This window comes from Rattus rattus, chromosome 11 (assembly GCF_011064425.1).
Source record: "Rattus rattus isolate New Zealand chromosome 11, Rrattus_CSIRO_v1, whole genome shotgun sequence".
Taxonomy (NCBI): domain Eukaryota; kingdom Metazoa; phylum Chordata; class Mammalia; order Rodentia; family Muridae; genus Rattus; species Rattus rattus.
In genome coordinates, this window is record NC_046164.1 from 89,418,903 (window position 1) to 89,707,260 (window position 288,358).

General features: G+C 42.4%; 3 protein-coding genes and 1 non-coding gene across 5 annotated transcripts; 1 reads left to right on the forward strand and 3 right to left on the reverse strand.

Moving 5' to 3' along the window:
• The first annotated feature begins 9,780 nt into the window (after positions 1–9,780).
• On the forward strand, positions 9,781–85,304 carry Vps54 (VPS54 subunit of GARP complex). Its single transcript, XM_032916499.1, has 22 exons — positions 9,781–9,872; positions 32,182–32,337; positions 33,399–33,640; positions 37,686–37,764; positions 40,070–40,104; positions 43,287–43,418; positions 45,922–46,307; positions 56,791–56,917; positions 57,799–57,906; positions 60,555–60,610; positions 62,997–63,093; positions 64,234–64,574; positions 70,008–70,137; positions 70,768–70,949; positions 71,402–71,514; positions 72,971–73,034; positions 75,081–75,186; positions 75,989–76,076; positions 76,567–76,769; positions 79,602–79,709; positions 81,473–81,567; positions 84,520–85,304. The coding sequence occupies exons 2-22, from the start codon at positions 32,202–32,204 to the stop codon at positions 84,623–84,625; spliced, it is 2,934 nt and encodes a 977-aa protein (XP_032772390.1). The 5' UTR covers positions 9,781–9,872; positions 32,182–32,201; the 3' UTR covers positions 84,626–85,304.
• On the reverse strand, positions 19,611–19,743 carry LOC116912992. Its single transcript, XR_004389555.1, has one exon. It is a non-coding gene; the product is annotated as a small nucleolar RNA SNORA17 (small nucleolar RNA).
• A 1,047-nt stretch (positions 85,305–86,351) lies between the features above and the next one.
• On the reverse strand, positions 86,352–130,089 carry Ugp2 (UDP-glucose pyrophosphorylase 2). Of its 2 annotated transcripts, none has more exons than XM_032916501.1 (10): positions 129,891–130,089; positions 114,149–114,276; positions 113,266–113,373; positions 99,665–99,850; positions 98,452–98,585; positions 96,140–96,437; positions 95,058–95,255; positions 93,454–93,696; positions 87,972–88,076; positions 86,352–86,799 (listed from the first exon to the last, which is right to left on the reverse strand). In XM_032916501.1, the coding sequence occupies exons 2-10, from the start codon at positions 114,260–114,262 to the stop codon at positions 86,692–86,694; spliced, it is 1,494 nt and encodes a 497-aa protein (XP_032772392.1). In that variant the 5' UTR covers positions 114,263–114,276; positions 129,891–130,089; the 3' UTR covers positions 86,352–86,691. The 2 variants fall into 2 exon arrangements, with proteins under 2 accessions (XP_032772392.1, XP_032772391.1); XM_032916500.1 differs by lacking the exon at positions 129,891–130,089 and adding an exon at positions 129,063–129,408.
• Positions 130,090–244,511: 114,422 nt separating this feature from the next.
• Positions 244,512–260,219, reverse strand: Mdh1 (malate dehydrogenase 1). The gene is made up of 9 exons (XM_032915983.1): positions 260,100–260,219; positions 254,773–254,871; positions 254,008–254,104; positions 252,285–252,460; positions 250,905–251,027; positions 247,748–247,924; positions 247,223–247,336; positions 246,495–246,584; positions 244,512–245,773 (listed from the first exon to the last, which is right to left on the reverse strand). The coding sequence occupies exons 1-9, from the start codon at positions 260,100–260,102 to the stop codon at positions 245,648–245,650; spliced, it is 1,005 nt and encodes a 334-aa protein (XP_032771874.1). The 5' UTR covers positions 260,103–260,219; the 3' UTR covers positions 244,512–245,647.
• Between the last annotated feature and the right edge of the window lie 28,139 nt (positions 260,220–288,358).

Below are 288,358 nucleotides of genomic sequence, written 5' to 3' on the forward strand. Positions count from 1 at the left end.
CATCCAGCAGGGCTTAGACAGTGGTAGCTTCTGTGAGTTGGAAGTGCTTGACATCACAGGGAGACTACATTCTCACTTCCTTCATGGTAGCTACAATGTTATAATATTTGTCTATAGTTTGTTTATCCAGTTGTCTCAATGCAACATTGTAGCATCAGCAGGCACTAGAGGGTCTTTGTCTATGGAGACTTATTCGAGTAAAGGTGTGGTTCTAAATCTAAGGTCAGAGTTTTGAAACTAAGACTATAGTGAGAATTCTGGAATCCTCTTGTTTCTTTAAAAACAACAACAGCAGCAGCAGCAACAACAACACAGAAATACAAGAATATGCTTTTGTTTTATTCCCAGGTGTAGGATACAGGGCTGCTTCAGACTGCAGCAGCTGACTATGATTTGCCTCTAGCAGGGGTGCAGTTTTGTCAGCTGCAGATAGTTTCTGCAATTGTGTGTGATATTTGGAATTCTGGAAACTTTTCAGAGGGTAGATAAATGCTAGGGCCCAGAGAGGCAGTGATGGTGGTTGGTTCAAGGGGTTTGGTTGTGGTCTCTTAGTGTCATGCTCGAAAAAGAAACAAGAAAAAAGAAATTAGAATAGAGGAAACTGCCCCCTCTCTCTCCTTTATCCTTCCTCCTCTACTATCTACTGAAAGGGAGTGAAACCAGAGGGATAAAAGATGGAAAAAAGGGGGTTGGGGATTTGGCTCAGTGGTAGAGCGCTTGCCTAGGAAGTGCAAGGTCCTGGGTTCAATCCCCAGCCCCGAAAAAAAAAGAAAAGAAAAAAAAAAAGATGGAAAAAAGAAGAACCCACAAAGTAGCAAAGCGACCAGTTACAAGCGATGCCTCAATGTGGGGCTCAGAAGAGAAGGACAAAAGTGGGAAATTTGATTTTAAATGACATAGAGAAAATGGCAGGGAATGAAGGCATGGGTATATATTTTTCAAGACTTCAGCAAAAAATTTCGGAGGGTAGATAAGTGCTACCACTGGGAATGTCTCCCACTTTGCTCCCAGAGGGGATTTTTCATGTTCTTCTTTTTCATATATTCGGTTTCAAAAATGGTCTGAAGAACCGCTGAGCAGTTGGAAAAATTACAGGTGGAAATGGAGGGGCCTGAAAGGCAAAAACTGGCTGAAATGGGAAAACAAAAGGCATCACATCTCACGTTTCTGAAAGGAGGGTAGAGTTGTCTGTGCAACTGGAGAGCTGCAGGTGGAGGTGGAAGCTCTTGAGAAGCCAGGAGCACCAGAAAAGTGAGCAAAAATGCTCGGTCCTAATTACTGAGAGAAAAAGAGCAAGAGTTTTACACAGGAGGAAAGAGGGGGAAACAGTGCTGGAGGGTGGTCAGGTCAGAGAAAAGCTGGAAAACAAAAACAACAAAAACCAGGAGGAAAATTTGACGAAACAGCCCATTTCAAGAGAAACGTTTAATCTTGAACTGACCACACTGCCAGTGTATGTGTGGGGGTTGGGGGGGTGGGGGGTTGGGGGGGCTGGGGGATGGGGTGGGGAGCGCTGGTGGCAGGTTTACAGGACCACCGTCAGCTTTCCCAGTAGTGATACAGCATATGCCTGCTAATGGTGCAGAACAAGGTTCTGACAAGATAGCATGGTATCCTATAGAAATGATAGATCTAAGGCATTTTAAAGAGGTCTTGATTTCATATCCAATGCACTTGCCTTATAGGAAACAAGTTCTGAATAACTAGTCTACTCAAATAGAATCATGTCTGACCCTTCTGGGCTCCCTCAGTGTTTGCCCCCTGCTGAGCCTTGCTGACACATGTGGAAACTTTTGTTTTTAAGAAAAGAACATCTTGGCCTTGGCTGTTTGGCCGATGGGCAGTATCACCATTGAGTCAGTTCCTGTTTTTATCCTGAGAACATAAACTTGTTTTTCCACTGTGCTTCTGGGGTTTTCGCACCCAGTGGACTTGGTGTATATATTCTGTGAACCTCAGGAAAGCTTTGGCATTCTTGTAGCATGAATGACCCGAGTCTGTGTCTTCTGTTAAATCCCCCAGGCCTATGTCCATTCCCCAAGACTGGAAGGGATTGGCAGCAGCTGTACTGGAGGACAGTCTGCAGCTGCAATGGTTAACATGGTGGAGGAAGAAACTTTGAAAATTGGATGGCAAAATAGATTGAGGGAATGGATATAGTCGAAGATGAGATGCTGGGTGAAGGGCGGTACTCTGATGTCCAAGAACAGATTCAATTTGATGCCCGTACTCTAGAACAATGTCACTTAGTGGCTTTAAGAGCTTGGGACAAAGTTGAGGAGCCCAGGAAAATGTCCACCTCGGTTACAAAGATTATACAAGGCTCTGCTGACTTTTTACAAAGATTAGTCTCAGCTGTGGACAAAGCCATCTCAGACACTGATCGAAGACAGGTGTTGATAGAGACCTTGGTATTTGAAAATACAATGCCAAATGTGAAAAAGTTATTAAGCCATGAAAGGCTGGAGCAGCACCTATGGACGAGTGGATAAGGGCTAGAACCGATATTGGCTCTAACCTGTACCATGCTATATAATAGGTCACGCTGTACAGCTAGAGGTCTTCGATATCAAAATGCCCAGTGCTTCAATCATGGGAAATGTGGTCATTTGCAAAGAGACCATGACCAAGCTGCTGAAGTCTCAGACCTCAAAATGGCTGGTGCTTTAATTGTGTGAAATTTGATCATTTGGAACAAAATTGTGACTAAGGCATCTATCTCTAAGGGTGATGCTTTTTCTAAACATAAACCAGGAAGCAGGCTTCCAGGGGTGTGCAGGTGATATGGTAAGGGTTGCTATTGGAGCAATGAGGGTAAGTCCAAAAGAGAGTCAAGGTAATCTCTTAGCATTTAGAAACTTTTGTGCTGGCTTAGAGCCCCACAACAAAACTTATGAGCCATTTGAATTAAGTCAGCCTATATACTATAAGGGTGTGTTGATATCATAGTGGAAGCCAGTGAAAGTTTTGTGTTGGGGATGATGCAGATTTGTTTCTATATCCACAGGAGATGAAAAGCTGTAGATAAGATACCTTTAAACTGTTAAAGATTAGAACTGAAGAGTCGAGGTCTACTGAAAACATTGGCCACAACCTGAAAAGCACTTATGTCATTGAAAATATCTGTAAATAATTTCCCGTTACACAAAGAAAGCATAACTAATGACTTAAAACAGAAGGGGAGAAAGGTAGTGAATTCTGAACTGTTGGTTTCTTTAAAAAATTGCGGAAATATTATAAAAATGTGGTTTTTTAAAAATGTTTTAATCCCATACGTGGGGACATGGGGCTACTTTGGATTGTCCACAGCAGCTAAGTATGATTTATTTACCTTGTGCTCTAGGAGAGGTGTTGTTTTACCAGCTGCGATTGTGTGACCTGTGGTATTCTGGGAACTTTTCAGAGGGTACTTTGGGTTCTGTTGTGAAGTCCTCTTAGTGTTATGATTCTTGGAAATGCTTGTCTATTTTGCTTATAAGTATTTCTGTACTGCCTGATTTTATTTTATTTTTTTTAAACATAATGAGTCGTGTGAGAATTTGTATTCCTTTTGCTGGGTGAGCACCTTCTGAGAGATGGTTGGGTTCAACCCCATACCTATGTACTGTGTAAGACAGCTCTTATGAGAATCTTTTGAAAGGTCAACTCTGGCCTCTGCTGGTCATAGAACCCAGGTCCTCTGGAGTATCAGCAAGTGTTCATAGCCATTGAGCCATCTCTCCAGCTGGTCTAACAGAAGTTTATTCTACTTTATTTTACTTATGTATTATTTGTTCTTTTTCAAGACATTGTCTCACTTTGTAGCTCTGCCCATCTTGGAACTCACGCTGTAGACCATTCTGGCCTCAACCTCACATATGTCCACCTGCCTCTGCCTCCTGAGTGCTGGGATTAAAATTGTGCTCCACCACACCCAGCTGTAACAGAAGTTGTAAATGAGAAAATGTTTTCCTAATAAATATGTTATCTTTGTAGACATACGTTATTATTCATTGAACTCTTACTTTGCACCAGGCATTGTTCCAGGCAAAGTGATAGGCTGGACAAACAAAACTCCTTCCTGGAACATATGTTGATGTGGGAACAGACAGATAATAACACCTTTAAATGAGAATATATGGGGTTGGGGATTTAGCTCAGTGGTAGAGCACTTGCCTAGTAAGCGCAAGGCCCTGGGTTCGGTTCTCGGCTCCAGAAAAAAAGAAAAGAAAAAAAAAAAAAGAAAAAAAAATGAGAATATATGATGCTGATGACTGGCATTTTTTACCTTACTTTTTATTATTAATTCATTTATTTGTGTGTACGTGTGTGTATGAATGTGGGAACACAACTTGTGGGGCCAAGGGATTGAACTCCAGTGGTCAGCCTTGATTGCAGGGGTCTTAACCTGCTGGCTTGGCCATCTCACATGACCACCATATTATTTTCAGTGCAGGGATCAACACAGACTCTTACTCACCTGAGGTAAACATTCTGTGACACTTAACTTTTTTTTTTTTTTTTAAAAAAAAAGGTCTCTGGCTTTATCAATCAGGGCAGTTGTATAGATCAGGCTGGCCTGAAACTTGCCCTGTAGCCCAGGTTAGCCTCAAACGTCACAATACTCCTACCTCAACTTGCTGAGTACTAAGATTCCAGATGTGTGCCATCACACCCAGCTTTACCTTTTTCTACCTCCAGAACATCCTTTTTTAAACTTACCTTTTAACTTTAGCTTATAATGAACCCCAGGGCTTCATTATGGTAGTTTTCATACATACGTGTCACCCTACCTGTTCCCATTTGTTCTCCCACTGCCTTCCCTCATGCCCACTGATCCCCTCGTCGGTTCCCCACCACACCACACCCCAATAGTTCTCTTTCTACTTTCATACACATATATTCTATTACTCCCCTTTTCCCATTGAGATTTCTCCCTCTTTTCTCTCATGATCACCAACACACACACACACACACACACACACACCACATTCACGCTCATGAATATATAATTTTTGTGCATATATAACTTTAAATTTAGGTTTCACATATGAGAGAAAACACATAGTATTTGTTTCTGAGTGTAGCTTACTTTGCTAAACATGATGAATTTCCTGGAACTGTCATATCACTTTTCTTTATGGCTAAGTTTCCATTCTATGTATCTACCACGTTTCCTTTAGCTATTCATTTGCTGATGATCTTCTAGACCTGTTCCATTTCTATTGTGTTCTATTGTGAGTAGTTCAGTGTGGATGTACAAATATCTCCGTGTTATGTTAAGAGTCTTCTCGGTAAATACTAGGAGTTGTATATCTGATGCCCATTCTTGTCTTTAATGATTTGTTTTTGAGACAGGGTCTCCCTGTGAAGCTCAAGCTAGTCTTGAACTCTCAGAGATTTTCCTGTCTTAAGCTCCCAGTGCTGGTATTACAGGACAGATTCACTGTGTATATGAATGTATGGATACCTGAGGAGCTCAGAAGAGAGTATCCGAGTCCCTGATTTGGGATTTTCGGGCAATTTGAGCCATTCCATCTGGGTACTAGGAATTGAACTCCCTTCCTTTGCAATAGTCGCAAACACTGTTTGTCATTTCTTTAGCCTCCTTGCCATTTATTTATTTATTTATTTATTTATTTATTTATTTATTTATCTATTTATTGTTTGAAGTAGAAACTTAAGGGTTCTCTGGAAAGCCAGTTGTGTTGAAAGGTGTTCTGCGAGGGCAAACACATAAAGAAGTGTTTTCCTGAAGTAGACACAGGTGAGAGACTAAGGCAGGCTTGTGAAGGAACGTTTAGCTGAAGCAGACACAGGAGAAAGGATGTTCTGTTAAAGCAAGCACATGAAAGGGCATGTGATGAAGGACTCTTTGCCAACAACGTGCATGTATTGGTCCACCTTACACTGTGTAGTTGAGGTGCATTTGTTGGAACTCTACAGAGAGAAGCGCACCAAAACACTTCTGGTGGTGTGCTGCAGTTTCTTGCCCCTTCCTCAAACTTGGGCTGACTGGCACGTGCTGAGGTAAGACTTGAGGAGGACACAGGACACATGACGTGTGGAGAGTATAAATAGGACTCTATGGACGGTGACAGGACTGAGCTATGCTTGCTTAGAGAGCTTGCTGTGCAAAGCTTGTTGGTCTCAGGTCTGGCTGATCTTCACTGTCCTGAGAGAGGCACAGCTGAGAACTTCTACCAGCATCCCTCCTGCTGAGTGGTGCCAAGGCTGAGGCCTGGCTGTCTCTGCTAGGTGGTGCCACTGCCACTGTTTCCTATTTGCTATCCCAACTCTACTGAATTGGACTGCTGGTGTATTGTGAAGTGTTTGCAAGTGGATCAAGCTGCCGCTGCATGCTGACCTGTGAACTGAACTGCAGATTTCCAGACAACACAGACAGGAGCTGCTCCAAAGAACCTTTCTAAACACGTCCACTCCCCCTCCCCCCCTCCCCCACACACCATACTTCCTTTTTCACTACCTGTGGTGCATAGTGGGCTACAAGGGAGCACTTAAGAAATTAAAATATTAAAGTTGCAATTATTTATTTATTTAAAGATGTCTGTATTTGGGAGCAGGGTCCCACGCCTTTTGTCTCAGCACTTGGGAGGCAGAGGCAAGAGGTATCTGTGAGTTCCAGACCAGTCTGGTCTACACAGCCAGTTCTAGACCAGCCAGGAGTTGATACCTTGTCACAAACAAGATTTCTGTTACTTTTAGTCCTCAACAACCATAACAAAAAATGCCAAGTAGACTTTTAGCAATATTGTAGCTAAGCAGGGCGACATTTTCTACCAGCTTTTCTGTGGCCTTGATATTGGAAAATGAGCCACGATAGTGTTTTTACACAGGCTTGTAGTTCGGCATTTCTTTTTTAATGCTAGAATGATTCAAATGACAGCAATGGAACCTAGCATTTAACTCACTATTGAACTTTCCTCTTAACAAAATTACTTGCCCAATAATGTTTTTGTTTTGAAAAGCCGATCATCAATATTTGCTTTTCTGTGTAGATTTCAGCTTATGAATCGTTCTGTGACAAAGTAAAAAGTAAACCTTTTATTGGGTCTGGAAAAGAACCAATCACTAACTTAAGGCTAGTTTTCTTCTTAAGGCTAGCTATCAACAGCAGGGGGCAAACCGGTTTGTCCTGTTCTACTGTTCAGGGAAACACCCAAGGCACTTGTACTCATCCATCAATCCAAGTGCAAACTAGAACAATTTTAAATTTTGTTTTTGAAAAGGGTGTGTTTAAATCACTCTAACATATCTATTACTTCAAGTAATGTTTTAATGTTGAGAATATTTAAAAATCTACTTTTTAAAGAACATTTGAAAATATACACTGTGCAACAAACCACGAAATTTTATTCATTTAAACTTAAAGATGGTTCATTTGACCACCTTCTTGTTTAGATTTCTTCACCCCCAGACCCTGGTAATGTATTATCTCCAGATTGTCTCAGAGCAGCCGGCTCCCGAATAATGGCATGGAGATTTATTATTTGTTACAGCTTAGGCCGTACATGGCTGGCTGGCTACTTCCTAGCTAGCATCTCTAACTTAAATTAACCCTAGTATTCTAGTCCGAGTTTGCCAAGTGACCCATTACCTCTCATTCAGTCCTGGCATCTTCCTCCTGCTGACAAATCCTCCCTTCTCAATTGTTCCCTAGAGACCCTCTTCTTTGCCTGGAACTCCTGCCTTTCCTCTCCTGCCTCAGCTATTGGTTGTCAAGATTTTCATTAAACCAATCAGAAGGTGAAGGAGGTGGAGGTTGGCAAAATACTGAGGCATTTGAGGATCCATAAAAATAACCATACCAAAATTCAGCCAGTGTTCAACTCTGTGCCGGTACAGAAGTCACCATTCGAATAATACAAAGACAACCTTTACACTGTGCACAAGAAGAATACCTCAGTGATGTTCCGCTCCACTTCTCTTGTCAACTCCTCTGGTTTTATAAAAAAGTCAAGAATTTAAGAGGACTTTAAAGCCAGGTGGTGGTGGCACTTGGGAGGCAGAGGCAGTTGGAGCTCCAGGTTTGAGGCTAGCCTGGTCTACAGAGTAAGTTTCAGGACAGACAGGCTACACAGTCTCAACAACCCTCCCTGAAAGGATTACATTTTCTTTTTATATAATTAAAATGTTAGTTTTTTTGTTAACTTGACATAACCAAGAGTCATCTGGAAAGAAGGAAGCTTAATTGAGGGATTGCCTTCATCAGGTGGCCTGAAGGGCAAGCCTGTGGGACATTTTCTTGGTTAAGGATTGGTGTGGGAGGGCTCAGATCACTGTGGGTGGTGCAAATGGTCCTGAGCGGTATAGGCTGAGACAGCCCTGTGATATAAGCCGTTCAGTAACAATCTTCACAGGTCTGTTTCACATCTGGACTCTTTGCTCTGACTTCCCTCAGTGACATTGTGGCCTGGGAGTTGAAAGATACTGACATAAACCCCTTTCTCTCAGTTTCTTTTTCCAGCTAACTACTGAGTTACATTTTCATCAGTTTCTTTTTCCAGTTAACTACTGAGTTACATTTTCGCTTTTGCTTTGTAAAACAGACTTTTGAAATGTGTGAGATTTATTTGTAGGCAAAACATAGTTTCAAAATGGAATAAAATCCTCATAAAATTAAGAAAGATCCTCAAGAGATTGAGACTTTTTCTTTTTTCTTTTTTTCCAGACCGTGGTTGCTCTGAGTCCCAAGACTCCTGACTCAACCAAAGGTGATTGGAGACTTAAAAAATATATTGTAATCTAAGACACGCTATCTTGCAGATTGTATTTTTACTAGTAAGATTGCAATTCTCTCTGAACTCAGCCTATGGAAATGCTGTTGGGAAACACAAATAGATTTTAATAATAAACACACACACACACACCTTTAAAGGACAGGGACAACTGATTTATGCACCTGGGAAATGTGACAGGTGATTGGAAGGCCAGGGACTGGGGGACAGGGGTAGCCTCAAAAGGCCTTAAATACCTGGAGCTGACCTTTAGTCTTTGAAAGTCATTAATTTTGGAAATGGAACCATGTTTGTTTACTATAAGGGGCGGAAGCCAGTGCTTTAGTAGGTGTGGGCGGCCCGGAGTCAGTTGGTCTGGGGGGGCGGGGGTGGGGGCGAAGGGTCCGCTCCGGTCCGCTTGCCGGGAAAGGCGGAAGACAACGCTCGGCTTCTCTGGACAACCTGGGCGGGGGGAGCCGTGCGAGCTGGAGCGCAGTTCCGAGAGGACTTCTGCCTTTACGAGGGCGACAGGGGGAGGCGCGGGCCAGCCACGCGGGGTAGTCCCCGCTCGGGGGACGCCGGCTCTGCGGCGGCCGCACCAGGCCCTGTCGGAGCTGCGCGGCGACTCCCCGGTCTGGCCGCGGCCCTCCCGCCCCGGCGGAGCCGCGGTGGATTGTGGGCTGGGGGCTGCGGCGGCCTGGCGGCGGCCTGCTGCACGCTCTCCGCGGACCCAGCGGCGCCGGGCCGGTGGCGTGAGGCGGGCGGCGGCGTGGGGCTGAGGCGCCGGGGCGGTGGTCGCGGCGCGGCGGCGGCCCTGGAGGCCGGGGATGTGGGAGAGGCGGCGGCGGCAGCAGCAGCGGAGGCGGCGCTGCGGACCCGGGGAGACTGCTGCCTGACAGGACACCTGGGCGAGACGTGGGGCCCGCCGCGGCCGCTCTGCCCCGAGCGGCGCTGGGCTCGAGAGGGCGGCCCTGTGCTCCCGGGCCCGCTGGCCAGCAGGCGCGGGGCGGAGGCGGGAACCGGGCTCGGACCCGGCGCGCAGGGCGGCGGCGGCGGCGGCGGCGACGACCGCGGAGCAGCAGTCTCGGCGCGACGTGGAAGGATGGAGGCGGCGGTGCACTAGGCCTCGTCTGGGGCTGCCGCCCGGGACCGCAGGTAGGTGCCGGGCCCGCGCTTCGCGGCCACCCTCCCCCGACCCGGTGACCGGCCGGGCGGCGAGACCCCACCCCCTCCGTGTCCTCGGGACTCGGAGCTGACAGAGTTTGGGAGCCGGTGACCGCGCCGAGGCTTCCATTCTCCCCGCCGCCACCACTTCCTTCTCGGCTCTCCCAGAATCAGGGCCGGCAGCCGTGCCCCAGCCCCTGCCGGCGTCCGCAGGTGCGGCTCCAGTCCCCTCGCCCCTCTCCCCTCTCTGGAATCCCGGACCAGCTACTTCCACAGTCCTTGTAGACGCAGATCCCAAACTTTCCGGGTCTCAGCCAGGCCCGTAGCCCCTCTTGGAGCCTTCTAGAATAAAAACAACCTCCCCTGGAGAATAGTAACCCGCGGAAGAACTCGGCATTGTGCAGTTTTCTATTGTAGTATCTTTTATTTCTTTCAGTTTTGCTCACTCCTGACTGCAGCGATACAAAAAGACAGGGTTCCCTGTTCTCCGTGGGTTGTTTGGGAACTTTTGCCTGACCATTATAATTAGCCACTTGGCCTGTCCGTGTATGGCTTAGGGTGGCTTTTTTTTTTTTTTTTCCTACCTTAAAGAATTTTGGCCTATTAGAGTTGTAAAATGTTTCTTAAAATTCCTTTTTAACCAAGTTTGGTTTTTGGTCTTTATAGAGACTTCTTTTACTTTCGAAGAATTACATTGGAATACTTCTGTTCTCTAATTGATTCCATTTCTGGTTCTCAAACTCGGGCCAGACTGAAGACTTGGTCAGTGGGCAGGGGATATTAGGATAAATTATTTGTGGTCTGTGGAGAAGTAGGTGATACCTTAAGCCGCGGATTTTGATGGGCATTCAGTTTTGTAAATGGGGAGCTCTAATTGGAAAACTGTTTGACTTCCTAGCAATTAGGCTGGGACAGATGGAATGATGGGATTTGTTTGACAGTAGTACAGTGAGTTGGGTTAGTGGTTATGGGTGCCCTGCACTAATTATCGTTAGGTAAAATTGGTCACTTTGTACTTGATAGTTGTAGTTTAGGACGTTAGATGCTAACAGTTTCCTTGTGCTTTGGCTAGTTTTAAACAGTGTTCTGGCAACCTCAGAACTGTTACTGTACATACCAGTCTGTTCTCAGTGAAAGTGTAAACATTATCCGTGTTTTGTCGTTGATGCTCTCATATAATCTGTTCTCGTGGTATTGTTTCTACAGCATTTGGCTTTCTGAAATGTTTTTGATTGTTTTCAAAATTATAACTGGCAAAGTAAGTTATCTAGAGTTTACTAGGAAAAGAGGATTAAATTTGCATCTGATTTATGTTTTGGAAAAGCTAATTATATTTCTGAGTAAGAACTTTTATTACAATTAGATCTTATAGATAAACTATGAAAGGAATAATCACACTTCTTTTCCTGTCAATAACGTTGACTATTAATTTTTCTTTTTACTCTTTTTAAAACAGCTTTGTGGAGTTAACATACTGTAAAGTTCACACATTTTAACCTAATGGTATTTTGGTTTTACCTACTTGTTAAGCTTTGCTGAAGTTGAAATCCAAGGCCTTGTGAGTGTAAGTACAGTGTTGGCTGTATTTACTGTTTGAAACCCTCAGACATTAGTGTGAACACCCTCTCCTCAGCCCTACTGTCCTCCAGGCAGCACTAATCCACTTTCTATCTCAACATTTACTTAATGTGGGTCCTTCACATAGATGATGTGGAATTATAGCTTTTTGAAAAATTAAAGTCAGTTTATATAATTTTTTAAAATGAATTCGGGTCAGGGAGTAAGATCCTCATCCCCAGAATTTTAAATAATTTTAAAATTTTAATAACTTTTTGTAAATAACTGATAGACTATATGGTTGGTTGTGGAGCAAGAAGAGGAAAAAGCATGAATCACTTTGGTGACCTTAAGAGTATTTGTGAACTAAGGGTCAGTCAGTGAAAAGTTGAAGTATTCTTAATATTGGAGTATCAAATTGGAAAGGTCCTTATAGGTCATTGTTAGCATACTTCCTGCTTGCCTAAACAAAGCGGAAACCAGAGGAAGAAATCTGAAGGGTTGAAATTTGAATCTCCAGGATACTTGGCACAAGATCGATGATAGGCTTATGTAAAGTAATAAACAGTGGGTGTAGGGGTGAGCTGGATTCTGGAATTATTTAGATTCTTGTATGTATGGATTTGACCTCAGGCTATTATAACTGGGCAAGAACTGGACATTCCTCTAACATTAGGGACAAGTGCTGACTGAGCTTCTGTGCAGACAAAATACATGTTTTAAAAACGTTGAAAATGCTTGAAAGCATGACAAATATTATTTTGAAAAGTTGTTTTTAAAATCAGTTTACTTTTTTTTTTCAGTTTGGGTCAGGGAGTAAATAGCTGATCTTGGGAATAAAAAGAACATTGAAAACAACTTCTAGACTATATAAAGAAGAAAAACAGCATGAGGGGCTTGGGTGGCCTTAAGAGTTAATTTGGTGAGCTGAGGGTCAGTCAGTGAAAAGTTGGATCAGATCTTACATTGTTAACATTTTTTTTTTTTCTTTTTTTCCGGACCTGGGGACCGAACCCAGGGCCTTGCACTTGCTAGGCAAGCACTCTACCACTGAGCTAAATCCCCAACCCCAACATTTTTAAAGATCCAAATTTAAAACAATTTTGAGAATTATGATTAACAAGTATATTTGTGTTTGGAGGTTTTTTTTCTCTCAAGTTTCAGAGTTCTAACATCTAAACCGATAGCTTATCTAAGCATGACTTTGTTCTCCTCAGAACTTTGAAAGTGTGTGGAGATGGTTGTTAGAATAATGTCGGATGAAGGATGTTAATATGTGTCATATAATACACAGGATCTTTCCTCTCCCAGAAAAGAAGACTGTCCGGATCAAAGTCTCAGTAGTACTGTTTAAACTCATAATCCGTATGAGTCTGGTAAGGGCTTGATGTACTGTTATGGAGTCCCACTGAGTATTATTTGGTGGAGTGGACAATTATTTAATTCATCTAGCAATTCTCTTTATTGGGGGGAAGCAGTTGAGAGCAAAGCAAAAGGAAAGAATTTGACATAATGTAGATACTTTTTGGTTTGTTTAGTTTACAAATCTGAACAAAAATACCCTTTTAGAGGCTAGAGAGATGGCCTAGTAGTTAAGAGTCCTGGCTGCTCTTCCAGAGGATCTGAATTCAGGTCCCAATATACACAGCAGTCTGTAATTTCAGTTCCAGGGGATCTGATCGCCTCCTCTGGCCTTCTTGGACACCAGGTAAATGTGGTATATAGATTTGAATGGAGGTAAAACACTTATATACGTAAAAGAAAAAAGAAAAATACTCCCTTTCACTTAAAATGTCAGCCTTGTATTAATGTAAATTTTAATTACTATATTTTGAATTGCTGATTATTACTGCATAGGTTTTAGAAATAAACATAATACTGTTTTCTTTAGCATGAGTGATCCTATCTTCATACATCCCCTACTCCTACCTTCTCATAACTATCAAGAAAGAAGCTAAATGTTCAGGTAGTTTATATATACAAGTATGTATGTAATAAGTGTCCAGAATCTTCATATTTTGTATGCAACGCTCATTTCTACTTCTGTAGGTCTCACTTTTGACTCTAATGTTTTAAAATTAATTTTAAAATTCATTAAAATTTAAATTAATCATTTAGAGACAGGGTTTTCCTATATAGTTCTGGCTAGTCTGAAACTTACTATGTAGACCAAGCTGACTGGAATTTGCTGTGATCCTTCTTCCCAGGTACTAGAATTGTAGACCTGTGCCACTGTGTTTGGCGTTTAGGTGATGTTTTTGATAGTAAAAAGTGTAGAATCACCTTTGCTATTTACTGTCCATGTATCTTTAGAGAAATTATTAACTGTTTCTGGGCTTCACTTTTCTTATCTAGAAAATAGTGAGTGTGGTTGGTAATTACTGCATTATAAAGTTATCCAATGTAAGTGAGTTTATGGGTTGTAAGAGTCTGTGTCTGGAGAGCCAGATAGTTCACTGGGGGAGAGCATTAGCCTGAAGATGCTTTGTTGGCTTTAGCATTTCTTTGTAAGAGTTGTTTCAGAAGAACAAATTAGAAAGGGTGTGTAGGACTCATCAAAACAGTGTGGATGTAGCAAGGTAACGAATGACTGACAGCCCCTAGGGAGAAGAAAAGTACTCAGTGTCTCCCTCCCTGTCCCGCCTTCTTTCTCCCTCCCTCAAAAGAACCACAGAGTACATCAGTACCTGAGGTCCTTGCTCTGGAGACTGACTTCAGTAGCCCTGAGGTTGGCTCACTGCAAGTTCTCTGTCAGGCTTTTTTTTCTGGTCTTTTTTCTCTAATATCCCCTGTGTTGTAGTCATTGGTTTTTGTTGTTGTTGTTGTTTGTTTTGTTTTGTTATGTTTTGTTTTTTGTTTGTTTTTGTTTTTAAAGGGTAAATCTGATTATTAATTTTTCTGCTTAAATTCTAGCTTTTATAATTAAGATTGAGTTCTTATTTCTCATAAGATATATGAATTCTTTCCTGTCTTTATGGCCTTAACCTCTTCAGTTCTCCACCGTTCCCACATACGTAGTTTTCTAAGGCACGTCACGTTCTTTGTGGTACCTGGTGATTGATTCTTTTTCTTCTAGTCTTTTCATGTACTCTTTGCCTTTTCTAGAACTCTGTCACTCCATTTTCCCCATCAGTCTGACACATTCTTTTTTTTTTTAAGATTTATTTATTTATATAAGTACACTATAGCTGTCTTCAGACACACCAGAAGAGGGCATCAGATCTCATTACAGATGGTTGTGAGCCACCATGTGGTTGCTGGGATTTGAACTCAGGACCTCTGGGAGAGCTGTCAGTGCTCTTAACCCCTGAGCCATCTCTCCAGCCCAGTCTGACACATTCTTTAGTTCTTGATAAGCTGTCATTGACTTTTCTTTCTTTTTCTTTTTTTTTTTTTAACAAAAAAAGCTGTTTGTACTGTGCATGTGTCTGATGCCCTTAGAGACCAGAAGAAGGTGCTGGATGCTGGACCCTCTGGGACTAGAGTTATAGATGGTTGTGAGCTGCCAAGTGGGTGCTGAGGATTGAACCTGGGTCCTTTGGAAGAACGGCTCTTGACCACTGAGCCATCTCTGCAACCTCCTGGCATTGACTTTTTATTAAGATTTTAAACCATGGGTAACTGAAGGAACAGTAGAGGGAGCACCCCCCCCCTTTTTTTTGATAAACCTGTGTAGATATTCCCCATGTGTCACCCAGTTATAAGACTGTTCTGCAGGATCACGGTCTCTAAAATGTCAGCATTAACATGGTAGCATGATTTCACAGAGGGGGAACACTTAAGCATTCTCAGTTGTCCTCACTGTTCTCACTTAATCTGCCCCACTCTGTCACCATGAATTGAATGGTCAAAAGTAACTTAAAAAGGAGTCCTCAGGCTGGACACAGGGCTTCTACTCTCTAGTGACAATTTTGACATTTTTGTTTCTTTAAAAAAAACCACAAAAGTATCCTAAGACTCTGTTTTTGTTTTAATCCCAGGTGTGGGATGTGGGGAGCTTCAGACTGTCCGCAGCAGCTGGGTGTGACTTGCCTCATGCTCTAGCAGCAGCGTAATTTCCCAATGGCAGACAGTGTCTGCAACTGTGTGGCATTTGGAGTTCTGGGAACTTACCAGAGGCCATGTAATGCGAGGGCCCACGAGGCAGACTGGGTGGGTGGTTGCTGTTGGATGCTGTTGGTTTCAGTTTGTTAGGTGGTCATGCTTAGAGGTGAAACAAGAAGAAGAAATGAGATACCTGACAGTGGAGCTCAAACTCGCCACACGGAACTTGACACCCCTCAGCAGGAAGTAGCCTAATGTTAATGTCACCCCCTCTTCTCTCTGTCCTTCATTTTCTCTCTTGTTTATAGAGTTAGGGATAGGAAAGGGTGGAAGAAGGGGGATGGAGAAGGGCAGGAGAACAAAGAACCCACAAAGTAGCCAAAGGTCCAGCTACAACTCTCCATATTTTTAAAAAAATGTATCTAATTATACACAACTCCTGCCTTCTTGACATGGAATGTAGCTGTCTGTTCTTTTCAGGATTAACCCACTGTCTGACTATTCACCAATTCTAGTATTCTAATCTTTTGGTAAAACCAATTCTCCCAATGCCAAAAAAGTTTAAGCACCAAATTAATGTTCTGTTCATCAAACCTACCATTGGTACCTTGAGCTACCAATTCTTGATTCTTCCTCATTGCCAAACCCCCAAGGCTCACCTCTTCAGCAACCTGTCTTCTATTTCAACACTCACTTGGCTTAGGGTAAAAGGAAGGCCTGCTCACTAGGTCTAGTAGCCTATGTAACATATTCAGTCTTCATCTGACTTGACCTTATTGTCCTCAGAAGTGACTTTAGAAGATAGGAAAAGTTAGAAAAGCATTATTTGTGATTCACTAAGGTAACGATTTAAAGACAAGATCATTAATGGATAGCAAAACCATCAATTGAAAGGCTCTTAGGAACAGGGTATTTATTCTTCAAAAACTTGTATGAGAGACTTTAGGGTTTGTTTTAGTGTTTGTATGAGGACACTAAAAGTCAGTATCTATCAGTGTTCTAATTTCACTCTGATTGGCAAAAGTTTTGCTAATAATGCAATTTTATCAGCGGTCCAAAGAAGGAATAAAGTATCCAAATTTCTTTGGGTTTTTCCTGAAGTATTTATTCACTAGAGACAAGTAGGCCTGTGGATTTAATTTAATAACTACTATACTACTGCTAGGGGTCTCCTATTTCCATTTTGAATATTATTTTAATTTTAAAATTGTAAATTATAATTTTGTTCCTGAAAAGGATGCCATAAACTATTAGGTATTTTATAAGACATTTAAAATATACAAGTATGATGATCAGAGTTCAGGTCTCACTTAAATCAGTAAATTCCAGGTAGGCTAGGTAGTCTACTTGAGAAGGCACAGATGGGGTTCCCCAAAGCAAGCTAGTTGGGGGGACTTGCCACACCAGTGACCTCTGGGTTTTATAGAAAGACCTTGCCTCAATGAATACGAAGAAAGAGCTATGGATGATGATTCCTGACATCAACCTTGGACCTCCATTTTCTTACATACAAGTTTACTGTTATACATAATATGCCAACATACGTACAACATATATGAAAGTGGAAAAAGACAAATTAAATTTCTAATGTAACAATTATTTGTAATTTTAGCCAACATTATCTCTTGTGTTATCTTTTTTTTTTTTTTTTTGGAGCTGGGGACCGAACCCAGGGCCTTGCGCTTGCTAGGCAAGTGCTCTACCACTGAGCTAAATCCCCAACCCCTCCTTTTTTTCTTTTATTGAAAGTAGATTTTTTTTCCCCACACGTAATATAGCCTGAATCTGTTTGCCCTTCTCTATACTCTTCTCAGTTCCTCTCCATGTCCACAGTCTGTCTCTTTATTAGAGAGCAAGCTTCTAAGGATAATAATAAATAATAAAATAAAATAAAGTAGAATAGTAATAATAAAAACAACACATTAGAACAGAACGAAACAAACAGAAGGAAATAGCCCAAGAGAAGACACAAGTTACAGAGACCCATTCATTCTCACACTGGAAAACCTAAACCAGAAGCTGTAATGCACGCACTGAGCAAAGGCCCTGTGCATGCTGTTTCTATCTCTGGGAGTTCATGTGAGCTTTGATCATGTTGACTTAGAGGGCCTTGTTTTCTTGGGTGGGGTTGGCCAATTCATAGCCCTAGATTTGATTCTGAGAGGTATGCGAGCTTCTCAGCACACCCTGCTACCAGGGCCAGCTCTACCCTGCCTTGCAGGTAAGGTGCAAGGCCTGCTCTCCCAAGGGTTGTAGCTGGTGAGAGGGACATGGCTAGCTTTCCCACTCTTCTCCTTCTATATATGGTGAGGGACGAAGGAGGGGAGGAAGGTGTCTACCTCCTCTTCACTGCCCAGTAGACAAGAGGGAGAAGGGCTGGCTCTCCAGCCCTCACGCCCTCAGGGCCAGCTCTACTCTGCTGCTTAGGTGAGGTACAGGGCCTTTTCTCCGCAGCAGGTGAGGGGTAAGGCTAATTCTTCTGTTCTGATGACCTTGGGGCCAGCTCTCCTGCTTGCCATTGGTGACAAAGGGCGAGGGAGTGGGTTGGCTCTCTCTCCCATGCCACAGCATGGCAGACAAGTTGTGAGGCCAGTTATTCCATCTTCACACCCTTGGGCCCGGCCCACCAGCACCCTTGCCATCAGGGTCAGCTTTACTATGCTGCCCAGGTGAGGTGCAGGGCCTGCTGTCCAGAATGCTGCAGTAGGTGAGGAGAAGGGCCTGCTCTCATGATCCTGTTGGGGCCAGTTCTCACCACTGGTGATGAGGGCAAAAAGGAGTAGAGGGGGATCTCTTCCTTGCCAGTGCCACCACACAACAGCCAAGAGGCAGGGCTGGCTCTCCTACACCCTCTCCCTCAGGGTCAGATCATCTACAACTCCCACATGCAGGGCCAGCTGTACTGTGCTGCCCAGGTGCAGGGCCTGCTCTCCTGATTGTTGCAGTGGTTGAGGGCCAACTCTTCTGCCCTGGGGCTAGCTCTTGCCTTCTGTAGGTGGCAAAATGAGGCGGGATAGGGGGTGCTCTCTTTCATGCCTATGTTGCCACACGTCAGACAAGGGCAGGATCAGCTGTCCCATGCTCACGCCCTTAGGGTCCTTACCCTATGGGCTGGCTCACTGGAACCCTCACCACCAAGGTCAGCTCTTCTGTGCTTCCCAGGTGATGTGCAGGGTCCGCTCTCCCAAGTGCTGTAGCTGGCGAAGGACAGGGCCAGGTCTCCCACCTGCCGCAGGTGGTGATGGGTATGTGTGTGTGTCTCTCCCTCATTCATGCCACTGTATGGGAGATGAGTGGTAGAGCCAGTTCTCCCACTCTCACATTGTTGGGTTCTGGCTCACTTGCAAGTCCAGCAGTGTGTGGAGCTGCTCTCCTGAGTACTGTAGTTGTCTAGGAGTAAGTGCAGCTCTCTGTTCTCACGCCCCCAGGGCCAGCTCTCCCACAGTGTCCGGGTGAGGGCTGGGGCTAGTTGTACACAGCTCTGACATGAACATGTCCCTAGGTGACAGCCCAGATCAGAGATGTCCACCTGGCCTTTGATGGTAACCGACCCCTGCTGCTGCAGGGTCACAGACTCAGACATGGCCTCAGGTGGCAGCACAGGCCAGGACCCCACCATGATCCCAGGTGGCTTCACCAGCTACTCACAGCAGCTGCTCCTCACTATCTTTGAGTCTCCAGCCCCGCCTCTCTTCATTGTGCCCACATCCTTTTGTTTCTCTTTCTCTTTCATTTTTCTACCATTTGTTTCTCTTAGTGGTGCTTGGGGTCTCCGAGAGTCTGACATCATCTCAAGAGTGGTCTCAGGGGTGCTATGCCCCACTCATGCATTATGGCTCTGGGCAGGGTCATCTTGGGCATGGTCTGCCTCCTGAGGCCTTCGTAGTGCCCAGCTGGTGGTCATCTCTGGCTCGCTCCCTGACCAGGCCCCATGATGCCCAGTTGGTATGTTCCCTGCTCAGCACACCAGAGTGGCCCCATGTGGGGGTCCTCATCTCAGGCTCAGTCCTGCCTGGTTCCTTGGTCCCAGGTGGGGTTCTTCTAATCTCCAGCCTGCTCCCAGTCCTGGGAGCTGTGGGCCTGCATGGGGCCCGACTGGTGGTCCTCTCAGGCTCGCTGCTCTCAGGGACTATTAGGCTACTAGTAAGCCTGATGTTCTTAAGTTAGAACACTAGATTAGACATAGCCTTTCTCTTCCCTCTGGCACCTACTGATTCACATGGGACACAGCCACCCCACCTGCAGCACTTCTAAGGGCAGATTCAGGGCACACAAATGTTTGCTCGTCGTAGCTGTTTTTCTTATAGGAGTACAGTGATTGCCTCTTTGCTAAGAATAGTGTCAGGTCGGGTGGTGCACACCTTTTATCCCAGCACTCGGAAGGCAGAGGCAGGCGGATCTCCATCAATTTGAGGCCAGCCTGGTCTACAGAGTGAGTTCCAGGACAGCTAACACTATACAGAGAGACTCTGTCTTGAAAAAAGACAAAAAGAATACAGTACATCATATGGTGCAAATGTGTGCCACATTACTTTTAAGGAAGAGTCTAGAGAATTCTTTCATAATTAGACGTGAATTTTTCTGTCACTTAACAGAACATGCACATAACCAGGCATGTGGTCCATGCTTGTGCTCCAGGTGCTAGGGAGTCTAAAGCAGGCAGATTGTAAGTTTAGGGTAAAAGTGTTCATGGCTAACTTGGGCTACTTAGTAAGACTGTCCAGAAACACCAGCCCTTGGGAAAAAAAGACAAATAACAGTGGTGAGAGTAAATTTATTTTTCAATTGAAGGAACTATGGTATAGAAGTAGAAGCATGGAGTTTAGATCAGAAAGTCTGAATTCAAATCCCATAGTTCTAATTACTTGCCTAAATATTTTGAAACCAAGTTACTTTTGAATCTATTTCTTCTATATAATGGAAATTATAATGCATTTATGAGAATGTTTTGAAGATCAACAAAATTATCAGAATGGAGCCTATCAATTATGTTTAGTACAATGCTGATGATGGTGTAATTTTTTTTAAATGTTTTTATATTGCTTCCTTTCATGACATCCTTGCTTTATTCATTAATAATATGTATCTCGTTTTTTTTTTAATGTAAGACTTTAGAAACCCTTCGGTCCAGTTGTGGGAGTGAAGCAATCTAGTTCTTGCCCTTGTTTTGTCTGATCTCTGTCCTAACTCTCCCCGAGGTAAGAACATTTGAAACAGGAGGAGGATGTGAGGCAACGACCTCTTCTAGTCAGTTTGCTGGGTCGGTGTGCTTGGTTCTGGTTGATCTCAAGTCGGGCATAGGCCTCAGGGCCTCAGAGCCTGCTGGCTGATCTGCTTACACTCTCTCCTTCCCCCTTTCTGGTTTAGCTCTGCTTCCCTGTGCTCTCCTCATTGTTATAGGCATGCAGTGAGAAGCGTTGTTCTGTGATTTGGCCATTTTTTCTTTCCTTGGTTTTTCTTCTTGTCTTCATATCTACCCCTTACTCCAGTCTCAAGACTAGAACTAAACAAAGAAAGGGAAGTCCATGCTGTTGCAGTGTAAATAAATGTCTGGATGGGGAAGATGAGTGCAAAGCCTTCGTCATTTTAAAGCTGAGATGTTCACAGTACTTAGTAGCAGTACTGCAGCTGCCTACTGTTCCCATGCACTTATTAGTATTCATCATAGCTCAGGCTTTTAGCAGACGCTCAGCTATCCCAGTCTAAGACTAACCCAACTCATTAGCCTATGACTTGCCACTTGACCACTTCTTTACCCTCTGTTCCTGTTATGGTAGGACCACCTCTGTGTGTCTCTGGATGAATCCCTGTTTCATTTCTCCTCCCATAGACTCTTTCTCAGCCCAGAAGTTCTACTGTCCAATTCCTGCCTAGCTATTGGCTGCCAGATCTTTATTAAAGCCAATCAGCAAGCAAGGAAGGATGAATGTTTGCAAAATATGAGGCTGGTGATTGGCCATTGGAATAACAATGCCAAGATCCAGCTGCTACTTAGTTCTCTGCCTGCAAGCAGTCGACAGTTGACCACACAGACACCGGCACACAGTGTACCCCAGCATGTACCAGTTAGTGTGTCAGGAGCTTACAAAGGATACTGAAATCTTACAACATTCCTGTGTGCTGCTGCTTTTTATAAATGAGGACACAGATGTGGAGGTAAGAAAGCAGCTATGAAATATCACGCGCTAGTTAATGATCAAAGTCTAGGCTTGTATGGCCAGTTTTCCTCAGCACTGTGTTATTTCTCAGGAAAGCTAGAGAGCTGGAATCAAGTTGTAGAAAGCCAGATACTACACTGTAAACAAATATATTACGGACTTAGGTTCATATACATTCAGAAAATGTCAAGCCCTGTGTGAGCCATTGTAATGGCGCATGCGGCCTTGCCTAATCTCCACAGTATGCATTTATTTGTGAAATAAATACTGTATAGTGAACGTGAGTTTATAAATAAATACTGTATAGTGAACGTGAGTCTATAAATACTGTATAGTGAACGTGAGTCTATAAATAAATACTGTATAGCGACCGTGAGTCTATAAATAAATACTGTATAGTGAACGTGAGTTTATAAAGTGCTAGGCATAGTACAGCGCGATAAGTGAGACAGATGGACGTGTTCTCCATAGTATAGTGGGAAAGGAAGGAAGCAGGCAGAGCGTGAGTCCCCGTAATGTGAGGAAGCACTTACTGTAAACTAGCGGGTATAGTTGGGATCAGGGGAAGGAAGGACTGGGCCAACAGGTTTAGAAATGGGACGGTTGTCAGGAAAGATCTGTTATCCCAGCAGGCAGAGATAGAGTCACTGTTAACCTGTGTACATTGTGCATTGTCCCAAGAGATTTTTGCACAAGAGATATGCTAGGTGTTCTTTTTTATGACACCACAATTTTGACTTTTGAAATAGTAAATGAGGCTTTTAAATTTTTTTCTTCAGACAGGTTCTTTCTGGTAGCCCAGGCTGTTCTCAAACATCATTCCTCCCTGAGCATCCTACGTGCTGTAACTCATCTTGCTTTGAACATTGTTTCTGTATTTCCTGATCTTGTGTTTCAATTCAGCCTCTGCAGTCTGACTTTGATTCCCATTGCTGACTTGATAGTGCTTCCTACTATGACTTAGGATTTCCTAATTGACAATTCTCAAGAGTTTTTGTTCTTTTTCTCTCACTATCAGTTTATTGGTGCATTTTAGTCTGATAATTCTGCTTTTCTCCTATCTTTAAGAAAGTGAGCATGTGCTTATGTATGTGTGCACGAGAGGCCAGATGAGTTGGACTTAGAGGCAGCTAGTTGTAAGCTGTCTGACATGAGTATGTGAACTGAACTCGTGTCTGAGAGAGCAACCAGTACTCAGGACCACTGAGCCTTCCCTCTAGCCCCACCTTTTTGTCTTAGTCACTTTTCCTGGTGCTGGTGACTGAACCTAGGACCTTGCAGCTTGTGCTCTGTCACTGAGGTGCATTCTCATCCTCTCAACCTTGTAGAAAACGTTTGCCTTTAGAATGTTCAGAGTCTTTTAAAATTTTGTACTGGTTGTCTTCTCTTACCAGTTTTCTTTCAAAGTAAGAAATGTAACAACACTGGCTGGGGCCTTAACATAGATAACAGTGGGAAGCTGTCTTGTGGACAAAGCCAGACCTCTTTATTAAGCGTTGTCTAGCTCAAGAAATATTTCTATTTAATGAAAGAAAAGACGAAGAACCAGCACTCGGGAGGCATTTCCTTCTGATAGAATAAATGTATATAAGTGGTTGCATGAATCAGTAAATCATTTTATTAAACTGTATAGAATGAGTTAACTGTATAGAATTGGCTCTATTCCTAGTATGACTGCTTTGGTAACCACAATTAAAACTTCTTTAATGAGTTGTCATACTTAATTTTACCATGAAGTTTTTGTTTGTTAGAAGGAAAAAATGGTCTAAATTTGCTTATGATGCATGACTGACAGTAATATTTAGCAAAGCAGAGCTTAACAATGTGCTTTGTTTCTTCTAAGTATTTTCTTTGTGTGTGAATGTGTGTGAATGTACACATATAAAGATACATACACATGTATAATGGGTGTATATGTATGCACATATACGTGGAATCCAGAGGGAACAGCCTTGGGTGTTGTTCCTCTGGCACCATTAACCTTTTAGGATTTGAGACAGTGTCTCTCACTGGTCTGGAACTCAGTAGGCTAGGATGGCTGACTGCATAACCCAGGAATCTTCCTGTCTTTATTATGCTGTCCTGGAATCACAAGGGCATACTACTTTTTCCAGCGTTTTGAAAATGCAGGTTTTAAGGCTCAAATTCAAGTCTTCAAGTTTGCAAGGCAAGTACTTTATTGACTAGGCAATGCTCCCTGTAGTTTTATTGTTAATTGGTTAGTTAAACTATAGCTAATTTACCATTTCCTTTTAATTTAATTAAGCATTTGACTATTGGAACTTTTTTACTTAAAAAAAAAAAAAACTAGGATTATTATTATATATACAATAGTAGAGATTGAACCCAAGGCCTCTGTGTATACCAGGCAAGAAGTGTACCACTTAATCATGTCCTCATGTGCTGGCTGTTATCTGTCTACTTGACACAAGCAAGGATCATCTGGGAAGAGGAAACGTCAATTTAGAAAATACTCCTATCAGATTGGCCTGTAGGCCAGCATGTGGATCGTTTGCTTGGTTAATGATTAATGTGAGAGGGCCCAGCCCACTGTGGGCTATGCCAACCCTGGGCAGGTGATCCTGGGTTGTATAAGAAAGGGTCCTGATCAAGCCTTGCGGAACAAACCAGCATCTCTGTACCAGTTTCTTCCTCAGGTTCCCCGTGGATGGACTGTGTATGGTTCAGTGTGTGAGCTAGATAAGCCCTTTCCTCCTCAAGTTACAGTCGCCATCACAGCAGTAGAAAGCAAACCAGAACTCCCCCCACCTTCTCTTTTATTTTTGGGCAAGGTCTGGTTTTGACCTCACTTTATAACATAGGTGGGCTTGAAATCACACTGTAACAAGATGCTTGAAGTTGGAGTTCTCTTGTAGTCTGTCTAGTGTATAAACTGAGGACATCATCACCCCCAAGTTATGATTGAGGAAGAGGTTGAGAGAGGAGGAGAAAGAGACCAAGAGAGATGGGCAAGGGAAAGGGGTCAAAAGAGTGCACAGCTGAGAAATAGTAGGGTTATTAGGGGAGGAAAACCCCTGAGCTGGAGAAGTTTACGGTAGACTCAGGGTGCCAGCATGGACTCAGTGTGTAACAGGCACTTGTGATGTGCCTGATGTGTAACAGGCACTGAGGCAGCCTGGAGGCCAGCATGGGCTTTGGTGTGCTAATAGGTGCCGCAGACAGCCATTGTCCTGTGTCTGTTCTGGACCTGACACCAAGTGCTGAGATGATAGACCAATGCTGGAATTATTTTTAGTCATATTTTCAAATGTGTGTATATTTGTCTTTGGGTGTGCAATCTAGAAATGAAACTTAAAGTAACCTTTTATGGGAGAAAGGGGAGAAGACGGTATGAATATTTTAGAAGGGCACAGCACAGCTTTCCCAGAGACAAAGTATGAAGAGCATCTTAACGGACTGGTAGGCCACCTTTTCTGAAAGAGTGTATCCACAGGATCTAGGGAATAAAACATCAACAAAGGAAGGTGAGTCAGCATTAGATTGTAAGCCTCTAGAGTATCACTTAATGAAACGAGATTTGTTTGGGAAGTAATAATTTTTAAAAGTTTTTGAGTTGAAGTATAACAGGATGAAAACTTCTTAGTAGATTAATCCTAAACTCTACACTACTCTAGTAGTTTAGACTGGAAGCAGAGGGATGAGTTAGAAGTCTGTAGAATGACAGAGGACAGGCAGTTTTAGATTGTACACTAAGATATCACGTGTTGATAGGAAAAAGGAAATTAAAGTTAGTATATTTGACTCATGCTAGTATAAAGACATTTCTGATATTTTCAAATGATTTCAAAATACCACCTAATATTAAGATACTACCAGTTCATATTAATAGTTCCAAGTATGTTGCCTGTTTTTATAAAAGCATGATTTAGTCAAATATAGCCAGATAGCCCAGGAGCTATCTGTATTCCCGAATGAAAGAGACAGACAGACAGACAGACAGACAGACACACACACACACACACACACACAAACCAGTTAATTTTAATTTTAGGTAACCTATAGGGATGGAAAATAAATTAGAATAAAGTCTAATGACACATATGTATGAAAATGCCATAAGGAAGCCCATTATTTTGTATGCCAACTTAAAAAGTTAATAGTTATATAGCTGTATTTTACCTTTTCTAGTAAGATGTTTTGTGTAGAGTCAAATATTAAGCAAGAATAATAAAGTGGACCTTTTTTAAATTTATGCATAATAGGTAATCTTAAAGATAATTTAGAATTGACTATAAATATTTTTGTAATATGTCTTCTCTAGGCAGTGCCTATCACAGTGTCGAAGTAAGGACATCATTTTTGCATCCAGTCTAGGTAGTATTCATAATAAATCATAGCTGTAGGGAATGGTGGTTGAAACTAGAATTTAGGGAGTTCTATGTATGGTAAAATTTTTGTGCAGCATTGTAGTGGTGAGTTTGGACTACACTACTTTGGCTTACATGCACCTACCCAGGAGACACACACACACACACACACACACACACACACACACACACACACACACACACACACACCAGCTAATTTTAAAATGCCTTGGCTACCTCAAAAACTGGGCATTCCTAAACCTTCCACTGTTACTAATCGGAGAAGTGACCAGTGGCCACCCACCTGAATTCTAACATGGCTGGTTGGCTTTCTCTCCTATAGCTCCTACTTCCCATCCTTCTCCCAAGTCATGACGATTCTCTGTCTCCTTTTCCCATTCCTAGCCTGTACAAATCTAAAGATCCCACCCTGTGTCCCTTTGCCCAGCCATTGGCTGCTGGCATCATTATTAATCGATCAAAACTAATTGGGAACAAGGACCTTTAGCATTTGACCCAGTTAATTCAAAGCATTAGAACCAATCCCCAACCCAACATAAACTGAAAACATTTGATAGTTTTTTTTTCCGTATTTGAAGTTATACAATAATGTCATCTTGAGGTAGATTAAGTAGTGGTTACAGATTGAATAGTTGTTTTCTGCATACTTAATTTTTGTACTGAATAATATTTTACAAAAATTGTAATTTTCTTTCCTTAAACTTGTACTTTGAAAATTTAAAATCATATGGGAAAACAAAAGAATGTTCAATACTCAATGTATTTTTACCTTGTTTTTATAGTTTGTCAGATTTGTTTTGTGAGAATTCTTGCTTAATCACTTAAAAGGAAATTGCAGGTAGTAAGATATATCACTTGTAAACACTTCTTTATTCTAATGCTAAGCATAAAGGTATTCTGATATGTTCAGTACTATCCTTTTTTTGTTTGTTTATAGATATATATGAGTACACTGTCGCTGTCCTCAGACACACCAGAAGGGGGCACAGATCCCATTGCAGATGGTTGTGAGCCACCATGTGGTTGCTGGGAATTGAACTTGGGACCACTGGGCGAGCAATCAGTGCTCTTAATCACTGAGCCATCTCTCCAGCCTTAGTTTTTCAATACTATTAATACAACTAAGACAATTAATAATTTCAAAATGCCATTTTATAGCCAATGCATATTAAAAGTTCCAAGAATTTCTCAAAGTCATTTTATTAAAAAAACGGGATTCAGTCAAGTATAACTGCTTTTAGTTGTTGGCCCTTTACTAATTTAGTTCAGAATAACTTATTAAAATTATTAAGTAACCAGACCAGTTTTCTTATGCTTTTAGAGACTTCAAAGTCTGTATATTTTCTTAGCAGTGTCTCCCCCACCCTCTTGCATGTGCTATGTAGACTAGGTTGGCCTTGAACTCACAGAGATGCCTGGATTGAAGGTGTGCTCCCCAATATATTTTTTACACTTAGATAGGATGCATGATTGGTTGTGTTTTCTGTACTAAAAATGGTGAGATAGATTTTTCTGGTAACCCTGAAAAACTAGCTTTTTCCAAACTATAAAGAAGTCCAAGTGGATGAGCCTATTTGCTATAGGTTATAGCTTCCTATCTTTGTTTCTTATTGAAGACTCTTTTTTTTTTTTTTTTTTTTTTTTTTCGGATCTGGGGACCGAACCCAGGGCCTTGAGCTTGCTAGGCAAGCGCTCTACCACTGAGCTAAATCCCCAACCCCGACGACTCTTTTAAAAAGAGAATAGCTATGTTTTCTGTTTATGTGTATGGGTATTTTGCCTTTATGTATGTTTGTGTTATGTATGTACAGTACACTGGGTCTTCAGAGTCTAGGGTTACTGATGGTTGCGAACTGTCCTGTGGGTGCTGGACACTGAACCCAGGTCCTCTGGAAGTGGTGCAAGTACTTGTCACCACAGAGCCATCTGTCACCACAGAGCTGTCTGTCCATCCCCATCCCATCTGCCAGGTTTCCAATCTGTTGTTGCTTTTGTTTGTTTTTTAGTTTGTTACAGTAGGTGATTTTTGGGACCTTAAAGCAATGAACTAATACTGCTGCTTTAGTCCACTTACAGTATTGTTTCATGTATAGTTTTTCCTAATGATTTTATGATAATTAGTGCGCGTCAGTTCCATAGTACAGATATTCTGTAATTACAGTAACCACTCTGAGCACTGAAGCTGAGGTAGCATTAAGCATTACATTACATATTCTCATATGTTCAGGTGTTCTTGAGATGTGGTCTTTTTCATATATTTTATAGATGGTGCACATAACTTAAGGAATGTCATATGGTTGGTGAGAGAACATAAGCTCTGAACTCAGCAAAATGGACTTAAAACTTATGCACTCCAGCCATTTTGAGGGTGTGCCAGTAGTGTAGTCTTGTTGAATGAGTGGCATGTCTCATCTTTGATTTTGGTACAATTAAGAAAAGATTAAGAATGTTTACCTGTGGGATTTTTTTTCAAACAAGGAAGAGTAAGTTTCTTAGTAGACAAAGTATTCTGAACAACTTTTACCCCAGGTGTGGGAAATGGGGCGGCTACAGATCATCCGCAGCTGCTGCTGTGAACTGTCTCATGCTGTGGCGGGGCTGTGATTTTGCAGATGCAGATTGTTTGTACAATTGTGTGATGTTTGGAATTCTGGGGACTGTACAGGGGTGGATAAATGAGACAGGGTGGGCTGTTGGTGGTTTGTTGTCGGTCTTTTTTTTTTTTTAAAGTAGTTGTGTACAAAGAAGAAACAACAAGAAATTAGATATCCTGACAGCAAAGATCAAACTTGCTCCAAGGAACTTGAAGGCCATAATCAGTAGGAAGAAGTCTTATGATAATGTCACCCTTTTTCTGACCCCCGACTGTATTCAGAGATTACTTTCCTTTCCTCTCTATCCCCCCACCTCCCACATCTTAACTAGTGTTTTGGGGGTTGAAAGGATAGAAGAAATGGATGGAGAAGGGAGGAAGAAAGAAGAACCCACAGAGTAGCAATCAAAACAGCTACAAGTGGTGCCAAGGCAGAATTGGAAATTTGATTCCAAGTGCCTTAGAGAAAACCTTAGGGGATGAAGGGACCGATTCTTTTTATTTATTTATTTTTTTAAGATTCCAGCAGAAATGTATTTTGGATGCTACCACTGAGCTATCCCCGCTCTACTCCCAGAAGGGATTTTCTGTTGTTTTTTTTTTTTTTTTTTTTTTCATTTTTTTTTGTTTCTGTTTCAAAAAAGGTTGAGAGAATGACTGTGTACCTGGAGAAATTGTAGGTGGGAATGGAGGGACCTGAGAAACAAAACAACAACCAAAAATGGCTGAACCAGAAAACAAGAGTTCACTCTGCTCTCTTGTTTTTGAAGGGTGCAGAGTTGTCTGTGCAGCTGGAACAGTTGTGGGTGGAAGCGGAAGACTTGGGGGTGAGGAGCATTGGAAAAGGCAGAGCACTGGGACTCAGTCCTAGTGACTGAGCGAGGGATGGGCTTTCCCAAAGGAGGAAAGAGGGAAAGAGACTGTGCTGGACAAGGTGGGAGGGCAGTCTGATGAAACACTGTTTCAAGAGAAATGGTTAATCTCGAACCAACCGTGCCACCAGAGTTAGAGAAGGGATCACCCTCACGCTTTCCCAGTAGTCATACAGCAAATGCCATGAACCGTGTGAAAACATGGCATCCTATAGAAATGATAGGTCTAAGGCATTTTAAAGCGGTCCTGATTTATGGGAAACAAGTTCTGAATAACTAGTCTACTCAAATAGAACTACTCCCCAAGACTGGAAGGGATTGGCAGCAGCTGTACTGGAGGACAGTCTGCAGCTGCAATGGTTAACATGGTGGAGGAAGAAACTTTGAAAATTGGATGGCAAAATAGATCGAGGGAATGGATATAGTTGAAGATGAGATGCTGGGTGAAGGGCGGTACTCTGATGTCCAAGAACAGATTCAATTTGATGCCCGTACTCTAGAACACTTAGTGGCTTTAAGAGCTTGGGACAAAGTTGAGGAGCCCAGGAAAAAGTCCACCTCGGTAACAAAGATTATACAAGGCTCTGGGGAAGGCTTTGCTGACTTTTTACAAAGATTAGTCTCAGCTGTGGACAAAGCCACATCAGACCCTGATCGAAGACAGGTGTTGATAGAGACCTTCGTATTTGAAAATACAATGCCAAATGTGAAAAAGTTATTAAGCCATGAAAGGCTGGAGCAGTACCTGTGGACGAGTGGATAAGGGCTAGAACCGATATTGGCTCTATCCTGTACCATGCTATATAATAGGTCATGCTGTACAGCTAGAGATCTCCGATATCAAAATGCCCAGTGCTTCAATCATGGGAAATGTGGTCATTTGCAAAGAGACCATGACCAAGCTGCTAAAGGTCTGAGACCTCAAAATGGCTGGTGCTTTAATTGTGTGAAATTTGATCATTTGGAACAAAATTGTGACTAAGGCATCTATCTCTAAGGGTGATGCTTTTTCTAAATGTAAACCAGGAAACAGGCCTCCAGGGGTGTGCAGGTGATATGGTAAGGGTTGCTATTGGAGCAATGAGGGTAGGTCCAAAAGAGAGTCAAGGTAATCTCTTAGCATTTAGAAACTTTTGTGCTGGCTTAGAGCCCCACAGCAAAACTTATGAGCCATTTGAATTAAGTCAGCCTATATACTATAAGGGTGTGTTGATATCACAGTGGAAGCCAGTGAAAATTTTGTGTTGGGGATGATGCGGATTTGTTTCTATATCCATAGGAGATGAAAAGCTGTAGATATGATACCTTCAAACTGATAAAGATTAGAACTCAACAGGAGAGATTGGCCACTGACCCAAAAAGTACTTATTTAATTGAAAATGTCCTTGTTTATAGTTTCCCACTATGCGGGACATAATTAATGGCTTAAAACAGCAGGTGGGGAATGAATGACAATTTTGGAACAATTTTGGTTTTAAAAGGTTTCTCCACTGACATAATAAGCCAATTTGAGGAGAATTAAATGTATAAAAAAGCAGGTTTATTTGAGAATAGTTCCAGGGCGAGTTCATCAATCTCAGAATGACGGCAGAGAAGTCATGCCCAGGCTATGGCAGGCAAGTCTTTATGGATTGTAGGTGAAGGAAAACGATGTGTCAGCCATAAGCTTGTCACTTAGGTGGGGAATTGGGTGACTGGCGATGAGGGAGGATGTTAGTACAGCTGTCAGGAATTTGGAACTGGGCTTTTGGTAGGGACTTTCTGAGCAGGTGGGATTGCAGAGTGGAGAGAGGAGTTGAGTTTATCAGACCATGGGAGGTCCCAGAGGTCAAGGCTCCTACTGCATGGATTTCTTTTTTTTTTTTTTTTTAAAGACTTATTTATTTCATTATGTGGTTACACTGTTGCTGTCTTCAGACACCAGAAGAGGGCATCGAATCCCATTACAGATGGTTGTGAGCCACCATGTGGTTGCTGGGAATTGAACTCAGGACCTCTGGAAGAGTAGTCAGTACTCTTAACCGCTGAGCCATCTCTCCAGCCCCTGCATGGGTTTCTTAAAAAACAAAAACGAGAGAAACATTATGGGATATGTTTTTGTTTTGGCTCTAGGTGTGGGATATGGGGTTGCTTCAGATCGCCCACAGCTGACTGTGGTTTGCCTCGTGCTTTGGTGAGCTGTGATTTTTGCTGATAGTTTGTGATTGTGTTACATTTGCAGTTCTGGTGACTTTTCAAGGGTCGTCAGTCATGCTAGGGCCCTAGAGGCAGGACAGATTGTTGCTTAGTGCTTGTTTGTCACGGTTGGTGAAGTGGTCGTGTGCAAAGAAGAAACAAGAAGAAGCAATGAGACATTCTGACAGTGAAGCTCAAACTTCCCCAAGGAACTCAGTGCCTCTAATCAGCAGGAAGTAGTCTAAGGATAACGGCTCTCCCTTTCTCTACCCAACTTTATTCGGGGATCTCTTTTCCTATTTTTTTTTTTTTTTGTCTTATCTAGTTTTAGGGGGTTGAAAGGGGAGAAGAAAAAGGGTGGAAAAAGGTGGAAGAAAGGAAAACCCAGAAAGCAAAAAAAAAAAACCAAAAAAAACAAAAACTACATTACAGATTCGAACTGTATGCTTATACTTGGATGGCTTTTGAAAACGTGCTACCTGTGATGTGTATTATGTCTGGAGACAAGTTTTGTTTGTATTGTCTTAATTATTATTTGTTTTTTACTTTTAGTCGAGTGGTGATTTTATGCAATGGCTTCAAGCCACAGTTCTTCTCCAGTGCCTCAAGGAAGCAGCAGTGATGTTTTCTTTAAAAAAGAGGTAGATCCGACAAAGCACGTCCGACCTGTGCAGTCACTGCCAGACGTGTGTCCCAAGGAGCCCACAGGTAATCCATGTTTGAGGACTGTTCTGATGATTTGTGTTACTGAAAGTGTAGTCAGGCTTCATGGACTTACCTCAAAAGAGTACATTTTGCAACGTTTAGAAAAAAACCAAAAACCTCAAAACAAAATGTGTGGTCAGTTGGGAAATCAGAATATGGTTTTCACCCATTTCCGTTAAGTAAGGTAACTGGAAAAGTGTTGAGAAATGGAGGTGCATATTGGAAACTATTTAGTTAAGATGTAGTATAATCAGTTCTCACTAGTGACAGAGTCTGTATTTGCAGATGTTCTTACTCCCTAAAGCTTGTTTTAACCCCGGTATTGAATATTTGAGTACTCTGGTGGTATTTGTGGATGTGTGCAGAGCAGTGACCTAGCGCAGGTTCTCGGCCGTGCGCCCAGCCTCTCCTTTCATCTCTGGAACACAGTGCTCTCTCTGCAGCCTCTTACTGTGGCTTTGTCGTTGTTTGTGTCACGTTTGAATGACCTGTGGCTTCGTGCTCACCTAGAGTAGGGAAAGAGAAAGTTTATGCTGTGCTTTACGAGAAGTATGTAGGAAGCGTCATTGCAGCACTGTGTATCATGTGACAGCCAGGAGTCTATGTTGTAATGACTGACGATGGTAGGTAACGAGTGTCTTCACTCAGAAAAGTGGACTGACTTAGCGACCGAGGAAAGCAAGTCCCCGCAGGGAGCAGTGCTTCTCTGTTCACTGCTAGGTGTCCCAGTGATCTTACAGAGCAAACCTGCAAATCATGCGAGCATTGCACAGTGCTCTTGTCTTTGATTAACGCTGCACCAGTGTTATGTCACCTGATTGTAAGGGCATTTAAATGAGTGTCTACCATAGTACAATGGGGAAAAAGACCTGTCTTTAAAGAAAAACCTAGGTTTTTAGTTTTGGTAAAAACTAAAATTAATAAATTAAAATTGTAATATTGAACTGGGTAATTTTTTTTAATACTTGGAAAAAGTTTGGTGGCTATAGAATAGACTAAGCCTTCTTATTTTTCTAAGATCGGCATAAGCCAACTTTACAGAGTTCTCTTGTTTACTTTTGCAGGTGATTCACATAGTTTATGTGTTGCCCCATCTCTAGTTACAGATCAACATAGATGGACTGTGTATCATTCCAAAGTAAATCTCCCAGCAGCATTAAATGATCCTACGTTAGCAAAAAGAGAATCGGACTTCTTCACAAAAACTTGGGGATTGGACTTTGTGGACACTGAAGTCATACCTTCACTCTACCTCCCACAGATCAGCAAGGAGCATTTTATAGCATATCAGCAGGAGATCTCTCAGGTAACACCTAATCTTGAATTTAGTGATCATCAAGTCAAGAATAAGGAAGACTTTTTGTTTGATTCATGTAGATTTTTGAGTAAGAATCTTTGAAGTCATGGTATATTATTTTATTTTGTAGTGATTTTTTTTTTTTCAGGATTACAATTTTTTTTTTTTTTTTTCCGGAGCTGGGGACCGAACCCAGAGCCTTGCGCTTCCTAGGCAAGCGCTCTACCACTGAGCTAAATCCCCAACCCCACTGAGCTAAATCCCCAACCCCCCCTTTTTTTTTTAGTGTTAAGATTTGGTGGGACCCTACTCTACCTGCCAAGGAGAAATGGTTCTGTGAGTTAATAAAGCTCAGATGATTTGTGAGATTGAGGAAATGATTAGGTTAGGGTGAGAGGAGGAGGAGGCAAGCTCTCCTGTTAACAGCTGTGGAAACAAACGGGTGCACAGATTTATGTGGACACAGGATGCAGACAGTGAATGGATTATTAGTGAATTATCAGTAATTTGATTGTTGAGATGCACGGCCAAAGCACAGCCTGTCAGAGCCTGACAGATAGTGAGTGTGCCACTGTCCAGCAGCGCTGAGCCCCTCAGGAATGTGTGGGTGGAATCACAGGAAGAACTCTAAGGGTTCTAAAGCTACATGACCTGTGACAGCAGCTAACACGGAACACTGCTATTACCAAGACACAACGCATCTCGGGAAGGCGGGCCTTTGCAGCAGGCAAACACTTGATACTGGAAACAACCAACTTCAGAAGAGAATTGTCCGTTCTTCAAAAGTTAGAATCTCATAGAAGCAGCTGATCAGTGTGAAGGGACCAGGAGGTGAGAGAGGCAGGCGAAGCTGGAGGACACGTTTTGTGGGACAATAGTTTTTGCACGAGGCAGGCCATCTTCCCACATGGAAGTGGTGACATTGCTGCTGTAAGAACAGAAGAGGGTTCCTGAAAGAAACCTGACAGTGACCGCTTTTCTGAAGTCTAGAGCCAACACCAGTCCAGAAGCTTCCATATTTGGAAATTCCCAGTCTTGACTTCAGTACATAATTGTATATTTTTGTTGTTGTTTTTAAACACCCTGTCTACTTCTGGATCCAAATTGTGGGCTCCATAGTCTACAGTTGGATAAGTTTTATCAGTGAAATGAGCCATGACCGAGCATATTCTGCCTGAAGAATTGACTGGGTGTGTAGGAGACATTGAATAATACCTTTGTGTCATTCCTGGTGTGGAGCCTGTATCCTTGACACCTTGGGCTATATTTGTTGATTTTAGAGACTATTTTCTCGGGAATGATCTCCTAAGCTTTCTGTTTCAAGCAGTAGAACGTAGTCTGGCGTCAGTCATCCCTTCGGGTTAACGGTGTGAAGAGAGAGCTTTGGATGACTTTGACGGGCCTGTCATGCTGATTTGGAAGCCCCTGGTGACTAAGATCTCTAGGTCCATCCAGACTGGAATCTAAGCTTCGGTGAAGATCTACTTAGATAAGTAATACCAGTAACAGGAAGATACGTGGTACTTAGTATTGACCTAGAACTGTTTATAAAACATGCACAACTGAGTTCCTGAAGATGTGGAAGGAAATAAAGCAGTTGTAGACATGCTGAAGGACAGGGCCATAGAAACGGATTCCTCTCTCGCCAGCATGCCTGCTGAGACAAAAAGCTTCACGTATCCTTCCGAGCTTTAGCTCAGCGCCTCCTTGTCTGGAGATGATAACCGTGAAGTTGGTGACTTACCCTGAAATCTAAGCTTTAACTCTTGGGTCTGCTTTGCTGCGATTTGCCACAGGATTTGGTGCTAGAAAAGGGGAGTCTATACAGTGGGAGATCCTATTGCACCCCTATTGCACACACGTTTGGCTTTCTGCAGACCAAAGCCATCTTCTTGCATTGGACTTCTAGAGATTGTACGTGGCCAGAGGAGACGTGGCCTGTCTCTTAGTGCTAATCCTAGTGTTGAAGGCTTTTCTATGGGAGGCTCCAGTCATAAGAGCACTCTTGCTGCTTTGTATCCTTCTGAGGTTGGGACACCGCCAGTGTAGGCATTGGAGGGGAGGATTGTGTAAATCATCTGACAAATTTCATCAAGCGAATGTAGTTACAGGAAGGATTTGGTGGACTTCAGAGTCTACAGTTGAGCTAGGAGAGAAAGACAAATGCTAGAATAAATATACTAGAAGTTGGGGAGGTAGAAAGAGAATATCACTTTCCAGTCAGTCTCATTCGCTAATGTTTGCTTTTTTGAGACAAGGTCTTACTCTGTAGCCCTCACTGGCCTAGAACTCACTGTAGACCAGACTGACTTCAAATCCAGGAATTTGTCACTTCTGCCTACCAAGTACATTACCACAGCTGGCAGGAGAAGGAAGTGTTACAGCTATTGCTTTATGAACTTTATTTAAAATGCCAAGTAGACAAGGTTAGAGGTAGCTCAGGAAATGTAAAGTTCTAGTATAGTCCTATACCCCCTTCCCTCTAACATACATACTTAAAGAGAAAAAGAACATGTATAGTTCTGCTTAAAGCATTGAGGAGATTGTTTGCTGATAAAGTGCTCAAGAGAAAAATAATTAGAGTAGAACTTTTTCTGTGTCTCCAGTTTACTACAGCAGAGCATCTCCGTGTAAGCAGATACCTTTACTATATCCAGACAGTGCTCCATGGTTTTGCTTGTTTTTTTCTTTTTTTCCTTTTACTCTATTTTTCTTCCTCCCCCCAACTCCTCCCACCTCAAGGCAGGGTCTCACTCTGTAGCCCTGACTGGCCTTGAACTTGCTATGTATATCAGGATGGCCTTGAACTCACAGAGCAGACTTAGGTTCTTTGAGATTGAGGAGCTCAGCAACCTTCTTTAACTGTGCGTTCTGAAAGCAAGACTTGAATGCTGAGTTTGAAATGGCCTATTACTCACCTTTAGCAAGGGACTATTAGTAATATCCCAGTTGCCAGTTCAGTCTTCAAATGGCATAGTGGGAAATAAGTATCAACAAAAGCTGACTGTACGTACATGGGTCTGTCTCTGTGCACACGTGTGTGCCCTTCACTGTGTTGCCCAACTGGCCTCAACAGTTCTTCCACTTCAGCCTCCTTAGTGAAATTATAGCCTAGATATATAAGCCATTAACCAGATCAGCACATACTATGTTTTTATAATTACCACTTGTTATATATTTTAATTTACAACTTAAACATCTGATTTCATTTTGCTTGCTTACATTGTTAATTTTGTGGAGATAGGATAAATATGGCTATATTTTGACATTAATATGTATATCAGATCTGTAACAAGTATTCTCAATTATTTTTGTGTAGAATCAATAAATTGTAAGTTTGAGTAAGTACTACTGTATATCTGTTAGTGTGATAGACATCTAAATTCGCGACAGAGTGATGTTAGCTCTCGTTCATTACTGGTGGATATCACATACAGAATGGTCTAGCACCTTGGCAAACAATCTGTAAGTAACCCACAGAATGTTTCTAGGACTTTGAGCACAAGTAGCTAAGTATTTCCTTGTCTCCATGTCCCACTTTTCCATGTGTCTTTTTAAAAATTACTGCCTTTATTTATTTATTATATTATTGTGTGTATAATGTGTGTGAGCATGTACGTACTGAGGCACAGGTGTGGAGGTCAGAGGGTAACCTTCAGCTGTTGATTCTTGACACCACTGAGCTCAGGTCCTCAGGCTTGAAAGCTGAGCCTCCTCATCTCTCCTGTGTGTCCTTATCTCCTTATCTTATGTCCTATCTATGTATCTATGTATGTGTGTGTGTGTGTGTGTGTCTGTCTGTCTGTCTGTCTGTCTGAGTAAGCCCAATGCTTTATATAAGGTAGGTAAGTTTCTACCTCTCAGCTCTCTCTATCTCTCCATAGTGGTATTTGGTTCTGTTTCTATTTGTATTTAAGTTGAGAAGTTAGTGATTTTATATTTAAAGTTTCAGGAGTAATTTTGTGTATTTTAATTATGATGTGGAACATTTGGGTGCTTTGAATAACCATACTTTCACATAGCATTGACTATTATTTCATTGTGTTTTTATTAGAGAGAGAAGATTCATGAGAGATGCAAGAATATTTGTCCTCCTAAAGATACCTTTGACAGGACTCTTTTACATATTCATGGTATGAAGATATGCTATTTACATATAGATAATAAGCATAGCTTGGCTTATTAATTAACAAATTATTAACGTTGGAACTTTGTTAACTATTATATGTACATTTTTTTCTTTTTTCTTTTTTTTTTTAGTAAGTTTTTTCTGTGTTTATTTCTGGGGTACTGGGGATTGAAACCTGGGCCTTGTGTATGCTAGGCTGAATTTCTCGCTTTCATTTTTTAGTAAGAAATTTTATAATCTGAAACCATAATCTTTTCTATAAGCTTCTTAGAGAATGATCAAGACTGTGATAATAGTATAATCTTTCAGTTTGACAAGTATTTAATTTCTTGGTATTCAGTGCATTGCTTAAAAGTAAGAGAGTAAGAAACTGTTTAGTCTCTCAAGGAATTTAAATAAATAAACCAAAATCAGGCACTTTATATTAGCCACTTCATCTTTATAAGATTGCATACACCCATTTCCTCCTCAGCTTAGAAATGTCCTGGAGGGGATGGTTATGCCCTGTGTTTTAATTTAGCTAGTATGAAGCATGTACTTGGTAGGGTTATCTGTTTTCTAGGATTGAATGTGGATATGCATACGCATAAACATAAGAGCAGTGAATACAAAAACACAGAGTCAAGGGAACAAAGCACGCTCACAGAGCTGCAGGCCTCGTACCTGTGGGCTCTCCTGGGAGTAAGAAATGATGTTCAAGGAGTAGGCAGGGGTCAGGCTGTAGAAAACTGTGCATACCATGCTCAGGAATTTTACTTTGTCTAAAGACAATAGAGAACTACAAAATATTTTTAGGCAGGCGTGGTTAGATTTTTAATTGATGTCCCAACAATAGTGGAAGTGGAAAGGGATGAGAGCAGACGGCTCTGTGGCCTAGGCACAGGCCTTAACGGCCAGTCAGTCAGTCAGATGTGGGAATGGGACCGGCGGCTCAGTGGGAAGTCCGGTGTTCTGTGCTTGAGCAGCTATCTATGTGAGGAGTCCAGTTCATGGAGAGAGGGGGGACGAATTTTGGAAGAGATGGAGGCTAGTTTGGCTGGCAGTTTGTACTGAAAGACAGATCTTGTTGGCAACCTAGAGCCCAGGAAGGAGAACTTGAGGCTGAAGTGTAGGGGCGGTGGTTATCAGAGGTAATGCAGTGTGATCGGCACAGACACATGGATGAACCTAAGGGTGTCGAGTGAGAGGAAGGACTGTGGTAGAGGACGGTGAGATGATCTCACCGAGGTACCTAGGGAATGAGGCACTCTTGAAGTAGATAGAGTAGGGACATCACGAAGGAATCCATATTCGACGGAAAAGCTGTGAAAAAGTCTTAGAGAAGAGCATGATTGGTTTACGAGGTCAGAATGCTCCTTGAAGGCTGAGGAGGCTTGGGATGTGATGGACTTTAGAGTGGGCCTGTAGGACAGAATAACGGTTTCATAACCTTGATACCACATACGAAGGCTGTGCATGAGCAGAGGTGTAGACAGAGTCAGGATGAACAAGGCGTGGGTGAGGTGCTGACTGAAGAGTTCCGAGTGGAGAGGGCAGGAGAGGCGTTTGCATGAAGCCATGAGGCCCAGCACCCGCGTTTGTCTTGAGCTTCACTCCAAGGTGGCTCCCTTGCCTCCACCCATGGCTGGTCCGAGGTTTCATCTCCGTAGTTTTGTAAGTGGGGGAGAACTGAGCATATTTCCACGCAGAGATAAAAGAATTAGTTTAAGGAACGTATTTGAAGCTATGGAGAGGCAAATTAATCAGTGAGGCAGACTCCTAGAAGAGACATGAGGTGGGTCCAAGTGTGGAAGGCTGAGTGGAGAGAAGGAAGAGGGTCTCATGGGGAGGAGCTTGGCAGGATGAGACCCTTGTAGACAATGGAGGGATACAAACTAAGGTGTCAGAGGAAAATCCACACGTTATCAAAAGTCAGTCTTTGACCAGAAATCCAGAATGAAGTTTTAAATACAGTGAAAATGATATTTCTAGTTGAATGTGTGGACACACCTAGGATTATAGGTGAGAGAATTTTGAGTTTGAGGGTAGAGAGTAATAATCTAGTAGAGCATAATGAAAAGACCCTAAGAAAGACTTGGAATGGAGTCCCCTGCTGTTGCTAACTGGTGAGTTTAGTTGGAAGATGCGTCTTGTGCAGTCCGGCCTACTATAATGGAGACAGTAGGTAGAGTGAGGAACACTTGAAGGACAAAATGTCAGTACTTGACTAGTTAGCCCAGTGCAGTATGGAAGTTTTCAAAATATAGCTTATGAATATAAACTGAAAACAAATATGAAAAATTGTATTTACCTTTTACTTTTTTTCATAGATAAATCCAGGACAGATCTGGAGCAAGTACCTAAGGTAATGAGGCTTAACAATAAGAACACTTTTAATATCTAACATTTTAGTATCTAATATCTTTTAATATTTTCATTATAAGAAACTTTTAATTGACTGTTTTGACAAGTAAGACTATTTTGTCTGAGGGGCCTTAAAGTATATAAATACTTTAATTTGAAGATTTCTTCAGATAAGTCATTTCTTCAGATAAGTATTTTAAATAAAATACTTGATCACCACCACAGCATTGAAATTTGTTATGGCATTTTGACACGAAAGTTGCTTAGTTGACTCTGCTCCCTATGACCCCCATCTCCAGATACTCCTGTGTACCATGGTGCCCTTCATACCCGCTCCTCCCTCCTTCTCCTCTCCTGTTTGCTATGGCCTCTTGGCTCTCCCAGTTCCTAACACCTCTGCCCTCACTCTGCCTCCTCTCTAGTCCACAGTCTGCCCACGCTGTGCTGCTTATATGTAAGGACCTGCAAGGACCTGCATGTCAGCATTCCTGAACCTGCCCCCTTTCCTCAAAATGCTTCCAGACTCACTGCTTTCCTTATCGTTAAGACCCTCTTGTACTTAGTCCACATTTTTATTGTCCCTCTGTTGACGGACATCTCCATGGATCATATAGATAAATAGTTGTATTTTTAGGGAAACCTCAGTGCTGATGTCCTTTGTGCCTGTGGTAGGTTCTGCTTTTATCAGGTAAATAAGTTTCTCTCACGTCTTTGGCAGCATTTGTTCTCTTCTTTTAAAAAAATTCTGATGGGTAAGATGGAATTTTAAAGTAGTTTTAATTTGCTTTTCTCTGATGGCTAAGGGTGTTGAACACTTACTTCTAAAGTATGGCTGGCCAGATGTCTGTCCTTCTCTGAAACTCTGTATTCATCTAATTTTTTTGATCGGCAGTTTCGGTTTTTGGTATTTGATTTTGTTCTTCATGTATTCTAGATAGTAATCTGTCTAAAATACAGCTGGCAAAGATGTCCTCTCCTCTGTACAGGCTGTCTATTCTTTCTGCTGATAGTTTCTTTGTGTGTAGAAACTTTAAATGTTATCTAGTCTTATTTGTTAATTCTTGGGGTTATTTACAGTCCTGTTGGGGTTTTGTTCTGAAGATCCTCCTGTTGTAGCTTCTGCCCCCGCTCGTAGACTCTTTCCCCTTTAAACTTCAGCTACGCTAGCTTTTGCTGGTTCATGCTTTCTTTACACCATTTCTTCTACCTGGAAGATTTTTCTTCTCACCTTTTAAATGATAAAGTATTTAAAATCCTTTGTAGCTTTCTTCTAAAAGGCAATTTTCCATGTTTTTTCTTCATTCCAACTGAACACAATTGACTTCTTGCCAACAGGAGTCACTAGGGCAGACACGTGCTCCCTAAAGCAGTTGCTATTCTCGAAAGGTGTTATACACTGTCCCTTAATACCCACAAGAACTAGGCTTCAGGAACACCCCTCCTCCAATACCAAAATGTGCCAGTGAACGTCACACACATGTGCCTGTGTGTTTAAAGTGCACATGCCTAGATTATGTATAATGCTTAATACCATGTAATTACTATCTATATTGTTTAGGGGTAATAACAAAAAAGAACCCTGTCCATGTTTAATACAGGTACAGCTTTTTCCCCTGCATAATTTCAATTCTCAAGTGGTTAAATAAACTGATTTGGGAAAACACAGCATCGACTATTTCCTCTGTACAGATAATAAGTGTTTTTAATTAATTCTCTTAATTATAATATTACAGCATGAATTAGAAAACCTCCTCCTGTTCCGAATTAGGTTTTTCCTTGTCACATTCATACTACTTTTTGATATAGATGTAATGAATTGATAAATAAAATACAAATATTAATTTGTTAAAGTACATTTTCAGCCCTTTGTTAGATACTAGGGAAAACAATGACTAATTAGTTTGGTAACTAATAAACTGTAGAACATGGCGTCTTCAGAGAAGCATATTAAATAAGTTTTCAAGTCTGAGTATATAATTATTTGTACATGATAAATGTATCTTCAGAGGTTGAATGATTATGTCTGGATCACACTTACAGACAAATTTACTCTTTTGACTGGGTCTTGTTCTCCAGCAAGAAAGAGCATTTGGGTCAAAGGATGTATCAAAATAGTGAAGTCTGGGAATGTATGGAAGATGACTTATACTGTTACAGTGAACTGTGTAAATAGTGAGGACGTTAAGGTGTACAGAGTAAGTGGGGCCCTGCTTCCTAGAAAATGGTGAAATTTAGATATCTTGTAGATTATTTGGTCTGTTGTTCATGGGTGAGAATCCACTGAGTTTCAAATAGGGAATTAGTGGATTGGTACCTCTGACGCAGGACCAAATGTCTCTGATGTAGGAAGGGGCGTGAGCAGGTCGTCCCGTGAAGTGGGGTAAGCAAATGGGAGGAGTGAAGACCTGAGACAGCGGCACAGTTCACTGCTTAGCTGCAGGGTAGAGTCCGGGCCTCCAGCTTCAATTTTTTTATTCTGAACATTATTTCTGAAGAAATTTTTAGCAGGAGAAAGCACATATAAGTTGGGGAAACCTATATTTGACGTTTTCTAAAACCGTTAGTGGGAAATGGTGAAAGTTAGGATAAGCATGGTACCTCTTGTAGCCTGGGTGAACATGTGATTTAACTCAGTGATGCAGGTCACAGCAGTCTGCACTAGCAAAGGCAAAAACATTTCTCTGTTTTTAACTCGGCTTTTATTTATTTACTTTTGTAGATAGGAGTCCAGGCTGCCTTTATATTCATTGGTGACCCCAAACTTGTGGCAGTCCGCCCGCCTCTGCCTCTTGAGTACTGGAATTACAAGCGTGCGTGCCACTTGCAATGCGTTTGTTCTGTTCTGTTGTGTCTTAGGTTTACTTAGCCACACATGTACCTGGTACCTGTGGAGGTCAGGACATGGTGTCTGAGCTTCCATGTGGGTGCTGAACCAAACTCAGGTTCTCTGCAGGAGCAGCAGGTGCCCTAACTGCTGAGCCATCTCTCTAGCCCCATTTTTGTTTTTAATCTTTTTTGAGTATTTTAACTTGGTGAGAAATAGTTTTAGTAATTGAGGTTTTTGCCTTTGCCTTTTATATTCAAGATTCAAGTTAATTTTGTTTAATGGTCTTAAAATGTTATAGGAGCTAATGGCTATAGAGAAGATATTTAACTAATTGGGGACGTGCATTCTTTTAATAGATTTTTATGAAACCAGATTTTGCCTTGGATGATTCTTTAACTTTTAATTCAGTTTTACCATGGTCTCATTTTAATACTGCTGGTGGAAAAGGAAATCGTGATGCAGCTTCTTCCAAGTTGCTTCAAGAAAAGGTAATTTAATGTTTCACTGACTTTTTTCATACAGGAAATTATTCTGGTTAACTGGTACTATTTTTGATAGTTCAGATTTGCTTATTAGGCTTTACTTTTAAGACATTCTCTCCTTCCTCCCTTCTCTTCCTTTCCCATCCTCGTCTCCCCCTTCCTTTTTCTGTCCTCTTGTCCTGCTCCTTCCCCTTCCCTGTCCTCTGCTCCTGATGTTGGGTTTGAACCTAGAGCTTCATCCATAGTAGGCAGTACTGTACCACTGACCACACCTCCAGCCACTGCCGTCATAGGCACACTCACTCTGACTATGATTCTGAAACAGGAGGAAGGTACTGAGTGCTGCTTACCTAAAGTAGAAACTGGTGGAATTATACTTAAACCCACAGAACTTACTGTCTGTATGCATAAGGTGGGGTGGGGTGTGTGGTGGAATTGGTCCACTATGTCGCTGTGTAAGTGCAGAGGTCAGAGGACAAATCTGTGGAGTCCTTTCTTTCCTGTCATTATGTAGGCTCCACGTATTAACAGATCCTCAGGCTTAGGGCTGCAGGTTAAGGCTGCCATCTCACCAGCCCCCAGGTGATGAATTGTAGTGAGAATGAATATACTAGTTAACAAATTGTTTTGCACTTATCCCAGATATTTCAGTTATATTACCAGCTAACTCAGTAACAGTGACCTAAAAGCATAGTGAATCAACTTTCTGAAATACCATTTTCTTTCATTTTCATATTAAAGGTCATTATTTTGAAGCAAAAAAAAATGTTTTAGTTAAAATATAATATTTTGCCATGTGGTGGTGGCCCATGCCTTTAATCTCAGCACTTGGGAGCCAGAGGTAAGGCAGGTCTTGGAGTTCCAGGAAGCCTGGTTTACAGAGCTACTTAAGGACAGCCAGGGCCACACAAGGAGACACTGTCTGGAACTCCCCATCCCCCATACACAGTCCCTTCCACCCTGTATCCTGCTTTATAAAGCTTGGCCTCTGGCCTTCCACCAGCCAGCCTTTAAGTCTGCTGTGTCACTCTGTCTGAGGTGTGTACGCGTCCTGAAAGTGTTTTCTAACTTAGACCTCTAGGCACATCAAGAATCTGCTAAAGCTCAAATGACAGCCAAGTCTTGACTCTGTTCTTTCTTAGCACTTGGCTTAGAGCTCCTAAGACTGACTGACTTCAGTACACTGCACTCTACTCTGGCGACATTGGTTGGCCATTGGACCATGTAATCTTCTTACTGTTGTAGTCCCGTTGCTTTGTTACTAAGTGACTTAGTAGCTGTATTAAAGATGAGAAGAACAAGGGCGTAAGCTCAAGAAAACGGAATTATAAAATGTCTTCATTTGTAACCCATTACATGTTTTAAAAAATGAAGTATATGACTATTATTGAAAATAATACCGGGGTTGGGGATTTAGCTCAGCGGTGGCGCTTGCCTAGCAAGCACAAGGCCCTGGGTTGGGTCCCCAGCTCCGAGGGGGGAAAGAAAGAAAGTTCATTAATTCTTTAACACTATGAGATTCAGAAACACTGCCTAGTTCATAAAATCTGGAACTGACAACAGAGATGGGGAGAGCTGTAGTGACAAATGAGGCATCTTCTCAGGAAGGAAGACAGGAAGAGGAGGGACCATGGTTGAATAGACACGCGCTGGTCTCTCAGTGACAGAGGCGATAGACCAGAGTTTCAGAAAGCCTATTAAACTCACGGCAGTAAGAGTTAACCTGGGTACTGTTATAGTACACATGGGTTAATCATTTAAGGCATTTATTATTCTTAAAAGTATAAAATATTGGAATAAAAATAGTGAATGGATAAAAGAATAATTTTAAAAATATAAGCAATCTTGAAAAAAACATCAAAATGAATTGTATGTCATATGACTGATGACTGACCGAGCGCTCTGCCTACTGCCATTTTGAAACAGCAGAGTAGAACATACAGAGCAGAGCCTGACAGACCTGAGCTTACATTTCAGTTTTGGTTCTTGCCTAACCATGTGGCTTTATTCAAGCCGTTTAGTGCTTTTGTGCTTTCTCGTTTATAAAACGAGAATGCTGCTTGCATCCAAAGCTTGTTTCACCTAAACAGCATACATGTGTGAAATGGACAGTGTGCGGGAGAAAACACTCAGTGCGAAGGGTAACCGTCCACTGAGACGACGTTGATGGTGGCCAAGGTGGTACTCCTCTCTGACTGTAGGGCTCAAACTGCTCTTAGTGTCTGACACAGTCGTGTGAGTCAGTGACCTGTGGGGAGGAGGCCGCCTTGGAAGGGCAGGGAAAGGAAGGAAGAGGTAAGTGAACATGCATTCTCTGTGCTCACTTTATCTGTCTTTGAACTACACTTTTTGATTCCATTTTGTGTAACAGATTCCAAGCTTCCTTAATCCAATAATTCACACAATGGAATTTATCCTCGTAGAAACCTTTTTATCATCTTTAGAACGTACGTGGATAGTCAGGAATGATGATGTACTCAAGACAACTTGATTTTCTTCTCCCCCGAAGCTGAGCCACTATCTGGACATTGTGGAGGTCAACATCGCTCACCAGATCTCTCTGCGCTCAGAAGCATTTTTTCATGCAATGACCTCTCAACACGAGTTGCAGGACTACCTCAAGAAAACTTCCCAGGCTGTAAAGATGCTTCGAGATAAAATTGCACAGATTGATAAAGTTATGTGTGAAGGATCACTACAGATTTTAAGACTGGCACTTACCAGAAATAATTGTGTTAAAGTATACAATAAACTGAAGTTGATGGCCACTGTACACCAAACTCAGCCCACAGTGCAGGTACTGCTGTCCACTTCCGAGTTTGTCGGCGCGCTGGACTTAATAGCAACGACTCAAGAGGTTCTGCAGCAGGAGCTGCAGGGCGTTCACAGCTTCCGGTACGTCTGTTAGGGAAACCAGAAGTAATACCAGAGACATTTCAAGGGCAAATATTTATATGTAGTGTTAAAGAATAGATGTATTTGAAGTGAAATGTATATTTTTATTTTCTTAGTTATGTTATTTATATTAACAAAACAAAAATTATTACTGGAGATATTTCAATAGAGATGCTAACTTAAAATTTCTAGTAGATGGAATAAATACAAGACTAATTCCAATTTTGAAAATAGTACTTGGAAAACATTTAAATAACTGTGTCAGAATGGCAGCTCAGTTTGGAAAGGTGAATACCAGAATGCTTTGAATTAATTCAGAGTGAGTTTTACAGATCCGTGAGGTGGCTCATGGCTAAAGGTTCTCATCTCCAAGCTCTACATATGTCAGCCTGGCATTTTATAAGCACAGGCACACATATAAATAAATACACAAATCTGTTTAATACAGTTTAAATAGAAAAAATGTTAAAATTCATTTCTAATTTTCAGATTTTATCTTAAAATTCAAAGAATAGTTAGTAAGGAAAAAAAATCTGTCCTTTCTGTGTTCTTACTTTGAGAATATCTTAAAACAAAACAAAACAAAAAAAACAAGAAAAAACCAAACCACCAAGATAGAGCTGGAGAGGTACCTTGAGCTGGAGAAGTGCCTACCAAGCAAGGCTGGGGACCCAGGTCAGAGCTTCAGAACAAACCTTTTAAAAAATTGGTCACGGTAATGAAGGCAGAAACTGGAAGAGATTTGGGACTCATTGACCAGGAAGCTTAGTCCACTCAGCAAGTTCCAAACTAACAAAAGAGTATCTGAACAAACAAAGTGGATGGGGCCTGAGGAATGACAGACAGACAGACAGAGACACACAGACATACAGTCTTCTCTCTACAGGAAGCGGTGGTGGTGGCTGGAGGTGTTGGTTGTTCATGGTTGGAGAACTTGCTCAGCCTGTGAGTTTTACCTTTAATACCACTAACAAAAACAAAGCTAATCTGACCGAGAAATTACACATAAAATACCTTAAGTTTGTAGTTGTGAATATTCTATGTGAAATCGAGTTATTTGTAGACCAGTTGCATGGATCAAAATTTCATTCTATTAGGCAGGTTTTGGTGTTGTTGGAGAAGATCTTGTCTTCTGGCAAAGTCACTCAGAATTTACAACCAGGGGCTACAGTTGTTGTCTTACAGATGTGCTCTGTGGCTAAGACATGTACTGTGTTCCAGCAGAGGTAGGGTCAGAGAAGCTTATTTAATTGAATTATCAGTCCTCACTAACATTGTATACTTTCGATGTTTAGAGAACGCATGTAAACGTGAATGAAGTCACTGGTTCATTCATTCATTGAAGAAGCCTTGAGCTCCTAGGCATGTGAGGCTGACTGCAGGCATCGCGTCACCAGCACAGCACAGCAGAGACGCTCTCTAACAATTTCCACCGTGCATTTTAAACACATGGCAGTTTTGATGGCGTATGCAGTGCTGTGGATCTTAACGCTGGTCACATAATCCAGGCTTTAGTGGCTGTGGGAATACAGAGCTGTTGGAAAGCTGCTGTTCAAGCCTTACTTTAGGGCTGTACCGGCGCATACGGTTTCGAGTACATGGACCACTGCTGTTTACTGTGGGTTTCCCGACGGAGCGTCAGGTCATTAGATAATTTCTAAGTTTTCACCTCTGAATTTTTCAATCTTTTTCATTTTGAGTTTGTGTGGTATATTTTTTAATGTGTAATTGATTTTACCATTGCTTTACAAAAGTAGACTTACATGACAGAAGCTCTGTCTTTCCTTTTTTGCTTATTTCTTGGTCAAGTCATGAATTTTGATAAACATTGACACCGATACCCTGTGGCTAGCACAGAACTGAGAAATGCTTGCTTGCTGAACTCACATTCTAAACCAGGTCTAGTTTTACCCTGAAGTTCATATAGTTTTATTATATTCGATTCATACGTTTGTGTGTGAGTGATAATGCTGATAAAGACTGTGGTTATGTAGATAAGTCTAAGACTAGAGTTGAATGTTTATTTTTAATGATTTATTGTACTATAGAGTCCAAGTGTCCTGAGCTTGTACTAATTCTGAGTGAACACAACTTAATGTCAGTCAGTTTGTCTGTCTGTCTTGCTGGGGATCAAATCCATGGCCTTGTCATACTGAACAGTGATGTAGAGTAAGTGACATGATCAGTAAGTCTTGTAGCCTGTCCCCTAACACAGATGTTGCTCTTGTCTCATTTTGCTCAGACATGTGTTCAGTACAAGCTAGGCATGTAAAGGACATTCATTCTGTAAACATTTCTGCAAAACCTGCCTATCATCTGTCAGTTCTATTCTGGTTATAACTGTATAAAAGTTTGGTTTTAGAATTTGAGTTTATTTTATATTTGGGATACTCGTGTACATAACCAAGTGGGTTTCTAATACTGATTTATACTTGTAAATTTGAAACTGAGTTTTGGTCATTGAAGAATTTTACTTTGTATTTTGACAAAGACCAGCTTTGACACCAGAGGGTAAACCGAGGCAGGCAGCTGATGGGGGTCAGTTTGAGAGTGGCTGATGGAGTTGGTCTAGTGACAAGGGCTTCTGCCAATGGCAGCCTGTTCCAACCCCCATCTCACACATACAGTACATACACTTAGTTGCTGGGTGGAAGGAACAGTGTTCAACTCCCACACTTTATTCTTTTTCATCCTAACAAAAATATTTCGAACAGTATAAAATTACAATGTGATTACTTTTTAGTTTTATTCTAGTGAATGATTGTGAAATAACAATATGTTCCCCAATACCTTTATGAGAAATATACAAATATAGGTAAAGAAAACAAATTAGTCTCAAGAACCCACATACATTAGAAGCAACTTGTTACAGATTAAAAAAGCATAAGCAAGGTAGTTTTCTTAGTGTTTCTCTTACTGGCAGGTAACAATTTGCGGTTACAAAGAAAGGAGTAATTATTTTATTATTTATCTTTAAAAGTAATCTTGTAAGAATCACATACAGATTTTCATGTAAAGACTAGTCATATCTACCATAAATCCTTAATGCATATCTGCTCATCAGCAACTCTTACTAAATCATGTCAGGAAGCTGAGGGCAAACATGGGCGTAAGAAACCATCACAACCCAGCCTCAGTGAGAGCCCGTCAACCTGGGCTGCCACTGTTCTTGTCCCCTGACCATGAAGGTCCTAGCTTAACTCATAAGAGTATGCCTTTCTGAATTTGAGATTGTTCCCTGAGGTTGTCTACATCTGAGCCAGTAGTAAAAACATCTCAGCCTAGCCTCACTAACAACTTTATTTTTCCAATGCTTTCTAAGGGTGGTGGTCCTTGCTGACAATCTGCATCTCTAAGTGCTTCCCTAGGGTGGTGATGGACTCCTTAACCTGCTCCAGCAGCAGTGCCTGAAAGAGGTCAAGCATTAGTTCTGTGAATGCCAGAGGCACTGTCCAGTGCGGGGCTGGAAGCCCCCTTAATAATTCTTAGATGAAGAGGGATGTGAGGGCAGCAAGCAGAGCAGGACCCCACAACAGTGTGAAGTCCTCCCGGCTGTGCCACACCCAGGTCTACCCATGGGCTGTGGTGACCTGTGGGCCGCTGCATTCCTGAGTTCTACAGCCATTTGTCACTCCTCCTGCGTGGCCCTCGGCAGTATTTTAAATTTCTGGCAAGTCTACTTGTTAAATTTACATTCTTCATTTATATAAGCTATTTTCAGTTAATTTAATATAAGATTGTTAAATGTTTGCGTTCTTTTTTCAAAGCTTCATTAGTATTTTTAATGCTGTTTTTATTTGAAAATGCAGTTAATTATGGGTTCCTTATGTTTCCGTTTAGTCAGATGGGGAAATGTACACTTCAGGGTTATTTTTACTCTCAGAGTTGCTGATACAAATTGTATTGTTTTTAAATCTAAGAACTTTGTATTACATTTTACCTGCTTCTTACCCTCCTATGCTTTAGGTCACATTTCACTCAGGTTTTATGGGGCATGGCTTAGAAAAAGGCTCCCTTTCTTAGTAGACCAGCCAGGGACACCGCCATTGGTTTAAGTCGTTGACAGCCTGCTCTTTACAGACACTAGGGTAGGTTTTCCATTTGCCTGGAGTCTTTGTCTTACGTTTTAAGGGGATTTTTATTTCAAACTTTAATAGTTGTATTGCCAAAAGACTTGTTTTTTTATTTTAGAAAACAATTTGATTGTTGTTATTGGTGTGCCATTTTCTACATATTGTTAACATTTCTTTCTAGTGACAGAAAATAGTTTTTTTTTCTCATTTCAGCACTATTGACTTGAAAACTTTATGTATAAACTTCTGACTAGTAAACCTCAGAATATTTTATTCATATCATCTGATGACATCTTCCTGCATTTTATTGTACTTACTCACTTTGGTGTTTAAAGTCTTACTGTTAGGCTTTAGATGTCTTGGGCAGGAGGTGTATCATGCACATCTTAATACACATTTGTGAAACCTGTGGATTCCAAAAAAAACCCACACTTTTATTCTTGGTACACTCTTTTTCTGTCCTTTTAACATTTCGTAATCATTAGATAATTAATTATTAATAACTATTTGTGGTTAATACCCTCCTGTGGCTCTCAGACGACTTTGAAGAGAGGTCTGCCGCACCAATTGAAACAGTTAGGAGCGCTTCCAGGACGGAAGACTGAAGGCTCTCTGAGAAGTTCTGGTGTGGGCCAGAGTTGAGGCGCTCATTATGACCTCTACTGAGTTCTGTAAAGGTTTAGATTTTATAATTAAAGTGCTCACATTTTCTATGTGAATTTCTTTTTCTTTTTTAACAAAAATTTCAACCAAAGCGTATCCCTTTCCAGAGAAGTCTTGTGTCTCTGCTGTAAGCTGCCGAAGCTGACCCCTTTTCCGAGTCCACAATTTATCCAGGTGGAAATTTTGGCTTAAATTCAATACCTGATTCCTACAATGGTTGCTGTGTATATTTATTATTTTTTAAAATTAAAAAATTAATGATTTTACTGTTTAAAATTCTAACACTGGACAGTTAATTATAATACATTTTAAACATCACACATGAAAATTCTTAGCAATAAAAATAGTCATTGAAATAATACATATAATTTTTGCTGTATTAACTTAGGGGTGTTATTAAATTTAACAGTATTCAGTTTCTTACATAGATAAAATGTAGACGTCTCAATGTGGACCTAAGAATACATTAAATAGGGCCAGAGAGATGGCTCAGCTGTTAAAGGCTAAACAACCAAAAATATAAGAATACATTAAATATTGATAGGTTTCTGTATTTTTTTCTTTTTTATGCAAGAGCTTTAATTACTTTGAAATCCAGGGCTGTTTCTGCTTTTTTTTTATCATACACATTTGTGGAACTGAGCCCCTATTGAGTACATTGTACCAAGTGTGCTGTGTGTATGAGATGAATTTTCAGTGTTCCTCTTAGAAGCTGTGAGATCGCCTGTTACTCTGTTTCTAGGGATACTGGACGTGAGGCTTAGGCGGTCCTAAAAGTTGGTTCCACGTCATGCAGCAGTTACGAATGAGCAGAAGGGAGATTCAGCCGTCTCATTAAAGCTTAGAGCTGTGCTTATTATATTTGAGTGAACACCTTACTTGACCCCAGACAAATATGAGTAAAAACTAATTTTATAGTCATATAGATACCGAAATTGTAGGCAGTTGTGCTAGTTGTACTGAACAAGGAACTACCATAGTAATTCTTATTCAGTAAAAATTAATGAAATTAGTTATCTAGTTGTAAACCTGCCTGCCTTCCTTCCCTCCCTCTGTCCCTCCTTCCCTTCCTCCCTTCCTCCCTCCCTCCTTTCTTCCTCCCTTTATAAGTTTTCTAAGAGGTATCCAGCATCCAGAGTTAATTACAGGTTTCAGCATTTTGTGGTTTCATTGATAAGAGCTACCTTATGATTCCACTTAGGTAGTTTAGTTTATTGTTTACCTCAAAATATTGAACATGATCCTGTAGTCCTACATGATCGGCAGTCTAACTTCCAACGTTAGAGTAAGAAAACATGCACATTTTTATATTTCCAGATAAAGCCAAGAGACTTTTCCGTTTGATAAAATAAGAACTGTAGACCCTTTTAATATGTGTTTTTCCTGATACAAATAACACACAGGTCACTGTGTTGAATATCCATCTTAGTAGAAAATCCAGATTACTGTATAAATCTAGCCACATCTAATTAGAAAGCATTATAGTTTTTCCAACTCGTCGGATTTGGTGTTTCTCTCAGAAGTATCGCATGTTTTTAGTTTTATTTTGGTACTTCTTATTCACAGTTCTCTAAAGGAGCAGAACCGGTAAAACGAACACACACACGCACGCACGCACGTGCGCGCGGTCACCCACAACAGTGAGGAGGGTGTTTATTGGTGGTATCTCCAGGCTGTGGTCCAGATAGCCCAGCAATGACTGCCCTCCAGTGGAAAGGCTGAGAGTCTTGTCCAGTCCACATGTAGTCCAGTCTGGTGCTGGAGTACAGGGAATTCCTAGAGAGCGGCTGGAGGGCTGAAGCGTGGGTTCCAGTACAGGTGAAGGAGTGCCTCAGCAGCAGGGTAGATGGATGTGCCAGCTAGAGTCAGGGCAAACAGGCAAAAAAGCAAAAGCTGCTTTCTTGTGGTGTCCTTTGCGTGGGCTGTCACCAGAAGGTGTGGCTCAGACTGGGGGCGGGGCTTCCCGCCTCTAATCCAGTCAGGAAACTCGCTTGGCTTTCAGGTGATTATGGATGAAGTTGAGTTAACAACCAAGATTAGCCACCACAGTATTACCGTTTGTATTGTACCACTTTGGATTACCATATGAGATTGAGCTACATACTTGCATTTATTTTGAGACATGGTCTCAATAGGTAGCACAGGCTGGTCCTGGATCTGACAATGTAGATCAGTATGGCCTTAAATTCAAAAAACTCTATCTGCCTCTGCCTCTCCAAGTGTGCTACCATATCACGCCGTAGGCTGCACACTTTTTAAGTGAACTGCTTAGAGAAATCTTTGTGTGTTTTCAAGGATAACATATTACTTAATAGCATTAAGGTTATATTATATATAACAGATATATCTGTTCCTTTTCTGAATTTAAGAAAGTATGAAAATGAAGCTACTCAAGTTTTTTAAGATTATCTGAGGCCGAGCAGTGGAAGCAGCAGTCCTGTAATCCTGGCAGCCAGGAGGCAGAGGCAGGCAGAGCTTTTGTGATTGAGGCCAGCCTGGTCTAGAGTGAGTGCCCACAGCCAGGGCTTCACAGAGAAACCCTGTCTCCAAAACAAAACAAAAACCTAGAGACTGAGAACCCTACATTTACACTAGAAATTTTTATTATTTTAGTTAGGAAATCTTAGTAGACACATTCATATGAATGTGACCCCAGAATTTTTTGGGGGATGAGAGGGTGGGATTTATTGAAGACTGTCACACTCAGGGTTAACATATATCTGAGTATTGGCTTCTAATCTACATTAAAAGAGAATCCAAGATCTCCATTAAAAACTAGAACTAGCATATTAGTGAGCTAGCAGTATTAAATTTATATATAAATTTATATGGTGCCTTATTACTACAGTTAAAAACTTGAGAACACAGGTATACAGAAGGTTACGGGAAATGAAGACTATTTTAGGAAACACTGTGTAACCTATGAGCCATCAATAGGTGGCTTGCTTTTCCCTTTGCAACCCCCGCTGACTGCTGAATTTTTTTAAGTTGCAAATATTTTGTTTCAACCATAGTAGTAAATGTATTTTTAAAAGATGAGATTTTTTAAAAAACCTCTAATGTCACTGATATCTTCAAATAGCTAGTTGTTGATGACATAGGTTTGTCCCCAATTTTTATAGTGTTTGGTTGCAATATATAGCTGTGCAAATACCCACAGTGAGTGGCTGGTTTTCCAAGTGTCTTTTGCTGTAAAGCTTTCTTTTCATTTTCTCCTCTTCGGCGTGTTTATCGAGAACGGCATCCCCAAGTCTCTCACGCTTTCCTTCCATGTATGTTCTAGAATTGGAAGATGCCAGTTAGATTTCCTTACGGGGTGGGTGCTGACTATGGAGCAGCACCAAGTCTGAGCACACGGCCTGCTCGCATCAGGACCACTGTTGCTTACGACCTGGGCTGTTCCTGTAGAGGTGAATCCCCATTAACAGTTAGAGCTGACGCTTGGAAAACACATCTGGAATTGTGACAGCTAAGAAAGTCTGATGAAACAGTATCGCCTAAAGATACTGTTAAAACTTAAAAAGAGTTAGGTGTGTTATAAATGTGTGAACATGTGTAGACAGTGGTTTTGTTGGGGGCAGCTTGGACACTAATGCTAAGTACCAGCCTATTAATGTACTTGGTTACTTTACTAGGTTCTCTGAAGTGGAGTCTAAACTTAAAAAATTGGCATCTCAATACTAAGTAATGGATTTAGACATAAGCATTTGATGTTTTTAAGTCTTTTTTAAAAAGCCTTTTGCTCTTGTTATTTTTGTAGATATTCAGATTGTCTGATGTCTTATTGGTTTCTTGAGTCCTTGTAGTAAGAGTTGAGGAGAAAGGACTTGAACGCGTGCTTGCTCTGTGCTGTGACAGCATACTCACACATGCTTTATCCTGGACATGTGTGTGAACGGTCACTTCTTTAGGGATTCTTCCTTTTAAAAAGAAATTTAAATTTTATTATTCCTGTACGTGTGTATGCGTGCATATAACTTTTAGGAGTCACTTCCTACCTTGTGTCAAGGTCTTGTTGTTTTTATGCTACTTAGCCCAGTTCTTTTGAGACAGTTTCCTCCCTCCTATTTGTAGGAGCACTGAGGTTATAATGCACACCATTGCATCTGTGTGTCCGTCCGCGCCCCCCCCCACACACACACCCGGTTTCTCTGTGTAGACCAGGCTGTTCTGGAACTCTCTGAGAAAGGCCTGCCTCTGACTTCCAAGCCCTGGGATTAAAGGTGTGCACCACCATTCCAGGTCCACCTGGCTTTCTGATGGTCAAAGCATTGAAGATAGGCCACGTGTGTAGCAGTGCTTTTCTGCTGAGCCATCTCATCAGCCTGTTCTTTCAGTGTGAGATTGTGTTTAAAACTACTACTACTGAGTTAGATGTAATTTCTATGCTTTTGTAGTGCATAGAACTAGAGAATATTTTTACTTTATAGCTTTGCCTTATAAATTATTTTACATAATTTGAATTTATTTGTTGGTGTTAAGATTGAGCCCAGGGTCTCCTGTATACTAACTCTAGTACTGAGCTAGAGTTTTCCTTTTAGAGAAACCTGTGGGCCTGTGCGGGTTCTTCCCATTTACGCCGATGCCTGTAGCATGTTCCATGTGATGTTCTGTATAGTCAAGGCCGACCTGATCTCCTGCCTTCACCTCTCACTTGCTGGGATTACAGGCATGGGCCATGACACACGGTTTGTGTGGAGGGAACTGAATTTTAGACACATGCTGGGTAAGCCGGATCAGCTGAGCCACATTCCTGGTCTCCACACTAGAAATCACTGGTAGGAACCAGCTCTTTCCTACCACGTGGGTACCAGGATCCAATTCATGGATTTAGGCGTGGCAGCAAGATACTTTAGCCTTGAGCATCTCACTAGCCCCAAACCTATTATTTTGAACAATTAGTATATGCAAACAAAAAAGGGAAGATTATTCTACTTAAACCTCTTTTCTCTTGCCATATAAGCAGATTTTCCTTTTCCATTTTCCCATTGCATTTTGAATTTTGGAATAGTTAAGGTCAACTAGGTTATCTAGGCTTATCAGCTCATTGTTTTTATGAAGCTTATCAGACTTGTAGCAAAAATATTTTATGGCTAAAGATACTTCTAGTCATAAGCTCTAATAGTTTTTTAAAGATTTTATGTAGATTTTTATGCGCAAGCATTCTGTCTGCATGCATGTGTACTACATGTGTGCCTAGCACCTGCAGAGGCCAGAAGGATATCAGATTCTCTCAGCTAGAATGAAAGCCAGAGAGGTTTCGGGGGACTGAACACATGCCTTCTAAAGACAAGCAAATGCCTTTACGTCCTGGTAGCTGCCTCTCTGGCCTTTGATGGTGTTGAGTTTAGTGACCTGGTGGCAGATGACAATAACTGAAATTTATCATGGCAGATTGAGTTGAGTCACTCTGTCCCTATGGCCATTTAAAAGAGTAGGGCCTGCCAAGTATTAGGGAGTAGTGTTTGCTGAGTAAATGAGTGTCTGGAGAGTGGCAACAGAGAAGTTAATTGGAACAGCTGATAGTTTGTCTATAAGATGTCATAAAATTTCTCAAGTAACCAGGTTTTCTGCAGTGTTCTGAACTATTACAGATGAAGTAACATTATTACAGTGATTTTTACCTATTAAAGGTCTTCATTTTACTAAAACATATTGTTGAATAAGTATTGTCAGTTAGAAAAGTTGTCTTGAAATTGGAATAAATTTATGACAGTACATATGTGTGTTTTTCTCTCCTTTGGTAGGCATTTGGGATCACAGCTTTGTGAATTAGAAAAGCTGATTGATAAAATGATGATTGCAGAGTTTTCTACGTATTCTCATAGTGACTTAAATAGACCGCTGGAAGGGGAATGCCAAGTTTTAGAAGAGGTATGTGTTTGAACTGTGGAACCCAAGAACTGTCTTTGCTTACTTAGTATTGTTTCCTTTACAGCTTCCGTTTATAACACATTCATCAGATCATAGTGAACAAAATTACCTCAAATTGCCATGTCTTTCAGACTTTTGAAGCTCTGTGTTAGCCATGTATTTTCATAAACATCATAAAATCTTAGAATCCTATGAAGTAGAGGATGGAGTTCTGTCATAGCTTACTAAGAAATAGGAATTGAAATGAGGTCTGTAAAGGATGCAAACCGAGTTCAAAGGAGAGCCATAGGATGAGTGACTTAATTTATATCCCATGGGATGTATCTACCAGGGTTTGTCTTCTGTAAAAGTGATGGTTAGTGTAATTTGCTAATCATCCAAACTCACCAAACACCTATTGTGGACATGTTTTATTTGAATGTTTAAATAAATATACTCTATCCAGGTTTCACTCATCTGGAAATTTTGCAGTGCACATATATCATTGCTGAGAACTACCAGGAAAAATAAAAAAAGAATCCGAGGTCCCTGACTGGCGATGGCCTGGAGAGGTGTGCAGTTAGCAGTGAGCATCCCGCTCACTGCTGACCACAGGGACTCTTCATGGGGTATCAGTGTTTGAGGGTGTTCTTGACAGTGGGGATGTGGATAGAAGACCTCTTAGCATTGCTTTGTCCCTAAGTCAGTTTCATTTGGTCCATGTGGTAGAATAGGAGTTAGAAATCAGACTCCAAAGACCTAGTGGCAAGGGTCACGTCAGACTCCTGGAACCACCGCACTCTGTCTAGGCAGAAAGCTTGAGGGTCTGACAACAGTGCTGATAAATGTTTCTGCTTAAATTTCAAGTGTAAAATTATACATCTTTCTTTTTATTTTAATAGGAAAGATTAGTATCTCTAGTGTTTGGGCTTTTGAAACAAAGAAAACTTAATTTTTTAGAAATCTATGGTGAAGAAATGATTATTACGGCAAAGAACATCATTAAAGAGGTATTGTGCACTTTTATTTACTGTGTGATTGGAAGTCTGGAGTTCAGGCTTGGTGTCCTCTGGTTATGTGTGTATGCAGTCTGATAGCAACGCTTGGCTCTTCAGGTTGCTTGCAGGGATGAATAAGCGAGGCACAGCTCACCCTACCACCAGGAGCACTGCTTCCCATGGTACAGGCTCCTTACTGTCCTTACACACGCGGCTCTGGACAGAGTCCAGAACCTACACAAGCATTCTATTCACATTATTTCCAAACCTCCAGAAACATTTGTTTTATAGTTTTATAAAATTGTACCAATGTCATGATTAGACCTATTGTTTTTTTGTCAATGTGGACTATTTGATACTGTCAATAAAACTGTGACAGACCTCTGTGAATAAAGCTACTTATTTGTCATATTTAAGTTTTTTTGTTTTTTTTTTTTAAAGAGGATTGAGTAGTTGGCTCAGTCAGAGAGCCTTGTTTAATCCTTAGAACCTCTCAGAATATGTTGGACACAAGCACTTAGAATCCCATTTTGTGGAGGCAGAGAGAGGGCTGTCTGGCCAGTCAGTCCATCCTAGTAGATGAACAGCAGGTCAGTGAGTGACCTTGTCTGAAAGGAACTAGTTGGCTTTCCTGAGGACACCATCTGAGATGGCCTCTGGCCTCCATGAGTGCACACAAGCTTGCATATCCAGATGCACACATGTACACGGTAATGCACATAGAGAAACCACAAAATGATGGTGTTCTTACATTGATGCCCTAAAGCAGAATTGCTGATCAGAGAGTGAAAGTTATTTTATGTTGTTTAATACATAAAACGGAAATCAATGTCTAAAACCAGTATAAACTTATTTATACTCCCTATAGTAAGTATGTGTGTTAACTTCCTTTTCGAATTGCTTAGAAAGTTAGCAGTAACCTAGAATCTTTTAGCTCTTCCCCAGCTTTATGGCATACAGGTTAGACAGTACTCACCACTGAGCTGAACTCAACTCTGTGTGCCCTGTTTGCAGTGTTCCTTGTCTTTGTTTTGATGTTTTTTTATCTTAGGATAATTTTACAAAGCGTTTATTAGATATAATTATCATTGAATTGTACATACATTGTCCATGCTTATGTAAAATACACAGCTGTAATTGCTCTCTCTTTTACTTAAACTCCTTCAGACACTGTATTTTGAAATGTGTATAGCTATTTTGGAAAATTGTTGGTAGTATTTACTAATGTTAAATACATACACATTACAGAATTCTGTTCTTACGTGTTCACCTAACAGAAATACTGAGGTAAATCATTCAAACACAGTGCGTGTACATGACGCACCGACTACCATTAGAGAAAAAGGGACATTCTAAGTGGCATCATCTGAAAATAGAACAGAATTGCAGTATATATGTACAGTAAAATGCTAATATCTCAATGAAATCAAGTGAATTATTCATTACTGGTTACCTAAAGCTATGTAGATATAATATAAAACCAGACACAGAAGAGTACACACCGCAGGGTTTCCTCTTGCTCTAAGATTCAGACATGGGCAAAATGAAGATTCTAGACACATATTCAGAGTAGCATTTTGGGTATGGGGTGATGGCTTGGCAGGTAAGAGCACTGGCTGTGCTTGTAGGGCACCAGGGTTCATGAGCATCGTCATGGTGGCCCACACTGAGCTTACCTTCAGTCGGAGTGGTTCTAACACCTCCTGGCCTCTGCACGCACTTCATGCTTGTGTGAACAGACAAACATACAGGAAGACACTCTTACACATAAAATAAAAATAAACAAAACCTTAATAGATAGTGACTTTTGAAAGGTTTGGAACTGGACAAAGAATAGAATTCTAAGCAATTAAAATAACTGGTTCCTTAAAGGAGTTCTAGCTCAACAGACAGTGCTCTGTATGTGAACGTGCTATACGTTTCGCATATTTCGTTTGTGTTTTCTGGGACTATGCATTCATTTATTGTAGTAAGGCCCTGTTTAATCCTTAGTACCACACATATAGGAAAGGATTATTGTGGTTTCGAGTTCATTTTTTTACTAAAAATACTTACGTATACGAATGCTTTGCTTGCGTGTGTGCGTGTGCATTACTTGTACCCCTGGTACCCAAGGAGGCCAGAAGGCATTGGATCATCTGGAACTGGTTATGAGCCACCAACTGGGTGCAGGGAATCAAATCTGGGTCCTCTGGAAGACAAACCAGTGCTTTTACCCACTGAGTTAACCCTACAGCTCAGTTCTTTTGCTTTTAATTTGTATGTATGTGTATGAGCATGTTCAGGTGCATGTAGAGTGATGGCATGCATTTGTGTGCACACGTATGGAACCAGGGGACAACCTTGGTTGTCCTTCAGGAGACATCGTCTCTTACTAAACCTGGAGGTTGCCTAACAGGCCAGGCTGGCTGGTCAGTGAGCCCCAGGCTTCTGCTGATCCCCAGTTCTTCAGCCGTGGAATTACAGGGGTGTGTGCCACACGGCTTTCTAACATGGATTCTGGGAATTAGAGTTAGGTCCTTATATTTGCAGGACAAATACTTCTACTGACTAAGCTGCCCCACCCCCAACCTCAGGATGTTTTTAATGTACAGATGAAGTGTGAATTAGTTGGCATTCTTAAGACAATTAACCAAATCACCCTTTTTCTTAACTTGCAGTGTGTGATTAATAAAGTTGCACAAGTAGAAGAAATAGACACAGATGCTGTTGTGAAGTAAGTACAAACGTGTGCAGTGTTGTGTTTAGGGAAATGTGTATAGCGTTGTATTAGGGAAAAGGCCATGCACACAGATTACAATTTTTCTCTTTTCCCCACATTCTACTTTTATAAATTATAATCTTAAGGTGACTAAGTAATTGTTGGATGAGATTTGGGTCAGGGTGTAAAAATATTATACATGAGAATAAAGTACCTTTAAGAGATAAGGGAAAGGAGCGCTCAACAAAATTCAGAAGAAAGATTGTAGTGTCCTTGAATAATGGACCTTGGATAGAGGGAACGTCACCATGAGGTGACTCTTCAGGGAGAGAACTGCAGGAGTCGGTACAATGGAGCCCACCCATTATCTTCAGGAGATACTTCTAGAGCTCCTGTGAAAGCCAGTGACCACAGACAGGAGGTAACTCTGTGTGTGTGTGTGTGTGTGTGTGTGTGTCTGTGTGTCTGTGTGTGTGTGTAAATAGAGTATTTTCCTTGTGTGCCTCCTATCATTGCTACATAGTACAGGAGTTAATCTTGCTTCAGACATTTCTAACTTGCTGCGGTCTTTGGGTCATTGTTCTTACATAGATGATCTGTTAGCCAAGGCTGTTACTAAGTGACTACTGGGCAGGTAGTATATACAACATGGATACATTAGGTAAAGGGATGATTCTAATCCCACAGGGCAGGGCACAGAGCAGTTATCATACTACTCATAATGGTGGTCAATTGTTACTTTTGAAAATTTGAAATCTGGCCACCAATCTGGATCGTCATTAAAGCTCTCCAGGGCAGAACTCCAAGGTGAAGTAGATGCAATGTTACATCCTCACCATCGCCTGGTGCGTCTGTTTCAGAGTCGATTGGAGCAGCCAGTGAGCAGGAGGAAGTGCTGGGAGACACGTCAGGGAACCTTTAGAAAATTCAGGACAGCAATGCCTCTCGTTCTTGCTCTTGTGCAGGCTAGTTTATGTTAGAATTCTTTGGGAAAAAGAACTCCGGAGAGAAGATTAGTCCAGAGGATTGGCCTGCAAGCCCATCTACAGTGCACTTCCTTAATCAGGGATTGATGGAGGTCCCAGCTGCTGTGGGTGCTGCCACCCCTGAACTGCTGGTCCTTGGCTGTAAGAGAGCAGGCTGAGCAAGCCCTGGAGAGCAAGACTTCGAGCAGGGTTCGCTCCTCAGCGGTCTCTGAGTCGGGTCTCTGAGTCAGCCCCAGCTGAATTCTCTCAGCAGTGCAGAAAGAGCTGAGCGTTCCAAGCTAAGCACTTTTTCCTCTCCATGTTTGTGGTCATGGTGTTCTCTCACAGCAATAAAAACCCTAGTAAGACACTATAATGAGTTTTCTCAACTTACAAGAATGTGTTTTGTTGTTTTGTTTTTGTAATAAACTTATGGCTGTGGCAGCATTCACTGGAAATACAGAGTAATGCTATTTTCTATAAAAATCTCCTTAAGGAATTCTATTTTATATTAGCCTGTTTCATATTAGAAGTTATTAACTTAGAGTAATGTCTTAGTTAGACTTTTATTGCTGTGAACAGACACCATGACCATTGTAAGTTTTATAAATGACAACATTTAGTTGGGGCTGGCTTACAGGGTCAGAGGTTCAGTCCATTACCATCAAGGCAGGAGCATGGCAGCATCCAGGCAGGCATGGTGCAGGAGGAGCTGAGTTCTACATCTTCACTGGAAGGAAGCCAGGAACAGACTGAGCATCCTCAGACAGCTAGGAGGAGGGTCTCCAAGTCCACCCCACAGTGACACACTTCCTCCAACAAGGCCACACCTCCTAATAGTGCCACTCCCTGGGCCAAGCACATGCAAACCATCACAGCAACAAGTAATAGCACTGCCTGGTAGAATTTAAATGTCCTGTGTATTTGTTGTTAATATTTATAACTGCATACCATACATACTTTTCCTTCTTGTTGAAAATAAAAAACAAGCAAGGTGAGGAAGATGAGCTCCGTCACTACAGGTACAGCCCACAGCTGCAGTAAACAGCCGGGCCTTGAGCTGACTTGGGGCTGCCCGTAGTCCATGCCAGTAGACGGTCCTACCTCTCACAGTGGAAGTGGGGGCTGTTAAATCCGCCGAGGGAGGTGGAGTACGTCTATCATTGTGTCACAGGAGCCTCACTTTTAGCTAATGTCAGGTGTATTTCTTCAGTGGCCTCACAGTCGCAGTGTGATAAGGACTGAATGTCACCGTGCATGACTGGACTCTGCAGACACAGTGGTGTTTAGCTCAGGAAGCTATGCTTTTACTTAGGATATGCTCAGGATAAAAGGCACTTTATTTTTATAGATTATTTAGTGTCCTTTCCTCTAGCCTATAGATGTTACCATATTGTTCCAGAGACACTTATTTTTGTTTAAACATTTTTTTATAGGCTTGCAGATCAAATGAGAATGCTGAATTTTCCCCAGTGGATTGATCTGTTAAAGGATATTTTCTCTAAGTTTACAATTTTCCTACAGAGAGTTAAGGTAAGCTTACATATCAGGTGCCTGGGATATCTGAAATTCAATCAGCTTTCTAGACAGTACTCAGAACTGAAGAGTGTTTGGGTGAGGTAAGCCTTCATGTACACAGTGGTGTCTCCGTGCCTTGGTTTTTGTTGCTTGCGGTTTCCGCAGTCTGTCTTTGATGTGTGTCTGTGCTGATTGGACTCAACTCAGCTTCCAGTGCCTCAAGAGATTTGAACTTGAGGTCTGCTTCCTTAGAATCATGTCCATACCCCAAGAGAAATCAAACGTTTGAGAGAGGAAGCAATGTGTTTGAGATTAGCAACTATGACTGTCAAAATCCTTTATTTCTTAATAGTTCTTAAAGACAGTAATTTATGTAAGCTATTTTTCACTTACCTAGCTTTCAGTGTTTAAGTATTTCCTGCGTATCAAGTACCATTGTTTAAGATACGTGGTGGAGCTAACCATGTAGTAGAAAGAGACCTAGATAAATAAAAAGATAATTTTAGATGTCAATAAATGTTCTTAAAAAGCAAAACAAAACCACAACAAAGCAGCCACAGGTGGATTAGTGACATAAAAGCTGTTGTGATAGTCAGTGAAGGATGATGTCTTTGCGGAAGCCGTCATTTGTGCCAGGAGAACTCAAGGGATAAGAAGGACGGTGTGCGAAGGTCACAGGGAGGAGCCGTCTGTACGGAGGAGCAGCAGAGGTGTCTAGTGAGTGTTCAGACATCAGAAAGAGCTCCTGTCACATTCCCATGTGACAGCGTAACTCTAAGGGACATAAGCTGCTGTTGTTTTAAGCAGACGTACTTAATAGTAGGTTTCTCTGAGAGGTAGGCTGGAGTGTTTGGTAGAGCATGGTTAGAGGTTAGTGAGTATGCAGTGTTGTAGGGAGTGTCCATTGGATGTAGGTTAGCCTGTGAGCACTGGGCTCTCGGCCGTCGTGAGCTGAGCCTCCCTCTCCTGTGCAGCTGGTTTTCACAAGTCACTGCGATTTCATCAGTATGAGCCTGTTAGAAATTATAACATTTCTTGGAAGACTTTGATTCATTTTGATCATAGATGTTCAGAATTATGTCCACATAATTCTACAAATTTTAGGTTCATGATATTTAAATATGTCTAAAACATGTCCTATTTTCTTTTTTGTAGGCAACACTGAATGTCATCCACAGTGTTGTTCTCTCAGTTCTTGACAAAAACCAAAGGACTAGAGAATTGGAGGAGGTCTCACAGCAGAGGAGTGCTGGGAAGGACAACTCCTTGGACACAGAGGTGGCTTACCTGACGCACGAAGGCCTGTTCATAAGTGACGCTTTCAGTGAGGCTGAGCCAGTGTCTGCGGCGGTCGATACTACCTCTCAGAGAAACACGTCTCCACACAGCGAGCCCTGCAGCAGCGATTCGGTATCCGAACCAGAATGTACTACTGATTCCTCATCCAGCAAGGAGCAGACACCAGCGTCTGCCACTCCGGGAGGTGTAGACATCATGTGAGTATAGTGGCTTTCTGAGAATAATGGTAAGCTCTGTTGCAGTAGGGCGAGGATTCAGCTTTAGTTTTTAAAATGTAACCCTTGAGGATTTAACAAAGTAGGTATTTTTTATGAAGCATACACTTCATTTTGAAGATGTGTAGAAGGTGTGGAGGAAAGTCGTGGAGACAGTGGAGAGGGATTCCAGGACCTTAGCACTGCTGAGGAACTTGAATTATTTCCTGAGACTTCTCCCTTCAGCACTATGGGAATTGATTCAGAGGAAGCTTAGAAAACTTAAAGTGAACAGAACTTCTCCAGGAACCACATCCATTACTGCTCTGGCCGTTTGTCTTTGTTTGCTGTCTGTCCTGCTGGGCTCTTATTTCACGTTAGTACAGATGCGTTTGCCTTACGCTGTGCTTTCTCAGAGCTGTGAGTCTCCTAAGGGATTACATTGCCTTTCCAGACTTCACTTGTAAAAATTATGTTTTGGTGGTGGAGAGATGGCTCAGTGGTTAAGGGCACTGACTGCTCCTCCAGAGATCCTGAGTTCAAATCCCAGCAACCACATGGTGGCTCACAACCATCTGTAATGGGATCCAATGCCCTCTTCTGGTGTGTCTGAGGACAGCTACAGTGTATTATATATAAAAAAATAAACAAATCTTTTAAAAAATTATGTTTTAAATTATAACACATTTACAGAAAATTTGCAATAATAGTATGGACACTGTCAAGTATTCTTTATCCAAAGACCTCAGTTCTCAATAGTTTACCACATGACCCTGTCTCCCTCTCGTTCCTTCCTCCCTTTCCCCCTTTCTCTTTCTGTCTGCAATCGGACGTGATGCCCCTTTATCCCAGATACTAGAGTATGTGGTTGCTGACTCAAAACATTGTCTTATATAACCCAGTTACTGTAACAGTTAGGGCTAGGGTAGGTAGATAGATTATCATGTAACCTATAGACCACAGTCTTAAGTTCACTAGGTGTCCCTGAAATAACTGGTATAGAAAAAGACAGCAAAATCTGTAAATGCTTTCTGTCCCAAGAACCCAGTATGAACACTGTCAAGTATTCTTTATCCAAAGACCCCAGTTCTCAATAGTTTACCACATGACCCTGTCTCCCTCTCGTTCCTTCCTCCCTTTCCCTTTTTCGTTAAGACTAACGAGATTTAGATCTGTTGCTTCTACTGACATCAGCCTGAGGCAGAGCTCACAGGACTGACCTTTACTTGAGATCAGTTTATTACAGTTTTTCCTTCCTACTGAAATACCTGAGCTGCATTACTAAGTGTATGTATTTTGTCTATGTTTAGGCTAAAACTTTTATATTTACTAGTTATTATTGTACTATTAAATCTATATTAAAATTATGCATTTTGACTGGGCATGATTTTTCCTAGCATCTGGGAGGCAGCAGCAGAAGCAGGTGAATCTCTGTGAGTTCAAAGTCAGCCTGGTCTAAATAGCAAGTTCCAGGATAGCCAGAGATACAATGAGACCCTGTCTCAAAATAACAACAAATTCTGTATCTTAAAATAATTTTATTTATTTATTAAAACATTTCGGAGTTAGGAGATCTTCACTTGAAGGGATCGCTCTCCTACCACCACAGTGTGACTTTCGTTAGTGTTTGAGGTGCACTGTGCCCTAGTAGTGAGAAGGAGAGGGCAGAGGACTGGTACTCTCCTTGTTTTGTTTTGGTTCAAACTTTTTAATTTGGTATACAATACACACGTAGGACAAAAATTAAATTCTAAATGTTTAGCTCAAATAATTATTCCAAAATGAAAAACTTTGGTCAAGAAATATTGTCAAGAAATGGAGCGATATCAGCCTCTAGAAAACTTACCTCCACTGCCTGCCCTGCTCTAATCATTTCCGTGTGTGTGTGTGTGTGTGTGTGTGTGTGTGTGTGTGTGTGTGTGTGTGTGTGTGTGGTTGTTGCCAGTTGTATATAGTAGAAACACACATTTATGTTTGTCTGATTTCTTCAACAGTGTGTGTGTGATAGGTGTATGTAGTGGGACTTTATTTGTATAGAAAAGTAATATCTTATGACAACATCACAATGTAAAAATCATTCTGCTTTTGATAAGATTTGGGGCTACTCATATTTTTAGGGATTGTGACTACCCTTTGATGTTTTTTGTGCATGCTATACACAGATTTTTGCTACTGAGTTATATCCTTAGCTGTTAAACTTGTGTCGACATTTTGATGTTCATGCTACAAACAGATGTTGGAAAATAAATTTGTACATATAGACACTAGGAATGGGGATACAAACACACAGACACACACACTACACACAACATGCAACCACTGAATATAATGGGCTTACATTTTAGTGAGTACACAGCCAAAAAGCACAGCCAACACATGAGAGTGCAGGAGAATTTCTGTTGCCTATAGTCAAGAGATCAGTTTTACAACATGGCCATCTCCCAAAGGAAAAAAAGGGTGAGGATTTATTTAGAAAGCATATATATATATATATATATATATATATATATATATATATATATATATGTATATGTATATGTATATATGTATGTATATACATATATATACACATATATATGTAAATATGGGAAGATGCCTTGGGGGAGGCACATTCCTGAGCATATTTAGTTTAAAATCTACACTACTGGGCATTCTCAGTTAAGGTTATAGGTCAAGAGGAGAAGATGACAGAAGGGAAGGCCCCAGGCACACCCACTCATCCCTGTGAAAGCAGAAGGGGGAGGTTCTCTGGGTTTTTAGCCTGGTGCACAGCTGCTTACTTAGAGTCCTGTCAGGAAGAGCTCTGCCATCTCATCTTCACCCTCTCTCCTCCCTCTCACCGTTTGCTAGTCTTGTACACGTTGGCCGTTTCTGAGTGTAGGTCCTAGGTGTAGGAGTTTAGTTCTGTCCTGGAGATCAGGAGAGCCCCTTTTCATGTACTCGTTACCTCCTTTGTAGCTTCTCCTGGCAAGTGTGTGTTAGAGAGGGTCTTTGCCTAGTTCCTTCCTAGTTCCTTCCTTTCTTAATAATCCTTAAGAGTCGCTTACACATCTGCTCTCACCCACTGCAGAGTGAATTCCTACTTCTCTCTCTAGTTAAGGTCTTTCTGGTGAAGAAGGTTATTAATTTCAAATCTGTCCCTTTGACAATTAGATTGACAGTTTCTCTGTAATTTTTTTTTGTATTGTGCAAGGTTTTCTTCCTTTTTGTCGTGCTGTGTAGATAGGTAATCCTTTTCACTTAGCCCATTTAGCTAGGATGTCCTCGCCCCTACTGTTCTGTACGTGTACGGCTCTCGCCATAGACCAGGTGCTCAGGTGTGTGTGTCTGCATCTGTGGTAAGGCGCCGTGTCACTGCAGCTGGTGTGGCTCCACTCTGCAGCTTGTTCTTAGGAGCGTGGTCTAGAACTTGTACTGCATACCGTCACTTACACAGCAGAGGCAGGGTGTTCCGTAGGGTTCTGCAGCAGCTCCAGAATGAGTCTTCAGCTAGTCGGCTTCTGCCCAGCTAAAGCCATCATCACTTGGAACATTGAAGGCCGCCAGCAGCTTGCTGTGACATGTGACAGTCGTAAGCCAGCGTCACAGTTGTTGTGTTTGGTTTTGTCTTTCCTGTCCTCCCTCTACATCACTTGATATTTCGAGTCTTCTCTAGCGTCCCTTCAGTGCATGTTACCACAGGGCACTGCACATGGTCCGCCTCTGTTCAGCTTACATACAAATGCCTGAGGACTTGCAGCTCAAAGGGGAAGGGACAGGAAGTTAAAAGCTTTTAAACTCAAAGGTCTTTTCCAAAGAAAGGTTACAGCTAATTAAACAACATACTTTCAGTTAGGTCCCTGCGGTATTTGAACGCTTGTTTTTATTTACTATTTTCTGTTTATGTTTGTGAGTTAATAGCATATGGCTAAGGGTTCTAAGTCTCTCAGTGATTCCATTGTAGGCAAATGTGTCGTAAGCCCTTATTACGTAGGCCCATTTCCATGTAGATTTGAACTTCTGCGTGAGCATTTGTTGTTGGAGTTGGCATTAGTACCAGACTTACTTTATAGAAACAGTGTTTCGAGCATTGGAGAGAAACTCCGTCAGTAAAAAGGATCTTATGTTTCCCACCTGAGCACAGGTCAAGCTCTGACTGTGCTGGCCTGAAATACTGGCCGGGAGGCAGAGACGGTGGGAATTACTAGCTAGCTGTGAGGTCCTGGGTCATAAACACGGAAAATGGTCCCTGAGGAAGGAAGACAAAGGTTGCTCTCTGGCTCCATTCGTCCCTGTACATCTGTGCCCCTCCACCCCCACACAGAAATTACAGAACAGAAGAAGTTTAATGAATTCGAGACCAGTTCTAGATCTTAGTCTTTCTTAGTCTTGCAGCTGTGGGTAGATCATTTAAACTGCTGAGGGCCATAGTCCACCTGACTCAGTAGAAGTCTGTAAAGCTCTTTTGAGAATACCTTAAGACTATTAATCCTGCTGTTATATCACTAAATATGTTAGTGATATATTTTTGAAGGCTAATAAATGATAACTTTCTTCAATATTATAACCCTATAATGTAATGTAATGTAATGTAATATGCTAGCATTAGTCAGAGCCTGCTAGTAATAACTTTGAAAGTTGTCTTATTCTATTGAAAGGATTATAAATGACACAGGCACTTAACTTGGCTTATGATGATACGAAACTGAATTGTTAGCAAAGAATAAGTGGCCTGCCTTTCTTTCTTTCTCCTCCTTCCTTCCTTCCTTCCTTCCTTCCTTCCTTCCTTCCTTCCTTTGTTTATTGAGACAGGGTTTCTCTGAATAGCCCCGCCTGTCCTACTTTGTGTACTAGGCTGTCTTTGAACTCAGAGATCTGCTTCTTGAGTGCTGGGATTAAAGGCGTGTGCCACTACTGCCAGACTCAGTGGTCTTTATAATGTGCTTCTTGAATGGAAATGTTTAAAAATAGAAACATCTTCATTTCCCTTCAAAATGGAAACACAGTTATTTGCACAGCCCCTTTAAGGACTGTGCTCTCCTCTCCTTAGCTTTCCAGTGCTCAGCACTGAAGTTCAGGAAGAGCTCTGCCACTGATAAGTTATAACCACAGAAGGAAGGAAGAACCCGCTGGCTGAGAGTGCCCTCCTCTCTCACGGGTCCTCCACCACGGTCCTCTCAGTGCTTTGCACAGCTGCCTCCTGCGCCTGCGCCAGAACCACGCTCAGGTGTCTTCAGATTGCAGCCCGAGTGTGGGCTAAGTGTTAGGACTGGTACAGCCAACAAGTTATTCCGATGAAGTGTTACCTTGAGCACCATTAAAGCTTATTAAAAATGAACAGTAGCCCGGAATTTTTTCTACAAATGTGGATTCTATATCAACTTTGTCCTGTTCTTTGATATATCACATCTGGAGAACACTGTATTTCCTGATTTAATCTCATTTTATCATTTTCAGAGTCAGTGAAGACATGAGATTAACTGACTTGGAGCTTGGAAAATTAGCAAGTAACATCCAGGAATTATTGTGTAATGCTTCTGACGTATGCCACGATCGAGCTGTCAAATTTCTCATGTCAAGAGCAAAGGTATTTTATTCTCTTAAAGTCTTAAGAGATTTTTCTATTTATGCAACATGTTACTTTAGAGATCTAAGCTATCTGTAACTGTCCCTATGTTCTGTCTCAGTCTTACCACTTTAAAACTTGGAAAATAGATGGTATTACTGCTGTGGTCTTCTAAGGAGCTGCTGAGATGTCAAATAATTAGAAAATAGAAGTGGAAAATTATAAAACCATCCTTTTCAAATTATTTATTTAAAAGGCTTATTTAAAAACACCATAATAATTAATTTGAATCTGATATGCCGTTTTACATATACATACTTATACACATACAAATAAAAAGGTGTTAATAAAATTTAAGTGTAGTATTGTAAAAATGTATAGTATAACTTGAATATATTTGAATTACTGTGTTGTAAAGTGATAACCAACTTTAGAAATCTTCAGCTCTGTATGCTCCAAGTTTTGGATTCTAAAGTATTGGGAAATTTCAGCTAAAGTATAAATGTTTTTGATCATAGACATAAGTAAAAAGATAGCTAACATACGGGGATAAAGTAACACCAGCAGTCACTAAGCTGTGTCAGTGTTACAGCTCACGCGTCCTCAGTGTCCTACTAACTTTTGTCATGATGTGATATTTTTAAAACTTAGGATGGTTTTCTTGAAAAGCTGAACTCCACGGAGTTCATAGCACTGTCGAGATTAATGGAGACGTTCATCGTGGACACTGAGCAGATCTGTGGGAGAAAGAGCACCTCACTGCTTGGCGCCCTTCAGAGCCAAGCAAACAAGTTCGTGAACAGGTTTCACGAGGAGAGGCGGACCAAGCTCAGGTAGCACCGGGGCCCTTCTGTGCTCTCCCTTTCTTACACAGCGGTTGTGATGTAAGACCACAGGCACAGTTCCTCCACGTGGGGGAAGTAAGAGCACAGTCCCTGGCTTTTCAGATGGAATGAGATGTTTAACTCTGTTAAAGTCTTTATCTGTTGATCCTTTATCAGTGAGTCTCAGTCTCTCTCTCTCTCTCTCTCTCTCTCTCTCTCTCTCTCTCTCTCTCTCTCTCTCTCTCTCTCTGGATTAAATTGTTTTCTCTGCTGATTTTGGCTAGGCTAAGAGACAAAATAACCCCCTGTAAAGGCATTAGTTCTGTTTGTGGGTGGGTCCAGCTTATCGTTACATCCAGCTCTTAAGTGCTGTCACCTTGCAGGGCCTCTTCTGTTCCTTTTAAATAAGGACTGTTCTAAGATGTGTGTGTTGAAGTTCACCATTCTCTCCTTTTGAACAGCCTCCTTTTAGACAATGAGCGTTGGAAGCAGGCTGATGTTCCCGCAGAATTTCAGGATCTAGTTGATTCCATAGCAGATGGAAAGATCGCTTTACCTGATAAAAAGCCAGCAGGTATGTATGGTTCCCCCCCCCTCTCACACACATTCACACTCACACACACCCACACACTCACACACACGCACTCACACACACACGCACACCCGCCCACACGCACGCAGTCCCTCCAACTATATTGATGATGTGATGAGTCCCTGCACAGCTTATCGTCTTTCATTCTACTTCAAGCAAACAAAATAGTTTTTTGACTAAAGTTATAAATTACAAATTAACCTTGTATTTCCCCCTGGAGAGTGAGCAGTTTTGACCTCTTACGTTAGGAGTTTTCTGGACACTGCTCTGTCCCTCCGCGCCGGCCGGCCTTGCTGAAGCGCGTGAGTGTGTGCTGTCAGAGCGCGTTAGGGTTTGCCTTGCTCCCATCCACTGACTCACAGAGGCTGTCGGCACGGGGGAGCGAAGACTGGATGACATTGAGCAGTGAGCGGTTGCTTGGTGCTAGTCATTGATGTTTTAACTGGTGACAGGTGTTATGTCATGATGGTCCTCACACTAGGCTTTTAACAAATACAGACGCTAGGGCACGCACGGCACGGTGATGTCAGTAGTTGAGTTGCAGAGCAGGGATTCAGGTTCCGGCAAACTGACAGCAGGATCGTTTTCTTACCTGCTCTGCCCCGCCCCTTCTGTGCAGAATACAAAGTTAATTAAGAAAGTGCTTCCCTCCTGGCTCAAAACAAAGAGGCCTGTTTCCAAGTTGAATTGTGATTAGAATGTAACTTTCTCTGCATGAAAGAAAAGAGGAAGTAAACTCAGTACTCAGAAACTGACCCTTAGGAAAACGCAGTGACGCGCTAATTAATTTGACTGACCCAGGACAGTGATCTAATTTATCTTTCTTTTTACCTCAGTATGCTGAATTTTATTTCATGGTGGTAAGAAATATCACGTACTGAAAATTGATTTCTGAACTGAAATCTTTAAGGCCTAATGTGAATAATGAAGAGTAGCCAGGCACAATGCTAGTTCTGCGGCTAAGCTAATTCTTTTTCTCTTCTTAATTGTTTTTAAAGTGTATTTTGTTTAGTTGTGTGAGTGCTCTGTCTGCATGTACACCTCTGCCAGAAGAGGGTGTCACGTCCCTTTACACATGGTTGTGAGCCGCCATGTGGTTACTGAAAATTGAACTCAGGACCTCTGGAGGAGTAAGCAGTGTTAACTGCTGAGCCATCTCTCCAGTCCAACTAAGTCAGTTCTAACTTAGAAAATTACACGCTCATCTTCTGTGTAGCAGGCCCGGGAGATCGGTGCTTCTCATCCCTGCAGTCAGCTGCCGAGAGGCAGTAAATCTGACCGGAGCCACTGTGCTCCTTCACAGTGCCGTCTGACTCTCAAGATACAGTAGGTGGCTGTTTCACACATGCGCTAGTTCTGGGTTCTAAACAGGAACTGCCCTTTTGACTTTTTCTCTAGCGGTTTGTTTTATCTGTTCTCCGTCTTTCTCGTTTGCTAGCTGCAGAAGACAGGAAGCCGGCCGATGTTCTTGTCGTCGAGGGGCACCAGTACGCTGTCGTCGGGTGAGTAGCATGTTCTCTGTGAAGCCTATCTTCTAGCTCTCCCTTGCAGTGAGTTGCAAATTTTGGAATAACAATGTTAAAAGCTGTAAAATATTTAGGGAAATGTTATGATTTTTCTTTTAGTTTGCATTATTTTTGTAGTATGGTTTATCCGTCAGACTCCACGGGCTTCACGGGAAGGACGGCCCTGTTTTCCCGTGTAGTGGGAATAAATGAAGCAGCCTGCGGCCCAGGTAGTAACTGGGCGGTGCTGTTATTGCCACCCCAGGCTCGTGCAACGTCACGTAGTGCGTAGGACAGCACAGTAGTCTTACTTATGGACATAGAACTCAAAATGTGGAAAACATTCATATTTATAAAATTATAAATGTAATGTATCACTTAGCGTAGCTCAGCATTACCATTGCAGCATGAGGCCCTTTTCTCTTGTGTGAGTAAATACATCTCTTACTCAAGCTACCTGGGAACACACCATCGTCTGTGCTGCATTCCGATTATGAAATTTTAAGTACATGCTGTCTTTAAAGCATTGAACGAGTTAAATATTGCTTCTGCTTCTTTTCGATGTTTTTGAAGTAGCACCCTGTCATGATGGTGTAGTCCTGGACAGTTGTCTCCTTCTGGTGTGCTGGTGTGTAGAAGCCTTGAGTTCTGCAGGGGTGAGGGGGTTACTGACTTCCTGTTTTCAGTTTTCAGAAGCTAGAAGCTTCTGCCTAGTCCCTTTCAAGTTGCTGGAGCATGCATAGTTAGCAATACTCCTTTTCATTCCTTGGAATCCTTGCTTCTCTCAAGAGGGCAAAGCTGTTGAACCCCCATGATCTCACTCCTCCAGCTGAAGTGTAACTTCTGTCCTTACTGATTAGTTATTCAGCTGCATTTCGTATGCTCGATAAAAATGGCCCCCTTGGCTAGTTTCCTGGTTCCTTAAGAAGAGTGACTGTGTTGCCAAAATAGACTAAACTTCCTGGCTAAAGGGGAGTTAGTGCTTCTGAGGGAAGATTTTAAAAGATATACGCAGTGGCATCATTCGAGGCTATGCCATTCAGAGTAGACTCTGAACTAGGTATGCAGCCTGTGTGAGCTCCAAGATGAGTTTAAAAGGCCCGATGCTCCTCTTGAGTTTTAGTTTTTAATATCCTGCTGATTTTTATAAAACAGTATTTAACATGGCTTTGTCATTTCTGAACAGCTGAGTGAATCTAGATATCTTACAGTAAGTCGCTTACAGTAAGTACAGTGCAGCTGTACTTAACCTGTAATGATGTGCCTTTCTACTGCGATAGGCCCTGCTGTTAAACTCATAAGCTACCATTTTTGGAGAGTCGTTTGTGACTGCTCAGTAAACTGCTGGATGCTATGCTCTCCTAAAGCACCACAGATTCTTTTCCATCTCAGTAAGAAGATCTAGGCTAAGCCTCCATTCATTCAAGATCCATAATTGTAGACCACAGTTGACCACAGTTGAGCAACCAGGCCACTGGCTAGTCTTTCTCTTCATGGTGCCCATTTGTCTCCAAATTGGAATACTTGCTGTCTGGTAGAGACAGCTTAAACTTGCCATTCAGAGGGGATGACAAGGTTTCTCAGCAGTTAAGAGCCCTTGTTCTCTTGCAGAGAACCCAAGTTTGGTTCCCAGCCACCCATGGTGACTGGCAACTATCTAACTCCAGTTAAACTCCAGGGGATCCAAAACTGTCTTCTGGCCTCATTGGGCACTGCACACGTATCATCTCACACATACACGCACACACACGCACACATGCACACACGCACACACAAGCACACACACACACACACACGCACACACACACGATACCTATACATGCGTAATAAATATGGTATCCTATATAATAAAAATAAATAAATCTTTAAAGAGCAACAAACATGCCGCACAGAGATTCTGTAGCACAGAGTCTGAGAATCCATCACTGCCAGTCTGCTTCTGCCGACTCTGAGGTTACTCCACTGCCGAGATTGCTCTGTCTGCATAGATGTTGGAACGGATATTTGACTGGTGAGTGCCTGAGGGTTATCCTTTTCTTCTAGAACTGTCTTGCTGCTAATAAGAATCATCCTTGAATATTGCCAGTGTGTGGATAACATCCCCTCTGTCACTACTGACATGCTCACTCGTCTGACGGACTTGCTGAAGGTGCGTACAGCTTTACCCACTGTCTGAACAGCGGAGGGAAGAGTTCATCAGTGGAGTCTGTAGGACTGGTCCTACACTTGGAGGGCACTTGCCAAGTTATTTTTAGGGCAGGACTTTGTGATATTGGTCACGCGTCTGTCTACTCCACATTGAATGTGTGTGTGGGTGTGAGGTGCACGCGTGCTCCACTGTGCACATTTGTGTGCTCACCCACACAGCGCAACCCCTTAGAGCTGTGAGCAGCACTGTCTCAGGTCAGAGACAGTTGCCTTCAGATGCACACTGAGCCTCGCCGAGGGTTTGTCTGCTAACGTCATTAAAGGTCCCTTCCATAACAGCAGAGTGTAACAAAATAGATGTAATGAGGTAAACAAAACCACCACATCCAGGTTGGACAAAGCAAACCAACCAGAGGGGAAGGAGCCCAAGAGGTTACAGAGTGAGAGCCACTCATTCAGGAAGCCCGTCTCGAGGTTGCTGTTCTGCCTCCCTTCAGTTAATTAATGCTTAAGTAGATCCAATTGATTTCTACCAGAAAATTCATGATTCCGCCATTGTAGGGAATCAGTCCTCTAACCTCAGCACTTGGGAGGCTGAGCAGGAGAGCTGTCAGCCTGCGTTCCACAGTGAGCTTAGGCCAGCATGCACCACGGAGTGATTCTGTGTCAAAGAAAACGCAACCCAACCAAACATTCATATTTTGTATGAGAGGGTGAGAAGGGGAGGGGTGTCTTCGTGACTGTGAACCGGTTAACACTAATGAGCTGCTCAAAAATGTTATTTCCCTTCTTTTTTTTGTTAGTACTTCAATTCAAGAAGTTGCCAGTTAGTTCTTGGAGCTGGTGCTTTGCAAGTTGTTGGACTAAAAACAATTACTACAAAAAACTTGGGTATGAATTTTCCCATTTGATCCCTGACTAAGGTGCTAGAATGATGTCACTCTGGTGTCATGTTCTTATGCCTGACATTTGTGGGCTCAGAGAAGAGCCTATAAAGTAGCCCTTGTTCGTGTGTGTGTGTGTGTGTGTGTGTGTGTTCGTTCGTTCTAGGAGTTAATCCCTGTTCCAGGTTGTATGGAGGATGTGTCACTTTCTAATGTAGTGTGTGAAGTATTTTGGGAAAATACACATTACTTTGGGGAGTGGTTTGGGGAGACAGTTAGCTGTGTCAGTGGCCTCTGGCTGCTAACAGGCCCAGTGAGAAAACAGTGTGCTCATTACCAAATTGTTTTCTTAGGCAGAATGAAATATATTTTCTGTCATGGTTCTTTTCATGTATGAAATAAACTGGTTCTGTATATAATTAGTGCAAATGTTCTTATTAATTTGATGACATCATTCAAGTCCACTAATATCTGTGTTTCTCCGTTCATGTCTGCAGCCCTCTCTTCACGGTGTTTGCAGCTGATTGTGCACTACATTCCTGTGATCCGGGCTCACTTTGAGGCCCGGCTGCCCCCCAAGCAGTGGAGCCTGCTCAGGCATTTCGATCACATCACCAAGGATTACCATGACCATATAGATGAGATATCATCTAAGCTTGTAGCCATAATGGATAGCCTATTTGATAAGCTGTTATCAAAGGTAACAATATTTTTAAATGATAAAGCTTTGCATAAGTTTAAAGCATTTGTGACTTTCCATTTTATAGAGAATTATAGACATATAGGATGTGATAAGAGAGTGTTTACCAGATATTTACCAAATGGTCAATTTTTAAATTTTTTCCCCAGGAAAATATGATTGATTGATTGATATGATCTTTTTGTAGTCTGGTTCACAGTTACACAGCAAAGTGTTTCCCTCAGTTTAGAGAGCAACACCATAAAATGTTCACATTTTGTGTGGTTGATAGTCATTTTCTAAATGACTGGGGGATAGTGAGATAAAGACAGCAATGACAGCAGCCCTACCCAGCCTGTTTTCTGTTGGTTGCACTAACCTTTCACCCATAATGAAGAAAGAAAATTAGCTGATAAGTTTTTTTATATACTCATATTCATCACCTATAGTTAACAGATTACAATAAATTTGAAGCGGGATGGTATTTCTTCTCCAAATGCTCAGGTGTGTGTGTGCTCGTGTATACATGCATGCCTGGGGTTTGCTGGCCAGCCAGCTTAGCCATCTTGGTGACTTCCAGGCTGGTGAGAAGTACTGACGTCACTCAGGCTGTTTCTACCTCCATTCGCAGTTTTTGTTTTTAGCTTTTCATTTTCTTGCTTGAAATTTTAATTTTGAGAGTGCAGCCACAGTAATGTAATCTTGGCTGTCTTAAAGTAGTAAGGGTGCTGTTTCCTTGTATTGAGTGAGGCTGTCTCTGATGATACTGACCGCTGGACTAGTAGAATACAAACCACTGGGTAGGTGTCAGGGCTACACAGAGTGGACTGGTCTTCCGTCAGGTCCTCAGGTCGCAGAGACGGAGTAGGGGACAGGTGTCTGAGCAGCGAGGCGTTTATATGCAGAGTTCTGAGTAGGGGCTGGCTCAGGCTTGGAGCTTTTACTGCTGTGGAAGACTTAGCTGCAGAGAGGAGCTGGGAGAGCATCCTAGTTGCTGACGCACAGAACGTTGGCTTCATAGGAGAGAATAAAGCCATAGCCTGACGTGAAGACTCTCTGAGACAACACAAGAAAGAAAACACATCAGAAATCAAAAAAACCAACTCTGCCTCAGTCTCAAGTTTGCTGTAGACGAGCAGTGTTCAGTTACCCTAGATGGAGTAAAAGAAATGATCTCAAAGGGTATAGAGAGGATGTGTGTGTGTGTGCGTGCGCGTGTGTACATGCGTGTGCGAGTGTGTGACGTGCTTGTGCATGTGCACGGTTGGTGTACCTTTGGGTTTGTCGCCATGTGTTTGACTGGATTAATAAGTCCGGCTGCCAATGTTCTGGTGGTGTTAACAGTAACAAAGGGGCAGCTGCAGTTTAATAATAGTGCATGGGCCACACACACAAGGACGGGTGACATACTGCAACATTGTCTATTGCTCGAAATCAGCTTAAATCAAGTTTGTTGAGACATACTTTATATTCAATAAAATTCACCCTTTTAAAATATATAATTTGGTGATTTTAAGCTTATAAGTAAACGAAATGTCTACACTTGAGATATTAAAAAAAAATGCTGATAACCCTTTCCTTTGGGAACTTTTAGTTTAGTTTTGCTCTTCCCAGAAGACGCTTCATATGGAGTCATTGTGCTTTTGGAGTAGATGGGTAAACCTGATTCTTAGTTTGCTAATAAAAATGAGTTTCAGAAAGGGGCAGTTGTGGGGTTTATGGCGAAGAAGCCTAGCTTGCTGACAGCTGGAGAAGATGGTCAGAGGGGAAAGCCTAGGCAGGCTCAGTACTGTAGGGGTCTGCAGTGACGTGAGAGGCCACCAAGGAGCCAGGAACGGTACTGTTTGCAAGGTGGTATGTTTTTAGTGGCTTTTTCCCCAAAGAGAAAGACTGTTAGAGGAAGAGAAGGTCTGAGGTGGTAGCGAACTCAAGGGTTGTGAGTTAACACTGTGTAAAGTTCAGCTGCCTGAAGGCTGTGGTAGAAAGGGTGGAGCGGAACAGAGTGTCCCACAGGCAGTGCCGAGGAAGAGCGATACGGGATGGGTTTCCCACGTTAGGGCTGCCAAGACAGATGACTAGAAATGTGCTGACGGACAGGAGTCATCCTCTGAGCAGACACCAGCGAGGCCAGGCTCTGTGAAGGCCCCTTTCCTAGTGAGGGACGCTGGCCGGGAGTCCATGGCATCCCTTGCCTTGTAATCAGCCACCCCATGTCTACACGGCTTCCTGTGCCTGGCTGCCCTCTGCCTCTGTGTGAGAACCTTTTCTCTAACTAGGACAGTTTGAAACATCAGAACTGCAGACAGTAATGATTTTCTGTGAGGAGGCGGGGAACGTAGTCATCATATCTTGTCAGGGTTATGAAGTGGTGCAGCCACTCCTGCTCAGAGAACATGGAGTTCACATGACCCGCTGACTTGCTGGACACATGCCCAAAAGAGCAAAAGTAATATCCACGCCAGAGCCTTTACCCAGATGCTCGCCGTGTCCCAGTGCCCAGCAGCACAGCTTCCCATCCGCTCACGGCAGTGAAGGAGATGAGCACAGTTGCATGTCAGAGCAAGAGTGAGTTGGGAAAGTGTCACATGAAGCCCGCCACAGCAAGGAGTTACGATGCTGTGTATGAAATAGATAGGGGTTAAAGGAGCTTCAGTTTAAACCCACGCAGTTTAAGGTTGGAGCGGCCTATGGTTTTAGCTACTGGGCTGTTTTACTTCTCAAGGTTTGTGCGGTTGTGCAAGCCTTTGTGAAGCCCTGCGCCCTATACCAGTTAGATGTGTGGAGGCCAGGATTCCAGCCCCGGGAGCGTCCCGAAGACTAAACACAGCTGTTCTCTTCTTATCCCCTTGCCAGTATGAGGTGAAAGCTCCTGTTCCTTCCCCATGTTTCAGGAATATTTGTAAGCAAATGACAAAAATGCATGAAGCTATATTTGATCTTCTTCCCGAAGAACAGACGCAGGTGAGTGGTAACCCCGAAAGCCCCTTTCTGATTTTAACAGTTTGTATCCAGTCCAGTGTGGGAGTCTGTGCGTCAGCAAGTTTAGCTCAGCTTCTAATATGATGGCTGTAATTTTTTAGGTTGTTAATTGAGGCATGGATAAAATGTTTTAATTTCAAAATATCTTTTGTTCTGTCGGGTGAGAACTTTGATAATAATAATGATAATAATATCATTCCAAAACATAGATCTGCTAGTTACCCATTGTTAGAGATACCTACTTCTATTCACATCACTTTCCCGTTGTTTATGTGGAAATCAGAATTGACATTTATCAGTGAACTGTATAAATGTTACAAACTGAGATTGTAGTTCAGATCAGATGAGGAAGGAATTAATGAGAGGGAATAATTAGCACCTACATAAGGCAATCACAACAGTAGTTGAGTCTGAAAATCTTAGAGTAAAAAGGCTAGGGGAGGGGACATCTCTCACCTCTGATAAGGGATATGGCAGGAATAAGGATATATACACCTTCCTTCTGGGACCTCCTGTGCCACTGTGCCCTTGTTTTCTCTGCTGCAAACCTCAAAAAAAAAAAAAAAATCCTTGAACTCGGTGCTCTGACTGAAGCCCAGCTGTAATGATGCAGTTAGGACGTGAACCTCCTGTACAACAGTGGGCTTGCCTTCCATGGGGATTTTTGCTATCCAGAACTTTGTTTGTGGTTTGTGTATACATGGATGTGATATTGGAGGGGGTGGTGTTCTTGGTGACCATGTTCCTTCGTCTCCTGTTGTGTACTTTGACTGTCCATTCTGTATTAGCTGTTCCCATTCTTCATGCATTTCTAGGTTTTCCATAATCAGAAACTTTATTATAAGCACCATCTAAATTCCCGTGGGAGCAGGCCAATGGACCAGTTCCATCCAGGTCTACCTGGTGGTCTGATGAGTTTATTAGGGTCACTTACAGGAGCATAGGTGACTCAAAAGCAGCTGCCTCACTAAAAGCCCATCTCATCATCTAAGCATGGTGACAGCTCACAGAAGTTGCATTCCTGGAGCTTCCTGGGTAACCTTTGAGGCCTGCAGACAGTTCCAGAACTCTGAGCAGTTGTTACTGCCTCGGTACCTGTAGAGGGGTCTTGTGAGACTTGTAACTCTGAGCCCCCTGAGCCTGGGAGCCGGGTGAGCCTCTCTCCTCCCTCTAGGAGGGTGTTTCAGTTCTCAGGAGACGGCTACCTGCCTTCTCACCAACAGTGAGATTCCGTCATGTCTGAGAGCCACGGCAGGGCTGCCATCTGCCGAGACTGGCCAGGCGTCACACACGGCTCATGTGCCTCTGTTGTCATGTGTCAGCAACTGCTTAGACTTCCCACGCACAGGGGCACACATGGTCCCTTGGAAAGTGGACTGTGTCCAGTCATTTCCCTAGTTTAGTCACAGAGTTCTCGGTTGTTATTCAAAGGGTAAAAGTAGCCTCACGTCTATGACACCTTGTTCCTACCCCTACTCTCCACTACCGTGTCTTACACATCCCTCAGGAATGCTCTAATATTAAAAGGGAATTTTTATTTATTTATTTATTTTTTGCTGGAAGATAGACTGCTGAGCAGGGAAACGAGCTTTTGTCCAACTGTGGAGAACCATAGAGTTATTACTAACAACAACTCAGTACTGGAAAGGAGCGTTGTAAAAGTAGAATGTTTCTCTGTGCATTGGTAACGGGTACTTACAGCTTCTATTTCAGGAAAACTTAAGTGACTTACTTTTCTTTTTCAGATGTTATTTTTAAGAATTAATGCAAGTTACAAATTCCACTTGAAAAAACAGTTATCACACTTAAATGTAATAAATGATGGAGGACCTCAAAATGGGTAAGAATATTCCTAATGCTCTCACCACACACTCTGGGACTCGTTGCTTGGTTTCTTGTTACTCTTCATGGTGTTCTCTTCTGCTGGCATCATAGTTACGAGAAGAAGACCATGGTTCCTTGTGGCCATGTCTCTGTGTTAACAAGGTTTGTCAGTGCTCAGCTCCTTGAGGTCGTGTGGGTTGGAGTTTGTGTCTAGACGCCCAGCAGTGCTGCTGTGTCATGACGGAGCTCGGAGCTCTACTCCAGGGTCCCTGGACCAGAGAAATGGCCTCCTTTATAACATTAAAGTAAAGTCTGCCTCATGTGCGGGGTTCTGAAACGGTCTATTGTTGAAATAGTGTTGTATTAGAACTGTCGGAATCCATTCCCAGAGTTTGGTTAGGTTCTAGCTCTGCCTCGATAGCTTTTCTAACTTAAACAGTCCCTTCAGTATCTGTTCCTGAACTTTCTTTTGTTTCTGGGGGGGGGGGGGGGTGGGAGTGGGGTGGGGGTGGGGGTGGGGGTGGGGTAGAGGCTGTTTGGGTTTCAGTCAGGGACTGGCTCTTTCAACATATTTACCAGATAGAGCAGGCTGGCTTTGAACCCTGACTCCAAGGGCTAGGACTAAAGGTGTGTGATAAAAGATGTTTCCAAAACAAAGCAAAAAAAAAAAAACCAAAAAACCAGTTTTCATGGGGAATTGAAGGCTTCAAAGCTGGGTGTTGCTGAGAGCACTTTCCTTGCGTTTGTGGGGCCCTGGCTTCAGTCTCTCTCTAATATCGTGAAAGTGTGTGTGCTTCACAAAAGGGTAAAAAGCATCAGTCACTTGCTAAACTTCAGTATCATTTTCTTGGTGTGCCATATACTCATCTTGTTTTAAAACACAAAACAAACAAACAGCGCATCTGGCTGTTTTGCTTGAATATCTGTTTATTCACCATGCACATGCCTTTGAAGTCAGAGAGGGGAGGGAGGGAGGGAGGATTGGAGTCCCTGGAACTGGAGGCCATAGTTGTGAGCCGCTGGGTGGGTGCTAGGAACTAACCCAGGTTCTCTGCAAGAAAGAGTGCTAAAAACTGCTGAGCCATCTCTCTAGTGCCTGAAAACCACCTATGAAACATAAAACATTGGTTATAGTCTATTGTTAAGGCTAAACTAAAAGCAAGAGAAATATATCATTTCTCCTTTAGAAACCAGAGGTGCCTCACGTCTTCTTGATTCAGAGCCAAGTTCAAAGCAGTAATGAAAGGCTCAGAATACGGTCTACTTTGGAGTTCTGTAGGGATGACAAAGTTTGGCTGGCTTCCCGCTGATCCTTGTAATTGAATGCATCCATCCTAGATAGAGCAGTTGAACGCTTAGTCACACTGGGTCCTGGTTTACCTTAAAGTTAATGTAGTACTTCCAGGAGTGACTAGAAAATTGGATATTCTAAATGAAATCATGTTGCTAGCTAAATATTGTTTATGATCCAGTCTCTTGCTCTGAAGCCAGTTGGCTAGTCAGGCATTATACAGATGAAGAAATTATGACCTTTAGGTCATTTATTTTTCTTTCAAGCTTGGATTGTGAGTAGTTTAGAGACATTGCTTACTTAGCAGTTCATTTAAATCACTGCTCAAAAGTAAAGGCTGGGGTAGAGAAGATTCTTAAACATTCCTGGCCTGGGTTGGTCTGTAAGGTGTTACTCTCCTTGTTAGCCCTTGGAGGACCAGCCCGAGGGAAGGAGCTGCTATTCTCAGATAGAGTAAGGAGCCTCCCATATTCTGCCAGCATCCATTGTGTCCCGGCAGAAGGTCACAGTGCTGTGAGCGGGCCTGTGGCTGTTAATGTGTCACTGGGCTGAAACATCCTGTTTACTCACAAGACTCCCATTTTATACTGGTAAGCTACTAAGACCTTGAAAACCAGGCATAATTACATTTTATTTGCCTGTTTATAAATTACAGGATTTTTTCCCAAATGAATTACATTATCCACATCACTTATACTATAAAAAATTTTGTATAGATGTTTTGGTGTTCTTCTGGTGGAGAAATCTGTACTCTGCTGACATTAATTTAAGATTAGTTTTTGTTTTTGTTTTTTTAACAATTTCCTGTCTTCCGTGTAGATTGAGGAAATAACTCAGTGACAGAGTAGATTGTTGTCTAGTATTTTAAAGCCAAGAGTTCGTTCCCTGTCACCCACCTCCCCCGGTATATTACAGACTTTTATCCTGTGTTTAATGTTCTAACAATTTATTTTCCAAACTTTCCTGAATACTAAAATATGAATGTGAATAAAGCAGTATCAGCAAATCAGCATTTAAAGCAGAGCAAACCCAGGTTACACTTCGATTCACAGGCAGGCATTCCTGCTTACTCAGTTCAGGGTCGAAAGGAAATGTTCTTCTAGATGTAGGTGTAACTGAGAAGCTGGTACACAAGTCTTTATTAGTTCCATCATTTTGTGTGTGTGTGTGTGTGTGTGTGTGTGTGTGTGTGTGTGTGTGTGTATGTGTGTGTGTGTGTGTGTGTTTCTGTAGAGGCCACAGCCTTATGCTAAGCAAGTTCTCTACCATTAAGCTATGCTCCCAACCTTAGAGTCAAGTTTGATGCTCAGTAGTGCTTTCCTAAAGCTCCCCCATTGCAGCCACACATACATATATTAGTGAGTGACAACCAATTAAAGTCCTTTCTGTTTAATTTGCTAATTTCAGTTCAAGCTTTTTAGAAATAAAATCTGATTTTATCAGACAGAATTTATCATGAAACAGATTAATAAAAGGCTTTGGTTCCTTTTTCAAACATTATGAAATCAGCATTAAGTGGGCCTTTGATAATGGAGATTTGCTAAGGCAAGTGTCAACATTTTCATCCCTAGCAATTCTGAAATATTCTAGCAGCTAGGCTAAACAGCCGAATGTTGTTCCTTTGGTATCAGGAGATAAAATGTTATATTTAAAGATACCTTTCTCCCTACTGTTTAGGTTGGTCACAGCAGACGTAGCTTTTTACACTGGAAATCTTCAAGCCTTAAAAGGCCTTAAAGATCTGGATCTAAATATGGCCGAGATCTGGGAACAGAAGAGGTGATGACAGACTGGAGACCTGGGTCGTTCATGTGACCATGGGATGTTTCTGAAGAAAATCTGGATACCTGGTGTGCTAGGAACTGAACCTAGGACCCAAAGTGAACTAAGGCGCGGGGAAGGGAAGAGAAGATCAGTGTTGGGAACTGGATTCAGTGGGATCTACAGAGAATGCCCTTCTGTGCATCCTTCAGGAAGGAGTAGCTGATCAGGTGTCTACCACATTTTTCATTCTCTCTGGAAACAGACTCAGGTTTCTTTGGACCAAATCCAAAAGAACACATAGCTGTAAGACAGCTGCAGTTGCCTAGAATGCTCCATAAACTTTATATAAAATGCTCTGCATTTCTCCCAGTGCAATGAAATTCATATGGTGTCCCACCTTATTTAATGATGGTACAATTGAACATATTAAATCTTAGTCAACCTCTGTAGGAAGTTTTCTCTATGAAAGTAAAGCTATTTGAAAAATTATTTTTTTACAGATCTTTATAAAAAATAAACATCTTTTGATTGCTTGGATTTAGAAATTCAGTTTTTGTTTTAGTGACCAATGTCAAGTTTCAGGTTTTGTGTGTTGCATATTTAACTTTTTCACTACCACTGTTATGTCACTGGGTAAAGCCTCAAACTGCTAAATACATGGAAGACTGACTATAAAGAATAAAGAATATTTGCATTTACTTATGCAACTACTAATTTAAATACTTTCCAGAAGTGGGATACACAAAGCTAGGTTTAACAGATCTATTTATTAAAATGCCTATGAAGGGTTTGGGGTAGCATTCTGTGTTTTCTTTGCTTTTTCATTTCTAACAGAGGCAAGGATACATAGTCATATGACATGCCTACTTATCAATTATCATTTAACACTTAAAGAACATGAAATGTGGCCCTCTTGGATTCTTGCTTTGAAGTTACTTTTGATATGTATATAAACAAAGACCAGGGATAAACAGAATATTTAAAATACAGGCTGCTGTGTTGGGGCCAGAAATACAAGGTCAGTGAATAAGCTATTTGAAGACTTTTATAATGTCTACTTTCAACACCAGAATCGGCAGCACTCTACAAATGAAAGTGCCTGTGTCTCACCAAGAATCCTGCCTACCTGTCGGAGTGCCTAATCTTGTGGTGATAATGTACAATGAAATAGTCTTGTGGGTTTTTTGTTTTCTCAAGAGGATTTTTTTTTTTTTATCATTATAGAGGTATGTCATTGGTTCTTAAACTGTCAAAAATAAAGATGTGAAAAATCACCAGACTTAAAAGGCAACTTTTTTCAATGGTGCAGAATACAGTATATACTTTAAACACAGCCTTTCCAAAACAAACAGGAAGAACAGGAAATAATACTTGACTAGAAAGGCATGCATCTGCCTATCAGCAGGCCTGATTCCAAAGGCTATGATATTTCTGAGTGTAACTAAGTGTTAAGAAGGAACTTCTAGGGCACTATTCTTCCCTCCTCACACTGTTTCAGGAAGCAGATGTAAAAGAAATGCTCTGCTCGCCCTCCCCTCCCCCGGGAGACGGTTCCATCAGTACATTCAAGTCTAGTTCCTGATGGACAGCATGTGTAATAGTCTTAGAAAGAAAGGAAAAGCAAACAAAAAACTGGACTGGCTAATAATGATTAAAAACTGCAAGAACAAAACTTGCCATTTACATTGGAGCTACGAGGACTCGGGTGTTTTCTGCATTTCAGAGTAAGCACCAGACCACACAAGTGAACACATGGATCTTTTTATTTTTGAAATCAAAGGCAATTCAAAGGGACAGTCACTGAAGCTTCTGTTGAAGATCTACAGAGCTGGCCCGATTCTGAGATTAAATAATATTGCACTTTAAGAGGACCTAATTTCTAGGCTTTTCATCCAAGAAGGAAAGTATTGCTTTGTTTATGCTTTCCTTAGACTAAAAGCTCATTGCAGAAAACTACTTTAAAAATCAATAGTGCAGAGTACAACATAGTAAATAAAGTACCTGCTTGCTTTATAATCTGAGGACATTTTATTGTAAAACTCTTTAGCCCATAATTAGTAGAAAGTGTAGCTGACAGTGCTCATTTCAGTGGTCCAGGATCCGAAGGTTCCCAGATACAATCTTGTTCTCTAACACTGCTCCTGGGGGGATGTCAATTCTGTCGCCATGATTTGCAATGATGATAACTGTTCCCTAAGTGGGGAAAAAAAAAAACCAAGACTGTACTTAAAATCAAAGCTGAAACATGCAACTAGTTACCTTGAAATCAAGCTCATGTTCAAGTCCTTTTACAATGTAGTTGCTGTAAATATAAGTAAATTAAACCTGAAAGGCCAATGACCTCAAGGAAAATGTGTCACAATCCTGGTGTTTCTAGACCTGTCTCCTAAGAGGTGGAGGTAGGAAGCAGACGCAGGCTACATCAAAAATGGCCAAGGCTGCCTGGCTCATTGTGTACAGGGCTGGTTTTGTTGTGTGTCAGTGTACCTGCACATGTGTGTAGAGGCCAGAGGACAACGTCGAGTGTTCCTCACATGCCATGCACGTGTTTTCTTGAGAGGGGATCTCTCTCCCACTTTGTCGGAGCTCACTAGGGAGTGAGCAGGACAGTAGCAGGTTGGTCTACTCGATCTGCAGTCTTCTCCAGTGCAGGTGTGACACTGTATACCGCAGTACCACCATGTTTTCTTATGTAGGCACTCTGCAGGTTTATATCTCCTTGACCCCCTGCCCCTTCCCTTTTTAAAGAATAGTCACTGGCAATAATTCTCACATCTTCGTGATCAAGCAGTACACCGTGTTCTATTCATATATAATCTTGCTTTAACATCTTCATTTAAGCAAATGGACTTAATGTAAAATAAGATTTGAAATATCAATATAGCGTTTTTATAAGATTGTGTAACTAGGAAAAGGCATCTGCCCTCCACGTTTCTCAACAGGAACAGACCATTCGGTGTAAGTGAACTTGTTTTTCTACCTTCCATCATCTTTAGTAAGCTATGATCACACTGCTAGTAGGGTTCTATTCTGAAAACGGTCCCATTGTATTACCCGGGTCTCCTTTCTCACTGGAGGTGTGATTTTACACTCACAAATCCCTGTGTTGGTCAGGGTTGTGTTTTACCCAGGTTATGTATCTGGGCACAGCGGCAGTAGGAACGCTGTACAGATGGCCTGACATCTGCTCCTCAGGGAAGGTAAATTTAGGACTAGAAAGTGAAGCTTTTTTTTTTTTCCGGAGCTGGGGACTGAACTCAGGGTCTTGCGCTTCCTAGGCAAGCGCTCTACTAAATCTACTGAGCTAAATCCCCAACCCCGAAGCTTATTTTTGAAAGCCACAATGCCCATGACTTTCATCATACCTTTAATGAAACATTTTTTCCAAATGTTACATCTCCTGAAACCGTGAGGTGGTCCAGTTCCAACATATCAGGTATACTTTCAAACCTTCTTAGGTAATCTTGAACCTTCAAGTAGAAGAACAAAAAGTATTTCAGAGGGTGGGGCACAAAACCACTGGAGCCAGAGGGACATCCGCTGTCTTCACCTTTCAGATACGGACAACCACACCACACCACACCACACCACACCACACCACACCACACCACACCACACCACACAGGACTCTCCCATGTCTCCAGTTTAGCTCTGCGCTTGCATACAGGCCTCATGGTCGCTCTGCTTCTGTTCACACATTACTCAAGGCAGTCTCTACTTGCCACACTCTTTAGCCACACCTTACACACGTCCCCTATCCTGTCCTCTTGTCTTTCTCCTCTCATCTTTGCTGACCACCTCTTACAATTCTAGCCTCCCATAGCTTTAAGAATTTCTGAAATCTGTGCACCTTAACAGTATAGCTCAACTTTGCTTCCTAGCTATTTTACCCTCCTAATTTTCTTTTTTCTTTCCCAAGTCAACCATATCGTGGTGGTTTTAGTAAGAAATGTCCCCTATATACTCCAGTATTCGAATACTTCCCTGGGCTGGTGTCACTGTTAGGGAGGGGAATAGTCTGGATGGAAGAAATAGGTCACGGGTAGATCTGGAGCCTAAAGCCTTCCCTACTTCCAGTTTGCACTCTGCTTGTGAAGTGAAGATGTGAGCTCTCGGCCTCCAGCTTCTGCTGCCATGCCTTCAAGTCATGATAGAGTAAACTCATTCTTCTGTAAATTCCTTTTTTCCTAATAACTGGCTAGTGTGATAACTGCACAGTGGGGCTAGCAAACAGCTGTGGCTCTCCCAGTCAGTACCCTACTTGGAGAATAATGTAGAGCTTGCAGCGGGCACTCCTAGACCAAAGAATTATTTTCTCAACTACACAACTGGCATTACCACAAACGAGTCCCACTTGGACACTGCAAGTACTTCAACTGAAAAAGTATAGCTGATTAAAAAAGGCAAAGACCACCAGATGTCCAAACCCCAAAAACCTAGACAATATAACTTCCAGATGAGTTAGATGTAATCCCAAACATGTAATTCAAAATAGTCTGTTCATTGACACAAACAGCTGACCAAAACACGGAAGGCGGTGGATGACGGGGAAAGAATTCCACAAAGAAACACTGAGGAAAAGCCCATCTTAAATGCTGGGTAGATGTATAAACCACAGGTAAGTTTGTCAAAAAGCTCTCTGGAACATCTCGATAGACTGGTCAAGGACAGGAAAGGGACTGGATAACCCAGCACAGAAGAGATGGTCAAGTGGGACTCTAAGAAACACGAAGCACTGAAGACCAAGCCTCGAGTTCTGACCACAGGAGAAGGTCATTCTAAAAGCACAGAAGACATCTTTGGGCACACCTTTAATCCCAGCACCTGACGGGGAGAGGCAGGAACTCGTCTACAGAGCTCCAGGACTGCAAGGGTTGCAGAGTGAGATCCTGTTACAAAAACATTCTCACAAGAATCCTAACAGAAGAATTAGGAAAGAGTGAATCCTGATGCGGGAGGCATTTGGGACTCCAACAGCCAATAAATAGAAAATAACCTCCCCTTGTCATAACTAAAGTATGTTGAAAGCAAGAAAGAAACACCAACTCACATAAAAAGTAGGCCTATCAGAAATAACAGCAGATTGTTAATGAGACTTTACCCACAATGGTTTGAAAAATGCTTTCCATTTCTGAAACACAGTGATTGCCAACAAAGATACTATGACAGTAAAATTATCTGTCATAACTCTTCAGTTATGAAGACAAAACCTCCCTTGATAAAAAAATACTGAAGAAATGAATGCATGGCTACTAAAGCCAGCTCCATTGGAGATACACGCATGAATTCACCCACGGGCAGTGCACAGGAATAAAATAAAGGGGAAAAACTATAAAGCCCCTTAACAAAAATGGCAAGAATCAATATATAATTTTCGATATTAATTAGGCTTTGCAATTTTTAATTTCATAGCAAATCAGAATCTGAATTAAACACAGGCTAACTGAGTGGAAAAAGTAGGAGCTATCTATTCACTACTCCTAGAAACACACATCCAAAGAGCAGACTACACTGTAAAAACACACACCACTGGGGCTGGGGATTTAGCTCAGTGGTAGAGCGCTTACCTAGGAAGCGCAAGGCCCTGTTCGGGTCCCCAGCTCCAAAAAAAAAAAAAAAAAAAACACACCACATCACCACAAAAGACAGGCACCACTTTACAGTCAAAGGACGGAGACAGCGTTTTAAGCATATGGACCTACAAAACAAGCAAGTGTCACTGTTTTAATAGCTGACAAGACAAACTTAAAAAGTGTAGGAAAACTGGATGGGTGGAGGACATGCGCTGTGGGAACCCAAGCTCAGACAGAAATGTGTTTCCTCACGCGCCCAGCCCTGAATCTTTAGGTTTACCTATTTAACCTGGAGGATCTATGGAGCCCATGAAACCAGAAGGGCCCCCGGAGGAGAGGGCAGAGAAAAGAGGCCTTAAGGAGCAAGGAAAAAATAGAACGCACTGATACGTAAGTCGGTGAGGAATACTGGAGGTTTTTAAGGTTTAAGCAGGAATTGGGAGCAGAAAAGGGTACAGGAGAGAGGAAGGGTAGGTGGTGGAGTGAATCAACAAAACTAAGGATAAATGAAAGCACTTTATGAAACCCGTTACTCTGACCGGTTCCCTCATGTATGGTCAATGTTTCCCAGTTAATAAAGGAAAATCTCTCAATGCTCAGAGTCACTTGGCAGGCAGGGCAGTCCCACAGCTCACCCAAAGGGCGAAGGCAGTTGCTATTGCTCCTGGTTGCCCACCAGAACTGAATGGTGCGACCCCACTGCGGAGGACAACGCACTGTGGTGGTAAAACGGACAGACAGGCGGGACTGACCTGCAGACTCCCTCTCTGCTGGCAGCTTTCACAGACAAAGCCACGAGCTGCTATGTAGACCACGGGGAGGAAAAGCTCCCAATGGTCTTGCCCAGTGCCACAGTCCGTGTGCCGCAGTGCAGGCCTAAAGGAGGTGCCCACTGGTACTTCAGTGGCACCGCAGCTCTGGAGGTAACAACTGTTTTCTGATGGGAAGTGAGGCCTGTTCCACGGAAAGGAGTTCATGCCGCACACCGTAAACCTGGTCAACAGCCCATGGCCTGGGAGGCCATAGGCCCTGGGAAGGAACCTACAGCTGCTGTACGGCTAGAAGAATGTCACCACTATGCCGTCCACTATCTATGCTTACACACAGACAGTGCTGCCTCACCTTCTCAGCGGTGAGCAGTTAGCGCGGAGACACCTAACTGGTCACGTGCTAAGAACAAGAGACTGTTCTTAGAACAACCACATCAGTCCCCAGTCTCCAGGCTCCAGGAGCATCACAGAAGAATGTGTGCGAAGACCACAAGAGCTGGAGGAAGGGTTCGGTGCTGAGATGCTGTCCTCCGGCAGGGCATGACCCCGGCATTCCTAAACTCACCACAGCCGGGCACAAGCCAACACTCAACAGGTAGAAAAAGAGTGTGACAGGAAAGGTTGCTGTGTGTGGGGCTCCAGGGGGAGTTGGAAAGTGGGATGGACACAATCAAGACACAATGCATATATAAAACTGTAAAGACATTCATAACGACATCTCTCGGGGATGGACTCCCCACAGCAGCTGGCCTACTGCAGAAGATCCGGCCAGTCCCAGTTTCAGCACGGACTAAGGGGCTCTGAGAGTCGTCCTGCCACTGAGGAGCTGCTGACCGCTCCCAGCCACTGAGGGCAGGCCACTTTTGGGTATGACCATGGCCCGTGGGTAACCCCATTCATACACGGTTAGCTTTAACTGGACTTGGAGCTACAGACTTTTTTGTTTTTAAAGACTGGAGAGATGGCTCAGCAGTTAAGAGAGCAGAGCTCTTGCAGAGTTCCTGCCTCACTGCCCAGAGTTTGTCAGGCAACTCTCCACCTTCCGCAACTCCATTTCCAGAGGACATGGTGCCCTCAAGAGGAGGCACCTGCACGCATGTGGTGCACATACATTCACACAAGTCACACACATGCACACCCATAAACAAACAAATCTTTACAAAAATAAGAGATGAGGTTGGGAGGGAGATGGCTGGTGGGTAAGACTATGCATGTACAAAAAAAAAAAAAAAAACGGTTTGTATTTAAAAGCTATCTTAACTATAAAACATAAAACACTTTCTGGCCAAGTCCTTCTGTTTATGTGCACTCACATTCAAACACCTGTGAAGGAGAGAATGGTAGATGTTCCTAAACAATACATCAGGCATCCTAGAGTGCAGGTGAACAGATGTTTGCTTTAGGATGAGAAAACGAAGGAGCAGCCCTCATTTGAAGCCGGATGAGTGGTTTACACAGCATTCAGAGAAAGAGAAGAGCCCATCAAGGCTGAGAATCTTAAACTGGAGCTGGCCTTACAGGACGGGCAGGAGCCACAGACGCAGCAGGGCTTAGGGCGAGAGAGAGCAAAAGGCACCAAGTGAACACTGCAGGCGTCTTTCTTCCTGTTTTCTACTTTGCTAAGAAAACAAACCTCTACTGGCTTAGTCCCCCGCCATGGCATTCTGCCCCCTTGACTACTCTATCCCTTGTCCCTAGTGCTGAGCTGGACTCCGGGCAGACATGAAGCTGGTCTCTTCACTATTAGATCTTTTCACAGCTAGTCAAGAATTTGTTCCAGGAGTCTCCTTCAAATATTTTCCCCTGATTACACTAATTCCCATCAATATATAAATAAATTCTATTCTGAAACAGAACCCCTCAAAATTTATATCTTTTGGACATGACATAATTTCTGTGTTACTTTTTTCAGTTTCAACTCTTAAGTTCATCCCCAACTCTAGTTCTCCTAGCCCCTTAAGGCCACTCCAGTTAGATTCCCATGCATTAGTAAGTCTGTCTCCCGGGGAATTCTCATTGAGCCTACAGCAGCAGCAGCAGCGTCTGTCAGACTTCTCTTTCCTCCTTCAGGACCCACATAATCAAGTTCTCTACTCAGTTCTTCGCCTGCACTCCAGACCAAATGGCACTGCACAGCCAGGATCTGTGACACCATCCTACACACGTCCCTCCTTTGGCTCTCTGTAGCCTTTACTCCTTACATACTGTGTGTTTGATGCACTGGCTTCCTAGCTTTCCCCTCTAGAATGTTCACTTTACGAAGCTAGGGATTTCAGTTTGCTGCAGATGGGAGAAGCACCATAAATATTAAAGCAGAATTAACCTCTTCCGACTAATGAACGCAGTCTCAGAAGAGACAAGATGACAAAGTAAGCAATGTCTTCTACTCTCCAGACCAACTAACTACAGAGACCACAGTTAGCTCCTCTAACCCACACCACAGATAGAGGGATACAAAGTCAGTAGTGGCAAATAATTCTCTGAGTATATTTCCAATTACCTACCTTGGTAAAAGAACTGCCTAATTTAACCAAAGGTACCGTAGGAAATTCACGCTTTTCACTCATGGTCAAAGATCCTGCGTTAAGGCTGTAGAGGTTTGACATCACAAGTAAGAGATCTGATGTGGTTTTCACAGGCAGAAAACGACTCCTTGGAACATTAATACCCAAAGAATTCTCGAAACTTTTAATTGCCGCTCCAACTGCAGTTTCTAACTGAATAACATTCAGGCCTCCATCCAATGTCTGTAAGAAAGAAGGAAGGAAGTCTGGGAAGAATGGGAAAACAGGGTTTGGGTCTTGAGATGCAATCTCAAAACTTACTTGCCTCAAACTCACTATGCACTGAGGACAAGCTTGAACGACCGACCTCCTTACCCCCACTTCCCAACTGCTGGCATTATGGATGTGTACCCAGCAAGCACAAGCTGGCATTATGGATGTGTACCCGGCAAGCGTAGGCTGGCATTATGGATGTGCACCCAGCAAGCGCAGGCTGGCATTATGGATGTGCACCCAGCAAGCGCAGGCTGGCATTATGGATGTGCACCCCAGCAAGCGCGGGCTGGCATTATGGATGTGTACCCAGCAAGCGCGGGCTGGCATTATGGATGTGTACCTAGCAAGCACAGGCTGGCATTATGGATGTGTACCCAGCAAAGCGCGGGCTGGCATTATGGATGTGTACCTATGGCGCGGCTGGCATTATGGATGTGCACCCCAGCAAGCGCGGGCTGGCATTATGGATGGGTACCCAGGAAGCGCAGGCTGTCATTATGGATGGGTACCTAGCAAGCGCAGGCTGGCATTATGGATGTGTACCCAGCAAGCGCAGGCTGGCATTATGGATGTGTACCCAGCAAGCGCAGGCTGGCATTATGGATGTGTACCCAAGCGCAGCTGGCATTATGGATGTGTACCCAGCAAGCGCGGGCTGGCATTATGGATGTGTACCTAGCAAGCGCAGGCTGGCATTATGGATGTGTACCCAGCAAGCGCAGGCTGGCATTATGGATGTGTACCCAGCAAGCGCAGGCTGGCATTATGGATGTGTACCTAGCAAGCGCAGGCTGGCATTATGGATGTGCACCCCAGCAAGCGCAGGCTGGCATTATGGATGTGTACCTAGCAAGCGCAGGCTGGCATTATGGATGTGTACCCAGCAAGCACAGGCTGTAAGCGCCTATTAACTCAGAGCTTTGTTCTACGTGTGGTGCCAGCACTTGGGAACTGGTCTGAGAGAATCCTAAGGACTGAGATGATCAAGCACTAAGGATATTGCTTCACATATGCTGTTGTTTCTGTTTAAGTTTTCTTGAGTAGCAACATGTCTATTTTTCACTAAAGAGCCAGGGGTTGGAAAAAATGTATGCAAGATGCCTATAGATAAATGGCATTTTCATATAAAAGCAGTAACTAAACCCAAGGCGGTCCCTTTCCACTGAGGGTCAGATCAGCAGCACATCACTGAGATGAATGCAGACTGGAGAACAAGAGTCAGAACTTGGCGGGCCTGACGAGGTAAGGGGGTGACAGCCAAGCCCCAGGCGCAGGCAGGACAGGTCTGCCCACTGGACTGTGACCACTGGACTGTGACCTTCACCTACCTTTGGGTTCACAATGATTTCCATGTCAATAGCATTCTGTTCCTGCAGTCTTTTAACGGCGGCCAGGGAGATCCATAGGTTGTTTGTGTTAAATATTTTAAATTTTGACACAGACTTGAACTCATCAACGTGTGCTTTGGGCACCTGAGCAATCTCCACCAGCCTCAGTTTGCCTTCGTACTGAGTGAGTGTCCCACCCTAGAACAGCAGAAAGTCACTTTGCAATCAGCCACATGCCACACTGATTATACTTACAGTAGACTTTCATAGAAGACATCAACTGTATAATCTAATATACAAAGTGACAGACTCATGATTCAGATGGTTACTTTATCATAAACTCACAGCTCTGCCTACAATTAAAGCCCTGGGAGTATGTCTGAGTTTTCCTTCTCTTCCTAAGGTCTGCTATAAACCACGCCATCACAAACAACTTAGTCCTACCCAGATGAGGTCAGGGTGAGGGAAGGGAGACGACGAGGAGAGTGGGAAGCAGACTGAGGCCGGAAAAGTTTCTACAGCCACGAGAGCACAGCAGTGTGGGAGGAGCTAGTCTGCATCAGCTACAGAGTAAACAGTAAACTCCCATGTGCCATTTAATCAAGGCCAAATATCCCCACCAAATGTGCCAAGTTCACTCTACAGTTGCACTAAAACAACTGCATTGTTTCTGCACAACTGCCAAGGTCGTGCCTGAGGTGTCGAAGCACACACACAACACCTCACATGTTCTGCAGAGCTAGATTCCCATCAAGGGACAGCACAGTAAAGTATGTCAACCTTATGTCAACATAAGGATTCTACTGCTGTCAACGCATTTGTTGTGTTTCCACATAGTTCAGATTTGCTCCATAAAAACACAAGAAAACTGCTTCCAATTTACATTACTGACATAGATTTATACTACTATTAATTCTGAGTTTATGATACACACTGTTTTTTAAAATTAACCCACAGAATGACATCATACTCTCTTAAAATGTTAGGTAAATGATGTGTTGTTACATAAAACAGAAACTTAGAAACTAGAAAAGGGATTGTAGCTATGTAGTTTATCCCCAAACTGAATCTTCAGTATTTACCTTTACATCTGCCCGTGTTTTATTTGTGACTTCCATGACAAATTCACAGCGTTTCCCATTGGGTGGGTTCATTAGATGATTAAGAATATAAAGATCCACTGTGGCACCCAGGTTGTCTATGTTAGACACAAAAATATACTCCTTGCCTTCTTCTATGAAGGTGTCGAGCAAACCAGAGTTGTAGAAACTGGCATAGATGTCCCCATGTCCTGGAGGGTACCAAGCTTCAGTATTTTCCCCTGAATAAGATACGTCCTTTGCTATAGGAAGTAGAGATTCCTTATTAATCCTCGGGTACCTTCAAAAGCAAAACAAGAAAGCTAGTACACTGGTTCTGTACACACCCTAACCCTTCAAGTAAAGCAATACACTAAAATCAAATAAGGCTGGAGAGGTGGTCAGTGGTTAGGAGCATGTACTGTTCAGTGTCCAATACCCAGATCAAATGGTTCACAAGCTCCTGCAAACCCAGTTTCGGGGCATTTGACACTAATGTGCACATGCCTATACACAGATACACACAGATACACATAACTAAAACAAAAAGTATTTTTAAAATAGTAAATAAGACATCCCTCTATTTCAGAGATTGTTATCATTAAAAAAAAATCTGTCTTCTAGATAGTTATTCGAGAGTTTTCTATGGCCATGCAGAAGACAATACACTTTGTATTTTTAAGATTGCTTTTTATAACTCTCCAAGAAGAAGGACTCAGGAAGTCCATGTTTTTAAACTTATCTGGTGTAGGACAGTTCTCGTGCCTGAGAATCTACCTGAGGAGATTTGCCCATTCTTAGACAGATGCATTCAGGACGCTTCCCTCTACTGTGCATGCAAGGGTCTGCACATGGGCAAGAGCTGACAGACAGGAAAGGAAAGCAGGAAAGAGCACACACATGACAGACAGCCTTCTAAGGAGGCAGGCAACAAACATGATGGGGGGGGCAGACTTTAAAATTCCAACAAACTAATGATCGACTTAGATACACTATTTCCAAAGTGTTTCTGTAGGCTGCTGTCTACCCCTAAATAGAAAGCCTGCCCCAAGTCATCTGAAGTTCTTTCTATTCACTCTACCCGCCCTCCCCTCCCTGTACTGCCCCTCCCCCCATACTCCCCCCACCTCCCCGTCCTCAGAGAAGCTGTTTTTCTCTAAAACTTAATTCCCGCAGGGTGGAGTCTATATGGGGTGAACCCTCCTATAGAGGTGTTCAGTGCTGTGGTTTACAGGCGGTCATTCCCCGCAACTGGAGAGATCTTAGCATGCAAAGGCTTTATAAACTGCCCTGAAATGTTCGGGACGTAGAATAAGATTTCAAGCAGGTTCTCTGAGGAAGTAGAAATTATAGAACCAAAGTATATGGCCGTCACATATTTATTGACCTATACTTAGCTTTAAAGACATCAGTTCCTAGCTAACCCAATCACAGAAAGACATACATGGTATGCACTCACTGATAAGTGGCTATTAGCCCAAATGCTTGAATTACCCTAGTTGCCTAGAACAAATGAAACTCAAGACGGATGATCAAAATGTGAAGGCTTCACTCCTTCTTTAAAAGGGGAACAAGAATACCCTTGGCAGGGAAGAGAGAGGCAAAGATTAAAACAGAGACTGAAGGAACACCCATTCAGAGCCTGCCCCACATGTGGCCCATACATATAGAGCCACCCAATTAGACAAGATGGATGAAGGAAAGAAGTGCAGACCGACAGGAGCCGGATGTAGATCGATCCTGAGAGACACAGCCAGAATACAGCAAATACAGAGGCGAATGCCAGCAGCAAACCACTGAACTGAGAACGGGACCCCGTTGAAGGAATCAGAGAATGAACTGGAAGAGCTTGAAGGGGCTTGAGACCCCATATGTACAACAATGCCAAGCAACCAGAGCTTCCAGGGACTAAGCCACTACCTAAAGACTATACATGGACTGACCCTGGACTCTGACCTCATAGGTAGCAATGAATATCCTAGTAAGAGCACCAGTGGAAGGGGAAGCCCTGGGTCCTGCTAAGACTGAACCCCCAGTGAACTAGACTGTCGGGGGAGGGCGGCAATGGGGGAGGTGGGGGGAGGGAACACCCATAAGGAAGGGGGGGGAGGGGGATGTTTGCCCGGAAACCGGAAAGGGAATAACACTCGAAATGTACATAAGAAATACTCAAGTTAATAAAAAAAAAAAAAAAAAAAGACATCAGTTCCTGTGAGACATGCGTAACCTGTGGCTGCAGAGGCACCGTGAGGCACCCATAAAGAGAACTCCGAGGAGTCACAATCCCACCAGCTAATTATTTTTAATTTTGGTACCTGCTTTGATTGAAGGTGTAGATTTTCACACGACAATGATTGTACTTCTGGAGTATTTTTTTTGTATCCTCATCCGTGTTAAAAGAATTCATTAATACGAGCGGGACATCTGTATTATAGGTTTTGTTCAGATGCTGAAGAGGAGAATGACAGTCAGCTGACCAAGACTCACATTGTCTGACTTCAAATATATAAAACCATCTCTTTAATGGTTAGTCACAAAGTGTCTATCTGGACTTATATATACACATATACACATATATAATAAGTAAGTATGAGCTGGATGTGTAGCTAGGCGATTCAAATGTACTCGTTCAATAAACCATGACCCTGTGAATGAAAGCTATGTCTCCATTTCATGGCTAACTCAGCTGAGGCTGGGATTCGGTTGCCTGGGGCAACCCCTGCTGGAGCTGTGTGTGCGGTCAACAGTACTCTGCGCCTGCAGGTAGACAAGTGCTGGCCAGGCACTTGCTCTGTCTTCAAGCTCTATGGAGATGGAATATAAAGTTACAAAGTCATAGTTCTCTGGTCTCCGGATGAACTTCAAACTCCTCAAACTCCTAGTCTCTCACAAGAGCTGAGGCTGAAGAGTAAGGGAAGATTCTGAGAAACCCAACTCTTAGGTTTAAATTTTAGTTCTACTTTATTAACTAGCTAAAAGCCTGACGCTTAGAGCCCAACCTCATTTGGGAAGGCCCTCAGAATACCTGGTACACAGCAAATGCTGGAGACACATTAGCTGCCACTGCTTCTAGTGTGGTGACTGGAGCTGCCAGCACCAGTGACACTGGGAAGGAAGAAGCGATGGAAAGACAGGGACTCTGTCCCATGAGGTCTACAATTCATAACTCTGTCTAAGAAGGAAGCCAAGAATAGTTCTTAGCATCCATTACATCCACCAGAGGGGGCTGAGACATCCTCCGCAGCTTCCCAAAGGACGGAAGTCAGAAACTCCAGTGTCCTGAAGGCTGCCAGTAGGAGAAAAGCAGATACAGAGGGCAGGCCAAGGGAGACTCTGAACAGACCCAGAGCTTTCGGCAACCGCGAATGCTATGTAAAATCAAGTGTTTACATCCTAAGATGCCCTTACCATTTCCCAACCCCACACACCTACGAAGAAACAAAACTGCAGTCCTGTCAACTAGCACTTTATGATGCAAAAACTAAAACCTACTTTAGTATCGTATGTGAAAGGTTAAATGCTACTCACTTCAATTTGCTGAACAGTTAGATCCAAAAAGGTATTCTCATTTCTTACACCAATCAGACTTTTAGGGCCTTTGCAGCCCATGCTGGTTCCCAAACCACCATTGAGTTTCACTACCACCAGTTTGTTCAACACAGAAGATATGTTATCAGGCAAGCCTCTGGCCTTTATCTTTTCATAGGGTTGAATCTGAAAGAAAATATAAAATAGAGATGTCAACTGAATACCTTTATAAGTTAGAGCAAATCAATCCCAAAGTTACTTCCATGATTCCTTAAAACGTTTTGGTCTCTCACATGTGACGTTCCAACAAGTCCACATGGGCAATGTCCCTTGCACAGAGAAGTAGCTCAATGGCATATTGGACTACAGTGGAACCCCAGTGCACAGACATCGACCTGACTAGTGTGAATACCTGAATCTTCCTGTTTTAATCAAAATATCAAATCAGATACACAAACTTTACCAAGTCTATGTATCTCAGGTGCATTACACTCTACTTCAATTCTAGAGAATAATATATATTAATTCTACATTATGTCTCCTAACACAGGAGGCAAGAAGCAACATACACTAGCTTTTGTCATACACCACCACTTAGTTGTAAGATGACCCTTCAAAGGAGAGACACAGGCCCTCAGTCACAATTCTAGGTCTGTACAAGCACAGTTCCTTCCTCAAAAATCTAACTGTAGGGTGTCATTTTATAAGAACTTGTTCTGAAAAATTAAACATCTTCATTCTAAGAAATGCCCCGAGAAGGAAGGAGTGTGGAGAGGAGGAGCTGGAGCTGGGGAGGCCAATGCCACCTCCTCTCTAGCAGCCCAGGTCTGTGAACAGAGTGCCCTAGTCTTGAATTTGTCCTTTAAGCACAGAAAGAGTGGCATTAACAGGAAAGACCCCTATTTCTGTTGTTGTTCAAAGCAGAGTAAAAAATCTTACATCTTATGGCAGAATGAAAGCTTTAAAAAAAGGTCACATTTGTGACATGCTTGCTATTTCGCTTTAATAGAATAAGCCCTCGAATGGCCTCTGTCGTTCCTTTTCAGCTTAAGACTAAAAGGCTTAAGGCAGCCAGTGGTTACTCTGAGCACCAGCTGATACTGGCCGTGTTACCTGTTAGTGTGTGTGTGAGTGGGTGCGTCATTTCTGACTGGGAAGGGAAGGGCCCGATGAGCTCCCTCTTGTGACCTAGGCCTTGTAGGCCAACACCTCTGCATCTGACAGACAAACGCATTACGTAATCCTTGTTCACAGATCTTCCTACGAAACATCTGTCTGTGCCTTAGCTCTTCTTAACTGCCAGCTGTAGATGACTGCTCTCCCTCAAACACTAAGGAATGTAAAGTGCTCCTCTCCACAGCGTCCCACTGAGGACCACGGTCACTCACTCCGACCTCCTTCTCAGTGCTGGGACTCTCAGTTTTCCTCCAGTGCTGCGTGGGCTTGGCAGCTACTCCCATTCACGAAACAAAGCAAGGCTAGACACCCACACCTACCCCACCCCAACAACAACAAAGAAGAAAAGGTCTTGATTTTAGTGTCAAACCACTAAAAAGAGACAAGACGACAAACACGGACCTTTCTGTCCCTTATGTAAGTGGGTGTTTTACACTCCTTTCCCAGCCAGCTGTGTAGTCACCTGGGGACTGAGAATGCTGGGCTACAGTGGCTTCCATTATGACGTGAGGCCATGTCTACACACATTTATTTACTTTAAAAAACTAATCTTTGTCCAGCTATTTTGTAAAAACGAGTAACTTCCTTGCAGTTACTTTCACTTCTCACACCAAGAACTTAGCTGAAAATCCAGTTGTCACATTCATGTTAGGTGAGACTGATACCTCAGAAACTGTCTTACTTAACTAGTGCTACAGATACGGTTTTTAAACATGGAATATATAAAAGCAATTTTTCCATACACAGTGAGATAGGCTTGTTCTCCAATTCCACCTTAAAATTTTAGCTGTGAAGCATTACGTGTATCTGTATGTATATATATACATAATCTATAATCCACAGACTACAGATTCACAACTGAACAGTGAGTCCCCCACGTGTGGGTCACCGAGCACTGCTCTCTCCCTCAGGACAAGCATCCTGTGACTTCTCTCTCACTGCACTTCACACCCACAGCACCTCATCTTCCCTAAACTTCTAGATACAATAGAATCACAGTCCAAAATAGTCACACCTCAGTACAAATACTGGATTCTTCAATACTTAATGTAAAAAGACGTAAATAACAAGATGTGAGGAACAGTGAAAAGTTCTGTGTAACGGAGCTGGAAAGATGGCTGGCTCAGCACGTGGTCAGAAGGGTATGTCCTGCTCTCCCAAAGGATGTGTTTGGTTTTCAGCACCCAAACCAAGTGGCTCACAACTGCCTGTAACTCAGTTTCCAGGGTTTCCAATACTCTCTCTCTTCTGGCCTCAACGGGCATCAATGTATACACACACACCTGATCACAGACGAAATATAAATGTTCAAAAGGAAAAACATTACAATCAACAATTTTATGTATAATGTTTTCAAATATTTATGTTAGACTTGGAAGCTTAACAATGAAGCAAAAATTCAATGTATAAATAAGTTAGGTATTTTTAAAAATTTATAATTTATACTTTTAGCTGATAGCCACTGAAATGCAATTGAAATAATAAAACCAAGAGGATAACAGAATTTTATATGCTAAGGAATACTTTGGTACACCAACATTCAAGTAAAGAACTTTGGGATCCACATTTAATCTTTAGCTATTTTTTTCAAGATAGTACACTAAAGAATTTTTTTTATTTTCTATAATGATGAATTAAAAGCCAAAACAATCTCATCGACTTACAATTTTCCCAGGAGAAAAAGAAACTTTCAAAATCAGAGATGTTCCCAATAAATATCTCTAATCCACACAACATAAAGTTTGTGAAGCAAAATATTTAGAGATAACAATTTTCTACATAGTTTATAGTAATTAAACTTCAACGAACTATACTGGGTACGGTGATGCATTGCTGTAATCCCAGCGTTTAGCAGGCAGGAGGACTGCAAGGCTACAGGTCTAGGCTACATAAGAAAACCCAGTCTCAAAGTCAAAAAGCAAAACAAATAAACGAAGTCAGACAAATTCCTTCCAAGTGAGTCTGGGAACACTAGAGAAATGAGAGACTGTGGGAGAGGGCAGCAGAATTTGTGGAGGAAGAGACCAGGGGTGCAAAGGCTCAAGGAGGTAGGATGGGGGGGGAAGGGAGGGCAATCAAACCAAAGATGACAAAGCCTTAAGGAACCTGGATACATGGCAAATTAATTTTTAAAAAATATAAACACTGGGACACGGGCACTCACAACTCCAGTGAAGCCTTGTGTCCTAAGCTAATACAGAGTCACCCTACCTACCTCCACAGATGTCACAGAATTATAGCTCTCTAAATAGCAGTCATTGACACCTCCCTGTCTTGCTAAATCTGACTCTTAAAGGAGTAAAGGTCCACTGAGGAGTCTGTTTACAAGGCAGAGAGTCTGACAACTAAGAACGGACGGGAAGAAGGAATTCACACGGTGGTGAACAGAGGGGAACTGCAAGAGTACTCGAGGTTATCCCACTGTTGGAGATCTCCAGTGGAGCTCTTGACTTATAACACCCTCTTGTCTAAGGCCGACTGCGGGATTTAGGGATCTAACTCACTAACTCACTGGGGACTGGGGCCGACTGCAGGACCTAACTTACTAACTCACTGGGGACTGAGCAGAGATTCCTTGTCAGTGCTGGGCGCTGCTTAGCAGCTGGTCACAGTGCACTCATGCAGTCCCAGAGACATTTTTAGATTCCTGAAGTGTAAATTTCTCAGCAGAATCTGTATCAATTTCAGTAAGACCTACAGACATCACCCACAGTAACCATATAAAGGAAGAGTCATGGCTCCTTCACATTTGTTGAAGGTAGATTTGTAATGTCTATAGAATTTAGGATACAGGACTTCATAGAATTGAGGCTTCCAATCAAGAAAACACAGAGATACAATGGTTCGTGTTAGGAGACAACAGAGAATACCCCATGAGCTGCCAGACTCAGCCTAAATGTGACTCACTGGAGTCTGCAGTGAGTGTGAACCAGCTTGAAGCCAGCTTTGAACTGTCAGTCCTAACAGTCCTACCCAGCCTGTGGTGGTTGGAGAAGAAGTTACTTTGCTCCTCATCATAAACAAAAGGCTGGAGTGTTAGGTCTCAGAACCAGAAAGTCTCACACAGGGCCTGTGGCTCCTCCTAGCACTTCTCATGTGGCCCCTGCACTAAACCCCTCCTTCCCAGGGGCTGGGCTTCCTCTTCCCGCCTTCAGCCTGGTCCCTATATAACTCAGCCATTTTCTTCTCTTGCCCTCCTGGCCCTGGCCGCCTCTCTTGGTCAGTAGTTCCTCTCATGGTCAGATTTGGCCTGCCCTCCATGTTCAGCCTGGACACTTCTCTGTGCCTGCTCTCTGCCTTCTCTCTACAGTACAGCATCTCCACACTTGGAGCAGGCACACCCTCCTCCTCCTCTTCCGTTTTCCATCCACCAATCGCTCTGCTCCTCTTTTTCCCACAGACAAGAAAAGAATTCATGGTTCTAACAAGATCTCACTACTGCTAAACAGCTACACAAACCAAGTGGGGCAAACCCCAAGAGGACCCTGGAGGTTAGTGGAGGAAATGTTTAAGAAAGGCCAGGCCATGGGCTGGAGAGATGGCTCAGCAGTTAGGAGCCCTGACTGCTCTTCCAGAGGTCCTGAGTTCAATTCCCAGCAACCACATGGTGGCTCACAACCATCTGTAATGGGATCTGATGCCCTCTTCTGGAGTGTCTGAAGACAGCTACAGTGTACTTATATATAATAAATGAATAAATCTTTAAAAAAAAAAAAAAAAAAAAGGCCAGGCCACCCATCCGCTCTTCTTTCTGGTAGGTGAGGAGGGTTAACACCCAGCTTCCTCTTGCAAGTGACTGAAACAAAGTAGCTGGCCATCTACCACGTGAAGTGATTCTAAGAACATTTGCCTTCCAGGGTGACAACCTAGTTTGTCTGCAGAAATGGAAAGTAGATCTTTTTAAAGCTGTGTGCCATGATATACATCTTGCCAACTCTGTTCACAACTTTGTTTTTAGTTACAAGAAAAGCCAAATTCAGCACTCAGTCACGGACACACTGTCCAGTTGGTGAAAGTGTAAGCCAGTCTGGATAGCATGCTGTGCCACTTCTAGAGTGAGTGCCAAAATGCCCACCCTGCTATGGTTCACAAGAGGAGGAGTACTGCACTGTGAACCTCCTCCCCCTCCCCCTTTCACAAAATCAAGCTTGCCTGAGAGAATACGAACTCTGCAAAACAGTAAGTCAGGGTGTTTCCTATGTGTTCCAGGAGCCTGCTCTCGCTCTAAGCCCTATGCAGTGTTTACAGCGCAAGCTCTGTGCTAGGTACTTTCATGCACTGTGTCTTCATCTCATACCTTTCAAGGTAACACCCCGAATCTGGGCTATTTTCTATAGAAGGAAAAAAAAAAACTCACTACACATAAATAAGGTTTTTTTTTCATTGTTGAAAATCTGATGAATACTGTACTCTCCTTATCTGCACGTAACCTTCAGTTCATTAATGCTCATGGCCACCAAAATCAACTCAACCCTAGTTGGCAGAACAAATAAAAGCCACTGACTTCCTGCCACCACATGCCACACAGTCCATCTCTAGGACACCATTTGTCCATTATTCAGTCTGACGTGTGTCATGTCCGTCCGTCCACCCACCCCCAATCTGTCTCCACAAGCACCTCTACTTCCTTTCTGAAGTCAGGTTTTCTCCTCAACCACAGCATGGCCTGCTCTTAACATGGAGGACATCAATGGCATCTCAGCTGCTAAATCTTATTAATAACCCAAAATACTTCCTGTCTGCTGTGCTGGACACATATGACTATCCCCTAAATCCTGAAATCACACTCTCCTTTGATCTCTAAAATGCCACACTATCTTTCGCCTTTTTCTGCTTTCTTCTTACAAAGCTCACTCAGAGTGAGCTTCCTGCAAAGTTGGCCTCAAACCCTAGCATAGCATTCCTGTGCTTATCAGCGAGTTCTCTCGGCCTTATCACCTCTGACCCGCGCTGCTACTGCTAGTGACCTCTTTACCTCCCTACAATCCACTTTAAGCACAAACACCACCAAAAGCCTCTTCCCTCAGTAAGATCTGGCTGTAGGCTACAGGACATTTACCTGATGATTGATGGGGAAGGGCCCAGTCCATTGTAGGTGGCACACCCCTCACCTCACCTCCCCGACACACTCTCCAGGCTAATGCCCTAGGTTCACCCCAGCCAGCTGAGCAAGCCATGTGGAACAACCCAGTAAGCAGCTTGTTCCATGGTCCCTGCATCAGCTCCTGCCTGCAGGTTCCTGCTGTGTCCCTTCCCCAACATCTTTCAAGGATGAAATCTGGTAACCGTGATACAGAAGTGTAAGTGAAATAAATCCTTTCTTCCCCAGTTGCTTTTGGTCATGGCATTTCATCACAGCAGCAGGAACCTAAGTGACACAGTGTATTTCTCCATCACAGTATTAAGCAAACACAGCACTGGTATGGTATGGAGACGAGCTGTCATGTTCAAGATCCTTCTTTCCTTCCCTTTCTAATTCAAGCGTTTTACTGGGCACTCTGTCATCCAGAGTAGAAATATACTTCCCAGCCTCCCCTGCAGCTGCTTATGCCAAACTTCAGGTCAAAACAATAAATGTGAAAGAATTAGCAGGTGTCTTATGGAAGAACGGGGGCACCGTCCATCTCCCTGCCTGCCTGCCTGTCATCTGGATCAGCAGCATGAGGACAGCTCTCTCTTGTGTCCGTCTGGGCCAGTGCAGACGTGTGCTCTAGATGGCAATGTGCTGACACAGGGAAACCCAGACACCTCGCCCCCACCAAGCTGGCAGACTAGCTCTCCAGACGGCTACGGGCCATGTTACCATCTCTTGCCCACACGCCTCTGCATGTACCCCTGGGGTATCCTTTGTCATCATCTATGCTCAGACCGGTGGCCTCCATCTGCATGAACAATCGTCAAGGACCTGTGGAGATCAGATGTTTCTACACCCCATTTCAGAAAAGTTTCCCCACCAGACTAAACTCCTTTAAAACATTGTAAATTTCATTACAGAACATAAAGACAATCTTGTGGGATACCATTTTTCCAGTAATAATTAATGTGCAAATAAAACAAACAAAACCCCCAAACCTTTACTCTCATCAAACTCAATTTCAAGGGGAAGCTTCCAGTTGGCTTGGTGGGCTGAGGGGGTTTGGTGTTGATTTGTTATTGAGAGATACACAATACCAGCTAATTCTGGTATGCCTGGACTAGCTCAGTGGCTGGGCATTTCCAATCCTCCATGCTGCTAGCATACATTCTCCCCTCCAACTTTCCTGAGTCAACTTGTTAAATCAACATGTCATCTCTGCTACCCCAGACCCAGTGGGGGAATGGCCCCTAGGGCCCTTTTCCTGAATTCTTACATGGCTGGCTGCTTTCTTTCCTGAACCTTTCATGTCTAATCCCTCTGCTTCCCCATCAAGGCGATTCTCCTCTTCCTCCCTTCTCTCTTGGTCTCTTGTGGGCAAAATGTAAAGGTCTCACCCCGTCTTTCCGCCCAGCCAATGGCTGTATGGCAATTCTTCACTATCAGTCGAAGCCCGCTATGGGCAGGGACCCTGAGGTCTGGAAGCACAGCTCCCGGCTGCCCACTCATCACTTCCTGCAGCGGCATGCTCAAGGGTTGTCTGATGGGAACTCAGTCCTCAGTGTCTGCTGAATCACTTGAGAATGCCAGGTGCAGCTAAGCCAGTGCAGCAAGAGTTTAGTTTCTTGTTTATTTTTTGTTTGTTTCTTCTTCATTCCCCCCACAGCAGGAATAACTCAATATAGCTTGATAATGACCCCTTCATGAAAAAAATAAAACAAGCTCAACAGGAACAATCACAACCAAGGCGTAAGCATTTAGGTCTGATACTGACTACATTTCCTGAGGTACTGGTCACTAGGTATGTGGATGACATTCTCCTGCTGCTCATCTCATCAATACTTACGTGAAGGCTTAACTTTTAAATCTGGGGCCATGTCAATCGAGTTTGCTTTTATCTGCCCCACTACTGAGGATTTGGCTCTACTGTTTAAGTTGCTTTCTGGAGACCCTCGGTTAAACTCCATAAGAAATTTAACACCCGAAACAGGACAGGTGTCAGTCAGAACATGGTCAAAACAAATGACCCATGATGAACAATGCCTTGGGGAACTGTGATAGAGGCTCCAAGAAAAAGGGCAGAAGGCCTCTTACCTCAAGCACATTTTGTTCCCTGCATTGTTCTTGGCTATGATTCTGACAAACATTTGTATTCAATTTATAAGAGGTCTACTCTTGTTGGATGTCAGCACTAGCTACAGAACCCAACCTGGTCAGTGGACCCTGAATCTGGACTTGGCCTCTGCCTTGCTTTCACGTCATCCTGGATATAATCTACAGTACATGCCAGGCAACTGTGTTTAAACTGGTCTGCCCTGAGAAAGTTCCAGGAAAGGGCTGCTCTTTTAATATTTAGGATGTGCTTACTGACTTCTATTTACGTGTTTGTCTAAACTCAAACGACCTCCTCTGGATCACTGTTGTTACATCTGCATATAAAATTATTCTGAAGTACAGTGCCACGGCATTAGACTGTGGGCCACCCCATTCTTTCAGTTCCTCAGAGCCCGAGACCAGCAGACAAGATCTGCACAGGTCAACTGAGAGGATGACAAGTGAGTTATGGCTTATTAAACAATGCTGGTGATAAACTGATAGCACACAGAATTAATACCCTATGTTCTTATCGGCTGCTTATCCTTGTCATCTATTGGAATTATATATCAACAGGTATTAGAAAAATGTGTGTATGTCATAAGTCTCCACAACAAACTGAAACTCTACCTGTAAAAAACTAAAGACTTGACAATGGTGGGAAGGCCACGTCCTAAACAGCTCACTGGTAAAGAGCCTTCAGAAATCAATGTGCCACTGAACAAAACTCAGGCTGACCAACTGCTCCACACGGATAACAACCGGCAGGTGTGTTAGCATGTTACGGGACCTACAGATGACCATATCCAGAAGACCCCCTTTAAAACCTTTTTCTTTTGAAAATACCCTATGGGTATTGTCTAAAATCTTACCTAAAAATCCTATAGAGATTGCTTTTAATGCTTTCACAGATGGTTCTTCAAAAAGAAAAAAATGTTTCATATTCAAATGCCATATCCTGCACAAAGAGATTGTGAACTCCCTTGTACAGTTCAACAGTCTGAACCTGCTACAAACAGCTTCTGTTAGACAGTTCTCACCACTGAGTATTTTAAGAGTTATAGTAACCTACACCACCTCGATTTTAACTGTTCAACTGTGCAAATACACACACACACACACACACACACACACACACACACACACACAAATAGGAGCTACAGAAAAGAAGTACAGATATGAACTTTCAATGAAACTTTACTTACAAACCATGGCAATATTCCAAACTATGTACAAAACCAGATGCAAGCCTGTAAGGCGGCTCGGCAGGTGGAAGGGCTTTCACACATGCCCAACAGCCTGGGTTCAACCTCCTGATCCCACAAGGTGGCAGGAGAGAGCTGTCCTCATACAAAGGTCACGGCCTGTTGCCGTGTATATATGCACTCACACATATACATAATCACACACAAATACTCACACACAAACTATAAAAAAACTACCAAAGAGACAAAGATAACAGTACTTGGGGTTTTTTGTTTTGGTTTTTAGGTATATAACTTTGAAGCTATGACACAGAAGTTATGACACAGAAATTATTCTGAAAGAACAATGGTGGGAAGCTAATGGATGATGATTTTCTATAGATCCCAAGTAGCATGCTAAGCAACCTGCCAGTTGTTATCAGTGTGGGACAACTGAGTTTTGATTAGTGGCACATTGATTTCTGAAGGCTCTTCACCAGTGAGCTGTTTAAGACGTGGCCTTCCCACCATTGAAAGAACCATCTCTTATCACCTCTAAAACCCAGGGAGGGCAGGGGAGCTTGAGTACAGAGCCAGGTGAAAGAATATTAATGTGTGAACTATACCACAAATTAGTAACAAATTATACAAAGAGGTGCACACAATTTTTGCTTCTGCAATCCAAAATCCTTGACATCCTAGAGTATAGGATTACAAGGGCATATCAAGACCAGGGCTTTTTTCTTTTTGAAGGATATTTTTAAGTGGAAATGTATACACTTACACAAACAAAGACAAAAGACCACGTAAGATACATCTCATCTTCTTCTCTATGTGTTCTTTACTCATATTAACTACTCATCTTCATCAAAAATCCCGACTCACTCCATGCACAGCCTTCTGAAAGGAGGATTCGGGTGGGCAGTACTGAGCTGCAAACACCCCAGGGTGGACCCATCCTCCAGTCCTTCAAGAATTCCCACTCTGTATCACGACCTTTCAAAATACACAAAGACATCCACTAGCAAAGCAGATTCTCGAACCTTCACATACAGTGAAAGTTATAGGTACATGTGCTTTCCTTCCTGCATTCAAAAGGCTCAGTTCATCTAGCATATAAAGAGTTAAGAAATGAGAAAATTGGGCTGGAGAGATGGCTCAGTGGTTAAGAGCACTGTCTGTTCTTCCAGAGGTCCTGAGTTCAATTCCCAGCAACATCATGATGGCTCACAGCCATGGGATTGGATGCCCTCTTCTGGTGTATCTATAGACCAGTGTACTCATATAAATGAAATAAAAATAAATAAATCTCTTAAAAGATGCTGTTAAAAAAAAAATGAGAAAATCACATCTTTAGAACTAAATCTGCTACTGATTAGAGTTGAGGGTCTTTTTAAAAAATATATTTAACAGAATATTTTTGCTAAAGGTAGGTACCTGAAGGACGAAATAAAAGTAAACGGTTTCTACTTTTGGCCGAGGACAGGAGGCAACTATGAGTTCTCAGGATGTTTCCCGGTTATCTTATAACTAGGGTCAAGTGACACCCTGGCTCACTGTGCTCAGGAGCTGAGACTACAGGACAAACTGTACACTACCAGCTAATCCCGTCACTTAGCAAACTGCAGACTGACCTTTAGTTCTCAGGGTAGGAACTGTGAAGGCTGCTTCTAGAGCTGGCTCAACCTCAGCATAGCCTTGAAGCCCAGCACAGCACTGGGAGCCACCTGCACAGATCAGGATCTGCACACGGCAGCTGTGCACAGAAGGGCTGATGCCTTGCCCTCAGCTGACACCAGGCTCTGTAAGTGTCCAGAAGCAGCAGAGCTCCAGTCACCACACAATAACCAACTGGGGCTATTCAACTAGGAATAGTTAGAAGGCAAATATTCTAAGTGCTTAGAGTGACTAAATCTATCATTGTGTTAGGTTTGCTCCCAAATAATTTTAAAAACTGGATGAATCTATGTTTAGTTCTTTTTTTAAAGAATTTTAGAAGAATTCTCTCATTTCCTTTGGTAAAAAAAAAAAAAAATCAGACTGGAGAGATGGCTCAGCGGTTAAGAGCACTGACTGCTCTTCCAGAGGTCCTGAGTTCAAATCCCAGCAACCACATGGTGGCTCACAACCATCTGTAATGAGATCTGATGCCCTCTTCTGGTGTGCATGAAGATAGTGACAGTGTCATATACGTTAAATAAATAAATCTAAAAAAAAAAAAAAAGTCAATCTGCTGCTTAATTAGAAAGAAAGAAATCATAATAATTAATGTGCCAGGGACAAGTAAAACAAAGACCAAAATTAGGACCCCCTCATTATAATTGACGTTACAGAGAAGAGGAGTTTTAAAACTGTTTTTATTATATTTGTGTATTTATGCATGTGTGCTTTACACAAGTGTAAGGGCAGAAGACAACATTTAGGCTCATTCTTTCCTTCTAACAGGGGTGCTAGGGCCTGAACTCAGGTCTTGGACTGCATGGCCAGACTGGTCCCTTTCTGCTGAGTGACCTCGCCAACCCAGCCAGGAAAAATTTAACTTCAGTGTTACTAATAAGAAGATAATATGGGCTGGAGAGATGGCTCAGCGGTTAAGAGCACCCGACTACTCTTCCAGAGGTCCTGAGTTCAATTCCCAGCAACCACATGGTGGCTCACAACCATCTGTAAAGAGATCTGATGCCCTCTTCTGGTGTGTCTGAAGACAACTACAGTGTACTTATATATAATAAATAAATAAATCTTTAAAAAAAAAAAAAAAAGAAGATAATATGCTCCAGAAAACTGATGAGATTTTCTTATCTTTTTTAACAAACATATAATTTATAAATTTTATTATATATAATTTCTAATATATTTTTTCTTTTTTTTTTTTTTTTAAAGATGTGTTTATTTATAATACACTGTAGCTGTCTTCAGACACACCAGAAGAGTGCATCGGATCTCTTTACAGATGATTGTGAGCCGACATGTGGTTGCTGGGATTTGAACTCAGGACCTCTGGAAGAGCAGTCAGTGCTCTAACCACTGAGCCATCTCTCCAGTCCCCCCCCCCCCCTTTTTTTTCTTTTTTCCGGAGCTGGGGACTGAACCCAGGACCTCAAGCACTCTACCACTGAGCCAAATCCCCAACCCCGGTATTTTTCTACAAGTGAGAATAAGAGTATTCCTAAGCAGGAACTTATTTATGACTTTCTCATTAGAAAAAAAAAAAAAATCTAAGGTTGACTCCATTAGCTTAAACTGCTACAGATGGGGTTCGCAGACCTGAGCCCCAGCAAACCTTGGTACACTGGGACCAGACTTCAGTTAGTTTGCACTGAATTGTATTTTAAAACTGTTAATAAAGCAAGATTACAGATACAGAAGAAGTGAACACCACACATGGCAAAAACATCAAGTCTGTACAATGCTTCAAGTAAGATAATCTATTTTTACATATATCATCTTAACAACTTGTGAAGTATACAAACACCTGGTATTATTCTCATTTTACATGAAACAAAGTAGTCGAGCTCAGATTTAAACACCCAACACTACCCTTTTACCCCCCAGTGGGCCTTCTGCTAGCAGCCCATGGAGGTGCAGGCATCGATCGGGGTTGTGCCTCCAAGAACACACGGGATTTTTGATAGGTAAGAATCCCAAACCATTTAAAGAAAATAAAATATGCAGAGCTGTAGAGGCAGGGGAGGGGGACACAAAGGCATGCTAGGCTGGCTGGCACAGGCAGAAAGGGCCACAGAAACAGCCCGAAAGCATGGAGAGGGCTTTAAAGTCTGGGTAAGGGCCTGAGCAAGGTTCACGGTGTGAGAAGTCTAATGGCTGGAAGAGAGAACAACAGGAAATCTGTACTGAACGCTTTGTGCTAAAGTAGACTGCATACTCGTAACCATGCGCTGAGAATGGGACAGTGCTGCAGGGAGACCAGCTGAAGGCACGCAACATGAGGGTTACAAACTGAGAGCGTTACGCTTGCTAGGACAGCTCTGTTACGTCCTCACCACCCACCTACACAGTAACACCAGAATCCCAACCGACCTTGAGTTTCCTTGCACTTTACCAAAACTTACCGAATCTTCCGGAGGTCTCTGGATTTTACCCCAGTCTACAGAAGGCCCCTTTTCTTGCAAAAATCTGTGAAATAGCTTCCGAAATCCATCAAGATCTTTCTTAGTGTGCTATGAAAACAGATCAGGATGTTTAATATATAGTAAGACTAGAACAAGTTACTACTTCAAAAATACCTTTAGGTGAAATTCTTACACTATTAGAATTTAGAGTAGGACAAATTTTTAAGGCCTGTTTGAAACTGAAGTAGAAAAGCTAAAAGGACCTAAATTTAAAGGAGTCTTTTAAGAAGCCTAACTCCTCCACTATCACCTGCTAGTCAGTAATCATGGACCCTGAACAACTGTGTTCCCATGAATTTCAACATGTCCTTTATAACAACATTCCAGTATCTCCCACTACTTCTGACTGCAAATAAATTGTCACCAAAAGAAAACAGGAATAAAACGCAACTAACCTCAAACAGTGAGTGCAAACTGAATTGAAAAATAAAAGATAACATCTAACAGAAAAGTAAAGCTTCTCTTTTGGAAAGCACAGCTGTAGAACAAGCTGTGCTAGAACTGGAGGGGCAAGGGGCATAGGGAGGGCCTGTACGACAGACTAACTCCTTACAGATCCTACTGAACATGGCGACCATCTCTCTACCCAACGACACTGAAACACGAAGCATAATCCTGCCCATACTCTTTTGGGGACTTGGGAAATGTGCTCGGCTTAAAGGGAAAAGTAGCTTTACTATGAACAAATGTTAATAATCTGTGACTGTTCAACAACGCTAAGTTTCTGATGTGACATCCTGTGCTCATTTCAGGCAGGAGAATCACCACTGGAAGCAATTATGCATGCTGACACACAAAGCAAAAGACACTTTCGAATCCTTACCTCAAGCTCATGTGAGGTTGCTGTGGTAAGTATTTTTTCTAATTCTTTCTTCACAGATAATTCTAGTTCTTGGAGAATGACCTCTTGGAACTGAGAAGCACCATCTTGAGACATAGCTTTGCTAAGATCTTAAATAAAAAATATAAAGTCACTGATTAAAATCAGTAGCAAGAAGGAAACATAAAATTTCTTATTTCCAGATCAGTCAAAGTGAAGAGGAACCAGAGTCTGAGGACATGTTAGCCTTTTGGAAGAATGCTAAACAGAGTGGTGGCTATTCTTGGCTGTCAATTTGCCAACATCCGGCCTAACTAAAACCTGAGTGGCTGGGTACACCTGTGAGGGATTTTGCTTGAGTACGTGATTTGAAGTAGGAAGCCCCACCTGTAATCTGGGGCTCTGATGTGGGAAGATCCACCTTTAATTTGTACATGTTTTACTGGCAGGCTGAAGGACATGCTCTTTGCCTGCCTACCCTCACTCTCTCTCACTGTCAAGTTCTTCATTCATTAAGAGCCTATTTCTGTGGGATTCCAGAGTATACTGAAGACCATCTGAGACATCCAGACTCATGGACTGAACAAATACAAGATTCTTGAACTTGCCGTTGGAATACAGCCATTATTGGACTAGCTAGATCACAGCTTGTAAGCCATTCTAGTAAGTCCCATATACATACATACATACATACATACATACATACATACATACATACATTCTATCAGTTGTGTTCTAGAGAATCCTAATACAGAAGCCTAAAAAAGACTTATCAGTGAATAAGTGATAAAAATATTATCAGTGAATAAAGCTCACTATACTTTTGAAAAATCTATCTAAATAGATTGATATAAATAGACTTTATCTTTGTATCATAGCCACAGCCAGTATTACCTGGAGTGCTAGTAGTCCACATACAGGATTCAATGGGAAGGCCTATATATATTAAGACCTGAACTACTCTCTCTTTTAAAATCTAGTTTTTGTATTATTACCAATAATTATATATTTATTTTTGGTTTTTACTTTTCTGTTGGGTATTTATAAGCAAATGTATATTTACATTTACACACCCCAAATTGACTTTTTCTTTTTTCTTTTTAAAGCTAGGCAAGGGTCTGGTCCACAGGCGTTACTTGAGAGGAGCCCTTAGGTGCTTTAGTTTTCCTTTATTATCTATGTTATCAGCTGGTAAGGGTAATGGCCTGCCTGACTACGTGGTCTCCTTGGAAGCATTGGGGCCATTTTCTTTTGTGCTGACCCTCCTGTTTGTACACAGAGTGTACAGTGGTTTTGAGTCCGATCATTGGATCAGGAGGACTGATGAGTCACCAGGGCGGTAGGAGAGAAGTGTCCATCATCCCGAATAGAAAGGGCCAAAATACTAGCTGCCTCTTTAGCCTCCATGCTTACATTACTATAGTCTTCAAGTGCAGTTAGTGACGACCCCAACGGTCAGTGAGCAAATGCGGAAAAACGAACCTTGGTTTAAATTTTAATTGTATAACAGAATTTGGCAAAAACATTTTTTAAGTAAACATAAGCCTAATACTTTAGTATAAACTATTAAAATTATTTGATAAAATTTAAAATCCTTTTTAGATATATTAAAGAATAATTTATTCTTTAAAGACAATAAAAAGAAAGCACAATGTGCCACATGGGCTGGAGAGATGGCTCAGTGGTTAGAGCACTGACTGCTCTTCCAGAGGTCCTGAGTTCAATTCTCAGCAACCAATGGTGGCTCACAACCATCTGATGCCCTCTTCTGGTGTGCATGAAGACAAGGACAGTGCACTCATATACATAAAATAAAATTTTTAAAGAAAGCAAGCAGAAAGCAGCTGTGCGATGGTGGCTCACGCCTTGAATCCCAGCACTTGGGAGGCAAACATGGATCTTCTTGAGAACAAAGACAGCCAGGGCTACAGAGAAACCGTGTCTCAGAAAAAAATAAAAAGCATAAAAAAGAAAAGAAAGCTGAAAGCATGAGGCCAAGTAACATCCTCCATTTTAATTTTAAGAACAGCAGAGTCTAGGAGACTCTTCCAGGCGAGGGCAGCTGTCCGTGGGCAGGCAGGAGCCATCATCTGTCCATGGGCAGGCAGGAGCCCCCATGCCTTTACAGCTACTTTATTTCCAAGCAGCAGTCCTGCTCAGACTGCTCACAGAATCAGAGCTGAGAGAGCAACCAACAAATGACATTCAACCCAGACTGTTCATCCAGCTTTTTGTTTTAAAATTTTACATTATTAATTAAAATGAATATGGGCTAAGTTGACAGCTTTAATTAACATGACCATTTAATTATAATCCAATCCGGTATTATGTAAACTTTATAAAATCAGAAGCGCTTGTAGATATATATACACCCTGACAGTCAGATATAAAGATACCTTTTAAACATACCAAGTATTTGTATCATTTGTAAAAGTATTTTAGACGGCTGACCATATCATCTTTTATAGCCATTCTTAACCTAAATCTGTACTTTTAAAGATTATTATCTCTTAATACAGAGCATATGAGCTTTTATTGATTGTTAAAAAGTTTCAAGTAGGCTGAGCAGGAACCAGATTGGTTTTTAAGTGATAAGAAACTTGAAAAGTCTGTTCTGAAAGATGAGATCATAGGCAGATAGGCAATGGTTGTCTTTAATTTACCTTAAAATACGATAGTTACTATCTTAAGACTTACCACAGCCATTTTTATCTTACACAATGACAATCAGCAAACACATCTAGATGGTTTAACTGCTACTGTTGTTGGTATTTTAATTTAAGTAGCCACAAGTGGTTTACTACTACGGCAAATTCTGAGGGTTGACTTGAGTTTAATGTTGTTTTAACATAGAATAACATATAATTACATAGAAACAAATAATATGTATGAGGCAAGCATTAACAAAGAAGTTTCTGTCTTTTGAGTGAACAAATCTGACTTGGAAAGTCTGTAAAATGTCTTTTGTCAATCCGCCTTCCTTTAACAGGTCAGCCACGGGAGAGTGTTTTCCAGGTCTCGGTTGTTTAACACTGAGAGGGCCAAGCTCAACAGCTAAGTGTGGGCCTGAGGCCCTGTACTCTGAGTTCCCAGGCTCCTACAGTTATTTGGGTAAGTTTTAGGAATAATCTCGCTGTAAAAAAGCAGTAGGCCTAGAGAGGGGAAAAGTTTACCCACTTGAAAAGTAGCAGACAGACCTGTTAGGACACAAGGAGAAAAACCAGTCCTTTTAGAAATTCCCATAAGACAAAACTGAGACAGGAAACATAATTAGAAATGCCCTATATATATCAGTTAGTTTATATGTACAGTTAGTCTATATGTACCAGCTAGTCTATATGTAGTTTGTCCATATGTACCAGTTGGTCCATATGTACCAGTTGGTCTATGTGCACCAGTTGGTCTATGTGCACCAGTTTGTCTATATATACCAGTTTGTCTATATGTACCAGTTGGCCATGTGTACCAGTTGGTCCATGTGTACCAGTTGGTCCATGTGCACCAGTTGGTCCATGTGTACCAGTTGGTCCATATGCACCAGTTGGTCTATGTGCACCAGTTGGTCTATGTGTACCAGTTGGTCTATATGTACCAGTTGGTCTATGTGTACCAGTTAGTGTGTGTGTGTGTGTGTGTGTGTGTATGTATGTATGTGTGTATATATTGATATTGATATATATATACATATATACACATATATATATACATATATATGTGTGTGTGTGTATGTATGTGTGTGTGTGTATATATATAAACGTTTGGGGGCTCCCTAATGAAGTTTTCAAGTTTTTTGTCTTGTTAAGGGTCTTTGGTTGAAAAAAAAAGATTATGAATTTTAATTGCCCCTGAAAGTTCAACCAAGTATTGTTTCCAGGGGTTGTGCTGTGAACAGAAAAACATGGATATGTTGGAAGTAGAACTTTACTTCTACTGCACCCTGTAGAGCTTAGGTCTTTTTCCTGTACATCAGTCCTGTATAAAATAGGTCTAGTTGTAGGATGGTATTTGAGGTTAAACTTTTATACTTCAGCCAAATTTTCCCTCACAAAGCTTGTTTTAGGGCCAGGTAGTAGAGCAAAATATGAGCCTTTTTCAAAATTCATGATTTTTAATCTTTGATGTTGCATCATGGCACCATGGCATCTACTCAAGAGATCCTAAGTAGAGACCAGGACAAGGACCAGGACTTAGAGAGAACCTTCGCTCTTACCCACTTTAGAGTCCTCAGAGACCAGAGGGTTGGGTAGCACATGCCCTTCACCCCAGGTTTTGGGTGGATCTAGGTCTTGGGAGCATCACAGCACAGCACCAAAATGATCAGAAACATTGGTTTGTATTTCAGAAGTTGTGGGTCTTACTCAATCCCAGATGGGGCTTTATCTAAATGTTACACAGTGGTTTTCCATCATAATTAAGTCACAAAAATACTGAAAGGTCATTCCCTGCAATGAGCATTTCTGTGCCATTTAAGGCACAGTATACCTCTTTACTAAAAAGCTGGGAAGAGAGGAGAAAGAGAAGGAAGGGGGATCTGAGAGGGGGGAGGACAGACAGACAGACAGACAGAACAGGGTTCAGAGAAGAGGGTTGCTAGTATGAAAAGCTTTGGCTTTTTTATTTTAAACTGCCACTCAGGTTTGGTTCAGTAGTAGTGCGTGTGCTTAGTATATCTGAAGACCTGTGTTCAATCCAGCCTACAACAAAGACACCTCCCCTCAGCAGCGCAGCTGCTGGGTGTGGAGCTGCACTCCTTTAACTCCTTGCTGGGTGTGGAGCTCCTTTAACTCTGGCACTTGGGAGGAGAGACGGGTGGATCTTTGTGAGTGCCAGCCAGACTAGACTATGTAGTAAGAATCTGTCAATGACCCCCTCCTGCCCCCAAACTGTCATTCAAGTTAAAAGTATGAATAGGCTGGGGTAGGCCTTTGGAACTAATCAAGGGAAAATCTTTGTTCACTTGGAGATGGGGACTGTCTTTAGTAAATAAAAAGGGAAAGCTGAAAGCCATTCTGGTATAGAATGGAAGAAATGTAAAGAACAAGCTGTTTGTTTGGTGTTTTTCCCTCTCATTATGGAGAAAATACCTGAGACTAGAATCAACAAGCAATATGGATTGGGACCCTACATCCTGAGCTAGTCAGCAGATACTAAGTTTCTCAACAAGCAAGGGTCAGGACCCACACGTTGCTTGAAAACCAGCACTAGTACACACTGCTCAGTCCAGGGTTCCTTTTGTTGTTGAAAACCAAAGCCCACAACTTTCCTGGGACTAGGGGTAGCATGTTTTCACAATTCCAGAGATGACTCTAGTCAGACAGAACTAAACTTCCTGTCAAACAGGATTTTTGTTTCATTTCTGTTGCTGTGTTAAAACGGCCTGGTAAAAAGCAACCTTAATGGGAGAACAAATTTATGTTAGTTTACAATTCCAGATTACAGTTTATCATGGCAGAGAAATCAAGGAGAAACAACTAGTTAAAGCAACTAGTCACATGCATCCACAAAATTAAGGAGAAATAAGAAATTGTACTATACTCAATTCTCACAACAGTTGACAAATAATTTGGAAGAAAATTCTAAATATGGAGGAAGAAAAAGGTATGCATTAAAAAACATATGAATTATTTTGTTCTGTGCCACAGGTCAGTTTAAACACAAATAACTACACAATGATTGTTTTAAAACAATTTATTTATTTTTTTATTTCATATTCATTGGAGCTTTGCCAGTGAGACAGTGTTGAATGCCCTGGAACTAGAGTTACAGACAGCTGTCAGCTGTCATGTGGTAGCTGGGACATGAACCAGGGTCCTCTGGAAGAGTGACCATACTCTTACACACTGAGCCATCTCTCCAGGTCCTACAATGATTTTTAAACAACAACAACAACAACAACAACAAAATTTTGTCAGACTCAGAACTTATTTATAAACTATTTTTTCTGAAGTTAGATATGATAGTCCTATCCCTAAAAAACAGTGAATGAAACATTTGTTTTCCTTCTGCTTTGGGCAAATGAGCTAAAACTAAGTGTAAATCCAAGTTGAATATAACAAAGTAACTGAGACTTAGCTAAATAAGAAAAATTATAAAAAAAAAAAAAAAACAACTTTAAAGGCTCCCTGTTCAGAACAACCTACCTATTCACTTACAAGGCTCAAGATGAAAATATTCAGAATCATGTCAGTCATTCTCCCTGTTGAGCCAAACTAGCAAAGGCTGGCTGAAAGATATTATGTTAGATTTCTGCCAACTTAGTAGGTCCAACCTTCAGACACAGCCTCAAAAGATCCCAATACAGATTCAATTTGAGTTATAAAAAAAACTCTTAACTTTTATTTTTCCCATTTCTTTGATAAATACTAGATGCACAGAGATTTTTATCCCTTCTATCCTGTTTACAAATATAATACAAGGAAAGAACATGGTAATAAACTCCTCATTACCCTCTTCTACCCCATTCTGCCGTCACTTTACTCTACTGGACAAAATACTACTATACAATTACATTCTAAGGATAGGTTCCTAAGAATACACAAAACAGCTGGGCATGGTGACATACAGTGGAAATCCCAGCACTCAAAAGACAGGTAGGAGGAGTAAAAGTTCGAAGCCAGCTTAAATTTCATAGTGAGACCTTGTTTAAAAAGTAATTAAGGGCTGGAGAGATGGCTCAGTGGTTAAGAGCACCGACTGCTCTTCCAGAGGTCCTGAGTTCAATTCCCAGCACCCACATGGTGGCTCACAACCATCTGTAATGGGATCTGATGGCCTCTTCTGGTGTGTCTGAAGACAGCTACAGTGTACTTATATAAATAAATAAATCTTTTTTAAAAAAGTAACTGAATTAAAAGCATGGAAGGGTGGTTGGTTCAACAAGAGAAGCACTCTTACCTGCTTCAGTAAAGGCACAGATCTAAAAATCCATTTTTTCCTTGCCAATTAGTTACTTATTCACCCTAATTTTTTTTTTTAAAGAAGGCCTGGAATTTCTGGAAGGTGTAAGTACAAACTGCAGAACTTTTCTTGGATTTAACATTCTCAAGTTACACTTCTGGCAATGGCAACTTGGTTTCTAAGGGAAGGTCAACTAAAGAATCCCTTGAATAATGCAAGACCTCCAACCCCATAAATGGTTCCCTCCCACTTCCTAGCAAACAGAATTGATCCTCCACTACTTCAGACAGAAAGTAAATTAGGAAGCCAACGGCATAGTCACAAGCCCAAGAGCTTTTAAAGATGCGAGCAAGCGATTAGTTTCTCCTCCTACTTTCCTCACTCTGTGGACAGGAATCTGAGATGGAAAAGTTAGGTGACTTCCCCAGGTCACAGGCCAGGCAGGTGCTGGCTCTGTAAAGCCAACATTTTGCTCCTGTTTTGAGCTCCATCACCACAGTAAATCATGCCCTGTTCACTTTCCTCTAGGCTGGCTTCCTTTACATTCTGGAATAGAAATTCCTAAATATCACTGTCTTCCAAAGCCTATGTATCTAACTAACAGAATAACTGGACGTACTAGATAGAATTTACCAGAATTATGTTGGTTTCCTTATATTAGCAAATGTCATCTAGACCAAGCAGTAATTGGTTTTTCTTAGCTCTACCATGCACTGCTATAATCTAGTTCTTCCCTATTCACAAGAACTGAAATTGCAATATTATGGATGTTTAACTACCCAAGTGCAGGAGGAGGAAGTCAGGGAGTGGGGTGATAATGACATTACAACTTTCAGAAACCCAGAAAAAAGACATAAGGCAGAAGGCATTCAATTTAGAAACTGCTTTTGTTTCTTACCTTGGCAACTAAAAGGTATAGAAAACACCCTTTCTCTGACACTCTAAATGGTAGAACACAGAAACCTCATGTTCTGAAGTATAAAGCTGATTTCACAATGTAGAGGCCATATATAGCAGATTCTAGGAAAACCATCCCGTGTCCACCTCACACTGATTCCACCTTAACAGTCAAAATGTGTGTGTGTATGCATATGTCACACACACACACACACACACACACACACACACACACACACACACACACACACACGACAGCATCTGTCTTCATGGCCTTGGCTGTCCTGGAATTTACTCTATAGACCCAGCAGGACTAGAACTCACAAGTATTCAAATGAAAGGGATTAAAAACAAAAACATAAAAAATCCAGAATGTTATCACAACTGAATAAAATTATGAATGAAGATCAAGTACATACTGATTAGACATACCAACTCAAGCTAACCGTGTTCTGGACTTTCATGGCTGCCCTTCAAATTCACCTGTGAAAACACTTCCTTAAGAAGATCTTCTTTGGGGACTGGAGAGATGGCTCAGTGGTTAAGAGCACTGACTGCTCTTCCAGAGGCCCTGAGTTCAAATCCCAGCACCCACATGGTGGCTCACAAGCATCTGTAATGGGATCTGATGTCCTCTTCTGGTGTGTAAGACAGCAACAGTGCACTCACATACATAAAAGAAATGCTTCTTTAAAAAAAAGAAAGAAAGAAAGCTCTTCTTTGGGCTCTATTACCCAGAAATATAACATCTATTGATCATGTCTGTTTCTCTTAATTCATTTCCTCACCATTCTTATTATTGGAAAGAAATGTTTTTCATAGCAATTCACATGTACAAGTTGGAGGATATCAGAAGACAATTTGCAGAACCTGGTCTTCTCCTCCAACTATGTGTGTCCACGGACTTGGTGCCAAGCGCCTTTACCCTTTGAGCTGTCTCTTATGCTCTTATTGGTAGCTTTTAAATAGGTACCTCCCATCTAGATCCTACCTTCCTGCCACTTTCTAGATCTTTTATACCTGAATTCTCAGGCTACGTCAAACTCAACTTTGCTTTATCTAAGACAGAAATCACTGTCCACACCGAGGCACTCCGTGCCCTTCCAGCGCCCTACAACACTGGCATTACTCAGTCATTCAGATTAAAGATGCAGTCACAAGGTTGGCTCCTCAGTTACAAAACTGCTTATTGGAATCACTACAATTCCATTTCCTCATCTTCAATACTACCTTAATTTTCCTCAGCATTTTCATTTTCTGTTCTGGAGGACAGACAATGGCTTCTAACCAACCTGCCTACCACTCTAATCCTGTGATGCCAAGAGGAATGAATTGATTCCCATCACTTACTTATTTAATGCCTTCCTTATTTGATAAATTTTCACAGTCTACAGAAGTAAATACAAATCTATGATCCAGGAGTTTATTTTTTTGTGTATGAGTGTTTTGGCTGCATGTATGTGCACAATGTACACGCCTACAGAAGCCAGATGGAGGCATTGCCCTCCCTGGAACTTGAGTTACAGAGGGATGTAAGCTAGCATGTGAGTGCTGGGAACTAAGCCTGGGTCCTTGCAAGAGCCACAAGTACTCTTGACTCCTGCCATGATCACCTGGAATCCAGGAATATCTTGAACCAGATTAAGGTACGCTTCTGGATGGCTGAAGATAGTAAAAGTGGTACAAAGTTCATAAAGGCTGCAATCTCCTACTCTGTGACTTCTAGACCAGTCCTTCTAAAACAATCATTTGCATATACAACCTGGAGAGCTGACTAAAACACTGATTCCAGGGGAAGCTCCCAGACTGCTGACTCAGCAGTTTGGGGGTAGAGAGTATGCATTTCTCATAAGCAAACACCACCAGTATTACTTTGATAGTATTTTATTTATTTTAATGTTTATTGCGGCCACGTTCCTGGTTCTTCTTGTCACCAATTCTACACCTCAAGGCCATGTTTGTCCTGAGATGGCACCCGGCCCAGACTGGTCTAACTCCTTCCAGCTGATTTAAGCATGAAACATAATATGGCTCTGACTACTGACATACAATTATATAGCCTGACAAAGAACTTTATAGAAATGTGTTCCTCAGTGAGCGGGGAGGGGGGAGAGAGCCATATGAATGTTTAATAAATGCTTGGGGTGCCTGGGGCCTGCCAGAGAACTAACCCAGGGCTCTGTTCCTATTGGGCATCTTGAGCTGCATTCCTAGACAGTACGTGGTTGTGACGACAAAAGTGAAAGAAAGGCTATCGGACTCGACAATATTACTATGCAGACAATCAATAGTGTTGCTGGTCATGCACTGCTCTCTCTATAAAAACCGGTAGGACACATTAACCAGACATCTCAACAATCTTATTCTCAAATAACACAGTACATTCTTTCAATAGTGCTGCGATTGAATCCAGTGTTCTGAAACATGCTAAGCAAGTGCTACACTACAAAATAATAAACATGTCTGGTCTAGAATAGTTGTTAAAATCTCAGTTAAAGAAGAAATGTCACTTGTGGAAAACATTCAAAGTAACTTTGTTTCCTGGGAAATTAAAAAATGAAAAAGAAAACCCCCAATGAAAGCATTTAGGAATCTATACTTTTTACTACCAAGATTCGTCCTTTAACCGTTTGTCTGAATTGGCCTAAAAGAGTGCATACATCTACGTAACTGTCTTTTCTGTATGCATGAAGCCTATAATTCTAAGCAGAACTACAACACAAATGAAGTATGGTGCGAGCATCTGCCAGGGCAGCAACTCTACTGCTTTTCAGGTTACTGTGGCCAAGCAGAAAGGAGACCTGCTCTCCAAACGATGTCCTCGAGGTCAGTATTCTACAATTTGGTGACTGGCAAGTAAACCGTAGACTAAGCAGACAGGACTATTTCAAGTCCATGAATACAGTGAATGGGTTTGCATTGCTTTTTAAGATTCAAGCAAGATCACAAAGGGATAGAGAACTCCCATGATTTACATAAAAAAAAAGCAAAAATAGGGGTTGGGGTTTAGCTCAGTGGTAGAGCGCTTGCCTAGGAAGCGCAAGGCCCTGGGTTCGGTCCCCAGCTCTGAAAAAAAAGAACCAAAAAAAAAAAAAAAAAAAAAAAAAATATCTGAACATTTAGGGAAAAAAAATGAAACATTTTGTTCTTTAAGCTAAGTAAGACAACATAGCTCGTTTCTCTATGGTTCTCAGAAACAATCCTTTATTGTCAAAATGGTTGGAAGAGGAGGGAGTCACAATCAATTTCTTTTGGCCACAACTGAGAAAAATAAGCAACAGCAACTGTTGGCAGAGGCAGTACTGGAGCCCTTGACCTGACAACCACGCCCCAGAAGGCTGCTCATCCTTGCATTCACCTGAGACCCTTTAGGCTATCATTTGCTCAGAGATCTTTGCTGACCAGCTGCCACCTACCAAACAGGAATCACCAAGAGTCAAAAAACTCCAACAGGACAGAAAGTTGACATTGTTTTTAAACAATGCAGATGCATTTACATAGCTTTCCTTGAAATATAATAAGTATAAATTATACAGTATAGTTTTTAAATTTTTACACAGCTTAGATAGATAATGGCATATTTAGAGTTGTGAAGATACTTATAGAATTACTGTACTAAGCAAAGAGCCTAGCCTTAGCTGGCTGGCTACACGGCATCAGTCTCTTGACTACTTATAAGTTTCCAAACACTTAGGGAGACAGTTCTCACAACTTTTTAAAAGAAAAGTTCCAAATGGCCTCTGTTGACAAGCCTACCCCCAAAGGTGACAGGCAGGAAAGAGGTGGAGTCCATTTATGAAGAGAAGTGGAAGCACAGCATAAACCTGGCTGCGGAGAAAGTCAGAGCGAGACGGTTTCACGGGGAGGCAAAAGAACATGGCAGCTTGTTCATGCTCTAAAGCATCTCCTGAGAAAGTACTGCCAGGCTCCTGAAGAACAGACTTAGGGAAATATGCAAAACCTGTGCCTTTATCGGCCCAGTACTTATATAGGGACGACTCACCTCTCTAACGGTACTGAGTGTTTTACTAATGAAAATATCCAAGTAACTTCTTACGGGCTAAATGGCTGAGACATATGAATACCCAGCATTCTTGTAAACGTAGTGCTTGGATCTGGAGTCAGGCCAAATGTAGCTTTACGTTTCCTATCACCCAATAAGAATTATCCCCAATGCATACTTCATAATGCCCAGATCTACAGACCCCAGTACCTACTGGAAGGGAAAAACAATATAGTGAAAGAGTTACAATGAACATTTAAAAAAAAAAAAAATAAGAGTTGTTGTTAACTGAACTTTAAAACTATAACTTGTATTCACCCCTACACTATCCAAGCTTTACCTTGCCCTCCCCTCCCCTTCAGCTCCTGAACAAGTTTAATAATTTCCTTTTAAATGTATCAACTTTCAAGTAACCAGACCTGAATATTAAATTGGAATATGAAAATCAAAACCTATTTGTATTTCTGGTGATGGCATGTTGGGAAGCAATGCTACCTGAAGGCCATCATTATTTTAGGAACGAGTTAACATTAATGGCCACACAGTGTTTACCTATCTTGGTCACTTAGTACAACACCCCATTTCAACTTCTCAAGGACCCCTCGGCAAAAGCACTAACACCCAGTGGAGGAGGCAGGGACAGGAGACTGAAGTCAGTGCCGGCCAAGCTAAGCCACTCTCAGTCCAACTTCCAAGTTCTAATAGGTCAGAAAAGTGTCTACAATCACATTCTAGTAACAGGAGTCAAATCCAAGTCCATGCCCTTTCGGCTTTCTCAGTTTTTATGTAATTTAAGATAAGTCATAAAAACCTACAGCCGAAAACACAGAGTAAGCCGACCTACTAAAAAAGGATATAGAATATTTTAGGTCTTGGGCATTTGCTGCTACCTGGGACAAATCCTTTTAGAACTTCTACTTTCAAAACACTGTTTTTCCCAGGGACGCATTATCTTTGTCTATAGAAAATGGTAATCTATTTGGAGAATAGGCCATTCTTGAAATGTTAATCTAAAAAGCAACAAAAGGTGTTGGAAAGGACAGGAGCTGTAAACAGGCAGGAGTTTCAGGGCCTCGCCCTAGCTCATCTTTGGGCATCTTTATCAGCTGTAAACTACCCAGAAGCTTAATGAGACAATGCAGGAAGCAGCGATGGATGGGCCGGCCACTTGTTAACTTTCCCTGTGCAGCAGCGAAGGTAGTGTACCCGTGAGTGGAAAGAAGCATCAGTAACTTCTGGGAGGGCTGGGGAGGGTCAGAATTAGATTGCTTTAGAAAAAGAGAACACAGAAAATTTCAAGTCTCATACTTGAAAACTGATACCGTGCAGAGAACTCCCAAATTAGCTGATTAGTTTTATCATTTTTTTTCTTCTATTTTTTTTTCCCCCGGAGCTGGGGACCGAACCCAGGGCCAAGCACTCTACCACTGAGCCAAATCTCCAACCCCAGTTTTATCATTTCTAACAGTGACCAAGGTAAGCACATAGAGAGTTCATACTTAAATACAAAAATTCCACAATGGTAAGTACCATGACTGGGTTAAAAACATTTGGAGAGTCATCCTTTTGTGAGAAACCACCTGTTTAAAAGGAAATCTACTATTTTGAGTAAAAGTAGAGAGCAAATAAATCAAATGTGGCATCTTGAATTGCATCATGGGAATAGGAATCAGAATTGAGTTTACAGTTTGGTTAATGCAATTATGTTAATTTCTTCTTTCTGAGGCTTGCACAATATTTTGAAAAATGTAGAAGTACTTTAAAATAATGGACTTTTTAAAAGTGGATAGTAATGTCCACAACCACGTGAAGATCTCCCTCGACGGCCAAAGCTGTAACTGTGCATCAACTCTGTCAGCTTCCTAAACTACTAAACTACACCAACTGTCTTGAGTTTAATACTTTTTTTAAATTCCCAAGAGAAGCAACTTGTTTGCTTTTCTCTAGCATATTCTTAGAAAATACCAGTTTTGTGGCACTTACAAGGCCAGTAAACTTCTAGGTTAACTCTGCCTTCCTAATCTTGAGCTGTTTATTAAATCCGAACATAAGAAGCATTTCTAGCCTCACATCAAGTACAACACTAACTTCAAACATAATGACAATTGGCATTTCTGAGCTTAGTGCTGAAGGCAGGCAGGCATAAGGGTCCCATCTGTTTCAATAATAATGAAGGCAGATTCCTTTACTCTATATCATGCCAAACTTAAGAGTTAATAAAGTGGGGCATAACCTTGTAGGGCATCTTCATTTCCAGGGTCAAATAATGGACATCCCTAGCATAAAGAAAAGGTGGGGAAAGGTACAAGTACAGTTACTGAGAACCACATAAAGTGGTTGCAAACTTTACTAGATGTATTAAGCAAGATGGCTGAAGCTTTCACATACTGGGGTCTGGAAGGAAAAGTTTGGTACACATCTAGGGGCAAACTCTGTACAGTTTTGTGAGAAGTTTAAGGCAGCACCCAATTGCAATGCTACAGCGTGGTTGCCGGGTATTTGCTAAAGGTTTTCTTTACACACATACGGAATTTACATGGCAATTTTCAAATTTAAAGAAAGCATAATCTTTTATTATTTTTTTTAAAGGAAAAGGCAAACAGCACTGCAGCAAAGTCATTTCTCTCACTGGAATGACCTCTAGTGTCTTCGAACTACTCCTAATTTCGCAATAAATGACTCTGAGACTCAATCTATGTACACAAGGAATACAAGTGAAGAACGGTATAGCTTCCTTACTAGTCTTGACAAACCCATCTGCCTGCCCCTAGCCCTCTGGGCTTCCTTGTCCCACAAAGATAACTTATCATGGACTGCAAGAACGGAACAAGAATTAATCAGCAGTCAAATCCTGTTTTGATTATTACGGTTACTATCCACGAAGTCAGAATACTATTAAAACTGATTTTAGAAGGGAGAACTAACCCCTGCAGGGCACAGAGGCATACGTACACGTATATGAACCCAGCAAGCGGCGCAAAGCAGCTCAAATACCAATTTAACCAAAAAGGTATCACAAACGAACATTCCCAGTTCCAAACTACCCACCTACCAAGAGAGAGACTACCAATACCCAAAATCGGACGAAGCAGCCAAGAGACAGAAAGCAAAATGTCTTACCTTGTACAAATCTCGACATTTTAGGATTTTATTAAAATAATCTGTCTTATATTTTTCAATTTCTAGAAGCTGCGTTGTAAGAAAGGTCTCTCTCCCTTCCCTGCAACAACCGAAGTGTTCTTTCTCCTCCGCTGTTTAGCTACTTAAGGAAGTATTCGGGGGAAAAAAATCAAAACTGGTCTTTAAGAAGAAAAATCCAGAAGACGGAAACTTGGTGGGACCGACTCAGCTTGGGAGGGAACTCCTGGCTACTCAGCGATCCCGACGCCAAAGGGGGACGAGTGGAGACTCCGGAAAAGGTAAAGCCAGATGAACTTAAATTTCATCAATGGAGAGGCGGACCTAGAGCAGCTTCACCGCCCTCCGGTCTCCACGCCCTCTTGGGCAGGACTGCCGCAGGCCCCTGGCCGCACCCCGAGGCCCCTCGCCGGCTGCCGGCCAGCCACGAGCTGCTGGCGCCCAGCTCGGCTCCGGAGGCGGGGAGGCCAGCGAAGGGGCAGTGCAACCTTTTCCCCAGCCCATAAATAGCCGGGACTCGGAGACGCTGCGAATTCCGCACCCGGGCAGACAGCTGGCCGCGGCCTCCAGGGCTCGCCCTCCCCTCCCCTTCCCGACGCAGCCGCTCCACACCAGGGCCCGCTCGTCCCCTCCCTCCCCCGGGGCCCCGCCGCCGAGACCCCCGGGAGGCCTGGCCCTTCGTGACACGCCCTCGGCCCTCCCGCCCCTCACTCTTCCACGCCCCACGGTCGGCCCCCGGCCACGCCTTTCCGAGCAAGACCCCACACGGAGGTCTCTCGGAGCCCGGCCCGCCCCTTAAGCGACACCCACCTTCCTCTTCCGTGGCTGGCTGGGTGGTTGGGGGCCTGGAATCAGGTCTCGAAGGCTGCGCTGCGCGAGCGTGGCCGAGGCGGCCTCCCCTGCGCTCCCGTCACACGCAAATACCTGGAGCCCGGCGCCAGCGTGCGCAGCCGGTGACCCTCCTCCCGACACCGGAGCCCCCACTTTCTCCACACACCTCCCCTCCCCCTTCTTCTCCCCCCAATGCGGAAACGTCCCCACGGCTCAGAACGACAGGCACAGCCGCCAGTCAGGAGCCGAAGTTTGCTCAGGGCTTGGCCAATGAGACGCGCGGAGGTGGCAGGGGGCGGGGCGTTCGAGGCCCGAGGGAGGCGGGCGCAGAAGCGAACGCGGGAATCCCCACGCGTGGGAGCTGCCCAGGGGGCTGCACGGTGCCAAGCACGTCGGTCTTTGCCTGCTGTCTGCAGCTGCCACGAGCGTGTGAGACAACTGAAGCGTGTGCTTGTGTTTGCATCCTCCAGAATTTGCCGGTTGAGGAAACCGTGACCATTGAATTCTGAGATTCCCCCATCAGCGACTTCTTCAGGGACGCCAGGCTCTTCTCAGGAGGACCCAACGACTCTGCCCACCAGTTAGGGTTTGAGGAGAGCAAGGGCGTCCAAAATCAAGCAATGAGATGGGATGTGTGTGGCTCACCAATAGGGGGAGGGCCTGGGGGCGTCGAAGGAAGTGCCAGATAAAGACTCTGCAGAAAACCATCACTATTCTTCTTGCCTAGGATTGCACTTCTGGGCACGTTTGTGCTGGGAGAGAGCGTTTACTTTTCCAGCCAAAGTGAAAATGACTTATTATCCTTAAAGTGCTTTGCTGATGATAGATCTTGAAGTCTCCAAAAGAAAGATGGAGTTAAAAGCCAGTATGTTGGCAGCCTGGAGACTCACTGAGGTGTGCCCAATCAGCTAGTCTTGCCAACCCTACTAGCCTGTAAGACTGCCTGTCTCCCTTAACATTCTGGCTTTACCCTGCTTGACCAATGATTGTCAGTTCCCTGTCGAGTGCCTCAAACCAACCAAGCATTTCCAGAAGGGTTCGAAATGTGCAACATTACTCAGCCAAATGAGAATTTCTAAATTATTCTCCAGAGAAGAGAGCTTTCTTTATTCAGTCCCTTGGGTTCATATGGAAATGTTATTAAAACAACACAGGAAGAGAGAGTGACCATGTTGCTTATGTACGATCCAAAAAAACCCTAGGCCTCCAAATAGTTCAGCTAAGAAAATTAGTTTCTCCAAATGAAAAAGTTTCTAAAATAACAAATGCCTTCAGTTTAATATCGACATTTGGTCTGGAGTTTTCGCTTAGACTCTACATCCTCTCTGAACAGTAGAGAAATTGTTCCAGCAGTGAATGAACTGTATTTATCAGTCAGTGTAAGCACTAAAACCAAAGACCTGGAGGCTCCTAGTGTAAGTTAGCCTGCAAAAATATTACGTGCAACAAAGAATCTTTCACTTTCCCAGGCTTTTTATAAAATAGAATGGACAGTTATTTTTGACTTCCACAGAAGATTAAAAAGGGGGGGGGAGTCTTTAAATCCAGCAAAAACATTTGGTAGTTCCTAAGAATTGGCATCTTGATTTATGAGTAATTAACTACTGAGATAGGACACAAAGAGTGTTGTGCATTTACTACTTGAAAAAAAAGTCCTCAGAAAGTAAATCACTACCCATTTTATGTGGTTCACTTTATAGCGAGGGGTTGATTATTGGCTATAAGCACTAGAAAAACCACATTTCTAAATGCTGTGTTTATAGTGCCTTGCAAATGAAATGTCTTTACAGAGAGGCTTGAATTTTAATCCCAGATTTTCAGATACAGTTTCTCACTCCTTAAGAATGAGGAAATTAGCTTACGTGACAAGTCATGAGCTAAGGAGGTAAAACCCGAGACTCTTCAGGACCATAAAGCAATTACTTGTTTCTCTCTTTATATTCAGTCCTCACTCACACACCAGGGGTGGGGGTGGGGTAGGGTGTCTTCTTCTGTTAGTTTTTTTTTTTTTTTTAAGAAGTTAAAATCTTTATTTTATGTGTATCGAGTGTGCCTTGATTGTGCTTGGTGCCCGTAGAGGTCAGAAGCAGGCATGGGATCCCCTAGGACTGGACTTTCAAACGTTAGGAGTCACTCTGTGCTAGGAACCCAACCGATGTGCTCTGTAAGAGCCACTGCTCATAACTACCAAGGTGTCTCTGCGGACCCCGACCACTTCCCCTGCACTAGATTACTGTAATGTGTAGGCACAGATAAAGAGGTCCAGTGAGATAAGAAACAGAGTAGAAGCCTATAAGCCACTTTCTGGTAAACTGTGCTATCCTTCAACGGTCATAGAAATTCCGCCTCTAATTTACTTAAGTCCATCTTCCTACTTCCCCATAGGAAAACAGAAAAAAAACAAAAAAAAAAAAAAAAAAAAAAAAAAGCCAAAACAAACCTTCACTTTGTTTTAACCTGTCTTATGCTTCGTGTGCAAACCTCGGCCATGCTACCTAAGAACCGTGCCACTAGCTAGATCCATAGCTCCTGTACAGTAACAACACTCTCGCAGCAGCAGCAGCAGCAGCAAACCCTAGGCCTGCTTCCTTGTTTGTGAGCATAGTCTTTGCTGCCTCTTCAGTGTTTGTCGGTATTTGCGTCATGGAAAGTATCTCATAAGCGTATGCTGAATGATAGTTTGGTATTGAATGGTAGATTTGGTCTTTCCATTTATAGCACTGTCTCCTGGTCTCTACTATCAAGAACCGCCAACTTATATTTAGAAGTAATGATTCTTAAGTTTCAATGATTCTTCACCTAGAGTGTGAAGGTGGGACAAAGTATATAAAACATCTTGATGATTTAATACGCTGTATTAGCTGCTCTCTGTGAGCATTATCTAATGAGGGGTGACTAAGGTGAAGTTTTGTTGTTTTTATTTGAGGCTTTTTTGTTTTGTTCTTTGTTTCTTGCTAATGGGGATTAAACCCCCATTGCCTGGCACACGGTAGGTAAGGGCTCCACAATGGAGCAACGTCCTCATCCCTTGAGGTAATTTAGAAATCGCTAAAGTATTACGTATAAGACTGTATGTGTGGTCATTTTTAATTTATTTTTGTCATCCCTTCCTCATACTCTTTATTCAAAAAAAAACTTATGCAGCACAGTTTTTTATAAAGCAAACATGTTATGAAGAAAAATTCTATGTCATGTCTGAAGACTTGAGCTAAGCGTCTAGGCAACAATTAACTGCTGGACTCCTGCCTACACTCAATTTTGGCTCTCCTCTATTCATCAGAATCTTGGGCACCCACAGGAAAGAGGACAGGGGATTACTGTTAGCAGTCGCTAGTGACCAACTAAATTTAACGAGGAGGTATTTTTCAATCAAAATATAATTAGACTGAGTTAACTGGAAAATATATCAAATTGTATCTATGAGATGAACTTTAATGACTGAGCAGTCTAAAAAAAAAAAAAAAAAGAATATGGTTTCCAAATACTTGAGGAAGAGAAAGACTTCATTCTTCCTGTTGCCAAACAAGAAGTTTGCTGAAACAAGCTACGAATATAAATTGTGACACAGGCTTTCCTTTTTTCACACTTGCTTTTCAAGTTGTACCTAATAGTTACATAACGTTTATAGCAGGGCACCATCATTTATTTCAGATAGGTGAGATGTTAAAAAAAATAAACAACTCGCATTGCAAATAGTTCTCTAAAGAGTTGATAAAGCAGCCTTATTGGTTTTTAAATCATTAGCTCATAAGAATGCAAGTTAACCACAGCCGGTGTGATTTGCTGACAGTTTTCTCCAAGCTCGCCTTTGAGAGTTGAAGAGAGCAGGTTCTTACTGTGGCAGCATCTAATACTTCTTCCTTTCTTCATATTGCCCAACATGTTCATGAGAAATTGGGATTCCCCAGAGATTGTATCCGGCATTATTAACCCGAATCTCTACACCTCTTTCGATTTTAGAGGCAGAGGACCCATTCCCTTGAGTATACTGGCCAGAGATAAACATAAAGAAATACTATGTGTGTTTTCAGGGTTTTAATTAAACATAGATTGCAATGTGGGCATAATTTAGAAATATTCTTAAAAGCTCACTGAGAAATAACACATTTCTTACTAAACTAAGAACGAGTAAATATTACTTTGGTTTACCCGGGTGACGTGTATCTAGGTGAATACATTTTTCTTACTGACTTTAAGATCCACAAAAAAAAAAAAAAAAAAAAAAAAAAAAAAATCCTCACAAGTGTGAGATCTAATTCTGGTTTTTTGTTTTTTGTTTTTTGTTTTTTTTTTTCTTTTTCTACCACATTTCCTGTTGTGCATCCCATCAGAAAGCTTGTGTGACTAGATGGTTTTTTTCCAAACACCTCTACCTCTGGTCTAATTCATTAAATGCCCTGTGAGTGTACCAGAAGGAAGTATTAAATAAAGAAAGTCTGTTTCCTAACAGTTTAAGAGTTTTATACCCATCTCACTAACTAGATATTAAAGAGGTCTTCTTTGGATGAGGTAAATAATTGGGCAATTATGTCGTTAAATGAGTAATATTATTAGGGAATAAAAGGTTACTTTTCACTCTAAAATGAAAAGGAAGAGAGTCATGTCATGTTGAGAACAACCATAGGGAAAATGTTACATTCTGCTGCTATTTTTAAATGAATTTTATTTCAATATAAGGATGAACATCTGTTAAAAAACAAATCCAAACAGAGTAGTTTCACAATGCCCACCATGAACAGTAGTGCCCTGCTGCCCCAGCTTTCCTCACTCCAGCCTTGAACCGATGAAGAAACCATTTTTCTTCTGACCCTCATCTCTGTACTTCTAAATATAGCTCTAAATGCTTACATTATATTTCTTTCATAAATTATATTTCTGAATTCTAGGTTTTAGACGGTATGTTTAGAGTTCCTAAAATAATAGATAGAACTTAGCTCATATCCCTGACTCCCCTCTAAATTTATAGAGTTATACTCCCCAACATTTACTTCATTATAGCACAAAGACAAAATGGTGCTTATATAGAACACTGGGATGGCCTAGGTGGAATCTAAAAATGTATTTCAGACTTCATAAAGAATTGATTTTTTTTTTTAAAAGTCAGTCTCTTAGCACTTATTTTATTTCTGAAATGCCACATTACTTAGTTCATAATACCATTAATCCTCAATGCATCTTTGTGGATTAATTCTGCCCTGTTCTCAAAATAGTATTTACTGTTCTAGGACTTGGATATGAGATATTCTTCCAAAACATGATATGTTGAAGACTTGGTACCAAGCTTGTCAATCTGATCACTGAAAGGTGAAGAGACCCTGAAGGTTCTGTCTTCACCAAATGATTCAGTCACTGATGAATTCAGTTGAATGGCTTTGTGGGGATACAGTAGACTGTAAGTCATAGAAGCTGTGCTCTTAAAAGATGTGTCGGATCCTTCCCTTTCCTCTGCCCTCTGCTTCTAGACTCCAGTGAGACACTCTACCACTCTCCCTCTCTCCACATTGATACTCTTCTCCTCTCAGGCAAACATAGCGTGCTTCAGTTTCATGTTTATTTTTTTTTTTTTTTTTTTTTTTATTATTATTAACTTGAGTATTTCTTATATACATTTCGAGTGTTATTCCCTTTCCCGGTTTCCGGGCAAACATCCCCCTCCCCCCTCCCCTTCCTTTTGGGTGTTCCCCTCCCACCCCTCCCCCCATTGTCGCCCTCCCCTCAACAGTCTAGTTTACTGGGGGTTCAGTATTAGCAGGACCCAGGGCTTCCCCTTCCACTGGTGCTCTTACTAGGATATTCATTGCTACCTATGAGGTCAGAGTCCAGGGTCAGTCCATGTATAGTCTTTAGGTAGTGGCTTAGTCCCTGGAAGCTCTGGTGGCTTGGCAAGGAATTGATTTTTAAATATATATAATTATTAAGATAACAATGAATGAAAATAGAGGAAATGTTAAATATTTAATCCATATAATAACAGATAAGTTTTTAAAAAATATATAGATGAGAAATTTAACTTTTTTGATTCTTTTGTTTGTTTGTTTGGTTGGTTGGTTGGTTTTGGTTTTTTGAGACAGGGTTTCTCTGTGCAGCCCTGGCTGTCCTAGAACTAGCTCTGTAGACCAGGCTGGCCTTGAACTCAGAGATCTTCCTGCCTCTGTCTTCTGAGTGCCCTGTGTGTGAGTGTCTGTGTGTGTGTCTGTGTGTCTGTATGTCTGTGTGTGTATGTGTGTTTGGAAGTCAGTAAACAACTTAAAGAAGTTGATTCTCTCCTTTTATTATGTGGGTCCCAAGGGTGAAGGTCTTGGTAGTGAAAGAAGAAAAAATGCAGCCAAGAAATCAGAAGTTTAAAAATACTATCTCACCCCTAAGAAGTCCTAAATACCCCAAATTCCAGACCCTGTTCTCTGCCTGTAAGTAAGTAAAAGGTCACATTTCTTGAGCCTGCTCTCCCAAGAACTAGATAAAAGGGTTTAAGATAAGCCCTTAGGTAGTGATCCCGACCTAGTAAAGATAACAGGAAGCTTCTCCCAGGAACTAGCTGACCATAAAGTTAGATTAAAATCTTAAAAGCAATCTTGAGAAACAAAAAACCTTGTGATTTTTCACTGATGCCATCCCTACCCCCTTAGGTTGTGCCTTTTTCCTTTAAATACCCCTTCTCTCAGCTACTGGGGGTTGAACTCCTCTACTCCTGCATGGGATACGAGTCTCAACCCCAGTTCACTGGTTCCTATCAATAAACCCCGTGAGAATTACAGCAAAGACGGTCTTATGTGAGTTCTTGGGGGGTTGTGTCATCCTGAGACTTGAGTGAGGGTCTCCCCACTCTGGGGGTCTTTCAATAGCAGATACCTTTACCTGCTGATCCATTTTATGTTTCAGTAACTATGTTTAGTTTCTGCTCAAGATTTTCAAATAATAATCCTTCCAACTGCTGGCAGTCACTGTGATCTCTAAAGATAACCAGCTTCTTCTGATTTCAGAATTTGTGGATATTTGATGGCAATGGGAAATTTGCTAATGTGATTTAAGATTTTCAGATGGAGAAAGTACATCAGGTTTTCTGGGTGGATCATGAATGTAGTTGCAAGTTCCCCATGAAGCCAGCAGAATACTGGAAGACAAGAAGAAGAGGAGGAGGGGGAGGAAGAGGAAGAAGAAGAGGTAGGAGAGAGGGAGGAAGAAGGGAGAAAGAAGAGGAAGAAGAGAGGGAGAAAAGGAAAAAGAAGGAAGAAAAAAGGAAGGAGAAGGAGAAATGAAGGAGAAGAGAAGAGGAAGGAAGAGAAAGAAAAAGAGGAGAAGGGAAGGAGGAGAAGGGAAGAGGAAGGAGTAGAAGGAGAAAGGAGGGGAAAGGAGGAGGAGAAAGAAGGAGGAGGAGGAGGGAGAGAAGGAGGAGGGGCAGGAGGGGGAGGGGGAGGAGGGGCAGGAGGGGAGGGGAGAGAAGGGGAATGATGAAGAGGGAGAGGAGGAGGAAGGGCAGGGGAGGAGAAGGAGGGGCAGGGGAGGAGAAGGAGGGGGAGGAGGAGGGGCAGAGGGAGGAGGAGGGGAGGGGGAGGAGCACCGTGAAGAACTCAGCAGCACAGTGCACTGTCATTCAGGTCCAAAGGTCAAGAATGCGGATGTCCTCCTAAGCATTACTTTCCTCTTGCTGTGACCAGTTACCTGACAAGGGAGGAAAGATTTCCTTTGCCTGATGATTTGAGGGTACAGTCCATCACAGTAGGGAGGGCATGATGGTGGGAAAGGGAGGCTGTCGGCTTACATCTCAGCAAATGGGACAGGAAGCAGGGCCAGCGCATAAATATCAGGGCTCACTCCCCATTGACTAACTTCCTCCAACTAGGTTCCACTCCTCGAGACGGCACCAACAGCTAGGGACCATGTGTCCCAACATGAACCTGTGAGGGTCATTTTATATCTGAACCATAATATTCTCATACGCTCATGTCCATCTCATATTGTAAAATGCATTCGGTCCAACGTCAGAGGTCTCTTTGTCGTGCAGTCCCCAGTTCCAACTCTTCTGAAAAACCGAGTCTCCTGAGACTTCCAACTATTTTGAAAAAAAGAGTTACATAAAGTCATCATTCCAGTTCCAAACTGGAGGGATTAGGGTAATGGCCAGAAAGTATTGGATAAATTAAATTTAATTAATTAATTAATTAAAATAAAATTTAAAAGGCGGAAATCCAGCAGGGAAAACATCAAACCCGGTAGCTCTGTGCTTAGCATCTTCGACCTTTGACAGCATCGTCTGTGTTCCAGAGGCTCAGATGACCCCTTCCCCCCAGGTCTGCTGCTTGCCTCACGTGTGGCCTCTGTTGAAACCTAAGCTCTACCTTCACGGCTTCCTGCACAGTCCATCTGAAAACAGTGCTAAGGAGCTGATTCTTCCACACATTGTTTAGCCTCCATAATGTCCTGGAACCTGGGGAGTAATTCTCTGTGCCTCTCTCTCCTAGAGTAGTAGGCAGAACTTCTGACACCGAGTCACACTTAGAGAAACTCATTCTAGACTGGGAGAGAGAATTAATATACATCGTTCTAAGCTACCACTCTGTGATGGTGTGTACTCGGGAAGTAGGTACCGTTTGTGAGAAACTTTTAGAAAATAGGCAAAAGAGAAGTCTGTAAGAATAATTTCCTTTGCAGCCGTTTAAGTACGTATAAAGATTGAAAGTACACCGGAGTCTAATAACTTTTTTTTTTTTAAGTTGGCAAATGTATTACACAGGAATGTGGCTGTGGGATTCAGAAACCAACTACTGTCACACTGGGGGAGGCCTGTGGAACTATTGGATATTTTCATTACCTCAGCCAGGAGCCTCTGTTACAAGTTCCTAGCCACTGATGGTCACCAGTCTGGGCGTTCCTGACTTACCTGCCCTGCGGCCTAAAAATCCATTCTCGCGCTTCATAGCTGTAAGCCATTTCGAAAGACAGTTCTAAGCTTACCCTTCCTGGAAGCCAGATGGAAGAGATATTAAAATGAGACGGGTTAGCAGCAGAGAGTCAGGACATTCTCAGAGACTTCTAGAAAAACACAGAACATCAACAGGCTGCCGACACTCTCGCTTTGCACAGATTTGCCCAGTAACTAAGACTGAGGTTTGAACAGCAGGACTAAGTGTGTTGAAGTCTGTATTTGAAGCAACGAAGATTGTCTTTCAGGTGTTGATATGTAAATCTTTCCTCACACAAACAAGCATGGGCGTGGAGATCCGATAAAGCTATAAATGCAACAATAGAATAATAAAGGAAAAAAAGAGCTCTGGCAAATTTACATTTGTACACATTTGTAAAACTGTTACTTTATTCTTCCTTATTCTAAAAAGAATTTGGAGCTAAGATGGGTATATCCCTAGTTAAATTCGTTGCTTAATAAACTGGCTATGATGTTTTTTTCTGTAGTAGAAATTCTACTTAGGCATTGTCATGTAAAGCTTTTTGTTGTCTTTAGGTAAACATGCTAACGATCCTCTTATTTTTTAAGTGGCTCTTTTGTTAATGTAGTGAACTCACATGATAGTTTCTGGTTTCAGAAATGTAAAAATTAAGCAAAGTTTCTTGTTACACTTATACTCCCAAAGCCAATGATAAAACTTGTCATGCAGGAGGCACACAAAAGAAATTTGCTCAGCGACTTATCAAGTGACATCACGAGTGTGCATGCTCACCGACTGTAGCATGAAGTGGGGTGGTGGGGGACTAGGTGTTACTGCTTCCCTGCCTGCCTCTGCCAGTTTGTGCTTCTGTACCCTGAGGGAAATGAAATGCCAGAAACCAGCCCTTGAAGGGCTCCTTCCTACCTGTCTGTGATTTCTATCCAGGTAGAACAAAAGAACCCTCTGTCAGCTGATTGGCGGCGCCCTCTCTGCTTCTCTGCAATATGACTTTGGGATGTGAAACACATATGGCTACTCTTTTATTTTCCCAATAAGTATATTCCCAATAAGTGATGCTGAATGAATGCCAAGCACTGGGCTTAGCAAGCTTTTCAGAAAAAAAAAAAAAAAAAAAAAGAAAGAAAAGAAAGAAAAAAAAAAAAAAACCAGCCGTTCACCTTTCAGCCATTGACTGCTTTCCTCTTGAGAATACTTCGTGAAAACCCATTCTGGGGTTGGGGATTTAGCTCAGTGGTAGAGCGCTTGCCTAGCATCGCAAGGCCCTGGTTCGGTCCCCAGCTCCGAAAAAAAAAAAAAAAAAAAAAAAAAAGAAAACCCATTCTGCTCTATGGAAAGTGACAGGCCACGTGAAGGAAGATGCTTTATTTCAGTTGCTATCCCTTAGACCAGCGGTTCTCACCCTGCGTAATTCCGTGTCCCTTTGTTACAGTTCCTCATGCGTGGTGACCACCGAATTATTTTCTTGTTACTTCATGACTGAAAATCTGCTCCTGTCGAGAATAGTAACGTAAATATTTGATAAACAGAATATCTGATGTGCTACCCCAAGGGGTCACATCCCACAGGTTGAAAAGCTGCTGCCTTAGACCAGGCAGTGCAAATTACTAAACGTGTTAGGATCCATGTCGGGCTACTAGCTGTAGTTAAACTGCCATGAGTGATGTAGGAAGGTCCCATAGAAGAACTACGCGGATAAGCTGTGTTTATCGGTGCATTGTTACCCTGTAAAGCATAGCTAGTACACTCTAACTGTGGCATCAGGGAAGAAGCAACCCATAACCCTTCACTTTTGCTGAGCCCTTGAGCTCCCTGATCTTCCCACACAGCGGCTGTATTTTCCAACCCACACATTAGTAACTCAACTCTTCAACTCTTCTGAGGAAGAGAAGGCCTTTCATCAGTTCTAATAAATTGATGCCCTGGACCTCAAGATCTACTCTTCGAGGGTAGAGCTTCTTCTTCTTCTTTTTTTTTTTTTAATTAACTTGAGTATTTCTTATATACATTTTGAGTGTTATTCCCTTTCCCGGTTTCCGGGCAAACATCCCCCTCCCCTCCCCTCCCTTCTTTATGTCGTGTTCCCCTCCCCATCCTCCCCCATTGCCACCCTCCCACGCAACAATCACGTTCACTGGAGGTTCAGTCTTAGCAGGACCAAGGGCTTCCCCTTCCACTGGTGCTCTTACTAGGATATCCATTGCTACCTATGAGGTCAGAGTCCAGGGTCAGTCCATGTATAGTCTTTAGGTAGTGGCTTAGTCCCTGGAAGCTCTGGTTACTTGGCATTGTTGTACATATGGGGTCTCGAGCCCCTTCAAGCTCTTCCAGTTCTTTCTCTGATTCCTTCAACGGGGGTCCTATTCTCAGTTCAGTGGTTTGCTGCTGGCATTTGCCTCTGTGTTTGCTGTATTCTGGCTGTGTCTCTCGGGAGAGATCTACATCCGGCTCCTGTCGGCCTGCACTTCTTTGCTTCATCCATCTTGTCTAATTGGATGGCTGTATATGCATGGGCCACATGTGGGGCAGGCTCTGAATGGGTGTTCCTTCTGTGTCTGTTTTAATCTTTGCCTCTCTATTCCCTGCCAAGGGTATTCTTGTTCCCCTTTTAAGATTCCTGAATGGAATAAGATAGGTTTTGGTTGTAAAAGTATGGTTTTACATATAATTTAAAATATGTTGCTTTAAAAACATCTTTTAAAAAGTTCTTTGATCTGAGCAATGCTCTCTTCGGTGGGACATTAGCATTAGTGGAACATAGTCCCTATTATTTTTTCAAGGAATTATTTGATTAATCAGAAAGTCCTACTCCCTTGCTATACCAAATGGTCTTAAACACTGTTTCTGACTGTCTTTCTGTATTTAAAGTAGCACTGGGTAGACCAATATTGGGCAGACAAGGTTGGCACTGGTCTTTCCTTCTTGTAAGGGGTAATTCCAGTTTTTGTGTCTCTCAAGGATGAGAGAGAGAGAACACGTGGTGTTGTACTGTGATTTTAACAATTCTAACAGTTTCTTTTCTTGCTACCCCTCTGTAGTGTTCTGGTGATAAGAACAGGACTAGATAAGGATGAGGATCAGAATAGTGGCTGGACAGTAGAATTCCAATTTTTGGACCTCCGTCTTTCAAATGATAGATATTTAGGTCCTCCCCCCCACCCCAGCTTTAGCTCAGCTTTTCTTACCATAAATTCTGGAGTAATAGGGTAAAAATTAAATCTGATCTTTTTGGTAGATGTCCAAGAATTAGAGAACAAAAAAAAAATGTCAGGAACTAGAAATAAATAATACCAGAAAATATGAAGGGAAACATGCTTTCAGATAAAATGTACTTGTGAAAAACCTAAACTAGAAAAATGAAAGTATTCTTCTTTTCATGTTCCTATAAAATTTCAGAGCACAATTTCACACACTCACTGAAAAAAGTTGTTAGAACCTGTTATGTTCCAGGCACCAAACCAAGCCCCAAGTAGACCTGTAACTTGGGGTTATGTAACGGTTGATCATAATAGTGATCATGACACAGAAGTAGTTTACCCAAGTGAGTCTAACAGACTATAGACAAATACACAAAATGATAATTAGCTAAGTAAATAAAGATTGGATGAAAATCTGTAAAGGAAAGAGAGAGTGCCTTGATCTTTGAATTTCAGAATACTAAACTGGTAAGGTAATCAGGGTAGCCTCTCTTGGGTGCTGAGATGAAGCTTAGTTGATAGAGTGCTTGACTAGTATGACTAGTAGGCCTAGATTTGATTCCCTACTTCCTTATAAAACTAGGAGTTCAAGGCCATCTTGAACCCAATAAACAAATAAATACTTCTTCACAGGCTGAAAATACAGCATAGTAGTAGAGTTCAGGGTTCAATCCCAGGACCAAAGGTGGTCTGTCTGAGAGGCAATATTTAAATTGCTACTTGTTTGGCTGAAATCCAGCCTCTATAGTGGTTTCCAGAATGGTAATTTTTCCTAATTGTACAGAATCTCTGTGAGAGTTAACATGACCGCCCTGAACGTTTCAAATAAAACCTACAAGAGGAAAGCTATTTATCAATGTGTCATAAGACCTGAGAAAAGAAGGGCACCAGGCAGAGAGGTAAATACAGAGGCTCTGAGACAGAAGGAGCACTTCGTATGGGGAAATGATAGAAGTGAAATGAGGATGAATAAGTGGAGGTGGCAAAAGCTAAGAGATGAACCTGGAAAGGTAGGAAGACATCAGAAACAGGCCCGGCTGTGGGGAGATCCTACTCCAAATGCAGTGGAAAGCACTCACCATTTTAAACAACGGGCCAGAGACGTTTTTTGAAGGTGGGAATAGCACAAACCGGTGACAGATTGGACGAGAAGAGTCATGACACATGAAAGGGAAGACAGAAGAGCTGGTAGGAAGCCTTGCACTGAAACAGTAAAGGCTGAGGGAGATCCAGATTTAGAAAGACATTTATTTTGGTTATTTTGAGTTTGAAACGCCTGGGAGACATTTGAAGGGATGTCAGGAGATATTTAAAAAAATGTGAGTTTGGAATTCAGAAGGGGAGTCTAGCTTATTGATACAAATTTAGGAATTGCCAACAGATGGTTTTAAAGCACGAGAATGAATAAGATCATAGAGGGAGAAGACAGAGAGCAGAAAAAAGTATAAACTCTATAGTATGGTCACATGGAGAAGAAGCTCATAAAGGTCAGTGAGGAAGAGTTAAGAGCTAGAGGAACTGGGTATCTGCTGTAAAACCATCTGCCATCTAGAAACCCAGGGAAGCTGTATCTATCAAGACTAAACAACACGGTTGCCTAAGAAAGACTGACCAAAGATAATACCAACAGACACATGAAGTGGAAATTTCTGGCTTCCTTGGAAACTCGGCTATGCCATATGATGTTTTGCTGGGGCAGACAGATGAAAGGATGTTGCAGCAGACACTTGAAGGTTTTGCTGAAACAGATGTGATGTTTAGAAAGAATATAATTATGACCACCCACGGTCAGTGGGAGGACGCTCTGACATTGGTTCGCCTTGCATCGTGTTGCTGATCTTTGCTTGTAGTGACTTCGTTTAAGAGTAACTCTCGAAAGAACTTTTTGTGGTATACTGGTGGCTTCTTGCCACTTCAGTGGACTTAGGTCCAAGCCAATTGGCAGAAGCCATCGGTTTCTTCTGGATTGAATTGCCAGTTGCTGATCTGTGAGTGGTGATTGCAGAGTGGGCTGGACTGTAGCTGCTGATGTTGGTGTTGGTGTTTGCTAGAGGACTGGACTGCTGACAACAAAGATTGGAATCGCCCCAAAGAACCATTTCTAAACAGGTCCACAACCTCCTTTCCCCTATTAACCTTTCTTTTTCACTACCTCTTAGAAAGGAACCTTAGGTTAGAAGGGAGGTTGAAGCATTGAAGAACCCTTGTTAAAGTAGATTTTAAAAAATCTAAGCCTACAGACATACCAAGGCAAAAGGTAGAAATGTCATGGGACACCAACTCTAGACAAAGAACTACAGACAACTAAGAAATGATGATAGAGGGAGAAAGTAATCTTCCCTAGGGAAGAGGTCCTCTGTTGGTTATCAATACCCAGTGATTTACTCTGAAATCATGAACCTATAGGTAACTTTAGACAGGTAATTAAGGTTTATCGAAAGTTGAAGAAGCTAGATGCTTCTTTGAAGAGACAGAGCAATGTGAGTGGAGGTTGGGTGTTTTATAAGAGGGACTTCTGGGAGGAAAGGGAAGGGGAAATGATATAATTATATTTCAATTTCAAAAACATTTTTAAAAGTAAAGAATGGGCAGTTATGAGAGTTCAGTTAAGCTGGGAACAAGAGAAGCAAGCCAAACAAATACAAGTCGACAGTTACCATTTCAAGAGCAGTGCATGATGGGGAGACTGACCTAGACTAACATGTTACTCGTCTGGAACACAGATGACTTATTAGAATGTTGAATTCTGCAAACAAACAAAATACTCAGAATGAGGACATATTAGGGTTTTTGGTTTTTTTTTTGGTTTTTTTTTTTTATGTGTATTTTGACTCCAGTCCACCCCCATGCACCTTTTCAGGAAGAAATGAATTGCTTCTGTGTACTGGCTGGTTTTGTGTGTTGACACAAGCTGGAGTTATCACAGACAAAGGAGCCTCAGTTGAGGAAATGCCTCCATGAGATCCAGCTGTAAGGCATTGTCTCAACAAGTGATCAAGGGGGGAGGGCCCAGCCCATTGTAGGTGGTGCCATCCCTGGGCTGGTGGTCCTGGGATAAGAAAGCAAGCTGAGCCCTCCTGCCTGATCCTTTCTTCTGGGACAGCAGTCTAGTCTGCTTTCTGGAAGAAGCTAAATCTTCAGACATACCAGAGGATCCCCTGCACTCAGCATTTGTTTCTCATTGGACAACAGTATGACTGCTCCTACGAAGACCCAACAGTCTGAAGGCCTCCCAGGAGATCTACTGCAGTCAGGGTAACAAATCAGCAGTTTCTCTGCCCCTCTGAATACCCTCCAGTTGGAAGGCCCCACAGGAAGTTTGCTACAGCCAGGGCCACAGGCCTACCAGGAGACCTGTTGCAACCCAGGGACAAAAGAGGCAGACTCCAGACAGAGTCACCCAGACCAGCAAACACTAGGGATAACCAGATGCCAAGAGGCAAGCGCAAAACCATAAGTAACAAAAGCCAATATACTTGGGCATCATCAGAACCCAGTTCTACCACAGCAAGTCCTGGATACACCAACACACCTGAAAATCAGGAAGCTGACCTAAAATCCTATCTCATGAAGATTAAATAGAGTCCCTTAAAAAGGATATAAATAACTCAATGAAAGAAATATAGGGGGGTTGGGGATTTGACTCAGTGGTAGGGCGCTTGCCCAGCAAGCACAAAGCCCTGGGTTCGGGCCCCAGCTCCGAAAAAAAAAAAAAGAAAAAAAAAAAAAAAAAAAAAAAAAAAAAAAAGAAATATAGGAAAACTCAGGTAAACAGGTAGAAGCCCTTAAAAAAGGAAACAAATAAATACCTTTAAGAAATACAGGAAAACACAATCAAACAGGTGAAGGAACTGCATAAAGCAAGTAGAAGTAGAAACAATGAAGAAAACACAAATGGAGGCAAACCAGGAAATGGAAAACCTAGGAAAGAGGTCAGGAATTAGAGATGTAAATATCACCAACAGAGTACAAGAGATAGAAGAGAGAACTCAGGGGTAGAAGATACTATAGAAGAGATTGACACAATGGTCAAAGAAAATTCAAAACATAAAAAACTCCTAACACAAAACATTCAGGAAATTTAGGACACAATGAAAAGACCAAATCTAAGAATAATTGAAATAGAGGAGAATGAAGATTCCCAACTCAAAGGACCTGAAAATGTCTTCAACAAATTATAGAAGAAAACTCCCCCAACCTAAAAAAAAGAGATGGCCATAATGGTACAAGAAGCCTAAAAAACACCAAATAAATGGGAAGAGAAAAGAAAATCCTCTTGTCACATAACAGTCAAAACACTACATGCATAGAACAAAGAAAGACTATTAAAAACTGCAAGGGAAAAGGACCAAGTAACATCCAAAGGCAGACCTATTAGGATCACACCAGACTTCATTACAGAGACTATGAAAGCCAGAAAAATCTGGTCAGAGGTCATGCAGACTGTAAGAGAACACAAATGCTACTATACCCAGCAAAACTCTCAATCAACATAGATGGAGAAACCAAAATATTCCAGGACAAAACCAAAGTCAAACAGTATCTATCTACCAATCCAGCCCTACAGAGAACCCTAGAAGGAAAACTTCAATACAAGGAAGATACCTACACCAAAGAAAAGACAAGATATTAAGCATCTTACAACAAAGTCAAAAGGAGAAAACCACAAGCACATAAAATTATCTACATAAGCAAATATAGCAGGAAGTCTGTCTTTAATATCTCTCAATATTAATTGACTCAAGTCACCTATAAAACGTCATAAGCTAACAGACTGGATATGCAAACAAGATCCAGCATTTTGCTGCATACAAGAAACACACCTCAATAACAAAGACAAATACTATCTGAGAGAACCAGGATGGAAAAAGGTCTACCAAACAAATGGTCCCAAGAAACAAGCTGGAGTAGCCATCTTAATATCCAATAAAATAGACTTTCAACCAAAAGTTATCAAGCGTGATGAGGAAACACACTTCATATTCATCAAAGGGAAAATCCACCAAGAGGAAGTCGCAATTTTGGACATCTATGCCCCAAATGCAAGGGCACTCACATTCATAAAAGAAACTTTACTAAAGCTCAAAACCCACATTGAACCCCACACAATAATAGTGGGAGACTTCAACACCCCACTCTCACCAATGGACCAGTGAAACAGAAACTAAAGAGAGACACAGTCAAACTAACAGAGGTTATGAACCAAATGGATTTAACAGATTTATCTACAGAACGTTTCACCCTAAAACAAAAGAATACACCTTCTTTTCAGCACCTTATGGTGCTTTCTCCAAAATTGACCATATAATTGGTCACAAAACAACCCTCAACCAATATAAGACGATTGAAATAATCCCATGCACCCCATCAGACCACCATGGCCTAAAGCTGTCTTCAATAGCAGCAAAAGCAACAGGAAACCCACATTCGTGTGGAAACTGAACAACTCTCTACTAAATGATAATTTGGTCAAGGATGAAATAAAGAAATTAAAGACTTCCTGGAATTTAATGAAAATGTTGACACATCATATGGGACATAATGAAAGCAGTGCTAAGAGGAAAATTCTTAGCAGTAAGTGCACTGGTAAAGAACTGGAGAGATCTTACACTAGAAACTTAACAGCACACCTGAGAGCTCTAAAACAAAACAAAAACAAAAAACTGAAACTGTTGTGGTTTGCCCTGGATTTATCTGTATTTTGATGCTAATTCCACTGCCCCAAGGACTGCTGCCTAGTCACATGCTCAGGACTCAGGTGACTTCACCAGAACCTTCTCCCCATTGAATTTGTAAGATTACAGGTGAGGGGCAGGTACAGGATAGAAGGAGGCCTGTCATTGGAGGAGAAGGAAGGATGGGTGGGAGAGAAGTTTGAAGGAAGAGGAGGAAACTGGAACAGAAAGGGGGAAGAGACAGGAGGGAGAGGGAGAGAAGCCATGGCAGGTGATGTTAAGATTCCGCTCTGTGTATTTACAGGTTGTTATCAATGATCTTAGGGATGGATGGTACCGGGCTTTGTATGTATAGGTGGGCAATTATATCTTACCAATTGGATCTAAGGTTATTGTGTTGTGTGGTCTTTCATGTGTAGATTTAAGTGTAATGGAGTGTGGGGCGGCTGGTCTGGGCCGCCAAAGAATTGGAATGTGTGCTTCTGGCAAGATATCCAGCAAATATCTCGGGGCACTGCAGTGCCAGACCTAGTGGGGGACAAAAGACATCCATACTTTTTTTATTTTTTATATTTTTACAACAACACAAAACAAAACAAGAAAAGAAAGCAAACTCACCCAAGAGGAGTAGAAGGCAGGAAATAGTCAAATTCAGGGCTGAAATCAACCAAATAGAAACAAAGAGAACAACATAAAGAATCAGCAAAACCAAAACCTGGTTCTTTGAGAGATCAACAAGATAGTTAAACCCCTAGCCAAACTAACTAAAGGGACTAGAGGCAGTATCCAAATTAACAAAATCAGAAATGAAATGGGAGACTAACAACAGAAGTGGAGGAAATTAAAAAAAATCATCAGATCCTACTATAAAAGCCTATATTCAACAAAACTGGAAAATCTCAATGAAAGGATGGTTTTCTAGACAGAAACCACATTCCAAAGTTAAATCAAGAGCAGGCAAACTTTCTAAACAGGCCCATATCCCATAAGGAAATAGAAGAAGTCATTAAAAACCTCCCAACCAAAAGAAGCTCAGGACCAGATGGATTTAGTTCAGAATTCTACCAGACCTTCAAAGAAGACCTGATACCAATACTCCTCAAACTATTCCATAAAATAGAAACAGAAGGAACACTACCTAATTCATTCTATGAAGCCACAACTCCTCTGATACCTAAACCACACAAGGAACCGAGAGAGAGAGAGAGAGAGAGAGAGAGAGAGAGAGAGAGAGAGAGAGACTTCAAATCAATCTCGCTTATGAATATTGATGCAAAAATAATCATTAAAATTCTCATAAATTTTCCCAAAATCCAAACACCTTAAAACGTCATTCACCATGATCATGTAGGCTTCATCCCAGGGGTGCAAGGTTGGTTCAATATACAAAAATCCATTAATCTAATCCAGTATATAAGCAATCTTGAAAAAAATCACATGATCATATCCTTAGATGCAGAAAAAGCATTTGACAAAATACAACACCCCTTCATATTAAAGGTATTGGAGAGATCATGAATTCAAGCCCATACTTAAACATATTAAAAGCAATTTACTGTAAACCAACAGCCAATATCAAATTAAATGGAAAGATACTTGAAGCAATCCCACTAAAATCTGGGACAAGACAAGGATATCCGCTCTTCCTGTATCTATTCAATATAGTACTTGAAGTGCTGGCTAGAACAATAAGACAACAAAAAAAATATCAAGGGGATTCAAATTGGCAAAGAATTAAAGGTGTCACTATTTGCAGATAATATGATAGTATACATAAATGACCCCAAAAATTCTACCAGAGAACTTCTCCAGCTAATAAACAACTTCACCAACGTGGCCAGATGTGAAATTAACTCAAATAAATCAGTAACCTTCCTTTATACAAATGATAAACAGGCTGAGAAAGAAATTAGGGAAACAATTCACTTCGCAATAGCCACATAATATAAAATATCTTGGGGTAACTCTAATCAAACATGTGAAAGATCTTTATGATAAGAACTTCATGTCTCTCAAGAAAGAAATCGAAGATCTCAGAAAATGGAGAGATCTCCCATGGTCATGGATTGGCAGAATTAACACAGTAAAAATGGCCATCCTACCAAAGGTAATCTGTAGATTCAGTGCAATCCCCATCAAAATCCCAACACAGTTCTTCAAAGACATGGAAAGAGTAATTCTCAAATTCATTTGAAAAGGCAAAAAACAAAAAACAAACAAAAAAAAAACCCAAAACCAAAACCAAAAACAAAAACAAACAAACAAACAAAAAAACCAACCAAACAAAAAGGAATAGCAAAAACGATTCTTAAATAAGAGAACAACTAGGGGAATAACCATCTTTGACCTCAAACTCTACTACAGAGCAATAGTGATTAAAAAAAAAAAAAAAAACACAAAACTGTATGGTGTTGGTACAGAGACAGACAGGTTGATCAATGGAATAGAGTTGAAGACCCAGAAATAACCCATACACTTATGCACACTTGATCTTTGATAAAGAAGTCAAAAATATACAATGGAAAAAAGAAAGCATCTTCAATAAATGGTGCTGGTCTAACTGCCTGTCTATAAGTAGAAAAATGAAAATAGACCCATATTCGTCACCATGCACAAAGCTCAAGTCCAAGTGGATCAAGGACCTCAACACAAAACCAGATACACTGAATCTACTAGAAAAGAAAGTGGGAAAGATCCTTGAGAGTGTGTGAGTGTGAGTGTGTATCGTGTGTATGAGTGTGTGCACACGTGTATGTATATGTAAATGTATATGTGTGTGAGTGTGTGTAAATGTGGGTGTGAGCATGGGTATGTATGTATGTGTGAATGTGTGTGTGAATGTGAGTTTAATAAAAATGGTTTACATTTCCATACCATTTGATCCTATAACTCGTCAGTTAACAAAATTGTGATATTGAAAAGATCCCTGATTTTAAAACAAACTTAAAGACTTGAAGATGTACTTCCTCTAATGGCATGTATAAATACTGAACATAATCCGAGCACTCGGGAAGCAGAGACGGGATCCGCGAGCCAGTGAAGGCTGCACGGCGAAAGCCTGTCTCACGAATAAGTAACGCGCAACGTAAAAGCCATGGTATCGCTAAGGATGGGTGAAACGTGGAAGGAAGGGAAAGTTGAGAAATTGTTAATCTTTCACAATAGAGGAGTAAGGAGACGCTAACCTCAGCGGGTCAAGAGGTATAGGTTAAACTATTTTCTTTCAAGCTTTCAAAATAGAACTTAATGCGATGAGATCGTAAAGAAGAAGAAAACGAAGCATTGTGACTAAGCTATGTTCTCATTGTTCGTTTTCAACGTGGAGACTTTTTCAAGTGAAGAGCAGAAGCGAGCGTGGAAATGCGTATTATTCTACGCCACGGAGCTAACTGTCAGGGTAGCAGAAAATAGTTTGACATATCTGTTTTGAGGGCAGTGAGTTTCAAACTGTAGGAGTGAAATTGGTTTGGGGGATGTAATCTATGGGTTGTCAAAGAAGAAAAGGAAAAAAGTGTCAGCTTGGAAATGATCACGTGTTTTACCTTTCTATGTAAATGTCTGTCCTCTGCGATCTTGATCCGTAGGTGGGGTGCAGCTGGTGTGGGACCGTGGTTGGGCTGTTAATTTTCAGGCTCCTTTTTATCTTTAGTTTTCCTACTTATTGCTGTAATTTAAGTTTTAAAACCTTACTTTCATCATAGCAGCTTAAAACATATTTGTAATATAAAATCTCAAATTCTTAAGTTTCTACCTTACACATAGTACATTCCTAATAAATGAGTATGGGGCAATTTTCTTAGGAAAGAAAATGATGAACTGCTGCACCATCACTTAGCCAGGAAGGAAAAGCTTAAGAATAAGGAGAGAGAGGGAGAGAGAATAAGGAGAGGGACAGAGAGAGAGAGAGAGAGAGAGAGAGAGAGAGAGAGAGAGAGAGAGAGAGAGAGAGTATGTGTGAGTGTATGTGCATGTAAATGCAAGTATGTATGAGTGTATGTATGAGTGAGTGTGTATTGTGTATATCAGTGTGTGCATATGTATATGTAAGTGTATATGTGTGTGACTTTGTGTGAGTGTGTGTAAATGTGAGTGTGTATATATGTGTGAGTGTGTGTGAATGTAAGCGTGAGCATGACTGTGTATATATGTGCGAGTATATCAGTGTGTGTGTATGTGTGAGTGTGTATGTATGTGTGTGTATATGTGTGTGTGTATGTGTGTGTATATGTATGTGTATGTGTGTGTATGTGTATATGTGTGTGTATGTGTGTGTATGTGTGTATGTGTATATGTGTGTGTATGTGTATATGTGTGTATGTGTGTGTTGTGTGTGTGTGTGTGTATGTGTGTGTATGTGTATGTATATGTGTGTATGTGTGTGTATATGTGTGTGTATGTATGTGTGTATGTGTGTATGTATGTGTGTATGTGTGTATGCATGTGTGAGTGTGTATATGTGTGAGTGTGTATGTATGTGTGTGTATGTATATATGTGAGTGTGTATATGTGTGCATGAGTGTGTTGTGCACATTCAAATGTGCTATGGCACATATGTGGAGATTAGAGGAAAGCCTGGAGGAGTGTGTTCTCTCTTTCTATATGAGGATCCTGGGGATCTTTGGGACTGGCAGAACTGAACCATCTCGGCAGCTCCAAGTCATGGATACCTTATCCTGTCTGAGATTTACTAGCTTGCATGACATGTAATTTTGATGAACATTCAGAAAGGTAAACCATGAGTTACAGATGGGTTGTCTGTTCTTCACACTAATAATGCTAGTCTATCATTTTTCTTGGCTAGGTATGGTTGCTCATGCTGTACTCTCAATGCTTAAAATGTTGGGAGATGAGAGTTTCAGTTCTTGGATTACCTAGTAAGTTTGAGGTTAAGTCTGAACTACCTAGCATGGACCATGCCTCAAGAAAAAACAAAAAACTCAATCCACTAAAGTAGTAATGGTAATAATAGTACTATTAGTATTAAACTTCTATATATTTATTTTGAAGAAGTAAAATAAATACTTTTAAATAGTAATTCTAGGAGTCTTTTCAAGAAAATTGATTTTTTTTTAAAAAAAGAGCAATATATTTAAGAATAATAGCCTTTCAAGGTTTAACCCCTAGATATATCTAATTAGTAGAAGTGTTACAAAGGCTAAGAAGGAAGGAAAATTGTGAAAGTCATTTAGTGTATCTATAATACCAGGCTGTGTGGTAAGGTATTATTTAGTGTGTGTTAGTTACACAAAATGGCTATTTTGCCTCAGAAGAAAATTGGTCAGACGGATACATCTGATAGTCTTAGCTGACACTTAATTGAGCAAAATGTATGTGATTGATAGCCTCATTGTTTTATTTTGTGTCAGTATTTGCTAATATTTCTTTAAAAAGGGAGGTCCTATTGGGCTGTTACTTTTAATTTAATACATATTTATTAGAAATTCAAATAAGCACACAGAGATGAAAATGAGGAAAGTGTAAGTAAGAAAAGAACTGTTGACAAATGTCTTGGTTTCCTTCCTTGCCATTGGTCAAGCTAAGCTCTTCCCTGCCGACTTTGAAGTTAACAGCATCTATGCGCCTTGTTTACCTGTGAAACGTGAGCAGCAAAGATAAGTATCGCTTGGTTGCAGATGTTTCACGGGCAAGTGTCAGTGTCCATTTCTGTTCCCTTCCCCCACCACATTTACCAAGCGCATTGTTGAAAGGAAGTCTCCACCAACCTCGATTCCTGAAGGATGAGAATTCCTGCTCATCTGTTCTAGACAGAGATAAAATCTAAAACCATAAAACCTCGTGTCAGCATCTGAGGCGAGCGGGACATCTGTGCAGAGAAAGAGACGAGAGAGCAGCTGGTCTGCTCACTCTCCAGAGGCTACGATGGGCCCTAGTGCTAACTCCTGCAGAATCCTAGAGAATGGGAGCAGGATTCCATCTTTAAACAACAAGAAGCTTAAACAAAGCACTAAGCGAAATGTTTCGAAAATGAATACTGAAATTGTGTCGAGGCAAGCAAAACGAACGGACGCTTGTTTTGTCAAGCTGTGGACCCTTTGAGATGTAGGGCTTCACTGGCAGAAGGAGATCAGTAGGGGCGGGGCTTCGAAGGTTGAGCCAGCTTTTGGTTGGAGCCTGTGCTTGCTGCCCTCATGGTCTGCTCCATGTGATCGAGCCGCCACTGCACGTTCAGCCACTGTGGATGGAAGCTACCCAGGGGCCGTGCCTTCCCTGTCATGGCTGTATCATGTAAAGCTGAGCTAAGACAAGATACCTTGTCCTCCCTTGGGTTTTGGTCACAATAGCACAAAATGACCATATCGCTTTCCAGTAATTTTTTGTTTGTTTTTGTTTGTTACTGAGACTCATGTAGGCCAGGCTGACCTTGAATTTGCTAGGTAGCTATGTAGAGGCTGGCCTTGAACTCAGGATCCTTCTCGCTCTACCTCCCAAGAGTTGGGGTTCAAGTTTACACCACCACTTCTAGTTGCACTGGATCCCCCATAAGCCAGGATGCGAAGGCTCAGACGCCCATCTGTAGTGCCATTGAGAAATGGTAACGCTGGAAAGTTGAAGAGCTTGATCCCGTGAAGAAAATGTAGTTATTGAGCATTGAAAAGGATACTGGAACTACAGCTTCTTTTCTTCCAGTTTCCATCCTAGGGAGCACCATACTCCCACCTTGACTTTCTGCCTTACCAGGTCCACAGCACTGGAGCTGAACAACTACAGATGGGTAGCCCAGAAACCACGGCCCCTAATCAACCCTTTCTCCTTGGCCTTGCGTATCTTGGCTATTTTGTCACAGGGTGGGAAGCTGACTAACACAGCGGCTTATGACCATTAATAAATGTTGTTTCCATTCCTAGTCCATCCTTGTATCTAAGCCTGAATGTTTCATCCAGTCCGAGATTACTGTTCACCCACTTCTGATATATCCTCCTACTCTTTTTCTCATGCTTGACTTTTATAATGTAAAAATTATTTATATTAATGAGCCAGAATATAAATGAAAAGCAAATTAAAAATGAACAAATTATTATTATTCTCTTTAATAGTAAATTTTAAAAGCCATAACTCAATATGTTTAGATTTTGAACTTACTGATATGGGTATTAGATACCAATTTGAATGATTATTTTTTTTCAAGATGTTTAGCCAATTATCCTCTCATTTTCTCTCACTAAGTTTTTCGGTGTGCAAGCAGGCCTTTAACTTATATCCAGCTGTAAAAATGTCACTGGAGAAATAAAATGTGAATTTATCTACAAAAAAAAAGTTTTTTGACCTAATACGTTTTTTTCAGTGTACTCATTTAATGTTTGATAATCATTTGTTTCTTCATACCAGTATGTCTACTTTTGGCGTTTTTGGTTTTGCTGATGTGAATTAATACCGATGACATCTGTGATGCACTTCCATGCGGTTCGAACACCTTTGAATTTAAATGTATTCGAACATAAAAAATGTCCCGAAGTCCCTTTGTTAAAGGTTTGGTCGCTAACTCATGGGCTTTAGCTTATGCAGACCCTAACTTCAGCAAGAGATCTATCAATTATTGATGAACTCATAGGTGACTGCAGAGAGCCAGCTAGAGAGAAGGCAGCCCACTGGAGACGTGCTCCTGAAGGGTCTCTCTCTCTCTCTCTCTCTCTCTCTCTCTCTCTCTCTGTCCCCCTCACCTCAATTTTTTAACCTCATAGCTCGTAGGAGGTGAGCAAGTTTGCTCTGTATGCATTCCTGCTGTGGCTTACCTTGACACAAGCCCACAGCCAGTGACGTGTGTCCAATCCATGACACCATGTGCCAAATACTGTTCCTCTCTTTCCTGCTTTTCTAAGGTCCACTGGGGCAGAGGGGAAAGCAAGTAATTGTAATGTGGTGAATGCAGGGTCCACTGTACTAGTTTAATTCTATGTGGCTTTCGAGAGTTTGGGGTTTTTTCTTTTTAGTAAAACAGTTTTAGTAGATGTACTAGCTGGTTTTGTGTGTTAACTTGACACAGGCTGGAGTTCTCACAGAGAAAGGAGCCTCCCTTAAGGAAATGCCTCTATGAGATCCAGCTGCAAGGCATTTTCTCAATTAGTGATCAAGCGGGGAGGACCCAGTTCACTGTGGGTGGTGCCATTGCTGGGCTGGTGGTCCTGGCTTCTATAAGAGAGCAAGCTGAGCAAGCCAGGTGAAGCAAGCCAGTAAGTAACATCCCTCCATGGCCTCTGCATCAGCTCCTGCTTCCTAACCTGCTTGAGTTCCAGTCCTGACTTCCTTTGGTGAGGAACAGCAATGTGGAAGTGTAAGCTGAATAAACCCTTTCCTCCCCAACTTGCTTCTTGGTCATGATGTTTTGTGCAGGAACAGAAACCCTAGCTAAGACAGTAGTAGACTTTTAAAACTGGAAGCGTAATTCATTTATAATGAAGTAAGTTTGAAGTTTTGCAGAATAAAGTTCAGAAATAAAGGAAACCCTACTATAAAAGGATAGAAGGAGAAAACCCACAAAGCGGTCTCTAAAGCTTTATCAATGTATACCCTGTAGTCTGGGGTACGTGTGGCTCAGCTGTTGAGAGCACTGACGGCTTCCGCAGAGGACCTCAGTCAGCTTCCCAGCACCCACACCAGGCTGTTCACAACCGCCTGTAACTCCAGCTACAGGGGACACAATGCACAGGTCTCCACAAGAACCCGTGCTCACATGCATGTACCCATGCACAGATACACATAATTGAAATAATTTTAAAACCATAAAAATAAACATATACCCCATAATTTTAAATAAATACAGCTAAGCTTATATGTTTTAATTTTGTTCTGAAGTGCAGTGGTTACATCCAGACCTCACACAGGCCAGGCAGGTACACTTGCTGTGGAGCTGTGTCCTCAACTTTTAAGAATGTTTATTTATTTTATTATTGTGTAGGATATGGTGTGTGTGTGTGTGTGTGTGTGTGTGAGTGTGTGTGTGTGTGCATATGTGTGTGCTGGAATTGTGTGCCATAGTATACCTGTAGAGGTCAGAGGGTAATGTTCATTAGGAGTCAATTCTTTCATTCCACCCGAGGTTGTGGGACTGAACTCAGGTTGTCAGGTTAAGCCTTCTTCCAGATTTATATATATGCAAATATATGTGTATGCATATATAATATATATATATCATATATATGTGTGTGTGTATGGTTTTGGAGACATGGTGTCACTTATCATCCTGCCTGGCCAAGAGTTCACCAGACCAGGTTGGCCTCAAGCTTCCAACAATCCAGTCTCTATCACTTCTGAGGTGTACAGGTGTGTAGAGCCTTTTTCCTATTTGTTTATACTTTAAGTCCATATAATTTCTAGAACTTGTGTAAATATCTGAGGGTGAAGTATAAAAGATGTAGAAATAATATCCGAACGAATAACTGAGATATGAATACTAATAAAATTGTACTGAAACAAAACAAAACAAAAAAAAATCACCCAAAAGGACACATGTGCTTGTGCGCGTGTCTGTACATGTGTACGTGGAAAGCAAGTGCCCAAAATATTTAATGAGGCATTGCAAAATAAATCCCTCCACCCTGTCACAAGGGAGGCAAAGTCAAGGTTCAGGCAGCCGTGTTTAGAAACTTTGGAACCATGTGTTTAAAGAAGGAGAGGTGCTGCCAAGCACGTCACAAGCTCAGCATGTGCTCGCTGCTTGTTCACAGAAGCTGGTCTCCACATGCCAGCTAGCTGCTGACATTCGGAATACCGTCTAGCTAGATCTCAAACTGTCACAACTCAATTTCCCAAAAGGTGCTGCAGAAACTTACGTGCTCCGTCTCCAGGACTGTTTTATAAAACTACTTAATTTTGGTTCTGTTTTTATAAAACTTCTTAGTTTTGACCTAAATGATTCTAAAATGTATAAATATACATGTCAATTTAATATTTATAAGCATCAAAATGCTCCATCTATACTAAGCTATTAACCTTCCAGACAGATACACTTATCCCACCAACATGTCATGTTCTGTCATGATGTAGCGTTCCATCTTCACAAACATTGTACCAAAACAAAACAAAAACTTGCTCAAAAGGACACATGTGCTTGTCCTTCTTTCTCAAAGAAGGTTCAAGTTATAACAAAAACAGCTAACTGTGCACTGAAGGCTTTGAATATCTCAGGCCTTGTGCTTTTGAAAATCTCTCTTAACTCTCAACGGCGTTTCTGAGAAGTTCCTTGCTAGAGCAATTTAGGGACTAAACGCAGCCCTCAGAAAACCCTTGAAGCAATCCATGTTTCAGAGGATAGACGTGAGTTGTCTGCAGGAGACGGTAGGTGTGAGAACACTCAGCCTCTTGTAAGAGGCCGCGGTCTCCCTTTTTTCCTGAGTGCCTGAGAAAACAGTCTCTCTCTTGTGCATGGAAAGTTGGAGAACAACTTCCTGTCTCAGTCAGGAGCCTGATTTTTCCAACTTGTCCAATTTTCAGTGAAATAGTAGTTCTTGAAATGTTGTCCCAGCCAGAAGCAATGACATCATCTGGGAACTTGTTCTCACTTGTGAGAAATGCAATTTTCGAACCATAACTGTAAGTGGGTGAGTCAGGGCTCTGAAAATTCGACCTAGCATGCTATTTTAATGAAGCCAAGACTATGAAACAGGACTGGGAACCCCTTGGCTTGGGAAGACAACTTAACATCCTCTGGCTGACTGGTCAGTGTTAGAGACATAAGCCACCTGGCCTGTCAGGAGGTAGCAACTCTCTCAGTCGTTTGTAAAGTACAGAAGGTCTAAATGTGTGTGATGAGTTTAGCGATTTTAGGGAGAGCCACTGACGGACCAATCGGTAAGAAAGGGGTAAAAACTAAGGATGGGCAATAACTTTAATCCCGGCAATAGAAGTTACAAAGATTATTCAAAGCCAGTTCACCAAATAACAGAATCACAACATGAACGGTGGACACGTCTTTCGTCTTGCACTCCATATTCTAACTTACTTTTAAGTATATGTCAGTTGTTTCTGTGGAATAATGTTGCACATTTTGGCTTTGTTTTAAATTGTGATAAAATATTACAGAGATCACATAAAAACACATATGTCTGCATGGATACATTTGTGTGTGTATGTGTATGTGCTGCGTGTGCATGCACATGTGCGTGTACGTGTGTGTGTGTGTGTGTGTGAGTGAGAGAGAGAGAGAGAGAGAGAGAGAGAGAGAGAGAGAGAGAGAGGGAGAGAGAGAGATCTTTCAGTGCCCAGCTAACATACACCCTTGAGCAGAAAACAGATGCCCCCAATGCCTCTTCTCCACGAAGGTGACCATAAACTGGCCTCCTGGGATAATCGCTTGTTTGTCTTTGCTTCCATAAGTATTCTCAAGCCGTTTACTGTTGTTTTCTTTCCAGGTTTGAAACTTATCAGGAAGAAGTCATACTGTGCATGGTCTTCTGTCCCCTGCTTCTGCTCAGCATTGCTCTGTAACTAACCCTCATGAATGCTAACACTCACGAATGCTAACACTCATGAATGCTAACACTCATGAATGCTAACACTCATGAATGCTAACACTCATGAATGCTAACACTCATGAATGCTAACATTCATGAATGCTAACACTCACGAATGCTAACACTCATGAATGCTAACACTCACGAATGCTAACACTCATGTATACTGTCTGCCATCATTCCTTTTCATTAATGTATAGTGTGTGTGGCATTGAGTTCCCATAAACATTTTTTCATGGAATTGATTTCTTCATCCTATCACTCTCTTAGTTCAGGAATGTGGTAAAGGATTTATTGCCTAAGTTATCCTGGTAGCTTCTCTTTATCTCCAGGCTCCCACACTGCAGCTAGACTTTCTAAAAGCTCACATTCCTTCTGCTAAAGGAAGCTGTGGGAGAGGGAGGGCTGAGGGAGAGAGGGTCAGTCATCACTCTCAGGCTCTGGGGACTCTGGGGACTGGGGATTTTATTCTAAGGACAATAGAAAGCCTTCCTGGCTGATAGCCTTGTCTTTCTAGTTTCAGAGACTTTGACCCCAGAGTCCCTAAATTATCTGACTAGATCACCAAGTTTTCTAGGCCTACGTGATGCTCTGGTGTACCGTCTGTTGGGATTTTAACCAAACAGGGTTGGTTCTCCTCATGGTTAGCAGAAAGGTGACAGGCACAATCAGAAGGCAAGAGAGGAAAGAAATGGTTTGCTCATTGTGTAAGCAATGAGAACATTGAGGATAAGTTTTCAAGCAGTGCCTCTCTCCAAATAAAGTCAGTAAGGGCTTTCATTAGAGAAAATTATGCATCTTCATTTGGGAAGAAAAAGTGATTTTTTTATATGTGGAGGCGAGCACATTCCTGAACATCATGTTACACATATTGCGCGTTCGAACCAGTATCTGCGTATGTGAGATTATGATGGGCAAGGGTTACACTCAGATGGGTCCAATGCAGTCCATGGGGACGCACTCTATAAAACTGCTTAGTCACTCTGACTCGGTCTTCTAGATGGGATGGGGTGAGCTCTGCTCACTACAATCTCATAGACTGGTTAAGGCTCCTCTTGGGAGAACTGTCCGTTTTGAACATATGATACATGAAGAAGCATGATGTTTTTAAAGTGACTGTGCTCAGGGATGTGCCTACCTCTACATACAGTGACCATGTATTTTTGTTTGTTTTGTTTTTTTCTGTTTGTTTTTGTTTTTTCAAAATGAGTACAGAGCCTGTCGCTTGCTTTATTTGGAGAGAGACACTGTATTAACAGTTAGGCCCAGTGATCATTTCTTCTGGTTTCTGGTGGCCCAGTTATTCCTTGGCCGTGACAGCAAGACTTTAATCTCTGCCTACTTCCTTGTTTCTTTGTTGTTTTGTTTTAATATGTTGGCAGAGTCATTGGACTTACGCCCTACCTTAATAAGAATATTGTCCCAAGATCCTTAATTGTATCTACAAATATCCCTTTTCCAAATAAGGTCACATTCATTAGGTTCCAAATAGATACATTTTTTTAGAAAGACACCATTCAGGTTACTGTAGAACTTAACTTGACTCAGTTATCTATTAATAAGGATCTGAACTATTGGGGAGGGCCATGAATGAAGCTGCTCTAGCTATTAATGTATACGGCTTTATAGCTATATTTTTTTTGCCTTATGGTCTCTGAATGTCCCATTTCCAATTGTCTTAATGCAAAATATAGCTAAATTTATTTTTAGCAATAATCACTCATAAAGAGATTTTTAATCTTTGGCAAAAATTCCTGTAAATATTGATTAATCTACACCCCAGTTTCAGAAATATTTTATCAGTTGAAAAGATCAAATTCTTAAGAGAAACAACTTAAAATCTTTCTTATTTTTGAAGAGGTAAGTACTTCATTTTTGTTTCCCAAGACACTAGCTACCAAGTGGGCTGAGAATGCATCTCTATGCTAGTGGAATACTTGCCTAGCCTAAGAGACCCTGGGTTCAGCCCGCAGCAACAAATCACCAAGGAGACAGACAGACTACAGACAATTTGACTTCATTCTGTCATTTCTTTTGTTCTGATACTTCATTAGTATTTGTGAGTATTATTTACGCTAAATCTGAAATCTTTGTCTTATATGGGGCCAGCCAATAGCGATCATTCCACTGCATGGGAAATTAAATGTCATTCCTCAACAAAAATAAACAAAGAAGCAAAAAAAGAACAAATCCTTCCCCCGGCCTCCCTACCACCAGTCTGTCCTGTCTATCTCCGTGCGTATGGATTAAAGTCTTCTGCCTGTATTGACATGGGTGTGTCCAGAGGGCATTCTATACGGAAAGCTTCACAGAGTTAGGTACTCTTTAACTCCGGGCACGGCCCAGGGCTCCCTTTAACCTTAGCAAATATTTCCTCGCTAAATAGTGCCTGTGCGATAAAAGCAAGGAAGGAAATAGAAGGAGTTACAGTGAATGACATTTCTTAGAAATGGTGTTAAGAAATTAGTTCTCTAGTTTATTGGGAACTCTTGCGATTATTATTAGTCACGGGTGGGGTTTGCTGTTCTCATTGTATATTTGCTTCTTTTCCTCAAACATTCTAGGCAGGCTAGGCCCACACCTGCTTTTGAGAGCGTCTGAAGCACAGCTCAGGCTGCTGACACTTGGCAAGCATAAGAAAAGTGCGAAGTTCTTATCGCACTGTCCAAACAGCTTTTAAACAATGGTGCCAAGGCTCCTTGTTTTTAAACAAGCAGAGAATTGCGCAATGTGCTCCATATTTACTACTCCAGTCTTCTGCAACATCCGAGGCGACACTGCAACAATGTGCACAGTTAAATGCATATGTACAGCTCTGTTTACTGGAACGTCAGTACTCTGAAACGTGAAAGTGAGTACATTTAGAATTTTGGTTAATGCTAATCTTATATTTTTACTTTAATCTGTTTCTTTAATTTTCATTTTAATAACTCTACCTTGAAAACTAGAGTTGGCAAACACTCATTTGAAACCACAGTTTCTTCATTTTGAGCACAATTCTCCATAGCATGATGTTTAACAAGAGAGAGAGTAAAGACTGTCAACATAATCATAAGCTAAATTGTAACATATACCACATACCACACACACGTACACACACACACACATACACACACACACACACGTACACACACCATACGCACACACACACACCACATAGGCACACAGACACACATGCATACACACCACACACACAGATATACCTGCATACACACACACACACACACACACACGTACACACACCATACGCACACACACACACCACATAGGCACACAGACACACATGCATACACACCACACACACAGATATACCTGCATACACACACACACACACACACACACACACACACACACACACACACTCACACACACACCACAGGTACACATCCATACACACCACTCACACATATACACATATACTGCACATATGCACACATGCACACATATATACACAATCAGAACATAGAAATGCTACTTTAAAATATAATTTAAGGGGCTGGGGATTTAGCTCAGTGGTAGAACACTTGCCTAGGAAGCGCAAGGCCCTGGGTTCGGTCCCCAGCTCCAAAAAAAAGAACTAAAAAAAAAAATATATATATATATATATATATATATATAATTTAAAATCAAATGTGCATTTTATAAGTTCACTTATAAGTATTATTTACCAATCTACTTTTTTTAAAAAAAAAAAAAGCTTTTTCTTCTAGTTTATATTTTTAGCAATGTAACAGAAGAGAAGACTGATAGTTCTTAGCCAAGAGAATTTATTTGTCAAACATATCAAAAGATAGCTGCTTGCTGGCACAGAAGCATTTTAATGCCGTGATTCTGGATTGACAGCTCTGTTGTTTGCTTTGCCCTCCCCCACTTGTAGCAAGATAAATACAAAATCTCCAGTATAACAGCTGTTTTCCAGGGCAGGAAGCAGGAAGCCACTGGACAGCTTTCTAACTGCTCCCTTTTCCTACCAATAAAAAAGTAATCTTCTTCAAGTCAAGTATTAGTAAATTTCCTCCTACAAAAAAATATGTCATAAGACTATGCATAGATTAAGGGATGTGAGAGAAATGAGTGTCTCCTTTCACCTCTGTAAGGAGCAAGGGGTAGAAAAAGGCTTTTGGGTAAATATGTTCTATGATTTACCTTCGCCCTTTGCTAAATATAGATGCAGTGATCTTAAATGGAGCTAAACTTCATGTATATGGCCACTTCCCCCTCTCACTTTCCCTATTTAAATTTACATTTTCTTTGCTTTCTTTGCCTCAAAAACAGAGTTCCTAGACTGATTTCCAGCAACTGATACAGAATATATTCCTATTTATTCTTCTGGGTAGAGACTTGGATATGGCCTTATACATTTTTCCATTTTGTCAGAAGTATTTACTGAGTACATACCAGACACTGCTCTAGGATTTTTAGATATATGTGGGGAAAAGGAGCCCTGGATTTTGATGGAGCCCACATCCTAGCAGATCATTATTCACATTTTAAATGTGAGTAGGACTCTCGTAAGTGTGCAGGGAAAATGCATTTTATCCAGAGAGAATCATGTGAGCAAACGTGATTCCCCAGGACTGGTGACAGACACTTGGACATTTTCTTTTCTCTTTGAATGAATGAATGAATGAATGCTGCAGATGGCAAGGGGTGAGGCTAGCTCTCTGTCTCTCACAACTTCTATCAGACTCAACTGTCCCTTGTTGGTAAATACCTTTTCCTGCTAAACCATAATATCTACCTGCCCAAGTTTTTAGCCATCTTGTCTACCTGCCCAGGTTTTTAGCCATCTTGTCTACCTGCCCAGGTTTGTAGCCATCTTGTCTACCTGCCCAGGTTTTAGCCATCTTGTCTACCTGCCCAGGTTTGTAGCCATCTTGTCTACTTGCCCAGGTTTTTAGCTATCTTGTCTACCTGCCCAAGTCTTTACATACTTATTACTACTTATTTTTTAATTACTTGAAAGTTTTCACTAAACAGATTACAAATTTTATAAGGTAGTTTAGAGTCTCCCTGCAGTCTATGTAAGATAAGCTATAGATAAATTTTTGTTTTGTTTTGTTTTTTGAGACAGAGTTTCTCTGTTTAGCTCTTCTGGCTATCCTGGAATCCACTGTGTAGACCAGGCTGGCCTTGAACTCAGAGAGATCCACCTGCCTCTGCCTCCCAAGTACTGAGATAAAGGTATGTCCCACCAAAAATATTTCCAAGAAATGAGTTGAATTTAAATAAGCCTTCAATAAAATGATCTTTATGTTCTGAGCAGCTTGAATAATTTTCAGCTTCTTGATGATTTAACTTTAGTAAATTTCTGTTAAAATAGAACCTCAGTGGTATTTGAACCACAAAATAGAAGCTCACAGTCTTGTGAGCATAGATACTTTATTGAAGGGAAGATTTCTGAGTGAATTAAAGGCCACAATGTTCAGCAATAAAAATTTAATTATTTGGTGCTGGCAAAGTCATTCTTGGTAATCGTCTGACACTGAGGAGCTCTGGTGGATCTGCTGTTGCCCTTGCTGGTTTATTGTTGACACATGCTCTCCATAGAGTATCCCCTGGCTTTATTAATCTAATGTACTGTCATTTCTTGAGATTTAATTTGGGATTCAAAATACTATAATTTGAATTAAATTATAAGCAACATTCATCATAATTTTTTATCTCAAAGCTCTTTCACCTAGAACTTTCACACGGTTCTGTTTTTCATATTCTTTCCTTCAAGATAAAGATTGTGTTAACATTCTGCACAATCTGACATGTGCTGACGGTTGAGAGCGGGACCATTCTCCTGTGGATTTTAGTTTACTATTTCTTATTAATGTATTTCTGAAAGAATAGAAAAAGTTTTCTATATTTTATTCAGCATAGACCAGAGGACTGTTTTAATAATGCATGATATGTTCTGGTGAAACACTGATCTCAAACTATTTAAAAATGAAGCAAGATTTTATTCACTAGAATTCCTGCAGCAGTGCCTCTGAATATTGGGTCCCCTGTACTATTATTTCTGCTTCCATGTAAAGGGCCTTCCCCAGAGTACTCTGGTTCCTTTCCCCACTTGGTCAGTGGCCAAGAGCTATGAATGAATCCACAGATTATAACTAGGTGAGGCTTATCTATGAAAGTGACCGTAAACATGGGCTCTAGCAACCATGAACCAAGCAGCTCATTTCAAGTTCTGTTTTAGGAACTGATTAGGGGCAAAATTGGAAGTGAGAAAAGGCAGACTATACCAGAAAACATTAACAGATTCAACCTGTCCTCAACCCTATCTGTCCTTCCACAAGCAGTTTTGTCAATAATAAAGCAATAATTTTACATCTAATTCCCAATGTCAGCTAGAGTCACCCAGATCTCCTGCAGTTCTGAAAAGCAGTAGTCTTAAGTGGAATGAGATGGATGTATTCACTAAATATATAAATTCCCAACAAAAAGCAATATTCTTGTAAAAAAAAAATGTATCCGCTGTTTGATTTAAACTGCTGTCATTGACACTTTCTGTAAGGGGGAATTAAAACTACATATATTTGATGTAACATTCATAATTTTTCTTTTGCACCTGTCTCAAGCTATCATTTACTCTTATTTTTGGCATGGCTTGTTTATCTGACAAGGTTAAACCATCAGGAGACTGGCAGGGGTTCGAGAAAGTGAGCCTCTCACCACAGCTTTTCAGAATGTTCCTAATGCGTTCTAGCGCCTCACCATGGTGCTTTGTAGAGGCTGGATCCAGCCACCCTGTAGCAAGAAGGAAAAGGAAATATAAATGGAGTTAGGAGACCTGGCCAGTTTTCCAGGACATGTTTTAAAAGCTGCAAAGACAGCAATATGATGTGTAAGAAGTGCTTTTCCTTAATGGGCTTGGGAAAGTGTGATATAGGCTCTGGTCTGGGTCTACAGAGAAGAACCAGTGAGGCAAAGCTTACAGTCTCAATCTCATACACAGGAGAATTATTATCTAGGAGAACCCTTTTCTGAAGAAAACGCCCACAAATGCAGCTAACGCATTTTATTATATCACATATAAAAACACAATGTCACTTTGTTCTAGTGTCACATGTAGTTTTCCAGTGATAGCTGAGGTGTGGAGTTTGAAAATGGGAGGACCAGTATAAAATGGCTTGTAGAGACATAGTACTTGTCGCTAATGTTGACTGCACTTCTAAACTAAACGCTGAAGTTATGCGTATCTATGTTCAGTGACTTCAATCTCCACATCATGACTACATATTTTACATGAGATTGGACACTGAATTTAAAACATAGAGGAATAAAACAAGGAGCTCCCTGGGACCACTTTACTCCCAAGTGATGTTTCTTACAAGTTTACTAGAGTGTGCCTTCCATTATGTCTGTTTCGTAAAGATACTGCAACATAACAAGTATTATATTTTATTTATTTTTTCTTTTTTTTTCAGAGCTGGGGACCGAACCCAGGGCCTTGCGCTTGCTAGGCAAGCGCTCTACCACTGAGCCAAATCCCCAACCCCAACAAGTATTATATTTTAATAGTAACTTATATATTAAGAACTGTTAAACACAACATTTTTTAAATAGAAAAATGCAGGGTTTAGAAGGTAAGCAGATGGTGAGTGCTGGTGGATTAAATAACTTATACAAAGTTCTACACAGAGGAAGATTTTAGCATACTAGCTTTTTACTTTTCGATATAAAGCATGGAAACTTTAGTACTTCTTAGTTCACCTTGTAAAAATTCTGTAAAAAGAAATACCGTGCTAATTTAGTACATATTCTGTGATAGTTAGCTTGAGGTGTTAATGTGATACAACCTATAGCACTGAGGCCTTGTCTGCATTGTGTTTGCCTGTGGGGATGTTTGTGAGGGGTTGTTTTAATTTAGTTCATCGATTGGGAAAGTCCACTGTGGACAGCACCATTCCCTATGCCGGGGGCCCTAAACTGTAGAAGAGCACAGAAATGAAAAAGAGCAAATAAGAAGCAAACATATATGCATTAATTTCTCCCTTCTTTTGACTGTGGATATGATACATCTTTGATGTTCTTGCCTTGATTTACCCACAGTGATGAGCTGTAACCTAAAATTTTACAACAACAAACCTTTTCTCTGAGTTGATTTTTGTCAGAGTATTTTATCGCAGTAACAAAACCAAAATAAAATACAAACCATATATATTGCATGCAAATAAAATTATTATTTTCCAATTTAGTATAAGCAGTAAGTGGAATAACTGAGGCTGAGGCTGGTGACAAAGTTTAGTGGCAGAGAGAGCTCACATGGCATGTATATATATATGATGCTTTCTTAAAGTTATAGTTTTCATTATATCTCACCAAAACTTTTGCCCATTATATGTAGTCAAACAAATGTGTATCAGAATATCTTCTGTTTTTTTCTAACATATGTTTAAAAAGAAGATATGTGAACATATATTATGATTCCCATTTAAGAGACTAACAGTTCAGAGTATGGTGGTATTTGCTTAAAATCCCAGACTGAGAAAGGAGGGTCTCAAGTTCAAAGCTAGCCTGGGTTACATGGGGAGACACTACTAGGAGCAGAAGAGGGTAGAAATAAACAAAAGAGAGCTTATTGATATTACATGGATATAATTACATATGTGTACTCCTAGTCATATGTATCTGTAATTAAAATACCGTATTTTTGCTTTCCTGTATTAGAGATTGAACTTAGTGTCTTGGGTATTTAGGTCTCGTGTCCAGCAGCCTCTGCCGTGACTGGATAGCAGGCGGGAACACAGGAAGCCTGGAGCTCTCTGTTCAAAGCAGTCTTTCAGAAGAGTTAAAAACCCTAGTATATTCCATTCCAGAGCATGCGTCTGGCACACTCCTGAGAAGCCTTCAGACGTGTTTCCTGTTGTCTCGTTGCAAAAAAAAAAAAACAAAAAACAAAAAACAAAAAACAAACAAACAAAAAAAACCCAAAAACCAAACCAAAAAACACACAACTAAACAGACAAACCAGAAAAACCTCCCCCAAACCAAACCCTGGTTTGTTCACAGTTCCTCTGATGTCTTTAGCAGTCACATTCTCCTCATCTGCACCTTTTTTTTTTTTTTTTTTGGTTCTTTTTTTTTGAGCTGGGGACTGAACCCAGGGCCTTAGCTTCCCCTAGGCAAGTGCTCTACCACTGAGCTATATCCCCAACCCCTCATCTGCACCTTTAAACGTGATTCTTTCTCTGGCCAATTGCAAAGACTTAAATTGTTCTGTTCTCCCCCAACCCCACTCTCATCATAAACCTGGAAAAGCAGTTAGCAGTAGCCATCCACGCCCAAAGTCTATGCTGCCTTGAAATCTCCCCAAATAGGTGAATTAGACTATTCAGTCTCCCCAAAGCTTCAGGAGTCAAGGCAAAGAGTAGACAAACTCTGCACCAGAATGTTACATGCATGGCCGCTATCTAATTCCCAACAGAATCCTGTTCCCATTAGAAACCTGAGTGGAGTCTATGCGTGCGTGCGCACATGCGTGTTTGGGAGAAGTAGCAGGTACAAGAGGCACATATGGAGACCAGAGGTTGAAGATGAGTATCTTTCCCCACTGTGCATTTGAAACAGGGTCTCATACTGAATCTGGAGCTCATGATTTTGGCTAGACTGGCCGTGAATCCCTGGGGTTTGCCTGTCGTTGCAACCCCTTGAGGTTTCGGGTGCACACCGCCGTGCCTGGCTTTTTCTGTGAGTTCTCAGGTGTTCACACTTTCAGAGCAAACGCTTTACCCCCTGAGCCATCCCCTACCTTCGTGAGAGCTGTTGTACTGTTCACTTCTTTGTCATCATGTGGTCTTCTAAGCACCTACCAGAATCAACCCTTGAGTCTTCACACAGCCTACTAGGCTTCCCCTGTCACATGTCTCCAAATGTTCCCTGTAAACCAGCACCAAGGGTTTAAGAACCACACTATCAAGTTTAGTCAGCTTTTCTGGCACTAGATTTATGTATTACTTTTGTGTGCTGTGAACAAAATTAACAGAACAGCTTAAAAGAGAAGATCTTTATCTTTGCCCTCAGTTTCAGAGGGTGCAGCCCATGGTGGCTTGGTCCCATATTCAGGGAGGCGGTCATTAACCCTCAAAATCACATCTCCAGTGACAGACTCCCGCCAAGTAGCTCTCACCTCCTAAAGTTCCCAGAACCTCCCAGATAACCCTGTGGTCTGCAGACTAAATGCTCAACATATGAATTTGCAAAAGGCAGTTCATGGTTATTCCATTAAAATGGGAGGGGAGAGAAAAGAGTTGAACTTCTGGTTGGTGGGTGTAAAGTAGTTTGTGGAGCTTGCGTTATGTAGGCATCTCAACACAGCTCATCTGATCTTTCTGCTTCTCTTCCCCCAGTTAACCAACATGTATCCCATCCAGCAGTTCAACGCTTCGGTACCAACAACATATTTTTATATTCAATAAATATGTGCATAGCATTTTAGAGCTTTTGGACGGTAGTAGAACATAGGACATATAAAAAAGTAAACACGGGGTTGGGGATTTAGCTCAGTGGTAGAGCGCTTGCCCTAACAACCACAAGGCCCTGGGTTAGGTCCCCAGCTCGAAAAAAAGAACCACAAAAAAAAAAAAAAAAAAGTAAACACCGTGGACTCTGGATCCCTCAGGGATCCAGCCATGCAGTAGGGAACAGGGGGAAACCGGTACTAACTTGAAGCGGCTCAGGATAAGAAATACTTCTTTTGGAATGTGTAAAGACCTGGCTCATCAGCTGTGTGCACCAGCAGATCCCATTTTTAGGTAGCTTTCTTTGTGGGTGGTGAAATTCAAGGCGGGCACTTAGCCTGTTTTTCAGGTCTCATTTTTATTTTCTTTGCAAATCTAGAAGAGTTCCACCACGCCCCAGCCTACCCCCTCCCCCCTTTATTTTCCACATGGCGTCCATTCTGCCCGAGGTTAGTTATCGTAATAAATGTTACTCTCTGGGCTATGCATGTATTATTCATTGGCTGTTGAGAACGCACAAGCGTGCTGCTCTGAGAAGACAGTTGTTATTAAACAGAGTGGCAGGTGTGCTGACTCAGGCCCGGAGGGCTGATTAAAACGCCGTGGTTCTTCCCCTGAGGAGGCTTTCTTCTGTTTGCCTCACTTCGGCTCCTACATCTGATCCGGACAAGAATGTCCTTGGGAGTTCTGTGCTTAGAAGGGAATTATGTAACAGGAAAAAATATCTGGGGAAGAACAAAATAATCCTTCTATCTGTTTTCGCCAGATTGTATTCTGCCTATAGTCTTTCGTGACCCACACATGAACTTTTGTACTCGCTTCTTTAGTACGTGGAAGTTTGTCTCGATGTAAAGCAAGACTCTCAGGAAGAACGCACTGTTCCAGGCCTGCCCTGGGCCAAGCACCGTACACAGGCCTGGAAATCACTCTGGCACTGCTGTACACAGGGCTGGAAATCACTCTGGTGCTGCTGTACACAGGCCTGGAAATCACTCTGGTGCTGCTCTTTTAGGACTCACGCAGGACAGAGACAGACAGCTGTGCACGGCTAAAACATGAGCAAAGGACGTGTACACAAGTATCAAAGACAAGGTCATCCAGAGCCCAGAACACAGCTGTGGAAGTGCGGCAGTGGGCAGAGTGTGGGGTGGGGTGGGGTTGGGGGAGACACAGAAACTTAAAAAAAAAAAGGATATTTAGTATTTAGCATTGTATTTTATTTGAAAAATGAAAATAGATTTTTCTAATACAGACAGGGAGTGAAGCTTAAACAAAACGTTGAAACTGGTAGTGTTGAAGATGTGGGGATTCTGAGTTGATGGTTATGGAGCATTTTTATTAAAAGAGGATAGGGACTTTTATAAATGCCACTCAGGCTAGTGGTGGGTCATAATAAGCAAAGAAAATCGAGGGCCATTGCACTGTCTGATCACGAATAGCCCATGGGTCATTGAACTGTAGGTTCATGAATAGTCCATGGGCCATTGCACTGTGTGTTCACGAGTATCTCCACGGATCACTGCACTGTACGTCCATGAAGCACAACGAGAGAGGCAGCCCAGGGACTGAGCAGAGAGGAGGAGGTAATTCTGCAGACAAGAGCTTAGCCGGCTCTTGAAGGATGGGCAGGATTTCAAGTCAAGAGAGAAGTGGTCTGTGAGTTAACACCAGTTCCTTCTGCTTTGTTTCCCAAGTGTTTATTCAGCTCGTATGTCCTCATGAAAACTAGCACAGTGATCCTCAGTGTCCCCACAACCCATCCGAAGGGCCCAGAGGCTTTTCCATAACAATAACATGTTGTGTTTTTACCCTGCTTCTCTCACATGTAAGATAAAATTGCCTTTATTTTTGTTATACAGGAAACAGTATAAAGATACACTATTTACATTGAAATGCCATAGGCTTCCAATTAATTAATAAATTGATATTTTTAAATTGTCATAAGTTGGATGTCTAACATAAAAATAGTTCATTTTCTGTAGGACTCTCAATAATTAAATGAGCTTTATAATCACAGAACCAATCCGATCCGTTTACCAGCGCCGATATCAATTAATGAAAAGGTAAGGCATGACCCATAAAGAGGAGATGTCATTGTGTGCCACATGCAAAATAAAGACATTATAAGCACCTTTATCCTGACTGATTTAACAAAATGGACACAAAAATAAAGCTCTATATATCGTATATCATTTTGCACCTGTGTAAACATTCGATCTATAATTTAAATCTTCGCCCGACATATACAAAAACCTCAATGTGCTGGTGAATTCTATCAATTAAGCATCTTATACTGACTTAGTTTAAGAGAATGGGTTTAAAGGTGACACTTGCTAACCAGATTAATGAAACCATGTAACATTATCCCCTAAGTCACAAATGCAATATAAGGAAGGCCAGCCAGTATCTTCCATGACATATACAGAAGTCCTCAATAAAGCATTTATAGGCTCACCAGAGCACGACTGTGCTTAGTAATAATCCTGACATTGGGAGACCTAGGCACAAGGATCTCCTTGAATTCAAGGCCAGCCCAGGCTAGGCTACATAGCTTCCTTGTCTCAAAACAAAGCAAAGATACATATATAAATTTAATCCAAGGACATCTAATAGGGTATTATATTTATCCAGATTGGATCTATTCTAAGAATGCAATATTGGTGTAATATTTGGAATGTCAATCAATGCAATTTATAGTTTTACTAGAATAAAGATTATTTTATGCTCAACTCGAGGACGAAGGCTGCAACAAGATCACTGACTATGGTGCTGTCTTCTCACAATCTTCTCGTTCTTTGGCTGAGCTGGGAGTTGCTCTGGCAGAGTTGCCTGCATCTGTCCTCTCTCTCCCAATCCCACATAACAGATATGAGTTCCCTACCATGCTCTATGCCCTGAATCAAATGCCAGAATATTGCTCCAATCAAAGTGGAGAATTTGGGGCGTGGGTTCCTAGAGCTAAAGGTGGCTAGAGGTGCTTTTTCCACTCAAATATCTGATAGAATCCAGATCCCCATGTGACAAGAGATTTAAACACTTTAGCCAGGTTTAAAAAAAACTCCCTGGCTTCAGTTTTTCTGTGAAAGAAACAAACATGGTAGCCTCTTTCCTGCAGCAGAGGACTTGGTGCTGTGTGGGGGTTCTTGGGCAGAACTGAGCCAAGAGTGTCAACCTGGCCATGTGCCAGCTATGCCAACACTATACAGTTTAATTTTCATTTCAGGTACGAGGCTTGTATGTATTCCAGAATAGTTTATTCGGGGAAGAGTTCTGGAAGCTTTTAGGTTCACACATTTGGAACAATGTTGCATAGAAGTCTGAGACATTTGAACCAGCTACATCCATGGCCTTGGGCTAACCCCACAAGGCCTCATTTCAGTGTATATCTCGCAGCCTTTGTTTTGCTAGTAGGACACTACTATTAGCTACCCGGGAAGCATAGTGAATGAAGAAGCTGTCTGTCTGTCTGTCTCTCTCTGTCTCTGTCTTCATAAGAGGATCCGTAGTTCTTATGCTTGAGCCCACTGGCCTCATTGTCCTTCCCCAAAACGTGTATGCACACTGAGCCTATTACTGCTGCCCTTCTGTCCTCCCAATAGGTATATGCTTATGTAAACGCTGGGAGATCAAACTGGGGCCCCCGTGCTTGCAGGCCAAGCACTTACTGACTTCACGATCTCTTCAGCCTCTGCAATCATTTCAATATCTATCCTTAACCTGTGACACTGGGGTGGAGAGAACTACTCATCTGTCCGTTATATCCTCTGTGCACAGCAAGTCCCCGACACTTACTGATGCTACAAGACCTGTCAAGTGGGTGCCCTCATCCTGCCGTAGTCGGGTCTGGAATCCCTCCTTGGCTTAGTAATTTTTCAGTTTTCAGTGCTTCTTCACCATGATCCCAAACAGAGCCCTACGATCAAGGGACTCGGACTTTATTTCAAGCCAGTTTCCTCCTTGTTCTTTTCGTCTCAGAGTTCTTAATTCCGGACCCCAGCCATCAAGAGAAGTAAAATTGTAAGTAGGCAACCCCTGGCACTTACTGGAATGCAGTCTTGTAGCACGAAGAATCCATACTTTAAAAAAAAAAAATCACTTGCTGCATTTCTGCATTACCTTGTTTTAAGGAAAACATTTCTCTCTCTCTCTCTCTCTCTCTCTCTCTCTCTCTCTCTCTCTCTCACACACACACACACACACACACACACACACACACACACACACACACTTATAGTCACAGAGAGAGAGAGACAGAGAGACAGAGAGAGACAGAGACAGACAGACAGACAGACAGACAGACAGACAGACAGACAGACATGGCCAGGGATGGGGTGGGGGCAGAGGCAGAGGGAATAGGCATCCCTTCCACAGCTCCGGTTCGGTTCCCATCAACTGTTCCTTCTGCTTGTTTTCCGTGTCTTGGAGGCCAAGGGCTCATCACTCTTCCTGGTTCTTTGGCCTCTTACCAGCCCCCCCCCCTCTTGTTCCACGAGCCCTTTAATCGTACCAGTTCTCCTGCAAACATCATAATTTCATTTCTGCTCGTGGTTGAATAAAATTCCATATGTATTTGTACCATATTTTCCTTATCCATTCATCTGTTTGTGGGCATCTAGGGATTCCGTCCCTTAGCTGTTGTGAATAGAGTAGCCATAAATGTGGGTGTGGGGCTATCTCTGTGGTAGGAGGTATGCACTTAGAAGTCGTATACCTGGGTCATACGCCATTCTACTTTCCGTTTTGGGAGAGCGCTCTCTGTGTCTCTGTACTGAAATTTCAGAGTGGTGTGTACACGGGTTATGTCTGTGTTCCATCCAGAAGGATCAAAGGTGTATGGTAAGGGTTGAGCCACACTACAACTAGAAATAGTTTTTTTTTCCAGTAAACAACACAATATTAGGGTTCACAGTATGATTGAATATCCTGCAACAGGCTGTATTAGTTTGTGTTTCCACAAACGGTGTTAAAGTTCCTCTTCGTCCCATATCCTCATGATGGGTAGTCATTTGGTTTCTTGATAGCTGTTCTTACTGGGAAGAGATAGAAACTCAAAATAGTTGTAATTAGCATTAGTATTTTTTTTAATTTTTTTCAAAGATTTTATTTATTCATTTTATATATGACGAGTACACTGTCACTGTCTTCAGACACACCAGAAGAGGGCATCGGATCTCTTTACAGATGGTTGTGAGCCACCATGTGGTTGCTGGGATTTGAACTCATGACCTCTGGAAGAGCAGTCAGTGCTCTTAACCGCTGAGCCATCTCTCCAGCCCAGCATTAGTATTTTTTAAGTGTTTAACTTTTCCTCTTACAGTTTCAGCGTTTCAGATCTTATGTGAAGACCTTTAATTCATTTGGAGTTGATTTCTGATGGCATTATTTACTTTCAGGGTTTGATATGTGCTATTCCCTGCTTTCCTGACTTCTGGGATTGTGGATGAGAGACCCAATATTATTCCGATATGTTTGTTTAATTATTGTAATATTATTCTGATATTGTTTCTTTGTTTTGTTTTTGTTTTGTTTTTTTGTTTTTGTTTTGTTTTGTTTTGTTTTGTTTTGCCTTGGAGACAAGGTGGAGTTATTGAGACTGAAACTAGAATTTAGTACATGCTAAGAAACTCTAGCGCTGAGCTATGTCCCTCACTTTATCTTTTATTCTGAGATAGAGTCTGACTGAGTTGCCCGTGCTGGGTTTAAACTCACTCTGTAGCCTAGGGTGGCTTTGAGCCTGTCAACCCTTTGTAGCAGTCTCCTGAGTAGCTGAGACTGCAGACCTGTGCCACGAAACTTGCAACTTCATATTTTTGACATTTTTATCTATAGTATGCATGTCCATTTCTTACTGTAGATTTGAGGAAATTCCACCCTTGGTTTTCTTGTATTCCGTAGAGTCTTAGGTTTGGTATCTTCATAAAATTAAGGAGTTCTTGAATGTCAGGGGCATATTTGTTTGGTATTTTCCTGTAACATTTCCTTGACCTGGTCTAGCATCCCCGTTCCTGGTGTTGTTTGTTTTCCTTGGTCAAGTCTGAGGGAAATGCTTTCCACCAGGTGGCTTTTTGTTGTTTTTATTTTTTTGTTTTGCTCAGAGCACAAATTAAAACCATAAGACAGTGGAATAGTTAAAACATAGACATTTGATAGTTTCCAGAATGAGAACTAAGACGGGACAGAGGACCAGAGTCACTGGTGAGGCTATCCCGATGCCCTCACTTCGCTTCAATGGGAGACACCCAGGAAGCCCACTGTATATTTCAACACTTAGCTACCTCATAAACTGCCTGTCTGAAAGACCATTCCTCAGGGTATGTGTTGTACTCGAACTCTCCAAGGAGTTCCAGAGAAAATCTAAATGAATACTTAAAAAAAAAAAAAATTCATTCACTTTTTTTCTTTAAATGTTTTGTTTTCTGAAGCAGGGTTCCTCTGTGTAACAGTGCTAGCTGTCCTGGAACTCTCTTTGTAAATCGGGTTGGCCTACATAGAAACAAGAAGCTAAAACTAGTATTGAGTGTCTATAAAATGACCTCATCAGGAAACATGGGAGTGGCTGTTGTGGTTCTGTCACTGCCCGTTGCTTTGAGAAAAGAAGACGACTGTATTTCCCTCAAGAAGTGTTTGAGTCTTTCCAGTGATTATACCTCCCACCCCCCGTTGTGCTGACTCCTCCCCCTCCCCTTAACATCGGTGCTCTTAGGACTGTGCTGACTCCACCCCCTGACCCCTAACATCATTGCTCTTAGGACTGTGCTGACTCCACCCCCTGACCCCTAACACCATCGCTCTTAGGGCTGTGCTGACTCCACCTCTCCACCTCTAACACCATTACTCTTAGCTGTGAGAGCTGTCGATGTTGATGAAAAGATATGGAAGGTGAATGGTGACAGTTGAGCTGTCACTAGGAAGCAGAAGGGAAAAGGTTGCCGATATTCACTTACCAATTGAGGGTTTAGAATGTATTCATAATACAGAAACATGTATGAGCAATAATAATCACATGGATACTTTTAAATTGTGATTCTTAGATAAGGCATGCTTGATTTCCTTTCTTCTACTCTTTTTTTTTTTTTTTTCTTTTCTTTTTTTCAGAGCTGGGGACGAACCCAGGGCCTTGTGCTTGCTAGGCAAGTGCTCTACCACTGAGCTAAATCCCCAACCCCTCTTCTACTCTTTTAAGTATATTCTGAATCATTAACAAATATTGAAGACCTACTGTGCGCTAGGTGCCCTTCTCAGTGTTTACATCAGTGAACCAAGCGAAGAACCCGTGTTAGAATCTTCTAGAGTAACAACTTATAGAATGACTCTCTCCGTATTTATAGAGAGGATTTATTGGAATGACTTACAGGCTGTGAACAGAAAGTCCAAGAACCAGTGGTTCACGAGGCTGATGTCTCAGCTGGTCTTCAGTATACTCCAGAATCCCAAGGAAGTAGCTCTAGTGCCAGTGAAGAAATGGACTCGCTAGAGAACACAAGAGCAAGCAGGCGAAGGGAGAGTAGGCTTCCTCCTTCCATGTCTGTCATGTAGGCTGCCCACAGAAGATCTGTACACATTAAAGGTGGATCTTCCCACCTCAAAATACTTGGATTTTAGGTTTCTCTTCCTACCTCCAAGATCCCAATTAGAAGTGGTTTATCCCCCTGCCCCCACTTCAAATGGTTTAATTGAGAGAAAAAAAAAAATCCCTCATGGGTGTACCCAGTCATTTAGGTTTTAGGTGGTTCCGATTCAGTCAAGTTGACAACCATGGGTGGCTATCACAGAACCCAACCTGGAAAGTACTGAATTGTAAATTTGGAGTCACTACGCAGTTGTCTTAGTGTAGATACGTAGTGTTTTATGTACAAGAATAACTCATAAGTTACCAGTGCACCAAACTATGGTGTTCTTTTCATTCTCACAAGTTCAATCAAGCAATATGTGCATCTTGGGACGTCTGTACACAGACTTGGGAGAGCCAGTTACTACCCCAGAGATTTCCAAGAAAACAAATTAATCATATTTGTAGTTTGAAATCTTCACACCAAAGACGCATTTGGATGTCATCTGCTATGTTTTGGGGGGATGCTTTAAACCAATCCTAGTTAATAATGGTTTTTGCCTTGTGTCTACCATTTGCTACCTCCAAAACCTAAGTGCCCAGGAAGGATGTAAACCTAGGATAAAGTATTAGGATAAAGGCTTATCCTCAAATGCCTGTGTCTGGTCTGCTGCCTTGTGTCCTTGTTTACAGTTGGTAAAATTGTGTGAGGTGTGTGTGTGGTATGAGGTATGAGTGTTAGGTGTGTCTGTGTTTGTGTGTGTGAGGTTGTGTGTGTGTGTTATGAGGCATGCATGTTAGGTGTGTCTGTGCGTGTGTGAAATACGAGTGTGTGTGTTGGTGTCTTAGGGAAAGGCTGCAGAGACAAACAGTGATATTCAAAGTCTCATGAGGCTTTGAATATATGTAGTACATTAGCTTAGTGCTACAGTAACAATGATCACACACTTGGTGACTTATAACAACAGAAATGTATTCTCTAATATTTCTTCTACTGGCTGGTTTTGTGTCAACTTCACACAAGCTAGAGTCATCAGAGAGGCAGGAACCTCAGTTGAGGAAATGCCTCTGTGAGATCCAGCTGTAAGGCATTTTCTCAACTAGAGATCATTGGGGGAGGGTCCTGCCCATGGTGGGTGGAGCCATCCCCAGGCTGGTGGACCTAAGTTCTAAAAGAAAGCAGACTGAGAAAGCCACAGGAAACGACCAGTGAGGAGCACCCTTCCATGACCTCTGCATTGGCCGCAGGCTCCAGTCCTGCCGGAGTTCCTGACCTGACTTCCTTCAAAGATGGACTGTTACTGGGTTGTGGCTGCTCAACCGTCCTATGTCTCCAACTTCATGCAATCTCCTATTTGCTTGTTGGTTTATTCTTTTACAGGAACGCTTGTCATCATATTTAGGATCCACCTGTATAATCCAGGATAGTTTTATTACAATTTCCTTAATGTAACTGAATTGGCAAACACTTTTTTCCCAAAACAAAGTCACATTTATGAGTTACAAATCCAACCAGCCATTCCAAATTATAGGAGAAAACCCCATCAGCGCTAGAAGTGAATTCATTCAATTATCCTTTCTTCTCCAGGATTTAAGTTCTTGTCAGAGAAATGGAAGTTGCTCTGAACTTGAACTCTGCTGTTGGTTCAGTGGCCTGGTTCTTCCATTATTGGTCTCATTTTGGCTTAACCCTGGAACAACTCTTGATATGTTGTATAACTGCCTGACTCTACTCTGGGTTTCATGTTTCTGGTGGCTTCTCCCATATTCATCTTCCTCCTCATGGACCAGCCTCCTTACCAATAGGCTGCCACACAAAATACATTCACTCTCCTATGTTTGAAGCATAGTCCAGTGAAAATCCCCAAGGGCCTTCATCAGGCTCTGAGAGGAGCTAAATAGCCATTCTCTTCCATATCCCCTGTGGTTTCCTTCAGAGTTATGTATAAGCCTAGATTTGGCTTGGAGCTTTTTCCCCCAGCAGTTCCAGGAAGTGCTCCTGGGGCCTCTGTAGCCCACACTTCCTTGTTTCCTTGGGTTCTGTTTGTTCACAATGAAGGATTGATTTTTATCAATCCTTTGCTCGGGATTTATGGTATCCTTTTAAAAGTTGCATTTCCATTATGGCTCCAGACAGATTCTTGTTCCTTTCTTGTCTAAATTCTGTATTTCCTGTCTTTGTTTATCTTTTGCTCTCTGGGTGACACTCTTTTTTTTTTTCTCCTTAGAGAATGAACCAATTACAATGTTCAATTTTTAATTTGTTAATCCATTTCATTACCTATTATTCTTTGCTCTCTAAGTCATTTGCTGAAACCCTTATTAGCTGCTCTAGGGTATGGTTCTATAATTTTCTTTGATTCTTAGCACTAGAATCCTGAGCACTGACGCTGTGTCATGTGATTTGGGCTAATCCACATCCTGACCTTTCCCTCCCCAGAAGTATCCACTGATTCACCTGTCATCACTGCAACCTTTGTTCCTTAAAGACACAGAAAAGCAATAAAGACAAATGGTATACACGTTGTTACTCAAATATTTAAGTTTATAATCTTGCTTTTGTATGACTGCTTTATTTAAAGTGATTTATCATGAGTAAGGAAGTAGGGAAATGTCAGTTTGACGTACACACCAAATTAGTGCTGGAATGGAATGAAAGGGTTTGGGTTGGTTTTTTTTTTCAGAGTGTTTGCATTAATAGTAACACTAGATATTTACTTTTTATTAACTGGGCTTCCATATGCTGGAAGTTTATTTTGTTAGAGTACCTGCATGACAATAAAGTGCTCCTAATTTCAACCTTTATTTCTGCTACTAATTGCTTTTTTGTGGTTTGTAAACCATTTGGTATCCTTTGGGCCCAGGGGGATTTACACATATGTATATACATGCAATATGTACATACATATACATATATGTATATATCTACACACATACACATATATATGTATACACACATATACATTCATGTATATACACACATATATACTTATATATGTATATATCTACACACATATACACATATGTATATACATGTAATATACACATATATGTATATACACACACATATGTATATACACACTTATATATACACAAACATATACACACTATATATGTATTACACACACATACAGACATACATGTATATTTATATGCACACACATATATGTATATATACATACATATATACTTATATAGGTATATATATACACACACACACATATTCAAAAGAGTCTATAATATCAACTTCATAGCCCATGTTTATTTTCTAATAAAGGACCCACGAGGCTCACAAGGCAGCACACCGATAGTATCTTTTTGGGGACTGCAATTATAGCCTAGTTGGTGGATGTTCACTAGTATCCACAAAGACCTAGGTTTAAATCTCAGGGACTACATATATGTTGAAGGTCTATAATCCCACCAGTGATGGAGTGGAGACAGGAGGGTCAAAAGTTCAGTATCATCCTTGGCTACATTTCAAGTTCAAGGACAGCCTGGGATGTATAAGACACTATCTCAAACGAACAAAACAAACCCCAAAACCTGTCTTCTCTACACCTCCTACCTTCCCCTTGACTACTGTCTCCATACCTAAACCTTTTCCAAACAGGAGTTGTCCACGGCTCACCACATCACACAGCAGGTACTGTTCTTAGAACCAAATGTGTGAAGTCAAATATCATCATTATTTTTACATTTTTTTCTTTCATTTTCAACCAAGGGTTTTACTGGCTGATACCCGCTAAGGCAAAAATTGGAAAATAGCAAACTACTTCAAGGAAAGTTTGGATGTAAATCATTTTCAATCACATTTCATTTTTGTACAAAACATGCCTTTACCTGCACACATCGTTAGAAAGATTGACAGATGAAAATCTTAGGCTCCTGGGACCTGGCTCATGCCTCGTGTGCACTTCCCTCTCGGCAAGCAAAGGAAGCCTTTTCTGTAGCCTCTCCCTTTTCACAGAAATGTACTGTAAATTTCTGCCTTTTTTCTTTCTTAGGCAGATTCTCATTATATAGCACTGGGTGGGCTGGGCTGGTTGATGTGTACCATGTGACTTCGTTTTGCAATTTTTAGTGGCTAAATTTGTAAAGACTTCTCCTCTTGCTTCTACCATTTCAGTTGTCTACTCAAAAAAAATTAAAGAACTGAAAAGGTTTCCCCCAACTATCATTAAAAGCAGTGACAATTCAAGAATATGTGATAAGACACTATTTTTAAAAATTGAGCATTCAGGCTGGAGAGATGGCTCAGCAGTTTAGAGCACTGACTGTTCTTCCAGAGGTCCTGAGTTCAATTCCCAGCAACCACATGGTGGCTCACAACCATCTGTAATGAGATCTGATGCTCTCATCTGTACATGCAGCTAGAACACTCACATGCATGAGATAAATAAGTAACATAATTCTTAAAAATTTTTTGAACATTAATCCATTATCAGAGTACCCCGTTCAGTGGTCTAATAAAAAAAATTAAAGAGTATAGCATTGGGTTATATACTTAGATATTACAGGAGAAGTTGAATCTCAAGTTCTATCGATCTCTAAACCAAGTCACAGAAGAGTCCCTCGTTTTGTTTTGTTTTGTTTTTTTCGGAGCTGGGGACCGAACCCAGGGCCTTGTGCTTACTAGGCAAGCGCTCTACCACTGAGCTAAATCCCCAACCCCGAGAGTCCCTCGTTTTAACAGCCGACTTTGTTGGCTGCACACCCTGTTGAGACCCAAGATTTGCATCCTAAGCATAGAACGATACATTTTAACAACCAGCCGATGAGTGCTGAGGCGCATGGTGAGATGGGATGCTGATAGAAGCATGGAAAACCCTCAGAATGTCTGGGTGTCATCTCCATTAACAAACGAGTAGTATAGCGACCTACTGACCTCGTCTGTGGTCATGTCAGGATGCCCCTATGGATCTGATGCAGGAAAATGTTACCTGCCGCTGCGTCCATGGGCCAGCGTTTACAACTGTGTCCTCTGGGCAGTTCGAGGCCTGGACCACGTAACAAGGGTCCTTCTCACCAGGCGGGAGAGTTCGTTAGCAAAGACTGTTTCAAGAAAAAGGGTAGGCTGAGAGATGGCTCAGTTGTTAAAGGCTAGGCTCACAACCAAAAATGAGTTCGGTTCCCAGCACCCATTGCCTTGTTGGGCACCAATGGGAGGAGAACCACTGGACCCCCCAGTGTAGGGGAATGTCAGGGCGGGGAGGTGGGAAGGGTGGGTGACTGAGTGGGGAAACACCCTCGTAGAAGCAGGGGGAGGGGGGATGGGATAGGGGGTTTATGGACGGGAAATCGGGAAAGGGGATAACATTTGAAACGTAAATTTAAAAATCCAATTTAAAAAAAAAAAAAAAAAGGTTTTTGTTTGGGTTTTTTGTTTTGTTTTGTTTTGTTTTTTTTTTTAGTTTCTGTAGTATCGTTAGAAGGATCATCGTGCATTCTCCATTCTTCTAATCAGCCATGGCGTTACCTCTCTCCTCCCCTGTCAGCCAGAGAGAGATAATTACTCTGCGAATCCCATTTAAAAAGTCCTGCCCTTTGTAAATGGCTAGTGGGTAGACAGCCTCAGTTTCTTACGAAAACCTCAAATGAACACCACATGGGCGTATACAGACTGCCACACCCCTATCATCATTCTCCTCGAGGTCTAGTACGCCCAACAGGAAGGCAAAGTCCTGATTCTGAGTATCAACGATGACAAAACGTAGCCTTTCTGGAGGTTTATCATCATTCATACCCTTGGCTCTAGGCTGTCTATTGAAAAGGCAGCCAGCGAGCTTACCATTCCTCTTGGCAAACTCCAGTGCCAGCTTTATGGTTCTGCCAAGTTCTCTGGTAAACACTGGAGCAAAGTCCCATGGGTGGGAGAGGAAAATGCCCCATGTGTCTCCCGGAAGCTGTGGAAACATGGCAGCCTGGAGGCATCTCTGATGAAGGGATTGTGTTAGACCCGGCTCTGTGGAGATACCACAGAGAGGGCCACCTTCTGTCCTCTCCACCTCAAAGTCAGAGAAATGAACTGTCACTTCTGAGTTCATCAAGTCCCTGTTTCTCAGAGAAATGCTTCCTCTTTCTCTTCTTGTTCCTCCTCCCAGCCTCTCCCTGCTACCCCGCTTTTTTGATGTTTTGAGACTTGCTATCTTGTTATCCCAGAATCACCTCAAATCTGCTATGTAACTGTGCATGAGCTTGAAGCCCTGGTCTTCCTATCTCATTACCTGGGTCGCAAACATCTTCTGAAGAAGAGTTGTCACCTTGCTTGGTGTCTTCTTCCGATAACCTCTTAATTCATGCACCAGAGAAGGGAAGATAGGGTGTCACCACCCCATTACACAGCCCTCAAATACAGGTACTGAATTCCAACCAGTGTCTTTCCTCTCCCTCCTCCAACCCCAGCCCTTGCTAGTCTTAGTTCCCATAGTCTTAATTATTATTATTGCTTTTCTGATTTCGTAATGAGTAAAAATCTTGTCATCCTTTGACCCCGAGAAGTAGAAAATTCTTAGTTTTAATTTTACATGAAGAAATTAAATATAGGACAGGCAAGATAGATCAGCAGACAAAGGGCATTGCTTGATGACCTGAGTTCAGTCCCTAAGACCCACATGCTGGAAGGAGAGAAGTGGTTTCTACAGATCGTTCTATGACCTCCACACTATGGTGTGCACACATGCACAAGAGTGTTTTTGCACACACACACACACACACACACACACACACACACACACACACAGAGAGAGAGAGAGAGAGAGACAGAGACAGAGACAGAGACAGAGACAGAGACAGAGAGACAGAGAGAATAAATGTAATTTCAAAGAATTTAAATTCAAACAAACATATGAACAGACATGGGTCATTTTTGTTCTGTAGACCACCAATTTCATGATTCCTTTTCTTTTTTTTTTTTGGTTCTTTTTCTTTTCGGAGCTGGGGACCGAACCCAGGGCCTTGCGCTTCCTAGGCAAGCGCTCTACCGCTGAGCTAAATCCCCAACCATGATTCCTTTTCTTAAAGGGCAATATAGCACTTTTCTATGGAAAGCACATTTTGTGTGTGAAACATGGAAAAAAATCTAATCCTGAGCTCTATAGCTGTCAGAGAAATGAATGGCTATTCTGTTTTGAAGCAGCACTCAACAAATACAAGGACTGGATATAATTTCTCTCCTGCTGGGCTCCTTTGTGAGTCTGCTGTGTCATAGGCAGCTGGAATAGTTTCTCTTCAGGGTCTGGTGCAAACTGCGGTTTCTGTACCTAAGGCTCAAAGTCCTACTGTTTAGGCCTGGAAGGTGTTCTGTGTACTCAGTGCTCAATGTGGAGAATTGCAATGTGCTTCTTTCCAAAGTCAGCAGAGTAAAAATGAGCAAAGGCGTTCCGTACCTTCCCAGTGCTGTCACCCATGACAAAATCCTGTGGCTGCCACCATGCCCTTGTAATATTAATCTTCTTCCTGTCTTCATGTTTACTGCTCTGTATATGAATGGAATCACGTAACCTGTGACCCTTTTGTGTCTGGTTTCCATAGAGAGTAGTTTCAGGTTTGTGTACAAGGTAGCAAGTATCAGCACCCCATTCCTTTCGTGTCTTGACTGAAGGCTATTCCACTGTGCGTTGCACCCATGGCTTACCACCGACAAGTACCTGGATTGTTTCTGTCTTTTAGCTCTTGTGATGGTGTCAACATAGAATGTTTGGGTGGCAGTATTTGTTTGATTTTTTTTTCAGGTAGAGTAGAATTGCTTGGCCAAAAAAAAATTTTATGTTTGATCTCTGAGTAACTGCCAAACTGTCTCGAAAGGGACAATCACAGCATTAATGATGTGAACTTGTGTTAGCATGGGAGGCAAAGGTCCCTGCTGGTGCAGAGACATTTCTCAAGAGTCAAAAGTCACATTGTCGTCAACAGAAAAAGTGTTTTCTCCAACTTCAGTTCCAGGACAGCCAGGATCAATGTCATGGAATTCCAGGGGAGGAGACACTTTACATCAAAGTCCAGTTATGTTTGTCTTGTCTCTGTTGTTCTCTTTTATTTATCATTTTCTTCCTCCCCCTCCCCCCTCCCCCCACTCTTTTCTTGATCCTCTGGAGACAGAGTCTCATGTAGCCCAAGCTGGCTTTGAGCTATATAGGCCGGGTTGACTCTGAACTCTGCTCTCCCTGCCTCCACCTTCCAAGTGTGGGAGTTACAGTGTTTTCCACCCAGCCCACTCCCTGGCTCTAATATATTCCTGTTTCTTCTTCTTCTTCTTCTTCTTCTTCTTCTTCTTCTTCTTCTTCTTCTTCTTCTTCTTCTTCTTCTTCTTCTTCTTCTTCTTCTTCTTCTTCTTCTTCTTCTTCTTCTTCTTCCTCTTCTTCTTCTTCTTCTTCTTCTTCTTCTTCTTCTTCTTCTTCTTCTTCTTCTTCTTCTTCTTCTTCTTCTTCTTCTTCTTCTTCTTCTTCTTCTTCTTCTTCCTCCTCTTCTTCTTCTTCTTCTTCTTCTTCTTCTTCCTCCTCTTCTTCTTCTTCTTCTTCTTCTTCTTCTTCTTCTTCTTCTTCTTCTTCTTCTTCTTCTTCTTCTTCTTTTTTCTTGCTTGCTTGCGTATGTGTGTTACATGGATGCCTGATGCCCATAGAGACCACAGTGGGCGTTAGATCGACTGGGATTGGAGTTACCGTTGTGAACTGCCATGTGGGTGCTGGAAACGGAGCTGGGACTTCTGCAAGGGCAACCAGTGCTTTCAACCACTGAGCCGTCTCTCCAGCCCTGGTTACTTCTTCTAAACGTTTGTTTAGTAGCACAGAATTATTCATTGCCTTTGGCCACGTTGCTGTGTAATTGACCTCAAACCCAGTTAAGATAATTGCTTTCAGTGAAGGAGCCAAGTCTGCCGAGCTTCCTTCTGGGGAGACCTGAAAAGAAATGTGAGGTGTTGGGAGTCGGGTCTGCGCCCATCTCATTCCTTCCTGTCACCCCAGGGGCCTGCGCGTTGAGCGTTTGACTAACTTTGACAAATTCACGGTTTAACTGCCACGTAGGAAAACACCTGCCTACCTTTTCAGAAACGATTACTCCGTTTCTGGCAAACTGACATAAAGACTGCTCTAACTTAGCTATCATAGTAGCCTCTCAAGAGCTCATGCTGAATGTCTGACTCTCTGCTCCCATTGACCTTGTCACTTAGGACATTCTCATCGACCTGTGTGAGGCCTGAATGATACGCAGCCCACACACCCATCCTGCAGTGCCAGTAACATCCTGCAGGAACAAATGAGAAATCCTGTAATTATCCACTTGATCAAGTCATGCTGGCTGGCCCTCGTGTGCCATTGAATTAGAACCCTAGCGGAGTTAGGACGGCGTGAATCAGAGCCTAAATCCGTTCCCTCTCCGGAGGCTTTCTCCAGGTTAGTATAAGTAAAATGGTGTCCAAATAACACACCTCGCAAATGAGCTCACCATCATAAATCTTGCCGTGTTGTAACTCAGAATTACAAAGCTATCGGAGTCCAAGTGGCGTGGTTGCCATGGAGCAAGTCCTCAGGGAGCCCTAGATAGCTCAGTCTAAGAAGCACCCCTTGGCTGCTAATGCACTGCGTCTAGAATAGTTCAGCCCTGATCCGTGACATTATGCTGCCTGAGTCACATGCTTTGGGAAAAGATGACTTCAGGTTTAATTAGAAAGTTCAAAGGGGGACAGGGAGGTAGGGCAGCATGAAGCTAGGTAGGTGAAATCTTTGAGGATTAGGCAGAACTAACTCTGTAGGGTCCTAGTTTCTTCCCATTGGAAAAAGTTCCCAAAGACAGAAGATCATGAATTCTTGTGAAGAGAGTATTATTGTAGAAATATTATAGAAAATATTTCTGAAGTACAATGCTTTTGAAACCTCAATTATACAAAATTGGTTGTAACACAGAGTAGAAAACCTTCAGGCTCCAAACATACTAAGAAATCTTTGATTCACAGAAAAATTTGTATTTGAACTTTAGGTCTTAGGGGTGTGTGTTTCGTGTGTGTGTGTGTGTCTGTCTGTCTGTCTGTCTGTGTCTCTCTTTCTTCCTTGAGCACATGAGTTCAGATGATTCGAATGTATGTCCTCACGCTTGAGAAGTAGTTTTCTCACCCACCGTTCCCTCTCCTGTCCCAACACTGTATGACTTCACCTCTCTCTACCTCAGGATATATATAACTTTAAGATACCGGGCTAGTCTGACCCTTAAAATTTAATTAACACTTTTCAAGGACAGGAGAAATTAATCTTTACATGAGAGCCAGCATTTATTACTTAGTAATTTATCCCCTCAAGCTGTTGCAAAACATTTGCGGAAATGTACGTGATCCAAATTAATAACATGCAGCAATGGTTTTGGATGTTGCCCGGAACCACTGCTCATATAAAGCCGACGAGGTCCCACAGCGCGTTACAGATGTCAGGTGATATTCTTACCTTGGGCACATGGGGCCCCTTTGCTTGCCAAGGGAGAGGGTGAGTTCTTGGTAAGCCTGCAAGGCTCATATGACTAATGAGAGCTTATTTGGCTCCTTGTAAGATTCCAAAATAGGAACCACAAGATCACATCAGCTTTGTAAAGGATCCATAAATTATTCTTGTCTCTCCAACATGGAAAACCGTTGCCAGGATCTGAAGGAAACCAAACATCTAGGGACTCCCATCAAGTCATGCCTTTTAGCTCCAACCAGCAGTTCCAGGGAAATTTGTGGAACTTCTTTGTATCATTCTCAAATGATCAGGAATGTGTTTCAGATTCTACCAACAAATTCCTTCTGACTTGCCAGACACTTTTACCTAGCCGTTTAGAACAAATTCCTTCTGTAACCCACACATACCCAGCTTTTCAGTTTTTGTCAATGCAAAACGTTCTCCAGTTCATACCAAAACCATCCTAGCATTCTCTGCTATCGGCCTTCCCTGGTGAGAAAATTCTCTCTGGAGCTCTGCTGGGATGACTGACTCTAAACCAGAGCTCTCCCAGGCCTCCTTTCCCTTTAACCTTCTCAGCGTTACATTTAGAGAATTCTTTCAAAGACACGTTTCTTCCCACCGAAGCCCACTGTTCGGTTTCCCTGGACTTCGTTTTAGGAACGTGATAATGAATGTGCTCTAGGGTGGGGTTAGAATGCAGACAATCCCTTTCGGACCTATGGCTTCCTTGCCTGGAGTTCCTTACCAAGACGCGCTTGCTTTCTTCTCTGGACTGTTGCTTTCTCTGTTTCCAGACAAAACCAGAAGGTTGTTCTGTCACCTTAGGGACAGGTCAGCCCCAGTCTGAGCCTGACTCAGACTTCCCCACACTTCAAAGCACAGTGGTAATAGGCCCTTGATCCAAGAGGAGAAAAACCCTACTCCTCTGTGGGCTCTATTTTCAGTCCATTCTGTGGGTCTGTGCAGTGGACGTGTTCCCTCTTTATGTGGAAAAGCTGGCTTCGCTTCAGTCATTCAGCCCAATAGGTTCCCATTGGTCCCCAAACGCTCTGATGTTGGCCTGTTTCCGAGAGCCGCTGTTACTCTTCCACCTCTGGTGTCTTTGTGCATTTGTTCTCACCTTTGCTGCAGGGTCAGTGAGTGTCCGGGGGTTCCCTATCAGTCTGCCGAGAGCTGTAAAGCTCCTTATGGGTAGTGGAGAGTTGTTAGCCGTTCATTCTTTATAAGCCAAGGCGTTGTTTACAGACATCAGGGGGAGCATCTGGGCTCAGAGAAGCTGCTACTATCCCATAAACTTGACATTGGACTGGAAAGAGTTTTACCAGAACTAAGAAACTATGTGAAGACGGTTTCTGACAAGAATACTGACATTTGGAAGTCGAATCCCCCAACCCTGGGCACTGCGGCATCAAGAGAGCTGGAGAATAAAAATTCAGGGCTCCTTCACCTCCGCTGTCCACAGCACCCCTCATTTTCACCCACTCTGAACCAGTGCTAACGTAGAAAGCCGGAGTACAGACAGCAGTCCTAAGGATCAGAGCATCTCTCGGGTCAGGGCAGAGCGAAGGCCGTAGTCAGTCAGTCTGGAGGAGCAAAGGAAGATGCCAGGAAGATGTCTAACACAGTTGTGAAACCCAACAGTTTTACTTTTTTATTTTTAAAAGTTTTTATTTTTAAAAGTGTCAATAATGTTCTAAGCTAATGTATGGATTAGACCACTTGAGTTACCTCATGTTTGTCTCTCGGTTTTAACTTGAACTATGTATCTGTCTCCTAAGCCACTGTTTTTCTAAACTCAGGAATTCCCCCATAACTTTTGCTACTATGTAATCAGCAGAAGACCTTTCTCTTCAAAACATTTCTTGTCCATCTCTGTTCATTCTCACCTTCTTTCAGGAATGGGAATGCAACATTTTATCCTAGAGCTGTACATCCTAAGGCAACAATGGAAAAGTGCTAATTCAACCATGAGAACTTAAGAGAAACAAAATTAAAATAAGGTTTAGGGAAATAGTACTTACAGTGGAGGTGAAATCTGAAGCAACTGTAAATTAGGTCATTAGGAATTAGCAGGACCATGAACTGAAACTCAGCAGTGTAGGGGGAAAAGTCCCTGTGGTTTCAATATTGCTTTTGCTGGCTTTCAATTACTCCTATTATGGGGAATGTTTTTGCACAGCACAAAAAGCACCTATGACTAGGTACAAATGTATATGAATCTATGTAATAGAATTCTAAATGTGATACCACCAAAGCTCTGCATAGATGTGGGAGAGAGGATGAACGAGGCTGCCAATTCTTCCATTCTGTCTTCGGATGGGATAGATTAACTTGGACGAAAATACAGGGTGAGATATGTAAGGCAAAGTTAGCGCACTCTAAAGGTGGACATCAAAACACTATTTTGTAGCTTGGGGGATCAAATGTAGGTCTCACATGTGTTAGGTGAGCACTATTACTGAGCCCTGCCCCCTATGGCTCTGCAAAGTCTCTTACAGTGTCTGACTCTCTGCTTTCTTGCATGCTTGCTTTGATGACTCATGTGTTTTGAGACTAGACAGAGGAGGAAAAGAATTTTAACACATTGCATTATGAAGTAAAAATCAGAAGATGAGCAGGGTGTGGTGAGCACATGCCTTTTATCTCAGCATTCAAGGGGGAGGAGGAGGAGAGGGAAGGAGAAGGAGGGGAGGAGGGGGAGGGAGAGGAGAGGGAGGAGGAGAAAAGGGAGGGGGATGAGGAAGGGGAAGGAGGAGAAGGAGGGGAAGGGGAAGAATGGGAGGAGGGGGGGGGGAAACAGAGGAAGGGGAGAAGGAGGAATGGGAGGGGGTGGGGAAGAGGGGAGGAAGAAGAGGAGGAGAAGGAGGAAGAAGAGGAGGAGGAAGAGGAGGAGGAGGGGAAGGAAGAGGATGGGGAGGGGGAGGGAGAGGGAGAGGAGGAGGAGGAAGAGATGAAGGAAGAGGAGGAAGGGGAGGAGGAGGGGAAGGAAGAGGATGAGGAGGGGGAGGAAGAGGAAGAAGATGAGGAAGAGAAGGAGGAAGAGGAGGAGGAAGAGGAGGAGGAAGAGGAGGAAGAGGCAGACAGATTGAAGTTCAGGGCCTGCCTGGATTGCACAGTAAGACCATGGCAGAAAGAAAGATTGCTGAAGAGAAGAAAAGTACACAGCACGGAAACAATAAGATTCTTCGTTCCATTTTTGATTTCTCTATGCAGTTGCCTTGCTATGTCTCATATTGAGCCTTTCCATTCTGCCCTCCACCTTTATTAGTGCACTTGGTTCTAGCACAAGCTATCCCACACCAGGCTTATCCGAGCAATCAGAACCTCCCCGCTTAAGGCATAACATCGCACCTCTCCTTCGAAGCCTTTGGAGGCTCCCTGGTGGGTTTGGTTTTGTTTGTTTTTACTATCTACCCCTTTTTCCTGTCTTTTGAGAGCTTCTACCATATACTGCTTCCGCAGGTGATTTCATCAAGATGCATATTTTTATATAAAAACAGTAGAAACATTTCTGCAGTCGAGTGCATCCTAGATAGATCCATGGTTTCTTGTTCAGTCTCCGTGACTTTCAGTACACTTTGGCTCCCGGATCCTTCTGTTACGGTAACAGGACTTCTCTACTGTCCAAAGACTCACTCTTTCACAACTCCGTTTGGTTTTCTATCTATCTACTTCATTCTTCCTGCCCCCTTCCTAACTTGGTCTGTGAAATCCATCCTATCTTTAAGGTGCAGCCCTGAGGGGTTGGTTCAAAGAAAGTTTTGCTCACCCGGCCAGCCTGGCCAGCCTTGGAGGACGTGCGGCTCCTGTAACTCTAGTATCTTACATTTCCTTTCGGTTTAATACGTATGCATTTGTTCGGCCTGTCCTCTGAGGAGCCCCGAAAAGTGCTCGAGGGCTTTTAGGATTGCAACTGAAATTTCAGGATTCTATGAAAAACATGTTTGTTTCTTAAAGCAAACTGAAGATATTCTTGAACAGATTCTTTGCCTGCTTGCTTGCTTTAAATCTAAGCAGTATTTCTGAGCTCAGGAAGAATCCTGCTCAGCGCTGCCACCTTAAGGTAGCCAGCGCCTCAGCAATGAGGCCATGTCAGGGTGTAAGGCAATGGGGAAAGAGGGAAGCCCTCCGGAAGCTCCTTTGGGAATGAGGGTGGGGGCTGACAGGAGTGGCCGCTCCTGGGAAGGCGGCTTTCCATGGGTTCTAGGCGCGGCCGTGGAAAAGGTCAAGAGAAGAATGTCGTTTAGGTGGCCAGCCTTCTTCACTAGACATGAATCACTGTGAGGTCTTGGGATGGTGAGGCCAAACGAAGTTAATAGCTTCCCTTGAGAACTCCAGATTGGACAGGAAGTCCAAAACAGGTCTGCACATGCGCTTATGTGGCGGCACCAAATGTGACCCAGACCTGTTGGAGGGCACAGCCTGGAAAAATAGAGGCATGCATGCAAAGCATTGCACGTAGCAGATTCTTCTTCATCACAGCTAACGTGGAACACCCTGCATAAGTCATACATGACGAATCTTTCCCGTAATGGTGACTTTTCTTCTTAGCAAAGTTGTGAGCTCACTGAAAATAAAAATCTATTCAAGTGTCCTCTGGCTATTGCCAAGGTCTTCTGGGACTAAATTTAAAATGATTTGTAAACCACACCCACGCTTTTTTAAACCCTAGCAATCAGGAGGCAGAGGCAGGTGGATCTCAGTGAGTTGGAGGCCAGCCTGGTCTAGAAAGCAAGTTCCAGCACAGCACAGCCCGGAGTTGTTACACGGAGATTGGGGGAAGGAGATGATTTATAAATTTGTTGCAGACAAATGACATTTTCTGTAAGGGCTATTCAGTTACTCAACTTGGCTTTCCATGCATAACGTCTCCTTCCTCAGTCTTTTCAGACGTTCTGAGGGAGTAGATTTGAGAAGTTAGAGGTTCCTGCCCTAGTCCAGCACTCACTCTACCACCTGCCTGGTACTCATTAATGGATTTGAAGCTCATTTTCTCCGAAGGCAAAATGGTCCTCATCGTAGATACGGACATGTCCTTTGAAAGCTGTTTTAGTGTGTTACTCTCTTCACCTTTCACAACAGAAAGCCCTGCACAAAGGTCACATTGGTTGATCTTGTTTTACTTGAATAATTTTGTCTTAAAAAACCATCGTCCTCATTAAATTAGCATAAATATTTATTATGGAAAATGTAGGAAATATAGAAAAATATAACAAAGTAATTACCATAACTGCTTAGAGGTACTATTATTAATATTACAATATATTTGTTTAGCCTTGCAATAATTTTTCTTTCTATAATTATATACTCTTTTAAATGTTTGCTATTGAATGGGAATTAGACTTTTCAAGCTATTTTATCTTAGTTGTTAATGTGTATGTAGTATGTGTGGGTACATGAATGCATGTTTGCATGTGTAGGAACACATGTATGTATAGATGCATGTGCATGCATCTTGTGTTCAGCCTGCTTTTAAAGTCTATTTTTCTCCCATAATAATCAATAATTGATGTTTACTTTTGTTATGCAACAGCCTACAGAGTGAGCTCTGACACAAGCTCATCTGCATTTGAATCTTGACTATCATTTGACCCTTGGACATGTCCTTTACATGTGAAATAATTACAAATTCCTCAGCTGTAAAGTTGGGGCCACAAATAATTCCTATTCCATACAATTGTGAGTCTCACATGAACATTTGCCAAGTGCTAATAGAGGTACTTGGCTAAGAGGAAGGGCTTTCTCGGGTCAGCAACAGTGACTATTACTCCATTTTTGTTGTTGTTGTTGTTGTTTGTTTGTTTGTTTACATTTGTTTAAAGACTAGGTAGGATTTCATGGTTTGGATGGAGCCCAGTGCAAACATTATTGGGTAGTTGTTGAAGAGACATAAGAAGCTTCGAAAAGGGGCTGGAGAGATGGCTCAGCGGTTAAGAGCACCCGACTGCTTTTCCAGAGGTCATGAGTTCAATTCCCAGCAACCACATGGTGGCTCACAACCATCTGTAATGAGATCCGATGCCCTCTTCTGGTGTGTCTGAAGACAGCGACAGTGTACTTACATATAATAATAAATAAATAATTCAAAAAAAAAAAAAAAAAAAAAGAAGCTTGAAAAGAAAGCTTTCCAGATAAATGTATGGATAAACCGTAGTGAGACAAACATCCTTTTCCATCACATTTCTGTGTTGACTTTATTGTGCATATTTAACATATACAATGTGCTATAGAATAATGTATACATGTAATGAAATGGGTGTTACAGTGAAAAGAATTTAACCTAGTCACCACCCAACAGTTATTGGTTCATCTTTCCCGTCTCCATATTGAGAGAGGCTGTAATCACTTAGTAAAATCCGGAATACAATACCCTGTCATTGATTCTGTTATTCCCCATCTTTCTACTTGTCTTATAACCCCAGAAGCCTGTTCTGCATTCTGGACCCAGGTCTCTTCACTTCTTTCCCTCCTCTCCGCCCTGGGAGCCACCATCACTCTCTCTCCCTCTACGTGTTTGGTATTTTGCTTTAGATTTCACATATAAATGAAATACGATATTTTTTTTCTTTCTTGACTTATTTTATTTTATTATGTCCCCCAGGTCCTTCCACGTTGTGGCAACTGGCAGAAACTTCTTTTCTAGGCTGAGAAACATTCCACTGCATACACTGATTACCGCTTCTTTTTTGTCCCTTAACATTGGCAGACGGGTTGTTTCTTTACGCCAGCTGTGGTAAGTGTGTAGCAGTGAAAATGGAAGTCTAGCTAGACATCTGTGCTTCCCCACTGTGTATCTATAGCAGAGTGCACGAGAGCAAGCCACAGCGGATGCTGGGAGATGAGGGAGATCGGTTTTACTTCAGTGGCTTTGATCTTCAAGTAACCTGGAAAGCCGATAATCAGAAATTACTTCTATTTTCTGGTATCATACAACCAAATATCCAGTGGTTCTTTCTTAAGTTGGATCGCTAGTAAGCCTATCTTCAGATTCTGGTTGTAGATGTATCTGTGGTTCTTCACCAATGTCTGCCATGGAGTGACCCACCCTGATGGCTCGGCCTGAGGAAGCTTGAGTAGCTACTTTATGAGTCCTAGAGCCACTGTGTTGTCCAGACTGGTGATGATGGAGGTCCTCATGCTCTCCTCGAGTAGAGAGGAGCAGGAGGGGTTGGGGATTTGGCTCAGTGGTAGAGCACTTGCCTAGCAAGCGCAAGGCCCTGGGTTCGGTCCCCAGCTCCGGAAAAAAAAAAAAAAAAATAGACTGAGAGGAGCAGGAACCCCTGGGGTCTGGGTCCTGGTCATTTACCTGTCTGTAGTTAAGAGAATGGTTGTGATCCATTCTGGCTTTCTTCCTACAGATGGAGAGATGTGGCTACACGGAAAAACCTTAAGCAACCAACAGCTGTGGGATTTCATTTAGCGAGCTCGCATCTGCAGCTGTTAACCCACGCTTCTGAGAACAACAGCTGCATTTGCCTGTGTTCTCGCTTTTCTCTCTTTGAGCTGTTCTCTGGCTTTCAGAAGTTGGCTTGCAACTTTTGACCAGATGGAATTCGAGCCCTTCTCCAGATAATCTGTGTTTCCCCTGACCTTTCTTATCTTGAACTTTGATGGGTTAAACTTTGAAAGTCAGTTTGCTATTAGTCAGAAAGGCCGTGTGCTTCCTTCTCCCTCGTTAACTAACAGCATCTGCACAGCTCTCCCTGGTTCCTCTTTAACTGGCCAGATTGTTTCACTTCCTTCCCGTTGCTTCCCACTGTGATAGAACATGGAGTGGAAGCCCCGGTGCTTCCTCAGATTTCCAGGACATAGAGATAGAATACTTTTGGAATCAATAGTATCACAATCTTTGTTTAGGGTGGACTTACCGAAGTCAAGAGTCATTTTTATTCAGGGCTGGGAATTGTCTTAGTCAGTGTTCCTACCATGACCAAAGCACGTGGGAGGAAGGGCTTCATTTTTGCTCACAACTCTCAGCTCCCGTCACTGAGGGAAGTCAGGGCAGGAACATCAAGCAGGTCATAAACCTGGAGGCAGGAGCTGATGCGGAGGCCCTGGAGGATGCTGCCTACAGGCTTGCTTCTCACAGCTTGCACGACCACCTGCTCCTGGGTGACACTGCCTAGAGCGAGCTGGCCCCTACCACATCCATCACCAATCAAGAAAACACACTACAGGCTTGCTCACAGTCCAGTCTGGGTCAAGGGGGAGGGGACATTTTCTCCACGGAGGCGCTCCCTCTTCCTAAATGACTAGCCTGTGCCCAGTTGACATAAACCAGTCAGCACAGAAACACAGCTCAGTAGGTACAGTGCTTTTCCAGCATACATAAAACTCTGGGTTCAGTTCTTAGCTTTACGTAAACCGGGCATGATCATATACGTCTGCAACCCCAGAGCTTGGGGAGGTGGAGGCAGGAAGCTCAGATGTTTGAGGCCATCCTTGATATCAGAATGAGTTTAAGGTTAGACTTAGGTACCTGAGACCCTGTCTCACAAGAAAGTGGTTTTTCAAAACCATCTTTTCATTTAAATAGCGAAGACTTGGCTTGTGACCCTTGAAGAGAAGGAGAAAAGATTTCCACGTCAAGGAAAATCGTGAGATGTCTCTCGGTGGCCGGTTCTCAGGATCTGAGGTTTTAGGGCTGATAACACCAATCTTTTCAAAGGTCTGTGCTTTTTCCTGTAACATCATCACTCCATATTTCAGGTTAAATTACAGCGTGAAGCATTGATCTGTGCTAAATGGCTTCCGGAAATTCTTTCACTAGTCATCTTTCAGAGATGTTATTAGGAAGGTAACACTTTCTAAATCATAAAAGTGACATGTATTTATATATCGTTTAGCTTCTGTCGGGCCGTGTCCCGGTGGCTATCGGTAGAGACCTCAGGCCCGGCCGGTGGGAGGGTTAAAGTGAAGGGGAAAGCGCATGAGCAGGGAGGGGAAGTACCACGACCACTGCTACTGCTCTGCTGCCACTGATGCTTTGGAGACAAGGCACTGGTTGCGTTGAGCCGGTGCGGGTTCGGGGCGTGGCTGAACTGGTGGCGGGGGTAAGGGCAGTCTCTGTGGTGAAAGCTTCGGAAGAGCGTTCTCTTCCCAGGCAGTGTTACAACTCTTGTGACAGATGCTCTCAGACAACAGGAGTCGTTCTCTCACACCTTTGTCTCTTCTGGATAGGATCTTACGCACAGTTTTGGAGTGGGTTTGGTCTGACACCAGGTGCCACCTATTGGTTTAGCCTGAGATGCCTCTCTACAGGGAGAGGGGCTGGAGCGCTGTGTGACTAATGGCCGCAATGCTCTCTGGGAGGGATGAGCTGTGACTACGTGACAGGAACCTGGTGCAGGGAGCAGGTGAAGCTCCTACTATCCCTTCAGGGTCCCTGGAGCTTCAAGCCTTTAGCTAGATCTTATCAGGTTTCCTCTCACGGTCCACTGCCCCACAAGCCTCTATTACTAAGTTTCTCTGTTGAAACATTTTTTTTTCTTTTTTTTTTCGGAGCTGGGGACCGAACCCAGGGCCTTGCGCTTGCTAGGCAAGCGCTCTACCACTGAGCTAAATCCCCAACCCCTGTTGAAACAGTTTTGCTGAAAGAGTCAGAATGGTGAATGACTAATCTGTATATGGAAGAATTTAAAAAAATACAGTAAGATAAGTTAGTACGAAGCACTGTAAACGAGACAGAAAACCCGTATTAATTTTTATGAAGTAATATTAGCATATGCACATGAGTCAAACAGCTCCTGATTTTCAGAACATTTCTTAAGCATCAGGGAAACTCCATTAATCCATAGATGACTTAAACAATTGCAAAACCCTCCACAATGTAATAGTGTTTTTTTACTCTAACAGTCCTCCACACTCTCGTTAGTCTCTTTGAGCAGATGAAGCTTCAAAGAATGGTTGAGGTCATTTTCAAAGTTTGTCAGTGCCTCTCCCTCTCCCTCTCCCTCTCCCTCTCCCTCTCCCTCTCCCACCCTGTTCTCTCTCTCTCTCTCTCTCTCTCTCTCTCTCTCTCTCTCTCGCATCATCAGGGGCGGATTCTCTATCTCAACATGGTCCTCAAGCTGGACCGGTCATCGGTTGGCCACGCCTGCAATGTCTGTGACATCCTTACCATCATATGTTGTGGGTGGGACAAATTGTTGGTTGAGGGTTTTGAGGCTGGGTTGGTGTCCCAGTCCCTTCATTGGAAGTCATGCCTGGTTACAGAAGGTGGCCAGTTCAGACTTCATATCCCCCATTGCTAGGAGTCTTAGCTGGGGTCACCCTCATAGATTCCTGGGAGTTTCCATTGCCCTAGGCGTATAGCTCATGCCAGAGATGCCCTTCTGTAGGGTTATAGGGTCCCATGTCCACTCCACCACAGGGCTTGGCCACTGGAGAGGCAGGACGTGGGAAGTTGACGGAGCTTACCCCACGGTGTCACAGGTTGGATGTTGGGCCATTGAGAAGCCCTGGGACACTGATTCAGGGTGGGGAAGCTCAGTCTGAGGCAGGACAGCCCCAGGCCTGCAAGGAGGCTGGGGCAATTGGGTTCTCAGGCTCTTGGATATCCAGGCCCTGCTAGGAGCTGCAGAAGAGCTGAGAATGAAGGGAATGCGGGCCCACGGGGCTGGATCTAGCTGGGGACCAAGGGGAAAAAGAGGAGAGCTCCAGCTGGTCCCTCTGGGAGTCCTTGGCTTGATGGCTGTAGGCTTGGGCTTGGGCTTGGTGGCAGCCTTGACTGGGAGGCCTTCTACAAGAGATTAGATGGCAGTTCCACAGGCAAAGGTCTTCTCTATGGCTCCCTATGGTGGATCCCAATGAAAAAAGGCAGTTCATGACTTTAAGGCATTTATTGTCATGGAGGAAAGTGGATGAGTAAAACTGTACCCCACTTTTCAGGATGGACCTGAGAATAAATACCTTTTACAGGGAGGAGAGTCTGGGAAGGGAAATTCTTTGGCTAAGCCTCCAGACCTTTAGGTGCCTCGTTATAATGGAGATCTGTCTCGAGCCTACATGACCACAGATCATGTCCTCTACAAGTGGAGAGGTTTTGGGGGTGTTGCCTTTACTGACTGATGGCCACAAATCTATGGGGGGGGCTGCATCTAGTGATGGGGCCTGGTACCTGGGAACAGGTGAAACTCTTACCCTCCCTGTAGGCTCTCTGGGATTTCTAGCCTTAGCTCAACCAGAAACCAGGCTACCTTTCACGGTCCCACACCCTTCCTTATTCCACTTGTCTCCTAGTACTGCTCCATCCTCCCCACACATGATCCCTTCTCTTCTCCCTCCCCACCTCATTACCATTTAGTTTCCTTACCCCATCCACCCCGATGTCTAGTCTATTTCCCCTTCTCAGTGAGGTTCATCTGCCTCTGAAAGACCCCCGGAGCGGGGAGACCCTCACTCAAGTCTAGGGATGATGCGACCCTCCAATAACTCACGTGAGACCGTCTTTGCTGTAATCGCACGAAGTTTATTGATAGGAACCAGTGCACTGGGGTCGAGACTCATATCCCACACAGGGGTAGAGGAGTTCAACCCCGAGAACCTGGGAGAAGGGGTATTTAAAGGAAGAAGCCACAACCCAAGGGAGGGCATCATTGGAAAATGTCGAGAATATCAGTGAAAAATCACAAGGGGGGAAGTCCCTGTTTCTCAAGATTGTTCTCAAGATTTTAATCTAACTTTTATGGTCAGTCAGTTCCTGGAACAGAGTTACTGAACTGGCTAACCTACATTTTTGGCTCTACTCTGTTTGCTAGGGGGTCTGAATTTTTCCTCGTCTTTCACCTCTCCCTCCTCCCACATGTAGGGAGAGCTTCTGATGCTTTGATTGGGAATCTGTGTGTGAACTCGGAAGGTCCTGTTTCCTAATTGATTCTTGATTGATCAATAAAGATGCTAGCAGTCAATGACCTGAGTGGCATAGGTGGTACTTCCAGTTTTCCCACAGGCAGGCTAGCAGATGCAGGAGAGGAGAAAGGATTCACCATGCTTCAGAGAAAGAGGCATCAGTCATGTGAGATCTCGTGTGGAGTGGCCATTGGCTGCTTCCCTAATGGGCCTGGGGTAGCAGGTGGGGCAGATTTCGGGTGCTGAGCTAGGACTAAAGGTAACTGAGAAACTACAATTGAGGGCAGATTTCAGGCACTGAGCTGGGAGTGAAAAGAAAGATGTGATGATACCAGAGGAAGGTTTAGAAGAGCCCAGCCTTTGAGCTACAGCATATCAAAATAACTTAATGTTTGTGTGTCTTTCATCAACGGATTCCAGGGAACCTAGGTTGACCAAGCCAGTTCAGTCACAGGAGTGAGGATTAAAAAGTAAAAGACGGAGCTGGAGAGATGGCTCAGGGGTTAAGAGCACTGACTGCTCTTCCAGAGGTCCTGAGTTCAAATCCCAGCAACCACATGGTGGTTCACAACCATCTGTAATGAGATCTGATTCCCTCTTCTGGCGCGTCTAAGGACAGCTACAGTGTACTCATCTATAATAAATAAATCTTTAAAAAAAAAAAGTAAAAGACAATTAGACAACATTTAACAAGACTGCAGCCAGTGCTGAGGTTGAAGCAGGTTTATTGTTTTCCAATCTGCTTTTATACCACTTTTAATTACATGCAGAATAATAAGATCAGTTCTGTGTCTAGGAACAAGCAAGGTGATAAACAAAATCCTGTAAACACCTTTCTGGGGGCTGGCCCGGACGACCAAGACAAAAGGACTGCCACACATGCTTCAGCTGTGCCTGCTCTGAGCTTTGCATTAACTCAAATGTAAATGTTCTTAATCTGGGCCTATTTCCTGAGCCCAGGCCCAAAGTCAGATTTCTGCCTTGAACTTATTTCTTTGGTCCTGGTAACAACAAATTTCAGCCAAGTGTCAGAAGCTAGTGGCCCCCAAAGGCTCGATACACTAGGTGGGACTGATAGTTCAGTTTGCCTGGAGCTTAAAGCAGGATAGTAAGAATTACATGGCTACACCCACCCCTTAAGCCTTCCATATTACTTAGTTTCTCTGGGTCTGTGGATTGTAGGGAAGGTATCCTTTACTTTATAGCTAAGATCTACTTATCAGTGAGTCCATTCCATGCTTCTCTTTCTGGGTCTTGGTTACCTTGCTCAGGATGATCTTTTCTAGTTCCATCCATTTTCCTGCAAATTTCATGCTGTCGTTGTTTTTAACAGCTTAGTAATACTCCACTGTGTAGATGTACCACATTTTCTTTTTTTTTTTTGGTTCTTTTTTTCGGAGCTGGGGACCGAACCCAGGGCCTTGCGCTTCCTAGGTAAGCGCTCTACCGCTGAGCTAAATCCCCAGCCCCCCACATTTTCTTTAATCCATGCTTTGACTGCAAGACATCTAGGTTGTTTCAGTTTCTGCCTATTATGAATAAAGCTGCTATGTAAATAGTTGACCCAGTGTCCTTGTGGCATGGTAGAGTGCCCTTTGGGTATATGCCCAAGAGTGAAATAGCTGAGTCTGGATGGAGATCTGTTCTCAATTTTCTGAGAAGCCATGTATTGATTTTCAAAGTGGTTGTACAAATTTGCACTCCCACCAACAATGGAGAAATGTTCCCCTTGCTTCATATCCTTACCAGCATGTGCTGTCACCTGAGTTTTTGATCTTAGCCATTCTGCCGGTGTAAGATAGAAACTCAGAGTCATTTTGATTTGCATTTGACTAATGTTTTTCAGCCATTAGGGATTCCTCTGTAGAGAATTCTCCTTTTAGATCTGTACCCCATTTCTAAATTGGATTGTTTGGTGTGTTGATGTCTCAGTTAGGATCCTATTGCTGTGAAAAGACACTATCACCAATGTAAGTTTTATAAAGGACAACATTTAATTGGGGCTAGCTTACAGGTTCAGAGGTTCAGTCCATTATCATCAAGGCAGGAGCACGGCAGCATCCAGGCAGGCATGGTGTAGGAGGAACTGAGTTCTACATCTTCACCCAAAGGAAGCCAGGAGCAGACTGAGCATCCTCAGGCAGCTAGGAGGAGGGTCTCTAAGCCCACCCCCACAGTGACACACTTCCTCCAACAAGGCCACACTTCCTAATAGTGCCACTCCCTGGCCCCCATAGGCTTGTTCAAACACATGAGTCTATGGAGGCCATACCTAAACATAGTAAAATAAAAAAGTACATTTAGGGGGTTGGGGATTTAGCTCAGCGGTAGAGCGCTTGCCTAGCAAGCGCAAGGCCCTGGGTTCGGTCCCCAGCTCCAAAAAAAGGAAAAAAAAGTACATTTAGTCCCATTTTCAAAGTTCCCGTGTTCTATAGTGAAAGACCCCTGGTGTGGGGAGACCCTCACTCAAGTCTCAGGATGACACGACCCCCCAAGAACTCACACAAGACCATCCTTGTTGTAATCACATGAGGTTTATCGATAGCAACCACTGCACTGGGGTCAAGACTTGTATCCCACACAGGGGCAGTGGAGTTCGACCCCGAGAGGCTGGGAGACGATGTATTTAAAGGGAGAAACCACAACCCGAGGGGGCAGGGATGACGTCATTGGAAAGTGTGTAGAATAACAGTGAAAAATCACAAGGAAAAACTCTCTGTTCCCCAAGATTGTTTCCTAGGAGAAGCTGTCTCCTGCTTCTCAGATTGTTTAACTCCATGGTCCTCTAGTTCCTAGGAGGAGTTGCTTCCTGCTTCTCAAAATCGTTCTCTAAGATTTATGGTCAGCTAGTTTCTGGGAGAAAGCTGTTGAGCCGGCCAGTGTAGTTACCCATTCTATAGCCCTAGGAGAGGCTTCCTGGAACATACAATTCTGGGGCCTAACTGAAAGAACCTAGCTCGAGTCTCAGGATGGCACGCCCCAGGAAACACCGATCCCGGACGAGCCCCCAAATGAAAGATCCCCGAAGAGAGACCCTTACTCAAGACTTCGAAAATCGCGGACCCCAGACACAGAGAGACCATTTTGGATGTAATAAGCAAAGTCGAGGTTTATTACGGAGATCGATTACGGGGATCTCCAGGCCGACACGTATCCTGCGCAGGAGACAGAGGTGTCGACCCGGACTTTTAGAAGCAAGGGGTTTTTATAGGGTGAGGAACAGGGGGTTGGGGAGAGTCAGCTCGGCTATAAGTGATTGGCTCATTCAAACATAGCAGTGAGATTACAGCACAGCAGAAGAGTACGTGCTGACTGGGGCGTTCAGGATTTTAGAAGCTAGGGGCTTATCAGGATTTGAAGGACATCTGATTAAGGTGTGAATCTGAGTAAGCTGGGGGAGGTGCCCTCCTGCCAAATGGTTTATGAGAGTCTTGATAGCTTGGGCTGGTTCCTGCATTCCTTTTCTTTATCTTTATGGCCTGTCAGTCCTGGCTGCAGGGCGGGCCCTGCCCTGCCTGGACAGTGTTTAGCCCTGAGTCTGTGGATTTTGAAACTTACTCTTTTAATTTTATATTTTTAAACCTTAAATCTGTATAATTTTCCTTTCACTAACCTGTTTCTTTCTTCTGCTCTAAACTTTGTTTAGGGGGGCAATTTTCAAACTTTTACCTTTCAATAGCAGTATCAACAATATTAAAAGTCCAAAGTTCAAAGTCTTTTCTGGATCCATCCAATCACTTAACTGTAATCCCCAAATTAAGACAGGTAAACAGCTGGGCAAACTTCAAACTCTGCTATCTTCTTGTCTGATGTCAAAGCAGTCTTCAGATCTTCAACTTCTTTTTTTTTTTTTTTTTTTTTTTTTTTTTTTTTTCGGGGGGCTGGGGCCCGAACCCAGGGCCTTTGCCTTTCTAGGCAAGCACCCTACCCCCGAGCTAAATCCCCAACCCCAGATCTTCAACTTCTTTTTCACCTTTGTTGATTGCAACAAACTTCATTCTCCTGAGCTGGTTCCACTCCCTGTTAGCAACTTTCCTCAGCAGATAGCCTGTGTCTCTGGCATCTTTAACATCTTTGGGTCTCCAAGGCAGCTTGTTTCAATGTCTTAGACCTACACATGATCCTCCAAAGGGCTGGCTTTATTTCTCCAGCTCTATCCTCTGTAGCACTCAGGTTGATCCACTCCACTGCCTCAGCTGTTCTTGGTGATCATCCCATGGTACTGGCATCTCCAAAACACTGGGGTCTTTCTGTTATAACTAGGCTTCACCAGTAGCCTCTCACAGGCTCTCTTCATGGTGCTAAGGCTGAACTCCTTTGCATGACCCCTTCAGTCCTGGACCATCAATTGCAACTGAGGCTGCACCTTCACCAATGGTCTTCCATGGCTTTTCACAGTGCCCAGCCTCAGCTGCTCTTCATGACCCCTTCGTACCTTCAAAACCAGTACCACCTGGGTGATTCTTACACATTACCAAGTACAGCTGCAGCATGAGGTACGGCCTTGGCTATCTCTGGAACACAGGTTTTTTATGTGCTCTCAGAAAACACTTCCCAGAAGATTTCACCTCAATGATGCTAGTCTCTTTCTTAGTTCCAGTTAACCAGCATCAGTTGTCCCAGTAGTCTCCCTCTCCTCTTGAATATAAAGCCAGAGACACATGGCCAAAGCTGCTGAGTTCTGCTGCTTGCAGGAACTGGAACATGGCCCCCTTGTTCTATTACATTTCTAACTCCTTCACTGCCTAAGCTTCTCTGTCCTGGATCTTGCTCTGTAGATTGACCTTGAATTTAGAGATCTGTATATCTGTCTCCTGGGGTTAAAGGTTTGTACTAAGTTGCCTGGAGCTAATTTAGCTGGGAGGAATCTTGCCTCAACGTCATTACTCCCTTAATTCAGTGGGATGGTTTGCATGTGCTTGGCCCAGGGAGTGGCACTATTAGGAGGTGTGGCCTTGTTGGAGGAAGTGTGTCACTGTGGGGTGGGCTTGGAGACCCCCCTCTCAGCTGCCTGAGGATGCCCAGTCTGTTCCTGGCTTCCTTCAGGTGAAGATGTAGAACTCTCAGCTCCTCCTGCACCATGCCTGCCTGGATGCTGCCATGCTCTGGCCTTGATGATAGTGGACTGAACCTCTGAACCTGTAAGCCAGCCCAATTAAATGTTGTCCTTTATAAAACTTACATTGGTCATAATGTCTTTTCACAGCAATAGGACCCTAAGACAATTCTGTTTAATATTCTTAAACACAGGATTCAGCTCCATTTCACTCCCGGGTGTCCCATATATTTTGTATTTTTCCTTTCTCAACTTCCCTTTTTTCATTCAAATGCTCTTCATGAGACTCAACCAGAGAACAAAGTCAATGATGGGCATTTCTGAGACTTCCTTTGTCAATGCAATTAATCTGAGTCTTTTCACATTAGCCTCAGGCAGACTCTTCAGACAAGCAGAAAAAAGCAGCCACATTCTTCACTAAAATACCAGAAAATACCACAGTCTTTATAGGACATACTGATGCAATTATTCTCCTCTAAAACATCTTGGCACAGGCTTGCACAATTCAAATCACTCTCAGTAACAAAGACTTCCATATTCCTACTAAGATAGCCCAATTAAGCACCATTTAAAGCATCCCACTGCTTTACAAATCCAAAGTCCCAAAATCCACATTCCTCCAAACAAAAGCATGGTCAGGCCTATCACAGCAATACCCCACTCCGGGTACCAACTTCTGTCTTAGGGTTTTATTGCTATGAACAGACACCACGATCAATGCAAGTTTTATAAAGGACAACATTTAACTGGGGCTGGCTTACAGGTTCAGAGGTTCGTCCATTATCATCAAGGTAGGAGCATGGCAGCATCCAGGCAGGCATGGTGCAGGAGGAGCTGAGTTCTACATCTTCACTTGAAGGCAGACAGGAGAAGACTGAACATCCTTAGGCAGCTAGGAAGAGGGTTTCCAAGCCCACCCCACAGTGACACACTTCCTCCAACAAGGCCACACCTCCTAACAGTGCCATTCCCTGGGCCAAGCATATGCAAACCATCACAGTTGATGTCTAGTTTCTTAAGTTCTTTATATATTTTGCACTTTAGCTCTCTGTCAGATGTTGGTTAAGATCTTTTTGCATTCTGTAGGCCACGATTTTGTCCTTTTGATAGTGTCCTGTGCCTTAAAGAAGCTTTTCCATTTCATTAGGTTCTATTTATTAATTGTTGATCTTAGTGCCTGAGCTGTAGGAAGTTGTCTCCTGTGTCAATGAATTGAATGCTACTCCCCACTTTCTTTTCTATCAGGTTTAGTGAATCTGAGTTTATGTTAGGTCTTTTTGTGCTAGGTGATAGATCTGTTTGCTTTTGTCTACCTGTAAATATCCAGTTAGACCAGCACTATTTGTTAAAGACGCTTTCTTTTTTTTCATTGTATAATTTTGGCTTCTTTATAAAAATCAAATGTTCATAGGTGTGTAGATTTACTTCTGGGTCTTTGATTCTGTTCCGGTGACCAATCTGTCTGTTTTTATGCCAATACCCATGAAGTTTTTATTACTATTACTCTGTAGTACGGCTTGAAATCAGGGATTGTGTTATCTCTGGAAGTTCTTTTATTGTTCAGGATAGTTTTGACTATCCTGGGTCTTTTGTTTTTTCATATGAGGTTGAACCTTGTTCTTTCAAGGTCTGTGAAGAATTGTGTTGGAATTTTGATGGGAATTCTGTTGAATCTGTAGATTGCTTTTGGTAAGGTGGCTGTGGTAATAAAGCATGGGTGTACTGGCTGATTTTGTGTGTCAACTTGACACAAGATGGAGTTATCACAGAAAAAGAAGCCTCAGTTGAGAAAATACCTACATGAGATCCAGCTGTAAGGCATTTTTTAAACTAGTGATGAAGAGGGGAGGGCCCAGCCCATTGTGGGTGGTGCCGTCCCTGGACTGGTAGTCTTGGGTTCTATAAGAAAACAAGCTGAGCAAGCCAGGGGAAGCAAGCCAGTCAGAAACCTCCTTCCATGGCCTCTATATCAGCTCCTGCTTCCTGACCTGCTTGAGTTCCAGTCCTGACTTCTTTGGTGATGAACAGCAATGTGAACATGCAAACTGAATAAACACTTTCCTCCTCAACTTGCTTGTTGGTCATGATGTTTTTTTGTAGGAATAGAAACCCTGACTAAGACAATGGGAGATCTTCCATCTTCTGCTATCTTTTTCAATTTCTTTCTTCAAAGACTTAAAGTTCTTGTCATACAGGTCTTTCACTTGCTTGTTAGAGTTACACCAAGATATTTTATATTACTGGTGGCTATCGTGAAGGATGTTATTTCCCTGATTTCATTATCTGCCCATTTATTGTCTGTATATAGGAGGGCTATTGAGTTTTTTTTTTTTTAATTAGTTTTGTTTCCAACCACTTTGCTGAAGATACTTTTCACTTGTACCAGTTCTCTGCTAGAATTTTTGGGGTCACTTGCATATACTATCATGTCATCTGCAAATAACCATACTTTGATTTTTTTCCTTTCCAGTTTCTATCCCCTTATCTCCTCGCTGTCTTATTGCTCTGGTTAAAATTGCAAATACTACACTGAGTAGATATGGGGAGGATGAGCAGCCTTGTCTTGTCCCTGATTTTAGTGGAATTGCTTTAAGTTTCTTTCCATTTAATTTGATGTTGGCTATTGGCTTGCTATATATTCCCTTCATTATGTTTAGATATGTGCCTTCTATTCCTGGTCTTTCCAAGACTTTTATCCTGAAGTGGTGTTGGGTTTTTGTTAAAGGCTTTCCAGCATTTAATGAGATGATTATGTGCTTTTTTTTCCCCTTTCAGTTTGTTTATATGATGGATTACATTGACAGATTTCATATGTTGAAAAAAATCCCTGCATCTCTAAGATGAAGTCTACTTGATCATTGTGGAAGAAGTCTTGGATGCGTTCTTGGTTTGGTTTGTAAGCATCTTATTGAATATTTTTGCATTGGGGAAATTGGTCTGAAATTCTCTCTCTTTATTGAGTCTTTGTGTAGTTTAGATATCAATGAACTTGGCAATGTTTCTTCTGTTTCTATTTTGTGGAATATTTTGAGGAGTATTGATATTAGTTCTTCTTTGAAAGTCTGGTAGAATTCTTCACTAAAACCATCTGGCCCTGGGCTTTTTTTTTTTTTTTTTGTGGGTGGGGGCTTCTAATGACTGCTTCTATTTCCTTAGGGGTCATAGGTATATCTAAATTGTTTGTCTGATCTTGATTTAAGTTTGGTAAGTGGTATCTATTGAGAAAAAATTCCATTTCATTCAGATTTCCCAATTTTGTATAACACAGGTTTTTGAAGTAAGATCTAGTGATTCTTTGGATTTCTTTGATGTGTGTTGTTACATCCCCCTTTTCACTTCTAATTTTGTTAATTTAGATATTCTCTCCCTGTCTTTTTGTTAGTTCGGATAAGGGTTTGTCTATCTTGTTGATTTTCTCAAACAATCAATTCTTTGTTTCATTGATTCTTTGTATTTTTCTCTTTGTTTCTATTTTATTGATTCAGCCCCAAGAGTTTGATTATTTCCTGTTGTCCACTCCTCTTGGGTGTGTTTGCTTGTTTTTGTTCTGAGCTTTCAGGTGTGCTGTTAAGTCATGAGTATGAGATCTCACTAATTATTTATGAAGGCACTTAGTGCTATGAACTTTCCTCTTAGTATGGCTTTCATGGTCTCCCATGAGTTGGATATGTTGTGCATTAATTTTCATTGAATTCTAGGAAGTCTTTAATTTCTTTCTTTACTTCTGTCTTGACCCAGTGTCCTTCAGTGGAGAGCTGTTCAGTTTCCATAAGTTTGTAGGCTTTCTTTTGTTTTTGTTGTTGTTGAAGTCCAGCTTTAATCCATGGTGGTCTGATAAGTTATAGAGGGTTATTTCAAATTTTTTTTGTATCTGTTCAGACTTCCTTTGTGACCAAGTATGTAATCAATTTTGTAGAAGGTTCTGTGAAGTGCTGAGAAGAAGGTATATTCTTTTGTGTTGAATAAAATGTTCTGTAGATTTCTGTTAGGTCCATTTGAGTTCCAATATCTGTTAGCTCCAGTATTTCTCTGTTCAGTTTCGATCTTGATAACATGCCCATTGGTGAGAATGGTGTTGAAGTCTCCCATTAATAATGTGTGGGGTTCAATATGTGTTTCAGGTTTTTTGTTTTTTTTGTTTTTTTTACAAATGTGGTAGCCCTGATATAGATATTCAGAATTGAGAGACCGAGTTGGTGGATTTTTCCTTTGATGAATCTTAATTTTCCTTTCCCATCTCTTTTGATTAATTTTGATTGAAAATATACTTTGGTTAGATATTAGAATGGCTACACCAGCTTCCTTCTTGGGTCCATGTGTTTGGAAAATCTTTTACAGTCCTTTACTCTGAGGTAATGTCTGTTTTTGATGTTGAGGTGTGTTTCTTATATACAGCAGAATGATGGACCCCGTTTTTGCATCCATTCTCTAGCCTATGTCTTTTCAAAAAAATATTTATATTTGTTTTGTTTAAATTATTTATTTTATGTATGAGTACACTGTAGTTGTCTTCAGACACACCAGAGGAGGTCATCAGATCCCTTTACAGAGGGTTGTAAGTCACCATGTCATTGCTGGGAATGGAACTCAGGACCTCTGGAAGAGAAGCCAGTGTTCCCAAACACTTTTTATTGTCTTTTTATTGAAGAATATAAATCCACTGATATGAGCGATATTAATGACCAATGGTTGTTAATTCCTGTTATTTTTTTTTGTTGTTGTTGTTAGTGTGTGTGTGTGTGTGTGTGTGTGTGTGTGTGTGTGTGTGTCTCCCTTTTGGTTTTGCTGGTATGAAATTACTTATTTTCTATGTTTTCTTGGGTGTAGTTAACCTTCTTGGATTGGAGTTTTTCTTTTACTTTCTTCTGTAGGTCTGACTCTGTGGATAGATACTGTTTACATTTGGTTTTTCATAGAATATCTTGCTTTTTCCATCTATAGTGATTGAAAGTTTTCTGGGTATATTAGTCTGGGCTGGCATTTGTGGTCTGTTAGTCTGCAAGATATCTTCTCAGGCCCTTCTGGCTTTTAGAGTTTCTGTTGAGAAGTTAGGTATAATTCTAATAAGTGTGCATTTATATGTTACTTGTCATTTCCCCCTAGAAGTTTTTAATGTTCTTTCTTTGTTATGTACATCTAGTGTTGACTATTATGTCATGATGGGGAGACAGTTTTATTTTGTGGCCCAATCTATTTAGTGTTCTGTAAACTTCTTGTACATATGTTTATAGTTGTCTCTTTAGGCTAGGAAAATTTTCTTCTATGATTTTGTTGAAAATATCTTCTGAGCCTTTGAACTGTGAATCTTCTATTCCTATTATTTTTAGGTTTTGTCTTTTTATAGTGTCCCAGATTTTCTGGATGTTTGTGTCACGCAATTTTTAGATTTAACTTTTCCTTCTTTCTTTCATCTCTTGCATTCTGTTGGCGATGCTTACATCTGTAATTCCTGTTTGCTTACCTAGATTTTCCGTTTCCAGAATTCCCTCAGTTTGTGTTTCTTTATTGCTTCTATTTTCATTTTCAAGTCTTGAATGGTTTTATTCATTTTCTTCACCTGTTTGTGTGTATTTTCCTGGATTTCTTTAAGGGATTTATTAATTTTTTTCTTTAAAGGTCTTTATTATCTTCACAAGATTGGACTTAGGATCATTTTCTTATGCTTCAGCTGTGTTGTAATATACAGGGCTTGCTGTATTCGGAGAGCTGGTGTCTGGTGGTGCCATACTGCCCTGGTTGTTTTTTATTGTGTTTTTACGCTGGCCTTTAGCCACCTGGGTTTAGGTTATTATAGGTTTAAGTCCTGATTTCTGAGTTTGTCTTTGTTAGGTTCCCCCACCCCCCTTGGTTTCTGTTTCCTCTCTGGTCTTCTGACCTGAGTGGACTGGAGTTCTTGTGACTAGTCAGTGAGTCTTCAGATTCAGGATTTTTTTTTTTTTTTTTTTTTTTTGGCCTGCTAGTCCTTTGGGGTTTGTGATGCCAGCATTGCCTCTAGGGTTCCAAGTACCTATGTGCTCTGTGGTTCTGGGTACATGCTTGCTCTCTAGATTTCCTAGTATAGCATGGACTCCAGTAAAGCAGAAGTCTTCTGCTGAGGTTGTGAGTCAAGAACAAGGAGCCCAGAGAGTGGCTGGGCTGTCAGGTTGGCTTTAAGGAGAGTTAGCAAGCAGAGAGCTATGTCTTATCTGAGGTCCCTTGTGCAGGAGTGTCCTTCTGGGAAGCAGCCAGAGGTGCAGACTGGAATACCCTTACTCCTAGCATTTCTAAGTCGTTCGGAAGTCTGCAAAATTTGTTCCCACATAGTTTTCCAAATGTGTTTCCCACAGCCTACCTTTGTAAACTGTCCTAATCAGGTCTCTTTATTTCCCAGATAGGGCACTGTTACTCTAAGAGATCTCTGTCAAAATACAACTTTCCTATTCACCTGCCTGAATCCTCCACTGTTCTGTATACCCTGTATCACCATGGTTAACTTTTACTGCCTGTTTTTGCTAAACTATTAAATTACTGTATGCACCGTCAATGTGGCATTTGATTACTGAGAGTGTGTTCTGTCACCACTGTTTTTTGTGCGTCACTCTTTCTTTCTTTCTTTCTTTCTTGCTTGCTTGCTTGCTTGCTTGCTTGCTTGCTTTCTATCTTCCCATATCCAACACATTTATAAGGGCACATTTATAAGGGCCTTGTATTTAAGGGCACAGAAGTATAGACTAGAAAATAAATACAAATGTACGCTGATTTACTAATTATGTTATAACCACAAACTCCTACAGAGGATGGTACCCTCTATGAAACACAACAGATTTAAAATGGGTCGTTCCCTTAGCAAGGCTGAAAATCAGACTCTGGTATTTGGAATTTAAGATGCAGCTCCAGGCTGGAGAGACGGCTCAGGTGTGAAAGGCTAGACCCATGACCAAAAGGATAGATGCTGTCTTTGTTTTTGGAATGGTCACTGGGTGTTTGACCTAATTCATGCTTCCAACCAGATTTGAACAGAAGTACGGCTACCAAGTAGAAGCATCTGAAGTGTTTGGTTTCCTGTGTGCCACATGACTCCCAAAGTTCTACCTCACAATGCAGTGCCAGGTGGGGTTGTCAAATTCCTCCTTAGTGCACACTGAACTATCCTCTTTTACGCTGCACCGTTCCAATGCCTGAGTGGCTCACTCCATGGAGTCTTGTTGCTGGTGGAAAACATTAAAAAAATATGTCTCTTTACTGACTGTGTAAAGATTCCTTTCTTATTATTGCCTAAGTTTCAGCTTGACAGCTATGCAGCATGTACACTGTAATATGAATTATCTCCTAGAGATAATTTCAAGCATGCAGAGTAGATGTAAACACAATATCGTTCTATAAAATGAACTTGAGCATGCACAGAATTTGGTCTCCATGAAGATACTAGAACCCATCCTAAGTATAGAGAAGCAACTAGATATTATTGTCCTCATAATTTAATATCATCGCCCCTCCAATGGTGACTGGACATGTGTTTCATGTAACATCTTGGAAAGCAATGGCTGTTTACACATGTTTAAGTGCATAAGAGGCTACTGGGACAAGAACTAAACCAATTCAATTTGCATTTACCCTTATCGTCTGTCTGATTTTTAAATTAATTACTCTATGCCTTTGCTTATTATTTGAAGAGTAGGAATAATAATGGTGTATACTTTACAGAGTTGTGTTGAAAATTAAATTAATTCATACATATAAACATATAAAGTACCCAAACAGCTTCTATAGAGCATAACGAGTATTTATTCAATATTACTTATGTGAGTCATTGAGAAATAACAGATTTGGGGTTGGGGATTTAGCTCAGTGGTAGAGCGCTTGCCTAGCAAGCGCAAGGCCCTGGGTTCGGTCCCCAGCTCTGAAAAAAAAAAAGAAAAGAAAAGAGAAATAACAAATTTTATGCAAGGTTAGAGAGAATTCTAGCTAATATATAATATATAGTATTCATACTTTATATGATCTATATTATATATAATTATATATTACACAATATATGATATATAGTATTTATATATTCCATTTTGAATTATAATATCAATTATATAATATAAAAGGTATACATATTATATATATAATACTGTCTTAATGACATTTGTCGTTCCTAGATCAGTGATTATAAAATATCACATATCATGTGAAAATGTAAGTTATAAGATAGTATATATATTTCTTAGATTTGTTATCCAGAATGAATTTTTTTTTTTTTTTTTTTTTTTTTGGAGTTGGGGACTGAACTCAGGGCCTTGCGCTTGCTAGGCAAGCACTCTACCACTGAGCTAAATCCCCAACCCCCAGAATGAATTTTATGCCTATGGCATTTTATATTTTGATGTTTTATATTTTTAAAAGCCAAATAAGAGCAATCTAGGAAAGATTTTGTACACTTCATTTGCTTTTACATGCTGACTATTCCCAAGCCTTGTTTATATTGTTCATAAATGCTACTTAACAGTGACAATTGGTTCAGCATGGTTTATTATTGCTATCTGTGTTACACTAGTGAGAGATAGAGAGTCAGGAAGGTAGATTGGTAGGTGGATAGACAGACAGAAAGACAGATAGACAAAATAAATATGGAACTAGAAAATATCATCCTGGGCTGGAGAAATGGCTCAGTGGTTAAGAGCATTGACTGCTCTTCCTAGAGGTCCTGAGTTCAAATCCCAGCAACTACATGGTGGCTCACAACCATCTGTAATGAGATCTGATGCCCTCTTCTGGTGTGTCTGAAGGCAGAGACAGTGTACTTATGTATAATAAATAAATAAATCTTTAAAAAATAAAAAATAAGAAAAATATCCTCAGTGAGATAACCCAAAGGACATGCATGGTATGTACTCATTAATAAGTGGATATTAGCCAAAAAAAAAAAAATACAGAATACCCAGGATACAATCCAAGAAGAATTAATATGCTGAAGGGCCCGGGTGAGGATGCTTCAATCCCACTTGGCAGGGAGAAGAAAGCAATCAATCATGAGGACACAGGGAGGAAGTCTCAGGGAGGGGAGTGAGGAACAATGGTAGGAGAAGGGAGGAGGAGGGGAAAGGGGGAACATGATCAGATATTGGGAGGGGGGACAGGAGTGAAGCCCTGAGGGCCAGCAGAATGAATGGAAACAGGTAACCTTGGGAGGTGGGGGGGGGCCCTCTAGAATGTACCAAAGACTTGGGAGGTGAGTGACTCTCAGGACTGAAAGGGAAGGACTTAGATGAAATGTCCAACAGTGGGGGGAGGGAATTTGTAGAGTCCACCTCCAGTAGAAAGTCAGGGCATCAAGTGGAGGGATGGGGTTGCCATCCCACAGCCAAAAACTCTTACCCAGAATTGTTCCTATCTAAAAGAACTGCAGGGACCAAAACAGAGAAGAGACTGAGGGAAAGGAGGTCCAACCTGGGACCCAGCTCATGGGGAGGCTCCAAGGCCAGACACTATTACTGATGCTATGGTGTGTTTACAGACAGGAGCCTAGCATGGCTGTCTTCTGAGAGGCCCAACAAGCAGCTGACTGAGACAGAAGCAGAAAGTTACACCCAACCATTGGACTGAAGTCAGGGACCCCTGTGGATGAATTAGGGAAAGGCAGAAGCTGAGGAGGAGGGTGACCTCATAGGAAGACCAGCAGTGTCAACTAACCTGGACCCCTTGAGATCTCTCGGACACTGAGCCACCAACCAGGCAGCATAGAGGAGCTCGTCCAAGGCCCCTGACAAACATAAGCAGAGGACTGATTGCCTGGTCTCCTCTCAGTAAGAGAAGACACACCTAACTCTTGGAGACTTGAGGCTCCAGGGAGTGTGGAGGCCTGGCAGGGTTGGGGGTGGAGATGATGGTGGGGGTGGGGTAGGAATATCCTTTTGGAGACATGGGTTGGGGGAGCGGAAGGAATGGGATGAGGAATTGTGGGAGGGCAGACTGGGAAGGGGATAATGACAGAACTGTAAAAAAAAATAGTAAAGATAGTTAAAAAACAAACAAACAAAAAGCACACTGAATTTCTTGAAGTGTTTGCTTTTTAAATTTTATCAGAGTATTTATTTTACATAAATTAATTTAGCAAGTTAACTTTATCATTTAGTCAATTGAATATGAATATGAAAGTGATCCCCACAGAGAGGGACAAGGTTTCTAGCAGGACAAGTACATCACTCTTTAATGAGTTTTGTTGCTCTCTGGAGCCATCTTCTGGTCAGTGTTGTATTACAGCTAATGTAAGCTTTCCCCATTAATTTGAAGTTACGCTCTTTGAACATCATGTACTCCCCAAAAGGGGATAGCTAGAAATCTGTAGCCCAAACAATACCTAGAAACAGTTCCTTCAAGAACCAAATATGTTCACTTAGAACAACGAAGAAAAGAATCCTGTGCGGAAATGAGTATGTACTCTATGTTGCAGAATTATTTTAATCGTCTAATAGGAGTTTGTGTATTTCTTCCCACCAATAGGATGGAAACACACACACACACACAAGCACACAATGAACTTTTATAGTGTGTACAAACTTAGGTGTATGTATAGATCAATACCTCTCTCCTTTCAAACATTCATTCCAAAGAGAACTTCCCATCTGATCTTCTTTCCTGTGGTAGCTCTTTTAGACCAAGATGAACTCCTAGCTTTAATGGTCTCACCTGTCCTCACCCTTATTATAAGCACTGCCTTCTTCTATTCAGATGTGGGTGTGACCGCAGCCTGTCTAAGGGAACTCCCCCACCCCACACACACACTCGTGCACACATACACTCGCGCGCGCGCGCACACACACACACACACACACACACACACACACACACACACACTCACGCACACTCACACACACACACTGTTCCTCATCCTTTCAGATTTCTGGGTCACTCAAACAGTGTCTGGCATGGGTTCCATCTCATGGCGCGGGCCTTACCTCACATCAGACGTTGGTTGGTTACTCCCGCATTCGGAGCCACCATTGCCTTAATATACCTTGCAGGCAGGACAGGTTGTAGGTCCAAGGTTTAGCAGGTGGGTTGGTTTGGTAGCCTGAAGACTCCTTCCCACACTAAAGACTGGAGCGTAGGGGTGACGGCTCCATGTAGGCAACAGCTCAGCTTCTCTATGTTCAATGAGTTGTGTGGGTGTAAACCCTGTGGGACGAAAAACCATGCCAGGAAGTTTAATAAGGTAGAGAAGATAGAGACTGGAGACTCAGTGGGCACACACCTGAGGCTTAGGTGACTCCCCGATCCCTGCCAGACTTGGAACACATGCCATGCTCACATAAAAAAAAAAGATGTGCCCTACGGTCACATTGGCCCAAAACTGAGTTCTCCATGCTAATGAGGTGCCTAGAGGCCTGGAGGTCTCAGTCAATAAGCTTCCCTTCCCAGACACTCCTCCCTGCAAAGGATATTTAATCTCAGGCCCACCTGAGAAATTAGGTATGGTACATTATGCACCCATTTTCTGCCATCATTGGTTAATACTGCTTGGAACCATGGACTGTCTATTTTGTCAAGATCCACCATGAGAATCTGCCAAGCTAAGGACAATCACTTTTCGAGACAAGCCAGAGCTCCCTTGTCCCCTGGCCCTAGGGCCCCCAACTCCCTTCTCTGTTCTTCAGAGACTCCCAGTGTTGCCTGGATGTCCAAGAGTCCCCACACCCCTGAGAACCCCACAGCCCCAGCCTTGTCATCCCCCCACACCCCAACCCCGACCCAATCAGCTCAGGCTTTCCCACATCTCAGACAGTGCTTGCCCACCCCAGGAGCTGTGTCTCAGCGCTTCCAGACAGCCTAGCACCTGCCCTGATGACCAACACCCACCCCTACTCACCCCTGTCAGTTTTAGAGAGCAACCCATTGTCTTGGTAGCAGCCTGGGTTGTCTAGAGATTTCCATGAGACCCTCCTTGGTCAACAACTCAATTGAATGCACCCCAGTCTCGGTACTGGAAGCCTTGTTTGGTGAGAAGAGTTGGCCAGTCGGGACTCTGTCTCTCCTGTTATTAGGAGATCTCATTAGGGTCACCTTCATATATTTTAGGAAGTTTCCACTGCACTAGGTTTCCATACCATCCCTCAAATGCTCCTTAATTTCAGGTGTCTCTTCCCACATTTCCTCCCTCAACCTTCCTTCCCCTCCCACTCTGTAGTGATTTACATATGCTTGGCCCAGGGAGTGGCACTATTAGAAAGTGTGGCCTTGTTGGAGTAAGCATGGCCTTGTTGGAGGAAGTGTGTCACTGCAGGACACCATGTCTTCTCCTGGTTCCTTTCGGCATAAGACATAGAACTCTCAGCTCTTCCAGCACCTTCTCTGCCTGGATGCTGCCATGCTTCCTGCCATGGTGATAATGGACTGAACCTCTGAACCTGTAAGTCAACTCCAATGAAATGTCCTTTATAAAGGTTGCGTTGGTCATAGTGCTTCTTCACATCCATGGAAACCCAAAATAAGGTACCCTCTGTTGTGCCAGGGAGCATTCATGAGCCCCAAAAGATCACCAAAGAGCTGATTCTGTTGTAATCTCACTAGGGTCTCCTTATTACAAGTCTGAGCTTGGGCTCCCTGCCAATCCTGACATAGCAGGACAGGAAGGTGGAGTCCCAAGCCTAGTTTCAAGTATGCATTTATAGAGGCAAGTCTAGGCTCTTCTGTTTTGTACTATCTATTCCATGAAGCCTAGAGACTCGTGACATAACCAGTATGACTCAGTTAATTTAGGCCTGGATGCATTGGTGACCTAAAAGGACCCCTCCACATTCTAGAGGGAGTCAGGGTTGATATCATCCAGTCCTCGTGGTGTCCCTGGGGCTTGGGTAGGAACCCCAACAGTGTGAATCAGGAGAGAGTCCTGAGGCTGAGTTTCCTCCTGCTGGTAAGGGTCGTCTGTCTTCAGCCGCAAAGGGTTATTCAATCCCATCGAACTTCACTGCAGTTGGTGTGGTCAAGATGATAACGTAGGGACCTTTTAATGAGGCTGTAGTGACCCCTGGCTAGCGGGGGAACCTGTTTCATAAAAAACATGAAGTTTAGACCAAACATGTTTATGAGTCCATTGGATACCTTCAAGATCATCTGGCAACTGGCGATTCTTGAACTCAGCAATGACCTTTGCTTGTATGTTAAGAACAGTGGGGGGTTGGTATCTTGAACATGATTTCAAAGAGAATGAGTCCCATCTGGTAAGGGGCGTTTCTTCCCAGCAAAGAGCAAAGGGGAAGGGGAGTATTTCAGTCATCGCCAGTCTCTAAGGCCAACTTAGTTAAGGTCGTTTTTAGGGTCTTGTTCATCCTCTCCTTCTGTCTTGAACTCTGGTATCTATATGCACAATAAAGTTTCCAATTAATCTCCAGAATACAGGCTGGTCTCTAACTTACCTGGGACAAAAAAAAAGCTGGTTCATTGTCTGACCCTATCATCTGAGGAAACCCATACCTTGGCAGTATGTCCTCTAAGAGCTTTTTGTCACTGTGGACGCGGTTTCATGCTTGGTGAGGAAAGTCTCAGTCCACCTTGAAAAGGTGTCTATAAATACCAGCAAATATTTATATATCTCTGTGAAGTAGATGCTGGGGTTTGTGCCTCTGAGCCTATTACTAGGGTTCTTTTCATTAGCCACTGTATTAGTTAGCTGGCAGGCCTTTCAGTTCTTGACAATCTCAGCTATCTTCAACTTGGCGTCTCTAATCCTGACATCAAACTCTGCATTCTCTGGACACCCATGTGGGAGGAGCAGTTGGTCTTCCAAAGAATGTGTAGTCGCATTTCTTCTGACACAACGGGCTTGCAATCTGCTGTTCTCAACCATCTTTTTATTACATTGAGACATGGGCACGTTCCTAGTCCAGGTTACGTCACCTTTTGAATCCTTAGGGTGGTTAGGGAGTGTAGGATCCCTCGGATCCAGGAAAGTCAGGGGCAAGAGAGGTCTGATTTCTAGGGCAGCATGTCAGACTGCTTCATCGCCCTATTGTCACCTTCTGAAACTGAGTCCTTCCCTCTAGTGTCCCAAGCAGTGGATGATGGCCAGCTTTGTAGGCCTCCATAAAGCCCTCAGCAGGGAGAGGACTTCCTCTTTATTTTTGATAGTCTTTTCTTCTGCTGTCAGAAGGCCTCTCTCCCTATAAATACCCATGGAACTGAGTGGTGGCAAAGGTGTGTATAGCTTGGAGTGGCTCTGACATGTGGTCTCAGTGTTTGAGACGTCTGCTGCCCCAGCATACCTCTGTCCATCCTGAACGAGGCTGCCTGAAGATTTGGTCTGGTTTCATACATGTGAGCCAAAATGTCTGAGCAATTGCAGTTGCTCATTGAGGTAGCTGAGGTCAGGCCACAGGGTAGATGGGCTTAGGGCAGTTGGTGTCTGAAAGGTTATCCTAGGGAGATTTAAGAGGAGAGACTGAAATGAGTCACTCTGGTATTGGTGAGCCATCAATAGGAGTTAGGGGGGCTGTTTGAATATCCCTTTGATAGCTCGAGGCTGTGATGATGGTCAGGCTTTGGCCCAGTGACAGGAGGGCTGTGGCTGCGATGATGTGCAAACAGGGTGGCCAGGCTCTGGCAATTGGGTCTAATTTCTTTGACAAGTGGGCCACTAGCCATTGCCATGGCCTGAGTCTGAGTCAATACCCCTTTTGATATCTCAGATCTCTCATCCACAAACAGAGGAAAGGGCTTAGTCACATCTGCCAAACCTAAGGCTGGTGCAGAAATTAAGGCCTTCTTTAAGGCATTGAAGACTTTCTGGTGTCCCTCTGTCTAGACAAAGCTTTCAGGAGGCCCTCTGGTGGCTACATATAGTAGCTTAGCTATTTCTGCAAGGCCTGGTATCCAAATTCTGCAGAATCTGGCAGATCCCAAGAATCCCCTTACCTGATGGGGAGTCTTGGGTGTTGAAAGGCCCAGGACAGTTTCCTTCTTGGCCTCAGAGAACCATCTCTGATCTTTCTCTAATATGTACCCTAGATATGTCACCTGTGGTTGACAGAGTTGGGCTTTCTTAGAAGAGGCCGGGAAGCCCAAATTCCCCAAGGCCTCCAAGAGGTCCTGGGTTCCCTTCAGGCATCCTTGTTTGGTCATCACCAGGAGATCATCCACATACTGCAAAAGAGTCAGGTTAGGATGATGGGTTCTGTACCCATTCAGGTCTTCATGGAGGGCCTCATCAAAGATGGTAGGCAAAATTTTAAATCCTTGGGGCAGACAGGTCCAAGTCAGCTGTCTGCTATTCCTATGCTCTGGATCATGCCATTTGAAGGCAGAGAGGCCTTGACTCTTGGGTGCCAAGGGTCAGCTGAAGGAAGCATCCTTTAAACCCAGCCCAGTATATCATTGGTGCTCAGGAGAAACAGCACTCAAGAGGATATAGGGATTAGGGACTGTTGGTGGATCTCCATAATCCACTAGATAAATTCCCAACTTTCTGAAGACAAGCCATATTGATATCTATAGTGGCTGTACAAGTTTGCTCTCCCAACAGCAATGGAGGAGTGCTCCCCTTGCTCCACTTCCTCACCAGCATGAGCTGTTACTTGTTTTATTGATCTTAGCTATCCTGACATGTAGCAGAATTTTAGCACAACCCTTCTATCTGGCATGAATTCCATAGTGATGGCACGTGGGCTTTGAAGTAGCCTTTTGACACTGATTGTTGTCTGAAATTTTGTGATTGTTCTTTTGAAGGAGTCTTTATATAACTTAGTCCTGAGATATAATGGGTAAACCAGGACGTTTCCTATGGCTGAGAATTGCTTAGGTGATGGTGCCTTCAAAACAACCCCTAGATCAGAGGTTTTGATATACAAGACTTTGACTTACTATTAGATGTGTCTTTTGTGTAACAGTGAGAAGCACTTCTGGGTTCAGTCCTTCAGAGACTGATTTCCCAGCGGCTTGAAGCTTATCTCACCTGGCAGTGTCTCTCTCTTTGTTGCTCAAGCATCCCATGGAAGCCAGAATATTGAAACTGACAGGTTTGAGATAGAAACTCACGGTGGTTTTGATTTGCATTTCTCTGGTAGCTAAGGAGATCGAACATTTCTTTAAGTGTTCCTCAGCTATCTGAGTTTCCTTTTTAGAAGAATTTCAGTTTAGATCTGTGCTCCATTTTTAAATTTAAATTTAAATTTAATTTAAATTTATTTGGTTTGTTGATGTCTAGTTTCTTGAGTTCTTAATATATTTTGGATATTAGCCCACTGTCAGACGTAGAGTTGGTGAAAATCTTTCCCCATTCTGCAGGCTGCAGCTCTGTCTGAATGATGGTGTCTTTTGCCTTGTAGGAACTGTTCGGTTTCATGAGGTCCCACTTATTAATTGTTGATTATAGTGTCTGTGCTATTGGTGTTCTGTTCAGGAAGTTGTCTCCTCTGCTGATTGAGTTGAAGGCTATTCCCCACTGTCAGTTCTATCAGGTTCTGCACATCTGATTTAATGTTGATGCTTGTAAATCCATTTGGAGTTGATTTTATACAGGTGATAAGTATGGACCTATTTGCATTCTTCTACCTGCAGACAGCCACTAGACCAGCACTGTTGAAGATGCTGCCTTTTATCCACTGTGTATTTCTTGCCTTTATTAAAAGTGTTTATAGGTGTGTGGATTTATGTCTTGGTCTTCAATTCAATTTCATCGATCAATGTGTCTATCTTTATGTCAATACCATGCTGTTTTATTACTATTAACTCTATAGTTCAATTTGAGGATGGGAATAGCAATACCTCCAGAAGGTTTGTTTGTTTTGTTTTGTTTTTTTTTTTTTATTCAGGATTGTTTTTAGCGATCTTGGGTTGAGTGTGTGTGTGTGTGTGTGTGTGTGTGTGTGTGTGTCTATATAAAGCTGAAAACTGTCCTTTCAATAACTAGCTTAAATTGGCCAGCATCACTAGAGGGATCCCATACATTTTCTCCACAACTTTCTTGATGTTCACTCCACAGAAACTGCACTTGTTCAAAGTTTATGTTTCATTACGTTTAACATATGTGTGCACCTACCTCTATTTGCACTACTAAAGTGGAGAGGCCCAAAATTTAAATAAACATTTATGAATGTTTCCAGTGTTGCATCTCATCATAAGATGAACATCCTAAGACTTTTACAAGAAGTGTTTACACTATGCCTGTCTAGGCCTCTTTTTGTGGATTTGTGGACAGGTAGGAAGTCTAGGGATATTTTAGTGCCGACTTCCTTAATTCTCCAGCAGAGAATGCCTGTGGAACTTAGAATGGATGGTTGTATTTGTGTGGTGCAGGATTAGTGGTACAGTTCAGTGTACTTAGTGTGGTCTCATAGTGATGAGCAGACGAAAGCTCTAGGGCAGAGCAGAAAATAAAACTGCCTGGTATGAGCAAGCTTTGGCTGCAGCAAGATGAGTAGACTCTGGAGAGAGTCAGGGCACATGTCAGTCTGTTTCCAGCCTGATCACTAGAGTAAGAAACATTTTCCTGTGGGATCACGTGAGACGTGGATTCACCAAAACCGTAGAGAAATTTGAGAAGAAAGCCTATCTTTCAAACTGGCGTGGAGTGGGAACTTCTGATTTCTTCGGAAAGTCGGTTATGTCAGAGAGTTTTCCTGAAGTGGACACAAATGAGAGGGTGTTCCGATAAGGCAGAGCACGTGAAAGAATGTTTTGTTGAAGCAGACGCAGGTGAAAAAGGATGTTTTGCTAAAGTAAGTACGTGAAAGGACACGCGATGAAGGATTCTTCACTAACGACAGGCATGCATTGATTGGTTCGCCTTACATTGCGTTGATGACCTCCGTTTCTTGTGACTCCATAGAGAAACTCATGAGGTTACTAAGGACTCTGGCCGATGGGCAGAATAATGTCAGCTGATACAGACTCACGTAGAGTTTGGCTAAGATAATCTCACATGCTGAGGCAAGACCCGTGGAGGGCACATGATGTTTAGAGGACGTATAAATAGGATTCAATGGACAGTGACAGGGGCTTGCATAGCTAGCTTTGCAACACTTCTTGGTCTCGAGTCCTTACTGATCTTCACTTTGTTGAGAGAGAGGCATGGCAGAGAACGTCTGGCATAGTCACTCCTGCTGACTCATGCTCATTTGTCTGGGCCTGGCTATTTCTGCTGGGTCATGACACCACAGCTTGTTCGTGTTTACTCTCTTGTCACTGCTGAACTGAACTGCTGATATATTTGTGAAGTGTTTACAAGTGGATTAAGCCGCTGCTACAGACCTGTGAACTGAACTGCTGATTTCCTGACAATGCAGATACGATTTGCTCCAAAGGACAAGTTCTAAACAGGTCCACTTCCCTGGTGTCCTCATAACCTTTCATTTCCACTGCCTCAGATGGGCGGCGGGCTAGAAGGGAGGTTACAGCATTTAAGAGCCCTTATTAAAAGTAGGTTTTGAAAAAATTTAAGCTTACACTGGTGTTCTAAAACCTACAGAAGAACCCACTTCTGTTAGAAAGTCTCTATTTCAGAAATATGCAACTGTCCCCAGCAAAGTGCACTGAAGATACACAGCAGGCACCTAAAACCTGACTTCCTTCCCACTGAACAGCTCAGAGACTGTTCGAACTTGCGGTTATTAGAAAGGTGTCTCCAGGCAGAGGAGAGGTTTTGTTTTCAAAAGCCATTTCATCTGCAAGGATGTCTGAAGCATTCTAGCATTCATTTGAATTGCATTAACATCCAAGGAGAATGTGTGCGAAGGCTTTCAGAATCTAAAATTATGCCCGTGTTTTGGAACAGAGATGCTTCAGTGTCAATATCTCAACTCTGAATCTCTTAGAAGAGCAATCACTTAATGGCGACCCCACAGATGTCAGCCCCAAACCAGTTGTTGAATTTAAATTATAATTTCTAATGTCTTGGCTTTGCGCGTGGGAAATAACATTGTCGAGATCATAAAAGTCTTGTTTACACCATCGCGCATCCTGGTAAAGGTCTTTTTCCTGTGTGGGGACATATGGCAGGAAAATTCACTACCACATTCCTAAAGAAGGAGGAAACATTCAAATGGACGTTTGAATGTTAAAAATGGACAAACAGGAGCAAGTGAGGTGGTTAACTGGGTAGAGGCAATTGCTGCTAAGCCTCACAACCTGGGTTTGACCCATGGGATTCATGACAGAAGGAGAGAACCAAATCTCTTCAGTTACCCTTTGACACATGAGCCATGGTACATGAAACGCACGCCACACACACACACACACACACACACACACACACACACACACACACACACACACACACAGAGAGAGAGAGAGAGAGAGAGAGAGAGAGAGAGAGAGAGAGAATCAAATGAAAAGAATGGAGAAACGCACTACAGATGTATGAAGTCTACATCTTATCAAATTTTACAATTCTACTTCTAGTTTCTCCACAACTGTACAAGAGTCGCAAATACGATACCCAATTTCAATTTTTTTTATCTTTATTAACTTGAGTATTTCTTATTTACATTTTGATTGTTATTCCCTTTCCCAGTTTCTGGGCCAACATCCCCCTAACCCCTCCCCTCCCCTTCTATCTTCTATATTGGTGTTCCCCTCCCCATCCTCCCCCCATTACCACCCTCCTCCCAACAATCATGTTCACTGGGGGTTCAGTCTTGGCAGGACCAAGGGCTTCCCCTTCCACTGGTGCTCTTACTAGACTATTCATTGCTACCTATGAGATCAGAGTCCAGGGTCAGTCCATGTATAGTCTTTGGGTAGTGGCTTAGTCCCTGGAAGCTCTGGTTGGTTGGCATTGTTGTTTATATGGGGTCTCAAGCCCCTTCAGCTCTTTCAGTCCTTTCTCTGATTACTTCAATGGGGGTCCCATTCTCAGTTCAGTGGTTTGCTACTCGCAATTGCCTATGTGTTTGCTGTATTCTGGCTGTGTCAATCAGGAGAGATCTACATCCAGTTCCTGTCGGCCTGCACTTCTTTGCTTCATCCATCTTATCTAATTGGGTGACTGTATATGTATGGGCCTGCCCTACATGTGGCCCATAGGATACCTAAAATAGAAGTAAATTCCTTACATTCCAACTTGTAGGTACTCTATACCTTCCTGTGAATGTCACACAGCCTGCGACTTAGATACCTAAGTCAGTTAGCACTCTACCTCCCTATGGTAGAGTAGTCACCAACTATGTTCAGTTATTAAGTCTTATAAATCTCATCTTCAAAATATTTAAAGACACACACACAGCCTTTATATTTTGATATGCCTTCAAAGCACAATCCCTGGGCTACTTCCTAACCTCTGTGCAGTTAATCCACCTCCCACCAATAATCCTGAGTTAGCACTGAGTTACTAAATTCTGTGTTCTATCTCAGCTGCCCTGGACCCAGAGGGCTGGTCAATTGTGCTGCATTCTGGGCCATATTCTCCTGGCTCCTTCACAAGGCGGCCATGCCTCTCCATCCCGCACTCCTCTCCCCGACCTCTCTGGCATGGCTGGTCTCTTCTTCCTCTCTTGGTCCCAAGTCTGAGAACCCTAAGTCCTGCCTCTGTCTGCCCTGCCCAGCCATTGACCACTTGCATCTTTATTTGCAGATTCTCTTGTCTGTAGTATTCTATGAATGAGAAAAGCTCCAGAAAGCAGCCAATAGGTTGCTGAGCTGAACTGTAAGGGAAAAAAAAGACCAACTGGAAGCATGTCTGATGGTCTAGTCAGAGGAGCTGTTCATCTTGGGATGTCTGGTGGCCAGCAAGACTGTCCTCTCAACAACTTTTGGGGGAATTACTGAAACTAAGTAATTCACAAGATAAAACACCCCTGAGAATGTCTCCATGTCTCTGCATTGTCTGTGCTCTCGGAACAAAAAGCACCAGCTTTTTGGGTTAACGGACGGTTGATGATAACATGCTTACAAAGTTAGACACATACATACTGCTCTGGAGAGATTTCAACACCTTGCTGGAGCTGTTTGCCTCTTACTTCTGGAGGCATTTGTGTATATGCTAGTTCCCTCTGTCTTCCTGGGAGGATAAAAAGTTATGCCAGAGAACCCTTATATAAACAGCAAGCTTTTTACACACACACACACACACACACACACACACACACACACGCACGCACACATTCACTCCCTCACTTACACTGTGCTCACTATCATACTCAAACACATGCATACACATACACAAATACACTCACACAAGTACACACATATACGTGCATACACATGCACATAAATTCACACAGTACACCCACTCATACACACACTCAGACATACACACACTGAGAGTAAAGTACTACTATTCAATCTTTTTTTAAAAAAGATTTATTTATGTATTATATATAAGTACACTGTAGCTGTCTTCAGACACACCAGAAGAGAGCATCAGATCCCACTACAGATGGTCGTGAGCCACGGTGTGGTTGCTGGGATTTGAACTCATGACCTCTGGAAGAACAGTCGGTGCTCCTAACCGCCGAGCCCCTCAGTCGGTTTTTAAAAAGCCTCATGTAGTGTAAACTTCATTTTTAAAATGAACGAGCTAAAGAGAGGTTTGCCTAAGGCAAATCCGCTGGGTGACAGAGCTGGATTTTAAATTCAGGTCTTTTCCTCCTTCTGCATGGCCTCTTTACAGCTTCCTGCCTCTGTAGACATTCCAGGGTAAACACATAAAGCTAAAATCCCAGTGATCCACACACGAGAGAGAACATGTGGTATATGTTTTTCTGGCCCTGATAACTCTCACTATAATATTTCCTTTTCTTCAAATTTTATTAGTATTTTTTTTAAATTACTTTACAGTTGAATGACTGACATTCATTTGCGTGCGTGTGCCACATTTCCAGTCATCAGTTGATGGACATCTAGACGATTCCATTCCTATCTATAGAGAGTGGAACGGCAACGAGCATGGCCATGAAGAATCTTTGCAGTATGGTGGAGAGGCCTTTGGGTATATGCCCGGGAGTGGGAGAGCTGGCTCATATGGTAGCTTTATTTTTAGTTTATTTTTTTTTAAGGCATGTCAAGACTTATTTCCATAATGGCTTCTCAATTTAACACACTCACTAAAAATGAATTAGGGCTTCCTCTCTTCCTTCTGACATGAGTGAAATGGAATCTTAAAGTAGCTTTAATCTATATTTCCCTAATGGCCAAGGATATTGAATACTTTAAAAAAATGTTAGTCATCTTTCTGCTTTTGAGAGCTCTCTCCTTTAGTATATAGACAGTAAATACTTCATTCTGTCACTACTTTTACAAACACATTGAATTCTCACTTCTTAACCTTATACTATAATAGATGCTAGGGAAATAGTCATGAAAATCAGTGTAGTTATAGCCTTCAAAGAGCTTACAGTCTAATGAGATGTGAGGCAGACAGATATAAAGAATATTCACTGTGGAAGACATACACAATTAGTCTCCAGTCACGGAGAGTTTTGCCTTGAGAGCATTTCTGCTGACTGGCTCTGTCTCTGAACTCTTGCTGACTTTCAGGTTAGGAGATTCCTCTTAGAAAGGCTGTATGGCAAGAACACAATAGCTCAAAAAGATCGGATGTTTGGTTTGAATTGTCTACAGACAGGCAGACCCTTCCAGCAATCACCTGAGTGAGCTCAGAAGCAAATCAGATGAGACCTGCCCAGATGACACTTGGATTGCTGCCTTATCCGGAAGCAGAAGGACCTGTTAAACTTCACTCAAAGAACCCACAGACACAAGCTCAGAGAAACCCTAAAATAGCCAGGTATGGTTGTGCAGCTCTCAGGAAATTGAGATAGAACATCAGGAGTTCAAGACCATCCTCAGCTACATAGTGAGTTTGAAACCATACTGTGCTACACACAGACACACACACACACACACACACACACACACACACACACACACACACCACACCACACCACACCAAACAAAAACTCCCAAGATATAAAGATGTGAATTTTCTTGAAACTCGTTACGTAACAGATAACCTATACACAAATGTATATAAAACTAGGAATGATGTGGGAAAACTATGGAATAAAAAAATAACATAAAATGTTACAATTTTTGTTTCCTAACTTGTTTGGATTTAGGCCTCCATCACTATGCTGACTGGTTTTACGTCACATTGACACAAGCTAGAATCATTGGAGAGTAGGGAGCCTCAGTTGAAAACAAATGCTTCCACCAGATCAGGCTGCAAGCAAGCCCATGGGGGCATTTTCCTAGTTAGTGATCGATATAGGAGGGCCCAGTCCATTGTGGGTGTGCATACCCCTGGGCGAGTGGTCTCAGGTTCTATAAGAAAGCAGACTGAGCAAGCCAGAAAGCTGCACCCTCCGTGGTCTCTGCATCAGCCTTCAGGTTCCTGTTTGGTTTGCGCTCCTGCCCTGACTTCCTTGATGAAGAACGAGATGATGTGGAAGTGTAAGCTGAACAAACCCTTTCCTCCCAAGCTGCTTTTGATCACCGTGTCTCATCACAGCGATAGAAACCCTAACTAGACAGAAACTGTGATCTGTTGCTGTGACATCCTGACCGTGTATTTTGGAGGACTTTGGAAACCATTGAGCATTCGAAGCTGGTGAGATGCTCTGTGGGAGCTTGAAGAAAAGAATGTTGAGAGAAACACAGATGATGGAGGCCTGGCTTGTGACGTTCCAGATGGAAGACGGGTTTACTGAAGGACTATCAGGGCTGTCGCCTATCTGCTATTTTGAATTAAGAGTCCACTTAATTCAGATTTCAGCTGGGGCCGAAGTCAGCATAATTAACAAGAGACTTGAACCACTGAAGTGAAACCTTTGCCTTGCTGGGATACTCGATGCTGGTCAGGTGGAGCTGAGAAAGTAACGAGTAAAAAAAAAAAAAAAAAAAAAAAAGAAACCAGGATCGATCACTGAGGTGAAAGTTTCTGGGAAGTGTTTCCTCAGAGTCAGCAATTGCAAGCTGTGCTCCAGAGGTGGCCAGCGCTGGCAGCTGAACTGGTGCTGTCCAGGTGGTACTGGGTTTGAAGGTTTGATGGAGTCATGAGAGCAGCCGGGGCTTGGCACTGCGAGAAGCCGGAAGAGCTATTGGAGAAGGTGCAGCCTCAATAGCAGGTGAAGTCCTAGAACTGAAGGGGTCATGCAAAGAAGTTGAGACTTGGCACCTGAAGAGAGTTCCTGAGGGGCTGTTAGTGAAACGAGCATCCCAGCCACAGCAGTGCAGCCCCCGTTTTGGAGATGCCAGGTCCTGGGATGACCACCAAGAACAGCAGCAGCAGTGAGTGGGGCCAGTCAGAGCCTGGAAGGAAAGCTGTGTGTGCTGCAGAGGGCAGAGCTGGAGAACTGAACCAAGCCTCGTGGTGTCAGGCTGGTGAGTGAATCCCAGACGCTGGGATATTGAGTTGTTCACACTGTTGGTTTTGCTGTGCTCCTAGTATGACTGTGCCTTGGGTAAGTAAAGAAAATATTTAATTTCTTTTTTATTTGACAGCTCATGGTTGAGATCTTTTTTAAATATATTAAATTAAAAATATTTCTTGTTTTTAAAAAACTTTCATTCCTGACAATTTTACACATATGTACAATGAATTTGATCCTACCCACCGTCTGCTTCCCACTGCTCCCCTCTCCTCCTCACCCTTCCCTACTCCTCCCCACTCCCACATACCCTTTCTAGTACACCTTCTATCCTTCCTTTCCACTTTCATGTCCTTTCCTCATCTTAAAAACATAACAACAAAGCAAGCAAACAAAACACACACACACACACACACACACATACACACACACACACACAAAACAAACCAAAACAAAAATGATTGGCCCATAGGCCAATTAGTAGACATTAAACTTTTAGAAAAGAGATTTTGGAGTTTTATAGAGCTTTGGTTTTTGTTTTGTTTTGTTTTTTAAAGACATTGGATATCTTTTTTTTTTAAAGATTTATTTATTTATTATATATAAGTACACTGTAGCTGTCTTCAGACACACCAGAAAAGGGCATCAGATCCCATTACAGATGGTTGTGAGCCACCATGTGGTTGCTGTGGATTTGAATTCAGGACCTCTGGAAGAGCAGTCAGTGCTCTCAACCACTGAGCCATCTCTCCAGCCCGACATTTTTAACGAGACATTTAAAGTACTTAAATCTGTAAGGCTGTGGGACTCGAAGTTTATAAAGTTCTATTGTGGTGTTTGTATTAATGTGTGATCTTGGGGATAAACAAGAAAGAAAAGGTTGTGGTTTAACAGAGCTGTGTTCAGGTGTGAAGTTGACAAGGGGTCAGCTGTGTTGGCTAGTTTTATGATAATTTGACACAAGCCGTAGTTATCTGAGAGGAGGAAACCTCAGTTGAGAAATTCCTCCCAAAGATCGTGGAAAAGGCAGACAAGCCTAGAGGGCATTTTCTTAATTAGTGATTGATGCAGAAGGGTCCAACCCATTGTAGGTGGGCAGGTCTCGGGCGAACCTGACACCTGCAGGTCCACGCCGGCACAGGGGCCTTGTAATCAATTGGACTCCAAAAGGCTCAGATAGCCTCGCCCTTCTAGCCCTGCTGCCTTCAGCACACACAGATTCCCTCCTGAGTTGCCTCAGCTCTATGTCTTTGCTCTCCTTGGCACATATCCTACAGTCTTGGCATCTTCGTATAATGGGCTCTCCATTGCAACTCAGGCTTCACTATCGCAGCTTTACAATGGCCTCTCAGGACCTCTGCTCAGAGATTCTTACCCCGCCACCCCCGCCTAGCCTCATCTGCTCTCTCCCTCAGCGGGGGAACCTGTCATGCCCTCAGAACCAGTACTGCCTATTCTGTTGCCAGCTCTAGATGGGGCCGGCCCTCTTGGATCACAGCCGCGTTAGCTTCTGCGTGCTAACCCTAACCGTGAGAGAATGCTTCTCTGTTGGCCCAGGGAAGTACACCTGCCTTCTTTAGGACTGGTTGCTTTAAGTAGTCACAGTCGCTTTGTTGTTTGTGCTTTCTTGGGCCAATTTTTGAGCTTGCCCACACACGTTTCCCTCGCAAATAAACTGATTTGTTATCTCAACATTCAAGTTCCCAGGATGCAGGTAGAACGAAGCCAGAATTTTTGGCCCACATATCACAAACAGCCCCTAACACAGTTCCCTAGCACCCCTGCCGCCCCCAGAAACGTCGTGAAGGAGGTCTCCACTACCTGCGTTTTCCTCAGCATCCTTCTCTTGGTTCACTAATCTCTGTTTATAGTATTCAATGGCATTACTAGCCCAAGGCTCTCTTCCACATTCTTCCTAACAAAACGGTTCCAGAGGCATAGGCTCAGATTTATCACAACAATGTCTCCCTGCTCAGGGCCAACTTCTGTCGCTGTGATAAAATTCTGACAGAGCAACTTAAAGGAGAAAGGCCAGCAGCCTCAGGTCTCACCTGGGGGAGGGGAGAGCGCATGGGGGCATGTGCACACGTACATGGGGGTCGGGGGTGGGGCGTTCTCGTGAGAAATATTTTCTTTAAGTGGAAGATCCTTTCTGATTGTGTGCAGCGCCATTTAATGGGCTGAGCTCTGGGCTGAATGAAGAAGAGAGCACATGTTGAGCACAGAGACTGTTCATTGACTACAGATGCAAAGCGTCCTGCTCTCTCAGCTTCCTGTCTCCATGACTTCCCCAAAAAAACTGATGAACAGAAACCTATGGGACACACTTTTGTGTGGCTTTGCATGTAGATTACTGTAATTCTTGTGTGTGTGTGTGTGTGTGTGTGTGTGTGTGTGTGTGTGTGTGTGTGTTTGATGTTCACACTACTAAGGGCCAAATTACTGTAAAATATTATTTCAACAATTGTTTTACTTTGTTCTGTCAAAATTGCAGATTATCTTAATCTTTTCTAGGCTTTCTCTCTCTCTCTTTTTTTAAGGCATATCTAGAATAGATATATGTAAGTATAATTTAGCCCTGTTGTTACCTGGAGTCTAATGAATTCCTCAGCTATGTAGCAAGGCATTCTGGGTAGTAAGGCTCGGATAGCGTGTGAGCCCTATGTGAGTTTTGGTCAGTACTCAGCTTGTACCGTGTAAGCAGTTGTCCTTCCACGGCTCATCATTCAGCCTCAGATTGGTCGGTCAAAGTCACAGCTGTGCAGGCTTCTGATCTTTGTGAATCTCTGTCTTAGCTTTGATCTCCACCTTCACTGAGGACACTGCTAGGCTCTCTCTGGGCTTCTTTCTTGAACCACTTCCCAAAGAATTGCTTCAAGAAAGAATGCCAGAGCAGCTGTATGTAAAGTCTGTCTTGTTTTAGACCTTTCTGTGGGATATTGACATACTATACTGGCTGTTTCTTGATTATCTGATTAATGATTGTTTCATTTTGTCTACTTACAGGGTTGGAGTTGCAGAGGGAAATGGTGGGCTGTAATGACTCTTGTAAGGGGCACAGTCTCAAATGAAAATGTTTTTTGAAAAGAAAAGTTCTGCATTTCTGTTTAGTGAGCATGCATACATACATCATGGCACACAGTGTGGTGGTCAGGAAACAGCCTGAGGTGGTCCTGGGGCGTGCCTTATCTTTTGAGCCATCCTACCAGCCTTTCAGACAAACTTTCCTTCAGGGACTGGATCTGATGTATATTATATTCTACATTTTGTCTTAGAAAAAAAAAAAGGAACTAAGATATTCCACAATGAACTGGACCTGAGTTTTGCAGCCAGGGCCTAAACTAATAGCAGTTTAACAGTAGCAAGCATAGCAGAGATCGTCTTTGGCGCCAACTGTAATCCAAATCCTTCTATCCCCTGGCTACGGCCAACTGTATTCCAATGGCATTCCTTCTATCTCTCTATCTTCTGATTCCTGTCATCTTTCTTATAGCAAAACTTTTTTCCTCAGAAAGTCTAAAATATTTTTTAAATTACCAGGCTTAAAGGAAGGAAATGTGTCTCCAGTGCTGATAGATTTAGCAGATGGTGGAGACTCTAAGGCAGACAGGAGAGCCATCTGGTGGGATCTTTCCATGTAGTTGCCTACTTATAGACACTGAGACAGCACCAGTCTCAAGCAAATTAACTCCTCCCTTCTCTTGTCAGATAAAAGCGTACCTTTGCTCAACTTATATCTGCCCTGCCTAAGGCCATTGTGCTTCACCTACATTCATTTCACAAGCATTTGTGAATTGCATCAGCCTTGTGACTTATCTGCACCCAGAGATTGTACCATTCAAATTACTGAACACTGTGTACAGAGCTCTAGACAGAACTGGGGTAGTGTGTGTGTGTGTGTGTGTGTGTGTGTGTGTGTGTGTGTGTGTGTGCAAGAGAGAGGAGGAGCACACAGTTCTACTGGGTCAATAGTCTGTTCTTTCCAGAATGTGACAGAAGCAACTGTGGAGACCATGCTAGTGTCCATGTGTAGACCATGCTACTGTTCATGTGAAGATCATGCTAGTGTCCATGTGGAAATTATGCTAGTGTCCATGTGGAAATCATGCTAGTGTTCATGTGGAGACCATGCTAGTGTTCATGTGGAGATCATGCTAGTGTCCATGTGGAGTGTTCATCATGCTAGTATTCATGTGGAGATCATGCTAGTGTTCATGTGGAGACCATGCTAGTGTCCATGTGGAGACCATGCTACTGTTCATGTGGAGATCATGCTAGTGTTCATGTGGAGACCATGCTAGTGTCCATGTGGAGACCATGCTACTGTTCATGTGGAGATCATGCTAGTGTCCATGTGGAGATCATGCTAGTGTCCATGTGGAGATCATGCTAGTGTTCATGTGGAGATCATGCTACTGTTCATGTGGAGATCATGCTAGTATCCATGTGGAGATCATGCTAGTGTTCATGTGGAGATCATGCTAGTATACATGTGAAGATCATGCTAGTGTCCATGTGGAGACCATGCTAGTGTCCATGTGGAGACCATGCTAGTGTCCATGTGGAGACCATGCTACTGTCCATGTGGAGATCATGCTAGTGTTCATGTGGAGATCATGCTAGTATACATGTGAAGATCATGCTAGTGTCCATGTGGAGACCATGCTAGTGTCCATGTGGAGACCATGCTAGTGTCCATGTGGAGATCAGCTAGTGTCCATGTGAAGATCATGTTAGTGTCCATGTGGAAATCATACTACTGTTCATGTGGAGACCATGCTAGTGTCCATGTGGAGATAATGCTACTGTTCATGTGGAGACCATGCTAGTGTCCATGTGGAGACCATGCTAGTGTCCAGGTGGAACTGGTTGGGGCACCATTCAGTATTTCACAGTCTGAGCAGAGAGCATCTCAATGGCAGCATTTATTCCACTGACTGAACCAGACTGTGGGTTTAAATTATCTCTTTTCCTCCATATGGAGCCGTGACTTAAATTAGTCAGTTTATATCTATGAGGAAAGTTATAGCTTCAGGAACACATGGCCTAATAATAAGTGTGTGAAAATCAGTATGATAGAAACCACGTGCTTACTGCAATCTTAACCATTCCTCAAGCTAAATTAAATACCACGTCCTATAAGAAGCCGCGATGGTTAGTTCTATATGTCAGCTCTGCTAGGTTGTAGTGCTTGACTTTTTAATCAAACACTGAGTCCCAGATGCTGCTGTAGTCGTTTTGAGGTTGTGGCTAACATACAAAGACTTTACATTCACCTTGATAATGTCAGGGACACTCATCAAATTCAGAGCAAAATTTGAAGTTGTTGGTGCGATGTTGCCACAGGCCTACGGTATTAGCTCCTTCTTGCCCAACTTTAGACTTGCCAGTCTCCACACTGCATGAGCCAATTTCTTAAAATAAGTCTCTCTATGTAAACACACACACACACACACACACACACACACACACACACACACACAGGAAAGATTTTTTTTTTTGGCAATCTGATTAAAACAGAAACCTTTTCTGATTTCTCTCGTCTAGGGTGACTTTCTGTCCCCTGCTTGTCAGTTACTACCTCTATTTTCATGATATCGTGCCTTCCATCCTCAAATATTTATGGTTATATTCCTAACACACACATAAGGACAGACTAAGTTGCTATAATTAAGAGAGTTAAAAGTAAGAATTGAGTTTGTCTATGTCAACAGTCAGGAGGGCAAACAGTCCAGAATAGCAGGGTGGCTTTGCTCCAGATGGTCAGAAAGCAAGCCAGGGTCCATACTGTTGTCCTGTCACCCCAAGTGTGGTCTGTGTGTGTGATGGTGGCAACTTTGTCTCTAGACAAATTCTAAAGTCCCGTATGTCCACATTACCAAGCTCCTGCCAGGTCCCCATACTTGTCTTTCAGCCCATGTGATAACATGACTGGAAGGCTGATGGGGACGCACTGACTGCTCCACTTCTACCAACAACGCAGGACTTTTGTTTCTTCCACCTTGGACTTTGCCAGACCCACCGCACTGCACTTCTTAGCTCCTGTGACCTGTGTTCCTCTTCTTCTCTCTCACTCTCCAGCTTTGTGGCAGCTCTTAAGAAAAACGAGGGTTGCAGGAAAGACTTCTAGGAAGCCCTTAGACCTGCCAAGAAGCGAAAACATCGATCCAAATGGTTTCACTCCGTTTACCTTCCTCCTACATTTGCTTGGAACGTTATTCACTGAGCTCGTATCTTCTCCGTGTGTACCCTGGCTTTCCTCCTGTGAGTAGGAGGGGGACTGATAGTCCTTAAGATAAAGAGACAGACACTGACTGACTTCAGGATTTAATTCACTGAGCTCGGAAAGGTTCAAAAGAAAGCCCCCTCATGTAAGGGCACCAGCACAGATCTACTAAATCATAAACTGAACATTTGTGTTTGGGCATGCCTTTCAGGAGCATTGACTCAAGCTGAAGACTGAGTACTATGGCCCTGGGCAGATGGTAGAAACTCCACCCCCATATTAACAAAGATCTGGGAGATAACATACCAACCAGTTGCTGCACTATGTCACTCCAACCATAGATGAAGCGTCAGTGTCTGCTACAGTCTTGGCTGCCCATACCCCTGTTTAAGGGGAATCTCTCTGGATCGCACCTCCTGGTTTTAATCTTGTTTCCTTCGGTTCTCATTCTTGACCCCAGTCAGAGCCCCTTTGTCTCAGACCTGGCTTGGGACCCCTAGCCCCAAATCTTCATTTATCTCTGGCTTTATCTGTTCCGATTTATCTGTTTTATGAAGCATAGGTTAAGGACCAAGTACTGTGCTCGAATTCCAAACATGGACTGGACTCTTGCAACTTCCAAGCAGCAATCTGTGAAGATGTTTAACTCACTGAAATACACCACAAGCACCCTAGTGAAAATAAATGCAAATTTCTCAATAAAATACTTACAAACCCAATTCAGGATAATTTGAAGAAGAGCCTTTACCATGATCAGATTGGTCTAATTCCAGGAATGTACATGGTTAAAAACCTACACCAATAAGTCAATACAACACTTCACATAAATGGACTCAAGGACAGAAATTTCTATTGTTTTCTTTTCTTACGATTTCTGACTCTCCGTTGAAATACTTATTTTTGTATTTTGGCCTAGCAGCTCCTACCCTCTGTTTTTTGTAATTGTTTCCATAGAAACAATACTTTGCTCCTTTCCCGTGGCCCTGAACTGATGCCGGTCCTTTTGTTGTTGTTGTTGTTAAAATTTTAAAAGATTTATTTATTTCGCTTGATACATACATGTTTGAGTGTCTGCCTACATGTATGTTTGGTAACCATGTGCGTGCCGGTGTCCTTGAAGTCAGAAGAGGTCATCAGATTTCTTGGAACTGGAGTTATAGACAGTTGTGAGCTGCCGTGTGGGTGCTTGTTCTCTAGAAGAACAAGTGCTCTTAACTCCTGAGCCATCTCTCCAGCCCTGGACTTTATTTTTTAAAGAGTTATTTATATGCATGTGCGTGTTTATGTGTGTCTATGTACGTGTATAGGATAGCCTAAAGCGACGGCACTAACCGATCATGGATTATAGACTCTTCATAGTAAGCTTGTTATACACTGAGTCATCTGGGGTGTTTGTTACAGCAACAGGAGCCAACCTATCACATTAGATTAAGACGTGATTGTCTTTCTTCTTCTTTTTTTTTTTTTTAACACTCTGTGGTAACATTTATTAAATGCACCTGCCAAGTCCAACCTGAAAGAACACCAGAAAGGTGAACCCAATGCCAATTCGTCCTTGTTCTTTCGGTTAGGAAAACAATCAATGCTTCTTCAGCAAGTACTACAAAATGTCTGTGGCCAGCCCTGTCCTTGGCTTGGTTTTGTTTGCCCGCTCTGGAGAATTTAGACAATGTTTGAAGCGGGAACCACCCCAGGCACGCACTCTCTGATATTCCACCTTGGGATACTCACATGCTACTGTGCAAGTCCTGCCGGCCTAGAGCCTCCTGCCTCGGCCTCCAGGAGCTAGAATTTAGAGCTGCACCACCGTGCCTGGCCACAAACTAATTTCTCTCAGCTTTCCCCCTGGAGATTCAGAACTAGTGTACACATTTTGTAAATATTTGACTACTTTCTAATCAAGAGTATATTTTCTGCACACTAAGTAATATCATTTAGAAGAACAATTAGTAAAATCTGAGCAGCAAAGACAATGAAAATTTGCTTTAACATTTTCTTTCAGGGAGAAGACGCCACACTTCAACCTAAGGAAAACACTTTGCAGTCCAGGTCCTTTATTTCCTTTGTGTCCATTAGGCCATGAATCCATATGGAGTGGGCTCCAGCAGCCCAGGCTCCTTCCCGTTAGTCCTCACAAAGTGGCGCAGGCTGGCGCTTCAGCTGAACCCAGGCGCCCTTCTCTTTGGCTTCCTCTTCTGATCGTTCTCCTTCACCCGCTTCAGGGAGCCGTCTCTGCTCTTTGAGTGCTCGATGTGCTCAATCCGCACATTGATCCTCTTGGCCAGAATCTTGCCTTTAACTTGCTTGTTTACAATGATGCCCCCAGCATGCTGGGTGACATTGTAGGCTCTTCCGGTTTTGCCGTGGTAACACTTATGGGGCATTCCTTTTAGAACAGTGCCCATTCCCTTGATGTCTACAACATCACCCTTCTTGTAGATTCGCAAGTGTGTGGCCAAAGGAAATGACTCCATGTTTCCTAAAAGGTCTAGAGAACATGTACCGAGTGCCTCTCCTCTTTCCTTTTGTGTTCGTCATTTTGGCGAGTTACAGGAAGATGGCTGCCCTGGCAGAAAGAAGATGTAATTTTCAAGACCATCATAATCTCTCAGTAAATATAATTATGTGCTGCTTTGCTTTAAAGTTAAAAAGTGAAATTAACATTTTTTTTTCCTCCTAGCCGTGGCTTAGTAGAGAGTCTGCCCTACTCCAGTGGGCCAAGAAGCTCTTACCAGAGTGTACAGCATCAGTCATGATTTTCAGTATTTTTTTTAAATTTTTTTCTGGAGCTGGGGATTTTCAGTAATTTTTAAAAGTTTATATCGTTCTAGCTGAATCACTGGCCAGAGAGTAAAGGTCACCAGTTAAACCCTGACTATCATAACTCCAGGTCGTGGCAATCTTGAGAAAAGCGAAAGATAAATGAGCATTGTACTTTGAACTGAAGGGCATTTGCCTGGACTGCTGTTGAAAACCTGAGAAGAACTTCCAGACTTTGAGATTGGCATTGTAGAAAGCAAAATCAGCTCCTTAAAACCAACCCAAGCAGGTCCTTCTTTTTGGAAATAGTCAGAAAATGTACTATTTGACTATCCCTGGACTTGCGTCAATAATCACTACTGGAACCTTACCAGACATAAAGCATTGTGTCAGGCACGGAGAGCCCACGAGCTGTAGACCTGACTGCTCTGCTGATCACAGTTTAGTAATTGTGACATAAGCCATGGGAGAAATAACAGCAGCAGTTAGCTTCAGAGTGGAGGGGTTGCCACAGAGCAGCATGTGACCAGGGGTGGGTCAATTACAGGCACCAGAAGGTACCATGGGAGTTTTACTCCCATCGAGCAAGCAGGACTGAGCTTTGCAAAGACGATGGCAGCTGATTCATGAAGCATAGGGGTGTGATAGATAGCTGAGAAGGAAGGGGAGGAGACCAAGCCTGGAAAGTCCCTATATTAGGATCCGTTAAAAGGATGCTGGTCAAGTAATTTTCTTGTATTATCTGGGTTACCCATGATCCAGCATACTGATACAAGCTTAAATGTTTTCTCTAGCCATGATTGTAGGGATTGCTTTTCCTTCTAAAATGTCCTGCTGACTAGCATGACTGGGGTTGGGGTGGGGGGGGGTGTTTCAGAGAGTAAAGTGATGCATTCTGGGTAACTGGAGAGTACTTGTGCTTAATTTTACATTTTAACATGTATTGGGATAAAACAGGCACACACGCCACAAGCCTTACCATCAATTTAAAACAAACAGTTGTCTCTACTTTAAGTAAACATTCAAGGGTAGCACATTTTGAAAGGGCCGTTGGTACCCATGCTTCAAAGTGAGCCGAGGGAATATGGAATTGTGCCAACTAGACCACAAGGGTATTGAATGAAAAACTGTCTCAGGTTCTTGTGATCATTATCTAATAGATGGAGACAGAAGATGGCCAACATTTGACAATGACAGTAAGTAGATCCGGAAAGATGCGGAAAGGTCTAACATCTGGGCAGTTAAATTCTTAATAACTTGTAACCACGCTGAACTGTATTGTTTGCGTTGGGAGGACACAATAAAGTCCATTTATAAGAGTTGTAGATTGTATCCCCCCACCCTTAAGCTATTAAGTTCAAAGATACAGCATCCCCAGGAAACAAAGCCTTCACATAAAGCCTTCCTGCTTCTCCGCTCCATGCTGGCTCCGCTCCATGCTGGCTGAGTTTTTATTCTGACTGCTGGCTTCAGCATTTTGAGGAATCTTCCTCTCAACAGGACATTGATATCTGAGCAGAACAGAAAATTGTCCTCATTTCCAATCTAAAGGTGGCATATTTACATAAGCTTCTCCCTCATTTAAACCTGTCTTAATCCCCAAGGATTTAATAGTTGAAATGCAAAGTCTCCATTTTTAATAAATAAAAAGTCAAGCAAAGCAAACCTCATCTGGAGAATTTTAACAAATCACTTTCCTTCTTTTAAGGAAAGGTTGTCTTCTTTAAAAGTTGCATGGTTTTAATCTGATAGTTCTACTTTCCAGGAAAAATGTTCAAATGAAGATGTATACTCATATGCACGTGCTTATAAAGGTGTTCAGAAGCTGACCTCAAAATAAGCTGTGCAGCTTAGGGTTAAAAAGAAGCTGAGACTCCGTTTTTTGACCTCAAGTGCTTCAAGTGTGATGTCCTCCTTCTCTTTTGGTAAAGCAAAGTTACATTTCTAAAGCTTCCACTAGTCAAGATTCCCATGCAGGGGTGGGTGGGGGGAAGCAACGTCTGGAGTTAACTTTTGTTAGGAGAATCTGTCTCTTACTGCAGGGCTGGGTAGGGTTAGTGGTTGTGCAGTTTCTTCTCACCCTTCTGCTCTCCTCCACCTCCCTGCAAAAGGCCCCAGATGCTGTCCTTCCTGTAACTGTGACAATCATCAGGCCACTTCCTTGAGTCTCAGGTTTTGCTGGAACTCTGATAACGCAAGCGTTCAAGAGAAATCATTTTTTCTCCTGTTGATGTTAATTTAAGGCTTGGACTCAGAACTCAGGCTACTAGGGTGAAAGGAAGCAGTCTCCCTCTCTTACACTCAGGAAATAAGGGAGGGCTGAGATTCTAAGTTCACATGACATTGCAATGTAATCGTTTCAATCTTACTTCCCACGTGTGTCTAAGCCAGAGGTGGTTCTGACAGTTTTTATTTTGCATTTGATAGCTGCGTCGAAAGGCAGCTAGTCTGCAGTGCCGCTCTAGTAAACGTATTAAAACGGGGCTAATTATTAGCTCTGGAGGCTGCAGGAATGTTATGAGAACTTAGAAGAAAAGAGAATCTATCTGTGTTACAGATTCTGTAAGGCTTGACTGACAGCAATCGCTTCCTGATCGCAGAGTTGGGATGTTGCAGACATAGAACCAAATTATCCAAGGCTCCGTTCATCCTCAGTGATCACTCAGCTGCACCTGACCTAACACGACCACTGTATCACATGACCACTGTATCAGGTGGGATACAGTGACCCTAGTAGACTTTATCTCCCGTCATCCCTGAAGCTAAATGTGTCATCAGGTAGCTGTCTGGAAGCTGAGGTAGAGACTACCTGGTGTTTCTACCACTACATCGAAACTGTCTTGATTTACGATCGCCTTTCATTCTCTCAGTATAAAAAGTTCATGACCCTGTTGCCATATTGGAACACGGTGCTTGGATAACCCAAATTTGGCTCCAGGATGAATTCTCTTTTCTCCAAAGAAACTTTCTCCGGAAAACCACGGTGGGAGCTGCCTGTTTGTACCCTTATGTGTCTCCCAGTTTGGCCCAGGACTGCTGGCCTTTTCTCCATGCAACAGGATAGAACCCACACCCCAGACCCTAGGATCAGGGATCTTCTTTGTGCCTTCTCTTTGTTGAGAGCAGGATGAGTTACTGCGTTTGTGTAAGACAGTGATATTTTTCAGGCTATGCTTCATTCCGAGAGACTCCCTTGTACAAGCAGTTTTGACTCCGTTTTTAAGGTGAAGGGTCGTTGCTTTAGGGTGAACCTATAAACGTCACCATCTCTTCTGGCCCACCCGTGCAGCACAGACTGATAAATGACCCATTCCTGTGAGTAGAAAGGGAACCACCTTAGAAATGTGTTGGGATAGACTGAGACTGTAGGCACATGCATGCGTTAAAACCGTACCAGAGAAACCAAATAGCTTATCAGTCACACCTGTCACTTGGACTTCCGAACATTCTAGCACTGTGATGGTAGTAGCCTTGTCCTGATCTGTCATCTGATACTTGGTTTGTGTGTACATGAGCGTGAGTGTGCACGCGTGGTTGTGTGTGTGTGTCTGTGTGTGTGTGTGTGTGTGTGTGTGTGTGTGTGTGTGCATGTGTGTGCATGTGAAGGACTAACTGACCAGGAACCCCAAGCTGACCCTGGAACCTCAGCTCCATCCCATGCTGTTGATCTAGCTCCCTCATTGGGTGTGGGACGTCTACCTTCTCATCTGTCTGGGCATCCACCTCGTTGACCCAGTTCTGACCTTCCTCCTGGTTTATTTTCCTTTTATTTTCTTTTTCCTTTCCTTTCTAAAAGTATTTTTTGGGGTGCTAGGGGCTGAGTCTCAGGTTTTCCTCTATGCTTGGCAAGTTCTTATGCTTGAGCTACGTCCACAGATGAATTTTCCCACTAATTATTCACCCAAGAAAGTGAGGAATTTCTAATTATTCAAATTTGACCTAAAAAATCCCAACTGTCCAGGACACAGACACAGACACACACACACACACACACACACACACACAGAGAGAGAGAGAGAGAGAGAGAGAGAGAGAGAGAGAGGAGAGGGAGGGAGGGAGGGAGAGAGAGAGAGAGAGAGAGAGAGAGAGACAGACAGACAGACAGAGAGATGGATCCTCACCTCCATTATTTTCTTCTAAGAACTTAGGTGACCACTAGGTTTCACCAACACAAAGCTGAGATGTTATTAAATAACCTCTGAAGCCCACGGCAAAGCTTTCCTTACTTCTGAAACCTGCCTACTTGGTGTTTCCCATATATTCAAAGTGTCCAAATTTATGGCTTTTTTGCTCTGTCTGGACAAAAGCTTCATGAAACTGTTGCCATATTAGAACAACCTAAATCTGTGTTCCTTTGCAATGGCTACTCTTGTAGCAGTAGAAGTAATAAACAGCATTTCCGGGCATACCCTTGCAGTCTGGCTATGGCTAGTTTTGGCTCCACCTAGGTTTCTTGCTTCAGGACAGATGCTCCAAATTTATAGAGAATGGAACCGTGCAATATAGACGCCGGGTATAAATAATTGTTTTATGTTTATTTACCTTATAGTATGAATGTTTTACCTGCATGCATGTATGTGTATCACATGCACTTTTAGGTCCCTTGGCACTGGGGTTATGGATAGTCGTGAACCCCCTTTATGGGTGCTGGGAATTGAATCCAGGTCCTCTGCAAGAACAAGTGCTCTTAACTGCTGAGTCCTTTCTCCAGCCCCTAAATAATCTGTCGTTGAGATCAGGCTATGCCCTAGTCTCAGTCACTCCATACTGTTTAAAGCAGTGATTTTTCAAGTCGTGCACTGTCCCTGGAGAGTCTGTTTTACAAGCCTTTGACACCATTTTGAAGATGGAAGAAAACTGCAGCTGGGTGGACACATGAACCATCTATCCAGAGCCATACACACTGCAGACTGATGAATGCCATCTTTGGGAAAGGGGTCCAGCCTATGCATTTATTGGGGTGAATGGAGGCTTGTGAGGGCACATGGGGGTGTTAAAACTGTATCAAGGAATTCATGCCCAAGAACTTACCAAGTGTATGAGACTAAGGAAAAGGAGCAACTCTCACTTGAGCCACATAAAGAGCTAAACACTTATATCATTATGGTGATGGCACCACCCTGTACTCACCAGATAGACAGAGAACTGTCCTGGGGGCTTCAGCTTCCTTCCATCCCTGTTGAAACAGCATGCTACATTGCTGACTGCTGTCCTATTTGCTTATCTGGCCCTGCTGCCCATCTGTCTGTCCTTCTCTTCATCTGGACTCTGAGCTTTTCTTTCAAACCTGTGCTCTCTTGTAGCCTGACTAGCTGCTACTGCAACTTTTCTCAGGCTCCATTTTCTTCATTGTCTTAACTTTGACTTCTCAGACCTTCTTTGTTGGGCCCTACCTTGGGGTGTTTCCCTTCCCCCTCGCTGAGCCTTTTAGCCTGCGGTATAGCAAGAAGTTGTTTACACCCTTGGCAGCTGCTCTCAGCCCTGATTGGGCCCGGGGGTTTTCCATGGCAACCTTCTCCCTCAACAAGCCTTTCAGCTTGTTGTTATTAAGAAATTGTTTATGCCCCTGATTGGGCCTGGGGCTTTCCACAACACAGATTTTTCTTGTTCTCCTGTTTTCCTGGTTGGGGATTTTTACCTGCCTTGTTGTTTTTCCACGGCTTTTGCCTCGGGTATATAAGGAGATCTCTGTAAAGTCTTGGTGGCACTCTTTGAAAACGGGTGACCCGTGTATGTGTCTCTTTCAATCCTGCAGACCTACGCCCGATATTCACACACTGGCAGTGCAGGCGTTGTCACTTCTTTGCCTTTATTTAAAGCCATTCTGCAATCTCTTTATCCAATATAGAGATATGTTTACTGTGTGATGTTTAATGTATGATCTGAGAATGGTAAATACAATAAATAGCAATGGTTTGTTTCTGAATGGAACGGATGCACAATGCCCTCCAGAAGTGAGGTTTATTGGCAGACAGGGCTTTAAGACCATGATCTGACCTTCTGCTGGCAAAGCAATCAGAAAGAAACAATGTGTCAAAAACAGCTAAACAGTCTTAAAGGGAAAGAGGCTACACTTTAAACCTGGAGAGGCACTCCATTCACCAAGACTCAGCATAGGAAAGCAGAGATAGACAGACGTGAAAGAAATGGCAGAGACGTGGGGAAGTCAGTCTTTGGGGAGATCCCATAAGCAACCCTGGCTTTTGTAAATTTTCAGAAGTGGGAGTAGTTTTATGTCATGTGATTTAGTTTCGGGTAGCATACATGACAAAAAGACTGGGGGGACCAGGTATAGAGCTGTTACCCACAGCATAGACAGCTCCCTTATCTGTACCACAGAGTTTGAGGTAAGGGTGGGATGGTCTGGTTTCTTCAGTCTTCGATTTGATTTCTGAGAGTGATCACTGTTCTTCAAGTAATCTATTATTAGGATCAGAATAAAACGCCCATGTTCTCCTTGGCAGAGGTGGGGGTTGGGGTTGGTGGGTCCAGGACAGCTGGGTATTTGGGCAAATTGCTGTCAATGAAACTGTCATGCTTTCTCAACTTAATGTTCTTCAATAAATGTTGACACCGAGGAAAGACCGACAGGGTTCATCTGTTTCTGACACTGCACCTTCCACATCTCTAATGACATTCTGTTTCCAAAACTAGAGACAGTCAGGAAATGAAAGGTGAAAGAAATATGGCAGGCAGAGTCTTGAGTTCCTGTGTTCCAGGAGCAAAGGAGGATGTGCTGGGGACTGAGAATAACTTATCTGGCACACATTCATACGTCATGCAAAGTTTTATTAATCTGTATACAGTTTTGTTTTATGCTTCTTACTAATAGACATTTTAAAGGTAGTTTTTTTCCTTCTAATGGTAGTTTTAAACCCTTACTTTTTTCTTTCCAGATCCTATTAGAGCTGGTGAAATAGGTCATTTTATTATCAAGAAAAACAACTTCTGAAGACAGGGTTTCACACATCTCAGATTGGCCATGAACTCACTATGCAGCCTAGGATGGTTCTGGCTTTTGACCTTCTTACATGCTGGAATTACGGGCATGCACCACCATGCCTAGTCCTGGGGGTGTTGAGGATTGAACACAGGGCTTCATGAGGTTTAGGCAAACACTGTACAAGCTCAAATACAGATACTATTTACCAATACAGGTAAGTAGCAAACCTAACCAGCAAGTATTTGAGTATCCACAAAGGGCGTTACAAAAGCCATGAGACTATGGTTCTATTTATTGCCTTGAGTAATGCACTAAAAGCAGGAAGATGAAAAGATGATACAGGCGTTCCTGGGGGGAGACAGACTGCCTTGAAAGCACAGGATTATGCTTCTAATAATCTTAGCTCAAAACACTAATACTGTGGCAGTTATCGGCTATCAAATATTAACGATTCCACTATTCTGCTATAGAATATAAGGAAGATAGTTTATCTGCGACCTTCTTACAGCTAATTTTAAAATCAGAATATGAGCAAAACATGAACCAACTTTTAAGGACTTAAAATATAAATAACTCATTTGAGTAATGGGATCCCTCTGAAATAGATCGATTGGCTTCCTTGTCTATGTTAGACTATGTTAGACTATGTTAGACTAATGCTTCATAACATTTTCCACCTTTACTTCTTCTACTCAATGAAAAAGGCAAAATTATAACCTATTTTTCTGAGCACACTAAATATAAGCTAGAAATAGAGGCTGAGACTTTCACTTGAATATACTTTTATTTCGATCGCAGCACTAACAACATGATAGACTTTCACGAATCACAAAGCACATAATATTTAAAATATTTTGCTGTTCACAATCTGAATGTAGCATTATTACTGTTTGGTACTAGGTTCAAAGACGACATTTTGATTCCTCAGCCTTGGGATGTCTGCTGACGTCAACACGACTGTGTAGTCATGCAGAGGAGAGAAACTCAAAAGCCGTTTCCTTTTCCTCGGTCAGCTCCTTTGCTGTCAGGTCCATCTTCTCACGGGAGAAATCGTTAATGGGGAGGCCTTCAACAAACTTCCAGGTCTTATTCTGTCAGAGAACAATCGTAAGAGCTTCAGCTGAAGTGACAGATGTTTCAGCAGGGGACAGCCTCGCTTAAAATGATACCTCAAAGCACACCTCTTTTAAAGCCTGACTCTAAACTGGAGTCCACTTTTAAAAATCATACTCGGGATAACCCAGCCAGCTTCTCCTCCCGCAGGACTGCCCCTCAGATCAGAGTCCTGAGCCGCCCAGTCCCAGCTTTCTGAACATGCCCAGGACTTCCTCCTTCCCTCAGGTCAGCCCCAAAGGATGAGTATCACGACACTTGAGTTTGAAATGCGCTGACTTTAGAAATCCCCAGGAAGCTATAATGAACTATACCATGATTATAATAAAGAATAACACTGAGTCCTATGGGTTTCTGAGAAAATATATTCTGTTTATGGGTACGATAGGGAGTTACTGCAATAACGAAGTATTAAAGCTTGCTTTCCAGATTAGTTTCAGTATTGAATTAAAGACTTGGCATTAGGAAGGAATATCTATATATACTCTATAAATATCATATACATGTATGCTCTCTATATCCATACATATTTAATATCGTGCGCGTGTGTGTGTGTGCGCGCGCGCACGTGCGTGTGTGTGCATATATGTGTGTGTGCGTGCGCGTGTGCGTGTGCGCGCGCGTGTGCGTGTGTGTGCGCGTGCGTGTGTGTGTGTGTGTGTGCTCGCGTGTGTGCACTCTTCTTCCATGTTGCCCCACCTTGATCACGACAGGGAACGAGTAGAGCAGGTCATCAGGGATACCATAGGAGTTGCCATCAGAGATTACGCCCATCGACACGAATTCGCCCTGGAAAAGGTTACATCATCATAGCGTACGGGGATTGGCTCACAAACCCACTGACAACTACTACAGTGAAAACTGCACAACTTCTGTGTGCGAGGAGCCCGAGCCCACACTGGGTCACAGACATCACCTCATCTACTCTTCCAGACCAAGCAGGTCCCAGCTCACACTCTTTATTAAATGTGTGTGTGTGCGTCTGCCTGTGCGTGCACACGTGTGTGTGTGTGTGTACAGGTCTCTTGGAGCTGTAGTTACCGGGAGTTGTGAGCTGCCTGACGTGGATGCTGGGGATGAACCTGGCTCTTCTGCAAGAGAGGCGACCCCTCGTGACTGCTGAGCCATTCTCCGGCCCCAAGCACCATCCTGGTTTTAGAGCTGAGAATACAATGGCCCCGTCCTGGTTTTAAAAAGAGTGGCTTACCATACATAACTGCGGTGGACTCCTAAAATCCTCTGTGATAAACACCCTGTGACAGTTGACAGCACAGCTCAGAAAGGCTACGTAACATTCGGGGGCTCCTGGGCTAGCAGGTGTGTGAGCCGGGAAACGAACCCAACTGGCCCACCTGCTCTTCTTATTCCAGCACCCAAAACCCAAACACAAGGTGGACGGACGGCGGCCCATGCAAATAAGCCCTCACCTCCGGGGTTCCAAACCAGATGTCTCTGATGTGGTCCGAGATGGCCTTCGCAGCAGACATGGCACTGGACAGCTTCCGAGCCTTGATGACGGCAGCACCGCGCTGCTGCACAGTCTGGGGGGACAGGGACAGCTACTGAGCATGCCAGCAAACCCTACCGGTCCACATTCACCCCGAGAGGAAGACCAGGCTCGCAGGGTTCCCTCCAGTGTTAATCCCAATTCAATGAGAGGTACCATTTTGGAAAGGTAGAGATTCCTATACAATGTGTGACACCAGAGACAGAGAAGCAGATTTGGGTATGAACAGAGGTAGACAGCTCTGTTTTTCTGACCTGGAGAATCTCAACTGTCATAGGTCAGGCCACGTCAGACAGTGATAACCGTCTTTTTGCCCACTCCGAAAGCATACACTATAGTGAAACAGCGGCTGCCCTTGAGGGTCCCACAGACCCTGGCACATGCTCAGCTCAGCACTGTGCTGTGCCTGTCTCTGGCGACTGCCCAGGGCTCACACTCCTCTTACCGTGATGAACTCTCCCTTGAGCCAGCTGTCGTCTTTGAGGGCTTCATACACACCAACTTCCTTTCCTTGCAATTTCACCTTGGCATGATTGACATCTGGATACTGGGTTGATGAATGATTTCCCCAGATAATGACATTTTTTACATCATCAGCGGTTACACCGAGTTTAAGAGCAATCTAGTTCAATTTAAAACAAACACATCAGTTAGGCAATTGATTTATTGCAAATTGTGATTTGTTTGACAGATGCCCTTAAGTAAAGGCAAAGAGCTTCTGAAACATTAAGCTAATAAAAGCTACACGGATTTGAAAAAGGGCAAATTTTACTGCTCAGCAATATCCTAGAAACATTTAATGCTGTCAACAACTATGGACTTGAAACTATGCAGTGTAGAGAATCTAAGAGCATTCTGTAATTTACGACTACATCATTAGCACAGTGAGCTGACCAACAGGTGAACAGATTTCTAATACATGAATATGAGCTTTGTTCTGCTCCACTTACATGGGTGTCACCTTATCATCGTGGTCTGGTACCTTAGGTATACTTACCCTATTCTGGTCAAATTTTTGTTATGTACAATGCACAAATTAATTTTCAATTATAGTTAGAGATGTTGCTATTAGAAGCAAGCTATTATCAAACTGTGGCTGCCCCTATCTTATAGATTTGTGGACTAAAATAAGTCTTGTGATGTAACTTATGACAGAATGGTCATTCTGATAAACTCAGCAGAAGCTGAAAATGTTCTAAATGAAATGCATGTAAGACACAGATCATAATGAACTCAGCATACTTTAATAAAATATTTAATACATTTATGAATATCTGTACTAATATTTAAACTCTGGGTAAAGTCCAGAGTGTACTAAGAACTTGAGAACTCTGAGTCGTGAAGACCACCCGCCTCTCGGGTGTCCTCCCCCAGGCCCCTTCGGCTCCCCTCCTGTGCTCATGTGGCCTATGCTCTCTTACTCCTTTGATCTCTGGAGCTAACGGAGCCCAGGCATTCTGTGCCTGGCAGGTGCTGCTTCTCACTGTGAGTCCTGTCAGAACCAGGTGGGATCAGTGCATACAGAGGATAACATTTCTTGCCTCCTTAGGCAAGCTTTCACATTTGTCAAACAGATCTGTCGAATTTTTGACTAATTCTCCAGCCCTAGCTTTCCACTCCCTACCAGCAACAGTCCTGTCAGGCCATCTTTTGTCATTTTATGTCATCTTGTACATACATGTATTTTATGTCGTCTTGTACATACATGCATTTTATGTCGTCTTGTACATACATGTATTTTATGTCATCTTGTACACACATGTATTTTATGCACGCATGCACCTAGCACTGGGCCTCACATACAGAGTTCAGCAGGTAATAATTCAGTCACTGGTAACTAAAGCTTTTACAGTTTTGAACAAATCATGGAGGACTCATCAGGATTCCTGTAAGAAGATTTTATTTTGGAGTTAATTACTTCTCATTTGGATAACAACTTCTATAAGAGGAAGAAAATGCTTCTTCAAAAACTTCTGACAGCTGTCACTATGCCAGACTGACATACTGAAATATGGACACTGCCTAGCCAAGGCCTATGAGGAACAGACTGTGCCCAAAGTGAAGCACCAGGAAAACTTCGCTCTTGGTTCATTCATGACTTTTGCCCCCACAAGGGAAGCTATTTCAAGTACTAGGACAAAGTGCTACTCTGTGACATTTGGGAGGCAGAACTGTCCAACTTCTGCTGCTACCAAGGCCTCAGGAAGACCACGGGCAGGGTCATCTCAACACATTCTCTGCGGGAGCTAAGTAAGGACTCACTGGCCAGCCCACATCTACAACTGCAGCCAAGTTCTCTTTGCCTACACTGCCCCTTGTGCCTAACCCGGCTTCCAGGCAATCCCTCCTTTTCCAGCCACCACAGGACGACTACTGCCTATGGCCCAAAGCATCTCACGGATTATTTACTGTCTAAGTTAGCTGGAGTGTTCTGAGGATATTGTCAGTATGGCCTTTTCAACTTTATCTCTCTCAATAATAAAAACAATGATAATAGCAGTGAATCCTCACTGTTTTATTATGTGATAGCATCATGCTAAGAGCTAGTAGAATGTATTTTCTTAATACTACTGCTTAGAACATACACAAGGGTTTAGTTTGTGTCCTGTGAATCAAGCAGTTCCAGCACTAGTTACTCTATGACTTTGGGCAGGTTCCCTGGTCGCTTAGTCTCATGGTTCTTATCTGTAAAACAAGCACCATAAATGCCTCATCCAGTCACCATGAGAATTAAATTATTTTCTCTCTTACTGGATATTCCAGAGCTGAAGGAATCAACTCTCAGTGTAAGGCAATGGGTTTTTTTTTTTGTTTTTGTTTTTGTTTTTGTTTTTTAAAAAACACGTATCTTTTCTGTTTAAGGAATAGTTTTCTTAAAGCTAACATGATGAATAGTGTAACTCCAAGAACTATACAGAAGCAATGGTCTGTGGTGGAAGCAGAGCGGACAAAACAGTGCCAGAGAAAAGGGAAGAGTGCTGCACTGGAGAACTCCAGCTTCATCTAACATAAGAACACAGACGCCAGCCTGGACGAGCAGCTTAGCTCCCAGTGTCTTAGGAAGCCATCGCTAATCTCCAAGTCACAGGTTCCTTTGACATCTAAATCTAAGCCTCCAAGAAATAGGGAGTAATATGATATTAATAATTTCACAAAACATCTTAGAAGGTTAAAAAATTGAATATTAAATACAAAATTAGCTGCAGAGAAAACTGAAGCACAAACACACACCACTCAGGTCTCTTCCACAGCCCATGACGTGATTAAGCTAATAACACGTCATGTGTTTTCATTTAACTAACTGCTAAGTACTACAGGAGACAACACTGGCAACTGCACTGAACTATAACTGGACATATATACATATGAAGACATAGTTATACAATCGGTTCACAATTGGTTAATTGAAGATAAAACTAAGGAAGGCCAGTTCCTTAACTTCTAAAAAGTTAGACTACCTAACTTTTAATTAAAACAAAAAAGGATAGTGTTTCTGCTCAATGAAAACAACAAATGCACAAACCAAAATTTAATTATTTTAAAAGTAAAAGAAAAAGGTTTCAAAGCTGAGATTTTTAAAATTTAAAAGTCATTTTTCTTACTTGAGATTTTGCTCGGTTGTGGTCCAAGCGAGTCAGGCAACTGAAGTTCTCCTTGGGGATCGATGGCGCTGACTTGGAGGCCGTCAGGCAGTTTGTATTGGCTGGGTTCCCCACAACAATGACCTAGACGGGTGGGAGGCACAGAGCACACACTGACAACTGCCGTGCAACCGGACTAAAACACGTCTGACAGGGCCTCTGTGTCTGTCAAGTCGGTTTCCGCTGACAATATCTAGGGCCTAAGGGGACCTAACATCTTTATGTTTTACTATGGAGACGGATCATTCATTTATTTGTCACACAAAAAGCAAGAAATCTAAAGCGTCATCCTAGAGTCTGAATCATTGAAAACATTTCCATTTTTTTTCAAAGTTTTTTTTTTAAAGGAAATCAATTTGTTTTTTGAGTATTTCTTTCTTTCTTTCTTTCTTTCTTTTTTTTTTTTTTTAAGATTTAATTATTTCTTATACATAAGTACACTGTAGCTGTCTTCAGACACACCAGAAGAGAACATTAGATCCCATTACAGATGGTTGTGAGTCACCATGTGGTTGCTGGGAATTGAACTCAGGACCTCTGAAGAACAGCCAGTGCTCTTAACCACTGAGCCATCTCTCCAGCCCAGAATTCAGTATTTCTTAAACTGGCTTAATCCTAAGAATTACCTGGGCTATTTGGTAAAATACAGATTATCTTTACAACTCCTCTACATCTAGTGAGTCAAACATACACACATATGTCATTTTTGCCTCTGAGTATCCCAGTCTGTAAGTATTTTCCTCAGCAAAAGCCCTCACCCCCCCTTTTTTTTGAGAGGTGAATTACCATGTAAATAAGTCCAGGCAGCCTGAATTTTACCAGTCTGAGCACCTCTGTAATCTTTTACCAAGAGACCTGTGCGTTCCTAATCATTCTTATTCCTTGTTAATGATTACAGAGGAAAGTTAACTATTTAAAATGAAATCTACAGTAAGCAAAAATATAGGCAACGATGAAGTTTTATAAACGGGTCGCTCGTGAAGATCAGCTTTGGAACATTAAGGCAAACTTAGAATGAACATAAATAGCTACTGAGACAGGAGAGGAAGTCATGGGACAGCCTGTAACAATCCCATGGACCAGCAGAGGCTGGACTGCAGTGACTGACAAGGAGCACTCAGCAGCCACCTTCCACAGCACACACACGACTCTGAAGGTCTCGCCAAGCACCCAGAGCGAGCAGCACAAGAAAGGTGTCTTCTTCCCTCCACGTCTAGCCGTACTCGCTGAACTTTGTATAGAACCAGAAACTGATATAAGCAGCTCTGGTATTTAAACATCAAAAGCAGAGGTCTGAAATACAAGTAAGAAGACATCTCCATAAAGCATGCTGCAAGTCACCTTGACTGATTTCTTGGCGTACTTCTCCAAGGCTGTGCCCTGGGATTTGAAGATCTTCACATTGGCTTTCAGTAGGTCCTTCCTCTCCATGCCCTCCCTTCTTGGCATGGAGCCCACAAGGACAGCCACGTCCAGGTCTTTGAAGGCAACCTCTTCTTTGTCTGTTGCAATGACATCTGTGGACATGGCAAAGAACACACACGCACGCGCACACACACACACACACACACACACACACACACACACACACACACACACACACACACACACACGGCTATTTAAATGCCTGGGTCGAAATTCCCCCTTTCATATTGAATCTACTTATCCTTTCAAACTGTGCTAAATGTTTATTTTCACAGTTCACATTGATGAACTTTTCAGAGGCCTAAAAAAGATAATACACTCATTTAATGACCCCTAAGAACACAGCAGAAAGTGAATAATTATTTTGTATTTTTATATCAATAATTATCTCAATTAAAATAGCTTTACAGCTTTTATCTTTGCATCATTAGATATGATGTAGCATTTGCTTTTTCACATATAAATGAGATATAAAAGTATATCTGTGGTTACATATCCGTAGCCACCAATAATACAAAAGAGAGACTGACTCACCTAACCTTTAGATTGCAATTACTCCAAGGTTTAAGATAACAATCACAATTGAAAAAAATAAAGTTTACAGGGCATACTCCAATGGGATAATGCTAAGGATTGTATTCTATCAAATGTAATCTTCACATTTCACAGATGAAGAAACTAAGGCCTAAGGAAATAGTGCCACTATGATAAGAGAGGGACATTGGTTCAGAGTTCAACTCGAATCCAGTGTTGAACTGATAAACATTTAACTTGGTTTTTGATCAAGGAACATACAACGTTGTTTTCCTTTGAGTCTATTAAAAAGGCCATGTCAGTAAGATTGCTGAGACCCCAAATGGAGGAACGTAAGGAAAAAAAGTATGTCTTCCTCTTCTGTCAAGAGAGAAGGACACATTCCTTCTCTTCCCTTCGCTGCCACGTTTACAGCAATCTGAGGGAACACTGGGCCATCAGTGACAGAAGGACTCCGCAGAAAAAGGGATGTAAGTAGAAAATGCAACAGAGGGACAGCCTTGGAAAGGGCTGTAAGGGAAGGAGCCACAGGAAGGCTGGCACGAACAGCATAGACTGAAGTTTGGAGATCTGCAGAGTTGCTCTTCTAGGAAATGCCTGACTAGACACAGAGTTCACGGCTTCCTTCAGGCTGGGCAGTTTACCCATCTCAAGCCAGTGCTTGGCAAAGGAAAGGGGAAATAAACAAGGAACCGAATACGGCCGGGAGCAGGCGGCCTGGAGAGCGTTCCTTGAAATGGAACATTTTCTGTCACAGGAGGCTACTGTTACTTCTCAATAGACTTCAAACCACAGCACAGTGCAAACAGCCTGGATGCAAAGTCCTTGAGCACATTACATTTAATAGAATTATAAGTTATACGTAGGCATGAGGAAAACAAGCCCTTGACTTGCCACTGGTTGCTTCTTGCTTTTGTACTCATTTTTTTTCTTGGTATTTACGTTAAAAAAAAGTGTAGTTCAAACAATAATGACAACGACAAAAACGCTTTTGTGACACAATTTCTAACTGACAATCTTTATAAAAATCTTAAAAAAAAAAAAATCCACCTTGGGTAAGATACGAAGCGCTATATTATCTGTTTTCTTTGACTTCCCCACTCACCCTGCAGAAGGGGAAGGGCACAGTCTTGCAGCTCCATCAGGACACCGTCCAGAACACCCATCATGGGGGTGATGTCCAACAGCACAAGAATGATGGGCTGGGGAAGAGCAAGGACAGTGGGCAGTCCGGTTACGGCGGAGGTCGGGGCGGTTACGGCGCTCTCCCTCACACAAAGGCCCGCCCGATTTTGTTTGTGTATATTTAGATCCTAATTAGTCATAATTATGGAGGAGATGCCACAGCTTACTTAGTACCTGCAGGTAGGATTTCTCTTTATAAATAGCTAACTACAGACAACCAGCATATCTGACATGAAGGGAAAATTCAGTTATCTGTAGGTTGAGAGAAAAAATTAATGAAGACTTTAGAAAAAGATTTTTGAGTACAATTCAGACTTGTGAGAATTAGGGGTGCCTGTTTCCTGTGGTGTAGATCTCACATCTGATTACTTAGGCTCCAAACACCACGATTAGAAAGAAAGGACAGATTCTACAACTTTCCCCCAGGTCCCTCCCCAAGAGTTACTCTCAGCAGTGAGTGTTGCCTGCTGGTCAGTCTCACTAAGCTACTGCAGCACACCAGGGGAAGGGCTTGACTCCAGGTGACTTCCGGTGCCCCCAGGGTAGCCTACAAACATCTCACGTCTCTGCTGACAGCAAAGGACTCGTTCATTTACTAGGGATGCCTGGTCCTTCACCATTTGCAACAGAACCTTATAAGGACATTTTTCTACCATAGCGCCAAGGTTTACAGACTCGTCCCTACCTGGTCTTTCCCAAAGACAGATCCATTTCCAATGCTGTACAGCAGCGAATATGCAATCTGACCGGCTGCTCCAGTCACGAGGACTCTGATTGGCTCAGACTGTAATGAAAAAGACACGCAGTTTATTAACGGGTTACCTTAATAAGGCGACGCATGCTTTAAAAGTGAACACGACACCGTGAAGTCCCTTCCTGACTCGCTTAGGAAAGGAACAGGCTTGTTTTTAGTAAAGAAAGCGTGCAAATGGACTAAGCAACTTACGAAGTGTGTCCCTTGGCGGCACGCTTGGGAAGCGTTCTCTAACTCTGACTAAATGGGAGCAGAACTAAAAAGTGCAGAACTGGATTTTTGTATGCAACCATGTCCATCCGTGGGGGACATTTTGCCAAAATGTAGGCCACAATGTCATATCCATTTTGTGGTGGTATAAACCCTGGTAGGCTGGAAGAGCCTCACAGATCCCTATCGTGCAAATCCCTGACCCCCCACCTCACTAGTCCCACACCCGGTGAAGGGGAGTAGCAGTGACTAGCACTTACTCTCTACTGTGAGCCAAGGTTGAATAAATCAATCCTGCTCTGACTTCACTGCCCAAGAGCAAAAAAAACCTGCACTTAAACTCAGTCACCTGCCTCTGCCGGCTCACCCAGTGCTGACGTTAAAGGTGTGCACTGCTGTCCCAGTGTTAAGCCTTTGTTTTTAAAGATTTATTTATGCATTTTATGTATGTGAGTACACTGTAGCTGTCTTCAGACACACTAGTGGAGGGTATTGGATTTTATTACAGATGGTTGTGAGCTGCATGTGGTTGGTGGGAATTGAACTCAGGACATCTGGAAGAGTAGTCTTAAGAGACTCTTAACTGCTGAGTCATCTCTCCAGCCCCAAGGCTTTTTTTTTTCTTTTCTTTTTTTTTCTTTTTTTCGGAGCTGGGGACCGGAGCTGGGGACCGAACCCAAGGCCTTGCGCGTGCTAGGCAAGCACTCTACCACTGAGCTAAATCCCCAACCCCGCAAGGCTTTATTTTTAAAATTGTATTTATTTAAGGTGTAGAGTGTGTGGGGGGGGATGCAACAGCTTGCTGCAACTTGTGGGAGTTGGTTTTTCCTTCCATTATGTGGTTCTAAGGGATTGAATTCAGGATGTCAGACTTGACAGCAAGCTCCTTTTACCCACTGAGCCACCTTGCTGGTCCACGCCTTTAGTTTTGTTCTGTCCCCCACCCCCTGCACTTCCCCGCCCCCTCTCCCTCCACCTCTGTAAGGAGGAAGAAAAAGTGAGAAAATTATTAACATCTGGAATATAATAAATTTTAGTATCAAATATTGTCCTAAATCGCAATGGCAATAGCTGACAGTCTGATTCCAAGGGAAAATTTATTTTTTAAAAAGGAAGAGAAGCCATAAGGGGGAGAAAAATGGAATAGTTATATAACAGAAAGAAGAGACTGAATAAAATAAGACACACAGACTAAAATAACAACGTATTCAAAATGAGTGCTGAGTAATGGAAAAAAATTAAATTAAGCCCAGAGAATTAAAAAAAAAAAAAAAAAAAAAAAGAACCAGGATAAACTGTTCCCTTCCTTGACTGTGCTGAGCACTGAGGGACTCTGGGTTACCCCAGTTTCTCTTTGTATGAAGAAATGGCCCACCCAACGGACTGGGATAGAAGCATTTGATTTCTTTTTATTTAGAACTGCCTCTCCTAGTGACTCTGAGATGGAAAGACAGGCGGCCTGAAACTGACAGCACTCAGGAGCTCTGTGCCCAGAGGTCAAAACAGAAAATTCACTAAATAAGTATCGTTATAAAATCTGATCAGAGGAGATTTTACTTGGATTTCTTCCTCAAAAAACATACCAAGGATAGAAATAGAAAAATATAACAAAACATAAAACCCCAGAAATCTATGTAGCAAAATTCTCCTTGATACTTGGATTTCTCTATTTTTTCTTATCTCTAGATACATTAAATGTAATACCTAAATAAGCCAGCTTTAATAAAATATGTATCTATACTAAAAATGTAATAAAACCATGTATCTATGTCCAAAGTAAACGTATGTATGAATAGAACACACTATTCTATATGGTTATTTTCTGCTATACATAGCTTTATAAGACTTACGTTCTGAGGTATCACTACCAGGAACCGTTACGATTATAGAGCAATCTTTAACCCCGTGTAAGTACTTCATTTTGTCATCTTTCCTTTTGCAGTTAGGAGTGAGAAGGGAGAGGCTGTTCCCCCCTTCTCTGGCCTTTGCCCGTTTCCCTATCTTCCTACATCTGAATTCTAGTCACTGTTGCATCCCACCAGATAGATCAGAAACAGGCGGAACAGCTGGAACTCAAATACTTGCTTAATTAATAGCTCGATCGTGTAAACGCCGCCTCCACAAAGACTGGAAGCATCTTGAATGTGCTTTTTAAAAGTGAAGGTGTTTTAGCCAGGCAGTGGTGGCACACACCTGTAATTCCAGCAGTTACATATTCACACATCTGTCACTCAAGCCCGAGTGTGACATTCTCCTCACAGCAGTTTCCCTTCGACTAAAATTTGTGCTTTCACACAGGTTTAAATGTAAATTTACTGAATGAACAGCATAAGGGTGAAGCCAAAGGGTAGTGCAAAGAAAAGACAAGACAAAAACCAAACCACACTGCCACCAGGCATGGTGACATATGGCGGACAGCGATACTAGGGCTGGTAGGTGAACAGGAAGGTCAGGATTTCTAAGAGTGAGGCCAGTGTGGGCTACTGTGAGACTTAGAAACAACAAGTTCAACTCAAACAATGTGAAGCAAGCTGGGGTACGAGGTGAGGTGAGTGCCAATCCCATCTTAAAGTTCAACCTTCCAGAAAGTCTAGCTGATGGTCAGGACAGTGTTACGTAGGCGTTTATTAAAAACGTGTTCCCGGTATCACAGTCTATAGTGAAGACGCTGTGGCCGAGAATCAACACTCAATTCTGTCCTAGTGGTTTCCTTCTGTGCCCGGCCAGTTCCACCTTAAGGGGTTAGCTTAGTATTTGAAGGTCTGGTGATGAAGTGGGTAAAGGAGACACCATTTTGGTTCTTCCTGCTTTCCTGAGATACTGCAGTTGAGAAGCGGGAGGGGAGGAGAGCCTCATTGGTGTCTCACGATGTAACAGTGCCCATGCAGGTTACTATTCTCTGCCCAGATATCTGGGCATGTTGCCAACATCCAAAAAGGAACGGCTTCCCTCTTGGCAGGGCATTAATGACCTTCCTGCAGATACAGGCTGCCTTAAGAACGTGCTGTTTAGTTGAAGAGCTTGAGTTAAGTTTTCCCTCTGTGATTCCTCAGAATAGCACTCTCTTTTTACTTTCTATTTGCATGTATTTCTGCAATATAAAAGACACACGGTATCATTCAGATTCCTCTAGGTACTGTTAGCTGACTCCTCTATGGACAATGGCAGAGTTCCTTTAAAAAAGGTTTTGAATTGGCTTAAAAAAAAAAAAAAAAAAAAAGAAAGGAAAAAAAAGACAGCTTTTTTTCTTTTTTAAATGAGACAGGATCTCCCTATGCAGCCCTGGCTGGCCTGGAACTAGGTACGTAGCCCAGGCTGGTTTTGAAATCAGAGTTGGGATTTAAGACATGCACCACAACACTGACTGGAGCTGACAGTTCTTTTCTAATTTTTTTTTGGTTCTTTTTTTTTTTCGGAGCTGGGGACCGAACCCAGGGCCTTGCGCTTCCTAGGCAAGCGCTCTACCACTGAGCTAAATCCCCAACCCGACAGTTCTTTTCTAAAGCAGCAGTAATTTGCTCACATCCTCTTCCCAGGAGTCAAGATGGTTCTGAATCATGTGAGACTGCAACATCGCAGAACTCTTCTACCTGGAACAACTCATGTCTTCAGGCCCAGATGTGACCTTCTAGGGGCGAGCCCAGTTCCGTCTAGTCCATAGCAAACTCAACAGTACATCTCTCCAGGGCAGTGGATCTTCCCGACCTTGGGAAATCAATGACCTTGCCGGCCTGTTTTAGGATTAGATGAAACAATCCCTAAATGCCCTTTTAACTTCAGAGTTTCAACACTCTGAATGACAAGGAACAAAGCTATCAGATGTTACATGCTGACTTGGTGGACTTATCTCCTAGCGGGGATTACGAAGTGTAATACAGTCCTGGTAAATGGGAAGAATAAAGAGACCCTCATGCAAGCCTTGTGACCTTGAGCAACTTGTATTCTGGGTCTCAACAAACTAAATTTTAGTATTTGAAGTAGGGTTTTGGATAAGATGATTTTTAAAAAGGTTTTCATATAGGTCTAATAGCCTAAAGTTCGAAGTTCTTGGATAACTAGTGCCGTTTTATGACTAAAATTATTAAGGTAGAAACTGCTTAAGCCATAATTTAAATAACTACTTCTGTGCAAAAATAACTAGGCAATGATGACAGGAAATTAATAGTTATCCCCTTAGGGTCTCTTATAGAGGTTGAGGGGAGTTTTTGTCTTTGTTTGAAAACATGTCTTTTTGGGTTCTGTGAAATTTCCAATTCATCCAAAAAATTTCCAATTCATCTCACACATCTTGAAATTAAAGGAGAACAAGTATTTTTAAAATGTAAATTCTAAAGTACGTAGCAATTTCCAGTCTGGTGGCAAATGTCACCTTCAAATAGCACGAGGATTAGTCCTACGTCAGAGCTCTTTCACCTCCCCCCTCCCCCGCCCCCAGCTGGGGACAAGATAGATCTAGAGCTTCGACAAGATGGTTGCGTTACATCTGCAAGAAGGTTTTTGGAATTCATGACAGAGTAGTAAAGAAAACCCGTACTGTTTGACTAGCTACGCTAACGAGTCCTGGCATTACAAACGGAGATCAAGAATAGGTTTTCAGAAACATTTGTTTTCTTTTAAATTAAATATGGTGGAAACATGTCTCCTGAAAACTGGGATCATAACCTGGGGCACTGCCTCAACATCAGAGGCCTATTCTTTCCATGAGCTTAAGAGGCAAAATAGTTAGGACCCAATCTTCCCCTCCCATCAAATCTCATCCCCCACATCAAATCCTTTAACGTCCTTCGGAGAAAATTTTGTCCCTCAGTCTTGTGCAAAGATTGAGACCCGCCTCTCCAAGGACAGCGATTTCTCTAGAGTGCTTTTAAGAACCCCCAAGGGAAGAGAAACCCTTTCCAATTTCTGGGTTACTGCGACAGTCGCGAGGGTGAGTCGGATTTGCAAACCGCGCGAAGGACAGCGCCTGGCATTGCTGCTTTTCTAAAGCGCATCAAGCGTAGGGGGCCGAGAGGCCGGAGCCGCTGCAGGTTCCAGGAGCCCACACTCACCATTATTGCAAACTGCAAGGCCGATCTCTGCACCTGCAAAGACAGTCTTCAGCAGTCAGGTCACCTCTACAGCGGAACAGACTCTGGGAGACAGAGCCAGGCTGGCCAGGAAAGGTTCGACTAAAGCCCCGGCCATTTCTGGGAAGTGTAGTTCTTCTGGAGCTCTCTGGTGCCCACCTCCGTGCATTCCTGACAGAACTAAACTACAAGACCCAAAAACCCCTTCTTCCTACGCGCCTCGCGGACTGCAAAGTAGTCCCGGGGGCTGAGCCTCTGTGATTGGAGCACGACTGCGAGCAGAGGGTTGGTGCTTTGGATGAGGCGCCTGCCTGATGGCGCTCACCAATTGGCGGGAGGGGAGGCGTTAACTCGAGGGAGGAGAAACGACCCCTGAGCGACAGCACCCGCCACTCCACCGAGAATCTATCCTCCCCCAAGACTAAACAAGGGAGGCAAAGAGACCTTCCGTTGCAAAAAAGCCAGCTCGACCCGGAAACAAAACCTTTTAAAAACGCACTCTCTCAGAGGCGGGAGGAATTGACGCTTGCGGAAGAACCGGCAGCTTCACCGTTGCTAGGCGACAGGGAAGGCTCACCTGAGCGCTCTCGGGACCCAGACAGAGTGGAACTGCGTCCCCACGTCTGAAGCAGGTGAGCTCGGCCCCGAGGGATTTTCTTTTTATCTAGGGACCAGAGCAGGGCGCGGCACGGTTGTTCGTATCCTGAATCCATAGTCGGCAGGCGTGGGCGACCTCTCGAGTCCCCTCTTTGGGTCATGAGTGAATGCTACAGTTTTCTGGAGGGAAGAGTGTCTTGCAGTTTGAGTTCAGTTCAACTTTTCCAAAGTAAAGTCAGAAAGGTTTGTGGAGTGAGCCCCTTCCTTGTAATAGCCGGTGGTGCCGGGATCTAACTTTTCTTTGCCTACTGTGAACACTGACACTTTTTGCTCATTCTCTTTTTGGAAACTGGATGAGCTTTAAAAACGTCTTGATAAAGTTTTGCCAGACCCGTTATTTCCAGGGGAGATTGGGACACACTGGTTGTTTCAGGCGGAATGTTAGCGGCTAAAACAACTCAAGAGGTTTTCATTGAAAATCAAAGTTGTTAAGTGAATTTCTGCATTCTCTGTTTGTTTTGAGCGGATATTCGAAAAGACGCGAAGCTTCGGAACAGATCAGTGAATATGGTATTGGTCTAACTTCAGAATTTAACATCACTAGAAAATGGATGCTGGATGGCTTCAGTTTTGTTTTTGTATTTAGTATTTGGAGAAAGAAATATAATGTCTTAGGGTCTATTTTAGTTAGGGCTTCCACTTCTGCGATGAGACGGCATGACCAAAAGCAGGTTAGGGGCAAAGGATTCATTTGTCTTACACTTCCACATTTTGGCTCATCATTCGAGGAACTCAATACAGGTAGGAACCTGGAGGGCATGAACTGTTGCAGAGACCATGGAGGGGTGCCGCTTACTGGCTTGTCGCTCTTGGCTTGCTCAGTCTGCTTCCTTATAGAACCCAGGACCACCAGCCCAGGGATGGCACCACCCATAATGGGCTGGGCCCTCTCTCTTCAACAGTAATTAAGAAAACACCCCATGGGCTTGTCTACAGGCTGATCTTATGGTGGAAGCATTTTTTTCAATTGAGGATTCCTCCAAACTTAAGACTGTTAGCTTGTGTCAGGTTGACATAAAACTGCAGGGTCCAATAGCATTTAGGTTTCAATAGACTGTATCTCTCTCGAATGGCTCCTACAATCTTTTATTCACTTGGTGCACTAATCTTTTTACGTTGGAATGCTTCCTGTGTCTCTGTCCACACTTAGTTCATTTGTGGGTTGCGTTTCTAAACGTTACCTCAGTGTCAGAGACTCTCGGATTCCAGGGCATGCCTCTGTACTTTGTTTCTCCTTGGTTTTCTAGTAGGCATCAGTTCCGTTGCTTTATAGTCTTTTCCTACTGAGGAACCATGTGCGGAAACATCACACTTTTGATAGAGAGAGCACGACTTGCCTCCAGTTTCACTTGATGGCTGAGGGAGAGATTACAGGATTTCCAAGGGCTGGCGCTGATTTAATGCTGACCTGATAAATCTGCCACGGGACCTTAGGATAGCAGTCTTAGGAACCACCGTAGCATGGAACAAAACTTTGTAATTCCTAATGGTAACATGGTGATCTCGACATTGTTAAAAGATGGGCTCTGTCTTGGAAGCCTTTCACAAGGAAGGGGTTAGGCAGCTACGGTGAGGACGCAGAGCTGTGTGTGTAGTGCTGTGGTGGGCTGGTTAGTTTTCATTGATTTGACAGAAACTAGAGTCACTCGGAAGGAGAGAATCTCCTGAGTGCTGGGACTAATGGCTTGTGCCACCACCACTGCTGTAGCTTGGGGAAGAAAGGGTCTTTTTGGCTTATGTGTTCACACTCCATTGTTGTTCATCGTTGAAGGAAGTCTGGACAGGAGTGCAAATATGAAAGGTAGTTGAACAAACCAGTGAGCAGCATTTTTCTCTGGTCTTTGCTTCAGTTTCTGCCTTGGGTTTCACTAATGAAATACGGTGACATGGAGGTGTAAGTTGAAGTAAACCTTTTTCTCCCCCAAGTTGCTTTTGGTCAGTGTTTTATCACAACGTTTGGTAGAAGACAGTCATCACCCAGAACAGAAGCGTATCCTTAGAGTGAGCTCATCTTCAGGGAACCATTTCTTCTACTATGGATTTCCTGTGACATGCATGACTTCTGAAATGCTGACTGACCAGGAATGGGCCTCGCAAAGCCAAGAAGCCCAATTTTTTTTGCCTCAGCCATTGTCTTCTATCTTGAAGAATCCATGTTTACAGTCAGGATGTGTTTATGACTGTTCAGACTCAGATTGTACCAGTAATGGAGGTTGGAGAAAGAGGAGCCTACTGAGGTGTCTATTTTAATACATCCTTAGCTTTCTTTTTTTCTTTTTTTTCTTTTTTAAGATTTATTTATTTATTATATATAAGTACACTGTGGCTGTCTCAGACACACCAGAAGAGGGCATCAGATCCCTTTACAGATGGTTGTGAACCACCATGTGGTGCTGGGAATTGAACTCAGGACGTCTGGAAGAGCAGTCAGTGCTCTTAACTGCTGAGCCACCTCTCCAGCCCCATCCTTAGCTTTCTTATCTTGCCTGAGCCCAGGCTTCTTACCAGCCAACATCTAGTTCTTCTCACAGTTCCCCATTTTGGATTCTTTCTTGGCTTAAGTCCATTTCTTCTTTTTCTTCTCACATGTATGTGCTGTGTGTGTGTTTGTGTATGTTTGCATATGTGTGAGTGCACATGTATCTGAAGATACCCTTGTGCGTGTGTATGAAACTGTGTGTAAGTAGAGGCCCGAGGAATCTTTAGGAATCTTGAAGTGGAAACTTACGGTTTCTTTGGAAAGCCAGTTGTGTCAGGTGGCGTTTTGCTGGGGCAGACACCTGAAAGAGTGCTTTCTTGAAGCAGACATAGGTGAAAGGCTGTTTTGCTAAAGCAAGTGTGATGAAAGGATTCTTCACCAACAACACACATGCATTGGTAAGCCTTGCACTGTGTAGCGGGGCTCCATGTGTAGTGACTCCATAAAAAGAAATGCACCAAAACGTCTTCTGGCGGTGTTCTGGCGCCTCTTGCAGCTTTCATGGGCTCAGTTGATTGGCACAGTGGTTTCAGACTCACGTGCTGAGGCAAGACAGGTGCTGTGAGGCACGACTCACGGAGGCGCCGTGATGTTTGAGGGAGTATAAACAGGACTCAATGGTCTGTGATGAGGGCTTGCATAGCGGGCTTTGCAAGGCTTCTGGGACTTGTGTCTTTGTGACTTGCTGTTGAGAGCGGCATGGCAAAGAACTTTTCCTGGTGTCCCTGCTGGTCCTGGTCACTCCCACTGATTTGTGCTGATCGGCAGGGCCTCGCTGTTTCTGCTGGGTTGTGCACCACTGCTGATTAGTATTTGCTGTCCTCTAGACATTCAGATATTCAGTAAATTACAGGCAGCCTAACATTTGGCTTAAATCCTGTTGTTTCTTTCTCATTTGGAGTTGCATTGATTAACATGCTCCAGACATGTTAGGAAAACATTGCAGTAGTACTCCAGTGATGTCGTCTTAGGCAATTTGAACCTCTCGTCTCCAGTAATTCCTTTCCTCTGCCCACTGGCCCTGCTTCATCTCTATGTCTTCTGTTTTGTTTTTAGTAACACAGCGTCAGGTGTGGGTTTTGAGGGCCGACTTACAGACACCGGAGTGTCTACACTCCTGAGGAAAACGTGTCTCCTTCCAACCATCACTGCATCTAGATTAGGGAGAGTCAGGCTCTTTCACTCGGATCTCCGCTGGCCGACTCTGCAGGTGCTGTCAATCAGAGCTCATGTGAGTTCAGCACACGATGGGTGCCTGAAAGTCAGCACCCGTCCCTTAGCCAAGCATTCTTTCCACCCTACTTCTGAGCCTTGGTGGGAGGCCAGTCACTGCCCATGAATCAGACCTCTGCTTTCCATGCATGACAGGCTGTGAGTCTCTAATCACCCCTGAATGCTGCAGAAAGAAGCTTCTTGTCAAGCAGAGAGCAGTAGGTCCACAGGCATAAACGCACTGGTTTTGAAGGCAGGTTGATGGGGACATGATGTCCTTTGTAAACGGGACTAAGGACTGTTAGCACTGATCTTGTTACCTTATTAGTAATATAGTTGCAATGGAGGAGTGTTAGGCTAGTGGGGTAAATTACACCTTTGCTATTATAATTGGTCTAGTGGAGTAAATCACTTTTGCTGTTACACGAGGTTTGAGGCTATTTGTGTGCTGTTCCTTTTTGGAAAAATTTTAGTCATTTGATCTCCACATAATCAAGGTGCTGTGAGTGGAGGAAAGGAGAACTGAGGAGAGTTAGTAGTTAGGGCGTTCTTACATGGACATTTACTGCCTGTGCGTGTGTGCGCACAGACACATGCATCGTGCAGGTGTGTCACAAAATGCACGTGGAGCTCAGAGGACAGTTTGTGGGAAGTAGTTTTACCTCTTTCCACCATGTGGCTCTCGGGGATTCAACTTGAGCTGTCAGTCTTTGGGGCAGGTGCTTTTTACTCACCTTTAAAAATATTTGGGTGAAACAGGAGAAACAATCTACCAGGATTCTTTTTGATAACTACATTTTCCTGGGCATATCACCTAGCTAATTTTGGGATTTTTAAAAAATTTAATTTAATTTAATTTAATTAGAAGTGAAAATTAGTTACTTTTTATTCTACTTAGCCATGTGACCTTGAACATGCTACTTGGTCTCTGTAAGCCTTAGTTTGCACATGGTATGACAACACATGATGGCAATAAAGTCTGGAAGCAGATGGAGCAATTGTCCTTCCATAGATACCCATTTAGATCAAGTGATGTAGATGGTACTCACAGGCCTTGTTCTAAGTATAGAACTCTGAAAATAATTCATATATTCAGAACAAACACATAAGACTGGCTTTTATCTCAGCATGCAGGAGGCTGACTGAGGTAGAGGCCAGCCAGGACTACATAGTGATACCCTTTCTCAAATAAAACAAAAGTATATGGGAATGGATTACAGAATATACATTCATATGATAAATATTAAAAATGAATGAAAAATTGCACTATGTACGATCCCATCCTTATAAAAACAATCGTATGAACGCTGTGGTTTGCAGCACTGCACACTGGTATGCTGCAGACTGGTTGCCAGTGTAAGCAAGTGTTCCTGACTTCTTTAAGAGATGGAGCCTGAGGGGCTGGGGATTTAGCTCAGTGGTAGAGCGCTTACCTAGGAAGCGAAAGGCCCTGGGTTCGGTCCCCAGCTCCGAAAAAAAGAACCAAAAAAAAAAAAAAAGAGATGGAGCCTGAGGTAGTACTTACGCTCTCAGGCCACTGCCTTCAGAGGAAGTCGAGCCTCTCTTCCAGAGGGAGGCAGGTCTCTCGGGCTGTGTTAGTTACTGTGGTATCGGTGAGTCGTGCACCAGCCACACCAGTGGGTTTGGCTTCTACTGCATGCACTTGGGCTGCAATCCCCAAAGAAACAGTCTTCAATGTTAGCACCTTGGATGCCCTAAAAGACCACAATCCTTAGATTCTGAAATCCGAGTATAAGTCTGCAAAAAAAGTACTCTAAGACTTCTATTTTAGGAGAATTGTTCAAGAGACATAAAAATACAACAAAACCTTTCATAGGCCATGTTTTACAATTGGAACCCAAATGTTTTCACAAGCATAAACTCCCAGGTATTCTAAAATCAGTCAAGTGGATATGACACTGGTAAGCAGAGAAGTTACATTTATAAATAGGTCGAAAGCTGAAGTGTAAAAATGTACACCACCTTGGTGGGTAATTGTACCCAGATCAATAAAGCAGTCATCTGAGATGAAGGCATTTGATAAAATCATTGAGAAAAGCACTGTTGAGATGGTTCAGCAGGTGAAGACACTTGCTGTGTGGGCCCCGTGACCTGAGTTTGATCCCTGTGTATCACTCTGGAAGGAGAGAACTGATTCTGCAAGGTTATCCTCTGACTCCCTCATGTGTATTGATGCATTGCACACACAGAGCTCTCTTCTCTCTCACTTAAAAAAAAATCTCAGAACACATCACCACCACATCTACAGCCACTAAAGAACCAATACCTCGACAAAGGTCACCTTCATAATGCAGATGCACGAAGGAAATGGTCACCTCATTTATCTGAGATGTCTCGACATTCACATTCACTCATGAATCTTGCACTCTCTCATGGAACTAAATTTGTAAAACCTGTATTGGGTGATGTCTTAGTTAAGATTTCATTGCTGTGAAGAGACATCATAACCACACAACTCTTATAAAGGACAATATTTAATTGGGGCTGGCTTACAGTGTCAGAGGTTCAATCCATTGCCATGGTGGGAACATGGCAGTGTAAGGTGCTGGGGATGAGAGCTGAGAGTCTAAGTCTTGATCTGCAGTCAGCAAGGAGAGACTGTGTTCTACACGGGGCATAGAGTGAGCATCTGAAACTTCAGAGGCTGCCCGCACTGTGACACACATCCTGATAGTGCTACTCCCTATTACCAAGCATTCTAACACACGATTCTATCGGGACCATACCTATCCAGACCACCACAGATAAGTTGGAACTCTTTTTTTAAATTTTTTATTGGCTATTTTGTTTAATTATATTTCTTTTTTTCCCCAATCGATAAGATATAATTGCTCACCTAAACATACAAAGCCCAGTACCATCCATCCATCCCTTAAGAACATTAACAACAACCTGTAAATACACAGAGTGGAATATTACATTTCAAATGTTATTCTCCTTTCTGGTTTCCCCTCCGAAACCCCCCATTCCACCCCCTGCCTCCAAGAGGGTGCTCTCCCATCCCCCTACTCACTCCCGCTCTACCACCCTAGTGTTTCCCTATGCTGGGAACATAGTACCCAGGGCTTTCCCTCCTCTTGATGCCAGACATGGCCATCCTCTGCTACATATGTAGCTGGAGCCATGGGTCTGTCCATGTGTACTCTTTGGTTGGTGGTTTAGTCCTGGGAGCTCTGGGCAGGGGAGGGGTCTGGTCGGTTGATGTTGTTCTTCCTATGGGATTGCAAACCCCTTCAGTTCCTTCAGTCCTTCCCCTAACTCCTCCACTGGGGTTCGCATGCTCAGTCCGATGGTTGGTCGGAAGCATCCATCTGTATCTGTAAGGCTCTGACAGAGCCTCTCAGGAGACATCCACATCAGGCTCCTGTCAGCAAGCACTTCTCAGCATCAGTAAGTGTCTGGATTTGGTGGCTGCATATGGGATGGATCCCCTTGTGGGGCAGTCCCCGGATGGCCTTTCCTTCAGTCTCTGCTCCACTCTTTGACCCTGTATTTTCCTTTAGACAGGAGCAATTCTGGGCTAAAAATTTGTGAACGGTAGGTGGCCCTATCCCCCAACTGGGGGCCTTGCCTAACCTCTGGATATGATCTCGACAGGTTCTCCCTTCCCTTTGTGGGGTATTTCAGCTGATGTCATCCCTGTGGGGTCCTGGAAGCCTCTTGCTTTCCAGTCATCTGGGAATCTGTGGTGGCTACCCCAGTTCCCCATCCCCCATTGCTACACACCTCTGTTCAGTTTCCTGACCCTCTGCACATCTTGCCTCTCTCCTCCCACACCTAATACTGCCCCCCTCCCCACCTTCCTCCCAAGTCCCTCACAAACTGTACCTCCCGAGATTATTTTGTTACCCCTTCTAAGTAGGACTGAAGCATCCACACTTTGGTCTTCTTCTTTTTTTTTTTTTTTTCCCTTTTTTTTTTTTTCGGAGCTGGGGCCCGAACCCAGGGCCTTTCGCTGCTCTACCACTGAGCTAAATCCCCAACCCCGGTCTTCTTCTTGATCTTCATATGGTCTGTAAGTTGCATCATGGGCATTCTAAGCTTTTTTCACTTATCAGTGAGTGCATACCATGTGTGTTCTTTTGTGACTGTGTTACCTCACTGAGGATGATACTTTCTAGTTCTGTCCATTTGCCTGTGAATTTCATGAAGTCACTTTTTAATGGCTGAGTAGTACCACATTATGTAAATGTACCACATTTTCTGTATCCATTCCTCTGTTGAAAGACATCTGTGTTCTTTCCAGCTTCCGGCTATTATAAATAAGGCTGCTATGAACACAGTGGAGCGTGTGTCTTTGTTATATGTTGGAGCATCTTTTAGGTGTATGCCCAGGAATGGTATTTCTGAGTCTTTAGGTAGGTCTATTTCCAATTTTCTGAGGAACCTCCAGACTGATTTCCAGAATGGTTGTACCAGATTGCAATCCCACCAGCAATGGAGGAGTGTTCCTCTTTCTCCACATCCTCACCAGCATCTGCTGTCACCTGAGTTTTTTGATCCTAGCTATTCTGACTGGCGTGAGGTGGAATTTCAGGGTTGTTTTGATTTGCATTTCCCTGATGACTAAGGATGGTGAACATTTCTTTAGGTACTCCTCAGCCATTCAAGTTTCCTCAATTGAGAATTCTTTGTTTGGCTTTGTACTCCATTTTTTTTTTTTAAATAAGGTTATTTGATTCTCTGAAGTCTAACTTCTTGAGTTCTTTGTATATATTGGATATTAGCCCTTTATCGAATGTAGGGTTTGTGGAGATCTTTTCCCAACCTGTTGGTTGCCATTTTGTCCTAATGGCAGTGTCCTTTGCCTTACAGAAGATTTGCAGTTTTATGCATTTGTTGATTCTTGATCTTAAAGCATAAGCCATTGGTGTTCTGTTCAGGAAAATTTCCCCTGTTCCCATGTGTTCCAGGCTGTTCCCCACTTTGTCTTCTATTAGTTTGAGTGTATCTGGTTTGATGTGGAGGTTCTTGAACCACTTGGACTTGAACTTTGTACAGGGTGATAAGAATGGATGGATTTGCATTCTTCTACATGCTGACCTCCAGTACCATTTACAGCACCATTTGCTGAAAATGCTGTTCTTTTTCCCACTGGATGGTTTTAGCTTCTTTGTCAAAATCAAGTGACCATAGGTGTGTGAGATCATTTCTGGGTCTTCAATTCTGTTCCATTGGTCTATCTGCCTATCTCTGTATCAATACCATACAGTTTTTTCTTTAAATAACTATTGCTCTGCAGTACAGCTTGTGGTTAGAGATGGTGATTTCCTCAGAAATTCTTTTATTGTTGAGAATCATTTTTGATATCTTGGTTTTTTTTTTTTGTTATTCCGAATGAATTTGCAAATTTCTCTGTACAACCACTCTGGAAATCAGTCTGGTGGTTCCTCAGAAAATTGGACAAGTACTACATGAGGACCCAGCTATACCACTCCTAGGCATATACCCAAAAGATGCTCCAACATATAAAAAGAACACACATGGTATGCACTCACTGGTAAGTGGTATTAGTCCAAAAGCTCAGAATACCCAAGATACAATCCACAGACCACATGAAGCTCAAGAAGGAGGAAGACCAAAGTGTGGATGCTTCAGACCTTCTTAGAAGGGGAACAAAATACCCCTAGAAGGAAATAAGGAGACAAAGTTTGGAGCAGAGACTGAAGGAAAGGCCATCCAGAGACTGCCCCACCTGGGGATCCATCCATACAGTCATCAAACCCAGAGAGTATTTCAGATGACAAAAAGTGCATGCGGACAGGAGCCTGATATAGCTGTCTCCTGAGAGGCTCTACCAGAGCCTGACAAATACAGAGGAAGAGTTGGGGAAAGGACCGAAGGAGCTGAAGGAGTTTGCAACCCCATAGGAAGAACAACAATATCAACCAACTTGAACCCCAGAGCTCCCAGGGACTAAACCACCAACCAAAGAGTATACATGGAGAGATCCATGACTGTATCAGCACATGTAGCAGGGATGACCTTGTTGGGCACCAATGGCCTCCCTTAGTCCTGTGAAGGCTCAATGCTTCAGTGTAGGGGAAAACCATGGCAGGAGGCGGGAGGGCGTGGGTGGGTAGGTGAGGTAACGCCCTCATAGAAGCAGGAGGGACTGGGATGGGATAGGGGGTTTCCAGAGGGTCAACCAAGAAAGGGGGTAACATTTGAAATGTAAATAAAGAGAATGTCCAATAAAAGAAAAGAAAAAAAAAACCAAAAACAAAAGAAGTACCTAACCTCGGATATTTTATTATACCAAAACAGTAGACTAAGATGTAGTGATTATTGTTATTCAAGATTTGGTATGCATATATTTTGTAAACTAATAAGGATGATCAGAAAATTAATTCACAATTCAGGATGTTGGCTGTTGAGAGGAAAAAGTTGTTGGGATCTTTAAAATATTTTTCATTTCTTTCTTTATGGTATACTGAATATGAGAATAATTTCAAAAACATATATTTACTTTTTTTTTTTTATTAACTTGAGTATTTCTTATTTACATTTCGAATGTTATTCCCTTTCCCAGTTTCCGGGCAAACATCCCCCTAATCCCTCCCCTCCCCTTCTTTATGGGTGTTCCCCTCCCCATCCTCCCCCCATTGCTGCCCTCCCCCCAACAATCACGTTCACTGAGGGTTCAGTCTTGTCAGGACCAAGGGCTTCCCCTTCCACTGGTGATCTTACTAGGATATTCATTGCTACCTATGAGGTCAGAGTCCAGGGTCAGTCCCTGGAAGCTCTAGTTGCTTGGCATTGTTGTTCATAAGGGGTCTCGAGCCCCTTCAAGCTCTTCCAGTTCTTTCTCTGATTCCTTCAACGGGGGTCCTATTCTCAGTTCAGTGGTTTGCTGCTGGCATTCGCCTCTGTATTTGCTGTATTCTGGCTGTGTCTCTCAGGAGAGATCTACATCCGGCTCTGTCGGCCTGCACTTCTTTGCTTCATCCATCTTGTCTAATTGGGTGGCTGGCTCTGAACGGGTGTTCCTTCTGTCTCTGTTTTAATCTTTGCCTCTCTATTCCCTGCCAAGGGTATTCTTGTTCCCCCTTTTAAAGAAGGAGTGAAGCATTCACATTTTGATCATCCGTCTTGAGTTTCATGTGTTCTATGCATCTAGGATAATTCAGGCATTTGGGCTAATAGCCACTTATCAATGAGTGCATACCATGTGTGTTTTTCTGTGATTGGGTTACCTCACTCAGGATGATATTTTCCAGTTCCAACCATTTGTCTATGAATTTCATAAAGTCATTGTTTTTAATAGCTGAGTAATATTCCATTGTGTAGATGTACCACATATTCTGTATCCATTCCTCTGTTGAAGGGCATCTGGGTTCTTTCCAGCTTCTGGCTATTATAAATAAGGCTGCTATGAACATAGTGGAGCACGTGTCTTTTTTATATGTTGGGGCATCTTGTGGGTATATGCCCAAGAGAGCTATAGCTGGATCCTCAGGTACTTCAATGTCCAATTTTCTGAGGAACTTCCAGACTGATTTCCAGAATGGTTTTCCAGTCTGCAATCCCACCAACAATGGGTGTTCCTCTTTCTCCACATCCTCGCCAGCATTTGTTGTCACCTGAGTTTTTGGTCTTAGCCATTCTCACTGGTGTGAGGTGAAATCTCAGGGTTGTTTTGATTTGTATTTCCCTTGTGACTAAAGATGTTGAATATTTCTTTAGGTGTTTCTCAGCCATTCGGCATTCCTCAGCTGTGAATTGTTTGTTTAGCTCTGAACCCCATTTTTTAATAGAGTTATTTGTCTCCCTGCGGTCTAACTTCTTGAGTTCTTAGAGCATAAGCCATTGGTGTTTTGTTCAGGAAATTTTTTCCAGTGCCCATGTGTTCGAGATGCTGCCCTAGTTTTTCTTCTATTAGTTTGAGTGTATCTGGTTTGATGTGGAGGTCCTTGATCCACTTGGACTTAAGCTTTGTACAGGGTGATAAGCATGGATCGATTTGCATTCTTCTACATGTTGACCTCCAGTTGAACCAGCACCATTTGCTGAAAATGTTATCTTTTTTCCAATGAATGGTTTTGGCTCCTTTGTCAAAAATCAAGTGCCCATAGGTGTGTGGGTTCATTTCTGGGTCTTCAATTCTGTTCCATTGGTCTATCTGTCTGTCTCTGTACCAATACCATGCAGTTTTTATCACTATTGCTCTGTAATATTGCTTGAGTTCAGGGATAATGATTCCCCCTGAAGTCCTTTTGTTGTTGAGAATAGTTTTAGCTATCCTGGGTTTTTTGTTATTCCAGATGAATTTGCAAATTGTTCTGTCTAACTCTTTGAAGAATTGGATTGGTATTTTGATGGGGATTGCATTGAATCTGTAGATTGCTTTTGGTAAAATGGCCATTTTTACTATATTAATCCTGCCAATCCATGAGCATGGGAGATCTTTCCATCTTCTGAGGACTTCTTCAATTTCTTTCTTCAGAGTCTTGAAGTTCTTATTGTACAGATCTTTTACTTGCTTGGTTAAAGTCACACCGAGGTACTTTATATTGTTTGGGTCTATTATGAAGGGTGTCGTTTCCCTAATTTCTTTCTCGGCTTGTTTCTCTTTTGTGTAGAGGAAGGCTACGGATTTATTTGAGTTATTTTTATACACAGCCACTTTGCTGAAGTTGTTTATCAGCTTTAGTAGTTCTCTGGTGGAACTTTTGGGATCACTTAAATATACTATCATATCATCTGCAAATAGTGATATTTTGACTTCTTCTTTACCAATCTGTATCCCCTTGATTTCCTTTTGTTGTCTGATTGCTCTGGCTAGAACTTCAAGAACTATATTGAATAAGTAGGGAGAGAGTTGGCAGCCTTGTTTAGTCCCTGATTTTAGTGGGATTGCTTCAAGTTTCTCTCCATTTAGTTTAATGTTAGCAACTGGTTTGCTGTATATGGCTTTTACTATGTTTAGGTATGGGCCTTGAATTCCTATTCTTTCCAGGACTTTTATCATGAAGGGGTGTTGAATTTTGTCAAATGCTTTCTCAGCATCTAATGAAATGATCATGTGGTTTTGTTCTTTCAGTTTGTTTATATAATGGATCACGTTGATGGTTTTCCGTATATTAAACCATCCCTGCATGCCTGGGATGAAGCCTACTTGATCATGGTGGATGATTGTTTTGATGTGCTCTTGGATTCGGTTTGCCAGAATTTTATTGAGTATTTTTGCATCGATATTCATAAGGGAAATTGGTCTGAAGTTCTCTTTCTTTGTTGGGTCTTTGTGTGGTTTAGGTATAAGAGTAATTGTGGCTTCATAGAAGGAATTCGGTAGTGCTCCATCTGTTTCAATTTTGTGGAATAGTTTGGATAGTATTGGTATGAGGTCTTCTATGAAGGTCTGATAGAATTCTGCACTAAACCCGTCTGGACCTGGGCTCTTTTTGGTTGGGAGACCTTTAATGACTGCTTCTATTTCCTTAGGAGTTATGGGGTTGTTTAACTGGTTTATCTGTTCCTGATTTAACTTCGGTACCTGGTATCTGTCTAGGAAATTGTCCATTTCCTGCAGATTTTCAAGTTTTTTGAATATAGGCTTTTATAGTAAGATCTGATGATTTTTTGAGTGTTTGGAAACACTCCCTGTGTCCTCTGGTTAGTCTGGCTAAGGGTTTATCTATCTTGTTGATTTTCTCAAAGAACCAACTTTTGGTTCTGTTGATTCTTTCTATGGTCCTTTTTGTTTCTATCTGGCTGATTTCAGCTCTGAGTTTGATTATTTCCTGCCTTCTACTCCTCCTGGGTGTATTTGCTTCTTTTTGTTCTAGAGCTTTTAGGTGTGCTGTCAAGCTGCTGACATATGCTCTCTCCTGTTTCTTTCTGCAGGCACTCAGAACTATGAGTGTTCCTCTTAGCACTGTTTTCATTGTGTCCCATAAGTTTGGGTATGTTGTGCCTTCATTTTCATTAAATTCTAAGAAGTCTTTAATTTCTTTCTTTATTTCTTCCTTGACCAGGTTATCGTTGAGTAGAGCATTGTTCAACTTCCACATATATGTGGGCGTTCTTCCCTTATTGTTATTGAAGACCAGCTTTAGGCCGTGGTGGTCTGATAGCACGCATGGGATTATTTCTATCTTTCTGTACCTGTTGAGGCCCGTTTTTTGACCAATTATATGGTCAATTTTGGAGAAAGTACCATGAGGAGCTGAGAAGAATGTATATCCTTTTGCTTTAGGATAGAATGTTCTATAAATATCAGTTAAGTCCATTTGGTTCATGACTTCTCTTAGTCTGTCTACGTCTCTGTTTAATTTCTGTTTCCATGATCTGTCCATTGATGAGAGTGGGGTGTTGAAATCTCCTACTATTATTGCGTGAGGTGCAATGTGTGTTTTGAGCTTTAGTAAGGTTTCTTTTTACGTATGTAGGTGCCCTTGTATTTGGAGCATAGATATTTAGGATTGAGAGTTCATCTTGGTGGATTTTTCCTTTGATGAATATGAAGTGTCCTTCCTTATCTTTTTTTTTTGATGACTTTTAGTTGAAAATTGATTTTATTTGATATTAGAATGGCTACTCCAGCTTGCTTCTTCCAACCATTTGCTTGGAAAGTTGTTTTCCAGCCTTTCACTCTGAGGTAGTGTCTGTCTTTGTCTCTGAGGTGTGTTTCCTGTAGGCAGCAGAATGCAGGGTCCTCATTGCGTATCCAGTTTGTTAATCTATGTCTTTTTATTGGGGAGTTGAGTCCATTGATGTTGAGAGATATTAAGGAATAGTGATATTGCTTCCTGTTATATTCATATTTGGATATGAGGTTATGTTTGTGTGCTTTTCTTCTCTTTGTTTTGTTGCCAAGACGATTAGTTTCTTGCTTCTTCTAGGGTATAGCTTGCCTCCTTATGTTGGGCTTTACCATTTATTATCCTTTGTAGTGCTGGATTTGTAGAAAGATATTGTGTAAATTTGGTTTTGTCATGGAATATCTTGGTTTCTCCATCTATGTTAATTGAGAGTTTTTCAGGATACAGTAACCTGGGCTGGCATATGTGTTCTCCTAAGGTCTCTATGACATCTGTCCATGATCTTCTGGCTTTCATAGTCTCTGGCGAAAAGTCTGGTGTGATTCTGATAGGTCTGCCTTTATATATTACTCGACCGTTTTCCCTTACTGCTTTTAATATTCTTTCTTTATTTTGTGCATTTTGTGTTTTGACTATTATGTGTCGGGAGGTGTTTCTTTTCTGGTCCAATCTATTTGGAGTTCTGTAGGCTTCTTGTATGCCTATGGGTATCTCTTTTTTTAGGTTAGGGAAGTTTTCTTCTATGATTTTGTTGAAGATATTTACTGGTCCTTTGAGCTGGGAGTCTTCACTCTCTTCTATACCTATTATCCTTAGGTTTGATCTTCTCATTGAGTCCTGGATTTCCTGTATGTTTTGGACCAGTAGCTTTTTCCGCTTTACATTCTTTGACAGTTGAGTCGATGATTTCTATGGAATCTTCTGCTCCTGAGATTCTCTCTTCCATCTCTTGTATTCTGTTGGTGATGCTTGTATATACGGCTCCTTGTCTCTTCCTTTGGTTTTCTATATCCAGGGTTGTTTCCATGTGTTCTTTCTTGATTGCTTCTATTTCCATTTTTAATTCCTTCAATTGTTTGATTGTGTTCAGGGATTTTTGTGATTCCTCTCTATAGGCTTCTACTTGTTTATTTATGTTTTCCTGGAATTCTTTCAGGGATTTTTGTGATTTCTCTCTGTAGGCTTCTACTTGTTTATTTATGTATATATTTACTTTTAAAGATTTATTTTACTATGAATTATGCATATGTATATGTATCTTATGTATGAGTATATGATTTTTTCCTGGGCCTCATGGGGATGTCCTATCCTGTCAGAACTTAGCTGAATCCTTAAGGAGAGCCCCCAGGAGGTCATAGCTCACTCTGTATGCCTACTCCAGAGACAACAACCTTGTCCTCCCAGCCTTGGAGTTCTGTGTGCCAGCTATGATTGCTGGGCTGCTCCTGCTTTTCCTCTTTACCTAACCTCTCTTGCTCTACCAACTGTAGCTTGGTTATTATTTACTTGTCTGCTAATACCCACTTATAATTAAATAGACACCATGTTTATCTCTCAGGGTTTGAGTTGCCTTACTCAAGGTGATTTTTTTTTATCTCCATCCATTTGCCTGCAAAATCTTGATGCCTTTTTTTTTTTTTTAAACAACTGAATAATTCTATTGTATAAATGTACTATATTTTCTTCATTCATTCTTCTGCTGAATCTATGATGTTTCCAGTTTCTGGCTATTATGAATAAAGCCACAATGAACATGTTTGAGCAAATGTCTTTGTTATAAAATGAAGTGTCCTTTGGGTGCATGCCCAAGCGTGGTATAGCTGGGGTGGTGATTGCTGCATTGATTTCCACAGCGCCTATACAAGTTTGCCCGTCCATCAGCAATGAAGGCGTGTACCCCTTACTCCATGTTTGTCAGATATACTGTTGATCTCAGCCATTCTAGCAGGTGTTCTTTTATTAAAAATATTTATTTACTTTATGTATATGAGTATGCTGCCTTCAGACACACCGGAGAGGGCATCAGATCCCATTACAGATGGTTGTGAGCCACCATGTGGTTGCTGGGAATCACAGGTCCTCTGGAAGAGCAGTGAGTGTTCTTAACCACTGAGCCATCTCTTTATCTCCTTGACAGGTGTTCTTAAAGTAGTTTTGATTTGTATTTCCCTGATGGCTATGGATATTGAACATTTTTGAAGTATTTCTCAACCATTTGAATTTCTTCTATTGAAAATTCTGTGTTTAGATCTGAATTCCATTTTAAAACTTGGATTATTTTTTTTTTAATATCTAGTGTTTTTTGAGTTCTGTATGTATTTTAGATATTAGTCTTTTATTGGATATGGAGTGGCCTAAACGTTTTTCGTATTCTGCAGGCTGCTGCTTTGTCTGATTGACAGTGTCCTTTGCCTTATAGAAGCTTTCCAGTTTCATGAGGTTGTAGTAGGATTTATTTTATGTGCCTGGCCCTTTAAAGGACCCTTCAGTGTCAATTGCCTCTTGGAATTCTGGTAGCAGAAGAGGATATGAAAAGCCAGCAGAAGCTGAGAGAAGAGTAGGATTCAGGAAGAGCAGAGAGGAGGTTTCAGGAGACAGAAGAGTAGGGTCAGAGAGCAGAGTGAGGAAAGAAGACAGTTGGTGACATTTGAGCTAGGGAAGCTGAACTGAGCCCGAGAATATATTGTGGAGACAGGAGAAGAACCCACAGAAAATGCACAAACAAAATAGTGAATATAAAGAAAAAAATTGATTCAAAGTTACAGTTGGCTCTCGATGTGGTAGGCTGTTAATGTCGGGGAGTGGGGGCTGTTTGAAGGGTTTATGTCTGAGTCTTCAATTCAGTTTCATTGATCTTGTCTGCTTTTGTGCCACTGCTATGTGGTTGTTGTTGTTGTTGTGGTTGTTGTTGTTGTGGTTGTTGTTGTTGAAACCAGGGACGGGATGCCTCTGCAGTTCTTTTATTGTCAGGATTGTTTTAGCTGTCCTGGGTTTGTTGTTTTTCAAAATGAAGTTGAGAATTGTCTGTTAAAGGTATATCAATAATTGTCTTGGAATTTTAATGGAGATTGCATTGAATTTGTAGGTTGCTTTTGGTAGAATGGCCAGTTTTTACTATGTTAATTCTATTGATCCATGCGCATGGTAGGCCTTTCCATCTTCAATTTCCTTCTTCAACTTCTAGTTGAAGTTTTTAGCATACAGCTTTATCGGTTGCTTGCTTAGAGGTTTTTTTACTTTTTTCTTTTTTTTTAGCTTTATTTATTTTATATATGTGGGTACACTGTTGCTGTCTTCAGATACACCAGAAGAGGGCATCAGATCCCATTACAGATGGTTGTGAGCTACTATGTGGTTGCTGGGAATTGAACTCAGGACCTTTGGAAGAGCGGTCAGTGCTCTGAACTGCTGAGCCATCTCTCCAGCCCTGCTTGGCTAGTCATCCCAAGATATTTTATATTATTTGAGGCTATCGTGAAAGGTGTTGTTTCCTCAATTTCTATCTTAGTCCATTTGCCATTTGTATATAGGAGGGCTACTGATACTTTTGAATCAATATTGTATACGGCCACCTCACTGAAAGTGTTTTTATCAGATGTAGAAGGTCCCTGATGGCATTTTTAGGATCACTTATGTATACTCTCATATCATCTGCAAATAACCTGACTTTTTCCTTTCCAATTGGTATTCCCTTGATCTCCTTCATTTGTCTTATTGCTCTAGCTAATACTTCAAGTACTGCTTGATTAGATGTGGAGAGAACGGGCAGCCTGTTGTTCCTGATTTCAGTGGGATTGCTTTAAGTTTCTTTCCTCTTAATCGATGTTGGCTATAAGCTCGCTGTAAGTTGGCTTTATTATACTTAGGTATGTCCCTTGCATCCCCAGTCTCTGTAGGAGTTTTATCCTTGGGGGTATTGGATTTTGTCAAAGGGCTTTTCCGCATCTACTGAGATGAGCATTTCTTTTTCCTTTCAGTTTGTTTGATGGTGAATAACATTTATTGCAGTTTTGCAGACCTGTGATTTAGCAGGAGGTGGGGCTGGGATGCAGCAACAAGTGGAGGAAGGGAGGTTAGGAAGGATAGTCAGGGGAGATGTGGGCAGGGGAAGGGAGGATGCACACACACACACACACACACACACACACACACACACACACACACACACACGGGGAGAGGGAGGTCTATGTACAGACACCTGGTTTTCTGGGAGGCATATCCTCCCCCCCACCTCTCTCTGTCTTTCTTTTTTTTTGTTGGTTTTGGTTTTCTGAGGCAGAGTTTTTCTGTGTAACCCCAGCTGCCCTGAAACTTGCTCTGTAGACCAGGCTGGCCTGGAACTCAGAGATCTGTCTGCCTCTGCCTCTTGATTACTGAAATTAAAGGTGTATGCCACTGTAGTGCCAGGGAAGTGTTAGTCATCCCCCCCAAAGAAAACCAGACAGGAGCTCATCTGGTGCAACTCACAGCAGGGTCTTCATTCTATTTGAGCTCACACTGACACCCCCCTCCCCCAGCACTCCACTGTCACAGCAGGACGGTTTTGGGGGAGCCTTGATTAGCAAGGATTTAGAGTAAGGGGGGATGGAGGGGAGTGGAGGGGTTGAGGGTGGGGTGGGGGGGTTAAGTGTGCAAGTGTCTAATTGAAAAGCTACTGTGGCCTTTCATATGATTGGCTGGTGCTGGGAGTCATATCATAAACTTACTTTCTGTTCCTATCTGCATTGGTGGTTGTTAGGCAGGGGATTGGCTTGTACGTGGGGGTGAATGAAGGTTTGGTGGGAGAATAACTTGGAGATGCTGGTCTTGTTGGGGATTAGCCTAGAGACTGGAGCTAGGCTCAGGTTTTATTGGGGACAACTTGGAAACTAATGCTGTGCCTGTTAGTTTACCTGAGTTCAAACTTAGGTCAGGTTCTCTGAAATGGAGTCTGAACTTAAAAGATTTGGCCGCTCACCACCACCACCAGGCTTTTAATTTGGTTTTATTTGATGCTTGTAATGATTAAATTTATAATATATATTATTGGCAGGAAGATTTACACAAGTAGTTTTGTGGTCTTATCAGGATTTTTTAAATCAATTTGCCATTTTTGTTATATTAATTTCAATTGGTTAAGACATTGCTTATCAAATTTTTTCAGTGTAAAATTGTATTTTTTCTCTATAAAGCAAAGACGTAAGTGGGAACATACACCAAGGCTCATCAATGTCATATTTCTCACCAAAATTTTACCTACTCACTGACAAAAATGTGTTTAACACCCATTGATGAGTTTTGCCTGAAGCCCTTCTAAGAGGTGATTTCCAGAGTCCATTATATCTTAGCACTCTACCATTAAGTCTGCTTCCCTTTCCTATAGCCTCCCCTCTCACTGCCTGCCTACCTGCCTCTGTTCCTCCCCACTTTCATACTCACTTCCCTTCCTCTTTCATGTGTTTCTTTCATCTGTCTGTCTGTCTGTCTGTCTAATCTGTGCCGTGTAATTCATAGGGTCTAATGGATTTTTATTTAGTGAGTTATATTAATAGATTGTTTAAGGCTTGCTTTTCCCTCCCTCCCTCCCTCCCTCCCTCCCTCCCTTCCTTCCTTCCTCCTCCCTCCTCCCCCCCCTCCTCCATCTATCCTTCCTTCCCTCTTTCCCTCCTTCCTCCTCCCTCCCTTCCTCCCTCCCTTCCTTCCTCCCTTCCCTCCCTCCCTTCCTCCCTCCTCCTCCCTCCCTTCCTTCTTCCCTCCCTCCCTCCCTCCCTCCCTCCCTTCCTTCCCCCTCCCTCCCTTCCTTCCTCCCTTCCTCCCTCCCTCCTCCCTTCCTCCCTCCCTCCTCCCTCCCTCCCTTCCTCCCTCCCTTCCTCCCTCCCTTCCTTCCTCCCTCCCTCCCTTCCTCCCTTCCTCCCTTCCTTCCTTCCTCCCTCCTTCCTCCCTTCCTTCCTTCCTCCCTCCCTTCCTCCCTCCCTCCCTTCCTTCCTCTCCTCCCTCCCTCCTTCCTTCCCTCCTTCCTCCCTCCCTCCTCCCTCCCTCCCTCCCTCCCTTCCTTCCTCCCTCCCTCCCTCCCTCCCTCCCTTCCTTCCTCCCTCCCTTCCTCCCTCCCTTCCTCCCCCCCTTCCTTCCTTCCTTCCTCCCTTCCTTCCTCCCTCCCTCCCTCCCTTCCTTCCTTCCTTCCTTCCTCCCTTCCTTCCTTCCTCCCTCCTCCCTCCCCCTCCCTTCCCCTTCCCTCCCCTCCTTCCTTCCCCTCCCTTTCCCTCCCTTCCTTCCTTCCCCTCCTTCCTTCCTTCCCTTCCTTCCTTCCTCCCTCCCTCCCTCCCTTCCTTCCTCCCTTCCTTCCTTCCTTCCTCCCTCCCTTCCTCCCTTCCTTCCTCCCTTCCTCCCTTCCTCCCTCCCTTCCTTCCTCCCTCCCTTCCTCCCTTCCTTCCTCCCTCCCTTCCTTCCTCCCTCCCTTCCTCCCTCCTTCCCTTCCTTCCCCTTCCTCCCTCCCTCCTCCCTCCCTTCCTTCCTTCCTTCCTTCCCTTCCTTCCTTCCTTCCTTCCTTCCTTCCTTCCTTCCTTCCTTCCCTCCCTCCCTTCCTCCCTCCCTCCCTCCCTCCCTCCCTCCCTCCCTCCCTCCCTCCCTCCCTCCCCCTCCCTCCCTCCCTCCCTCCTTCCCCTCCCTCCTTCCTCCCTCCCTCCCTCCCTCCCTCCCTCCCTTCCTTCCTTCCTTCCTCCCTTCCTTCCTTCCTTCCTTCCTTCCTCCCTCCCTCCCTCCCTTCCTTCCTTCCTTCCTTCCTTCCTTCCTTCCTTCCTTCCTTCCTTCCTTCCTTCCTTCCTTCCTTCCTTCCTTCCTTCCTTCCTTCCTTCCTTCCTTCCTCCCTTCCTTCCTTCCTTCCTTCCTCCCTTCCTTCCTTCCTTCCTTCCTTCCTTCCTTCCTTCCTCCCTTCCTTCCTTCCTTCCTTCCTTCCTTCCTTCCTTCCTTCCTTCCTTCCTTCCTTCCTCCCTTCCTTCCTTCCTTCCTTCCCTTCCTTCCTTCCTCCCTCCCTTCCTTCCTCCCTCCCCCCCCCCTTCCCTCCCTCCCCCCCTCCCCCCTCCCCCCCCCCCCTCCTCCCCTCCCCCCCCCCCTCCCTCCCCCCTCCCCCCCCCCCCCCCTTCCTCCCTCCTCCCCTCCCCCCCCCCTCCCCTCCCTCCCCCCCCCCTCCCCCTCCCCCTCCCTCCCCTCCCTCCCTCCCTCCCTCCCTCTCTTCCTTCCTGCCGCCCTCCCTCTCCCCCTTACTCCCGCCCTCCCTCCCTTCCTCCCTGCCTTCCTTCCTTCCTTCCTCCCTCCCTCCCTCCCTCCCTCCCTTCCTTCCTTCCTTCCTTCCTTCCTTCCTTTCTTCCTTCATTCTGTGGTGCTGGTAATTGAACTTAGGGCCTATACATGCTAGGAAAGGACTCATCACTGAGCTATAAATGCTATCCTATCTCAGTTTTGTCTTTCTTTGCGTGTTTGATACTTTGATTTGATATGACCTAAAAGGGAGGGAGCTAAACATAACAACAGGAAGTCTTTATTTAGCACTCTGAGGGTGTAGGAGCAGGGTCCGTGGACACACTGCAGTGGGAAGCTGAGCGGCAAGGGTGTGATAGCCGTGAGAGCACACAAATCTCAGCCACTCGCCAGGCCTCAGGGGAGCCCAGGCAACGTGGAAGCTTAGGGTTCCTGGGAAAGTCAGTTGTGTTGGATGGCGTTTTGCTGGACAGACCTGTGAAGGACTGTTTTCCTGAAGCAGACACAAGTGAAAGGACACTTTGCTAAAGCAGACATGTGGAGGAATGTTTCACTGAAACAGACACAGGGGAAGGATGTTTTATTAAAGCAAGCCTGTGAAAGGACACATGATGAAGGATACTTTCCTCACATGCATGTATTGGTTCACCTTACATTGTGTAGTTGAGTTCTGTTTGTTGGGACTCCATAGAGAGAAATGCACCAAAAACCTTCTGGTGATGTGCAGCAGCTTCTTGCTGCTTCCGCAGGCTCTGCTGATTGGCAGAGTGATGTCAGCTGAGACAGACTCACATGCTAACGTGAGAACTGTGGCGGACATGCGATGTTTGCAGTATAAATAGGACTGGACAGACGGCGGTGGAGACCTGAGCTTGGCTCGCTTGCATAGCTAAATGATTCTCAGTCCCACATCTCTGTTGATCTTCACTTTGCTGAGAGAGAGAGGCAAGGCAGAAAATGTCTCCTGACTCCTGCTGACTCAACCGAATCCTAGCTCTTTCTGCTAGGTCATGCCCCGCTGCTGCTCTCTCCATTCTACCGAGCTGGACAGCTGGTATATCCGTGAAGTGTGTTCGAGTGGAGTGAGGTGCGGCTGCTGTCCTGTGATTTCCTGACAATGCAGATGGGATCTGCTCCAAAGAACCATTCTAAACAGGCCCACTTCTCCTGAATCCTTCCTTTTCCACTACCTCTGGTGCGTAATGGGCGTAAGAGAATTAAAGTGTTTCAGAACCATCATTAAAAGTAGGATTTGAAAAATTAAAGTTACACCCATGGGAAGTTGAACAGCTGAATAGGAAAGCAATCGATGAATGTTAAGCTAGTCTCGAATTTCAGGTGATTATGTCTGGGTCTGGACTCCCTATGGGAACTACTTTTAGAAGTTCACAGACCTTACTGTAGGTTCCCATCAATAACCCAGCTTTTGGAAAACGTTCTACTTTTCCTGGTGTTGCTCTGTGGGTGTAGCCACTGCTGCCCAGGGAGGCAGGGTTAGGAAGACCTTGGGTGTTGGCTGCTGTTGGCTGAGCCACACTTCCCTTCCAGAGCTCTTGTATTTTGCCAGTTTCCAGCCTTCTCAGATGTGTGTGCAAGACACAGCTGAGGAGAATTACGATACCGAAAACACGGCAGGGTGATGGCATAGCCTTTAACCCAGCACTCAGGAGGCCAAGGTGGACAGATCTCTGTGAGTTCAGGGGCAGCCGGGTCTCTACATAGCAAATTCCAGGCCAGTCTGGAACAAACCAAGCAAACAACACCCTCCCCCCCCCAAAAAAAAAGCCAAAACAAAACACATATTACTCATTTTTGTGAATTATCTTTCGGATTTCCGTGTAGTGGGATAGGTGGGAGGGTAGTTTCTCCAAAAGCCTACTATGGGTAAGGTTGGCAATCTGTCTGTATCTTGTTCCTCTTTCAGAATATAGGATTAATGATTTATTTCCTGGGTAATTTTAGAATATTTATTTAACATTATTTTAAATGATGATATCCGGGACAAGGATTTTTAGGAATTTAATACCCTATTCACTAAAATTATTGTAAAACCATGACAATTAAATCTGCCTTACTAAGTTCATCTGATTAAGAGATATAAATATATTTTAGTATTTTCTTTTTGTCTTTATGTCAGTACAGCATTATTATTTGCTGTTTTTCTTAAAAGAGCTGTTAGTCACTTTGATGGATGTTTGTGTAGACTGTAGACAATTTATAGTTAACATTTTTTAGAAGCCAATATCAGACTTCCCATAACACATAGTTTGTCTTTGAAAATTTCTTGCTTTGGATATCATTTGTTTGTGCTCTTACTCTTTTAATATGAGTGAAATGTTAATAATGAATTGTTTAAAGTACAGTATTTCAGTTAATTCCATGTATAATTAAAAAATTTAAATACATTAACATTTCACAACATAGTCTGTGATTGGGATTAGGAATGTTTGTGTTTGCTGTTCAAATACTCACTGTAATATTTGATATTTGGATAAAATGCTGTTTTCATATCAAATATATTTGTTCAAACTTTTAGGGATATATACTAGGGTCTTGGAAAAAATTTTATTTAACATAAAATTATTTGTTTTTAGATATTAAAAGTGAGAAGCGTTTGGGAAATCTTTGTGGTTATATGACTATTAGGTTTGCATATTTGCCTCCGTTAATGATATGTCACTTGTTCTGTCATACATAAAACATTCGGTCTCCAAGTGGTGCAGAGGAGATGAGCTGCCTTTGCATCCACAGGGAACATGACCCTCTCCCACTTCCTTAGGCTGACTTGCCAGATGAGGAGAGTGGAGCACATTTCCCAAGAGGAAACACATCTTCATGTTAAAGCACAATACTTTCCTTTCACACTGTAGTGAATGGTTAAGGGTGTTGACATTGACAAAGCTGCCTGACTGAACCAACTATTTACAACAAGCCCAGGCCAGCCAGCCTGCGAGAAGGTAATAGAAACTCACTGCAGTTAAAACCACTACAAGGCAAGATTACTCTAGAGACATGAAGTCTGGGTTGTAGCTTCAGGAAATACCTCTGTGGAAATTACTCTCTAGGTAGGATTAAATAGAAAAATTCTAAACATGCATCTAAAGTGAGTTAAGCTACCAAGATAATTAGAAGTAATTGTCATAGGCTTTTCAAAGAGCATTTGTTTATCATTATTTGAAAAGTAAGAATGGTTAAAATTGTGAGACTAGCTTTTGGATACTGAAAGAATATAGTCTCTTTCGGCTGTGAAATTTGACTTTATTATGACTTGACTATGAGAAGCTATTAACTAATAGATATTTAATTTATGTATGATGTGGCATAGTAAGAAATGCATATTTAGCTCCTGGGTATATAGGTTCTAAAATTCTTAAACTTTCCAAGATGATGTATTTTCGCATATTAATGAGAATCTGGGTGGGTCCTGGTTGGCTTCTGGATAGAGGTATTGGTTGTTAGGTAAGTCAGCTTTCTTGAGAGTTAGGCTTTTGGCCACATTTGCCCCTTCTGTCCTGAGGGGAGATGGTCTAAAAGTTGAGCCGATTTCCCAAGATACTTTATATTATTTGTTACCATTGTGAAAGGTGTTTTTTCCTTAATTTCTTTCTTAGCCCATTTATTGTATGTGTAGAGAAAGGCTGCTGATTTGTTTGAGTTATTTTTATATCCAGCACTTTGCTGAAGTTGTTTATCAGGTGTAGGAGTTTTCTGGTAGAATTTTTGGGAGTTGCTTATGTAGGCTGTCATATCCTCTGCAAATAGTGATATCTTGACTTCTTCCTTTCTGATTTTTATCCCTTTGATCTCCTTTTGTTGCCTAATTGCTTTAGCTAGAATTTTGAGTAACATATTTAATAAATAGAGAGAGAGTAGGCAGCCTTGTCTAGTCCCTGATTTTAGTGGGACTGCTTCATTTAATTCATTTAATTAAATGGGATTTTTAAAAATTTAATGTTGAGTGTTGGCTTACTGTATATTGCTTTTATTATGTTTAGGCATGTGCCTTGAATTTCTGATTTTTCCAATACTTTTATCATGAAGGGTGGTTGTATTTTTTTTTTAGCATATAGTGAGATGATACTGTGATTTTTTTTTTTGAGTTTGTTTATATAGTGGATTATGTTGATGGATAATCCCTGCATCCTTGGGATCAAGCCTACTTGATCATGGTGAATGATGGTTTTGATATGTTCTTGGATTCAGTTTTTGAGAATTTCATTGAGTACTTTTGCATTGATATTCGTAAGTGAAATTGGTCTGAAGTTCTTTTTCTTTGTTGGGTCTTTGTGTGGCTGTGTATCAGCGTAACTGTGGCTTCATAGAATAAATTAGGTAGTGTTCCTTTTGTTTTTATTTTGTGGAGTAGTTTGAGAAGTATTGGTATTAGATTGCCTTTGAAGGTCTGACAGAATTCTGCACTAAAACCATCTGGCCCTGGGCTTTTTTGGTTGGGAGACTTTTAATGTCTGCTATTTCCTTAGAGGTTATGGGACTGTTTAGATAGTTTATGTAGTCCTGGTTTAACTTTGGTACCTGGTATCTGTCTAGAAAACCACCCATTTCATGTATATTTTCCTGTTTTGCTGAGTATAGGCCTTTGTAGTAGGTTCTGATGATTTTTTGAATTTCCTCGGTTTCTGTTGTTATATCTCCCTTTTCATTTCTAATTTTGTTAATTTGGATACTGTCTCTATGCCCTTTAGTTAGTTTGGGCATATCTATCTTGTTGATTTTCTCAAAGAATCAGCTCTCTTAGTTTTATTGATTCTTTGTATAGTTCTCTTTCTTTCTAACTGGTTTATTTAGGCCATGAGTTTGATTATTTCCTATTGTCTACTCATCTTGGTTTGTGTTTGCTTCCTTTTGTTCTAGAGCTTTTAGATGTGCTGTTAAGTTGCTAGTGTTGGTTCTCTCCAATTTCTTTACCAGGGCACTTAGTGCTATGAATATTCCTCTTAGCACTGCTTTCATTGTTTCCCATAAGTTTTGGTATGTTGTGCCTTCATTTTTGTTAAATTCTAAAAAGTTTTTTAATTCAGTTATTCAGTTTCCATGTTTATGTGGGCTGTCTGTTGTTTTTGTTGTTATTGAAGTCTAGCCTTAGTCTTTGGTGATCTGATAGAATGCATGGGATTATTTCAATCTTCCTGTATCTGTTGAGGCCTGATTATGTGGTCAGTTTTGGAGAAGGTACCACAAGGTGCTGAGAAGTTATATTCTTTTGTTTTAGGATGAAATGTTCTATAAATATCTGTTAAGTCCATTTGGTTCCTAACTTCTGTTAGTTTCATTATGTCTCTGTTTAGTTTTTGTTTCTGTGAAAAGTTGGTGAGAATGGGGTATTGAAGACTCCCACTATTATTGTGAGTTTCAGTGTGTGTTTTGATGTTTAGTAAAGTTTCTCTTACAAATGTGGGTACCCTTGCATTTGGAGTATAGATGTTCAGAATTGAGTATTCATCTTGGTGGGTTTTTTTCTTTGAGTATGAAGTATCTTTCCTCATCTCTTTTGATAACCTTTGGTTGAAAGTTTATTTTATGGGGTTAGGGATTTAGCTCAGTGGTAGAGCGCTTGCCTAGGAAGCGCAAGGCCCTGGGTTTGGTCCCCAGCTCCGAAAAAAAAAGAACCAAAAAAAAAAAAAAAAAGAAAGAAAGAAAGTTTATTTTATTAGATATTAGAATGGCTACTTGTTTCTTGTGATCATTTGCTTGGAAAACTTTTTTCTAGCCTGTTAGTCTGAGGTAGTGTGTGTCTGTCTTTGTCACTGAAGTGTATTTCCTATACTCAACAAAATGCTGGGTCCTGTTTACTGATCAGTCTGTTAGTCTATGTCTTTTTATTGGGGAATTGAGTCCATTGGTATTGAGAGATCGTAAAGATCATTGGTGATATTATGTTTATGTGGTTCTCTTCTTTTGTGTTTGTTGTGAGATGATTAATTTTTTGCCTTTTGTGGGTGTAGTTTCCTTCTTTGTCTTGGAATTTTCCTTCTATTATCCTCTGTAGGGCTGGATTAGATGAAGGATAGCGTTTAAATTTGGTTTTGTAGTGGAATATCTTGGTTTCTCCATATATGGTGATTGAAGGTTTTGCT

Excerpts from the sequence above, each read along its gene's own strand:
- Ugp2 (XM_032916500.1), bottom strand. Across the intron at positions 88,077-93,453 it reads TAGGCAGTTCTTTTACCAAG|GTTCAAGATTACCTAAGAAG; the intron begins GTAGGTAATTGG and ends TTCTACTTGAAG. Across the intron at positions 86,800-87,971 it reads GAAAAAATGTTTCATTAAAG|GGAACAGTTATCATCATTGC; the intron begins GTATGATGAAAG and ends TTCCCCACTTAG.
- Mdh1 (XM_032915983.1), bottom strand. Across the intron at positions 247,925-250,904 it reads ACAACCGAGCAAAATCTCAA|ATTGCTCTTAAACTCGGTGT; the intron begins GTAAGAAAAATG and ends AAATTGAACTAG. Across the intron at positions 247,337-247,747 it reads TCAAGGGAGAGTTCATCACG|ACTGTGCAGCAGCGCGGTGC; the intron begins GTAAGAGGAGTG and ends CTGTCCCCCCAG.
- Vps54 (XM_032916499.1), top strand. The coding sequence starts at position 32,202 with ATGGCTTCAAGCCACAGTTCTTCTCCAGTGCCTCAAGGAAGCAGCAGT. Across the intron at positions 37,765-40,069 it reads GACTCTTTTACATATTCATG|ATAAATCCAGGACAGATCTG; the intron begins GTATGAAGATAT and ends TTTTTTTCATAG. Across the intron at positions 70,950-71,401 it reads GAGAGGCGGACCAAGCTCAG|CCTCCTTTTAGACAATGAGC; the intron begins GTAGCACCGGGG and ends CCTTTTGAACAG.